Raw genomic sequence first — 288,358 nt, forward strand, 5'->3', positions numbered from 1 at the left:
CTGCAAGCTTCAGTGTAAACAGCGTGTTGGCAGCAGGAACACTGTCCTGTTGACAGCATGAATGCTGTTCTGTGTGGGTGGAAGGATTTTGTTAACTAAAGTACCAACAAACAATGCCTATGCTGACTGACTTAATAAAACAGCCGTATCACTAAAAGATATGCAGTGTAGACAAAGCCATGGCTTGGGGAACCATAGAGACCTCAGAAGGTCAAGTCCAGCCCCCTGCTCTAGGCAGGACCAATCTCAACTAAATCAACCCAGCCAGGGCTTTGTCAAGCCGAGACTTAAACACCTCTAGGGATGGAAACTCCACCCCCTCCCTAGGGAACCCATTCCCGTGCTTCCCCACCCTCCTAGTGAAATAGTTTTTCCTAATATCCAACCTAGACCTCCCCCACTGTAACTGGAGACCATTGCTCCTTGTTCTGCATCTGTCACTACTGAGAACAGCCTCTCTCCATCCTCTTTGGAACCTCCCTTCAGGAAGTTGAAGGCTGCTCTCAAATCCCCCCTCTTAGCTTCTGCGGGGAGGTGGAGGCAGGTGTATTTAACGCTAAAATCCACCGTCACAGTTGAGAAAGGTAGGCACCTTGGTTCCCGATGTTGGTTTTTTAAAAAAAGTGGAGTGACAGCTTAGCCCAAATGCCACTGGCTGGGTCCCGGGGTGCAGGTGTGCGGGCTGCAGGCACTGCCAGCGCACAGAGGGGTGCAAGGTATTTGAGCTTTTGGCCAAGCCAGGCGGGGCCAGTGGAGCCCTGCTGAGCCCTGCCCGCTGGCGCTGCGCCCAGGTGGGACGATGCCAGAGGCTGGGGAAGGGTCTATTGCTGGGGCGCCCCCTGTGCCCGGAGGCAGGGGCTGCCCACGAGCGTGCGGCCGGACGGGCACGTGCGCTGGGGGAGGAGGGGCGGGGCTGACCCGCCAGCGCACAACAGCTGGGACTCGGCCCCCGCGGCTGCGGCACGTGCCGGGCGCTGCTCGCGAGGGCTCGCGGCTGTGGGGGGGAGAGGGCGTGGTCCGGCCGCACGGCGCTGGCCAATCAGGAGAGGGCCTGGCTCCTCCCGCCCAGCCAACCGGCGGGTGACCGCGCTCGCTGGCCAATGGCGGGCCGCGAGGGCGGGGCCGCGGGCTGAGGCGGGGCCGGGGAGCGCTGGCGAGGCGGCAGCGCGCGGGGCCGGGGGGACCCTGCGGCCGCCATGGGGGGCTGCGGCGGCCGGCGGCGGCGCCGGCTGGGGGCGTTGCTGCTCCTGCTGCTGCTGGCGGGGCTGCTGCTCCGCAGGTGAGACCGGCCGGGCCCCGCCCCCGGGGGGGTCTCCCCTCACCGCCCCCCCTTCCAGCCCCCTTCTCCTCTGGTCCTGCCCCCCCGGGTCCTTTCTCCCCCCCCCCGGGGCTGTTACTCCCTGTGCCCCCCCCGTGGCCCTCCCGGCCCAATTCCCCTCCTGCCCCTCAGGGGTCCTCCTCTGGTCCTGCCCCCCCCCAGGGCTGTTACTCCCTGTGCCCCCCCCCCGTGGCCCCCCCGGCCCAATTCCCCTCCTGGCCCTTAGGGGTCCTCCTCTGGTTCTACCCCCCCCCCCCGGGGCTGTTGTTCCTTGTGCTCCCTCCATTGCCCCCCCCCCCCAGCCCAATTCCCCTCCTGGCCATTGCTGAGCCGCCCCCCCCCCCCGAGTCCTTTCTTCTCCTGCTCCCCCCCCGGGGCTGTTACTCCTTGTTCCCCCCCCATTGCCCCCCCGGCCGAGTTCCCCTCCTGGCCATTGCTGAACCGTCCCCCCCCCCCGAGCTCTCTCTCCCGGCTCCCCTCTGCCCGTGGGGCACCCACCCCCTGGGGCCTTCTCTTCCTCCGGGCGCCCTGCCACTGGGATCCACTCCTGGTGCCTGCCCTCAACCCTAGTGCCCTGTCGCCTGGCCCCCAAGACAGGGCCCTTCCCCTCGCGGGCCCCAACACGTGTCTGGAGCAGGCATTGGAAGCGGCGCCAGGGTCTGCGCCACCCCCCGCCTTTTGCTCCCTTGTGTCCGTTCAAAGTAGCCCCATGGGATTCTCAGGATGGTTTTGTGTTTAAAGGCTACACAAAAACATACCGGGAATCCCACGAGGCTACTTGGATGTCTGAGGCATGCTGAAGCATTGGCCCACCATGCGTTTGCTCACGAAGAAAATCAAGATTGTTTTATAGCGTGTGTGTCTCCACACTGTCAGTCTGGGTAGACATGCGAACTCAGCCACGTGTCTCTTCGCTTTTCCTTCTCTCTGCTTCTCTTTTGTCAGCTGAACTGTTTCTGCCCCATCAAGTTTGCTTGTGGCTGGATTTACTTTCTTCTGGAGGGATTTAAACAGCTGTTCGAACAGCACAGTCTTTCTCTGTTGAGCAACAGGGCCCGGAGGTCACTGAGGTTGTTTTATGACTCCTTTTAGCTTAGTCTGTTGAGTCAAGATTCATTGCCGTTTAAGTGAAATTGATCTGTAATGGTTTGTCCTTAAGGGATACTGTTAAGGAGGAGTACTGAAAAGAATACTCAGGTCAAATTCATGAAACAGCCTTCTTTAGCTGGGTTACTAATACACTGGAAATCATTAAATCCGCAGGTGTATTAGAAACCAAATTTATTTTTCAGCCTTGAACCTGTTCTTTTGCTCCCTTTCTCTAAGCTTAGGCAGTGAAAGTAGACTGATCAGTTTTAACTTACACATTTAGTTGGTTCCACTTCATGTGTCTTTCAAACTAGCTTTATGCACCAGTAATTGGGTTTCAAATACAACAGTGGGGATGCTATTCATTCAAAAATAAACTTTGTCAGAAGCACCATTGCACCATTAACAGTTTACATATTTTGAACTTTGTGCCTAAACTGACTTCACATGTACCTTTGATCCTTAACCCATTCATGGTTGTTATCTCTCAGCAACAGTTTTAAGCAATTTATATTATGCACAAAACTGTACATTAGTATGTGTAGCAGTGAGTTTAAGTACTGACAATTGATTTACAAAAAGACAAATCTGAATAATGCACATATTTCAAGATGTGAGGTTATTAGATGTTCTGCAGTTGGGGCGGAGAAGACGGGAACTTTTGAATCTTCTCACATGGTTTGAATCTAGTTTGGGCTAGCAGAGCCTGAAAGTTATCATGTCTGGCTACTCCTGTGTGCAGTGGCTTTGCAGGATCTCAGTCAATTTTTCACCAGACAGATGTCTGTATTTCCGTACATTGTTTCAGTTGAGACTAATTACCCCACCCTTCCTTACTCTTGTGCTTTGTTGGAAGTCTCAACAGCGTGACCAAGGACAGAATGGGACCATGGGGGTAGAATTCCTCTTACTCTACAAATATTCATTGTGTGTGTGTGTGTGTGTGTGTCTTGGTGAGACAGCTGGTTTTGTACCTGTGGAATGGATGAATAGATAATTTTAGGACTGTCAATCCAGCTTCTTCGAACTAGTGTGAATATTCATGCAAAGGAAGATTAAATGGCAGTACTTGAAAATGGGTTGTATGAGAGGGGTGCCCACAATGTACTGTCAACTCAGGATATGCTAGTTGCTGTTTCCCACAGCATGTGCTTGCTGCTGCTTACAGGTGTAATGCCAACATCACACTTAAGGCAATCTTCTTCTGTTATCGTTGCTGAGTAATGTTTCTGCTTAAAGGTCTATCTCTCCTCTGTGTTAACATGACTCCCATTAACCTTAGCGAGTGATTGCATTCAGATGAAAAATAGAGACTCCTTTAATGTGGAAACATTTACAAACTTCATGCTTCCTCGTCACTGCTTTAAAAAAAATGCTCTTGATTCATAAGAACTCAGGCCTGATAAAACAGAAGCAACATCTTCTTTTATCAGAATGCATAGAGAGAAATAGCACCACTCGGAATCAATCACTGACAGGGAGCATTCATCCAGTGGGGGAAGCATGGAGAGAGTAATGCCACAACCAGATAGAAATGATTTAAAAGCTTTAAATAAATATTACACATAATATAGCAATTCCTTGTCTATCATAAAAAGTAATGGATCAGGAAAGACCAATTGCTGCCACTATAAATCAGCTCCTGTGTTAAGCTAATGTTCTCCCCATCGACCTTGGCTCCTGTAGGGTTTACTAAAATCGCTAAAGCCCTTTGATGGATGGCATGCATTTACAAATCAATCACTCTCTATGCTGAATCTAACCCATCTTTGAGACTGCTAGGGGTATCTCTTGCTTTTTTGTATCAGAGTTCTGTCTTATTTGTGCTTTTAGGCATATCTTGCTTATTCTGGTCCTGGTTATACCAACCCTACTTTGAGTTAGCACCTTGAGATCAATGTGATTACAGGTGGAGTAACATATTAATCAGTATTGGTAAGAGGCTTTATCTAACTTTCCGTTGAGCAATGTATTAGGCCCTTTCTCCTCCGACTCCTCACTTGTTCACGTTGAGCCAAACTTTATCCCTTGTCCGCAGGTCCGCTGACAGAGTGGGTAAAGGGGGCAGTTATCCCAGAGCTCGGCAATTCAAAGGGGCCTGGGGCTCCCGGCTGCCACTGCCGCTACTATGGCAGCGGTGCAGCTGGAGCTTTGGCTTCTTTAATTTTCCACTGGAGCGCTGCCCCACATGCTCCATGGGGCTGCCTGAGAAGGCAGGGGCGGGTGGCACTGAGTGTTACTTGGGGACTGACATGGCTCCAGGCGCGGCTGAGGTCTGGCTGCCCTAGGTTCGCTCCTTCTGTCTGAGACCCCACCCCTTCCGGAGGCATGGCAGTGTTCCTCACACACTTTACCCAGGGGCCTCGGGAGGCTGCTTGTGCCACTCCTCCTGAAGGCAAAGAAGTTACACTACAGATCAATGTGGTGCTGTGTGTTTCAGATGATGTCCTTTCTGAGATTCAAGCTGTGGGGAGTAGCTTTTGTATTTCAGCCAGAACTAGAACATCACTGTGGAACAGTATTCCAAGGGAAAATAGTGGGAGGCCCTTTACTGGAGATATTAGAATCTAAGCTGTCTAAAGCACTGGTGCATGTACTCAAGCTTGGGAGGATAAGCTTAGAACATGTAAAGACTGAGGCTTGTATTGGGCAGATTTTTCAAATGAGTGCTTGAGGTCCTGGTACTCAAGCAACTTTTTTACTTTCGTAAATTACACGGCAAGTCTAGAGGTGCCAGGACTCAGCACTGGCAAGCTCTGGCACTGATTGGACTGTTCATGACTCTTGTAGGGGACAAGCTGAAGGACTGACCCAGGAGATATGGAACATGAGAGAGAGCACCAGAAGAGAGCCCTTGGGCCAGTAAACCTTAGTTGCCTGTTGTCACAGGCAACCACATTGTACCATACCACCCATAAGCTTACCTCTTAAAGCTAATTAGGTTATTTGTTCCCACTAGTTTGGGGAGGCTATTTTAGAACCTTATTTCTCTGAGGGTCAGAAAACTACTTCTACTTACATGTGTTCATAGACAGATTTTACTTATTTCTTCCTGTTCCAATTCTTTCCTTAAGTAGCTCGTCTCCATCCCTGGTGATGAGACACCAACTACATTTGTGGAGAACAGTCCTTTTCCCTCTCAGCCTTCTTTTTCCTAGACAAAACAAGCCAAGCCCTTTTAGTCTCCCCTCATAAGATGGGTTCTCCATTCTTCTGATCATCTTTGTTAGTTCTCTTTGACTTTGGAAAGAAATTCTTTGACAATTCACCTCTTTTGAGAGAGGAACAATCACTTTGCTGTATGGGGAATGATAGCCCAGATGAGTCTTGCTATGAGGAAAGAAATTACCTAGAATTGCTTTCCATTGAGCTGGTCACTGGAAACATGTTTAGTTTTGTAGATAATTGTGAATGGTTCTCTTTTTATTTTGGTAAGTGTTCCAGACACAATGGCTTTGTTTGGTTACGAATTACATGAATTCTACAGTGACAGGAACAGTACAAAGCTGAATAGATACTGCAGTGACAAGAGCTTTAGGATAAGGTCAATATTTTTCTTGTGACTATAGATCTACATTTTTTTTTTAAAGAGAGGCCACTGACTTTAGTTGCCCAGCTTGACACACCTTGGGCCCTGACTTTCAGATGTGTGGAGTGTCTACAATCTCTGTTGCTTTAAAATGGAGTGATGGGAGTCCAATGCTTTTGTAATTCAAGCCAAAGATGTCTCACGTTGGGCACCCACAAGTCCCTGGCTACTCTTAGAAACATAGCCCTTAGTCATGAATGCAGCCAATGCTAGTGAAATCCTTTCTTGAGCTGTCAGTGGATCAGCCTTTGAGAACTGCCTCCCCAATCTACCTCCACTTGTAAGTGATTTCTTCAAAGAGAGTTGCATTGTGAAATAGAAGCAGATCTGGGGAGGTCACTGGTATGACTGCTGAGCCATCTGATCCTTTTGGCATAGTGATCTACTTGTAGCTCTTCAGTGAATAGGAGATGTGAAGTTGATTAATTCTTCAGTTTGGTCTCTGCTTCTCTTCACTTGCATATGTTGATTTAATCACTATCTTGAATCTATGCATGTGGGCTTTCTTTAAATGTTGCTGTCAGACACTTCATGTTTGCTCCTTTGTGCTATTACATGAGCTATTCTTCCTTTGTTAGTGTGTAGATCCATTATTATTGCACAAATGTACAAATCCTATAGATTACAGTGGGTTTTGACCTGCGGTCTGTCATATTCTCTGCTGTTCATTAAAAAATAGCAATAAAGCTGATTTGACAATAAATCCACTTGAGGGTTCAATGACTAAAGACAGCAATGTGTAATCCAGACTTCGTTTTCCAGGTATTACTCATTCCTGCCGGTTGTTTCAGAGGCCTGTGCGAATGATGTACAACAGAGGTACTATCTGTGCTTATTAGCGAGCCCTTGCAATCAATGTATTGGAAGTCTTAGATTTAGTTCCTTTGTAGCAAGCAACCTTGTCTTGTCTTCCAGGAGAGCTAATCACCGCAGATCTCCTCTGTTCAAACCTATGTAAGCCATGTGCTCTGAAATGTCCTCTCTACCTTCTGTCAGCTTCCTCTAGTTAAAAGTTGACCTTTGTGTAGAAAACTGGTAGAAGCTTAGGTATTACCACCTCTAAACATTACCTTTCCCTCTAACTTGTGGATTGGTCTTACTCGTCTCAGAATGGAAGCTATTTCTTGCATCTGACTGTGACACAGTTTCACGGGAACAAATTGCCATTGTACATATGTGGCTGGGTTTTGAAGTAGGGATGTCATTGTGTAGACGATTACACAATTAACTGATAAGCCTAAGCTTGTCATTTAAACTTGTGGACTACACACATTTCCCCCCACCGGGTGACTGGCTAGCTTAAAAGCAGGCTCCCCATGAGCACTGGATCTGCCTGCCTCTTCCCCACCCCCACACTGCTAACTCTGATAAAGAGGCAGGAGCACAGAGGATGTCTGGCAGTGTTCCCTCTAAGCTGCCTGGCAGCACAGCTTCATAGGTGATTAATCGGCCCTGCCCAGTCAGAGGCTCAGGGCTCCAAGCATGGAGCTCACTGACTGGGCAGAGCTGATTAATTGCCTGTGAAGCCGGGATGCCATGCAGCTTAGAGGGAACACTGGTGAATGGAGGTAGACTGGATCCAATGTGTGTGTGGATCAGCTTTGAAGCTAGCTTCCCACTCGTATAGGCTCCTGATAACTGCCTCCCCCTTCCTTGCTGCCTCCTCCAGAGACACGGGGGTGCGGGAGGTGGCAGGCAGGAGCCAGCGCTGGGGGAAGCTAGCAGCAGCATGGGAGGGGAATAAGGGGAAAGTGAGGCTGCCACAAAGCAGCTTCTGTCCATGGGCATCCAAGCTCCCTGCAGACAGCGACTGCTCTGGAGCTCTTGCAGACAGGGGTTGCTGCCACGGAAGAGCCTCTGTCTATGGCAGGTCCAGATATGCCACGGACAAAGGCTGCTCTGTGGGATGAGCAGCATGCTCTGTCAACTGGGAGCTTGGATCCCCTGCAAACAGGGGCTGCTGCAACCCCATGCTGCTGTCTCTGTATCCGATTTAGTTATTTCAAAATAATTTTCTTGTGTAGACATGCCCTTGGGAACTTCTACCCCCAGCTCTTTTCCCACAAGAGAGCTTGGGGGAAAAAAAACCCTATAACTTTTGATAGCTGGCGCCTCAGTCTTAGGCATGCATTCAGAGACCTCCTGTGCTGCATTCCACCACACAAGAATCAGATCATAGCCTTAAAAAGGGTGATTTTGTTAACAAAATGAAAAGATACATTTGGCAAAGCATACTTGGTTGCTAGATGTCATAAAGCAACTGCAGATTATAACACAGAATTGCATCCCTGGGATTCAGTTTAGAGACAGTATAGGGGTGGGGGAGGCATAATACTCAGCACAGAGATGTTTAACCAAACACCAGCACAAAGAAAATAACATGATCACGTCTAAATAAACCTTCCCTGTTACTTGCATATCCAAATCTTCAAGGTCCCGTTAATTTCTGGGCACGGGTATCCCTGTAGTTCAGTTCATCATTTCCCTCCAACTCCTGGTTTAAACCCCACACAAAGAAAATCTGCAGGCAGATTCCCTTTCAATTAAATCTCAACACTTTCTTCTCATTGGTTCTCGTGGCTCCCTGCCAACATTTCCTTGCGACCTGGGTTTAACATTTTGGTTACTGAACCCTGGGATGTTCAGAAAAGGACAGTACCTTGCCCATCCATCACGCAATTTCAGCAGATAACTCAATTAAAATGCTTGTGAGTGTGATGTCTTATGTTTTTTTCATTGCGTGTTTCTGATGATGTATGGCTGCATTAGAACAGGGAGTGAGTTCGTTGTCCAAGTCTTCCTGGCCACCTGCTGAAATGCCAAGTTTTTTAGGTTTTAATGCAGAACAGCCAGTGGTATTTTCCTGATTTGAACCTGCCTGAGAGAACAGGGTACAAGCTCATCTCCGTATCTGTGGAAGTTCAAGAAGGTGTCTAGGCAAATAAATGCTCATTTGGATGCCAATGTGTATCCAAATGTGGATAGCCTATTAAGGTGCCTGTAGCTGGGAAATACTGAGCTCACAAAGTCCAATGTCCCACTAATATTTACTGTTGCAAAATTGTCAATTTGAAAAGAAAAGGTTTCCTGCTTCCATGCTGCCCTCAGGCCACGATGACCTGTTCATGCATCATTTTAGTCAGGAGGACAGTCCCATTGACTTTTAAGTCAGAAGTCCCCAAGCTGCGGGGTGAGCCTCTCAAAGGGGTGGGAAGGAATGTTCAAGGGAGCACAGTGAGGCTCAGCCCCCCCCTGGGGAGTGGAAGGGAGAACCACCTGGCCCAGCCTCAACTCCCAGACCTGCATGGGGCACTGCTCTCAGCCCCTTGCCATGACTCTGCTTCTGGCCCTAGACCCACCCCTAGCTGCCCTACCCATAGCCCTGTCCCCACGCACCATGGTGCTGTAGCCCAGCTCTGGAGGAGAGAGCACAGACAGGAGTAAGGGGGGGAATTACCTTGAAAATTTAGGGGATCACTGTCTTAAGCATTTGGTGCAGAGGTATTTCTGCACCTACGATAATACCAGAGAAGAATTAAAGTGACAGACTTCGTGGTGTACAGTGATTGGACTTACTAAAATAATTGACAGGAAGCAAAGAAAGAAGAATTCCTCAAGAGGAATTTGAAGAATGGCGAATGGGAGACTTGCAGGCATTGGAGATGGCTTGAGCGACTGAGAGGATTGGGATGAGGGGGAAATGAGAGCAGTGATCATGCTGGAATGAGTTTATAGGGATTATGGGCCCGATTTATCCCTTCAGTGAAATTATGCCAGTGATTGAATGACTTAAAAAAAAAAAAATCCACAATGTGAAAGTGGTCCCATCTTTCCTCTCCTATCTTTGACCAAAATGAGCAGAAAAGGGACCCAGCCACTCTTTCACGACTTGAAATACACAGCATCAGGGGATGCTTATACAGTAAAACTCCGATGGTCTGGCACCATCAGGAACCCGGAAGTGCTCCGGACAGCCGGACCATTGGAGCTGCTCTGCCCCCAGCTTCCCCGATTCAGCCGCTGCTAAAACTGACCAGTGGCTGAATCGGGAAAGCCGGGGGCAGAGCAGCTGGAGTGCTGCCGGGTTGGTCCCGTAGTGCTGCCCCTCGGGGCTGCGGGACCCAACCTGGCAGCACTCCAGCTGTCCCCAATTCAGCCGCTGCTGAAACTGATCAGCGACTGACTTCAGAAAGCCCGGGGGCAGAGCAGCTCTGTCCCCGGGCTTCCTGGAGTCAGCCGCTGATCAGTTTCAGCAGCGGCTGACTTGGGGACCCCTGGGGCAGAGCAGCTGGTCCGAGGAGTGGCGCTACCAGACCAACCAGGCAGCACTTCAGCTGCTCTGCTGCAGGCATCCCCGATTCAGCCGCTGCTGAAACTGACCAGCAGCGGCTGAATCGGGGTCGCCTGGGGCAGAGCCGGACTATCGGAACGGGGGGCTATGAGAGGTCTGGGGTGGTATTCCCCCACCCCAGGCCTTTCATAGCCCCCCCTTCCGATAGTCTGGCAAATCTGATAATCGGGCACCCCCTGGGTTCTAAAGGTGCCAGATTATCGGAAGTTTACTGTACTTCTAAATTATGCTTAGATAGCTCAGAGCTTTTCCAGCAGAAACCTCAAACTCTTACACAAAACGTGCTGGGCTCTTTTTATGTCCACAGGGGGCCAACAGGTATTTAAGGGCTCATCTGAAACACACAAACAACTGTATGGCGCCAATTTACTTAGCGGCTGTGTCTAGACTGGCCAGTTTTTCTGGAAAATCAGCTGCTTTTCCGGAAAAGCTTGCCAGCTGTCTACACCGGCCGCTTGAATTTCCGCAAAAGCACTGACGATTGTCATTGTTCTTGCGGAAATACTATGCTGCTCCCATTCGGGCAAAAGTCCTTTTGCTCAAAACTTTTGCACAAAAGGGCCAGTGTAGACAGCTCAGCTTTGTTTTCCACAAAAAAGCTCCGATCGTGAAAATGGCGATCGGGGCCTAGATTGGCCACGGACGCTTTTCTGCAAAAAGTGCTTTTGCAGAAAAGCATCCATGCCAATCTAAACGCTCTTTTCCGAAAATGCTTTTTAATGGAAAACTTTTCCGTTAAAAGCATTTCCAGAAAATCATGGCAGTCTAGACGTAGCCAGCAAGTTTGAGGGACCAAGTCGTTTCTGCTAGGTGGGGTGAAACGAATTGCACTGCTTGGGAGGTTCCCTGAGCTAGAGTTCAGATGCTGACATGTTTTCCCTCCCATTCTAGGTTTAACTGGAGCAGTCTGATCCCCCTGCAGTTGTGGGGCAGGACACTGGGCTTGCAGACAGAGGATTCTAAGTTCCTCCTTGAAGGTGTGCCCTTCCGCATCTTTGGAGGCTCCATGCACTATTTCCGAGTCCCCAGGGAATACTGGAGGGATCGCATGGTTAAGATGAAGACATGTGGTTTGAACACCCTCACTACGTAAGTGCTACCTTCACTAACACAGTCCTACAGAGCAGCTAATTAAATCGGTGGAGATTTTGCCAATACTAGAGCAAGTCCTAAAAGTGTCTTCTGTTCAAGTCGTGAAAGACAGGTTGGTTCCTTTTCCTGCTCCCTGCATGTTTTCGTGCTTGAAATTGTGCCCTCTACTCTGTTTACCACCTTAGGTTCTGCCAGTCCACACATTGAACTCTAACCTCTCTAAACTTTATAGCACACCTTGAGTTGCTCAGTTAGTCCTGGCTTTCCAGGTATGTCTGAGGGAGTCTGATGTGACTGGTCACTTACCACTGACACAGTGGCAAAGTGGGTCCAGGCTCTGTTGTTGCCACTTAACGTGATAGTGGTTTAGAAATTGCTTCAGCCTCAGCAATGAAGAGATACCACGACAGCAAAGACTAAATTCCAAGATGAGTTTAAACTTGTCCCTTCAGCAACTCGCAGCAACTTAAACTCCTTTTCACTTCATTACTCGGACTCCCGCTCTCTTACTAACCTTTAACAGGCCTCCCTGCTTGCTTATACTCTGAACTTGGTCCATAGAACCTGAGGGAGTCCGAACTGGTGTAACTCACATACTGAAGGGCTGAAAGAAAAAAATGTAGGAAGAAAATCATCTAACAGGAGTGTGTATGAAGTAGAATATAAAGACAGCTCCAGCCTGCCCTAACTGCTGATTCCTCAGTGTGAAGTAACATCAATATACACCCTGTTACACATGTGCACATACAGCTGTACGTTTGCCTGAATCTATTCATGGCTAGAAGGTGGTGTGCACAAAAAGGCAGTGCATAGAGGTAGGGTAGGTAGTTCTCCCCCTGTTCCCTGGTCCTAGCCCCTTATCAGTTTGTGAATTCCCAATCCCTGTCTCTGACTCTCTTTTTCAGGTACGTGCCATGGAACCTTCACGAAGCAGCGAGGGGGAAGTTTGATTTCAGCGGAAATCTGGATTTAGAGTATGTGGTGTAATTTTGTTTTGTTTTGTTTTACACTATTGTGATCACAGGTTTGAGAGTAGAGGTCAGATGTCCAGATCCGTTAGTGATAACTTTAGGATGTAGGATATTAAGGAACTTGACCATTGGAGAAGTATTCACATACTAAGTGTGTGATGCATAGATGATCTTATAGGGACATGTCAAGGAATATACAGATCACTGTCCTTTTCCCTTGCTTTGCCAACTAATGTCACATCATTTCGTTTTAGTGGCTCTTTCCTCTTAACTAGGCCTGCAAAGAAGACTCTGTTATAAAACTGTGCTTTAACAAACTGCTTTTTTTGATGCAGTTTTTTTTTTCTAAGTTTTGCTCTAGACCTGCGTTTCTCAAACTGTGGGTCCTGACCCCCCAGGGGGTCATGAGCAACTTAGAGGGGTGGTTGCGGTATCGCAAAGTTTGAGAACCCCTACTCTAGACAACATCTATAACAGGATTCTGGCCACATCAGTGAGAGAAACTCTATTGGGACCCTGCTTACACAAGAATCATGTTTAGTGATAGGTTTGCTGAGCCTAGAGCTGTTTCCAACCCAGACACAATCTTGGATAACCCAGTCAGTGTAGCTTAGTGGTTTAGAACAGGGGATTGGGAGTTGGGAGAACTGTCTTGATTCTGCCACTCACATTCTATATGACCTTGAGCAAAAACAGTCTGTTTGGGCCTCATCTTTTTCATTAGTAAAATGGGGACAGTAGAAGTGTCAAGTAATAGCAGTGATTGTGTTGTGGGGTGACACTCCTAGTTTGGAGCAGCATTTTCCAAAGCCTTAACTATGCAAAACATCCACAAAAGTTTGTAGTTAGTCTGTGTTTGTGTTAACAAGCATGCAGGTAACCCTTAAGATGGAACCAGAGCCATTATATATCTCTGTTATTTTCCCAAAAGCTCCCCCACGCGTACACTTCCCAGAGCCCCATATGTTGTCTTAGCCAACACTGACTGAAGCATTTTTTTATTCTAAACTATCTGGAACAGATGAGATGGCAGCTTCTTATCTTGAGGGAGTCTTGAGTCTTTCAGAGTTCCACAGTAAGAAGAGTGACTGGGGTTCCTCACTCCCCATGCAAAACAACCCCCATTGATTATCTTGTTCGTATCCTTCCCCTTCTGTTCTCAGCAACAACAAAGCTCATCCACTGATTCTCAGCATTACCCCACTGACTTTCTCTTGAGAGTGGTGACTGTGATTAGTAGAAGTTGCCTGCTGGACCCATCTGTTAAGTGGTGAATCCTCTCCCTCATCTAATTGCTCCGTTCCCTCTGTGGACAGCCTTCCTTTATGGTTGGGTCAGAAACACTCTATCTATGTCTCAGAGCAAGCTATTCCACATCTTTAAAGCAGTCTGTTATTTCAAAATAATGGGCGTGCTATTCCAGCGTCCCAATAACCCTCGTTCCATGAGGGATAAGGAATGTTTCAGAATAGCGCTTTTTCAAAATGATCTCGAAAGAAGCTACACAATTAGCAAAGTGGAAATTGCGTAGCTTGTTTTGGGGTAAAGGTACAGTGTAGACGCACACTCTGTTGTGAGGAGTCAGGCGGGGGGCAGTGCCGGGTTAAATGGAATAATTGTGTTTGCAGATTATGTGACTGCATTAAGCCTCTGGGCCCCCCACTCCTTTAGGGTGGATTTTTTTTGGAGGCCTTTGAAACCCACTGATTTGGACTCGCTAGACAGCACGGTCATGGGTACATTAGAAATGTACAGAAACCCAGTGGTTCTTCAGCAAGAAAATAATTACTGTTTTCGGATTTCCTAGGGCCTACCTAACCTTGGCAGCTGAAGTTGGACTATGGGTGATTCTGCGTCCAGGACCCTATATCTGCTCTGAGTGGGAGCTTGGTGGTCTTCCCAGGTAAGAGTGTACATGGTGGTTGCCATTTGGATTTGGGTTCTTTGTTTGATTCAAATACTTAGGCATTCATCTGTTAACTTGAGACTGACTGTAGATACTTTGCATTTGTAAGACCATAGGAACACATAAGCTCCCTGCATCATGCAGCTCAGTCTCCTGCAGAGAGTCAGAAATAATGTTAGAAAATGATCAGGTGTTTCAGCCTGTGTTCTCTGAGGACAGGGTCATGTCCGATGTTCCCTCTTAAGTGTTTCCATCAATGTGCGAAATACATTTTGTTCTGTGCAGCAAGGCGTGTGCAGATGTGCACCACCCATAGAAACACATGCTGCCGGCTGTGGTCAGCTGTAGGTCCTCTGCCAATCTTTCCTGGATGGTGCTCTGCTTACAGGGAACACTGGTCATGTCCTATAGCAGAAAGATTCCCACTCAGTCATTGATCCTTTCATAGCATTACAAACCATGGACCTGGAATTAGAATGCTGCTGTGAACAGTCCCTTTTTAAGGCTCTGGTATGTGCTGGTTAGAGCAGGGGATTGGCGTTCCCTGTTTCATGTTCTATCACTGATTTGCTATATGACCTAGATTTACCTTTCTTATGCTTCAGTTTCCCTGACGATAAAATACAGAGAGTGGTATTTGCAACTTGATGTAAGGGTTTATTCACCCCAGGGCTCATTTTAATAAGCCTATAGGGACTCTCGCACGATGTGGATGGGAGCAATAATGTCATGATTCCCTCAACCCTCTATTAGAAATTCTTTTAAATCTTTGTCCTCCTGAAAACCTTTTTTCATCCATAAAGCCTCCACTTACAACCAATTTACTAGATCTCTGAGGTGGTCATGGCCAGCTGCAACTGACTGGTTTATATAGTAGAGTCAGCACATTTACCAGTTCTACCGCTGCCGTTGCATAAGTAGACTCTCATGTTTAGAGCAGCCTGGTCATGGTACGAGTTGTTGAGAGCCAAATCTAACACGTAAGCCCTGAGAATCTTTCCTGGTTACCAGATCCCAATGGGACAGGTGTTAGGGTTCAGTCACACTTGTTTATCTTTCTTTGTCTTACTCACCAGAGCTTTAACCTCAGTGGAGGAGCTTGGCTCAGATGAAATGTTGGGATGCTCTCTCCCCATCTATCCTGTCGCGCTTTTGCTGCAACTCACGCTCTCCCTGATCTCAGACAAAATGAGTTCAGAGTGTTTTGGCTATTTAATGCAATTAGAATAATCTTATCAGGAGATGAGTTTGATTAAGGCCCCTAGGGCATTCTCATGTAGGGAGGAGAGGCTTTTTTGCCTTAACGCTTTGCCACAACATGTAACACACGGCTTTTTGCCAACCTGGGGGCCCAGGTGGCAGCAGAATATGTTGCCACCTGGGAATCAAAAATAGAGTTCTGAGATTGTGCCGGTCTTACAGGGATTCTCTCTTGTTCCATCCTTTCAGCATCATTAATGATGCCACAGCTGCTTGCGATAACAACCGGAAGTAGTTGGTTAAAACTAATTTTAGTTGAAAATGACAGCGTTATTAGCTGATCCAAGGTCACTGTTGTAATATATTTTGTGCTCATACAGCCCCTTTTGACTGATACAGGAATAGTACCCCCATTTTACAGTTCCCATGCTGAGGGGGAGCAAGGTTGTGACTCGGCCAGAGCTATACAGTTGCAGAGTGGAATAATTAACCCAGTAATTTTGACTCTCAGATCCTTGCTCTTACTATTAACTCTTGGTTCCTCCTGTAGGAACAGGCAATGAGTAAAGTTAGGTTGTAACAGCTATGCAGAATACTGCACTTGAATGCGTATCGGTTATTCCCATGTTATCCCAAATGAACCAATTCAGCCCTGTAAATCTGCCCTAGAAGTGAAGTGAGAAATTATTTCAAAAAATGCTGTGTATAGGGATGGCGATTGGGAGGGTCGGAAACTTGGTGTAGGATGGATTTGTATGCAGGAGTATTGACGGTGAGAATGCAGAAAGCTCACAAATACTCTTCCTCCATGTCACTATGGAGGTCACTGGCTGCTCTCTCAAGTCACTCTTTCTGTCAAGGGTATTTTTTTTTCTACTGATGGCTCAAGAATAAGCCAGCTTAAAAACTTTATCTCCATCTTCTGAGATCTTCTGGAGTGTTCCCTGTAAGCTGTGCATTTGTGCAGCCACTCAGGAGAGATTCAGAGCTGATTAGCAGAGCGCCCACAGCTAGGTTTTGTACCTACTGGTAGTGTACGTTGACACATGCCTTGGTGCCCACAAAAATGCATGGAAAAGATTAGAAGGGAACATTGGTGCAGGATATATCATGAATGGGAATTGGAATGGGACTGTCTCTTCCAAATTCAGATTCACTGTATCATGTTGAGGGAGAAGGTGACGGGTGGTGAGAATCTGGAATTGTGATTTGGACTCTCTATCAAATGTCAGTGGAGGTTTGCATTGTAAGCATACTTAATGGGATAACCGTCAGGACAGTGATTCCCTAAAAGAATTCCTTTTTTACATGAAACATGCTCAAATACCCCATGGGATTCCATTGCTGTTCATGGCATGAATGTCTGTGGAACGTTGCTCTGTGCTACTAAATAGAGGTGGTGTTCCACAGAGAGGTGGCTCCCCTGCAGTCACGAGTGGAAGGATTTTAACTCACATTTTAACCCTAAAAGGTGCTGTATTAATTAGGGATGTAAAATCTGTTTAAGAGTAGTGGGGCTGCTCCAGCCTGGCTGGGCCACCAGTTAACCGCTTAACTGGTGAACCGGTTAACCCTTTATATCTCTAATTTAAATGTAAAGTCACCGTCATTATTTAACACGTGACTCTTCTGTGTCTTTGAATTATCTCTGCTGAACTGATGGCACAAGCAAGCATTTTCCTATTATCTCCCACGTTCAGATTCAAAGTACAGTGTTGAAGGAGAGGAGGATGGTGGTTAAAATCCACAGTCTTGGTTTGGATTCTATAACAAATGTCGGTGGAGGTGTACATTTCTGTGTGAGAAGGCACTGGGTAGAAGTACAGGCTATGATTATGTCCTGAATATATCTAGCTTATGGGCTCATATTGCCAGGTGCTTTCTAGGTGATGTGGAGTACTTTCAGTTCCCATCTAGTTCGCTGGAAACTCAACACCTCTCAAGAAGCCCTCAGCACGGAGCTGTTGCTGAGCCAAATGATCGAAAATGGTAGTTCTTTCTCCCTGAACTCTGTAACTTGTGAGCAAGTGGGACTCATGCATGCATGCATGCTGGGGCAGAAGTGAGTCCCCAGTCGATTTCCTTTGCTGCTGAACAAAGGAATCTCTAGGAATCTCCTTCTGTTCTCTCCTAGCTGGCTACTCCAAGATCCTGACATGCAACTGAGAACAACCTACAAGGGCTTCACAGAGGCTGTGGATGCTTATTTTGATCACTTGATGGCCAGAGTGGTCCCTCTTCAGGCAAGTAAGATGCATCACCCTCTCTTTCCAGAACCTGACTACTGCAAGCATTAGAGTGTGCTCATGCAGTGGCTTCAGGATAACCGGCAAATGTACTGTCTACGTTATAACAAGCCTAGACTGCAGCTGGCCATGGTAGCCTCACAGATCTAGTGAGTTGCTTATAAGTTGGGCCTTTGGGGGCAATCCTAGCTCACCTGTTAGTGAGTTCCATGGAGGAAAAACATGATCAGCTGGATGCAGCTCCCATTAGATTACTCTCTTCCTCTTCTGCCCCCTTGCCTTCCAGCAGCAGCAGTGCAGGTTTTCCCTGGCTTGGAAGACAGAGGCCTTTCCATCTTAACTGTTGAAGTGTGATCCCCTCTCCTGGTCACATGCATTCATTTCTTGAGCCCAGAGCCACGTTATAATCGAGTATCATCTGGATTAGAAACCATGAACCCTGGTGATCAGCTTCTCCTCTCTTTCCCTACAGTACAAGAAGGGGGGCCCCATCATCGCAGTGCAGGTGGAGAATGAATATGGTTCCTACGCCAAAGACCCTGACTACCTGACCTACGTTAAAATGGTAATGTTGTCACTCCCACTCTTTCCTGTGTCCGGCACCTTCTGAGCCTGCTTCTTAGCTTCCTCGCTCCCTGCACTCCTACTGACCTCTACTGAGACCTAACAGACTTGCAGGGTCAGTGTCTGATCCAGCTAACGTCCAGTACCCATATCCATGTAGCAAGTGAATTGATCCATCCTATATTATGATGGAGGTTGGGGTCGGGGAAGAGATCCCGTTTTACCCTTTCACTGCAGACAAGAGCCCATGTACGCTGACTGTTGCACTGCACGAGGTCTTCCCAGAACACACAGCGATACCCACCTGGCTGTGCTCTTTCCCATTCTCCAGATCAGAAGCTGTTCTGTGGCATACCAGACCCAGAACCTTGCCTGGGAGGGAGGTTTCTATGAGCCACAGACAAGCCTCCTCCTAAAGCTTGTAATCTGGAGCTCAGCATTAGCCAGGTAGACTAATTTGATTAATAATTCCCTCGTCTCCGATTGTACCTCAGCCTGGGCTTCTGAGTCGGGAGGGAAGAGCTGGTGTGCATGCGAGAAAGCTGTTATCCTCGTGGATCAGATATGAACCATGCTGACTTGCTCAGCTGCCGCTGACACAGTACTCATGCCAGTGCAGACAACTAACTGGCGCCACTTTATAGCTCAGAAGGTCACCTCAGGAGCTGTCCACAAGAACCCCCAAATCCTGTTGTGAGTGAGGGACGTTACTTGCTCTGCATCTTGCTGGGGGAGGGAGTATGCTCTGTTTTCAAATGCTTGTGCTACAAATGTATGAGATTCAGAGTAACTGTTAAAATTGTGGGGGGAGGGGATGGAGAAACACTGTCCTCCCTGATCTCCACCCATGCATCCCTTGGATTCAGACAAGTGGCACAGTCCTTTTTTAGCCCCTAAAACTCAGCTCCCTGGAGTATTGTGTGTATAGGCCCAGGTTTGCACCATAAACTCACTGTGCTTCCTGCTTTTCTGTCATGGCATTAGCAGCTTCTGCTTTAACCTGGCAGGTATTTCAGCCCCCTTGTGCTAGAGGCCAGTAAGAGAGTTAACTGGATTAGTTCTGGTTCAGGTCATCCTATTCCTGACAACAAGCCTGCCAGCATTCAATCGAAGAAGTCACATGGCGAGGTTCCTAATCTTCTTTGAATGATTTTCCACCTGTGCTCAGTATTCGCCTCCTTGGAGAGTTAAATATGAATTGTCTTGGTTAACAGGTTAGAAAGTTAATTTCTGGTCTGAACAAAGAATGTCAGAGCCATCTGAAAAAGTCTGTGTAGCTCACACCCCCACTTACATCAATTGATGAGCATGTAAGTAAATGGCTGTTGGGGTCCTATATCATTGTGGCATGGGGGTGGCACTGTTGCAGTGCCCTGAGATCAGCTTTGACCATTTACCACCCCAGGTGTAGAATCTGCTTGCTCACCTTTACCATAATGTTGATGATGATGCAAGAGCTAGTGATATTTCACTGACCTGTCAAAACAAATTACATGCCCCAGATGAGTGGGTGAATACAATTTCACAAGGCTTTTTCCTTCTGCTTTGGTATTGTGTGTGACACCCTCTGTCTGAGGTTGTGTTGTCTAGTGGTTAGAGAGGAGGGACTAGGAAATCAGACTCCCAGGTTCTCCTCTCGGCTTTGGAGGAGAGCGTGGTGAAGCTTTGGTACAGAGAAATCAAGAGCTAGGACTCCTGGACTTGGCATCTAACTTTTGAGCGTGATGGGTTAGTTACTTCAACTCCTTTTGCCAATCTGTGACTGTAGACTGACTTGTGTTTGTTGTTCACATGGTGCAATAACATTTAAATTAGATTTGGCATTTGAATTAAAACAAAAACAAAGCCCCTTAAGGCCCTATCCCTTTCCCCTCAAAGGTGTACTGCCTTTGCCCTTCTGTGTCCTTGTCATTACTATCTGTACCATTAGCCGCCTTCCTTAAGGTACATGAGCACAATTTCAATAACCCTGCTGCTGTAATTATCTATATACACACACCTGTACCTACCTTTGATTCTATTTCTAATTCTCATTTTCCTGTTGCACCTTGAAATCCTGTAATGCATTTTAATGTGCAGATACTCACTGTTTTTTACTTACATCGAAGTAATGAACACAATCCTAGCATTAATGCAGCACTCTAGGAATATTAAATAAGTGCAAGTCACAGAATTTCCAAAAATATCACAGTAGAATCACAGAATAGTAGAACTGGAAAGGACCTCAAACTCCCTAGGCAATTTATTCCAATGTTTAATCACCCTGACAGTTAGGAATTTTTTTCTAATGTCCAACCTAAACCTCTCTTGCTGCAATTTAAGCCCATTGCTGCTTCTCTTATCATCGGAGGCCAAGGAGAACAATTTTTCTCCTTCTTCCTTATAACCCCTTTTTAGATACTTGGAAGCTGCTATCATAAATTTTGTCCTGCCGCATGTGTGCATTCAGGTATAAACATGATAGCGAATGCAGCATAATGATGAACAGAGATTGTCAAAGAAATTGTAACCAGGCCAATATGTCTCTGAAATGTGTGTCTTTAATTTCACAGTCATAACATCGGTTTTACGTAAGCTTCCTGGTGAACATTTACATTTTCCACAATCACACATAGGAAAGTTCTTTACAGACATTAGCTAACGAATCCTTGCAGAATACTCTGGTTCACACTCATGTATTTTATTAAGTGCTACAGTGAGGTGGGGATTGTATTCTCTCTGTTTGCTTTGTTATGTTGCATGTGATGTCTGTAATCTTGTAGTAACCCATGTGTGTGCCTTAATTTCCCTGGGTATTTCAGCAATACCTAGTGATGGAAATTGGCTAATGCTTTCTGTAACCCGAGTGGGGGGGGGGGGGCGGTGCAACCAGGTGACACCTTTTGTCAGGGAAGCAGGATAGAGGCTGGAGGTGGGGCTGGCTGCTGCATGTGTGAGTGAGTCTCTCTGGCTTAGAGATGGGAGGAGGGGCCTTGGCTCTGAGCTTCCCCTCCCCTAGGTGAATTTTACTTATTGCTTCTGGTTTCTGTGTTGACAAGTATGTTCTCCACTGCATCTCTGTGGACTAATACATCTTCTGTTCTACCTGCTGGCTGAGAGTCGCGTCTGACTGGATGGGGGTGCAGGGCCTGGTGACTCTCCAGTCCTCGGTGCCAGATGGAAAAGCAGAAGCAGAAAGAGGGTTTGATCTAGGGATATAAGTGACTAATCGAGTCACTACTTGACTAGTTGCTTTTCCCCTTGCCTTGCTGCATCTATCAGAGACAGCAGGGGGGAATAGGAGCTGGTGCTGGTGCTTAAAAGCTGGTTTCCCCAGCACTGTTTACACAGGGGAGGGGGCGGGGACAGGGCACAAACCAGGACTCAGCTGTCCTGTCCTAGCTGTGCCTCTTACTACGTTTAAAAGGCAGAGGTGCAGTGTCTGGGCCTGGGCGTGAGCTGGATGGCTCTTACTACATTTAAAAGGCAGAGCTGCATGGGAATTAGCTCCTGAGGCTAGGTGCTAACTCTGCTGTGGTTCTGCAATGTCCCTCCTTATCGACTAATTGAGTGGTCGATGGAAATTCCATCAACAACTCAATTAACTGATTAAACGCCATTTAACATCCTTCGTTTGATCTAAAGGAACTGATCCAAAAGTAATGGAGAGTTTCCTGCTGACTTCCTTGGGCTTTGATCCAAGCCATATGTATCTTAGCAAAGGGCATGTGGTTGGGGATGGAGACTCTGTGATACTGGAATTATATTTGTGAGTTCATGGCTCTCCAGGCTGTGCTTGTACCATCAGATTGTATTAAAAGATACTATACAAGCTCTAGTAAGGATCTGATGTGATTAACAAAGGCTTGAAATGCCCTAGCTTACTGTCTTGTGAGGTTGGAGGACTAAGGAGAGTCCTCATCCAGAGCTTACCATTCATGGTTTTTCTGAGAGATACGTTCATTACGTGGTGATTCTGCTAACCCATCTAGGTCTTCTACAGTGAACCCTCGTTTATCGCGGTAGATAGGTTCCAAACCCGACCGCGATAGCTGAAAATCCGCGAAGTAGGGACACCATATTTACGTATTTATTTAACATATATGTTATATTCAGACTTTTAAAACCCTCCCTTTACGTAGTACTGTTAACAAACCACCCTTTAATGTACAGAAAAAAGTCCGCGAAGTCGTGAATCCGCGATGGTCGAACCGCGAAGTAGCGAGTAGTATATTAAATAGTAGGAAGGCTCTCTGTTCTTCTTTCCCTCCCTCACCTATGCTCCTCTTGGAGTTGAAAGCAGCAGAATGACCAGGTATGTGTCAGCCGACGGTCAGGGCAGTGTGTGTGTGTGTGTGTGTATGCTTCCGAGAAAAGGTTTAACGTCCATGTCTTTACTGCTAGGACCGGGGTCCCGTCGCAGAGGGTGGCCAGCAGGCCAACAGACGCCCCGTTATATAGGAAGAGCTTATTACACCTTAGATTTTAACTGCTAGAACACAAAGTTCCTTCGCAGCGGGCAGCCTGGGAAAGGCTGGAAAGGTGCCCCAACGGATCTTGTCACCTGGGAGTGACACAGATCCAAACGCCCAAGCTCTCCCTATGTCTGTCCCTTTATGACCGGCTGAAGTTCTTTTAAATTGTGCTTGGTTCTATTACAGCAACTGAAGGAGTCAGGTTAAAACTTAAACAGTTACAGGTTTATTAAAAGACTTATAAAAGCATATGGTTACAATGGCTATTGCTCTATTTCTTAAATTCTAACAAATACAGATTTTAAAAATGGTTATAAAGAAAATAAAGATTGAAAATAGAAATAATGGTACCAAGTGACAGCTTAATCTTTAAAGAGCTCTAAGTCTATGTATATATATACTTAAGCAAAGGACCACATCCAGGTACAATTTTTACCCCTTTCTGTGCCTCTCGACTCCAGCGTGTCAGGCCAGGGCCGGTCTCTCAATTCCTAGGAAAGACGAATACGAGGTGGGCGTCCCCTTGGAACCTCGGGAGATCAAACACCAAACCCGACCAGCAGATAGATGGTAGATTGACACTCAGAGAAAATGTGCTGCTGGACCTATCTATATACCCCTGGGGGCCCGTATCCTCTTTCTTATCTAAGATGCCGAATTGTACTGGTCCGTTTTGTGGCGCCAGTTCTTACAAGCAAGTTTCAAGTTAATTTACACTTGCAAGAGAGAGAACTAAATTGTGAATACTAGACATTTTTTTACTGGGCGAGAGATTCCTCCCCCCGCGGATGGATGTGTGTTCGTATCAATATGGGTTTGAGTCAAGGGCACTCTTTGGCAGCCTCTTGGTCAGCAATTGGAGTATCTCTGTTTACAGCCATTCACGGTCACAGCAGCCTGGGCCTTCTGCTCTGTGTGCCCTGTATGCTCCAGGCAAGCAAAAATGGATGTTACAAGGGGGTTCTTGTCTGGCTACAGTATGTTCAAAATAATGCCCGGCTAGGATATGTGGTCCTGAAATTTGAGAGGCTAGAGGGACAGCCAAAGTCTGGTCAAGTAAAGAATCTCGGGTAAGAATGAAGAGAGGCAAAATACAGGGCTGCAGGATCTTCATAATATATGTACTTCAACCATTTCTCCTCTTGTAAAATATGACAGCATGTGAAAGGGAAGGCACCTCCTCCCATTGAAATGAATGGGGATTTTGCCATTAACTTAAATGGAAACAGGAATAAGATGTGGGTTGATGTTTACATAGTCAATTTTGGCCAGAAAGTAGCATAATGCTTTACATTGAAGTCCACAACTGTGGCCCAGATGATGCTCCTCCCATTTCTTTCAGTGGATGGACAGGATAAGAGGCCTGTCCCCTAGCCTCCTCCTCTCCACCTTGAAGAAAGACAATGCTGAACTGTACCTCCTTAGTGTGTAGGTAAAATGTTAAATTCAGGCCCCTGAATGTTTTAATTTTTTATTTAGGCCCTGTTAGACAGAGGGATTGTGGAACTGTTAATGACCTCTGACAACAAGGATGGATTGTCTTCTGGCTATGTGGAAGGAGGTATGTGCTTTTCAAGGTGGGGAAAAAAGGCTGCCTTAAATAAGAAGGGGTGCATTTCCTTAAAAAAATCTTTATTTTATTGTTTTTGCTTTGTGGGAGTGCATTGGAGCACAAGTCAAGGGCCAAAGCGTCATTGTGTGAGATGCTGTACAAATATAGAACTAAAAAAGAGTCCCAAAGTGCTTAGTGCATGCTCCTTTTCAGTGTACTTCCTGGGATATATATGACAGTAGAGTAATGAGGAGCTATATATTGCTTTCCAGACCATGTGGAAGAGTCAAGGGCTGTTAGGGATGAACCACTTGGCTATAATACATTTTAATCAAATAGAAAACTCGTCCTGTTTGGTGCTGAGTATCTGCAACTTACTTTGGAGTTCTTTGGAAGATGAGAGATCAGATACAAAGAGGCTGAAATTGTGGTTAATACTCATAATACTGCCGTAGCTATTTATTTCAATTTAACATATTAAAAATACCTACGTATAAGCACTAGATATCCTAACACTTATTAAAAGTGCAATCATCTTTTGTTAGGACTTTGGTCTTTAGGTTTTAAAAAAAGATGGTCTCATTAAAAGCCAGAAATTGGCCATTCTAGAAGTGTTGAAAATAGTTTGTGGAGGGGCGCTAGTCCTAGGTTACTGGTCAGCCCTAGGTTATTGTCATGGCAGAGCATTTGTCCCTGGAGCATGGAGCTTTTGGGGTGGGGAGGGACAAATTAACTTTTGTGGCATAAATCAAAGGAAATAGTTTGGTGCTTCAAAGTACTGTTCTTTAAAAAAAAAAAAAAAAAGAAAGAAATTCTCGAAACAGAAGCTATAATCTCCCTGAAAATAACCCCTAAAAACTTATCTTGGCATCTGCTTTGCTGCCATGTAATTCCAGCAGACCCCCGTCATATACTGACAGAATCAAATTGGAGACCTTTAGAGCTTATTGCGTTAGCCTATAACACATGAGCCAAAAGCCAGCCGGCTATTAGCCTAGTCTGTAGAACAGAGTCGTCATTCTATCTGTAAGTGGTTTCAGTGCCACTAGATGGGACATTACGCCCCAGCCAGCAAGTATGTGGGTTATATCAGAAATACAGAAACCCAAGTGCATCAGCTCCAGTTTCTGTGTTTTGTATTTGATGGGGTTGTATACGGCACCATATTGAGATGGTGCTTTTTCCAGGCCTGATCCTACAACTAGCCCTTAATCACTTGAGTGTTCCCATTGACTTCAGCAAAGTTACTCACTTGAGTAATGATTACTGTCCTGTGTAATGGTTTCAGGGCTGAGTTCATACTCCTTAAGTCAGTCACAAGTGCTGCTGATGTTCAATCCAGACACAACTGCATGGAGATCACAAAATGCAAGATTTTCCCCACTCTTTGCTCTTACATTTTAAATAACTAAAAAAGCAGGGGAGGCAGACAAATGCATTCCTGGTTTAACTTTGAAGCTTGTGGAGTTGCACCCCGACTCAATGTAGCCTGTTTTAGTTTTCCTTTCATTTACAGCAGTTTCCATCCTTGTCCACACAGGGCCACTCTCTCCCTGCATTTGAAAGGGGTGGGGGTGGAGTTCCCCTTTTTAGCACTCACCTTCCTTGGGAATGTTTACCGCCTGGGAGCTTTCTTTCGTGCAGAGTTGTCTTTTCCAGAGGGCTGTGTGATGAGAGGGCTTTGATACCGATTTGCCTGTTAGATGTCATAACAATCTGCTCATTAGAGTCAACATGTCAAATAATCAGGAACACGGAATAACTAGGGTTTCAAGTGATGCTGCTGCAGCAGCAAGGTGGCTGTGAAAACACAAAAGGGAAGGTAATAAAATCTGCTGTAGAAATAAATGGAAAGATAAGAGGAGAAAATGCTGCCATGAAGCTGGAGAGGAAATTAAAGCAATGGTCCTGAGGGCTGGTTCATTCTTCTGCTCAGTGGAGGCTTGGTTTCTGTTTAAAATCATGCATGATTCCCATTGGTGCTAGTGGTAGACAAGTGCCTTGCAGAGAAGAATATCCATTATGGAAGGGCATCTGCCCAGGGCATCATAGCCAGTTGTCTTGTTTTCTCCTAAGCCCCTATTCTGTGGCTGCAAATTAGTGCAGTGGTGGGAGCCAACTTTCTGGTGGTGTACACCCCCTCCATACTCATGGACACACCATGTGCTGCAGCTCTCTGGGAGTAGCATTGAAGCTTGTAGCTCACAGTCTGCATGGACCCATCAGCCAACAACGTGGGCTAAGAAAGGAGGTGCAAGAACTGCAGAGGCTCCTGGAATCCATGGGCTACCGTGGCAACACCAAGAGGCTTCAGTATTTCCCCACAGGCTGGAGTAGGGTTCAGTGTCTCCTACCCAACAATCTCCCGCATCCAACTCAGTGGGTCAGACGGGGCTCTGGGGGCAGGCTTTGCATCTCTGCACCGATTATCTATTAGAATTTAAACCAAGGGAGTAGGCATGGGGCCAGGGGTGTCATTTATTGGGTTATCCTAGGAAAAGTTGATGCATGTGTTCTTTGAAGATGGGAGCTGCTTAAGAGGGGGATGGAGAACTTTCATAGAACCTAGCTAGTTGGGTCAGTTAACTTTCTAGCTCCCCAGTGTCTTTGCTAGCCAGTCAGCAGCATATATTACTAATTCCTAGTGGACAGGTGGCCTCATCCCCTAGAAACCTCCATCACAATCTGCACTCATTGGCAGCCTCGTTAGCAGTGAACCTAAGGGTTAAATGGGCTGCAGAATTCAAACGCCTGTCCCTCCAACTACAGTCTGAAGTGCATTGGATGGCATGTGTGTAAAACTAACTCTGCTGCTGTCAATGCTGTACCCAGTCTGAGGCTTTGAGCTCGATTTTTCCAGTCTCCCACCATTTTTAGTGTAGTTCTTGATTTGCATTGGGAGCAGTACTGGACACCTTGTCTCCATCAGTGTGTTCCATCAGTAGTAAATACATGTCTTGTTTTTGGGGGAAAAAAATCAGGGCTTGCACATTAGTTACAGAAATCTGTGAAAATCAACGTAAAAATGGTGACATGCTGGCTCTTATGTTTGTAAATATCTTATTTGAATCATTGTGCTTGACCAAACACAGGCTGCAGCTGATGCCAGCCCTTTTAAATTATTATGGAAAAATCATAATTCTGTATTAACAATACATGTACCCTAGCTCCTTACATCACAGACTCTTGGACTAGTGTGTCTTAAAGGTTAGGCAAGGACAAGAGAAGTTAAGGTCTCTTCCTCAATCCTGGAGGGATGGTGGTATGAAGATTGGGTGACTGGGCAGCAGTATATTCTGTTCCAGAGGCAGGTCCTTGTTGAAGTGCCATCTGCACTTGTTCTTCTGGACTATGCAGTGCCTTTCACCCAGCATGCATCCAGCATAATCTAGCTGTCGGCTTGTTTCTGGTGAAATACTGGTGTGCCTCCCTGCTGAGAAGGAGACTTTAATTGGGAGATCTACCCATCTTGTTCATATTGTGGTTTTTCAGTCCCTACTCTTGTTCACCTGCCCCCACAAAACTATTAAGCAGTAAGCCTCTGCCAGGACTAGAGTATCCTGCAGCTAAAGCCTGGGAGATGAGAATTGCATCCAGATATGATTGCTAATAATAAGAGTTCTCCTTTGCAGTGCCTTTTATCTAAGGATCTCCAAGTACTTTACAGGCACTAGTTAAGCCTTGAGGTCCCCCTTGAGGTGGGCTGCTGTAGTTTATTTCTTGTATCTATGTATGACCATTCGGAGCTAGAAATGTGGCCTACACCTATTTCCCTGTTTGCTGAAGTCCACAAGATGAGAAGCTTCATGGTAGGTCAGGACTCACATTGGAGACCTCCAAGTAGCGCTCAGGTGTGCTGCAGGATGTTGTGTTAATGAGTTGGCTTATTTTCCTCTGAATTGGTGATGGGTTGATGCCCCATCTTGGTGTTTAGAAACACTCCATCGATTGAGGGGTTTGATTACTTATCAACACTATTGAAGGCTCTTTCCCTCCCCTCCCTCAGCTTTGGCCACTATTAACTTGCAGAAGGTGGATTCCACCCTCCTGATCTATCTGGACACAATACAGGTAAGATTTGTCTTTGTTCAGCCTATTCTTATAATTGAAACAGCGGCATCTAAACACTGATACCTTACTTTTGTGGTGGATATTCCAGGCTCTCCCTTCCCATAGGGCCAATTCACATTAAAGTCAATTGAAAGTTCCCTATTGTTTTTCAGTGGAAGTTTGGGAAGGATTTTAATAAGTCTGTATCCCAGTACTCACTCACTGCTTGCTTTCTCACTTGGTTGTGGAGCTTGGCAAGTGTTTGCAACTGGGTTCTATCTTTGGAAAACCAGGTGGGGTAGTGTATGCACCATTGCATCAGAATTTCTGCAATTGAGGTTGGCTCTGGTGTAATACAGAGAGAGACTCAAGCTGCAGATTAAGCTTTGAATTTTGAATGCCTCAATGATTGGGAATATTTGGATTTAAGATTCTGGTTCAGCCTATAATGGGTGAAGCCTGATTTCGTGATGATCCTGGATACTCCTAAAACTGGGGTTTGGGAGCAGAGCTTATCTTGAGCGTCACAAGGATTAGATGTTCAGGACAGAAGACCACAGCTTTTCAAGTGTGGAGTTGCAGTCATTGCAACCCTGAGGGGACACAGCCAACCTCCAGGTTACCAGGAATATGAAAGACTTTGGCAGCACAGTAGAAAGGTCCGGGCTGTAGGCAAAATGAAGGTTTAGCTATAGATTGGGTAAACAACTAGCTTCCTTCTCCTCCTTTCCCGCCTTCTATGGTGTTTGGAGACTGGGCAGTAGTTCTGCTGCATCTTGAGAAAATGGCTGGGTGGGAACGAGTTCGGAGGAAGAGTGAGATGCCTCCAGGAGATTTGTTACATCGCAAAGCCACCAGCGACATGTGATTAAATTATTCCCCTTGACCGAATTGAATTTGCAGCATGAGGTCTGTGTTTGTCCTTTTAAGCACTTAACAGATTTGAACGTCTGGCAATTCTTTTTCTAATATTGAGTGATCGATTAAACAATTAAAGTCAAGTTTTGGCAGGAGAAGGCAGGACTGCACAGCAGCCTTTCCGGCAGACATGTCCCTCACACCTGTAACAGAGTGCCTCTTGCATTCTTATGGGGGCAGAGGATGGCATTCTGAAGTGTTCTGCTGGTGGAGCCCTTGGGATCTGTGAGCAGATATCCTATTTCCAGGTCCTAATCCGACTCCCCTCCACCTGGTTTCCATTGTTCCATGACTCAGGCAGCTATTGAGCCACTGAAGAGAGGCCAGAATAATTTCACCTTGGCAACAGGGAGTTGGACCTGACTGCTTGGGCAGCATTCCTGATCTCTGTGTGTTCTGCTTTTGAGTATTCATGTGCAGGTACCACTGGATCTCGCAGTTGGGAGGCTGCCTTTGTTGCAGCTTGAGAGCTCTTTATGTACGTGGAGATGATGTTTGTGGGTTTCCTTTAAAGAGAATCATGCCCACAGGAACTTGGAATCATTCTGTTCGTAGCATGAAATGCCTTCTCTTTTGTCCTGTAAAAGTTAATTATAGCCAGTTATCTCAGAGAGCCAGAAATCTTATCAACTCAAGTGTTTAATGGGGAAGTGATGGGAAGGTTCCGTGGACTTGTACTAAATATCTGAGGGATTAAAGGTAATTTAAAATTAAATCCCCTGTGTATCACAATTTTTGTGTGTGGGCTAAGTGTTTCTTAAATCAAGTGAACTCACAAAGCCAACTGAAGGCTGCTTCTGTTTGCCAAGCTGCTTGGTTCACACAGTCACAGCAGTGTTGGGATCTGGGTAACAATAAGTCTTGTGTCTATGACGTAGTGAGCCAAGCCAGAGTCAGGCTGAGCAATGTCTTTTCAGAAGCATTTGGTCATGGAGGGGCCAGTGAGCTGCCGACCAGGCTGTGCTGCAGCCCCTGTGGGGGGAAGGAGGGGCAGTGAACAGCGATAGAGGTTTCAGTCTTCTCTAATAAAGCATATTCAACATGGTAGCTCATTACAGCAGCTTCACTGGGAAGTTTGGGTGCATGATACCATAGTTGAGGGCTCCACCAGCCTTTTAGGCATATCCCTAAATAGTCTTTTTTGTCAGGTTGAGAATTGGACCCCATAATTTAGCCACTCAGTCTTGAAAACTGTTCTCTGGTTAGGTACCTTGGAACAATAGGTTCGGGCAATTGAAACAGGGTCTGGATTATAGAGTTCATGAAACGGACCCCATGGGCTGGTTGGGCCTAGTACAATAGCTGCTGTTCGCTCTCTCCTCTGGTATCCTAGTAGTTTTGCCATCCTGCCTTGCTACTCCCTTGCTGTCTCTATCCTAGCTGCTGTATAACTTTACCAGCAAGTTCCAGTCTTCACCTGCAGTGCCCCCACTGCCTGCTGTTCCAGTCCAGGCCAGGGTACCACCCAGCTCTGCTAATGCACCTCCGTCCTGATCTGCAACTCTCACACGTTCATTTCAAGTCTGAGCTTCTCCTAGGCAGGTAGTGCCAGGTGTATGAGTAAGCTAAGGTGGCGAACTGTATTAGATTGCTGATGCAAATCAAATTTAAGCAAAGGCTACCAAGCCCTGGATTAACCCATTATCCACTTACCTTTGTCTTTTTGTAACTGATCCAGAGAGGCAGTGGAGGTGGGGTCTTGGCTGTGTCAGGTGAACAGTAGTAACTTCATTCCTGCTCTCTCACAGAGTGATTCAGCACTCAGAGTCTTTTCCTTGTAAAGACTTCACTGAACAGCATGTGGGTATCCAGTTCCAAAACTGATCAGGAAGCTGTTGACTCAATGGGATTCTGTCTGTTTGTAGACATGCCTACTGGTACATACTAGCCTCCTGAGAGTACCTCATGCGGGATCTCGTCCAAGGGCAACCCCTGCCTTCCCAGCATACAGCCTCTGCGGCGTTTTATTTAATACTGCTCATTGGTAGAGGAGCACTCCAGTCTAGTGTTTCACCTGAGTGCCCCAGATTCCTTGTACTGTCAGGGCACGTCTAAACTATGTTTTCTTTTGAAAGAGGATATGCAAATTCTGCACGAATTTGCATCTTTTCTTCTGATCTCACTTTCGAAAGAGGATCTTTCAGGGGGAAAAAAACCCTTTTTCAAAAAAAACGTGTAAACCTCCTTTTTTTTTTTTTTTTTTTTTTAAAGGAAGAGCGTTTTTTTCGAAAGGGGTTTTTTTCCTGAAAAAAAATGCATCCAGATTACTTTAGTGAGATTGGAAGATATGCAAATTCCCACAGAATTTGCATGTCCTCTTTCGAAAATTCTGCGTAGTCTAGACATAGGCTTAGAGATTTAAAGGGCCTGGGAATTGGCGACTGAACATGTCATTCAAATTGCAGCCTGGTGGGGAGATGCCACAGCAGTGAAATGGGACCAAGTTTTATTTTGTAAATTATGACAGTCTCCTCTTCGATGGCCCACTCTTCCCTATTCTTCCTCCTCCATTACCTTCCTCCCCTAAATGCCAGCCTGGAAATATTTTTAAAAATGCTTTGAATCCTTGGGCTGTAGCCTGTCTGTCCTCTCATCTTTCCATTTTCCAGCTTGGCACTTAACAGGGGCTTGGAAATTGAGGGGCAGATCCAGCCAGATCTAGAGAAGTGATTATTCCCCTTTATTTGGCTCTGGTGAGGCCACTCCTGGAGTATTGTGTCCAGTTCTGGGCCCCCCACTACAAAAAGGATGTGGACGCATTGGAGAGGGTCCAGCGGAGGGCGACCAAAATGATTAGGGGGCTGGAGCGTGTCACCTATGAGGAAAGACTGAGGGATTTGGGTTTGTTAAGTCTGCAGAAGAGAAGAGTGAGGGGGGATTTGATAGCAGCTTTCAATTTCCTGAAGGGAGGTCCCAAAGAGATGGAGAGAGGCTGTTCACAGTAATGATGGATGGCAGAACAAGGAGCAATGGTCTCAAGTTACAGTGGGAAGGTCTAGGTTGGACATTAGGAAAAACTATTTTACTAGAAGGGTGGTGAAGCACTGGGATGGGTTCCCTAGGGAGGGGGTGGAATCTCCGTCTCTTGAGGTTTTTAAGTCTCTGCTTGACAAAGCCCTGGCTTGGATGATTTAATTGGGGTTGGTCCCGTTTTGGGCAGGGGGTTGGACTCGATGACTCCTGAGGTCTCTGCCAGCTCTGTGATTCTATGATACCATACTAGAGCAAGAAGTAGCATGTTCTCCACCAGCCTCCTCCTACTCGGTGCTGGTCACAAGGTACAGCGTGACCCTTGGAAACAGCCCTCCCTCTGCAACACTAGTTAATTATAGAAGTTGGAGGGCTGACTTTGTATGCTCTTACTGTCTGAATCACAGGTTTGTTTGTCCTTGACATGGTCTCCTTCTCCAGCCGCTGATGAAATGTCCTTTTTGACTGTTTTGTTGGAGACTGATACTGTAGTATCAGGTGATCGAATACTCATGGTGCAACCAGGAGCAATAAAAACATTACAGGCAACTGCATTTGTATTCTCCTAGTGGAACATGATTTTCTTTAATTCTGCTTACGTTATCCCTCTCTCATAACATCAGATAACCCCCACCCATCAAACACAAGGCGAAATTGTCTTATCTAGAAGTAAATGTCCGGAGTGGGGAGTTTGACAAATCTGATCACACATGGTACTGTCTGGTGTGATGGGGCCAAGTGGAATTCCACAGGAGGTAAAGGAGCTGGCAGGCCATAACAAATGGGAAGAAATTGCTTTTTAATGAAGACCTAATTCCTTCAAAGGCTAATGCTTTCCTGCCATCACCATATGCGGCATTAAAAAGGCATTAAGTTGCTAAAGTCTGCTATTCCCACCTTGGCAAGCACTGGCTGCAGCACACCTGCACACTCTTAAACTGCAGTGGCATGGCCAGTAAGTAGGCATTTATAAATGTGAATTTCTAGCAGAAACTAAACCATGGCAGTTGGCTTGGTTTTTTTGCTCCAGTTGCTCAAAGCCTTGATATGTGGAACCATTTGGTGTCAACAGTTCTTCTGCATTGCTTTGTGTTTCCTTTCTCGTGATGTATTTGTAAGAGACTGTGTATGCTGCAGGCTCTGTTTTGCCCATCTGTCCTACGCGTTGCTGTGTCTTGCTTGTCCAGGCTTTTATTTCTAGATCTTTTCAGTCAGCTTGTGAAGAAACCCTTTTAAGAGCCTTTTCCCGCAGCAGCACTCAGATGATGTGCCTCTGGAAAACAAGGGTGAGTATTCGCTCACCATGCCACCCCATCAGTGTAATTCTGTCTTTTGTTTTTATAACAGCAAAAAAAGCCGAAGATGGTGATGGAGTATTGGACTGGATGGTTTGATAGCTGGGGCGGCCCTCATAATATCTTTGATGCAGATGGTGAGCACCATATGTTACCATCACACACACAAGATTTATTGCTTTATAAGCTGCTGGTGGAAATAATGGCGCAGTAATGCTGTCTCCATCAGGGTTCCTATCCAGCGAAGACCCCTCGCTCTGTTTAAGTGCCTGTAGATTTATAATCTCTATAGTGGATACCAACATTGCTGTGTGTTTTGGCTTTTGTATCCCTGTCAATGTGATTTGATTTTTTTTTTTTGGTGGCATTTTTCAAAGACGTTTGTTTTCACTGCTCTAGGAGTCAGCCTGTCAACAAGCTAGTGCAAAGAGTAGGTCCATAGATTCCAAGGCCATAAGAAATCACAGTGATCAATTAGTGTGGCGTCTTGTATAATACAGTCCTGAGAATTGCCCCAAAATATTTCCTAGAGCAGATTTTATAGAAAAACAATTACTCTGGACTTAAAACATTAATGTTAGCAGTCAATCTTGATATCATGTTAATTTCCAAAAGGCCTCAGCTGGGTCATGCCTGCTTGCTGTGCTAGGCGCTGTACAAACACAGAAAAGAGACCATCTCTGCCCTAAAGACCTTACCAGTCTGAAGAGAGAGAGTGAGTAGGGGATGTGAATATGACATACGAGCTAATGAATAAGGTGAAGAACTGATAGTTATGTGGATTGTAGAAGAATTAGGAAGGAGTTCTGGGCTTTATTTTCACCTCCTCCATCCTTTCCTGTCTCTATGCCTTTTCAGGGGTGCAGGCTGTCACAGAAAAATTATTGTTCACTGATGTCGGGAGGGGGGGGGGAGAGGAAGGAAGGATTCTCCATTGACTTGAATGTACATTGAAGCAGGCCCAATGCACTGTGAGATTCCAAGTTGAAAGATGTTTTGAAAGAACCTCAGTATTGTAGGTTGGCAAAAATAATTGATACTGGACTGGTGAAAATGACCACTCTGAGACCATCTTGGCTAAATTTTCAGTTTTGCATGGTACTTAATACCACAACCTGCTCTAAAATGAACGGGAGTCAAATGGCTTTGTTTTAATGATCTACATACTTATGTGGCTCCTATCACCACAGAATCTGAGTGTCTCCCTACCATTAATGAATATATCCTTCTAACACCCATGTGGCTAAGGAAATCATATTAGCTTCATTTTATAGATGGGGAACTGAGGCACAGAGCGGTGAAGTGACTTAGCCTAGGTCACAGAACAGGCCCATAAGCAGGGGAGAGCAAAGGGTGCTAATGCACCTCCCCTGGTCCCCCAAGTAAGTGAGAGGAGGCTCTACGGCCACCGTCTGGGCGCGGCTCAAGCTCAGCCCCCCCACTTCCCCACAGTGGGGAGCCCATGCTGGCACTGCAGCCTCACCCTCGCCCCCTAACTCCACAAGGTTGGAGCGCAAATGCAGGCTTCCTGGTGGGGTGTGGGAGGAGACAAAGCCCTGAGCCTTGCTGTGTGATCCAGCTCACGGGGGAAGAAGCACTCTCCCTCCCCGGCTGGGGGAACAGCAGCATGTGGACGCGCTGCCTGGAGGTTTTCCCTACTGCTCCCATTGGCCAGAATCTGGCCAATAGGAGCAGCAGGAGGTGGTGCCTGGGAGCAGCATGGGACCTAAAGACAAGTGCCCCCACCTCCTCATGCTCAGACCCCAGTCCCCTTGGACCTCTCCCACATGCTGAGACTCCACACCCCGAACCTGCTTCTGCACCCTCTCCCCTGGCCAGATACTCTACACCTACCCTTTCTCCTGCACTTTCCCTTCTAGCCATGTGCTGCATCTTCCCTTGCTCTTGCCCCCATCCCCAGGCCAGACACCCTGCTCCCAGCCTGGTCCTGCACCCTACCTCCCATCCAGACCTTACACCCTCACCCCTTCCTGCACTCCACCTCTCACCCAGATTGTGCACCCTCATTCCTCTCGCTGGCAGCCCTGTCCCACACACTGAACCCCCTTTTTTGTCCCAAACCCAGAGCCTTGGGGGGTCCACAAAATTCACCAACTCTGGAGCCCCAGAAGTGAAACCTGGCCTAAGGAAAGCCCTGAACCTCAATCCACCCAATCCCTCTCCCACCCCCATTGGAGCTGGAGTGCCAGAGGAGCCAAGTGTCTCAGTTGGGGGCCACATCAGTGAGGGTTGGGGGGGTTTGGAGGTTTTGTTCGTTTGGGTTTTTTTTGCTTCTCACTTGGGTGGTCCCTAACTGATTTTTCTATGGGTCAGTGGGGCCCCAGACCCAAAAAAGTTTCCCCACCCCTCCTCTAAATAAAACATGGGAACCTTTTGTATTGGACATAAATTAATTATTTACTTTATTTAAAATGAAGTTTGATAAACTACCATGAGAGAGTTTAAGTGCTGTTTAATAATTTAAATTAACATTTCCTTTCTTACTGGTTAAATGAAACCATTCTCCCTAGCTGTAGCTCTAGCATAATGGCTTGACTGTCGTTATGTAATTAACGGTGAGTTTCCATTAGCAACTGGTGGACCACAGAAAGGTTTGCTTTGAGCCAGGTGGGCCATGGGCCAAAAAATGTGAGGACCACTCTGTTAGGGGGATGGGAGAGTGCTGTGTTATGGGGGGTTGTGTGTGCAGCGCTGGTGGCAGCATAGCAGGGCCGGGGGAATGATGCCCCCACCCGTGAGGAACGGCCCAGGCTCTGCCCCGGAGGCTGGAAGCCCCACGCTGGCCTCGCCAAACAGGTAGAGCAGCAGGCAGAGGAGGCTGAGGGAGCGAGGGGCCGTGGCGGCCGTGCTGCCCGCCATGATCCCAGAAGGTAATTTCTATAAAACCTTTAGTACTGTATAAATATGTTAGAAGAAAATGATTTTACCAATCAGTTTCCATCACATTTTTCATTAACCTTTCCTATGCACACCCATTGCATGACTGTTTGGAGCTCCTCTACATTTTAAAACATTGCGGTCCACATTTACAAAAAAAGCGCCCCCTACCTCCACACACATTCCTGCAGGCAGGCCTGCAGAAGGAGGCGGGAGCAGATTCAGGAATAGGACCCAGATCTCCTGGCAACTAACCCAGTGCCTTGCTGCCTATCTTATGCCAATTTTAAGTGACTTTATTCTGTATACGTATGCTATAGAAGTAGTAAAAATGACACAAGGATTGTGTGGTAGTTCTGTCATTACATTACATGCATAGCAAATTGGTTTTCATGCCAACATTGGTTTCCTTTTTGTGGGTAATTCAGTCAACATAAACCTCATGCAAACCTACTGCTTCCCAAAAGGTTGTGTCCCATTTCAGTTCATACATTAAGAAGCAAGGTAATGAATGTATCTTAAAAAATAATGGAAACTTAAATAATTTGGTCATGACAGATTGCATTTAAAAAAAAATGTCTCCTCCCTGTGCAGCTGTGTCATCAATATGGTAGATCAAGTCCTTGCCTAGGCAGAATTCCCACTAAGGTCAATGAGTTGGAAATGCAGCCTCTCTTGAACAGTGTGTGTGCGAATTATTCCTGCAGAACATTTCAAATGGCAAGGCTGCCCTATGTTTAGGCAGTTGTAAGTAACTGGAGTTACCCCAGGCATAAATGGAGCTCATCAAAGCATTGGGAGAGGGGGGTGATTGTAAACAAAATGCTCAATTTGAAATTCTTGGACTGTTGGCGTGTTTAGTCCATACTCTGTTACACTAGCTTCTCGATTTGTGTTGCCTGAAATCCTTGTTGGGCATCTTCTTTCCTTTACAGATGTGGTGAATTCAGTGGAAGAAGTCCTCAAAATGGGAGCATCCATCAATCTCTATATGTTCCATGGGGGCACCAACTTTGGCTTCATGAATGGTGCTTTGGATTTTGATGAGTACAAGCCAGATGTCACAAGTTATGGTGAGTTTTCATTCACTGCCTTGCATGCCAATTGCAAGCCAGCAGCCAAGGGCATGATCTTTGGGCCAGCTGCAGCTGATGAAAAGCTCTATGTGCATCACTTTCTTGAAAGAGCTAGGTCGGGGCGGGCAAGATGTGGCCCTCCAAGCCTTTCAGTCCAGCCTGCAGCCACCTCACAAAAACACTGTCTGGTAAGGAGCCGCTCCAAGGCTCCATCTGCCTCTCTGCGTGGGAGGTGAAAGAGGGAAGAGTCACGCACTGCCCCTACCCCCAGCTCAATCTTTCAGCTGCCATTGGCTACTTCCCATTGGTGCTGGATGCAGGGGCAGCCATCTCTAGTCAATGGGAGCTGAAAAATTGTGCTGGGGGTAGGGGCAGCCAATGGGAAGTGGCCAGTAGGAGCGGAGAGATTGTGCTAGGCATGGAAACAGTGCTTGAAACCTCCCTCCTCCCCCAGCTTGTGCAGTACAGAGAGGCACACGAGGCAGCCAGCTGCTCTGATCTCTGGGACTGCGGCAGACAGGGAGGGGACCTGCCTCTGAGAGTACCACTGGGCTGCTGGCTAGGAGCCACCTATATAAGTGCCTCCCAACCAGAGCCTGCATCTGGAGCACCATCCCCTCCCGCATGCCAACTCCCTGCCCCAGGTCACCTCCCAAACCCCCTGCACTATCATCCCCCAGGTCACAACTCCCTCCCAGATCCTGCATCCCCTTCTGTACCCCTTCCCCAGGCCAGAATCCTCTCTTACACCCATACCCATGTCTCCTCCTGGACCCCAGACCCCATTCCCCTGCCCCAGATCATAACCCCCTCCTTCATCCAAACTCCCTCTCAGGCACCACTCCCCCTGCTGCACCCCAGTCCCCTACCCCAAGCTCCCTTCTGGATCCAATCTCTGTCCCAGACCCCATACCCCATCCATAGAAAAATGCAACCCTTCACCACTTGCCAAAATCTTGGAGTGTCCCCCCTCAAACATTATTACCCACCCCTGGTCTAGGTGCTGCCTCTGAGCACATAGCATGAACATAATACCATCATCTAAACAGAAGAGAAGAAAGCCCCTGATCTCTGCTCATCTGGGAAGATGGTGTGCCTGTGACAGAGGGTTTCTTTTAACACTGCATATTTCCAGTTTTATTCTAGTGTTTGGGGAAACCCTTCGCTAATAATTGAGTCAGAAACCACTGCGGTAAAGACACATAGTTAACATCAAGTGGCACTGTTTGCTTCATAGTGTCTCCCTTCTCTTTCAATCAATGACTAAGGGAAGACCAGAGACTTTTGTTACCAACGTAGGCGGTGGTTTGGCTTTGACTGCTAAAAATCTAAATAGCGTCTTACAGCAATTTTCATCCCAAAGGTCTTGCACCAGAACTTTTGACTTTATTCTACATGCAGTTAAGGAGAGATGCAGAATGGGACCCTCGGAATGTGCAGCCAACAACAGGGAGGAGAGCCAGCAGGCAACACAGTTACGGCAGTGAGGGGAAAGAGGACACTCTTGCTAAGGCATCTCTGTGCTCTTAGGAAAGGTGTTTGGGACAATGCAAAGCAGTGAGGGGGCCTCATCCCTTTACTGCCTGGTACTATCCTCAAACTATTTGTGTTAGATACAGGAAGGACTGAATGGAGCTTGCTGCTATTTGAATCTGTAATTGGAAGTGCAGAGTTATGTGTCCATATTTCTTCTCCTTAGCTTTGGCTTACAATAACAGTTAGGAATGTATTTTATTTGTCACTTATATGCGGTAGGGAAAACCTATAATGGCAGAATAGGTGGTACTGGGATGTGGGAGTGGAGGGGTACTGGTTAAGGACTCTATTGTGTCCTCAGATTTCATGCATTGTTGCCCTTGACTTCAGTAGAGCATGGTAGAAGTGAATGTGTGGGTCAGAATTTGACCGTACCACCAGCAGGTATGGGATCAAGCTCTTTCTCTTCACTTTTATTTTACGCCCACCTTCAGAACTCCTCTACATTAAGTAGCTGTCTCTCCACACAATGGGACAGTGTCTCAGGCCCCGTCTGCATTAAGGAACTCTGTGCTGGTGGTAGTTAATCAGAGTAGCTATACCGATACAAATTGCCTTCGTGTCAGCAAGGCCTAAGATAGGAATATTACCCTGTTGGCTCTGACCTCTTGCTGCACTTTTACAGATGAAAATGTGTCTTGAGTATTTTCCTGAAGCTGCTGATGCTCTGTAACAGGCACCTGTTTGTTTTCCAGATTACGATGCTGTGCTGACGGAAGCTGGCGACTATACATCCAAATTCTTCAAACTCCGTCAACTCTTCAGCAAGATTATAGGTGATGACAAACCTTCGAGCTGCTTCTCTACCCCTTAAATGCTGGCATGTGCTATACCAGAGAAGCTTTCAAATTGGCCACCAAGGGTCTCCGCTGGATCCCTGCCGCTCCCCTCATGGATCTGTCCCAGTGATTAGCTGGAATTACTTTCTGAAGCGTGGGAGGCCTAGGGATGTAAAGCAGCTTGTTACAGAAATGGCTTTTCAGCTGACTTCCCAGCAGCAGGAAAGATGCATGCCTTTAACAGTCTCTGCATGCAGGGGAAATGTGTCATGACAGCGAACTTAAAATAAATGCAAATTTGGGGAGGTGCTTTTGTTGTACAGATCCTGTTTGCATTTTCTTCTCTCTGGAGTTCGACAGGTGGATAAATACACTAACCTTGGCCCAGCCTTCAGTTTTGTGTGAGTTCTCTTTGAGGTGGATGCAGTACTTGGTTTGATCCCATTGGGAGGCTTATTAAAGATATTTCTAGAGGCGCAAAGCTGTGGTCAAGAGGTAGAATCAGGGAAGCTCCTAAACCCTCTTGTCGCCTCCTGTATCATCTGTTTAGCAGAACTAAAATATAACACATGTCTTGTTTCTGCACTGCAGGGCAGCCTCTGCCCCTCCCTCCTGTGGTCACAGGCAAAGCATCATATGGCACAGTCCAGCTGCCACAGTATCTCTCTCTTTGGGAAGCGCTGCCCTATATTGTAGAGGTAGGTACCGGCGTTAGAAATGGAGTGTGTGCTAAGAGGATGATGCAAAGAAACCCACTGCACTATGAAAGAATATAATCCTATTCTGAAGGACCTCAAGGTGCTTCACAAGCTTTGTATATAGAGACACAGTGAAAGGCAGCCACCTCTGGGGTGGAGGAAGTCAAATCATTTGTGTACCATGTGACGCACAGGATGGGGAGGAAAATAGTATGTTCTGGCCAAGGATACTAGAGCCATTTCTCTCTGAAGTGCTACGTGATCTTTAATGTCACAGGGAGAGGACCGGTGTTTTAAGGTCTTATGAGAGAGACCTCAGCTCAGTATGCTATAAGGGACTCCTATTTATTTACCCAGAAGGAAAACGTTGGGCTGCCTGGATTTGGCATCTGGGATGCTTAGTATTGCAAATTGTCACCCCTCAATTACAAATACTCCACACTCATTGTAGGTCCTTCCATCTGGGAACTTGAGAGCTTTGCAAAACTCTCTGCTGTCCTTAGTCCCTTGGAGTGTAAAATGGAGATAATGATATTTTCCTGTTCACAGGATGGGTCAATAATTTAACACAAGGTCACAGAGTAAGAGAGACGGGAATAGCATACAGGAGTCCTGATCCCTGCCCCTAGCAATTACACCCAAACTACCTCCTGTGTTAGGAAAGCAGAGATCAGTTACTCTAATTGTTCAGGCAGGCCCAAACAAGAAGTAATGAGTCTGAGTCTAAGTCGCAGCATGGAAGAAGCTTTCAGAACCTTAGGCAGTGGGGCAGGTTGTCGAGGGAAGCCATGAAGTAGCCATAATTGAACAGCTATATCTGATGAAGACTTAGACATCCACCCAGAGGGATGGTGCTCACAGGGTTTAAATTCCTCACTTATTTGAAAGTGTTTTGTACCCCAGGAGCCCTTGAAGAGACAGCTTTTGCTGAGGATTTGTGTAGATGTTTGTTTGTGGGACACAGTAGCTACTGGGCTGAATGACGCTGCCTATGTGCAGCCTGTCTCCTTAGAAAGGATTCTTCTAGTTACTTTTTCTTCCTTCGCAGCCCATTAGGTCAGAGTTCCCAGTTAACATGGAGAACCTGCCAGTGAATGATGGCAATGGGCAGGCCTATGGGTACACTCTCTACGAAACGGTCATAACTGGCGGAGGACAGCTGCATTCCAGGGACCACATCCGGGATCGAGCACAGGTAAAGAATACGGAGCCATTGTAATTCTAGCGCTACAGAAAGTCAAATAGCTTGGCTGTGGTTGTTGGCATGAAATAGGCCAGCTGCAAACCAAGGTGCTGGGAAAAGCAACAAGGAGTCCAGTGACACCTTAAAGACTAACAAATGTATTAGGACATAAGCTTTTGTGAGAGCCAACTCACTTCCTCAGATGCTTGAAGCGAAAGAAAGGCAGGGATACAGTGATGGGAGAGTAACCAGTGCTAATTAAATCAGGGTGGATGTGGCTCATCTCCAACAGAAATGAGAAGTCACATCATCCTCTCCTCTCCCCTCCCCCCCCCCGATTTAATTAGTACTGATAATATTCTCCCATTTCCTTCTCCTGCCTCTTTTCACTTCAAGCACAAGCACCTGAGGAAGTAAGTGTATCTCGTGAAAGCTTATGCCCTAACAGATCAGTTAGTCTTTAAGGTGCCTCCAGACTCCTTGATTTTTGCTGAAACAGACTAACGACTGCCCCTCTGAAATCTGTCAAGGTGATAGGCTTTCCCTGAGCGGAATTATGATTCCCTTGTGCTATTCATTGCCAAAGCCCAGCTTACATCCCCTCTCAATCCCAGGCTCAAGGTTCAAGTCTTTTTAAACTCCTGTAACATCAGCTCAAATGTATCCTCCAATGGTAATGGTAGGAAATCACTGCGTTTTTAGAAATGCCTTGATTTGCCCGACACTGGGGAATGAGTCAGTGGCAGAGCTGGGAATAACACCTGAGAGTCCTGGTTCCCGTTGGACAATGCTTCCCCTCTCCCTGATATGGCCCTGATCCATTGTCTAGTTCACCTGTATTCTGAAAGAACTGTCTGCTGTTGCTTCTCCTGCAGGTGTTTGTGAACACTCTGTTCATTGGATACCTTGATTACAACACCGTGGAGCTGTCTGTTCCTGAAGGACAGGCGAGTACTGTGAGACCACTCAGAAGAGTAATAAAATGTGGGTAATAAAATCGCAGCTCAAACCACCACCATAAATGCAGAGCCCAGAAGTGTGTTTGCTGCCAGCTCCATTCAAAGCAGTGATGCAGCAGCATGAGACACAGAGCGGCTGTTGTGCTCAAATCAGAAATGACTCCACAGTTGGAGTAGAGAATGGCTTAAAATGCCAAGCTATCCTTTTGAGATGGGGAAATATTTTGACAAAACTCCACTCAGCAGGTTCACTCCAGAGCAACAGCTGATGCGCTAAATTTAATCTCTTTCCTGCCACACCCACAAACTGCAGACAAGGCATCAGATGGAACTGTGGGCCATAGAGGATCCTGCCTGTGCTGACTGAGGACCTGTAGGCTGTTTGCTTGGAGGCACAAAACATGCTTCAGTCTTTCTACTTCTCTTAGGTCACAAGTGAAATGAGTTGGATGATCTCACTTGTGTTCTGAGCTCATGCTCGCCAGCATCACAGAACCAGCCAACAGTTTGGTACAGAGTGGCTGTGTGAGTAGCATGGCAACTAGATGTGTATTGGCAGAGCTGTGCATGGCATTGAGGACTAGCATTGGGTGAGTGGGAGGGAATATTGGAGGTCAGGATCATGATTCGTGGGTAGAACTGTGCATTCAAAGCCTATGTGGTGTCAGACACACGCTGTTCCTGGCCCTACATACCATTTCAACCATGTAAAATGTAGCAGCAAAATATTACAGTTTCACGAGAAGGTTGAGTGTTCCTCAGTGATTTGGTTGCTTGCAGCTGTGGCATGTCCGTACTCCTGAAATGTGTAGTCCTGTTAACAGCTACCAAAGCTACTGGTACAAGCTCCCCACTCCTGCCTCCGGAGTGAGCCCAGCTGATGTTTCTCATTGCCCAGCCTGATACTTGGCTATGCACTGATTCAGCAGAGGCTGCTCCATTCTTTACAGGGCTTCAGGAAGCTCAGGTTATTGGTAGAGAACTGCGGGCGTGTCAATTATGGACTTATGCTGAATGAGCAGCGGAAAGGTAGGTTACCTTGTCTCTTTCCTTCCAAGATGGTGCATGGGGCTGAGAACTCAGATAAAGGTCTTGTTTTGAGTCTTTCTTTAGCGAGGACTTCAAACACTGAGGACGTTTTAAAAAATGACTCCTGCCCCTCAGAAGCAAACAGCCCCGATCGAACGCTAAAATCCTGGGCATTGGACTGAGTGGTATGAAGAAGGCATGAAAGAATTTCATTGTGCCTGGCAGATGCTATGCGGCTTGACAGTCAGGCTGTAAAAGGCAGACAGTGTGGGTTTGGGAGAGATTGATAAAAGGATGTAGTTCACCTCTTGACCACAAGATCAAACCTATCCAGGCTGGTGGTGAAATGTGACAGTTGGTGAAAATATCTCATGTCATGGGGGATGGACATACCTTAAAAACCGTGACAAAGCCTGCCATTCCTATAGTAGTTGTCAATAGTCAGTGGTCCATATGAAGGTGGGGTGTCCCTCCTCTCTGTCCAAGTTCAATTGTGTGACGACATACGTGGGGGAAAGGAATTCTTTCTGATCCCTGTTTCAGCTCTGAGATTTGGTGCGCAAGATAATCTCCAGTGCCCTGCTCAGTGGAATGCATTAAAATGTTTATGCCAGTAGAGATATGGACTGGGAGCTCTCCTGGGTTGTGTTTTATAAGAGGCCAAAACATTGGGAGCAGGCTAGTGAATTTAGACACACACGTCCTTCTCTTTAATTGTTTCAGAGGGGTAGCCGAGTTAGTCTGTATCAGGAAAAACTTTAAAAATAACACATAGTTTGTTTTGTTAGTTTTTAAAGTGGTATTAGACTATTTCTTCTCTTTAGTGGAAGAGGTGTGCCTTAATCCCCTGGACTGCTTTGATACTCTCAGCCATGATCTTGTAGTTACTGGTCTGGATGTGAAGCCAGGAGAGAGGAGTTCTGTTCCCAGCTCTGCCCTAACCCTTCTGTGTGACCTTTATACCGTGCCAGTTTCCCCCACCTGCAAATGAGGATAATTTCAGCTACCTCACAGTAAGGGGGATGAGGCTGAATTTGTTTGTGAGGTGCTTTGTGATCCTTGGATGAAAGGCACTGGATCAGTACAAGGCATTAGTGATACCAGGATATTGCATTTTCTTTGGAGACTTGGGGAAGTAACTGCTGCTTTAAAAAAATCCATCTATGGGCAGCCAAATAAAAACTCAATCTGCTGTGTGTGCCAGCAGGGCTTTCTGCTAGGAGGGGGTTTCCAGCTCAGTGAGTAAAAACAGAGGAGCGAGAGGAGAGGGCAAAGTGTAACAACATTCCCTGCTCAATCTGGATGAGCAATAGGACCATATGCGCTCTAACGCCATTGCAGAACATGACTACTTTCCGTATCCCGCTGTTCCTTCTATTGAACTAGGAAGATCCATCAGCTTAGTTGCTTCTCAGCTTTTTATTACTTTCATTGCTCTTGTAGGCTTAATTGGTGACGTCTTCCTGAATAATACTCCCTTGAGGAACTTCAAGATTTACAGTCTGGAGATGAAACCTGGCTTCATAGAAAGGTTTGTGAGAGAGATGTACATAGTTAAATTATTTGCGTGGATGAGGAGGACATAGATATCTTCTTCCTTTGCACAGACAATTTGGCAGAGGTGCTAAATCTAGTTAGCACTTACATGGCCCGGAAAGACAGCACCGGGTGAATCTGTGCTGACAAATCTCTTCCTGATAAAGCCAACTAAAACTGTATGAAAGGTTACAACACTTATTATTGCACCTTTATTTAAGACCCAATACAACCCCCAAAACAACCTAATACAACCCCAGTACAATGAAGGGGATGGAAAGATGGGAGTCTGACCTTAAAATGTGTTGCATCAGGCCTGTACAGATGTGGCCTTCTTGAATTTTGAGAAAGCTTAAGTCTCTGTCTGGATCAGAAATGTGGGGTTGCTAAATGGTTCAGCGAAGGACACTCCCTCCTCTGGGAGTAATTTCAGGAAGCTCCTACCTGTATTACTCGTCCAGATGGCTTCCTCTGATTTCATATTTTTAAATTGTGTTCATCAGTATTAAATGCAAAAGCTAAATAATAACTAAAGGGTATCTGGTCAGGCTGCTCTCATTTGAGCAACAGAGCATAGGTCACCACCTGGACTCCTGCCAAAAATCTAAAGAGGGTTTTTTGTTGTTTCCAGAGCTAGCATCACCAAATACTGTTAACACATTTGTGAGGTCCTAAGGCTTTCACAGCTGTCATTCTGCTGTATGCTGCAGCCACTTGGAATTTAATAGAACAGAAGGCATAGAACTCCAGAGCTTTTGCAGCAAAGCATCAAATCCCTAATGCTTGAGGCAAAAGAGAGATTCTCTGTGAGTTGTGACACTGTAGGGCTTGTGACACACACAGTTGTGTTCTTATTCTGCCCAGTAGATGTTAGCCATATGTAGACTCTTAATAGTCAATGTATTATAGCAATCAATCCTCTTAAACCATATACTGTCTGCAGTTTCTTGCTTGTATTTCAAATTAAACCACATCTTTAATCTATTTTTTAAGGTAGAAGGTTTTTTTGTGTATCCAATGCTGACCTGAAATAAATTTTGATGGACAAATTGTAAACCCCTTTGGGGGAAAAAAGTGTTTTTTAAGGACAGTCCTACCACACAGTGTTAAATGTTCTAAGTGAAGATTTTTCAAGGGATTCTCTTTGACAGGGCGAGTTGTGTCCATTTTGTGCTGTCAGGTCATTAGAGAAGGATATTCCCAAACAAAGGCATGAAAGTAAGTGAGCTGCCAGGCAGGCATAAAAGCAAGATTGCTAGCAACTGACCATTAGCAATGAAACATAATAAGGTAGAAATCTCTGAATAGGAAGCCAAAATACACAGCATTGAAAATGGGATTGTCCCAGGCTTAGTTCAGCAATGCAGTGGAATTCATATTGTACTAGGTCAATACTTCACTTGAATCAGGGGTTGCTAACAATCGGGATTGGAGAGAGAGCACATGTTTTGATAAGGTTTTGAGTCTCTTGTGGGACTTCCAAGCTCCTCACTTTCACTCTGCTTCATCACCTCCCACAGCCACACCCGTGGTAGCAGAAGGTAAGAAATGATGCAAACTATGAGCATAAAGAATAACTTGATAATGCCCCCCTAATGTGATCAAGGCTTCCCTTCCAAAATAGACCTGACGCATCTGTAAGTAGGTCAGACAGTGATTTCTGATCCCTTGAGTTAAACAGCACTGGTTTTTGTTACTACTTGGATGGAAGATATCCGTGAAAACCCTAATGCCAAGGGAAGAGAGGTGTTGGATTCAGTAGGTGGTATTCACTAACGCCTGATCCAATGTCCTAGCATAGTTTAGGGGGCACTGGGCCTGTGGAGGAGATGTTTTGGCTGAGTCTTTAAAACTGAGCCACAATCTACTTTAGGACAATAAAGATCCTGCAAGACTTCTCACAAGAGCAGAGCATTCATGGGAGAGTCCTGGTCAAAGTTCCCCCAAGTAATTATGTTTGGTCACTCCTGGATTCTGCAATACATCTAGGGGGCGCTTTTAAGGTATTTCTAGACCAGTGGTCTCCAACCTTTTTACACCCAAGATCACTTTTTAAATCTCAGAACAGGCGAAGATCTACTGCCCCGCCCCTTCCTTGAAGCCCCGCCTACATTACATGAGGAAATCTAATGTAAATGTACTGCGCAGGTGCGCAGTTCAGAGAGGGCTCAAGAGCTACTCTTAGAGCCCCTGAGATCTACCGGTTGGTGACCACGGTTCTAGACCATTCATCACTGTAGCATCTAAGGGTACGTCCACACTAGTGTTATTTCAAAATAACTTGGTCCGCATTTACAAAACAGGCAGTTATTTTGAAATAATGTCAAGTTGGAGAACTTCTTCCTGCAACTCCTGTACCCCTCATTGTAGGAGGAGTAAGGGAAGTTGGAGGAAGAGTGTTCGATTTCAAAACAAGTGCTGTGTAGACGCTCCCAGTTTCTAAATAAGCTATTTTGAAAGAAGCTAGGCAATTGATGTAGCTTATTTCGAGTTAAGCTCTGCTGTGTAGACATAGCCCTACATGCTACATAGAGTTGCTAGGTTTCCATAGCTTCAGGGGGTAGCCGAGTTAGTCTGTTAACTCCGGTCATCTGAAGAAGTGGGCTGTGCCCACGAAAGCTCATGATACCATTACATGTTTTGTTAGTCTATAAAGTGCTACCAGACCATTTGTTGTCGGTTTCCATAGTATTTTTCACAGAGGGTGTCATGGTGGAATTTTCATGCCACCTCTTTTAAGGCCTAGAAACCTTGACTTGCCTTTTGGGTATGAGTAGTAGATCCTTGGGGGTGGTGATGGCAGGAAGGCTGCAGCAAATAGGTTTGTAGTGTGCTTTCAAGGCAAATTACTTTGGTTAAGAAAAATGGAGGGAAGGACCTTATGTGCTGCATATTGTTACACTTGCTGTATTTCTCCCCAGAGATGGCTGCATTATGCTGATAAGTGGGTTTTTAAACAACTGGTCAAGCAAGTTAGAATTGCTGAGTTGAACCGTGTTGTATACATATAAAATATTGCAGCCTTAAATCTAAGATGAATTGCAGCCATTTTAGTTAAAGTTGCGTAGCTGTCTGCATGCTCGCTCCCTGTTTTTAGTGGCTCATAAGTGGCTTCTTTTCTGAAACTGTTGGTTTGGCAGAATTTTCTCAATGTTTGAAAATAATCAAGGTAAGCTAAAGCTGGAAGAGGAACTGAAATTGTTCAGCAGTTTTTTGTATATGTACTGTTAAAAAAAACTTGAATACTAGAGAACTTTTAAACAACTCTATAGTGCAAATAATAGGGTCCAAAAGGTGAAATGTAGCCTGTACGTATCTCTGAAGGTGGCAGTGCTCTGTTTTGTTTTGTTTGATTTCACTGAGTTATGAGCCTTTGAAAACTGTGCAGTAGTGTATGTGGGCGGTGGATTTTGCTTTGTGGTGTTATAAAACCAAAACTTGTAACATGTACCTGGGGCGATTATGTGGCTTATCTAACATGCTGAAGTGCTTTGCTGAACTGGAGCCGTAGTTCCATCAAGAGAAGTCTAGATAAACGTACTAGGGGTGTAAAATCCCATTTAAAATGTTAACCGGATAAACTATATGCCTAACTGGCTGACCGTGTCACTCCAGCTCGGCCAGGCACCAGTTAACTGGTTACTGCTAACCATTACCCGGTAAGGTTATCCATTTACATCCCTAAAACACACTGGAAGGTTTTCCCAGAATGGGAAGGGATTGAGGAGGGGCTCCTGCAGGCTCTGTAACCTGGGTGGGGGGGCCAGAGTTTCCATAGGAGACTTTCTCGGTGCGCAAAGTCCGGATTCTGCTGGAGACATCAAAGTCAGTCTTGTGGTGCCTGTGCACAAGAGAGCAGAGCGAAGGCTGATGTGAGCTCTTGTCTGTGTTAGGGATGTAAGCGAGTAGTGCTGCGACTAGTCACTTCCCCCCCTTGCTGCCTCTCAGAGAGAGGCAGCAAGTGGGGGGAGCAGGAGCCAGTGCTGGGGACAGCTGGGTTAAAAGCACTAGCACTGTCTCCCTAGCACTGTCTCTGCGGGGAGGTAGAGGCACAGCAGGAAACGACGCCAGTGGGGACTGAAGCAGTCTCTGCTTGTGATGCTTCTGCTGCAATTCTGCTTTTGAAATGGACAAGAGCCCCAGCAGGGTTCTTGTACATTTCAAAGGCTCAAGGGCCGCAGAGAGCATATGGGGTCCCTGCTGGCCCTATGTTCCCTGACAGGGCTCTTGCTACAGTTCAAAGGCGGAGGTGCCTGTATAGACTAATCAGACAGTCAATAGAAATCCCATTGACTGTTCAGTTAGTTTATCTTAATTGAATGTCCCTAGTCTGTGCACTGGTTTTGTACTGGTAAATAATTTTGATGAAGGGTATGAATCTTTTACCAGTAGTTATACTGTACAGCCCCAGGTGTGGAGTTGCACCAGTAAAAAGGTGCTTTCTGTACTGGCATATCTTATTCCCCTTGTTTTAGAGGAAGGGAAATAAGCTATAGTGCTAGAAATCGCCTTTGACTGCATCTGCACTAGGGACTTTGCGTCCTGGTGCAATAAAAGCAGTACTTTGTGGGTTTAGGCAAGCCTCAGGTGCAGTGTGAGGTTGCACATTCCAGGCATTTTCCCTTTTTTTAACCGGTGAAGTCTGAACAGTTTTTCCCAGGGAAGTGTTGATTAGATCACAGGGCCTCGTGTTTCCCTTCATATCACTAGCCTCTGGGCATGTTTAGAGTCTTTTTTCAAAACATTCGACAACATAGCAGAAATGGATCAAAGCCAACTTAAACTCCTAAGCTTCCCGCCTCTCGTGCCACTTACTTTGGGTCACTGTTCCCTCTCTAAGTTGAGCACTTGCAGCTATCCAGGATTGATTCAAATGCTGCCCAGCTGATTAGCAGAGTGCCCACAGCAGGCAGCATGTGTTTCTATTTGTGGTGCACATCAGCATGTGCCTCAGTGCATACAATAATATTTATTCTGCACATGCATGGAAAGCAATTAGAGGGAACGTTATTCGGTGTGCAGATATAAGCCTCTGAGCACACCCCAAAAGTGTCAAGCCAATGGAGGAAGAGAATTACCAGAGTCATGAACCCATCAGCTTAGTTTCAAAAGCGTGTGTTCTTAACTTGAGTTACCTGACTGTCATTAGCCAGGGGGTGAAAAGAGTATTGGAGACATGGCAACACTGCTTCGTAGGCAGGAGCAGTTCATCCTCAGCCCCAGGCTCTCCTCATGATTGTAACTCGAGCTGCTAACCCAGGTTAAAAGCTAAGTTGCTGTGCATTCGCTGCTATTTTATCCTGAGTTAAGAACAGGTGGGTGGGGTATTTTTGGGCAGCATAGATGTACATTAAGAATGCACTGTCCCAAACTATTTGCCTATGCAGAGTGCAAATCAGGGGCCTTGCCAGTATCCCATGTGTTGTCTCCTGCTACAAGGAAACCTTGGAAGTGTGATGGGCCCTTCAGGAATACCCGGGATAGATCTCTGTTACTTAAGATGAGCTCCTTGAATGCAGTAGGAGACCAGTGTGGTCCGAGATCAGCCTGAAGTAGGGATAGTCACTTCTGGCAAGGCAGAGAGAACAGTAGCAGCACATCGTCTCTTGCTGCGTTCAGAATAGAAACCTTCACCTTGCTTACAAAGAAAGGTGAAGGCCAAAGTCTCTTTTAGTAGGGGATTAAGTTGGAAGTAGGGAAGGTGATAGGCGGGTGCCTTCTTGAATGAACAGCCAAGTCCCCATGCTGGATATCTGTGCCTAAACCAGTGCCAGAGGGCAGCAATCGCTGCACCTTTCAGGCAGGGCGGTGAATAGGTACCTCACTGTAACAACTGGTGCCCTATGGAGGCCTCCTGTTTGAAGTGAGAGTCCAGCCTAGATCCATGAATGGTGCCTGTCAGGAAGTTGCTTTCCTTCTGTTAACTGTGTTTGTCTTTCCCTCACAGCTTGCGAGGTTTTACTGCCTGGAGCACTGTCCCGGATTATGCCATGGGTCCTGCATTCTTAAGGGGAAACCTGCAAGTGCAGTATCTACCTCGGGACACTTTCCTGAAACTCGAGGTGCGTCTCTTAGTTACCATCTGCTTCTTTTCATATGGCTGGAAAGAGACCCTGGCGTAACCGCTCCAACAGACACCACCCTGTCTGAGGGCAGGCTCAGGCACCACATAGCAGTCTTCATGGATCTGTGGTAAAGAAGGCCACCCGTGAAGGCTGCATGTTCAGATAAACGTGGCTTCCATCGTCGCAGGCCATGCTGAGACTAATGCAGGAAGTTCTGGCCTGCCCATCTACCAGCATCCAGACCAAGCTACTCATGACACCCGCTTCACATACATTAGGTGCTATTCCTTTTCTGATGGCGAAGAGTTAGCAGCCATGAGTGCAAAACTGTGAGTGCCTGAGTCTAGTGAGATACGGGGCAGTCGCATCCCTTGTCTGTGCTATCTGTCAAGGGGGGCAGTGCTATGGAACCTTCGCCAACACCTGGGGTTTGAGGGTGACGCTGTCTGTGGACAGCACTGAAGATGAAGTGCTATGTGTATTGTACAAATCTTGAACGTTTTCCTCTTCTGTTTCATTTGAGTCCCTGCCAGTGCAATCTTTGTGATTCCACTGAACTAGTGTTCATGTCTCAGTGCAGTTTGTAAGACAAAGCGTATGGATAATATAGCACAATGATTAACGTGTGTGGCTTGCAAAGAATGCAGGCAATGGTAGGGGAAGATCTCCTAGCACCACGGGGCCCCGATTCTTGGTGAAGACCTCTAGCTACTGCTGCAAACAAGTGTGGTGATTTTGTTCCGCCTTTGGCAGATCAGTTTTGGGAGAGGTACAGGGCACAGTCCTCCTCAGTTATGAAGAGATGTTAGTGGCAGGGCTGGAGTGGAATATGGTGGTTTTAACAATCTGTCTGAATAACTCTTTCTAAGACAGTGTTTCTTAAACTGTGTTCTCTGCGCACCGGTGTGCCGCAGAGAACAGAGTTCAAAATGGCTGCATTTAAAGGGGCAGGTGACCTTTATTTTTGCTCAATAACTTCCCCCCAACCTTTTTTCCCCCCTCGACAAAAAATCCTTGGTGTTCGTCAGTCTTAAAAAGTTTAAGAAACACTGTTCTAAGAGCTAAAGAGTGGTGGCGAAAGCAGGAGGCCGGGAAGAACGCGAGAGTCTCGGTGGGCTAGTCCTGTGAGCTATGGAGTGCAGGCTCCTCAGTAACTCTGCCGTGTTGTCATTGTAGGGCTGGGAAAAAGGAGTTGTGTTTGTCAATGGAAAGAACTTGGGACGCTACTGGAAAATCGGACCTCAGGAAACGCTCTACCTCCCGGCAACTTGGCTGAAGCCTGGAAACAATGAGGTGAGAGAGCAGGCGAACTGACAGTCTCTGCAGACCCTGGGCAAGGTGTAGGGCAGGGCTGGCTCTGTGCTCCCAGAAGTAAGGGGCAGGCCCATGGGCATCCAGCCCTCGGTGCTGCCCAAAGCACACCATGCTGGGCCCCGAGCATCCCCCGCCCGCCCTTCGCAATTTTAAGGGCCTGGGGCTCCTGGCATCACTGCTGCTGAAGTAGTGGTGGCAGCTGGGAGCCCCGGATCCTTTTGGAACCCCGGGTCCCAGGGCAATTGCTCCCTTTATCCTCTCCCACCCCCCACTGCCAGGCTTGGGTGAGAGGCTGCCTCTTCAAGATGCTTTTTGGACTCAGGTCTGTCTAGGAACAGCTAGGAATGATCAGCGCCTGAAAACTGCCATTCATCTGCCGATGCAAAATGGGGGGTGGCCCTTTCTGTGCTGGAGCAGCACTGTTCCTTGGCTGGCAGTGCAAGAAAGCAGATGTGGTGAGCACTGACTTTGGATCAGTCTTGCACATAGAATTTGAAGGGCAGCACAACTCAACAGTCAAAGGCACCTGTCTGGGGAGCTGCTTACGCTTTTCACTGCTGTGGAGTCTTAGACTGATCCCTTGACATCGGGGCTATACCGAGTAGAACATATGGATTCCGTGTTTGGGTACACTCTGGAACCAGTGGGCTGGTGTATTGGCCATATTCCCTTCCATGGGAACATCCTGCCATCATCCCCCCAAAACTCAGCCTTGATCTCCAAGATCCCAAAGTATTTCCCTGATGGAAAGAGCAGTGATTGTAGTTTTAAAGGCATTTCCCTTCCCCTCCCCTATCTCTTTATTCCGTAGATTATCGTTTTTGAAGAGCGCATCCCAGGCTGGATCATACAATCCCTAGATTTGCCTTATCTAGGAAGGACCCACTATATAGACTGAGCAGAAGAGCTGCCTCCTGTTATGGATAAATGCATGGGGACACATCAGTCCAAGTACAGCGTGGCTTGTTAATTCCCACTAGACCAGTGTAAAAGATCGGCTCTCTGGCAACAAGTTTAGGAGGTAGACATGGCTCACCCCGAGAAGTGAGTCCGTCATTTTGTCCCAGGACATCTAGCCCTCAACACGACAGCTGGCCTCCAGCTTTCAGTGGTAGCTGTGATGTAATGGACAACCTAGGGGCAAAGAGTAAAATAGGCTGTTGGGAGGGAGGGAACCATCTGAGTGGAGCCCAGGCCCCGGCCCAAGATGAATGCATCTCCTGTTTGACGAGAAGGGAGAGAATTTCTGTGAGACAGAAGAACGGGATGAAGAACATTCTGCTGTGCTTTCAGGCAGAATTGAAACCGTCTTTGTGTGGAGAAGGGGTTTGGTTTGTTCAGTTGTTGGAAGACATTTTGGATGTTAACAGTTTTTAATATTCTGAGGTTCTCTTTTTTTGTGGGGAAAACTCAAACCAGTTTTTAAAGTTACCTGTGTTTCTCCTTTGTCAGCCTCCACCCGTGCAGGACTGTCCTGTCAAACTAGGGTTCCAGTTCAGAGCAGGTTCAGAAGCGGGAATGGATAAGCAGCCCACTGCTTTAGATTCAACTTATTACTTAGCCACTTGCCCACCAGACACACTTTTTACTCCCAGCTGTAATACTTCATACTTAAGGGGCCCAAATCCCATCTCCTCACAGCTCCCCATTGACCTCAGGGGAAGCGTTCATGAGCAAAGCTAGCATTAGTTATCCTTGATAGGAGACCGTGTCCTCCTGTGTATGAACAGGACCCAGACTTCAACTGAGGGAGAGCTAGACCGGTTACCTGGGAGAACACAAATCAGCGCGCTCTGGTAGGTTCTAGCTATGCTTTTTTCAGGGCTTCTTTTTGAACTGATGTAAAACAAACAGGGATAAGGGAGCCTGGGAAAGAAGCACTGTGGTGATTATGTTCTAACTCCCCACCTCGGTAATCTCCAGCTGGGATCCCTGTTTGACAAATCAAATATTGCAGCTCTTTTCAATGCAATATTTCAAATATTGAAAAGAGCCATTGCTCTCTCTGAAAACCTGCTCACCTCCCTCCCCCCCCCACTTAATGTACAGGGAAGATGGTTTACATATCCTCAAACTCTCATGCTGTAGCCGTAAGTGTGCAATTGGCTGTGTCCAAGAGCAGGTCATGTCTCCTGCAACCAACATGCTCTCTGACCTGGAGCAGCTTTAAAAGAGGAGTCAGGTCAGTACTTGGGGGAGTAATTTTCCCCCATGTAGATAGAGGAGTCAGACCTACCCAGCTGGTAAAGGCAGTAACAATCAATTTCACAGGAATTTTAACATTTAAAAACCATATTTAATTTTATTTAACAAATTAAATACAGTTTAATTAAAACTGAGAACAGACAGTGCAGCTGTAATACACTCCATCCTCCATCCTAATCAGTGCCTATCTTGACTTCTGCTCTCCTGGACCCGGAGCCCATGATATCCACCATACCAACTGAAAAGGCTTAGTCTCCTGTAGCTGATCTTCTAAGGAGGGTGGAGTGTATTTGTATTTGCGGGGTTGTCTTTAGGACTTGACCCTTTGCATTTTACCAAGAGTTGTTCCCTACAGAGGATGGAAGGCTGCAATCCAGCAGGGTTGTTATAATAAACAAACAGACATGCGGCTAGGACATCAGTTGAAAACAACTTGAAGACTATCATGACAACTTTGTAACCCTTTTGAAAATACCTCATTGTTCCCCCTTTAAGATACACAGACTGAGTGCTGCACTCAGGAGGCTTGTATAATAATGGAATACAGCTGCTTTGATGCAGAGCACCACTGTTTAACATGAGCTAACAATGACTGTTCCCAAAATGCAAGTGGATACCAGTTGCATAAAATCATTGCTGTCCAGTTTGGATTTCAGCCACTGTGTATAAAGGAAGGTTTTCACAGAAGCTATGTAGCCAGGCTTCCATGAATGGAAACTACACAACCTTTTCAGCTACAGAAGGTAACTATCCCCCCAGTGACTGTTTTGATAAATACAGCAGGGAAAATAAAAATTCAAAATAATTTGTTTTTTAAATATTAGGAAATATAGATTTGTCACTATTAGTCCAATGAGCCTTTTCTGCCCACTGAAGCTAATACTCTGCAAGAAATATTCTATGTATTTTAATTTTATATGCTGTTATGGGTTAAAAAAATAAGTTGAGTCTCTTTACAGGATTACATTTTCCTTTAATTCACATGTAAAATTGTGCTTCAGACTTTTCCAAAAGAAGGGGGGATTGATTAGATTTTGAAGTCTGACCAAACCTAAGCAGCAGTCTAGGAAAACCATTTTTAAAAAAGGGGCTGGAAAGCGGGCGGACGGGAATTGATTAACTTCCTTTTGTGTGTCACCCCGTCAGTGTCTGAGTTTCAGACATAGAAGCATCACCTAAGATACTAGAGACTGCTGCTTCCCCTCCACTTTTGATGCATCTCTTTCTTGTGCAGAGCAGTCAAAAAAAACCATCCAAGTAACTTTCTCCTGGAGGAAGGAAGAAACCACATGCAGCACTAAGGTTTCAGGTATTTCAGGTTGTTTGGGTTAAGATTATTTTGTGCTGGTATTTTTTCAAATTATTATTTTTACTCCTCCCTTTGTGGAATCAGGTGTGGGAGCAACATCGAGATACTGTCGGGGAAGCTACAGAGCACCGGACAACCTTGCTGTGTGCTCTTCTAGAGAATGGCAAGTATCGGACTGCTCCACTGACTTGGTTGGTACCATGTCGTGACTCTGGTTTTCAGAAGTAATGTGGCCCTGAAATGGGGGGAGGCTGAAGGACATTAAAATCATTCCTAAATCGACTAAAGAAGGTGGGGAGTAATAGAAGGAGGCGGGGTTGCTTGTTGCTCAGCGATTCCGTCTTTCCAGTGAACATTGGAAGTTAGACCTAGGGTAGGGGATGGAGACTGCAGCATCGTTCAGTGACATGCTGAGTGGTTCCCTCCCGTATTGTTAAAAATAAAATGCGTCTTGAGGTAGGTGCGCACTTCAGGGAGCCCGACACCTAAAGCTTGTCTCAGCCAGGCTAGGCCTCAGCTGGAGGATTCAAACCCACCTTCCGTTACTTTAGCGTGGAGGATGAGTGTGGCCACAGATGCTGTAGACAAGTCAGTACAAGTACACAGAGGTATGTCAGATCCTCCAAGCCATGGGGCTGATGAAAGGGGGACAGGTTGGAAAGAGAGCAAAGATACTTGGTTAGCTGTTACCTGCCTTGCCTTTCACCCTTGTGCAGTGTAATAAATACTGAGTAAGTAGGTTCAAAATTAAGGGCAAAGGTGCTGACTCTGAGTGCAGATGTATCCTGCACAACCAGAGCACTGCTGCACACAGACACAAGGTATGTGCGTCTCCAGCAAGGTGTCATGCTCCTCCTGATGCATCTCACCCTTGCTGTGACACCCTGTGAAGCCAGCCCCGGGGTCTGGAAGACAGCTCCAGGTAGGCCTCCTCTCGAGTGCATTGTGCCCTGCACACGCTCCTTCCAGTCCAAGCATCCCGCAGGCTTTGCCCCTTGTATTGAGGGCGAGGTCAGTGCTGCGGTTTCTGTGCTTTTTCTCTGTCTCCAGAGGGCCCGGTTCAGAGTCCAGGAGGAAGGTCGGGAGAGTCTGAGCAGTGCAGGTTTGGTTTGTTGTTCTAACTTGCTTGTTTTTCATACGTTTAACACTTGAAAGTCAGGAGCAGTCCTTGCAGCTGCGTGTGTCTCTGGCTGGCTGCTGTCGAGAAGAGCCTCCAGGCTGAGAGCAAGCTCTTACAAGAGGGAATCTGCTGCAAAGCAAAAGCAACCAGTGGGTGTGTTACCCCTGTGCCTCATTGCTGCCCTTTCGAGCAAGCCTAGTGGTGTGATTGTTGGTGCGAGGCATCTAGGTGCTGGCAAAAGGGAGTATGTGACAGCCCAGGAAAGTGATGTCCTCTCTACAGAAAGCAGCTACGTATAACAACCGGGCAGCTTGCACCACCTTGCCCTGACACGGTGTCCCAGTGGAGTGTGCAGCCTCTGAAACACCCACAGTGAGGCTTAGTGGGAATCCACGTACGGTAGCAGGGTCCACATTATTAATTTGCCTTGTAAAGTTCCCCCTCATTGTAAAGTTCACTTCCAACCCTTTCCCTCTTTCAGGACTCTCCTCTCCAGGTTGTTCTAGTATCAGGTTCCTTTTCTTTTTTCACCATCCTGTCAGTTATTAACCAGACCATCATTCTCTTGAGATTTTTTTTCACCCTCATTTTCTAAAATACCACCCTTTTCTGGGCCTTACCTGTCCCCTTTAAATATCGCCCCATCCTTTATACCAGGAGCAGGCAATCATTTTTTATTGGGGGATGAGAGGGCACTCCAAGAATTTGGTAAGTGGTCAGGGGCTGCACTCTTCCATGATATTGAGAGGGGAGTTTCAAGGTCTGGGGTGGAGGTTGGATGCAGAAGGGAGCACTAGGTAGGGGACTGGAGTACAGGAGGGAATGGGGGGTCTGGCAGAGCATTGAGACTTGGGGCAAGGGATTGGAGTGCAGCATTCTGGGAGGGGATAGAGGCACAGAAGATTTTGACCTTGAAGAGCAGGAGAGGAGGGGGTGAAGGGTCTGGAAGAGAATTGTGACCTGGGGCGGGGGACTGAAGTGCAGAGTCTGAGAGGGTCTGGGTGCAGAACTAGGGCTGCAGAGGGTTGGAGGGGCTGCGGGTGCCAGTGCACTTACCTTGGTGGCTCCCAGCCAGCAGCCCAGCAGGTCTCTCACCCAGGCTCCCTGCCTGCTCCACCCCCACATGGCACTCAGAGTGGCCAGCAGCGGAGGCCGTGTGTGGCTCTTAGCACTGTGAGCCAGGGGGGATATTTCACACACTGCCTGCCCTCCAAACAATTCCTGGCCAATGGCAGCTGCAAGAAGCAGAGAGCCTGCTGGGGGGTCCTGCTGGGCCTGTGTCCCTGCTTTATACACACACATTCTCCTCTCTCAAACTTGGCTTTCAGAGAGAGACAGAGTGCAGGTACGTTCGTACTTCCCTTGAAAGATTCCTCCGGTCCTCTCCTCCCTCTGGGTAGAGACGAGGGGTGTACCTGTTTCATCTCCGCTCAGCCATGCAGCGTCAGATTTCCACGTTGGGATCTGTGAAGCCTTTCTTTCCCTCGTTCACCAGCACGGGTTTTTCTGTCCTCGTGTGCCACACTAGAATCTGAACCAAGCCCACAGGAGTCATTAGCTGCATCTCCGCACCAAGATAACAAATGCTCTTGCACATTAAACTAATAGTGCTTGTTAACTACCTACCCAAGAGAGTAGTCGTGCATTCCCAGCCCTAGGCGGATTTGCCTAAAGCTTCATTTGCCTAGGGCCAGTGAAATGCACCATGTGCAAAAATTACCCATTTGGCAGCCTGCTGTCTCAGATCATTAACCTGCTCCCTCCGTTGATTTATCAACTAACCTCCACTAAAGGCTCATCATCCTTTACACTGATTTTGGCTGTTCCATCAGCTCCCTGGAATCAAAACTTTTGCATGTGTACACACCCCCCCCTCCCACCCACCCCCTCTGACTCAAAGTGCTGAGGCTCAGCTGACGGTGTAATTTCCAGCTCCAGTAGGTGTCTGTGCAGTGGCTTTGGTTGAGCTAGCAGACTTAAAGCAGAAGTATTGTCACCATGCACAGGCTAGTCACCAGAGCCTCATCCCCTCCCCACACCATGGGTGTGCATTCAGGCAGCTAGCTGCCGCTGCCGCCTGTGCCACTGTGGATACCTCCGTTTTGAGCACCGTCATTCAGTCAAAGCTACTGCATGTATGTCTCCTGAAGCTGGCAATGACTGCACTCTAGCTGCACCATAGGCATAGGCATAGCCCTGATAGTTGCATATCAAGCCACTCGAACATTATCATCCACTCACTGTACAGCAGACAGCTGGGCTGAAAATAGAAAAGCATTTTGCTGCTGGATGCACTCCTTGTAACTCATTTCAAACCACCATCTAGATGGACTTACTGATTCTCTGAGGGCAGTGGTGCCTTTGAAAAAAGCCAAAGGGCGGTGAGGGCTCTCACTTGCTAGGGGGGAGCTTTTCTGTCAGCGATAGCAGGGGTGCACTGCCCATTTAGTCTCCCCAAAAGAGTGGGTGACTTGCTTTCGGATGGCTGCCCCCCACACTGGCTTTAGTACACAGCACGCAGTGCCATGTTCTGGTGTGCACGCGCCAACTAACCTTGCTGAAAATCAAATCCTCCAGAAACACGAGGGGCCAATGGGTAGAATTTTACACAGCCCAGCCCCTTCTTGTTCTACACTGTTTGCTAGCCTGCACAATCACAGCTTGGCAGCACACTGAGGTTCTGCTCCATTGCAGCCAGACGTGTACCTTGTCTTGTGTATAGTCAAGTGAAGTGTGGGCTTCAGCCACAGCTGCATCATCCCAACACCACCCCCATGGGATAGAGGCATGGGTGAAGGCCCCACTAGGCATCTGGGCTATTTGTGCTTACTAGTTCCAGAGTAGCTAAGGGAGGTATGTCTCCACAAGGCCCTGGACCAATGTAACCACAGCAGCACGTGCTTCAGTGGGAGCTGTACAAATCCACCTAAAATCCTGGAGAAGTGCTCAAGGGGGTTTAACGCATGCAGCTTCCACTTCCCTGCTCTGGGGGTCTGAGCTTGCTCAGATATGTCTACAGGAGCTGTAATCACACCCTAGGACAATAGGCTGAGATGTACCACTTCATGCTACTACCTTTCTTGCCTGATACTGTACTGCCAGAAAATGTTGTTCCTACGTTTCTCCACTCTGCCTGGAGGCTACCATCTGACAGTGGGCCATTATCCGAGTTGGCATGTGTGTTTATAGAGGCCCTATTAATCCAGTTGAATAGTGTTTGGCCCTACTTACATTGATCAGAAAAAGCTATTAAAGCCTCCAACCCCACTATGCATGGTGGTCAGTTAAACAGTATTAGGAAACAATTTCCCACCAATCTCATTGTGGTCTAAAATGTAGAGCTGGGTAAAAATAGTTAAGAACAATTTCTAAACGGTCAGATTGACTGAATTTCTAAAAGTGAAAATGGGAGTTTTCCTCTGAAAAAGCGGCAGGGGCCGAGAGGGAGAAAATCTTTCAATTAAAACTTTCACAAATGCTTCAATGTATTCAACGTATTAATTGTTTTTCATATGTGGAACTGTCGCTCACAAATTTCTAGCCACTTTAAGACAATACCTAGGCAGAGAGAGCTGGAAGCCGGCTTACGCTCTGTACCCACACCACGTAAGGTTACTTCTTATCACTCTGCTTCTAGCACCTGCATCCCGGGCTGAGTATAAGAGGCAAGGGGAGGTAATGCCTCCCCTAGTCTTAATGCTCAACCTGTTCTCTCTTGCTATCCCTATACTGACCATTCCTGAAGGCTCCCAGGGTATGTCTACACTGCACCCTTTCTTCAAAATAAGCTATGCAATTTGTGCTATGCAAATTGTGTAGCTTATTTCGAGGTAAATTTGAAATTTGGCACTGTCTACACAGTGCCAAATTTTGAAATAAAGCGCTGTTCCGAAAAGTCCCTTAACCCTCATGGAAGGAGAGTTACAGGGACATGGGCGTAGCACACCCTTTATGTCAAAATATATTTCAAAATGGGTGCACTTAAAGATGCAGAATTGCTCTTTTGGGATACTTCAGGCATCCCAAAATAGCGCCTCTGTCTAGACGTAGCCACAACACGCTATTGCTCCTTGCAAACTGAGGACTCTTCCTGAAAGTGAACGTAAAAGTGAAAAGCCTTCTGGCTTTCTAGATCTATTCACATAAAACTGAACCTGTGAAAGAGTCATTAAGTGGTAATGAAGCCATTTACAATGCTTGTGCCAAACCTATTAACTTGCCTGGGCACTTATTAATGGATCTCAAAGTCCCCGTATTATTTCAAACCAATTTCAAAAGCCAGCTCAACAGGGAAGCTACAGAGCTTAATTTCATTTGTAAGTTTGATAACAAAGATGTCAGCTGGATGACCCTTTACATTTCACTTCCTAATGACACACAAAAAAACAACAACAAAGTGTACTTAAAGTGGGTACTAAGTATTCTTATTAGCTTCAGTTAGCATGGACACTCTAATTGACAATTTCTTTTCCTCCTCTTCCCCTTGCTGTGCTATAAATAAGAGAACTGGACCCTTAAACTCCATTCATCTGAAGAAGTGGACTGTGTCCACGAAAGCTCATGATACCATATTACATGTTTTGTTCGTCTCTAAGGTGCTGCAAGACTATGAATTGTTTTTTAAATTTTTCCTGTATCAGACTAACCCAGCTCCCCCTCTGGAACTATTCAAGGACAAAAAGAATTGTGCATTACTATCTCTACCAGTTTTTAGTTTAATGTTGGCTTTTAAATTAGTTTGTTGCTGAAGATTAGTATTCATTAGTTTGTTGCTGAAGATTATAAAAAATCACATCTCTGAAAAATCCTTGCATGGGTGTTTAGATGCACAATCTGAGCATTCAGCTTTAGCCTTCAATTCTTGGATCTTCAGACATGTTGTTTTAATTAAATTCTCAAAAACGACCATCATTCTCTAAAATACACATTTTAATTTTAATTACTATGGTATAAAAACTTGCTTCCAGAATCTTTCTGTCCTTTCTATCCATTATTCATCCTCCCCACTGAGGAGAGCCACGAAAGGGACCAACTGACTAAATAGCAGTTTGGCAGAGAAGAGCCTGAGGATTACAGTGGATGAGAAGCTGGATATGAGTCAACAGGGCGCCCTTGTAGCCAAGAAGGCGAATGGCATATTAGTTTGCATTAGGAGGAGCATTGCCAGCAGATCCAGAGAAGTGATTATTCCCCTTTATTCGGCTCTCGTGAGGCCATAGCTGGAGTATTGTATCCAGTTCCGGACCCCTCACTCCAGAAAGGATGTGAACGCATTGGAGAGGGTCCAGCAGAGGGCAACCAAAATGATTAGGGGGCTGGAGCACATGACCTATGAGGAGAGGCTGAGGGATTTGAGCTTGTTTAGTCTGCAGAAGAGAAGAGTGAGGGGGGATTTGAGAGCAGCCTTCAACTTCCTGAAGGGAAGTTCCAAAGAGGATGGAGAGAGGATGGTCACAGTAGTGACAGATGGCAGAACAAGGAGCAATGGTCTCAAGTTACAGTGGGGGAGGTCTAGGTTGGATATTAGGAAAAACTATTTCCCTAGGAGGGTGGTGAAGCACTGGGATGGGTTCCCTAGGGAGGGGGTGGAATCTCCATCCCTGGAGGTTTTTAAGTCCTGGCTGGAGAAAGCCCTGGCTGGGTTGATTTAGTTGGGGTTGGTCCTACTTTGGGCAGGGGGCTGGACTTGATGACTCCTGAGGTCTCTGCCAGCCCTGGGATTCTATGACATTCTTTTTCTTCCAGAGAGCCAGACAAACGAGTTTCCCTTTTACTTCTGACAATAGTTTTGAGAGAAAAAACCCCTTTGTTATGCCGAAAAGCTTTGGAAACATTTGTAACAAACATACAGTGACATTTCATTTATATGTCTTGTTATGAAAAATCACACCAAATAAATTAGTGTTTCATTTTTCTAAACGTGACGAACTTCGTTCTGAACACACTAACCTGCTCTGACTGATTAGCTTAAAGTAACGTCTTCGTTTCAGTGAGTTAAATATGTCATAACCTGGAATGATTATTTGATGAAAGCTTAAGAGTAGATATAAAAGCAGCTTATAAATAGCGATGAAGAAAATGTAGAAGAAAGAAGGGCTGCATCCCCAGCTCCCCTGTAGACTGGTGGTTAGTCCAGGTGCTAGAGGGCAAAACAGGGTGGATTCAAGTCTCCCGAGCTGTGTGCGCCCTGATCTTCCTGGGTTAGGGCAGCAGGTGCTGCCCTTCAAAGCTGTTTCACCGAGGGCATTGCTGTGTCCTGTTAGGCCAGGGATGGATAAAAGCCTCTCAGTGGATTGGAGCCAGACCTCCTAGAGCTTTGAGCTGGCCTGTGCGGCTGTTCCAGGCCCTGCAGCCCCCTTCCCCAGCGTTGCCTGGAAGGTGTGAGCCCTTTAAATAGAAGCAGTTTAAAAGGACTTGTGTTCCCAGGTGCAGCGCTGGAGCTGCAAGCCCTTTTAAAAGGGTTCACAGCTTCTGCCCTGCTGCTAGCAGGGAACCCAGCTACTTCACTCTCCAGTCCAGTGGCTAGGATACTTGCCCAGGTTGAAAGAAACCCTGGTTTGAACCCTTAGCTGTTTAGCAGGGGTTGGTGCTGGGTTCTCCTGCCTCCTAGGTGAGCATCCTTTGGGGTGGGCTAGCCTTGTCCTGAGCCCCTCTCTTTCTCATGATGCTGTAGACTTTGGAAAGAGGGGGCTCAGGGCAGGTTTTGCTCACCAATGACTCTCCCCAGGAGGCGGCAGCCCCCAGATCACACCTCTCAAAGAGCAGGCGCATGCTGTGGGGTGCCTGCCACCTGGTGGACTAGAGAGACTTTACTGCTCAGCACCAAAGCCTTTTTAATAAATAAAAAAAAGAGCATGAGGCCCTGCAAATGGCCTCTTGCTGTGGTACAAGGGCTGTGCTCTCTCTCACCTCAGGCTCACCTGGGAGGTGCAGGGAGGAATTTGATCCAGGGGCACCTGCACACCAAGCCAGCACCCTAACCCCCACCCCACGAGGGCTCTGCGAGTGTCCTGTGGTCGAGTTAATATATAGTCAGAGTTGAGCATTAAGACAAGGTGCCAGCTCCCATTCGCCCAGCAGAAAGGGAAGTTGAACCAGCTGATCTTTGGCTGTAGGGCAGGTACCAAAGCCACATAACTACCAAGGGGCTTGGTGAAGGGGGTTGGTCCAATTCTCATTCAGTATGTACTGAAAGTGGCCCCCTTCAACAGAAAAGACTGAACGAGCCCCCACAGCTGACACCTGCTCGCCCAGCGCTCAGGCCTTTCCGTTAAGAGAGAAGCAATCGAGGTTCCAATCACTTCTCTTTAAAAAACAAACCCCACACATTCAAACCCCACCCTTACACACCAGGGGCGCGTCTAGACTGGCAAGATTTTAAACTTGCCAGCTGTCTACACTGGCTGCTTGAATTTGCGCAAAAGCACTGACTTTGTAATGTACAAAATCAGTGCTGCTTATCATAGAACCATAGAGCTGGAAGAGACCTCAGAAGGTCATCAAGTCCAGACCCCTGCCCTAGGCAGGACCAATCCCAACTAAATCAACCCGGCCAGGGCCTTGTCAAGCTGAGACTTAAACACCTCTAGGGATGGAGACTCCACTACTTCCCTAGGTAACCCATCCCAGTGCTTCACCACCCTCCTAGTGAAATAGATTTTCCTAATATCCAACCTGGACCTCTCCCACCACAACTTGAGACCATTGCTCCTTGTTCTGCCATCTGTCACTACTGAGAACAGCCTCTCTCCATCCTCTTTGGAACCTCCCTTCAGGTAGTTGAAGGCTGCTCTCAAATCCTCCCTCACTCTTCGCTTCTGCAGACTAAACAGACCCAACTCCCTCAGCCTCTCCTCATAGGTCATATGCTCCAGTCCCCTAATCATTTTGGTTGCTCTCCGTATTACTTGCGCAAATACTTTCATGCTCCCGCTCAGGAAAAAGCCCTCTTACGCAAGACTACTTGCTCAAGAGGGCCAGTGTAGACAGGGAAGAACTGTTTTGCGCAAAAAAACCCCGATGGCTAAAATGGCGATCAGGACTTTCTTGCGCTAAATCTGGAGCTGAGTATAGGAGCCTCTGCCCTCTGAGCTAAAAGCCAGCTGGCTCCCTGGGCCTGTATCCTGATCATGGTGGACTTTCGAGAGAGGCAGGATTTTACTGCTCCAGCAGCAAGGCCTTTTTAATTAAAAGGAGCAAGAGGCCCTACAAATGGCCTCTTGGTCAGATACAAGGACCCTGCTCTCACATGCCAGAGGCCCTCCTGTCAGGATTTGCTCTAGTCCAGGGGCACCGGCACACCAAGCAAGCACCCTCACCCTCGCACCATGGCGGACTCTGAGTGCTATCTCTGTTCCGGTGAATGTAGAGTTCAAGTGGAGCAATTGAAGGCACTAGAGCACACTGTCAACTCATTTCTCCACAAGCACAAAAGGGGATTTGAACCTGCCCCTCTTTGCCTTCAGGGCAGCTACCCAAAGCCCGGGACGACAGAGGGTGGCACAAAGGTTTAGTGGCCAATGGTTAAGTGGAGTAACACGGCCAGTTGTCAACATCAATGGCTAAAGGAGCCCTCACCTCTGAGCATCTGCCAGGTCAGCACTTCGGCCAGTCATTGGAGAAGTAAGAGATCAACCATCAAATCCTGTCTCAGGGAGCATAAAGGGGAGTTGACCCAGTACTCGCTCTGTTCAACGAGTAAACAATCAGGCCCCTCGCCTACAGGGAGACTCCTGGGCTACGTCTACACTGGCATGAATTTCCGGAAATGCTTAAAACGGAACAGTTTTCCGTTATAAGTATTTCCAGAAAAAGAGCGTCTACATTGGCAGGCTGCTTTTCCGGAAAAGCCCTTTTTCCGGAAAAGCGTCTGTGGCCAATGTAGACGCACTTTTCCGGAAAAAAGCCCCGATCGTCATTTTCGCGATCGGGGCTTTTTTCCGGAAAAGACTACTGTGCTGTCTACACTGGCCCTTTTCCGGAACAGTTTTCCAGAAAAAGGACTTTTGCCCAAGTGGGAGCAGCATAGTTTTTCCAGTAAAGCAGCTGATTTCTTACAGTAAATCATCACTGCTTTTCCAGAAATTCAAGGGGCCAGTGTAGACAGCTCACAGCTTATTCCGGAAAAGCGGCCGCTTTTCCGGAATAAGTGGCCCAGTGTAGACACAGCCCTGGAGTGCTTGCTCTTGGCTCTCAGACTATTTAATTAATGGTTTCAGAGGTCACCCCCGTTAGTCTGTTTCAGCAAAAACAAGGAGTCCGGGAGCACTTTAAACACTAAGGCTACGTCTACACTGGCCCCTTTTCCGGAAGGGGCATGTTAATTTCAGAGATCGCAATAGGGAAATCCACGGGGGATTTAAATATCCCCCGCGGAATTTAAATAAAAATGTCCGCCGCTTTTTTCCGGCTTTTAGAAAAGCCGGAAAAGAGCGTCTACACTGGCCCCGATCCTCCGGAAAAAAAGCCCTTTTCCGGAGGATCTTATTCCTACTTTGAATAAGCTGTTTGTCAGCTCAGTGCGCTAGTCTGGACGCTCCCCTGCCGACGTGAAAGCCCTTTATTGACCTCCCCGTTATGCCTCGTAGGATGAGGTTTACCGGGGAGGTCGATAAAGGACTTTCATGTCGGCAGGGGAGCGTCCAGACTAGCACGCTGAGCCGACAAACAGCTGATCAGCTGTTTGTCGGCTCAGCGCGGCAGCCATTTAAATTGAAATGAAGCCGCGATTATTTAAATCGCGGCTTCATTTCCCTTTGCCAAACAAACAAATCTACGTGGCTCCGTCGACGGAGCCATGTAGTTTAGACGTACCCTCAGAGAAGGAGGGGAAGGAAGCCAGGCCAGGGTATTTGGGTTGGAGGTACATCTTACATTGCACTTAAATTGAAAAAGTGATCTTGTGGTTAAAAAGGTTGGAGACCCCTGGTCTAAAGACAGACAGACACAGGCTACATCTACACTGGCATGATTTTCCGGAAAAGCTTTTAACGGAAAAGTTTTCCGTTAAAAGCATTTTCGGAAAAGCGCGTCTAGATTGGCCATGGACGCTTTTCCGCAAAAAAGCCCCGATCACCATTTTCACAATCGGGGCTTTTTTGTGGAAAACAAATCTGAGCTGTCTACACTGGCCCTTTTGTGCAAAAGTTTCTCGGAGAAAGACTTTTGCCCGAACGGGAGCAGCATAGTATTTCCGCAAAAGCACTGACAATCTTACATGAGATTGTCAGTGCTTTTGCGGAAATTCAAGCGGCCAGTGTAGACAGCTGGAAAGTTTTTCCGCAAAAGCAGATGATTTTGCGGAAAAACGTGCCAGTCTAGACACAGCCACAGGGTGTAGGAAAGGACAGAGGCAGCACAGAAAGGATCAGTGGAGTGGACTGGAAAGAAGAAGGGAAGACTTTCAGGACGCCCCCAGCTTCCTATATCCCCCCACCCTTTTACCAATCAAAAGCTGTCATGGCATCTGGCATAAGAGAGACCCTGTCTGGGAATGTTTTGAAGAAATTTGTTTGCTGGGTACAAAGGGAGAACGTGGCAAGTGTAAGCAGAGCAAGAAGATGATGCAGAGCTTAGCAGCAAAAATGGAACATCATGAGGAAAACTGCTCCTTGGGAGAAACTGACATGGATGAAAATGTGGCTGAGAGGATCATCTGCTTAGTAACTTAAATAATTCACTTTGCCATGCGTCATCTTCAAGAGCCTCTCTATGCCTTTTAGCGTAAGTGTGTTTTGACAAGTCAATTCCCAAGCTGTTTATTGTATGTTGCTGGAAAAAAGGTTTAGCTTACCTAATCCATATGGCTTGTTTAATTGCTAACTAGGTGTAGAATCTATCATGGAAGTGTACGATACAGAAAGCTGCTGGAAGAGAAATCTAGAGTTGCCCATTACCACTTTGTGTCCTTTTCTGATTTTATATACGTAATACATGCCCCTTGTTTTGGAACATCATGGCTATAGAACAGAACGGTGATGCATAAATCTGTTTCCTATTTCACTTCAGCATAACTCAGCTTTTCCAAGGGAACTCCATTCTATATTTGTTTTCTCAAAAAAACAGAAGTGCACTGAGTTCAATGGGGTTTACTCCCAAATGAAGTGCACTCTAAACACGGTCAGGCTTAACTCTTTTTGGTAACTTGATTTAAACCAATTATTTATTTTTGGTGATTTAAATCAATCCGCCCAGCAAACACCAGACCCACCCCAGGGAGACCACCTCTTATTGCAGGTTCCAATAGTGTTACCCTATGTGACCTCACCTCCCTGGACATTCAATAATGAATTTAAAAGTATCTGTTCTTCCACAAAAGGATTTTCTTGCCCCATTACCAAGGGAGACATCTGAACTGGAGTTCATGTATAAGTTCAACACAATCAACTGAGGCTTCAAGAAAGATCTTAACTGGTTAATGCACTACAAAAGCAATTTCCCCCCCCTTTGATATTCGCATTTCCTCATCACATGCTATGAATGAGACATCCTGCCTGACTCAATTAGCTTAATTAACACTGGTCCGACGACTGACAGGTACCGTCTTTTGCTGTAATTTCCACTCCAACCCATCTGAGGAAGTGGGTTTTCCCCACGAAAGCTCACGACCTAATACACGTGTTAGTCTCTAAGGTGCCATGGAACTGCTCGTTGTTTTTAAAGTTACCCACTAACATGACTACCCCTCTGAGACCTATGTGAACGAGGGGACTGCCCTGGTGCTGACGGCTGAAACCCGAATGTATCCCCCGTTCAGACAAAGCCGACATTCTGGTTACCTGCAGAGTAAGTCACAGCCTCTAGGTCTTCCTCAAGCCTTTTCCTCCTGATTGTTAAGGAGTCAGGCTCAACCCATCTGGCACCAGAAGCAATAGCATGTGGCCTTGTATGTCCAATGGCAGTGAAGGAATTGAATAGCCTCTGCCCCAGGAACATTTGCAATCCATCCAGATACGTGCAGTCCCGAGCGCTGGCGCCCCAATCACTGGGGAATAACGCAAGCAGAAAGGGAGGCAAACGTCCCCTAGAAGATACTTGTGCCGCTCACACAGAGGGGGAAAGAGTACAAACGGAGGGGGCTGATCTCATCCCCCTCTCCGCACTGCATTCAGCACACACCCCTTGCCAGAGGAGGAACCTCTCTCGCCTCCGCTTTCAGCAGGGGCATCATGCCGGAACCGCGCTGCGCTTCAGCTCTGCGACATCACAAAGGGAGCCTGTTCCTTTCTGCATCTTGGAAAATGCAGGGTAGCAGCAGGGTTCACAGATTCTCCGTTTTAGCTCGGGAAGGGATGTATTTCTCCACGGAGCTAGCGCAAACCCCTGCCACAGCTGCAGCGCTGCTCACCCCCACAGATACCAGTGAGGAAGCTCCGTTCTTTCCCCATCAGCCCCATCCTTCATGGCCTGTAGCCTCGACACTAGCAGGTCACCCTAATTGCGACGTCTAGTCCTAGCTCTCTCCGTCCACACCTACTCTGCCTCTCTTCTCCTCAGAGGCAGCAGCAGAACCTCCTGCTCCAACACTCGGCCGCAGGCTGGCTTCCTTCAGCAGCATCCTCCCAAACAGTTTCAAACTCTCCGATGGAGTCTGAGATTGGAGCCCAGTGCATGCTGCACCCAAGAGACAGGAGAAGGGGGAGAAGGCGGGCTCTGAACTGCAGTCGCCATAGATATTTAATTACATGTGACTGATAAATTGCTACCCAGACCATTCATAACACAAGTCTGCCTCTCTCAGAGAAGCACATCTCCCCCATCTCCATGGAGAAAGCTCTTTTCATTTTTCCTCTCAGCACTGGCAGCGCCTGGCAGGGATTCCAGGGCGGCCTGCCTCCTTTTGTCTAGGAATCCCTGCAGTGCCCCCATTCATATCATTTTCCTTTCATTCCCCCCTCTCCGGCAGGTATTAAGCCAGAGAGCGCAACACAGGACTGATTTATTAGCCAGTAAATAAGCTTTTTGCAGGCGTGTCAGTCTGAGTCTGACGAGAGTGATAAAAATGAATACCAGGGCAGCACAGGGGACATCTAGGGAGGCATCTGGCCAAGAGCCGTCTGCCCAGGTATCTATTTGGCCCCTATTAACCATCAGATGGAAAGAGCCACAAGCTTTAGTGTATTGGTCCTTCCACCGCCTGAATCGGAGAAGTACCAAGTACAGATGGGAAACTGAGGCACACACCCCACAGCCAAGAGCCTCACAGGAATTTAGGTGCCCCGCTGCCACTGATTTGATCCCCTTCACTTTCCAAGAGATGGCAGCAGAGCTGATCCCACTGACGAGCGCCCCTTCTGAGGTGCCCTCAACCCTGCTCCGATCGCTCTCCGGGCAATGCCCATACAGCGTGTACCACCACTTGGCAGCTCTGCCAGAATTTCTGAGCTCTGCCTCTGCTGAGTTTGGCCCCTGCCTCACACCGGGCGGGCGCGCTACGTGACGATCGCTGAAGGGAGGCTCGCGGCAGCTGGGAGCAGAGAGGCAAAGCGGGACGCCCGAAGCGCTGAGAGTTGGTCAGGGTCACCCTGTGGCCAGCCCCAAAGCAAATCTCGGTGACAGCTCCACTGCCAGGTCAAAACCAGCCCGCTCCCAATCCCAGCCAGCACCTGACCAACAGCACACGAGCTGCAGCCTGTCAGACTCGGCACAAACGCTCCCCCTCGTCTGGAAATGAAGTCCTGGCAGCGTGTCCCACTGCGACTGGCCTCGCTCTCCCCTCAGCACAGTGACAGCCTCCCTCTTGGGAAGGGCTACTCTTCTGTACATCGGGCTCTACCACGTGCAAGGAAGCTTCTGCCTCACGTTCGATTCCCTGGCCTACTGCATTCTGCCCGTACGCCGTCCTTAGAAGGAATCGCTCGGACGCGTGTTCTACCCCACGTGCCTCCTCCCTGCCTTTCACACTAGGGATGTTAAATCTCGGTTAACTGAACAGTCGAGGAACCTCACGAATTCTTATCGGTTACTCGACTATTCGATAGTCCCCGGGGCAGGCCCAGCAGCCAGTGCGCTCCGGCCTTACTCCTGAGACACCCCCTGCCACTTTGCGCTGCTGCCTCTGTATCAGAGGTGGCAGCCTGGGGTGCTAGGCGGGAACTGGTCCGCGAGGGGAGCCAGTTTAAAAACCAGCTCCCCTCGCGGACCAGCTGCCTGTTGTCCTGAGCTTCTACCTCTGATTCAGAGGCAGCAGTGCAGAGTGGCAGCAGCCCCTGTCTAGGGTGGGGTCTCAGCTCCTGGACCCGGTGTGAGCTGGAACTGAGCCGGGCTACCTGTCCTCCCAGGTCCTAATACACTTTAGATGCAGAGCTGCAGCGGGGGGAGGTCTCAGACCCAGTCTGAGCCAGGACTGAGCCAGCCTGCTAAAAGATGTACTGGCGGGGCAGAGAGGGGGCTTGTGTATAGTCTATAGCATTAACCTATAAGCTTTTGCGTATCAGTTAATGGGTTAATCGACAACACCATGACAACCCGAATTCACACCAGCGTGAGCTCTCAGTTCTCACCTCCCTCTGCTGTAGGACGTGCCCCCTCATCGTGGTCTTGCCGGGCAGAGCAGGGCACATTCAGTTCTGCCCACAGCAGCAGAGAGGGGGAGCAGAGAAGATGGTCTGTCTGCTGCCAGTGCCACAGTCAACTCTATTTGCTTCACGCCGCTTCAGCACCATCTTGGATCCTGTCTCTTGCCACCATGCCCACGTGCCGGGCCGGCCCGAGCCATTTTGGCACCCTGGGCCCGGGCGCACGGCGCATACATGGGCCCACCTCCCCCACAGGGAGCACGGGCCCGGCCCCAGGGCACACAGCGCATGCGCTACCCGGGGCACCCCCCCGCAGGGGGCACAGCACATGTGCTGCCCAGCCCAGCCCAGCCACTGCTGCTGGCGCGCAGTGCCTGGCCGTGCAGGGCCCCGCGGCCGTGGAGGGAAGGGCGCTGCGGGGGCCGGGCACCTATAAGAGATGCTGCGCACCCCTTACAGCTGCCATCAGGTGCCCCGGGCAGCTGCCCGCCTCGCCCACCCCTTAATCCAGCTCTGCCCACACGGATGCCTCTCTGCTCTATTTCTCGTCCTCTTTACCCCTCCATTTCCTGTAACATCTTAGGAGAAGCAGGAGCAGAGCTGCAAATTCACGCTGATGTTCGCTACTGTACATGAAAAAGGGCACCCCTAATGCAAATGCAAAGCAGCGCCCGTCATATAGGAAATGCTCTTCCGTACCATGCATAATTCATCTGCAGAACTCACTGTCACAGGACGTTATTGAGACGTTCATGTAAATCGTGAGGATGACAGCTAGAGTTAGTGCAGCTAGCAGAGATGTTTCAAGAGGGGATAAATCCTCACACTCCAGGGCAGAAGCCAGCCACTAAGGGCTGGAATTTCAGATGCAATTTCCCCACTATGTATTTTACTTCGTAACTGCCCATTTGTGTGTGTGTGTCGGGGGAGGCCTTTTCTTGAAGCATCTGAGACAGCATATTGGACTAGATGGGCATTGGGATACTGGTTTGGACAGACGACAGGTCTGATCCTATAGGGCAGTCTCTATGCTCCCTTTTTGAGCGTCTGCGTCTCCTGGCAGTTGTGGTTAGCAATAGATACAGGAGAATGGCTCCTTCCAGCCTATGTACCTGAGTCCATACCTTAGTGCAATTGGCAGCTTTTGGCTCGAGGTCATTCAGGGTCACTAGTTCCCGGAGAAGGCTGCTCTCCTGGTACCCTCCTTTTACTCCTCGCAGTTTGAAGTAAGCCTGAGATCGCTGGAGTATCAGCCTGAGGTTCACGGCAAAGCCCGCCATGTCAATGGCAAATGGGCGGTGGGGGTCGAAAACCGTCTTCCAGCCGTACACCTTCCCTGCTGCGTTCACCTTGGGCGACTCATAGCGCAAGCCGCCCACAAAAGCCACCGGCCACACGGACACCTTCCTGGTGGTGCGCATCTGGGGGCAAGGAGAAAGAAGGGCACAGTGAGTGCACGGGGAGAGGACCCCCGCTCTGACAGCTGCCGACACACAAGTTTGGACTGGACACTTCCACCACACATGCAGCGACCCCAGGGCAGCCTGAAGCAGGAGTAGCATTAGGCCTGGATGCTCTGAACCAGGTACAGGCCAGTGGACTTGTACAAGGAAGCGAGGCAGCATAAATACTGTACAAATGAAAGCCAGGAATTCTGGATTCTCTTCCCCGCTCCACTGCAGGCTCCTCTTGTGAACTTGGCCACGTACTCTGAGCCCTGTCCGCCTCCGTTTGCCCAACGGTGCAAGGGGAGAAGCCCGGTATGACAGGGTGCCATGGGGGAGAGGGTGGGACGATGGCAGGAAGGGGCAGGGCTTGGGAAACGGTAATGGACAGGCCCTCCTCTCCCGGACTCCTGGGCCGGATTGAGCAATTGCTCCAGTCTGGGTAGCCTGCAGGCTGGCAGTTTGAGACCCCTGCACTAATTACTCCCACTGAGACCTTCTATGTGGCAAAGATCTAATGCAAGGAGCAAAGCAGCTAAGAGTTACATCCAAGCTTCAAAAATCTGCTTTTCAGCCACAAGCCTCAAAGCACTTCACAAAGGTGGGTCAACATCAGCATTACCCCGTTGCAGAGGGGGAACGGAGGCACAGGGAGCGCTCGTCCTGCATCACTGGGTGAGTCAGCCACACTGCTTTTAAGACAGATGATTTCTGGAAATGAAGCTATAAAGGAGTGGATGGGAAACAGGATAACATTTGGAATCAGGGACCGTGAACATAGTTCTCAAATGAGGGGCAGAGAAGTAGCCCAGCTGTGCAGTCAAATCCAAGTCAACAGGATGAGGTTTTACAGCGATTTATCCTGTCTTGAGTCTGCTCTGCCAGCAGGAGCAAGCTCTTGCTGCTGTACAGTCTGCTTTTTCGACCCAGACCCTCACATGGGATTTCCCAGAGCTAATCGTGAGTGCTCATTGCAGCGAGAGAGCACGAGAGAGTTGCCCTTTTGCACCACACGCGCCATTGGCAGCCCTTATCTGCAGGAACCAGTGACCTATGTTTACTGTGCACCCCCTTTCATGGTTTACCTGTTGCCTGATAATGCAGGTAGGTTTCAGGGGAAGGAGAGTAGGGTGTCAGTCCTTGAGGATTGTCCTGGAGTTTCCAGGAATTGAAGATGAATTAAAGACCATGTCACATGAATGCACCTCCAGGAATACATCCAATCCAAACGGACAGCCCTAGAGGAGAGGAATCTATGGACAACAACGTGTCCTCATTGCCTTCTTAATACGGAGCGTTCATTTCAGAACCCTTCTGTGAGAAGGAAGCAATGAGGCAGCTGGATTGAAACAGCATTCAGCCTGGTCGGCCTGCAATTGTATGGATAAACCTCATTTACTGGGTTCTTTGCTCTAGGTCTTAGATCTGTGCCAAATGGCCAAGGCAGCAATCTGCCTCCTTGTCCTCAATATACTAGTCTGTGCAAATAAATCCAAGCTAAAACAGAAGTCGTCAAGAACGAGGGAGAAACAGGTGCCCCTGTAAGATGGCTCTGGGTGTATAACCCACACACTTAGGCTCTGTCTACACTCGCGGCTTCTTGCGCAAGTAATATGCAAATGAGGCTAAGGGTGAAATATCGCCGAGCCTCATTTGCATACCTAACGAGCCACCATTTTTTTCAGAAGAGGCTCTTGCGCAAGAAGGAGCGTCTACACTGCCCCTCCTTGCGCAAGAAAAGCCCACTTGTGCAATGCCGCTACACCTACTACTTGAGAGGAAGAACGGCATTGCGCAAGAGGGTTTTTCTTGCACAAGAAGGGGCAGTGTAGACGCTCCTTCTTGCGCAAGAGCCTCTTCTGAAAAAAATGGTGGCTCGTTAGGTATGCAAATGAGGCTTGGCCATATTTCACGCTTAGCCTCATTTGCATATTACTTGCGCAAGAAGCCGCGAGTGTAGACACAGCCCTCCTGTGGTTCACTGTCCCATGCAGCTGCACCTAGACCACAGCAACAGATAAGATCAAGAGACTTCTACAGCATGTGCTGAGAGCCAGCTGACTTTTAGCTGAAAGGGGAGAGGCTCCTATACCAAGCTCCCGAGGTCCCAGGTTCAAATCCGCCCCGTGGCAGTTACAGGTGCAGTGCGTGTACCTTGAAGAGAGAATGAACAGGGAGACCTCTGGCAGGATTATCATGTCTTGTGCCACAAGAGCTTCCTGGAGCGCAAGGCAACAGATCCTCTCAGATGAGTGATGCGGGGGGTTAAATCGGCAGTGAAGGGGTGAAACTAAAAAACACGGGTCAGCTCAGGTTTCCAAAGGGCCTTTTAAATGCTCCTCAGGCTTTGTGTCAGCAGGTAAAGCAGGTGTTATGATGCCCATTTAATAGCGGAGAGAGGCATGAAGGGAGGAAAGAGGCTCCCCTGAGGAAACCGATTTGGGACTCGAGATGTGGGTTCTTGCTTGTGCCACGTTCTCACTGTGTGGCCATCAACAACTCTCGTCATCCGTGCCTCAGTTTCCCCCATATCCAGCAGTGATAACGTATACTACCCTCACTTGTCCATGTACAAGAAGTGCAGAGGGACTGCCGCAAAGGGAAACACATGAGCCCTTCAGCTAGCCGAGATTGCCCTCTTCCAGAGGATCTGTGGCACAGATAAAACAAAGCTCTAACCACTTGGGACACTATGTCCCAAATGTCATTTAGAACAGAGATATTCCCTACGAGGTGGTGGGAGCCTCATTGCCTGGGATATTAAAACTAGACTGGAACGGGAAAAAAGCCCTCACTGGTTAGGGGGAAGGAGGTGCTGATCTTTCCTGCCCCTAAGGCCTCGGGTTCCCGGTGAAGTTATCCCTCGGACCTTGTCAATGTGGTGATGGAACCTTAATGGCCCTGTGTTTTCTGGGGCTGCTGAAAAGCTGCCTTGTTGGGAACATAATCCTAGTTTTGGGAACATAATCCTAGTTTCCCATAGGGATGTTAGCGGTTACCCGGATAGCCATTTAACCAATCAGCGATTGCTTACCGGTTAACAGCCCCAGTTAACCACAACCACCCAGCCGGCCCCTACTGCTCTGCATTTAAAACTCCGACTGGCAGGCTGGCTCAGTCCCAGCCCACAAGTTCGGTTTTTTAAATGAAGAGCACACAGGGGAGCCACCTGTCACCCTGTGCTGCTGCCTCTGATACAGAGGCAGCAGTGCAGGGTAGCAGGCGGGAGCCGGTCCATGCGGGGAACCGGTTTAAAAAACAGCTCTTGCCTGCTGCCCGTCCTGTGCTGCTGCTCCCCACCCTCTCCCCCATGGCACCCTGTCATTCCGGGCTTCTCCCCTTGCACAGTTGGGCAAACGGAGGCGCACAGGGCTCAGAGGCAGCAGTGTGGGGTGGTAGCAGCCCCTGTCCATGGGGGACCCCAAGCTCCCCTCAGAGGCTGCTCTAGCATCCCACAGAGCAGCTGCGGAGCAGCCTCTGTCCACAGCAGGCCGGGCTGTATCAGAGGCAGCAGCATGACCCAGGAGTCATTGAATAATGGTGGAACTGCTAAGAACTGGTGTGGATACACGATTACTAAATTAGACAGTTTCTAACAGCCCTAGCTTCCCAAAGGCCATGGACTGTCTCTTGGGGTCACTAAACCCTGAGCTACACATGGCAAGACACATGGCAAAGACAGGAAGCCTGTTCCGAATGAACATCCACAACCTCCAAACACATAAAACCCTCCCCTCAGGAACACGCGTCTTGTGCTAGAGCAAGAACTGTCCAGCACATTCCTTGTAGACTTTGCTCTGAGCTCCCGGGCTTCAGCCATTATCACCCGACCCCGAATCTCTGAAATGCAGGGACCTTGGGAAGTCAAGTCCAGCCCCCCAGGCTGAGGGAGGACCAAGTAACCCTAGACCGGGGTGGGCAATAATTTTTGTCTGGGGGCTGCCCCGGAAGGGGCGGTGCCTAATCCGGAAGGGGCGGGGCCAGAATGTTTATGAGCTTCCCCAACTTCAGACCATAACTGATCTGGGGGTGGGGGAGCCCCTTTGCCCCTGCTTCCCACTAGGCACCTCACCCTGGGAGGGTGAGAAAAGGCTTCACACGCTCCCCCGCTCCCAGGCCCTGATTGGCCCGAGGACGGGAGGGTGGGGGGAGTGCGCGAAGCCCCCTCCCACCCTACCCCCGCCCTGCGAGGCACGTGGGACACTTCCAAGTGCCATGCGCTGCTCGCAGAGTGGAAGGAGACGTCATGCGCTCCCCTACCCCCAAGTCCTGGTTGGCATGCAGGCGGGGGAGCTGTGCGAAGCTCCACTCGCCCTGCTCCCGCCCTGCGCAAGTGTATGGCACTTGGAAGTGCAGCACGCTCCTTGCAGGGCGGGGGTAGGGCGGGAGGAAACATCGCACGCTCCTCCTGCCCCAGGCAAATCAGGGTTTGGGGGCGGGGAGCGCGTGACGTCTCCTCCCACCCGGTGCGAGCGTACGGCATGAAGTGCAGCATGCGCCTCGCTGGGCGGGGGTAGGGCGGGAGGAAGCTTTGTGCACTGCCCTGCCCCCAGACCCTAATTGGCTTGGGGGTGGGTGAGCAGCAGGCTGATCCGGCCCATGGAGGCCCTTTTGCCCACCCCTGCCCTAGACTACCTCTGCCAGGACCAATCAGTTCTTATCAGAAACCTCCAATGACAGGAATTCCACAACCAGGGGCGGATGAGAGCGCCGCGGGGCCCCGGGCAGCGACATTTCCCGGGGCCCCTCCTTTGACACGGCGCATGCGCGGGGCCTCGGGCAGTACGGGGCCTGGGGCAGCCACCCCGCTCGCCCTGCCCTAAATCCACAACCTCTTTTGGAGGCCTATTCCCGCACGCAACTGCCATGATGAGGATCAAGTTTTTCCTGATATCTCACCCTAAATCTCCCTGGGTGCAGGCTGCACCCATTACTTTTAGTGGACATGGAGAATAATCGATCACAGTCCTCTTCATTGCAACCCTTAACATACTGGGAGATCTATCAGGTTCCCCCTCAGTCTTCTCTTCTCAGATTAAACATGCCCAGATTTTTTTTAAGCCTTTCATGTGTCAGGTTTTCTATCCTTTGATCATTTTTGATGCTCTCCTCTAAATACTCACGACCCTTTACATCAGTAAAAGATGTATCATTGTTGGATGCTATAAGACATTGGAAATAAAGCCGTCTGAGGTTCAGTGTAGAGGTTATCACATCTCCAGGCAAGGCGTAGGCGGAGGTGCACTACAGATCAAGCCCCGTTTGATGCTTATCTTCTGTAACAGCTAGATGAGTGTGCACGTGCGTGTACACACAAACACGCCGCGCAAACATGATTGTCCAGAAAGAGGAATCACGAAAGGGCCTGGATAAATTCAGTCCCCACTCAAAGCCACTTCTGGAAGGAAACTGTGGAACCCGTCCGGGTTTGAGATTTTAGCCGCATCTCCCAGCTGAGTCAGAAAAACCAGGGAGCCCACGTGTCTCTGGATGCTACAAACAGGCAACCGCTGTCACCGGTCTTACAGCCTAGGTTTGGCCAACTCAACGGCAGAGTCTGCAGGGTGATGCTTTTCAGAACAGACAAGCAAAGAAGTATTGACAAACGCCTGCTTTTCATGCGTGTGCGGCAGCCTGGGGAGACAATCGCACAGTGTCTCTCTGAACAAAATGTCCTGCAAGAGCAGCCATTGTACTGCCCGGCTTTGCTCAGAGAACGCTGAAAGGGGGCTATTTACTCTGAGGGAGGCCATGGATAAATGCCAGAGACAGAGTTTAAGTAATAAAGACACTGAGGCGGGGACACAGAAAACGAGGGAAAGCCCAGTGACGCCTGAAGTAAGATGGTACAAGCCAAATGAAGGACCCGGGGAAGATGCTGCAGAGCCAGGGTCAGGGTGAAGTTCCCCTGTGCAGCATGGGGAAGCACAAAGCCAAGACACAACTTCACCCCCGATGCAAAGACTTTGGAGGAATGTAAATGGCAGCCAAACTGGTGCTTTGCACAGGCGGGAGCTTCCCCAGCCCCAGGGGCCATGCTGCAGCTGAGCCAGGGAAAGCCTCTCTCAGTACATGCGAGCTGGGTGAGGTGCAAGGGGTCCTCCCTAAGGGTACGTCCAGACCACATGCCTCTGGCGACACAGGCATGTAGATTAGGCTACCTGGCATAGGAAAATGAAGCAGCGATCCGGGCAAATATAAACCGGTAAGTCTAACTTCAGTACCGGGCAAATTAGTCAAAACAATAGTAAAGAATAAAATTGTGAAGCATGTAGAAGAACATAATTTGTTGGACAAAAGTCAACATGGTTTCTGTAAAGGGAAATCCTGTCTTACTAATCTATTAGAGTTCTTTGAATGGGTTAACAAACATGCAGACAAGGGGGATCCAGTAGATATAGTATACTTAGATTTTCAGAAAGCCTTTGACAAGGTCCCTCACCAAAGGCTCTTGTGTAAATTACATTGTCATGGGATAAGAGGGAAGGTCCTTTCTTGGATTGAGAACTGGTTAAAAGACAGGAAACAAAGGGTAGGAATAAATGGTAAATTTTCAGAATGGAGAAGGGTAACTAGTGGTGTCCCTCAAGGGTCAGTCCTGGGACCAATCCTGTTTAACTTATTCATAAATGATCTGGAGAAAGGGGTAAGCAGTGAGGTGGTAAAGTTTACGGATGATACCAAACTGTTTAGGATAGTCAAGACAGAAGCAGACTGTGAGGGACTCCAAGAAGATCTCACCAAACTGAGTGATTGGGCAACAAAATGGCAGATGAAATTTAATGTGGATAAGTGTAAAGTAATGCACATCGGGAAAAATAACCCCAACTATACGTACAGTATGATGGGGGCTAATTTGGCTATGACAAATCAGGAAAGAGATCTTGGAGTTATCGTGGACAGTTCTCTGAAAACTTCCACACAGAGTGCAGCGGCAGTCAAAAAGGCAAATAGGATGCTAGGAATTATTAGGAAAGGGATAGAAAATAAGACCCAGAATATCTTACTGCCCCTGTATAAAACTATGGTTAGCCCACATCTTGAATACTGTGTACAGATGTGGTCTCCTCACCTCAAAAAAGATATTTTGGCCTTGGAAAGGGTTCAGAAAAGGGCAACTAAAATGATTAGGGGTTTGGAACGGGTCCCATATGAGGAGAGGTTAAAGCAACTGGGACTTTTCAGTTTAGAAAAGAGGAGGCTGAGGGGGATATGATAGAGGTCTATAAAATCATGAGTGGTGTGGAGAGGGCCGATAAAGAAAAGTTATTTATTAGTTCCCATAATACAAGGACTAGAGGACACCAAATGAAATTAATGGGTAGCAGGTTTAAAACTAATAAAAGTTCTTCTTCACACAGCGTGTGGTCAACCTGTGGAACTCCTTGCCAGAGGAGGCTGTGAAGGCTAGGACTATAATAGATTTTAAAGAGAAGCTAGATAATTTCTTGGAGGTTAGGTCCATAAAAGGCTATTAGCCAGGGGATAAAATGGTGTCCTTGGCTGCCGCGCTGAGCCAATCAGCTGTTTGTCAGCTCAGCGCGCTAGTCTGGACGCTCCGCGGTCGACATCAAAGGCATTTGTTGACCTCCCCGTTATGCCTCGTGGGATGAGGTTTACCGGGGAGGTCGAGAAATGCCTTTGATGTCGACCGCGGAGTGTCCAGACAAGCGCGCTGAGCCAACAAACAGCTGATCGGCTCAGCGCGGCAGCCATTTAAATTTAAACGAAGCGGCAATTATTTAAATCTCCGCTTCATTTTCCTATGCCGAGTAGCCTAATCTACATGCCTCTGTCGCCAGAGGCATGTAGTCTAGACGTACCCTAGGTGTCCAAGGAAGGAGTATTTGTAGGCTGGTGGCAAACAGTGACAGCTGTTCCCCAACCCAATGGGAATGGGGAGAAAATTCAAACTAGCTGTGGAGCATCCACCGGCCACTTATGTGAAACGTTGTGCAGCTCTGTTGGCTCCCAGTCCGAGACTTGCACCCCATGCCCATCCTTGAGAACAATCCCATTGGCTTCAGCTCAACTACTTGCATGAGTCACGGTGGCAGCGTCGGGCCTTTAGGGCATTGTTGGAACTCCTTCTGGCATAGTTTAAGACAGTGTTTCTTAAACTTTTGAAGACCGAGGAACACCAAGCAATTTTTTTTTTATGAGGAACACCAAAGATTTTTTGTTGAGCAAAAAAAAAAGAATTCGGTTGTTCTCCATGGCACTCCTCCTACTGCCTTGCGGCACACCAGTGTGCCACGGAACACAGTTTAAGAAACACTGGTTTAAGAGGTCACCAACGTCCTTCGAGCCTATCCCCTTGGATCTCGCTGCAATAAACCCCATTGCTCCTTCTTCAGGTGCTGAAGCCATTTACTCCACAGCTGCCCTTAACTGAGCCATCTCCAACACAGTCACTGCTTTACGGTCATTAGAAGGCATATTACAGCCATCTAGACCTGTCTCACACATTTACATTCCTCTATGCTTAGGCCCAGCGGGACCAGGGAAGGTTTCACAGCCGATGCGCTGCCAGACAGCACTAATTAAGCAAGAAGCAACTGTGGCATGTACCTCCTACAGCTTTGCAAAGTGGAGAAAGGGGACTGGAGGAGGCAACCAAGTAGCTGCTGCACCCTGAACAGCCAAAATGGTGCCTTCTATTTAAGACAATTAAGCGCCTGATCCTGCGAGAGGATTAATGTCCTGTGTGAAGTTGTCCTCAATTTCCACTGTGATCAGTGAAGCAGTCTAACGAGTCTAGATGGGGGCAGGGAGTTCACAGGGGGAGCAGCAGAGACCTGGGGCTGATTGCAAGGAAGTGGTAACTGAGGGTCACAGTTAAAGTTGGTCAATTTCTTTTTTTTTTTACCAAAAGGTCTTATTGTGACAATATACGTGCGCAATGTTTCCCAGATGCACGTCTGTGGCACTGAATTTGTTTCAAACCCACCTCCCCAAAATATTTAAGAAAAAACAAACACTTTGCTTTTACATTTGTTAAATGAAACACATTTGTTCAAAATGACTGTTTTGAACCCTTGAATTTTTTAAAATGTTAAAAAAAAATGGCCAGAAATCTGGGTCGAAATTTCCCCCCCAACTTTTTGATTCACCAAATTTAAAAAACAAACAAACCAGTTTGCTCCAAAGTGAATTTCTGGTTTTAAGTTTTCGGCACCACCAGTAAATTGAGCAATCGGTTCTTTGCCTAGCTCTGGTCACCATCGGGAACACTTATTACATGGCTCCGAGAGGATGGGCTTGGTGCCTGGCATGAACCGCAACGCCCAGCACCTCTGCACTCTCATCCACAGACCCTCAGCCTGCAGGTTGGGTTTGCACTTCTTGGTCCTTCAGACATTAGCAAAGGTGCCCCATTTGCACTGCCTGGTACACAGTCACCAGGGCATGTTGAGAAGGGTTCAAATGACATTGCTGGGGGTGTATTTACTTAAACTGAGAGGCCGTGACAAGCCACGGGCTCCGGTGAGCGTGTGACTGTTGCCTGCCGGCTGGAGCATGCCGCTGACTCCACATGCCTTGTCATGCTGCACTGCAGGTGGTCACCTTGGTACGGATGCTCCTGGGCTCAGCTCGCAGGGACCCACGCGTAGGCCTGCGAACTGAGAGCCGGGCCGGAGAGGCTGGCCCTGTCTGTGTCTTACCTCCTCGAAGAGCTCCAGGCTGTAGGTGTTATCGTCGTCGGCGAAGTAAACAATCCCAGGCTGACTGCTGTTTTTGTTAAAAGTCTCTCTCAGCCACCGCAGGGCCAGGTTCCTCTGCATGGTCCCCCGGGGAATGCGGGGGTCCCTCATGTCCCCCCTCAACTTGTAGTTGCGGGGCGTCTCCACGTTCAGGTGGGTGTAGTTCAGCCCTGTGTCCCGCAGCAGCCGGGTGACGAGAGGCGTGCGCCGCTGAGAGTCCTCCACCAGGATCCAGTGCAGGTTGGGCACGTGCAAGAGGGTGTTGGCCAGGCGCGTCAGCTCTGCCTTTTGCACCGGCCGGCTGTAGGTGGGGGTGATGACGTGGATGGTGGGGAGGGTGTCCGACCACGGGGGCGGGCGGGTGTACACGTACTCTGTCCTCACCACCTCCACAATGTCGCGGTCCGACAGACAGTACTCCTTGGAGTCCGAGCCTTGGGCCAGATCACGCCGGGAGTCACCACCATCATCTGCACAAGGGCACGAGAGGAAGAGCACACAGTCATCCAAAAGCCTCCTCGGCAAGGCCAGCGGTCAGCTTGCCAGCCCGGAAGTCACCCTCTTGGTCTGAGAGCAGAGGAGACAACTGGAAAACAAAGGCCTTTTGCAAGAAATCAAGAACCCCCAAGCCACATGGGCAAAGTTCAGACAGCTCCAGGCTAGCAGCAGGGAAGTGCTCAGAACAAGCAGCTTTAAGGGCCCAAAGAAACAGCAACCAAGCGCAACACCCGTGTGTAGAAAAACAGACACCCTGACATGGATACAGCCCCTTCCATCCCACAGTACTTCACATCCCGTGCCCCATAGAGCAGCTCCTGCTGCTGAGGCAGGACTCTGCAGCCATGCACAAATGCATTGCCGCAGATCAGGACAGCAAATGAAGAATGAAGAGACAAGATGGGTACACAGAACGGAGATGGCTGAAGTTGGGATTTGGCCCAGGTAATATTGGATCCACCTTACCAGATGCCCAGGGTTGCCAGATGGTTTCAACAAAAACACTGGACACACTTGACATGACATCACAGTCTATATTGCATCTGATTTAGAAAATACCCGACATTTCTATTCTCTCATTTCTATTCTCTCAATTTGTTTCCCGAACAGAAAGCTGAAATACAGAACTGTCCGGTTCAAAACCGCACACCTGGCAACCCTAGGTATTCCTGAACTCCAACCACTCAGCTGGGATCTTGAAATAGGTCACCTTTTCACTTGACAAGTGTTTACATATCTCGGACTCTCATCCCGGGAAGTCCTAGGGCAGCGAGGGGCGACGTAGGCTGATGAAGGGGGCTGCATGAGTGGCCCCCTTTTTACTCAGTGGGCTGCAAGACTGTCATAGCCAAGACGGTCTCCCGGGACAGGGCAGTTTTGCAAACTGTGCTTGTGTACCTGGAATCTGTGGGGTGTGCCAATTGAGCACTGTGATTGGATGCAGAGGGATCATCCGGCTGTCAGTCAGCGTTGTGTGCAATCAGCACGCCCCTCACTTCACATTCCCTTGCTTGAAGCGCATGTAATATCGATAGGGAAAAAACCATGTGGATGAAAATCAGCAGTATCTGGAATCCCGTGCGTGAGCAATAGGGAACAAAATGTCTCGTGGGGCACATGCAGACCCCCGAAGGGCTGCATGCAGCTCTCGGGTCACAGATTGCTCACCTCTGGCTGAGGGTCTTTTGATGCATCTTTTATTTAGCTGTTGCAAAGTCCTAGTTAGGAATCTTGCCTGTATCTGTAATGTCCCGCAATAACATGACAACTCTTGCCCACAGAATTCTTCAGAATCCCCTGCCAAGAGTTTCACTCTACATTGACTAAGACAAAATCAGCCCTCATATCTAGGCTTTGCTGTTTCAATTGATACTGTCCAAGTTATAAAAAAGCACAAATGTTTCTTTTTAACATTTTTCAGATTTTTGCCTATTTACATTTTCATAGTGGTGGGGCTCAGAATAATTATTTAATGACAGCAGATGTTAAGATTTAGAACAGCAAAGCTCCGTAACTGCTCAAACACACATTGCCGGCATCGCGTGTCAAAATACACCAAGTAAACAACCTTAAATCAACATTCTAATAATTTCTCCAGCAGCGTTTTTGCTACTGTGCCTAGCTGCACATCTCGATTATTATGGATGGAAACATTTTGTGAGTGTGTGTGTACACGATAATACTGATGTTTACCAACAAAAAATGAAATCCTTCCAAGCCTACTCATGTGCTTGCCATTTTCAGGGCACTGCAGCCCTGCCATCAGATCTATAATTATGCTAGGAATGATCAAACTTAATGACAGATTGCAACACTTACGGTCCAGAGTGTAAGCCAGCCATTGCCTGCAGGGCATGTGATAACAATCCACAACGGGGTTCTGATACTTCCCAAGAGTGTTTAGTACCAGAGGTCAAAAGGATACAGGATTAGAGGGACCATAAGTCTGACTCACTAGAACAATTCCTACGTTCTTGGCGTATCCTTATCTGTTATCCTGCGTTACCCATCACCCTGGACGTTGGAGCAAACACCACAAGTGACTTCAGACCCACTATGTCAAGTAGCTGAGCATCCCATCTCCAGTGAAAACCGAAGGGCGGGTAGGCTGTTCAGCACCTGCCAGGATCAGGCCCTGTCTCCGAAAAGTTACACCCACTTTGCACATCCCAGCTGTCTGGGACTCTGAAACCCGGGAAGCAATTCACACCCTGCACAAAGCGCGAAACATATTTGATAGCGCAGCGGCGGAACATGATTAGACAGAGTGGAACTGGGCCAGGGCATGTGGGATCATCATTAGTCATCGCCTGTGGGTCAAGAAAGACCTCAGCTTTAAGTCCTCTGGCCCTTCCATGCCACACACACTGTGGGACCATCACTGATTTGCTCTCATCTCTGGCGCCTCCCACACAAGGCTCTTAAAGCTGCTCTAAGGAAAGCCACTGTCTTCACACACACCCCTTGTACAGATGGGGAAACTGACGTACGGAGCATAGAAGCACTTGGCCCAGGGTGTCACACTGAATCAGAAGCAGAGCTGGGAACAAGACCCAGTTCCACTCCTGGGCCACAGGAGGCCACTGTTCACAGAAGTGTCTCCTAGCTTCCCAGGCACTGGGCTGAGCCCGGAGGGGTGGGGAGACGTAACAGCATCACCACACGAGCCTTTCAATTCCAGTGTTCGCTCTGTGGTGCTGCGCTCCCCCGGGCCATGGAGTGAGCTCTGGCCCAACTGACCCTCTCGCTGGGGGACAACTATAACCTAAGAGCTGCCCTGAGGCACTTGTGTGACAGAAGCCCCCTTCTCCTCCAGGTCGTCTAAGGACGGGGGGGCTGAAGCTGCTCAGAAGGTCTTTGATCTGCTGGCAGATTTAAATAGCACATCGGCCCACAGGTGGGGAGTAAGGCAAAGCCACCCCAAAGAGAGGAGCAGGGCACCTGGAGACAGAAAAGTCAAGGGAGGCGCGTTTAGAGCTTGAGATGGGGAAATGGAGCTTACAGACACACCAGCGCTCCTCTCCAAGATGGAAGCCAGGAGACAGTGGGTCCAGTGAAAAGACAGAGAGGGGAGGGCGGCTACTGTGTTGAACGAGAGGGCGTCTTTCTGATACGGCTTGTGCTCCTGGGGCATTGCTGCCACTGAAAACAGAGCAAAGATCCACTCCCTCAGAACCACCCAGCCACACCCAATCTCCCTTACTCCGGACCGGAATGCCACTCTGGGCTTTGGGTGCCCGGCCATGTAGACGCTGCCCCTCTCCTGACGGTCTACTCCAGATGCTGAGACGAGCAGGGAGCCCTGTGCTCCCTCTCCCCAGGCCTGTGCATCTCAGCCCGAGCCCCTCAACTCTGGAATGCAGAACCCAGCCTCCCGCTGGAAGGCCCCTGCCCAGGGGCGCTGGAACAATTTGTGCAGTGGGGCATTGACCCAAACTGTGCACCCTGCCCGCAATGGAAACCACTGCCAGTAGGGGGTGCTGCCGCACCACCCGCACCCCTCCTGCCAGCACCCTGGCCACTGCTCTTTCCCCTGCCAGATCTTTTCTGCTGCATTTGGCAGCATCGCTTCAGCTGCTGTTTTTATTACCAAATGGGTGGTCAGTGCCTGCAGGGACCGTCAGAAGGGCTTTCCTCTCCCCTCTGGAGCCGGACGCCCGGCGATGGCTTCCTGGGAGTAGGAAACACAGACACCGGGCAGCGGGCGGCATCTTCTCTCAAGGCTCTGTCCTACGGCCTCCGTGACAGGAGCCAACAGGATAAACTACCCGGCTGCCAAGCCACAGGCCTGGCGCTTTGCACGAACCCCTCCCCCCCGCACTGGGCTCTCCCTGTAACGGAGAGGGGAGGCTGCTGGCTGAGCACGGGCCACACGTGGAGATGAGCATGGTGCCACGAGAGGGATGGAATGAGACATGGGGATGTGGCATGGGCGGGGCGGTTCTCACCCTTGTGCACTGCAAGCAGGGGTGCAATGGTGCTCTGGTGCCAGACGGTGATTAACAGCGTCCAGGGCAGGACTATCAGCACGATAGCCAGGATGTCTCTTCTCTTCGGCATCTCCAAGACTGACTGGACCCACAGCTCCTCATTACCTGACAGCGAAAACCCCAGAGACAGAACAGCAGAGCACATGGAGAACAGAAATAAATGGGCAAGAAGGAACAGGGACAGAGAGAGAGCAGCGAAGGCAGCACAGCTCGCAGGTCTTACCAGCGCTCACAACCCACCCATTGCAGAAGCAGGTTCGGAGAGGCCGCGGCTGCAGGGGCTGGAGGCCGAGCAGGGAGCGTTTTCACGGGGCGCCGCCAGAGCCGCCCGGGGGAGCTTCAGGGACCCCTCGGGAAGGAAACCTAAAAACACAAAGCAAAGGAGAATAGGCAGAGAGAAGCCCCAAGGACGCGGGGAACTGCCAGGGTGCTCAGGGCTTTGCATTCACAGCAATCACGCCAGTGCCAGCGTGCAAGACCCGGCAGTGTCTCTGAGCCCTCCCCCAGCCAGAGATGGACACCTGGGAATGAGCTCCAGGCAAATATCCATGTGTTTGGATCCCAGTGCGTCCCCAGCATTCTGCACTTGCCATCGCAGCCTCTTCTCCCCTGCAGGAGCCCTGCAGCAGCTCCCCAGGCTGCACGAAGTCTCCACAGCCACACTGGCCTCAGCAGACTGCAAATCGGCTTTGCTACGGGCGAACTAACAGGCCAAGCAGCAGGGCCTGTGGGCGAGAGAAAGGCCAGCCTTCCCCGCCGCCACACGTTCCCAGCTTTGCGCAGACAAAAGGAGCAATCCAGGAGTGCCCGAGCGAATCACTAGCGAGCCGGGAAGAGGCACTAGCGAGCCTTTTGCACCAGAGCATCTTGGCACCCTCCCCCAAGGTGTGGGTCCATCGTACAGGCAGGGAAGCAGAGCCCCACAATGACTCGGTGGCTTGTCCAGTGTGTAAATCATCGGCAGAGGCAGGAGCTGGCGCCCAGACCTGTGCTCTGACCACTCAGCGGCGCTGCTCTCTGCCAGGTGGTGGACGTGGCAGAGAATCCAGTGCTGCCCCCATGTGACGGAGGAGCTTCACTCCGATGCGACTGGGGAGGTTGCCGCAATGACACGGGTTACTCCGCACTCCACCTGTCGCTGTAAAAACCTCAGGCCAAATCTCCCAGCCCCTCCCACTTCCACGTCTGCCGCCTGGAAGAGACAGTCCCCAGCCGCCTGTCTCCTGTCCTGCAGACTCGCTCTGTGTTCATTTCTCCCCTCTCGGCACTGCCAGGCCTGGGGTACATGAAGCTGCCACACGGGCTTAGTCGGATTCAATAGGAGCACCCACACGTTTGAAGCAGACTGTATTTGATCTGGGTGTTATCTTGGCAAGCCACACACAGCACTTAGCCGGCACACGCAGGGCGGACAGTTTGCAAACACAGAAGCAGTTTAGTGCTCTTGCTCCCTGGGGGGATGCATTAGCCAGCCGCACCAAACCCCTGCATTGCTACTGCATATTGCAAAGGCCTTGTAGGGACTGGACCACAACAATAGGGTCCATAATGCCAGCGTACCCTTCAGAGGGCACGTACCCTAGGCCTCGTTCAAGCCCTTTATCACAGGATGCTTTCTGCATCGTCAGAGCCTCCGCTGACCCTGGGGAAAGGGCGGACCCCGGTGACGCTCCAGGGGCCTGCAAAGGATCAGGCAAGCGGCAGACGGTGGTGGAAGATGTGGCCAGCCCTACAGAGACGGCATAAAACAGAACCACATTCACCTACTGGAACCGAGCTTCCTAGCGCCCCGTCATTGACACCAACAGGAACAGGCTTGCACAGGCGGTGCCCTGGAGATGCTGTGTGTGGCCAAACGCTCCCTGTTGCTCAGAAAGCGCCTCCCGCTGCTCCAGAGCCATTTCGCCTGCATCATACCCAATGACAGACAGACCCTGCAATCCATGCAGCTGCCCGTGGGCGGGAAAGGGAGCTGGATGGAGCACATGCATGGAGGAGAGCACATGCAGCTCCTTCCGCATGGCCTTAGTCAGCATTGATTCCCTATAACTGGCAGCCTAGTGCTTCACAGTTCCCATGTCAGCTGTCTACCGGGCCGGCTCGCCAGCTGCCAGAGATCAATGCAGCCCGCTCCATGTCCATTGGGGCTAGCTGGTGAGTTTGGTTTGCCCGCATTCTCCCAATGGCAGGAGAAGGTGCAGAGTTCATGGGCACTCTGCCATAGAAACACCTTCCTTAATAAGCCTCAGATCTGCTGGAATCCAGGGCTCCTGGCAAGCCACAAGTGCCTCCAGAGCTCCACCAGCTTCACAGGCACGGTACGTAAGCAACGCCGCTTTGCCCCGCCCCGCCCTTCCAGCATGACGTGCGAGGAAATGCTGTTCTGGAAACAGCAGGAGGTCTGGGATTCCGGGGATGAATCCCTGGCAACCCTAGTGTAGCATGGCTGAACAGCAGCTCATGAAACATTCTCCCCTGGAAAGGAGGGTTCTCATACAGGACCCATGATGCTGGCCAGAATCATTCACTTGTCCATCCTAATCATAGAATCCTAGGGCGGGAGGAGACCTCAGAAGGTCAAGTCCAGCCCCCTGCCCAAGGCAGGACCAATCCCAACTAAATCAACCCAGCCAAGCCAAGACTTAAAAATCTCTAGGGATGGAGATTCCACCCCCCCCTCCACCCCCCCCGGGAACCCATCCCAGTGCTTCACCTCCCTCCTAGTGAAATAGTTTTTCCTAATATCCAACCTAGACCTCCCCACTGCAATGTGAGCCCATTGCTCCTCATTCTGCCACCTGTCACTACTGAGATCAGCCTCTCTCCAGCCTCTTTGGAACCTCCCTTCAGGAAGTTGCAGGCTGCTATCAAACCCCCCCTCACTCTTCCCTTCTGCAGACTAAACAAACCCATGGTCCCCTGTTTTCTCCCAGCCTACCCCTCACCAGGCAAGGCGGAAATGCCACCCAAATTCATACAGTTTCTACCTTAGTCTCTTCTAACCCTCCCCCCTTAAGGCGTTCCTCCACTGCAATGCCAGCCAGCCACCCCTGCTTGGCAAGCCATAAGGAGTGCGGCTTTCCGGCTCAGCTGTTCGTTTCATCCGTATCTCATACTCCCACGTCACCCTGGTCCTTGACTGGGCTTCCTTGGCACCACAACAATCCCACTGGAAAAGGCGCAACAGGACCAGAGGGCAGTGAGCACAGAATGGGGTCACCGTGGAATGGGACAGCCCCGTGCAGAGAAGAGCAAGGAGAATGCCCCACTTCTCTAGTGGGGTACCCCAACCTTGCTAGGCCTAGGAAGGGCTCCTATAGGGCAGCCTGCTTATGCTCCCTTTCCTTTAGGTGGTGGCTTGACATAGGAAGGAAGGAATCCATCTGTTGGAGGAATTCCCCAGCTCATGTTTCCCATTCGGATTCAGAAAGCCAAGTCACAGGGTCACAATCAGACCATGACCCCTGCTCCCCCACTGAAGGGCAGCTATGGCTGGGCGTCTGCTTCTGGGCAGGTCCCTGGGGGCTCTCAAGTTGTCTCCTTTACGCCAGGTGTCTGCAGCCTCAGTTGATTGTCAACGTTCAGAAACGCTCCCTGCCTTTCATTCAGCAGGGAAGACGTTTGCTCAGTGCTATTCAACGGATACGATTTTATAGACTACCTTCCAAAGTCTGAGCGAAGGACATTATGTGAACTCACCTGGCACAACCAGAAGTGGTGTAAGCATTACATTTAAACAAGGCTCTCAAGACACGGTTATGCAATTGAGGGAGCCAGTGCAGAGCTGAGTCTGCTTAATAAAAAGCTATGCTGCTACATTGCCCAGTGAACTCTGGAAAAAACAAGGTGAAATTCACTCTGCCGCATGCATCAACTGTGATCGACACGCTGTCTGGCTCATGCCCTGTAGAGTGAGGGTGTGTATCTCTTGTTTCTGTTTTTTAAAAATAGGTATTATGGTAATTTGGGATTATTGTATTGTAATTCTTGTTATCCAGATCAATATCCAAGCTCTTAACTCCAGTGGTATCTTGCAGCAATAAGTGATTTGAATATTCATGTACATTCTATTAAAATTATGTTTATATTAAATTTCCTGTAAGCATTCCCGCACACAAACCAGGAAACCCAAACACAACGGCATTAGGGCCGTGCATAAGAAATAGACGGTGAAACTGACTAAATGCCAGATTGCAGATCAAAGCAGCCTTGTTTCAAAAATTAACCAGTGGCAGAGTTTAGGTTGGGTCAAGTCAATATTAAAAAAAAAAACCATTCCATAATTATCCTTCCGTGCTGTAATGCGCTGACCGTGCGTAGTGCTGCTCCCTCCTGGGTGGAATTAGAACTCCTCCACGTGTGCCAGTCACGCTTGCAGCAAATCAAAACCTAGGGTGGGGAAACAAAAGGCTTTTCTGCCTCAAAAAGAAACACTTGTGTTTTGTTCCCATTTTTTTTTAACAAAAAAGCGATTTTTTTCTTTTGCTCTGAGTTGAAAATGTGTTTAGTTTCAGTTTTCACAAACTCAAATCTTCATCTCTGGCAGTGTGGGTGGGAAACCCATTTTCTCCCCTCCCCTCCCCTCTTTAGGAGAGAGAAAAGAAAAGACGGGAACTCAAACCTAAAATGAGAACCAAAATGAAACGACTGGAGATCACGAGAGAACCTGCCCGGGGACCAGGTTATCCCATCACTGACATGGCAGGAGTCTGGCCACCGTCAGAAAGGAAGGCCCAGACGGTGCTACCCACTCTACTTCTATTCACAGGCCAGTTTGAAAGGTGACTGTTCTTACAAAACTTGCATTTGGGGCCAAGCCTGAGCTCCGTTCCCTGCTACCAAGTACCAGTTTAAACTGAATTGACATTTTCAGAGTCTCCCCTTTGTACGGAAAATGAAACTGGGGGGATGAATTAGATAAATTAGAAGAAACTTAAAAACAACAAATGGTCTGGTAGCTGTGGAAGAAAACAAGCCTTCACTCTGCGTTTGTGAGCAACAAGTCGTCAGAGACAGTTTATTCCAGCAATATTGCCAGGGAAGGAGCTACTGCTAGGCAGATCATCAAATACAAAACAATCAGAAGCCAATAGATATACTGTCCGTTATATATAATAACAATCAACAATTATTCCCCTTTCCATAACAATTCCCTTCAGACGCCACCTTATCACAAGGTCTTCACTAGAGTCAGCATTCTATCCTGATCTTAAAGAGAGAGGCCAGAGGCGAAAACAGCATCACTCACAGCTCTCGCGTTATTAGGTCTCAGAGGGTCTGTCTACACTACAGCACTAATTCGAACTAACGCATCCAGACTAAAAAACTAGTTGGAATTAGCATTTTGTTAATTCAAACTAGCATGTCCACATTGAGTGGACACTGAACCGAGGTTAAGGATGGCCGGAAGCAGTGCCGGCAGGGCATCAGATTAGGACTTAGAGCGTGGAGCTGCTGGCTCAGGCTAGCCGAGGGCTTAAAGGGACCCGACCCCCACCCCGGCAGACAGTTCTCAGGGGTGCCCCGCTTGCAAAGCAGTCCTGGCTTGGAGTGCCCTGAGTGCCCACACTCGGCACATCACATCACCCGGCCATCAGCCCAACTGCACTTGCCGCAGGCTGCCATCCGGGGGGGGGGGGGGAGTCAATTGGGGGGCTGCAGGAGAGCTTCCACCCCGAGGAGCTCGCAGAGCCACCCCAGTCCTCCCCATTGGGGACTCGTACCCCATTCCTCCCTCACCTCCTTTCACTTACCCCTCCCTAGCCCCCCCTTCCTGATGTACAAAATAAAGGACACGTGTGTTCAAAAATAGAAACTCTCTTTATTGAACAAAACTCGGGGACACTGGGAAAAGGAGGTGGGAGAGGGGAAGAGAAAGGGTGGGAGAGGGGAGGGCAACTAAAATGATCAAGGGTTTGGAACAGGTCCCATATGAAGAGAGGCTAAAGAGACTGGGACTTCTCAGCTTAGAAAAGAGGAGACCGAGGGGGGATATGATAGAGGTCTATAAAAGCACGAGTGGTGTGGAGAGGGTGCATAAAGAAAAGTTCTTCATTAGTTCCCATAATAGAAGGACTAGAGGACACCAAATGAAATGAATGGGTAGCAGGCTTCAAACTAATAACAGAAAGTTCTTCTTCACAAAGCAAATAGTCAACCTGTGGAACTCCTTGCTGCAGGAGGCTGTGAAGGCTAGAACTAGAACAGAGTTTAAAGACAAGTGAGTTAAAGGTTGGGTCCATGGAGTGCTATTAGCCAGGGGGTAGGAGTGGTGTCCCTGGCTTCTCTTTGTGGAAGGCTGGAGATGGATGGTACGAGACAAATGGCTTGGTCATTGTCTTCGGTCCATCCCCTCCAGGGTCCCTAGTGTTGGCCGTTGTCGGCAGACAGGATACTGGGCTAGATGGACCTTTGGTCTGACCCAGTACGGCTGTTCTAAGCTCAGGGCTCAGGGTCGGGGGTCTCACTGGACCACCCTGATTTTCATGCAAACCTGCTCCTGGGTGGCCAGGCTGGCAGCTATCCTGCCCTAGACAGCCACTTTCCTGTGCCTAGTGCGGAGATCGTGGATGAGGTCCACGATCTCCGCACTAGACCAGGAGGGCGCCCGCCTCTTGCGGACCTGGGCAGGCTCCCGGGAGCCGCCAGCCTGGTCCCGGGAAGAGGGGGAGGGCTGGGTGGCAGCGGGTGGCTGGTTTGTGCCGTGCCAGGTGCAGGGTCTGCTGGCTGGGTGCTGGGAGGCTTGCACCTGGCATGGGCACCGTAGCCAGCCCGTGCCCCTTTAAGGGCTCCGGGGCCAGGAGGGGGGCAGAAGAGTTTCCCTGGTGGTGCCCAGAGTGGCCACCAGGGAAAGCTGGGGAGGGCTAGCCTCCCACTAGTTCGAATTAAGGGGCTACACACCCCTTAATTCGAACTGCTTAATTCGAACTAGGCGTTAGTCCTCGTGGAATGAGGTTTACCTAGTTCGAATTAAGCGCTCCGCTAGTTCGAATTAAGTTCGAACTAGCGGTTTGCCTGTGTAGCGCCTATCAAAGTTAATTTGAACTAACGTCTGTTAGTTCGAATTAACTTTGTAGTGTAAACATACCCAGAGTTAGCATGAGTTAGGCCAACCAGCCTCAAAATGGCTGCATACAAATCCCTTTGCTTCCACATAGCACTTTATAGACTAACTAACCATATAGATGGTATCACGAGCTTTCGTGGGCACATGATCCCATCTACATGTTTTGTTAGTCTATAAAGTGCTACCAAACCATTTGTTGTTTTTTAAGTTTAGCCTGTACCGACTAACTCGGCTACCCCATGAAGCTTCTGAACAAATTAGAAGGTAATTCCCAGTTATAATTTTCATGGACCATAATTAATGTAACTGCAAATGGGCCTGTCTCACTGGTAAAAATCCACTTGGTTCTAATGGGAGCTGCACAATAGGAACGGACCCACAACTTCAGTGGTGTTGAACATCACACTACGTCGTGTGTTTGGCACAAAAATATTTCAACTCAGTAAGGAGCCCAAAGACATGAGACTAGGTTTCAGCCAGCTTTCATCCCAAAAGTGAGATGACAACAAATTCTTCCTTTTCAGTCGTATCATTTATCCAAGGATCTCAAAAGTGCTTCATGTACATTAGCGAACAGAGCTTCACAACGCTTGCTGTTCTAGAGAAGCTCTATTTTTCCCATTTTTATAAATGGGCTAACCGAAGCACACAGCACTTAAGAGATTTTTGCCCAAGGTCACACAGCAAGCCAGGAACAGAGCTGCAAACAGCCCTGATACCCAGCTCATTGCTCTAACTACGGTAAAACACAAGAAATGTAAATAACTGGCTACCAAATGGGCAATTCCTGACAAGTGCAGGTTTGGCTGCCGGGGGAGAACTGGAAGAGGGAAGCAGGGGATGTTGCTGGAAGACGTTTCATTTGAGATTTTGGTATTTGGTGGAGATGGCCTGTAAAACACAATCTAAAAATAAAGTTAGCAGTAAAACCTCTTGCTCACTAATTACTCTGGAAGCCATTTCTGCCTAAACCCCCTTCACTTTAATGGGGGCTATTAGAAGTCTAGTAGCAGGATTGTGACACGAATTACTGTGCCGTTATTAAGCAGCGCAGAATAGGCGCACTTTCCTTTAAAGGTCCCAGAGCCGGGGTATAATAATAAGCACATGGGGGGGGGGGGGGGGGGTTAATCAGAGCTTCCAGCTTTAGCCTCAGACTTTACTCAGCGTGTGGCAGGAGAACTCAGAACTGCAGTGATCCTAGGAGGTCGTGTAATGGAGCAAGGGGAAATGGGCTACCCAGGCTTGAGCTGAGGGACCAAGATGCATCAAGCAAAGCTCAAATCAAATCAATGATTAGCGGCAGATCAAGCGATTCTATTGCCCACGGCTTCCCGCTCTGCTGTCCAGCAGAAAAACAAACTCAACCCAATAGCTGAACAGCTGCAATTTATCCCAAAGCACCAGAAATCTGTGGTGTCGAACCAGTGGCCCAAGAACACTCACCTCAGACAGCTGGTATCACAGTGAGGTGGGTGCACACTCTCTCTCTCTCTCTGCCCTGATTCAGTGAAGCCCATGCTTGAGTCTATACATATTCACCAAAGGTTCTTCCACTATTTGATCTGAGGAAGTGGGTCTGGCCCACGAAATCTCATCACCTAATAAACCATCTTATTAGTCTTTAAAGTGCTACATAGTCCTGTTTTTTGTTTCAGCTACACCAGACTAACACGGCTACATTTTTATCACAAGAACTGGAAGGGACCTCAAGAGTCATTGAGTCCAGTCTCCTGCCCTCATGGCAGGACCAAGCACCATATAGATCATCCCTGACCAATATTTATCTAACCTGCTCTTAAATATCTCCAGTGATGGAGATTCCACAACCTCCCCAGGCCATTTATTCCAGTGTTTAACACACCTTAACAGGTAGGAAGTTTTTCCTAATATCCAATCTAAAGCTCCCTTGCTGCACTTTAAGCCCATTGCTTCTTGTTCTATCCTCAGAGGCCAAAGAGAACAATTTTTCTCCCTCCTCCTTGTGACACCCTTTTAGATACTTGAAAACTGTTATCATGTCCCCTCTCAATCTTCTCTTTTCTAAACTAAACAAGAGTTTAGTCTTCCCTCGTAGCTCATGTCCTCTAGACCTTTAATCATTTTTCTGTTCTTTGGACCTTCTCCAGTTTCTCCATGTCTTTCTTGAAATGTGGTGCCCAGAACTGGACACAGTACTCGAATTGAGGCCTAATCAGTGCAGAGCAGAGAGGAAGAATGACTTCTCGTGTCTTGCTCACAACACTCCTATTAATGAACCCGAGAATCATGTTTGCTTTTTTTTTTTTTTGCAACAGTGTCATGCTGTTGACTCATATTTAGCTTGTGGTCCACAATGACCCTAGATCCCTTTCTGCAGTACTCCTTCCTAGACAGTTGCTTCCAATTCTGTATGCGTGAAGTTGATTGTTCCTTCCTAAGTGGAGCACTTTGCATTGTCCTTATTAAACTTCATCCAGTTTACCTCAGACCATTTTTCCAGTTTGTCCAGATCATTTTGAATTATGACCCTATCTTCCAAAGCACTTGCAACCCCTCCCATCTTCATATCATCTGCAAACTTAATAAGCGTACTCTCTATGCCAATATCTAAATCGTTGATGAAGATATTGAACAGAACCAGTCCCAAAACAGACCCCTGTGGAACCCCACTTGGTATGCCCTTCCAGCAGGATTGTGAACCATTAATAACTACTCCAGCCAGTTATGCACCAACCTTATCGTAGCCCCATCTAGGTTGTATTTCCCTAGTTTATTGATAAGAAGGTCATGTGAGACCATATCAAATGCTTTACTAAAGTCTAGGTATACCATGTCCACCGCTTCTCCCTTATCCATAAGACTTGTTATGTTATCAAAGAAAGCTGATTGGTTTGACATGATTTGCTCTTTACAAATCCATGCTGCCTGTTACCTGACACCTTGTTATCTTCCAGATATATGCAGATGAATTCCTTAATTGCATGCTCTATTATCTTTTCTGTCACAGAAGTTAAACTAACTGGTCTGTAGTTTCCTGGGTTGTTCTTATTTCCTTTTTTATAGATGGGCACTATACTTGCCCCTTTCCAGTCTTCTGGACTCTCTCCTAACTTCCATGATTTTTCAAAGGTGATAGCTAAAGGCTCAGATGCCTCCCCTATCAGCTCCTTGAGTATGCTAGGATGCACTTCATCAGGCCCTGGTGACTTCAAGACATCTATCTTTTCTACGTACTTTTTAACTTGTTCTTTTTTTTATTTTAACTTCTAAACCTACCCCATTTCCACTAGCATTCACTATGTTAGGCATCCCCTCACCATCAAACTTCTTGGTGAAAACCAAAACAAAGAAGTAATTAAGCACCTCTGCCATTTCCAAGTGTCCTGTTACTGTTTCTCCCTCTTCACTGAGCAATGCGTCTTCTCTGCTCTAGGTTTTCCTCTTGCTTCTAATGTTTGTAGAATGTTTTCTTGTTACCCTTTATATCTCCAGCTAGACTGAGCTCGTTTTGTGCCTTTGCCTTTCTAATCTTGCACCTGCATATCTGTGTTGTTTGCTTATATTCATCCTTTGTAATTCGATCTAGTTTTCACTATTTATATGACTCCTTAAGCCAAGGTGGTCTCTTGCCATACTTTCTATCTTCCTACGCAGCAGGGGAATAGTTTGCTTTTGGGCCCTTAATAATGTCCCTTTGCAAAACTGTCACTTGTCATCAGTTTTTTCCCCTTCTTAGTCTTGCTTCCCATGGGACCTTACCTACCAGCTCTCTGAGTTTACTAAAATCTGCCTTCCTGAAATCCATTGTCTCTATTTTGCTGTTCTCTTCTACCATTCCTTAAAATCATGAACTCTATAATTTCATAATCACTTTCACCCAAGCTGCCTTCCACTTTCAAAATTTCAACCAGTTCCTCCCTATTTGTTAAAATCAAATCTAGAACAGTTTCCCTCCCAGTAACTTTCTCAACCTTCTAAAATATAAAATGGTCTCCAATGCAGTCCAAAAATGTATTAGATAATCTGTGCCCTGCTGTCTTAGTTTCCTAATATATGTCTGGCTAGCTGAAGACACTTCATCACCACCAAATCTTGTGCTTTGGATGATTTTGTTAATTTAAAAAAAGCCTCATCCACCTCTTCTGCATGGGTAAGTGGTCTGAAGGAGTCCTCTAGCATGATATCACCCTTGTTTTTTACCCCTTTTTACGTAACCCAGAGACTCTCAACACGTCTCTATCCTCTGTCCATCTTCACCTCAGTCCAAGTGTATTCATTTTTAACATATAAGGCACCATCTCCTTCCTTTTTTAGCTGCCTGTCCTTCCTGAGCAAGCTGTGCCCTTCTATACCAATATTCCAGTGATGTGTATTATCCCACCACGTCTCTGTGATACCAACGATGTCCTAGTCGTGTTCGTTTATTAGCACTTACAAGTTCTCCCTGCTTATTTCCCATACTCCTTGCATTTGTACACAGGCATCTAAGCTACCGATATGATTTTGCCCCCCAGTTCTACTTTAACCCTCCTTTATCTCTGCTATTACAGCCCATGTTCCCTCCCATTTCTGACCCATCTCCTAGGTCTCCATGTTTTTCATTTACCTCTGGGCTTTGGTCACCTGCCCCCGTCAAACCATGTGTAAGCCGCTAATTTCACTGTGACTACTTCCAGAGTAACATACCCCACAGCGTGAGAAAGGGATCCTGAGCAAAATGATAAGAAACGGCATCGACAAACTTAACTCACATGATATTAGTACTAATCACTAATATCCTGGGTGGTGACAGCCCCTCTTCTAGCTATACATTGCTCATTCGATTTGATGCTTCTCAGGGCAGGGACCACATCGTCCCTCTTTTCCGTAAAATGGCATGGGCACCATTAACACTATATAGAGTAGTTGTAATTCTTTGCCCTTTGCCATTGGAATCTCGATGCACAACCTCTCTTGCATCCCAGATAAAACTTCTCTGGAGATCTTTACCTACTTGCTCCTGTATTGTCCACATCCCCAAACCCACAGATCTGGCTGTGGATGTTTAGAAGCTGTTTAGGGCTCCAGACTGGATTAACAGGGTGGTTAAACACTGGGATAAACTGCCTAGGGGGCTGCAGAACTTCCATCACTGGAGATATTTAAGAGCAGGTCTGATAGACACCTGTCAGGGACGATCTAGACGGTGCTTGGTCCTGCTGTGAGGGCAGGGGACTGGGCATGATGACCTCTCGAGGTCCCTCCCAGTCCTAGTATGATTCTATGAACAGAGGTTTCTGCAGGTGAGGACTGCGAAGCACCATCTGGGTTGTGGAAAGGGGCCCGAGACTGAACTGCAGGAGAGGCTATTGGACAGAGATGAGGTGGACCAGAGCTGTGCTAGGAGATGAGGACTGGAGGAGAAAGGTGGATTGCAGGTCAGAATCGAGGTGCTATGTCTGAGCTGTGCAGAGAGACCCAAGCTGGAAGAGCAGAGAGGCTGGGAGCAGAGGAACAGCCCCAGAGCTGTGTTGGGAACCCAAAAGTAGAGCATTAAGGGGTGCTGCAGGCAGAGACTATGGAGCTGTATCTGGTTTAGTTTCCAGGAGTACACTGTGCGTCTGCACACCAGCCAGACGGGACACCATAGGGATGGAGGCAAGAGCTGAGTCCCCAGCTCCATGTAACGAGGATTTTGGGGGTACTGCAGACAGGAAATCCCAGGCTGCTCCTTAGGACCCATGCAGTGACACACACGGGCTTTTGGTCCCCAACAGAGCTGGGATTTGGCTAGAAAGCTATAAGGAGCTGGGCTGGAACACTACCTGCACTGGATCACCTGGGCTGAGAGGAGAACCCCCCCCCCCCCCCCCGACACACAGAGACTGTTATTCTGCAGTGCCATGGCAGCAGCATCCCTCCTGCCAGGCTCATCAGTCTTGACAAGTATTCAGCAGTTTCCAAGAAAGGATTAGAAAAAGCCAGGCTCAGCACAGGCCATCTCAGTGGATTGCAGTGCACTGTGCGCAGGCATATAGACACTCTACAGGCATCTCTGCCCTCATCAGGCTCCATGGGCATGGGCAAAGCCTAACACAGTATCTTGCTACATCCCTGTGAGTCAAATACAGCCAGAGAACCTGTACCTAGATGGTGAAGCCAAGGCACATATAGGTGAAGGGATGTGACTAAGTTTGTTCAATGAGTCAATGGCTGGCAGTAGTAACAGTAGTCTTGACTATTAGTCCCTCTGCTTTCCCTACTAGGTCATACTTCCCTCCAAGCATATAAAGTGGAACTTCTGTGGATACACGATTAAATCTTCACCTCAAATATGTCTGCACAGGCACATACGTACTTGTGTGCATCTCCCCTCCTTCTTTTCTTGAAAAATGGAAAACATTTTTGGCAAAAAATTCCCAGACCACAGGCTGTAAAGAGGACCCGTTTGTTTTAAAATTTTCATGAACATTTTTTATACATTTTTTAATTGTTGGCTACTTGTCTTCCCAATTTGTCTTTTCTTCCTTTTTTGCCCTTTTTGCTATCGAAAAGGGGTCAGGGGAAAAGAGGAAGATGGGGGACGGATGAGTACATTTTTTAGTTTTCAAATGTAATCAATTTAATGGAAAATTGACGAAAAGAGCCATTTTTCGACAAATACATTTTTAATTTCAGAAGTTTTAACCAGAGAATTCTTGCCAGTCCATCACATTTGAACCTTGGTTACACAGAACACAGCAAAAGGGGCTATAAAGGTGTGTTACCACTGAACTCAGAATGCTTCTATTAAGTATCATTATTGCCATTTTAAAGTTTGGGAAAACGTAGGCACATGGCAATTGCGTAACCTACCCAAAGTCACACAATGAGACGATATCTAAAACAGGAATAGATCCAGAGCTCCCAACTCACATGCCTTGTGCTGTGATGACTAGGATAGAAAAGATGAATTTGGAACTTCAGTTAATCCCGGTCTCTTATGAGAAGACAAAGGGGACATTCAATGAAATTGAAAGGTGACAAATTCAAAACTGATCATTGGAAACACATGCTCACACATTAAACTATTAGCTTGTGGAATCCCCTTGCCACAGGATATCACCAAGCTCAAGAATTTAGAAGGATTAAAAAACGATTAGTTGTGCATCTGGATAAGATGACTATCCATATTTATAAACATTTTTAAAACAAGAAGAGTGTTAGGAGAGATATCAACTCTTAAGCTTCAGGGCTTAAGCCAACTAACAAGGTCAGGAAGGAACTTTCCCAGGGGCCAGGATATCCCATAAACTAGCACTGTTGGGTTTCTTGTACCTTCATCAGAAGCAGCTGGTATTGGCCTCTTTTGGAGACTCCATGCTAGATTATACACACCACCTCCTCTCACCCAGTCCGGAAGACTGCTAGCTGAAGAGTTTGCAAATCCCCATTTATCTTTCCTTTTTCCCTAATGCTTTCCTTTGTTTTGATTAGCTAGAGCTGCCCCCGCATGATTCTCTAAGGCGAGGGTGAAGAAGTGTGAGCACTCCATGGGTGAAAAGCCCCAGGAGAAGTCCCCCAGCCAAAACAGTCCTAAGCAGTGTGGCCTAGAACTATTAGTTTCACTGTGCTCTGTGTTTCAGACAGGGATGCGAATGGATAACCAGTTAACCAGTTACACAGTAAGCATCACCTTTATCGAGTGATACTTCCTGGTAATCTGGTTAACCAGGGCCGGGGAGCAATTCTAGTTTCAAAGTCGTCTTTAGAATCTACTAGAAGATCGACCCGGTGTTGCCTGGGTCCACAACTCAATTTTTGTTTTTTGGAAGATGTCCGTGAATCATTACTCTGGGGGCTGGGGAGGAGCGGTTCAGTCTGCAGGTTGTCCAGGGCGAGAGGACTACCCCAGCCCTCTGTCACCGCAGCAGCTCGGGGCCAGGGGAGAAGTGTCTCTCCATGGCTGATGACGTTCCAGTGGGCGCCACAGGGGGAGGAGGGCATTTGCATCCCACTGGGGCAGGTCCGGGTTCTTCTGCACTCCACACCCCTCGCTCCCTGGCAAAGGGGAACAGCCAGCAATGTTCCCATAAGAACGTGGGGTGTGGAGGGGAGCATGAGCCCCTAACTTCTCCAAAGGGCACTTTGGGGTGTGTGGCTCAGGGATGAGGCAGTCCTGTGGGGCTTCACTTGCCTGGTGATTTTGTCTCTTTTCTGTATGGTTTTATAAGAAGCAATCCCATTTCAGACACAGAGAGACAGACGCACAGACAAACTCTGAAATATATAGTAGATGGCTGTACCTTTCTCCACCACTTCTCCCTGCTGCCCCAATGGGGTTATAGCTGTCCCGATCCCCACCCTTGCTGCCCCCATGTGGTCATTACACATTACCCCTACTAACTGAGCCCTCCCTTTCCATTTTATGAGAAACAATCTCATTCCAGGCACATCCCATTGTCCTGGCACAACCAAACCCTGACCTTGCTTTAAGTTACAATAGGAGGAAGCTGCATAACAAATGTGGTTGTCCTAGCTCCTACCTTTTATGAGGAGTTCTTGAACAAACAGGCGGGCGGACAGAATCTCTCAAATATATTGCAGATAAGGGCTGATGACTGAGTATTAATTTGGTAATATGAGACTAACTCATTGTTTTGACAGCTATTGGCCTTTATTTCTGGTTTAGAGTAAGTAACAATAACATTTTACCTTTGGGAATATTTTTTCTTGCTTTTAGCTGAGTTTATTTCATGAGTTTTAATTACATTTATAAATTGATACCAAGACACATTTCTTGCATTAAGCAAGTAGCTCAAAAGTCCTAAGAAGACCTGGGTAGATATCAACCAGACAAGATAAAACCCTGACCAACTTCCCCCAATTAGCCTTCGGTTCTCACAACTGTTGCATTCACTTGGAGGGTGGGGGAAATGGATGGAGCAGCGAACTGGTACTCAAGAGACCTAGACTCTATTCCTTGCTTTGCTACTGGTTCACTGATGACCTTGGGCAAGTCTCTTCAGCTCCGTGCCTCAGTTTCCTCATCTCTAAAATGGTGCTTTGTAGCATGCAGGGCTGAAAAGCGCAATTGGCATTGTACAGACTTACCCACGTCAGGATCATTGCTGGTACCTTGTCTTCTATTATTGAGACAGACCTCCCGCTATGAGCCAGCCCCTAAAAACTTGGGCTACGTCCACACAGCAAGCTTCTTGCGCAAGAACCATTTTGCACAAGAGCACGTTCACACGGCCATGTGCTTTTGTGCAAGAGCATCCATGGCAGTGTGGGCGCTCTCTTGCACAAGAAAGCTCTGCTGGCCATTTTAGCCATAGGAGTTTCTTGCACAAGAAACCCCTGTTGCCCGTCCACACTTCCTTCTTGCGCAAGAGGGCTTATTCCTGTGGGGAGAGGAATAACTCTTGCGCAAGAAGCCCTCTGTTCTGACACTTTACTGTAAATTTACTTGCGCAAGAACGCGCGTGCAGTGTAGACGCTCCGCAAGGGTTTGTGCAAGAACGGCTCTTCTTGCACCAGAAGCCGGCAGTGTAGACGTAGCCTTGCTGTGCCTTCCCCTGGGAGACAAGCCTTGCACGGACCCCACAAAGCAGGAGACATATGGAGAGTAAACCAAACAGTGAGCCAACAACCCGCTGCTGGCTGAAGCGTGCTGCTGGCACGGCGGGGCCAGAGATGCTTGGGCCTCCCCTCTGTCACAATGCCAGGGCTTCAGCAAGTCACCAGTGGGGAATAGGACAGGGCCATGGAGGAACAGGGGGGGAACAGCCTTTCCCCAGCCTCCCCAAGTAAAGAAGCAGCATTGAGTTCTCTGTCTCCCCCCACTGTGAGCAAAATAGGGTTCCAGACTCGTCAGCAGAGCCAAAGGCAGCAGACGATCCCAGGAGTCCCCGCCCACCCGAACAACATGGGGACTAAGAGCCGATCAACAGGAGACGAGAGCTGCACCCAAAGCTCCACGGTCCCCAGGTTTTATCGTCTTCCAGATGGTTCCGCATTATGCTCTCAGTTATGAATGTGGAGCTGAAATTCCTCACCTCCCACGCAGCCCTGCCATTTGACTCGATGGCTGGGAGAGGCAGAGAAACTCTGCAACAATCAATCGGAGCCATTTGAACCTCTCCCCGACACGCCTTTCCCTCCCGCGAACATCAGCTGGAAGACATCCTGCTCGCTCCGCGCGCGAGCCCCTGCTTCTGAGGGGTCAGCACTTATTTTTAATTATTGAACCCAGATGGAAAAGAAGAAGTCCTGCTCTAGTTTAAATATTAATAACCGGATTCAAATACAACCTTTAAACAGGAAAAAGAATGAAACTTTGCAGCACTTTGACTGTAACCTGAGAATAGTGAGAAACCTGCCTCGTTCCTACTGGGAGCAGGCGACAGACAGAGGAACCGAAGAGGCGGTCCAGGTTCACAGCACCTGGCATTTATCTAGTCACTGTGTCTTCATCCTAAAAAATCCCAGAGCTGGGTTACAGACCTTGACTAAGGATTTTCCAAAAGAAGCCAGCGACGGTGGGTGGCGAACCTGGGACCCCTTCGAAGAGGCCTTATTTTTCAAAGACTCAGCAGTCTGAAAAGGATGCCACGTTGGGCACTGAAAAACTGAAGCATCCAAAAAGTCAAGTCCCTTTTGAAAGTGTTGGGCAGAACCACTGAAATGTGTCTGCTCCCAAGCGACAAGCTGGAGAGTTGTTAATAACACACCCAGCAGCTCAGGGCAGGAAGCAAAGAGGAAGGTGAAAAGGACAGGTGGGATTCTAAAAGGGTATGTCTACACTTGCACCCTCGGTCGAGAGAGGGATGCAAATGCCGCTGAGCGAAATTGCAAATGAAGCGCGGATTTGAATTTCCCGTGCTTCCTTTGCATAGGCGCATTATGACGCTATTTCGAAATAACAAATGCTGTGTAGACGCGGTTATTTCCAAAGAAAACCCTCCTTCTGAAATAGCCCTGGTTCCTCCTACAATGAGGTTTACCAGTTATTTCGGAAGAAGGGTTTTCTTTCGAAATAACCATGTCTACACAGCGTTTGTTATTTCAAAATAGCGCCACAACGCGCCTATGCAAATGAAGCACGGGAAATTCAAATCCGCGCTTCATTTGCAATTTTGCTCAGCTGCATTTGCATCCCTCTCTCAAAAGAGGGTGCAAGTGTAGACATGCCCGAAGGCAGGAGATCCCCAAAATGAGCATACTGCCAATCTGTGCCCAGCAACTGCAACCCTTGGGTTAAAACCGCCACATCCTGCTCATGCAGCTGTAGCCGCGGGGTCCTGCATGGTCCCCGTCTCTGAGCAACGCCAACTCCTGCATCAAAGCGCCTCCTGTTGCCGTGCTAGGGGCACAGTACCAGCACCACTTCAGCACTGAGTCACAAACCCCAATTCTGGCGCTCTGGCTGGCCCTGAAGCCAGAAGAACAGCGACCTACCCAACAAGCTGGTGGGCACCAGCCAGAGCAGATCCCTGGCTCCTCCTCCTGTTGGCTGGGTTCTTTAGAGGTCTGGCTGAGTTTCCAAGCCCTGCTCAGTCTGGGGAGAGAGGAAGGAGGGAGAGAACCAGGAAGTGACATTACACTGTAGTGTAATGTGCCTGTTGATTTGAGATGTGTCATAATTACTCCCTGTTACAATACTCTTACACCAACCCCTACAAAACCTTGCAATCCCGGCTCTCCAAAGGCTCTTCTTAGTCCTGCTCCCTCATACAACCCGCAGGATTTGATCTCCACCGTTAGCATTTGGCACATGGCTCTGACACTGTCTCCTTCCATGGCCCTGGGCAAATCACTTGTCTTCCTTAAGTCTCATCTCAGATTATGAAACAAAAAACAGGACTATGTAGCACTTTAAAGACTAACAAGATGGTTTATTAGGTGATGAGCTTTCGTGGGCCAGACCCACTTCCTCAGATCAAATAGTGGAAGAAAATAGTCACAACCATATATACCAAAGGATACAATTAAAAAAATGAACACATATGAAAAGGACAAATCACATTTCAGAACAGAAGGGGGATGGGGGAGGGGAAGGTAAATGTCACATTTATCACTTCTAATATCATTAGCTCACAGACATTTACCTCCCCCCCCCCAGCCCCTTCTGTTCTGAAATGTGATTTGTCCTTTTCATATGTGTTCATTTTTTTAATTGTATTCTTTGGTATATATGGTTGTGACTATTTTCTTCCACTATTTGATCTGAGGAAGTGGGTCTGGCCCACGAAAGCTCATCACCTAATAAACCATCTTGTTAGTCTCTAAAGTGCTACATTGTCCTGTCTTTTGTTTCAGCTGCACCAGACGAACACGGCTACATTTCTATCACTCATCTCAGATTATGGTATACAAGTACCGTCTCAGGGACCAAACACTGGCTACCAAGGGGCTCTTTAATCTAGATTGAAAAGACGTAAGAACAACAAAAGACTGGAATTTAAAGCCAAATGAGTTGAGATTAGAAACAGGGTAACCACTTCTAACAGTGAGGGTGGTTAAAAACTGGAACAAACTATGAAGGGAAGTGGTGAATTTTCCATCCATTGATATTTTCAGAACAAGAACCAATGTCTTTCCAAAAAGTGCCTTTTAGCCAAACACAATTATCGGATTCAATGCCGGGGTAACTAGATGAAATTCTATGGCCACTGATATACAGAGGGTAGGTCAGACTGAAATTTTATAAGGTTCCTTTCTGTCCTTCAAGTCTATGAATCTGGAAAATGAAGACATCAATTAGCTACTTTGTGGACCAGGATTGCGAGGCTCAAACAGTGAGCCAAATTCAGCAGTGGCGCAGACACTAGCACAAACCTGCCCTGAAATGGAAGTCAGTGACAGAACAGTGCGGTTTGTACCCATCTGGCATTTGCAACAGAGACGCACGATGCGCGTAATTTACCCAAACTGATACTGACTGAGAACCAAGCCCGGCCCTGATGCACAACGGGCAGCTCTGACCTTTGGGTCCAGGGTTCTCTCTAGGCTTCTGTCCAGGAGGACAAAGAAAGGGGGAGCCCAAGAGAAGGCTACACACAGAGTTACGTGAACATGCCCGCTGTCTGAGCTGTGAATGCCAGTGAGCGCACACACCATGCAGCATCCAACCCAGCAGCAGCATAAGCTCTAACCTGAAGCATGACAACGCATCTGTCCCTGCTCATGGCTATACAAATCCATTTGCTGTACTCAGCCATGGCTCCCGTCTCCAGCAACACCCTTTCCACATGAAGCATGCAAAGCCCACCCAGTTCTTAAGCTCAGAGGCAGACGGAGTGATGGGAGATGGTCACACAGGACTAGGCGAGCGTTTGAGGAGCCAAGGGCATACCATTCGGGAGGAACATCACTCAAACACATCAGTGAGAGACAGACAGGCAGAGCATCTGCCAAATGCTAACAGTGGAGATCAAATCCTGCGGGTTGTATGAGGGAGCAGGACTAAGAAGAGCCTTTGGAGAGCCGGGATTGCAAGGTTTTGTAGGGGTTGGTGTAAGAGTATTGTAACAGGGAGTAATTATGACACATCTCAAATCTACAGGCACATTACACGACAGTGATTATGGGTGTCACCATCCTAGCATGGCTCAGGTAGGCAGGTAACAAACGCCACTTAAGTTACTTCTCCATCCCTAAGATATCCGTAACGTCAGGGTGGGAGACAGAACAAACCCTGTAATGCTCCCTTCACAGCTTGCAGCGAACACAGGCTTCCCCGTGTGCAGACCTGACCCTCCTTGAGTAGAAAAACCATGTTCCCTCTACCTCCCCCCATCCATGTGCAGAATAAATTTTGTTACGTGCACCAAATTTGGGCAGATGTGCACCACCAGTAGAAACTCATTCTGCTGGCTGTATGTACCCTGCTAGTAAGCTGGGTGGCATTTGAATCTCTTCTGGGTGACCACCCAAGTGCTCACCTTGCAGGGAACAATGGAGAGAAGCCAGACTTGTGGGTCAGAACCAGACTCAGATATAAAGTATATGAGGTGCTGCTGGTGGGGAAAGAGACACAACAGCCTGGAGAGCCCCGGACTGACCATTCTGACTTCAGCCAAAACGTAAATGGAGCAGACCATGGTTCTCAGTGGAGGGTTTGTGATGCCCCTTTGGTGGGATGACAGCAGGTTCCAGTGCATCCCAACCACACCCCCTTTCTTTATGGCTCAGTGGAAGGGAAGATCCCAAATCTTCTGCTGTGACCGTCACAAAACAGGAAAGACAGAGAAGCCCTTGGTTAGACAAACCAGGGAAGATGAGTTCCCACTCAGCATGGCTGGAAGAGGGAAAAGTGCAGGGTCTAACATACCAAGTTCCAGAAAGAGAAGAGACCCACTAGTTAATAACAATGAATATATCACACAGCACTTTTTTAACCTGGATCTCAAAGTGCTTTGCAGATGCCTCTTTCCCATTTCACAGATGAGGAAACTGAGTCAGACATTTACCCAAAGTTACTCAGCAAAGAGTCAGGGATAGAATCCAGTTCTCAGAGCCCCAGTTTAGTGCACTGCCCACTAGGCAACACGGCCTCCCATAGTAGTCAGCTGGCAAGAGTACACTTCTGGATAATGCACCTCATTGAACAATACTAAACCTGTGTGGGCTATTTTTTAAATCTAAGTATTTCTCTTTGCTGTCCTCACTGCAGATGTTCCTATAAGCGACTGAACTTTAAAAGCAAAACAAAGCATCCTAAGCCAGTGTTTCTCAACCAGTGGTATAAGGGTGCTCGAGAGAAGTCTGGGGGGTATGTCAGCACAACTGAAATTTGGAGAAAAATGAATTTTTGTTTTAAGTTTTACAGTGCTTTATTATTTTTGTGTTTTTTACACCCAAAAATTTCATCGCCCGCCCGGCTACGGTTAAGTTGTTTAAATAAATGCATTGCAATGGTAGAAAAAAATGGCGTGCATCTGAAAACTGTAAGTACTGGGAGTACTTATATATATTTTTTAAAGGGGTACTTTATAAAAAACGGTTGAGAAACACTGGCCTCAGCTATTTATCTGAATTCAGAACAAGCCCCAGCACAAGAGGCAGCTAGGAGCAGAGAGAGAGTCATGGTCCTCTCCTGGCATGATCAGAAGTTCTCTCAAGCTCCAGGCTGCAAAAGGAGATTTTCTTTTAGCTCAAGCGGCAGGGGCAGGAGTTTTTGGAAAAGAAGGTTCCTCGTGCCATCCTTGCTGCTGTGATGACGTCCTTCCAGCCAACGGTGCCTAATGTGCACCACAGAGACAGCCATAAAATCCGCCCCCCCCCATAACCTGCAGATTTATTTCAATATTCCGCAAAAGCTAATCCCCTCAAGTCCTGTATTTTAAAAAGGATTGTCTTCCACCTGTTCTGGATACGCTGCCTTTTCAGTGAAGAGGGCGCCAGGCAAGGAGATGGAAGGCTGAGGTTTGAGCAAATGGCTTCCCTCGCTCTGTGCCTCAGTTTCTCCACCTCTAAACAGTACTGGCAGCTTTGGGAAGTGCTATGAAATCCACAGGGAAAAGCCCCACATGTGATGCATTGGCAGTCCGGGAGCACATATGCAACACACGCACCTGCTGGGTGTGGTTCACTGTCCAGTCTCATGGCCTTGAGGCCACTTACAGAGAGAATAATGAGTCCGTTCTGCAGCCTTGGCTAACAGCCAGCTGGCTTTTAGTTCATGCAATGGGGGGGGTGGGGGGGGGGGCTGCTGATCTACAGAAAAATCAGTCGGGTAGGAGGCAGCAGGGCTAGAGTGCCAACATGGGTGAGGAGCCCTGAGCCCCAGGGGCCAGATCCCGACAAGCTGAGGACTGCATCTGGCCCCTGGGCCTTAGGGTCAACACACGTTCAAATCTCCAGAGGTCCCAGGTTCAATGCAGCCTGCCGATGACCGAAGTCTGTTGACATTACAAACACATCCCGTACCCAATTCCGAACCGCCCCTCTTAGCCCTCAGAATGGGATCCCAGCTCTGGCTTGCCGCACCGTGTGCAATTCCCACCTAACAGGAATGACTCAGTCTGTACCATACGTTATTAACTGCAGCAGACGGTGTCTCTTCCTATTAGGGCGCCGCTGTGCGAACAGCCCGGGTGAGACAGAAAGGACTGCCAGGCGAAGCGTGGGGCGAGCGGGGCATGTGCGGCAGAGATGAAAAATAATGTTGGCAGCGTTATTAAAAGATAAATTGGAGGGGGAAGAGGGGCTGAAGGCATTAAACTATTGTTACAAATCGGTTGTCACCTAGGGCTTCACGGCTGTCAGTACACCGCACGCGGTGGTCAGGGCCACAGCAAACTCTGATCCGCCCACTGCCAAAGCTACAGCACCGCCAACCACCTGAAGGCCCCGAGAATCCCCATCAGCTGCTCACCGTGTAGACCCTGCTGCATCCAGCAGAAGGTGATGGCATGCACACAGCAGCTCATTACAGTGCTCTGGCCATAGCAGCCACAATAGCCGATGGGCAATGCGAACTAATTGAGCCTGCTGTCATCCATCCGACTGGCCTTCTGCTTTCATCTGATGTGTAGAAAGGCACCTGTATTGTGCTTTTTCCTTCTCTCTGAGAAGGGTCTTCGGGGCTGGCGGCAGAAGGTGCTGTATCCACAGGGCCCCGGAAATCTCCTTCCCAGGGTTGCGGAGCATTTGGCCCTGATGGATCATTATTCTCGGATATTGCGGCCTGACATCCCTCCCCCCAAACCATCCCACCTTCCTTAGCGAGGCAGCTGCTGCTTGCGCACGAAGGAATTGGAGATGAAGGGAAATAGGGGTGAGAACACCTCGAGTTAGCAGACCCCAGAGTCACCTCCCAGTCACTCAGGCGTGGCAATTGGAATTACCATCAGAACTGCCCTGGAGATGCTTGTGTGACGGAAGAGGGCATCCCTAGCACCTAGCACAGAACCACAGAAACGTCGAGCCGGAAGAGACCTCGAAAGGTCATCAAGTCCACCCGCAGGGCTCAGGCGGGGCCACGGAAAACTAGAGTATCTTTGGCAGGTGTTTGTCCAACCTGTTCTTCAAAACCTCCAATGATGGAAGCCTGACTACACTTTGAGTTGGAAAGAGTTTCCTGATAACTAACCCAAATCTCCCTGTGACGGCGCGTCGGGGTTTTCCCGTCTCCTGCACCCCTGTAATGGCACGAACAGACTCCACCAGCCAGTAGAACAGAGGGAGTTTATTGCTTCTCCAGGATACAGCCCAGCACAGATGGAATCTGGTTCCAGGGCAGGCCCAGGATGCCTCAGCCCCCCTTGAGATGGGGGAGACTGGGCCCCTAAATTCCAGCCCCTTTCCCTAGGCTGCTTCCTCCATGATACCAGACAGAAACTAACTCACTTCCAGCCCTGCCCCCAGCCAGGGGCCACATTCCACCTTCCTTTGTTTCTCTCCCTGGGGGGTAGCGGGTCGGACAGGTTGCGAGACCCTTGCCTAGTGACTCATCCCCTGTCCTGCTGGGCCGTGCTACAGACAGCAGCCAGTGGGGGTCACCCACTGCCCCGCATAGCAACCAGCAAGGTACCCCCACTACGTCACACTCCCTTCCTGCAAATTACACCGGTGACCTTTTGTCCTATCTTCAGTGGACATGGAGAACAATTGATCCCCTTCTTCAGAACAGCATTTCACGTATTTCAGGATTGTCATTTTCAATTCCGATCCTCTCCTCCACTTGCACGTCACAGAATCCTAGAATCCTAGGGCAGACGGAGACCTCAGGAGGCATCGAGTCCAGCCCCCTGCCCTAAGCAGGACCAACCCCACCTCCCAGCCAGGGTTCTGTCAAGCTGAGACACTTGCAACCCCTCCCAGCTTGCTGCGTCCACAAATTCCAAAAGCATCTTCTCCACTTCACGAGCCAAGTCATTAATGAACATATTGACTAACAGTGGACCCACAACAGATTCCTGTGGGTGTCCAGTCTCCACATTTTCCCAGTATGACAGAAAACCATTGATAATGACTCTGAGTAGTCTTTCAACCAGCTGTCCAGCCACCTTATAATTTCCTTTAGACTGCATTTCCCTGATTTGCTCAAAAGGTCATGTGGTACTGTGTTAAAAGCCTACCTCAGTGGGGCTCTAAACTTTGGCTCTCCATTCTCTGCAAGAATCTGCCCAAAATGGTGGATTTTCTGTACTTTGATCTCTTTTCATCAAGATTTGAGGGCTTCAGTAACTCAGCCACAGGTAGAGGCCTATTACAAGACTGGGAGGGTGGCCCATGACGTGCCAGTGATCAGACTAGGTAGTCATGATGGTCCCTTCCGGCCTTAATCTAATGAGTCTAATGAAATGTGCTGCATGTTCAGCTACACGTGGAAAAGCCTGAAATGATCCGATCCACAAGAATACAGACATTTCAAAGAAAAGTAGAAAATAGTTGAAAGAATCATGCATTGCAAGTTACTTCCCTAGCTCTCGTTTCTATAACCCTCTGTAAGTCTCTTGATATCACATCACACAACACTGAAGTGTAGCCACTTATGGGAAAGGGAGCACAACAGTTTTGGACAAGAAGGGAAGAAGAATCCTGTATCCCGTTGAATCTGCAAGGGGAATATGGAAAGGCATGTCCCTGGAATTTAGCCAGAGGGTCCTTACCAACAGCTTCACACGCACGTGCCAAGTCTCAGACAGAGAAGTGGTCAGTACCGTGGGTTTTACATCTCATCCAAAGGAGCGGTGCCTCCATCAGTCTCTATCATCATGCCCGGTATAGTCTCAATATGGATTCCAGGAGCATCGGGCCATCTGCAATCACCAAATTCACTCCCCTTTTTGCTTGTTTTTCTAGCCAGGTCTGCCCCGCCCCTCTATCCACACAGGCTCAGTCCACTGGGCCCCCCGCTTCTAAGAACGTTCACATCTCCCCTCTACCCTTTGGATGTACCCCTCCAACTCTTGGCAGGCCAACATGGGTTCCTGGCTTTGAATCCAGCCTGGGCCAAAGTTCCTGCTGTAAAGACACACTTCCCCTGCCTGGCCTGGAAGGCAAACCGCAGCGCATTTCTCCCCTGGTTTCATCCCACCGGTGGGTTTTATGGCTTCATTAGGTGAGGGATGTGAGTTAATAACCCTGTGAGACCTCCTCCTTATCATCTGGTTAATGTACCTCGCTAACTGCGACAGTGCAGCTTCACTCCCTGCTCGTACACTCCACAAACTCCAGCCCGCCTCCCGGGTTTTCAATTACAGCTCCCTGCACTCTGGGGTGGAGGGATCACAGACCGGGCAGAACAGGAGGGAACCGATGCAGGAGGAGGAAAGAGAAGAGAAGTGAACTGGATTCCATCAAGCCCTTTGCCCCAAGCCCTCCCAGAGTCACAAGCTGGGAAGGAAACCCACAAGGGGCCACGAGCGCAGGTCTGGTGCAATCCCAATGTGTGGAGCTGCACCTGCTTTCAGCAGTTCAGGGGGTGGAAATATGCAGACTCAGTGTATCCCTCCCTGCCAGCATCTAAAGCAGCTCCAAATCTGCAGAACCCTTTGCAGTGTGCGTCAAGGAAAGCACCACCTTCTACCATGCATCTCGGGGTGGATCGCTTCCCCTGGGGCTGTAGCAGCTCCAGATGTCCCAGGGGCGTGGTTTGCACTTGGGGTAAAGTGGGGGGGGGGTGTCTGGCCCAGAATGTCGTGTAGGACTCAGGGTCTAATGTCCTTGCCTTGCTCAGACTCCAGCGAGGGGCAAAGGGCATTTTGACCGAAGCTCTCATAGGAAGAGCAACAGCTTCAAGCAGCGCCAACTCCCTCTCCTCCAGGCCAGCACTGCAATGCAGTCAGCCGTGGCTGGGCCCAGTTCCTGCTGGTGCACCAAGAAAAGGTTCAAATGGGGGGAGGGGAGATCCACCCGATCCTTCCGACCAGCACATCTGGTCCCGCTGTCACTGCTGCTATTTTTTGCTGTACCACCTCTGAGAGCCCTTTAGATGGAAAATCTTCCTCTGTCCCCGCACTGGGCAGGGCAGGAACATTCCCTGTGCTCTGTTTTCAAGGGCTCGATGCCCATTTCCTCCCCATTCCATTTCCAGAGCAACTGGATTCTCCCTGCATCTGAACATCCAGCAGCTAGAGTCTGGCTTCTCCCAGGGTCATTGGTGCTGGGATAAATACATGCATGTCTGTTTCTTTTGCACACTGGAGGCTGTAGATGGGGAAAGAGCGCAAATGAGAAAGCAAAGAATTTAGCTGGACTATTTCGGAGCCATCCTGATATTTATAGCCAGGCCCAGGGCGAGGTACCCTAGGCGCACAGTCCGATGTCACTTTGTGTTTCCCTACAGCAGGCTGCAGAGGGCTGCTTGGAGCCAGAGTTACCATTACAGCTTGCTCAGCCCCTCCACAGCCGCACACGCACGATCACAGGCACACGCACTCACAGCTGTGTGCACAAATTCTTCTCTCCTGCCTCGCTCAAATGCACTTACACAATCAGCGTGCGGGAAATCTAGAGCTGCACTGATTAGACGGGATCACGGTTCCCATCGAAGGAGGGACGTTCAGACGATTAACTGGTTAAATGCTTGTGCTTCACCAGTTGGTTTAACCTAGGGCCTGGCCCCTCTGTGGCCTGGGGGCCCACTACAACTGTGGGCACCCACCAGCCCCTCTGCAGCTGGGGCTGCTGTAGCCCGGCATGGCTGGCCGCTGCCGGAGCAAGGGCTGGTTAACCAGCAAATGTACTGGTAAGCCTCATGCTTATTGGTATGCTTACCGGTCAACCGTTTAACGTCCCAGCATTGAAGGCAATAGGAGTTTTGCCTCTGACTTTACTGAAAGCTGGATTAGACCCTGGACTGTGCTGGTTTTATGTTATCATAATGCTGCAAATGTTGTAAACCCTCTGAGCGTAAGACAAATCCTGCAGTAGGCATCCAAATCTCCCCAGATTCCTACTTAGCTCTTTGCATCTATCCATTCATGAAATCCAGACCAGACCCTCTCAGTCCTGCCTTTGGCCATTTCCAAGCTGAGAGAAGGTGAATGAAACAGGGTGGGTGAAGCTTTTTCCTTCCCTGAACTAACCCACTTCTCTGTCAGGTGCCAGTCCAGGGAGCAGAGGAAGAAACTAGGCTGCTTGCAGAGATGCTTAAGAACTAACATCCTGTAGAATGACTGAGGTCAGGCCAGGGGGGTGAGACTCATGTAACTAAGGGTAACAGTTATGCAAATCAGTATACAATTGTACAGTAATGAAATGGTTGGTGCAGGGGACAGGGGGAAGGAGAGGTTCTGTTCCTCACTCAAGTCATGGCACTCTCTATGCCTCAGTGTCCTACCTTTAAAATGGGGATAATAATAGTAATTATCCACCTGGGGAGGCTAAATTAATGCCTGGTGAAAGGCACCTAAGGACAGTAAAGGATTATTGCAACCCGGCTCTGTATGTAAGGCTTTAGGGGCCGGGTGCTGAGGACAGGACTTTAAACTCCAGTTTCCATACTTCACTGAATAGAGAACCAGCTGCTGGTATTTCAGAGAAGGGATGACAGAGCTTAAGGGGTAACAAGAGCAGGGAATTTTTATGTGGGACTTTTGAGAACTCTGCCCGTGGGCCCTGTAACAGCCCAGGGTTGAAGCGGGATTATTCTCAATTAAAATTTGAAGCAGTGCATTCCGGTGGGGGAACTGATGAGTGCCCAGCCTTTTAAACATTTCTCAATGCTGCTCCCATCAACCCAGCAGCCAAAATGCCCTGGCTTGCTGTTGCCACATTATGCCCTGTAAGTAGGAGAAAATTCCTAGAAATTAACTTTCCCTTCTCTGGTCTCATCCTCAAGTCATGCCAAAGGGACAGCTGCTCCATTTAGCGATAAGAAACCCTCCTGTGCACATGAGAAAGGACGAGTTAAAGCACTTGATTGGGACTCAGCAGACCCGGTCCAATTCCTAGCTTTGCCGTAGATTTCCAGTGTCATTATCAGGAAAGTCACCTCCTTTCCAGGCCTCAGTTAACCATCTGTAAAATGGCACCAATGATGCTTCCTTTGTCTGCCTTGTCTATGAATATTTAAGCTAGTTGATGCAGGCACTGTGTGTATGTACAGCACCTATCACCCTCTTCTCAGCTGCACCTTGATACGCCACAGTAAAACAATTATCATCGCAGACTAGAATAAGAGCTTGCCCCGGGTTAGCGATGGCCAGTTAACCCTTTCCTACTGAAAATCAACCTATCAGCTGTTCTTAACATAAGTACAGCAGCTGAGGAGCCGATCTACCAAAGCTCAAGTCTCACCCGTCTACAGAGGAACTGCCCATAGCCAAGTAGCAGACCTGCTTGCGCAGAGGATTGAACGAGAAACCCAACACCAACAGGCTAGCAGAGCCATTCCCTGGCTCCGGCTCTAACAGCTTTAGTCAACTGGAGCTGCTCTGCAATTTCGCCTTTTATTCCAGTCTGAGACCTAGACTTATTTCCCCTGAGATTTCCAATGTCCCAGGGCTGAGTGAACGGCCAGGCTGTCTCAGCCAGCTGGGTTTATAAGAAGGGTTCTCCTTTGTCTTCTAACCAACACCAAAGTCTGCCCCTTGTCGGGGCGGGGCAGCTTGCGTGTTCTTATGATCCCAGGAGCTATGCTGGCAAGAGCGTAGTGCTCCTGGTAGGTTCAAACAAGCCGGAAAGTCGGGGAGGAGGGAGGAGCCAGACTAAGCATGCACACCAGGACTGGGGGTTTGGCTAAGGGCTCACAACCCTGACCTAGAAAAAGCTTTTGTTATGGAAAAAGCAACAAAGAATCCTTCTCAGCTGTGTGTGACGGCCTTCTAGAGTCACTGACAGTGGCCTGTATGACTGAAGCTGGCCAGAGACAGACAGAAGCGGAGGACCTTTGGTGCTGCCCTATACGCCAGTGGACGTGAAGGGCGATGATGATGAAACACCAAAGCGGATTTGACTGTTTCCCCAACCCCCCTGAATCCTGCCTTTGGTGGAGATCGGTACCCGCGGGGAAAGGATAACCACATACGGCCGGTGTGTGCTGAGCATAGCTCCTGCTGGCTGGGGGGTTCCACTCAAATATCACAACTGCCCTTCCACCCAGAACTTTGCTCTGGAACCCAGAAGCAGACTGCGTTTGCTCTTTCACTGAGTTGCCACGTGCAGGTGGATTTCGAGTTCTGATCTGCTTTCTCTCCACCCTCCACTTCCACCCTCATTGCCACCCTCATTGCCACCCTCATTACCATGAGCTGTCCCCCACGGCCTGTGCTGCAGAGCACGGGACATCTGGGGAAATGTTCAGAGCAGGTTTGGGAACTGGGAGCTTCCCCTCTTGGAATAGAATCTTAGAACCATAGAGCTGGAAGAGACCTCACGAGTCATCAAGTCCAGCCCCCTGCCCAAGGCAGGACCAATCCCAACTAGGGCCCTGTCAAGCCAAGACTTAAAAACCTCTAGGGATGGAGATTCCACCCCCTCCCTAGGGAACCCATCCCAGTGCTTCCCCACCCTCCTAGTGAAATAGTTTTTCCTAATATTCAACCTAGACCTCCCCCACTGTAACTTGAGACCATTGCTCCTTGTTCTGCCATCCATCACTACTGTGAACAGCCTCTCTCCATCCTCTTTTGAACCTCCCTTCAGGAAGTTGAAGGCTGCTATCATATCCCCCCTCACTCTTCGCTTCTGCAGACTAAACAGACCCAAATCCCTCAGCCTCTCCTCATAGGTCATGTGCTCCAGCCCCCTAATCATTTTGGTCGCCCTCCGCTGGACCCTCTCCAATGTGTCCACATCCTTCCTGTAGTGGGGGGCCCAGAACTGGACACAGTATCCAAATGTAGCCTCACCAGAGCTGAATAAAGGGGAATAATCACTTCTCTGGATCTGCTGGCAATGCTCCTCCTAATGCAGCCCAATATGCCATTAACCCTCTTGGCTACAAAGGTGCCCTGTTGACTCGTATCCAGCTTCTCATCCACTGTAATCCCCAGGTCCTTTTCTGCAGAACTGCTACTTAGCCATTCAGTGGATCTCCAGGGCACAGTGCAGACTCTGCCACCCCCAGCTCGCTAGAAAAGGACCACTGACCAGAGAGCTATGGAGCCCTATTTCCCCACAGCAATTGAGGACCTTAAATACCTCCTGTTTCTCTTTGGGAAGGCTGAAACTGCCTCACCGAGTGCTGACGAAGTCTGTGTTAGCCTGCGTGTGAGCAAGGGACTGGGGTGCAGCAGCTGGCAAATTGCTGAAAGACATGCTGGTTCCCAACACCAGCCTTCTCAGGGGTGGAATGTGAAGAGTCTAGAAACCCATCATTAGCAGCGAGGCAGGATGACGCATCTGCAGAAGAGATGGACAGATTCGAGGTCTGCATTTCTTGGCTAGGGAGCTGCAGATCACAGACCAGTCATGCAGGCTACAATGCGCATGTGAGTCTCTATATGCATTAAGTGCCCGTGCAAACACATCCTGGGGTGCACTGCAGCGTGTGCATGCATGTTGAACACATGGACAAGTACATATACATGCCACATGGTGCACATCTGAATTTATCTGAGGGGATGCATGTTGCAAAGACATGCATCAAAATGTTTATGCGCATGGATTCGTGTGGGAGGTACATATCACTATGTGCTTGTGAACACACATGGGATTATGTTTGCTTGTATATAAACATTTGGATGAGCAACTCTGACCAATATTTAGTGCCATTCTTATATTTCTCCCAATGGAGGGAAGAAACAAACAAGACAGACTAAATTTGCTGAAGTTATGGGCCAAAGACATCAGAGCTATTTAATGACAACCTGTCAGAATTGCTGATTTTCCATAGACAACTGAATGAATTATTAAATTAACCATGCTGCTCAAAAGACACCATATTAATGGCTTCTGGAAAGCTTGTCCACATACTGAATGTACCAAAAGGATGATGGAGCAGTCTTATCCCTGCCAGGGTCTTACTCCTCCTTGCAGGTTTCATTCAGATTAGGTAAAACGTTATAGAAGGGATTTTTCTACATTTTTTCTTTCCATCCTTCTACAGCATCTTTCAGCTGAGGCTTTCAGATCATTTACAGACATTAAATTAATTCTCCTAATCCCCGTATGAGTGTATCATCATTTCAAATGTGGGGAAACTGAGGCAGACATAAAAAGGTACGTGCACAAGATCACATGGTAAGTCAGTGACACAGCTGGCAATAGAATCCGGGTGCCCTGTCTCTGCCTTTTGTGAGCCACTAGGTAATTGCTTCCTCTACCATCTCATGTTTCTTCCATTTCCTTTCAAAATGGATTGGAAAACCTCGCCCCTGTGAGTGGCTAAGGCAGCTCTCACACAGCCGGCTCTGGGGGCCCCGATTCCTGAGGCTCTCTAGAAGGGGTGCAGGGAGAGCGCACAGCTTCAGGAGAAGGGCTGTGCCTGTGGAATTCCGTGCAATCATTTTGCAGCCAGCTAGACACCATTGGAGGAAAGATACTCCCCCACTAACCCCAGCATATAGAGACTCTCGAAGCAATACACAGGCCTGTCTGACCAGGGAGTAGAGGAAGTGACACCTCATTAACTGGCACAGAGGCTCATCTGGGTGGCAGCAATGGGCTGTTGTGGATTTAATTGAAACTCCATCGTGCATGTGTGATTCACACCCTGGTGAATGTATTAGAGCATGAAGGATGCACCAGACTGGGCACTAAGCAGCGTGCTGCACTCATGCACGCGCGTGCACACACACAGAGTCCTGCTACTGCAGTTTAGAGCCGCTATCTGTCACTCTAGGCTGAGAACAGGTCTATCCCCTACCCACGAGGGGTGCAGAAAGCGCGGAGGCACTGCAGAGAGGGTGATGGACACAGTGAAGCACGTCGACTTGCAAAGGTTCTGGGGCTCCCAACCTTGGAATGCCTCATCCTGCTCTGGAGGGGGAGAAACTGGGGGAGGGAGAGCAGAGAATAAGCAGATCCCTCCCAAGCTCTGGACCAGACTAACACAGAGCCCCAGGTTCATGTGCCCACGGGAAGCTGTCTTTGCTGAATTCCTCATTACAGAACTTTGTTTAGAGCCCCAATGGCCAGGGTAGGCCCAGTCAAGAATAGGACGAGGACAGCCCACTAGAACCTCACTGGGAAGAAGAAGAATCCCAGGAGCTCGCAGGATTTGCTGGCCTAAATCAAACCATTGGGCTAGCTCATCTGGTACCCTGCCTCCTGCAGCGGCCAATACCTGATGCTTCTCAGATGCCCCTTCCTCTGTCCGGCTGTACAATCCAAGGAAATGAATTGCCCTATTCCGAGGACACTCTGAAGCATGAGACTGGAATCCAGCCTCCTGTATCAGAGCTTGTAAATCAGCCAGCCCCTTTAAAAATCCCAGCTGCTTCTGTGTGAGTAGGCAAATTCCACAGACCGCTGACTGTACACAGTGCAAAGCCGTGTTTGCTGTTAAGGAATGGATATGATTTAGGCTGACTGTTGGAAAAATATTTCTCACAAGTGAGGTCTAGGAACTGGCAGAAGAATCGCCCCTAGGGAAGGGTTGAAATCCCCCTTGATTGGCTCATTTCAAACGTAGGTCGGATAGGATGCACAGAGAATAATCCTGCGTTGGCCAGGACGCAGAATGATTATTAACCTGCCAAAGGAGGGAGCGAAGCACAATGTTACTGCACATGAATTAATGGGGAGAGCAAGGATGCTCTTGTGGTTAACGCACAGAGGGGCAGAGGGGCAGGGAGATTGGGTTCCAGTCCCAGCTCTGTGCCTGTGACACCTGGCGGAAGTTGTTCTGTCTCTCTGTGTCTCAATACCCTCAGGGTGTGTAGCTCCCCTAAGGGACGTAGTCATTAGCGATGGGAAAACACTGTAATGCTACTGCAATGGGGAGAGGGCAAATAGCCAGATCGGAGTGTGGAGATGACAGGGCCCACCCTCCAATTTTAGCTCAAGCAAAATTGCTATTGGCCTAGGACATAGATGCTCTGGGATGTTCATTTCCAGCCTTCCCTTGACAAGGATCGTCCCCCTCTTCGCTGTCCCAGATTTATATTCTGGAAGGCTGAGGCGTGGGAGTTAGGAGACAGTGGGGAGCAAAGACAAGTAACTCATTCAGAGTCTGTTCAAAGATAAACAGCACACGCTAACGGGAAAGGGGACCCAAGGAAGCTCCTATGCTGACCTTTCTGCTCAGAGTGAACACTGTTCCCAGCAGACACACAGCTTTAGAGGGAAGCCCTGCCAGATGCTCTCGCATGGCTGGGGAATCTAGCTTTCTCTGCACTTGCTGCAGATACTCCTTCCTCCCCACACCTGCGGGAACACAAACCCAGCCAGACTAAAGCAGACCTATGCCCCATCTCACCCAGTAGCCTGTCTCCAATAGCAGCCAGCATCAGACAGGAAGATCCTGCAGTTATGAGATAACCAGGCTACTTACCAGCCACTTGCCTGTCCTGGATAATTGGCTTTTTCTGTGTTATTAAATACCCCCATTCAAATGCAAGGCTCCTGCAGCTTTAGCTCCTCCTGACTCCCCAAGCAAATGCCTGGTATTCTGTGAAGGAGAGCTCTGGAGGAAGGGGCAGGGGTGGAGAGAATGCCTTGAGGCCTTTCCCCCCAAAGAAGGGGACTCAGATAGAGGGATGAAGTGTCCAAAAGGGAACGGAGGGAAGGGGGGAGAGGAAGGGAAAGACTTCTGGCAAGTCCACAGGAAAAGAAACCCTGGAATCCAGCCAGGCTCTGGGACTTGATTCATCACCACAGGACAAATGGACAGCGACACAGTGTGAACTTTATATTGTACCTTCTCTGCGCTCCAATTTTAACCTACCAACTGAAGGAGGCTTTGGGAGAGAAACTGGCTTTTGTCCAACTTCTCTGGAGCTGGCAGCGTAGGGGCAGGAATTACAGAGAGCAAGGGCCTTGCAAAAAGTCCAGAAGACAGAACAAATAAAAAAGAGCTCCTCAGAATGCAATACTTGCCCCAGTGTGTCCCTTCAACACCAACTCCTTCCACTTCCTATTGCTGCTTTAGTGCAATTAAAATGAGGATTCACAGGACAGCTGAGAAAAATCTATTTTCTCTTAAAAACCATCCCCTCTGTTTAAAGGGTGAGCTCTCCACAATTCAGATGTGCCTGAAAACCCCCTGTTGATCTCTCTCTCACACATTTTCTCTCCTCTCCCCACAAGGGAGGAGCCTCAGTCATTATGGGAATAGCAGCTCTCCCCCGTTATTGCTACAATTTGTCACAAATAATCCTTGCTTGCACTGCGCCATAAACAGCCCTTTGCATAGTGCGCACGAGACGCGCTCTTTGTCTTTGGAGCCGAGGCTGCAAGCTCTCTGGGACAAACACAAGACAGGGAACAGTACTGAGATAGGGGCAGAGTGTGAGGGGCAGAGTGTGAGGCAGGAGGACAAAGCAGAGTACCAAGGATGTCCCGCCAAAGGAAAAAAGGTTGGACAACTAAACCAGAGCTCACAGTAGCCAGTGGGAGTCTTACCTGGTAATACAGCAATGAGGGTTGTTTGAGAACCAAACCACTGGATCAGGCCTGGAGTGCATAAGAAGTAGGAGATGCTGCCAAGTGCTGGGAATGCTACTACACATGTGCTTTAGGGGACAGGAATGTCACTTCCCATCTTGGTATTGGGCACTTGCATGGGTAGTGGAACGGTGCAAGACCAACTCCATAAGAACGGTGCAAGACCAACTCGAACAGAGAGAGCTGCTTTTTTATTTTTATGGGGTTTTTTTGCCTTGGGAATACATAAGCACAAAGTGACGTCACACTCACCCTCCCAGCCCCCCAGCATGCAGAATCCAAAGGGGAGAGGACCTTTACCAACACCATGGGAGGTCTCATATAGACTCATAGACTTTAAGGTCAGAATGGACCCAGGTTCTGAGAAATGCTGCCCTTGCCCCAAATGTTCCTGCACGACCACCAGTTTACATGCTCTCTTCTTCATGGGGGCTTCCCTTTATTTTAATTATGAATTAAAGGCATCTTCCTTTCTAGTCTGCTTCTCTATACACAGGGCCTGAACCCCCCCCCCCCCAAAAAAAAATCAATTGCAAGCCTTCTATTGACTTCTGCAAGCTTTCAGTCAGGCCCTTGAAATGCTATTCTTAGGTCCTAATACGCTCTGCCATCCCCCTTCTGGCAATAAGTGCTCGCTGGACACAGCACATGGCAGGGAATGGATGCATGGACAAAACATGGGCATGGGAGTGGATGCAGCTCATGTCGGCTTTGCCCCCATAGTCTGGTATTATGCAAGCCGGCTCTCATTAAGGTATGGATGATGGGTTGCTGACGACTCCAGTTCACACCACTACCTTGGAAGGTTAGGACATCGACATCGTTTTGTTATACATTTCTAATTTTAGAGGGATTTGTAACGCAAAATCAGAGGGTGAAAAAAGTGCTCTGAGTCACCAGCCTTGGTATGAATTTACCCACATGCATATACAGACACACTCTAGCTCACACACCAATAATCAGGGGTCGAGAAGTGTAAGAGAGGAAAAGAAAATGACAGGTCAACTGCCTTTTCCCACTAGCTCAGGCCCTCCAGTGACTGCTTTGTGGGCCCTCGGTCCATATCAAGGACTAGACCGTTATGGTATAATTGTCTCATGTGCACAGCTAAAGCATTTAACCTTTTCATTGCCAGACCCCCCCCCCCTTCTCTGTGCTTCCGCACTGCCCCGTGAAAATGGAGCTTCCAATGGGTCTAAGTGGCATCTGTTTGCAGAATGATCTTGGCGCTTGGATAAACCAGAGCCACTGGGCAGTAGCTTTTACTCATCCCTGTTGAAAACTGGTTGCTATGGAAAGTGCAAGAACTTTTTTCCTCCCAGGATTTTTTCCAACCCTGCCAATGCTTACTCACATAAGTAATCTTTATGCATATGACCCCAGAGTCAAATCTTACCCACCTCACTCATGCCAGTGAGTAAAAGAGACTGCTTTCAAGGGCAAAGCAGGCAAGAATTGGCCCGGTCACTTAAAATAACCTACTTGTGTGAGCAAAGGTTAACCACTGTACATTTGTCACATCCTAGCCTCAAATGTAGACAGCACTACTGCATTTACACAAAAGCTAGTGATGCTCACTGCACAGCTACAAGCGATTCTGGATTTCTACAATATGCTGGTAGTCTAGTCTAAGGGATGTTGGACTAAACTCCTATGTTTGTCTTGAAACAATTACAGCAATCAACACCACTTCGGAGTTGCAGAAATCTTACACACCCTGGGAGCTGGGCCCCCAGGATCAATTCCTGTGAACAGGAGTCCCATCGAACTGCATTTGGGGGTGGCATCATATACCCCTTGTTGCTGCAACAATCTCTGCCGGCAAATCGAGCTGGGGGTCCCCTAGACAAACCGTGGCTTTCTGGGGCTTTGGTCCAGCTGGGTTTCATACCCACGCATGCTATGCTCATTCGGAGGCTTCTCCTAGGAAGGCTGGATTGAGTCCCCCCCCCTCCATCCCCGCTGCTGGTTCAAGTTGCCCTTTCTGCGCTGCCTGAGATGAAATGCTCCTTCCAGCAGCACGGAGCCGGAAAAGGAGCCACCGAGAGGGGCCCAAAGGGAGAAGACGGCTCTACGTATCCATCACCAGGCGCTCTCCCTTCTCCCACACCCTGGTCCCCAAACACACGGTGGCCCGCAGAGCCCTCGGCAGAGGCGAGCACTGCCCGGTCCCCAAGGCAGAGCGCTCTGAAAGCTTCTCCTTTCAGCCGGTCCACAAGTTGGCTCCCAGCAGAGCCGGCAAGAATGCCGGATCCCCCCCTCCCCCGCATTTCAGAGGAGGAGCCGGATTAAGGGAAGCGGCAAAGGATGCTCCCAGTGCCCCAGCCAGACCCGTGCACACGGGCTGCGCCCCCTGCTCTCCAAGACACCTCGCCGCGGGTGCGCCAAAAGCGGCGCAGCCCGGCCACGCCGGGGGCTGCTTCTCCGCTTCCCAGCAATGCCCCCCGGCACTCCGGATCCCCGCTGCACCCCCGCAGCCTTGCGCCCACGGTGCCCGAGCCGAGGGCGGCTGGAGGGTCCCCGGGTTTGCGCCCCCGCCCGCTGCCCGCGGCGCACAAAGGGACTGTGCCCAGCCAGGCGGGGGAGTTACCTTATCCCGGCAGCCTCTCTCCATGGCGAGCGGGGAAGCGGCTCCCGTTCATCCCTTAATCCTCGGGCACAGAGGCGCGATTGAGAGCGGCTCGTCCCCTGCGCGTGCCCCCCCCGGCTCCTCTCCGCCGCCGGCTTTGTCTGGGCCGCGGTGCGATCCGAGCGACCCTCCTCCGGCTGCTGCGCGCTCCGCTTCCCCGGGTCTGGCTCCGCAGCGCGGCTGGGGGGGGGGGGGGGACCGACAGCCCCCTCCCCCTCAGAGAGGAGGGCCCGCACGGCTGATGGTCGCTACCAATTTGTTGCACTTAGGCGGGGGGCAGAGCCGGGTGCTCCGCGGCCGCCCCCGGAGGAATGGGGTCCCCGCGCCCCGGCGCAGCCTGCGCCGCCGAGTTGGCAGCGGTGGGAGAACGCGGCTCCTGCTCCGCGCGCCGCCCAATGCCGAGAGAACTGGGGGTGCGGGGGGGGGGGCGCCGCTGGCAGAGGGGCCGCAGCAGCGGCGGCATCTGGGCCCCACCCCTCCGCTGGGAGCCCGAGGTGGGGGCTCCGGAGCGCAGTCCAGAGCCAGATCCAGCTGGAGCTGCTGCAGCAGCAACCCCCCCCCCCCCCCGGGTTCGCAATGGCTCTCAGCACCCCTGGGATGAGAACTTCTCGGCGCCCCTCCTCCACCCTCTTCCCCTCGCTGCTGGTGCCGGGCCCGAACTTCCCAAGCTGGGTCAGCCTGCGCCTTCGCAGGCCTTGGGTGGCACAGCCGGGATCTTCTCCCCGACTCCCTGTCCATCACCACCCCGGTCCTCCCTCTCCTGGCTCTTCCTGGGACGCACCCCTCCGCACATGGGGCCCGGAAGCCAGAAGGTGGAGCTGAAGTATAACTTTGCAAAAGAGGAGCACAGGGCAGAAGTGCGGGAGAGGCGGTTCTGCAGCTGGAGGCACAGGGCCGTGGGTAGGGAACGGAGGGACCATGTTTTGCCCAGGAGAACAGAGAGCAGCACCATGTGGCAATGTAGATACAAGCCACTTATGCACAGAAAGAGCCATTGATTCCGGCCAGCTCGCAGGGGCAGCTTGGGGGCGCACCGGACCCAGTGGGCAGGCAGGGAACTTCTCTCTTCACCCATAAACCAGCAGGCCACCAGATTCAGTGCCCTCACTGGCGTCATGGAGACAAGACTTCAGGGGGCAGCCTGCCAGCAGCACTACCAGCAGGGGCCTAGTTTTTCTCTCTGGAAAGCCCACCTCTATCTTCATGCTTCAGGGGTAGCAAGCACCTCCGGGACAGGACAGCGTCCGAGCGCTGCGCCAGACATCGGGGGAGGGGAAGAGCATTAAGGAAAAGGCACGGATCATAGAGGGAGGGAAGAGACACGGAATATCTTTCTAAGAGCCAAAGAAGAGCTCGGAGTAGCTTGAAAGCTTGACTGTCATCAACAGAAGTTGGCCCAATCAAATATATTCACTGACCCACCATGGTGTCCATAAAAACCATCAGGCAAAGGAAATTCACAATATACTTGTGGTTGTAATAGTAGCACCAGCAGGCCCCCTTGTGCTGCCTGCTGCACAGACACATAGAAAGAGACAGTCACTGTTCCACACAGCTTAGGCCTGTTGGGTGGGAGGGAAAGAAGCAGACGGACTAACCCTCGAAAAGCGGGTCCTTGGGGCAGAGATGCGAAAGGAAGGCAGGTGGCGTGATGCCCAGCTGAGTGCCCTACACATGAGACCGCACTGTCTTTCAGTAATGGGGAGAATTAGATACCCTGGGTGTCACGTGCACCAGCAGAAGCTGCCCTGGAGTTACTGGGACACTAGTAATTCACGTGGGAGCCAGTGTCCCCGCTAAGATTTTCCATTCATGAGCAGAGTGAGTTTTGTCTTGTGCACCAATATTGAGATCCTGTGCACTTGTGTGGATTGGTGGCACCAAAGATATAAACCCTCCCTTTTCCCCTCTGCTGCCCTGTCTCCCATCCTCCCCTCATCCTATCTGCTCCCCTGGTGCCTGCTGCCCCTACACCCCTCACCCTCCTCTGCTGGCCTGGCTCCAGCCCTTCTGGGACTCGCCACACCTCCCCATCCTCTCTGACCTCTTCCCTTCCCCCTGTGCCCACCCCTCCTCTAGCCTCCCTCTTAACATCTCCCTCTCCCCACCTGCCCTGCCTCTCTCATCTGCACTCTGGTGCCCGTCCCTCTCCTCCACTCCCCTCACCACCCTCTGCCCCAGTTCTCACACGTGACTTGCTCCATCCCCCACCTTCCTCATGCCCACCCCTCCTTTCAGCCTCTCTTCTCCTGGCACCACTCCTCCCCTTTCCCCGTCCTTCCTCTTGCCCCCATTGCCCCTCCCCTGTGCCCTTTCCCCTCATTGTCTCCTCTTGACCCCCAGTATTTGTGTCTCCTCCACCCTGCCGTTGGTGCCTTCCCCTTTCTTCTCCTGCCTTAGCCCCCTCCTCTCCCCTCAGCACAAGCCCCTTCTTCTCCTCACCCCACCCCACCTTCCCCTTAGTTATTCCTCTGCCCCTTCCCTTCTGCCTTCCTGACACCTACACCCGCCAGGCAGGACAGCACGGGGGGTGGCTGCCATGTGTGCCGGGGCTGGAGCCAGGGCCACGGTGCAATTTTTAGTACTGTGGCCCTGGCCCAGGAGCAGCTGCACCGCAGCCCAGCTCCAGTCCTGGCACACGGAGCAGCCACCTGCCACATGGCCTAGCCCTAGGAACAGCTGGGGCTGGGACCACATTACTAGAAATGGCACCACGGCCCCGGCTAGAGTCCTGGCACATGGTCCACACGGCAGGCAGCTGCCCTATGAGCAGGGACTGGAGCTGGGCCATGGTGCTATTTTTAGTACCAGAGCCCAGGCTCCAGCTCTGGCAGCTGCCATGCAGGCTCTCACCCACCATGTGGCCACTCCCCCAGGAAAAGTTGCGGCCCCAGCTGCACAGCTCTGCTGAGAGGGAGGGGCAGGAATGGAATTCTTGGTGCGTGCCCATGCAGGCACACACTTAACAGGGAATCCTGGTGGGAGCAGAGGGCCTTCTCCATGTCCAGGCTGGGTTGCCCACTGGTTAAAGTAGCACAAAGATGCCCCACCAACAGTTGCAACCTCAAGACTTTGCCTTGAAGACAGCAATATGAGTGCCACATCATCCAGATTCATAGATAAGCTACCCTGTCACAATGGAGGTCCGTGAGTTCTAGATCTTCTCTACAAAAGACGCAGGACCCATGCACAGGAAAAGGTAGCAGGCATGCACCTCCCAGCTCTCTGCACTATAGCAAGATTGGAACTTTAAGCACATCACCTTCATCTGCTTCTCTTCCCCCGTTTCCTCTCTCTGGAGTTCAGATGCAGTTTCCTATACCTCCATGAAACCGAAAAGGTGTCACTGAGTCAGCAGCCTGCTAATAGCCCAAGAAGAGTCTGTTCAGGCACCATTCAGGTAGATTAGTAACAAGAGCTAAGCTTTCACCTTCCTCTCGGTGGTCCAAACTCTGGAATGATGACTGAGGCAAAGCTAAGAGAAGTCAGTGCGAGTCTTGCCTGAATCCACTGTGGTTTTGTACTGGGGTGGAACAGAGATTGTGTGGAAGTGCAGGCCAAGGCCACATATGAACATTGCAAACTCTGCGCCACACAAGACGTGGGGGACCAGCAGGACGTTGGACTGACTAATGGAAACGGAGCCTTCTGTATCTGGGTCACCAGTTGAGCATCCACCACAGTCATAAATGGCACTAAGAAGACCCTCTTGTTGCCAGTCTCAGCAAAGAGGCCTGGGTTGAATGAGCCACTGAGAACAAGGTGTTCTTTTTGCATAGAGGCATTGTTCCTAGGGCAGGAGAGAAGTGTAATGGTGGGAGGGTGGCGTGCCAGGGAAGGTACCCATATGGTACCTGCTCCATAGTCTTCAGGGTGCCAATCCAGCATCTTTCACCAGGGCTAGAGAGGCTTCAAAAGCATTACGTACAAAAGGAAAACCCAGCCAGGGCAGCCTTTGCCCTGCTGCTTTTCCCAAAGAAAGTCCAGTGCTGGCACAGAAAAAGGACGTGGCTTCTGCCTCTGGGCGCTCTCATTTTCAGCAAGGTGCCTAGGGAGAGCTCAGCTCCGATCACTGTTCCTGTTTGGCAATTTTGTGCCAATTCAGCTGCTAATAAGGGTTTCGCTGAGCTCTGTTAAAAATTCATGATGTCCAATTACATCGAAAGGGCGGGTGCTGCCCTGGGAGCCAGGGGCATGTTTAAAAAGTAACTGGGGGTCGCCCTTATTAGGAGAGGGGTCTGTGGGGCATTCCACACAGCCGGCATGGTGCAGGCTTTCTGTGTGTGTGCAGGGTAAAGAGAGATTAGATTTTCTTTGGGGGAAATGGACAAATACATTGAAAATGGACTCATGCCACAAAGTCCAACTCTATATTTTGAGCACACAAAACTCTAACGCTCGTTGGATCTAGTCCTAATAGAAATAGCAAAGAGCTGCAAATTCAGGCTCAGCCCTGAGCTGGAGTCTCAGAAGACCCATAAAAGTGAAGGGTATTGAGACACGGCAGGCTAGCCCTGGCCTATTGCTAACCAGAAGGAAAACGGGCTGGGGGGCGGGGAGAGGGTGACAACCCGGCAAACTGAGAATTACAGGCTCAGGAATTCAGCTTGAGCTTGTTCCATGATCACGCAGCTGTGCAACGGTGCAGGGCTGCTGCTTTGCCATTCACCAAGGGTCTCTCTGTGAACCTTGCTGCACATCGACTGGCTCACACGCATGGTATTGTGTGCACCGTACGTGCGCTGGGGCCGCCTCTCGCAAAAGGCCAGACAGGACAAGACAGAGATGGGCAAGAAGAGGAACTCAAACAGTCTCCCAAGAGATGAAGGTGTAACGTGGGATAGAGGGGCAGAGGTTGTTTACCAAAGAGCAAGAGCTTTCCACACTGTACGTGAATCTGACCCAGGCAGTGTAGCAGTCGACAGCACAGTATTTACACGGAGCAACACTGGTTCCCTTCCCCCACCCCCATTCTTACTGTAACACAAATACCCTCAATAAAATATGCACCAAATTATATTTTGGGTGGATGCAATGTAAATTCAATTTCTTAAATGTCATTTTTAAAATATGAATGCTGTGCTTCTGGCTAGGTTTATGCAAGGTTTGGACTGGAGGCACCAGTAGGGTTGCCAGCTTTCTAATTCCAGAAGACTGAATATCCTTGCCCTGCACACTGCCCCACCCCCTCCTGAAGCCCCACCCCCTCCTGAAGCCCCCTTCCTTTCCCTCACATGCTCAGTTTGAGCGCAGGGCCAAACAGGCATATTTATTGCTTTGACAGATGAATTATGTTCACTTCAGATTTTATTTGTTACAGGACGCTAGAGCTGGCAGCAAAATAGTTTAAAAGGGTCATTTAAAAAAGAATGAAGTTTCACAAAGGTTTTCACGATTCTTTCCCTCCCCTCTTCTCATTTTTTGTAACCAGCTCCATGTGTTTTGTTCATTAACGCTATTGAAGTTGTTGTGGATGGGGAGGCAGAGGGAGGCACAAGGGGGCAGGTGCATGAGGATGTGGGGAGCACTGAGTGGAATGCAGCAGTGTATGGAGGTGATGGGGTGCAGGGCTGTGGGGGTGGCAGCTCTAGGAGGTGGAGAGGATGGGGAGAAGAGGAATACAGGCCTGGGATGGACAGGGGCAGGGAGGAAGGAGAGGATGCATTGGGGGAGGAATGGGACAGGAAGGGCTGCAGTGACTGGAATTGGGGGGTGGGAGAAAGGCTGCAGTGAGGGGGATGGGGATGCAGGCCAGTTCCCCGTACTCAGAAACAGGGATACACATACCTCACCTCACAGGTGACAGCGATGGGGCGCCAGACCGATCACAGTTCAGCACAGGGCACGCGCCCCTGCTCGAGCTCAGCCGCGCTAGGAGCGGGAGGAGAAGACGGCTGGACAGCAGCGGGAGAGGTGCTCCTGAGTCGCGCTAATTCCTCCCTGGCCTTGGCCCAGCCAATGAGAGCTGCACCTGTGGGCGGGGCAGCTCACAGGCCCTCCTGGCCACACCGAAAGTGAGGGACCAGACATGCCGGCTGCTTCCCGACCCAGGAGCCGTGTGGCACAACAGCCAGCCGGGAGCTTCCCCATGCAGTGACGCCAACTGGACAGTCAACAGTCAGCAGTGCTGATCAGAGCCCAGGATCCCTTTCAGACCAGAAGTTCTGGTCCAAAACCAGACACCTGGTCACCCTAAGCACCAGAAATCGCCAGCTAGACTAGACAATTGCTGGAGCAATCAGGCTCCTCGCTTGACAAACTGCCTATTCACCAGAGTGGTTCCTTCGTATGCTCTTTATAGTCCCCTCCCAGGCCCAATACCCCTGGAGGCAGTGTGAGAGCAGACAATCTCAAGAGCCCTGCAAATCCGCAGAGTCCTGCCTTACAGCCACCTCTGTGGCTGTGGATGCGGATAGCCACAGACCCTCTTTGCGGACACGGATACCAGTTTTGTATCCGCGCGGGGCTCTACGCATCTCAATGGGCTTTCCCCCTGGAGGGGGCAATGCTGAGGCTCTGCTCCCTTTCCTTCCTCCCCTCCCCCCGCCCTGCGCGCACAGCTCGCCATCTGGCATTGTCAGGAACGTCTCCCTTCAAAAATCTGGCTGCAGTTAGACACAAACAGCAGAGGATGCTTCCCTCCACAGCTCAACAATAACCTCATTAGCAGAGGTGCAGTGGGGGAGATAATGAGGGCAAATATTTAGCAAATGGGATATTTTTCAGCTGTGCGTGTGTGCATGCACGCACAATTATAATGCTTTGCTGATGGGGAGAACCTGGCTAGAAGTAGGAGTAATGCAAGGAAATAGCATTGCATGTATTTTTCCTGGACAGGGCATCTCTTCTCTAACTTGTAGCCCTCAGCTGCTGTGCCAGCCACAGCTCAGCCAATGTCGCTCCATCCTCAGCAGCAACTGCCCGTGTGGGTCCTGAGTAGTCCCATCACTGGAACCATCTAGTCTCAGGTTTGTGTGGCATTTCTCAGGCCATCCAGCCTGTCTACAGAATACACAGTCTTTCTGTGCTGGGATTCTGCAGACAACATGGATTCGAGGTAGAGCAGAGGAAGCAAAGAGATTGGTCCTGTTCGGGCATGATACAAACAGTCACCATAAGCTCTCAAGAGCTCCCTTTGTCCACAGTCACCTGAAGCCAGGGAATATATTTCTTTTCCTGGTTTAATGCCATTTTTGTCACATGGCAATCAGGGACCATGGGATCGAGGGGCTGGGAGCAGCAGAGATGAAAAACTAAAATTTCTGGCCTCCATTGGGCTTTGCAAATGCACCTTGCTGCTGACCTCAGACTCCTTTATTTATTCCCACCGGAGGGGGAGCTTCGTCTAAGCACAGACTGCCAAGACCCAGATATCAAGTCATTAGTAGCACTCCCATTACTCTCTATGCAATAAAAACCTCATTCTGTTTTGAAGGCTCACAGGAGGCAACCCAAAACTCAGCCTCTCACACTTGTGAAGACATACATTTCCTCCTCCAGTTGAATGCATTGTTGCTTAGTATTTATGACAAATGCTTGCAATGCATGTGGTGTCTCTCTCCAATGATTGGTCCACAAGGCGGATAAGAGCCTGCTACTGTTACAACCTCTCTAATCCGGCACCCTCAGGACCTGATTGGTGCCGAACCAGAGAATTTGCTGGACCATCGGGGGTCAATATTATCTAGCAGCATTACCAACACATGCATCTGACGAAGTGGGTCTTTGCCCACGAAAGCTTATGCTGCTACACTTCAGTTAGTCTATAAGGTGCCACAGGACTCCTCGCCGCTATTACCAACACTGCTGCTGCTCACTGGGCTCTTAGATAAGGTGACCAGACGTCCTCCTTTGAGGAGGACAGTCCTCCCCAATAATTATGTCCTCCTTTGAAAAAAAAATTGTCCTTCTTGTCTTACTTTGCCAAAAAAATATATCCCACTGTTTTTTAAAGTATCATTATACTGCAATTGAACCCCTGTTAAAAGGCTTAATAATACAGTAAAAGTACACTTATAGGGTATTTATGAAATGTTTATTTTGAGCCATTTTAATTTAACGTCAATGTGATTTTTTAGTTGACATTGACACAAATACTAATTTTGGCGGTGTAAATCGCAAAGGCGATAAAAATGTTCTTAAGAAAATGATGCATTTACCTGGGAAAACGATTACTGGAATCAGTTGCAATGCCCATATTGTATCTAATGCCATCAATACAGCATCAAGCTTAATGTCCATCGATGTTGAAGTTGTGATACCTCAAATGTATTTACATTTTGAACGATTCATTGTAAGAGACTTTTTGCGAAGAAGCCTCAGTTAAATATAAAAACCTGTTAGGATAGTCGAGCTTTAATGCCAGCCACTGAACGAGTGCTGCAATTGTTCGAACCTTTAAAATAATATTTTCTAAGTTTGGAAAAATGTCCACTGAGCTTGAAAAACTTTAAGAATGCATCTGCTGAAGTAACTCTGTATTTTGTTCACAGTCAAGCAACTTTGTTCCAGTCAGTTATAAAAATATTGAAAAAGAGCATAACTTCTACGGAAGTGGGATTGCATATTAAACAATTAAAGGAGCAACTTCAATAACGTCTTGAGTCCAACTTCCTTCCATTGGTTGTAATTACTAATTTAAACAAATTACAAGAGAGCTATCCGGGAATGAAGAAAGAATTTATGAGGGAGGCTTTTATAAAAATGCTCTTGAATATCTAGAAAATTGGACTAAGCATGACGAACCAGTGTACGTGTTTGATTGGATTCTGCTGAATGAAGAAATTCAATGGAATAAAATCCTTGAAACAGTTTTATTTGTTAAAGAAAAATTTAGCATCACAATAAATGACAATTTATTGTTCAACAAAGTACGAAGAATTAACAATATAATAAAAGACAATGAATGGACTCAATGCGAAATTGATAAAAAATGGATTGAGATTTTTAATTTCTTAAAAGAGTGACAAATATTGATATTTTAATGTTATATGATTTTTTTAAGTCTGTTTGTCTTATAAGACGACTAATATAGTGATCATTTATTTATATGATTATTTATATACATATACAAGTATGGTTTTTTGTCAACTCAGTGTCCTCCTCGCATATTTTCAAAAACTGGTAATTTTATCATAGAAGACATGTAGAGGTAAATCAGAGCTAAAGAACAGCTGAGAGCCAGGCCTGGTGACTGCAAAAAAACGTCATGGGACCACGGGACACTGGGCCACACCCATGATAAGTGGACATCTGGCTAACTGAAATCATGCCGGACCATGGAAGTTGCCGGACCTGAGAGTGCCAGAGTAGAGAGGTTCAATGTGTACCAACTGTGTGGAGAGACCTGTGGGTTAGGGGCTGAAATTCAGTCTACCAGGACAGGCAGTGTGATGCATTCTGAATACAGATGGCTGCAGTGGTGCTAGAACAATTTTTATAATGGGGTTGCCGAGGGAAGCCATGTGTAGTATTGCGGCTGTTACTACTATTCCAACCCCACTGGTTGGCAGAGTTCATTTCCAAATGGGAATTCTTCCTAATGCTCAGAGGTTTGGGCCCCTACGTGCAGGAGAACGTGGACCCCGAATGTCTCCCAGCTTTCCAGTGCCTGGGCTGGCAGTGCTCTGGCACATCATGGGTGGGACCCAAGCAGGAGGCAGGAGAGTCAAGTAGACAGCGATTCTTTAACAAATCCACAATCACACGGCGACGCTGACACTGACAGTTCAGACCACCGACGGTACCGAAGTACAGAACACCGAGGAACGAGAGTTGGGAATCCTCCAAGAAAAATCCAGGGGGCAGCTGCGAGAAATGGACTTGGGACATCAGACTCCTCTTTGAGTCAGCAACAAAGTGAAGCCCTGTGGACAATGCAAGGTAGAAGAAACCCCAGCAAGCCCTACCCTGGTATTTCACTGCTGCCCTGGTTCTTTCTTCCTCTGGTGGAACCTCCCCACTGAACTAGCAGGAAAGTCCCCTTTCTCCTGAGAACGAGACTGTCTACAGCAGGGCTACTCAACTTTGGAAGCCCCGGGGGCCACAATGACACTCACAGCACATGTGGAGGGCCGCAACTTAAGTGGGGTTGCATATACATGCAAATATATGCAAATAGCTTCTTTCATACTGATAGGCATGAATTCAAAGATTAAGGCAAGACTACACAACACACAGGCCCCATTTAAGTCAGTTCTGCTGATATTAATAAAATGCAACAGTTACCCTATTTCCACCCATGTGACAGCACTTTGAATGAGCAATGACAGTCCAGGAATTTAACTACTAAAACGCATCTCAACAGAAGACCAGCATGTTGACTACTTTTTTGTTTTGGCTCCCCTTTGCAGGCTGCGTGTTAAGCCCCTTGTAAATCCAAACTGCACCACAGGCCGCTAACGAACAGGCCGTGGGCTGCATGTTGAGTAGCCCTGGTCTATATTAACAGGGAGTGCAACTGAATAAGTCACCCAGAGCTCCCAGCTCACAGCCGTGCTCCTTAAAGGATTGCAGGAAACCAGTTGCTATTAGCCTGTGCAGGGATAGAGACTAGAGTTCAATCAGGAAAACGTCTCAGTGCCAATGGTTTAGTGACTCGTTGGGAGTGATTCAATAACCCCTGGACTCCTTGTCCTGCAACACCCATTCTCAGATCATTACTTTGGCCAGAATCCAAGGCAGGGATTTTGGAGAGACTAGTGCAACCTGCTTGGTGCTAAATCACCGGCCTTTAAACTGTTCTCAGTGGGATTTTAATTCAGTGGAAAGCTCCCCACCTAAAAACAAACAGAGTCTGCGTTCCAGCTTTCTGTGCTTTGCTCTGTAATTAAGCGCCGTGCTTCCAAAGGCAGCCGGCAGGTCAGATGTTCTTGCCTTTGCTTTGAATACTGCAGCTTCAGAACCTAGGGGAGGGAGACAGAGTGTGCATGGAAGTCCTGGCCTCTGCGGGAGACGGTCCAGGCCAAATTCACCCCATAGCCTCCCTGCACCCCACCGATTTCAGGACCACTGAACCTTGCCAGGAAGTTCCAGAAAGTCATGTACTTTTCTCTCTCTGCACAAGTGCCTGAATTGCTTTTCTCACATGCCCTCGCTGTGCCAGTGTGTCACATTCTTCTGCAGCTGTTGCCCGGCCACCAGCCAGCTTGGCCAGTGGAAAACCTTCCTGCAAGGTTTCCTTGTGACACGGTGGAACAATTCTCTCTCCCACCTTGTGGGACTGCAACAATCAAGTGGAACAGCAAAAAAATCACAGGCCCATGAATAACAGTCTACAGGCCCCAAGTGCCCGTGTGCAATTTTGATAGAGACAGACTTTTTTTGTCTCATTTATAAATATCAAACTCTTAAACCAATAATGTGGAATTGGGACTTGGTGATGGAGAACCTCATTGTAAGCCCAGGCAGCCTGCTACTATTGCACAGCATACAAGTCATGACACGGTGCCTTTTCACAACTATCATTTATGTTCCCGTTGACAGTGGTGAGATTGCAGAGGTTGCAAGCCAGTGTTGAGTTTGGCCTAGCTGCCCCACAACTGCCACGCGCACAACAGAAAGAACTGCACACACACACCACATGTGTGCATGGTCTCATGTCACTCAGGCAATGTCAGAGACCTTGGTCACATTCCCCCTCATTTTTTCCACCCAGGTGTGGAATACATTTTCTTATGTGCACCAAGGCATGTGCAGATATGCACCACACATGCTGCCAGCTGTGGAAGCGCACAGCTTACAGAGAACACCAGTCCCTTAGCTCTCTCCCGAGCATGCGCCTACGTACATGGCCCCATCATATATGGAGAACACTGGAATCATATTGCATGAGCTGTATTCACATAACCGCTGCTAACTAGAGTCATTTTGGATCTATAAACGCCTCCATTGCTAATGCCTGACAAAAATTAATATGCAAACATCGAGATAAATCCTCTGATGTGCACATTTATGTTTTTATCATGTAGTTAATCAGGGCAGAGAACGTTCAGTTTAGCTACAACTCCACACTCTGGTTCTATAATCCAAATCCCAGAAGGGCCCTGTAAAACCATAATCTGCAATTCAAAATTGCAAAGCATATGGGAGTGTCTATAGATTTTCCAAATCACCTGTGCCCTAATTTAATATGAATAACAATTAGTTTACTCTTATCAGTTAATTGTGCCCCTTGTGGGTTCAGCAGCACAGTATCTCCTCACCAAATGTCTTTGTCTGTGCAAACTTTAATTACACTTCCCTCCTCGGACCAGTCTGGCTGGCTGCTTTGACAATCACGGCAAAGTCACTGTTCCACAAACCAGTTAGTCTACACAGCCTCTCTCTTTCTGATGGGACAGAAGAAAAAAACAAAAGCAGCTCAGGGTGAACGCTGGGGAGCATTGCTCAGCTCTTGTCCCTCCAAACTGCTCCAGCCCTTCAGAAAAGTGGGAAAACTTCCTCCTAGTTCAGGGCCGTAGCTGCCCACCGGAACGCTGCTCATTCCTGTCTGGTTATGTGCGAGAACCAGCTCCCAGCTCTGCCACTGACTGTGGGGATGACCTTGGGCTGGGCCTGTCACTTCACTACTGTGCACCTCACTGTTTCCATTGAACAGTGAGAATATTTACCTGCCTCAGGAAGAGCAATGAAGCTCAACACACTGTGTGCTGCATGCATAGGGTCTAATTCTCAGTTACATGAAGTCCCCTGTACACCGCTCTGGCAGGGTCCTGGAGCCTTCGCTGAGCTGAGAAGGCTGCCAGCTACCAGCTGCATTTGCAAAGTGGAAGGAGTGAGGCTGCAGAGCAGCAGATAAAATTTCTGGGGTTAAGCATGTTTCCAGCCCACCGGATCTGAGCCAGGAAAGGAGGGATTGCAATAGCAGAATTCGCTGTGGAATTTATAGGGGACGTGCATGGTCATACTAAGGACTGAGACAGCTCTGGCGCAGTCTCGGATAGCTGTCCCCTGGAAGAGAGGTTCCCCAGGAGGGGTCTGGCGTGCATGGCTGCACATCACTTACAATACTCACACAGCCTTCTCCTCAGAACCTCCTGCGACTCCAGCAGCTTCTCCTCTGCCAGCCTCAGAAAAAACACCCAATTCTTCTGTTTCAGACAGAGACCTGGAACAACGCCCTGGCTGCTCGTCTGACTGCCCGACAGCTGCACCCTTCTGCACACACCCACCATGCTTCCTGGGTCACTGGCTTACAGGGAGCCAGTGGTTCTCTGACTTTTGTACTGCTGACCCCTTTCATGTGACGCTGTTAAACAGTTAACACGAGGCTTCTGTGTGTGCTTCTTGGTTAACCGGCCCTGGCCAGTGAACTCCGGTGGCAGACAGCCACACCAGGCCACTGTGGCACCAGATGGCAGGACTTATGGTAAAACGGTTAACAGGTTAACCCTCTTGTTTAACTAGTTAACCGTTTTAACATCCCTATTTCACACAACAAGCTGCAGAGTGCCACCCCCTTAAAATTAAAACCACATTTTTGTATTTAATGCTGTAAGTGCTGGAAACAGCCCACATAATAACCTGATGTCCCCCACATAATAACCTCGCAACCCCCTGAGGGGTCACGACTCCAACTTGGAGAACCCCAGCCTTTGGGAAACAGTATTTGGGCTGGAGGAATCGTATGGCATACTGGGTCCTAAGCTTCCACCCATTTTCATACGAGCTCTGAATTTCCTCCATTACGCTTACCGTTTACACTCAGACATTTCAAAAGGCCCAATGTACAACAAGAAAGCCTCAGGTAGAGAATCCCATCTCAGGTTGGTGGATCCAAGTGGCTCTGGGTATTAGTTGGACCCATAGCACCCTCTAAACTGCATGTCTGTGCATAACCAGCACCAGGTAGATTTGAACCTGGGACCTCTGGAGCTGAATATAGGAGCCTCTACCCTCTGAGCTAAAAGCCAGCTGGCTCCCAGCCCATGCTGTAGAGGTCTCTTGGTCTTAACTGTTGCTGTGGGCTAGGTACCACTTGCATTGCTCAGTAACCACACTACATATGTGGGTTACACATGCATGAAAAATTCTGGGCCTGCCCCCTCTCTGCAGACCCCTGCAGCCGTGCTTGCCACTCACTGTCCTGCTGGAAGGCGAGCGGTGGGTTCCGGCTCGGAGGAACGCCACGCGGCCCAGCTTCCCTGTGTGCCGCAGCTGGAGCCAGACTGTGGTAAGACCGTCCCTGCTGGGGCAGCCTCGCTCCGGTCCCGGTTCCTGCTCTGTGGCAGCCATGTGGTCTGGTTGGCAGGGCTGCATGGTGGAGTGGGGCTGCTCTGGGGCAAGCTGTGTGGCAGAGTGAGGCTGTTCCGGGACCAGGGCTGCTGGGGAGAGCTGTGTGTCAGGCAGCGACAGCCCGGCCAGCTCCAAGTCCAGGGAAAGGTGCTCTGCCAGCTATAGCAGGGCGGGCTGCATTCCTAGGGCTGGGAAGGGACCAGTCTGCAGTGCCTGGCTCAGAAGCAGGGCGGGTGAGGTGGGCACTGAACTGCTGTGCCAGGGGCTCGCAGGAAACTTCCCTTCATGAATATTACTGCTGTTAAATGAAAGAAATCCCACGTTCAGATTGTGATCACAGGCCTGCTTTGCTGGTGATTTACATTTTTACAAACAGCAAAGTTTTAAAATCGGCATCGTAGCAAGCCTGTTTGTTACTTGAGACAGCTAAAAGCAATCGTTAAATTGTGTGGAAAGAATGGCCTTTTTGGAAATCAGGGCTATTATTTTTTTAGTCTGGTGTGTGTGTGGGAGACACATCCGAACAAGTGCACAAGACACAGATCTGGACCCAAACTCTGTTACCACAGCAGGATACTGGATCCAGAGTTTTCACCGAGGCTTCTCTCTGCTCCTTAGAGTTCTCAGACGGGAGCCACACAGCTCTGGTCACATCGTGCGGGTTTTGGTTTCTGTTTGCCTTTGCACCTTGTTTGACGTCTCCGTTTAATGTTGCTATTGACAGGACAGGCTGCACAATGGGCAGCCTCAGCAAGATGGCCAAAGAGCAACCAAATCATAGAGACTGAACCTAACTCTCGGTCTTAGAGTTGAGGCCTATTGGCAGGGCTGATGTGCACGTAACAACCTAAACTGCACCGGCTAGGTCCTCAATCTCTGGAGTCTTACCGTCTCCAGCATAACAAGGAGACACAGCTATTGAACCACCAGGTGGCTGGGCAGCTCCCACAGGGAACTAGGACAGAGGAAATCTTGCAGAGAACTCATGGCAGGGACACCTCAGATTCCCGGGGCACGCTTGGGTTGACGTTTATAGCTCAGTGCAGCTGGAGTCCAACCGCACCCAGCGAGAGACGTCAGGAGTGAGTCGGGATGCGTGTTCGCGCTCCGTGTGCTCTTTTGAAAATGTGGTAGGAGTTGGCCCCGTTCACAGCACTAAATTTGCCAGAGGCTCAGCTCCAAGTAAGATGCTTGTGTGTAAGAGACTGGTCCAAAAACATTTAGGTAAGGAATTTAAACAAGGCAATCACCTTCCTCTCCCAACACAATCAAGCTCTCTCAACAGCACAAGGACTGATGCCCTGCATTCCATCCCTCCATATAATTGCTTTTATTATTCTCCTCTAATTGCTATCACATCCCTCCCACTCCCTCTCTGCACCTCTCACCAAAGTGTTCTTGCTGAATCACAGGTGCTCTTAAAAAAATCACTTGCTCCGTGCTCCTCTTAGGGAGCTTTCCCCATCAGATGGGACCTCAAACCCATCCCCTGCTCCTTAAAGGGCCACCCCCCTGAGACAAAGCGAGCTGTTCGGGCCTCGGCTTTGGAACCTACACAACTTGGCAAGTGACCTTTGTCGGAGTCCTTTTCCCCTCCTTCCTCTTCTCACTGAGCAGTGGGAAAGAGAAGAATTACAATGAGAGGAGGCCAAATGTCACTGCCTTGAGTAAGTGGAGCCAAATAGCTCACAAGACTTTCAAACTGCAGCAGGTAGCGTCAATTCTTAGAAGAGGAAAAGAAGTCTCAATTTTAGCCAATTCCATTAAAAGATGGACAATCCAAATCCAATCCATAGTGAAAAATATCTTTGCAAGACTCATTTCTATTGGGAGTCTACATTATTTTAAAGTTAAAAGAGCCAGGGTCATTCAAAGGAGTCATAAAATCAAAGCCTGACCACAACTGGCCATTAGAGATCCCACAACAGAAGGGAAATTGGCTTTAATGTCCTGGTGAGTAATCTCATTTTGCCTTTTCTCAATTTCCCCCACGTAATTGCAACTGGATTCAGCGTGCCTCTTCACTTCCTGTCCCACACTGCTGAAAAACGCCGCTGTGCGCTTGGCTCAGTCGCTGCTGAGGTTCAGCTGCATTGGAAATCTGCCACACACACACACACACACACACACACACACACACACACACACACACACACACACACACACACACACCCACCCACCCACCCACCCACGTTGGAGCATGCAGCGGTCAGTGCTCATTGCCTCCAAAGGCTAGTGTCACCGCTGTCACATCCCATCCCTGGGTGGCATGAGTGAAGTGACTTGTGTTTGCTTTGCAATCTTTTGGAAGGAGTGATGTGACAGATATATGGCAACGTATACTCATTCAATAGGCAAGATCAGCTAACGCAGCCCCTACCTACACCACCGAACCAAATCAAGCAGTAATTATTGGGCCGAGCCGCTTGAAGAAACTGCCCCCCAGAAGGTTCTGCATCCCACAGGGATTTCTCTCCTGCCTGGGGTTTTATTTCCTCTCCTCTCTCTTGCACTATGCTAGGGATTTGCCTCATCCCACATCCTCAACTTCTCAGCCAAGCCAAAGGATACAGGCTCAGTCTTGATTCAAACTCCACAAACAGAATCCTGGCAAAAGCCACTCCTCTCCCCTGCCATTGGATCTTGTCAGCTCGGAGGAGTCTCTGCACCTCTCTATGGCAGAAGTCATGCCCTGTGGGGGTGGGGGGTGGGAAGCCGCCTAAGGAATTCTGGAAGGAAACATGACAGCCGTGGTTCTAAAGCTGAGCAAGCATGATGCTTTCTAGGCATGCAACATAGTGACACATTGACTTCTGGCTACTGTACTTGGAGTATGCACTGGCACAAAGCTGCAGAAAGTGCCATTGGGATCCAGCAAACCCTCCCACAATCCAACCCCCTGCCCCATCCCAGAGTCCCCTCCTGCATCCAAACTCTCTTCCAGAGCTTGAAGACTTCCCCCCCCGCCATATACCCTCCTAATTTCTGGCCCCATCCAGAGCCAATCCCCCCCAGCATCCCAACCCCTGCCATAGCCCAAGGAAAATTTGTGAGGGTGGGGGAGAGCAAGTGACGGAGGGAGGGGGAGTTGTGAAGGTGCAAGAAAGGGGGTGTGCTATGGTGGTTTGTGCAATTAGAAAGTTGTCAACCTTAGGCAAAGATGGGAATCTTTTTTGTGTTTTGGGCACATTATCAACCCCACAGTATCAGCAAATCTTTCCACTCCAGCCGAATAAGGTATCGTTCTTGTCGTGAGAATCATAGGTCCGATGATGCCTACCCAAGGGGGGGGGGGGGGGGGAGGATAGAACCAGTTGGACCATTTTAGCAAATAAAAAATATTTCTTTATAACAGTGATGAATTAATAGTCTTTATTCTAAGATTTTAATAGACCGTGTTAATAATGAATTTACAGTATTTATTATATTTATTCTCTGATTTCTAGTTAAACGTGTCAGAGATGTAAGGATGGGAATGGCAAGGGGAATAGTCTCTATTTTAAAAATATCCAGCTACACTAATTATATAACAGTGATAGCTACAAACTCTATGTACTATCCAAAACAACTACAACACTAAGCTTATACAACAAGAAAAAAATCAAATCATTCATACCAACTTACACAGCACACGGAACATTTCAAAGATATCGGTTCGGTTGCGAAGGCCTTGGTTATGCCCGAGAGTCGGGGGAGCTGGCTGGTCAGCTGATCAGGCCGGCAGCGCTTTGGAGTACACGGGAAGGCACATGCACGGTGGTACGTGTGTTGCGAAGGCCTCCTCGAGCGAACTGTGCGATGGGTATTTATCCCCAAAACTGCACATCGCTTTTCCGCGCTTGCATATTACCACATATGGTCCAACAGTCACCTAGTGGGGGGATCTGTGTCCCAGGGGTTGGGCTGAAACTGAGTAGGTTACATGCGACCAGGTAAGCCCCGCAGTTCTCACGCCAAGGTGACGGGTGGGAGAGTCTGAGGCTATTTTCCCCTTTTCACACCTTCCCTTTTTCTATAGGCAATGGTATGCAGGAAGGGTGCGGCCGGTTTCTCCCAAGGAGTACTGCAGCCCACTATAGCAAGAATAGCCTGGCCAAACTTTTTACTGGGGGGGGGGGGGGGGGGAGAGGGAGGGTAAGCAGTTTTTTTTTCTAACAGTTCTCTGGCCATTTGCTTCACAGCTAGGTCTAAACACGTCCCCTGCATTGCCATTGATACAGAGTAATGTGCTTCGTTTCTGTTCATTTAATAAATGTAAGAGAGAGATATTTGGCAACCTCTGAAAGCTGCACAGTGGTGCCTGGGCATCCTGTGCTCTGATTTAATTTCACTCCCACATCACCAGCTGCGTCAATAGCGAAGTCACTACATCTCAGAGACACTGAGCGACGGAGGAACCACACATACAAACCACCACCCACCAGGGCCACCAATGGGGGAAGGGAGGAGGAGGGGTAAAGAGGACAGTTGTCCTGGTAATTTTAAAGGGCCCTGGGCTGCTACAGCATCCCGGGGCCCTTTAAATCACCACTAGAGCCTCAGGCAGCATGTCCCAGGCAGCGCTAAGGAGTGCCCCACCCCTTCCAGGGGGCCTGGAGCCCAGCCCCTCTTCAGCTGCCCAGAGCCCAAAGTCTGTCACCAGCCCCAATGACCACAGACATCCCCTTCCCCCCAGAATATTGGCTGGGAGAGTTTTCTCCTTCCTGCCAAAGTGACAGGAAACAGGATTTGATGGACTGAATGGTCTGACCAGATACGGCAATTTTGTGGTTGTTCTAAATGAGCTTCCTGTTGTGGACTTTGGTAACTAACATACTAATACGTCCAGTGGCTAGACGTTAGACCATCTCTGTCTAATGGCCTGGCTATTACAAGGCCTCCCTTATAATATCCCTTCTATGAGTTGGTACTATCAGGGTAGTTACTATTATCCAAATGCCTAGATGCCCTTCAAAGTCAGTGGGAGGGAAGCCCAAGTAAAGGGGCTCTAGCCTTAAATGCAGCTCCATAAAGCGGGGAGTTTCCCAAAGCAGAGACATGAATTGAAGGGAGCCACCGTGCAAGGATGGAAAGGAAAGGAGAACTCTGAAGCACGTTCGTGTCGTGTCTGCTCAGGCGAATTAGAACCTGCACTGCTGAACCCTTTCACAAAGAAAGGAACATTCTCTACTTGCAGCTGAGAGGGAGCACACAGGGGTGAAATTCTTTTCCAAGGTCAGGTGTACATGAGGTGGCGAAGTCAAAGTAAGGTATGCAACTCCAGCTACGGGAATAGCACTTCTGGAGCTGACGTACCTTACTTTGACCTACCACGGCATCTCCGCTGGGAGGGGAGGGGGGTGTCAACAGGAAAAACTCTTCCATCAACTTCCCCTACTCCTGACACCCCAGTGGAGTACTGGAGTCGATGGGAGCACAACCAGCAGTCGATTTAGTGGGTCACCTGGTAAGTGGAGACAAGGCTGAACTTCAGCAAGTCACCAGTGCTCTCATTCTTACGAGGGGAACAAATCATGTCAGCGTGGAATGGTGTGTGGAAAGCCGTTTTAAATCCATGTGCTGTAGCCGAGCTATTGCTCGAGTCAGCCTGCTGTAATATCTTCTGGAACAAACAGATTTGCACAGATTAGCTGCGCATCAGGTAGGCAATGGAGAAAGCCACCTTATCTCATAGCTGAGTGTTGTGGTGGGTGCCCATCCCTCTCCGATGCTGAAACTGGCTCTTCCCCATCACCCCGTCTAGGTAACAAGATTACCTGCTTATTCATCTGTATTGACCCATCCCTACAACTAACCTTCCCCACCCCCATCCCCAAGCGAAGCCTCAGTTAGGAAGAGTGATGGATTCCCTCAGGCACTGACTGATGGAGGAACCGTTGTCTGTCAGAACGCATCTGGCCTGAGAGCTGTCACTTGCAATCAGCTCTGTTCTCCCAGCTACGCTTCTGCTCTGGACAAACACACTGAACGCTGACTTTCAAGGGAGCACCTCCCCCCGGCGGCACTGAGGGGTTGCTTCTAAATGGTATATTTACTACTTTACATTAAGCTGGCCAGATTCAGAGCCCTGCATAACTGGCCGGCTTATCACACAGCACAGCCACGTGAAGGACTCCATGATGAACTAGAATGTAAGGAGGGGGATGACAGGGAGGGAAGATTTCAGAAGAGCTGGAATGCAATAGGGCTCCTCGGTTTCTCACTCGCGTACCCCCAGTTTGAAAGAGAGGGTTGTTTGTTTAGTTATCCCTTAAAATAGCCCATCTAGTCATTGTTACAATTTGCAAAACATTGCTACAGCCCACTCTGTGCGAAGCAGTTACACGGCATGTGATGCATTTGTAAACCAGGGAGAAGTGGAGATAGTGTTTGCCCAAGACCGCACCGCCCGTCAGTAACAGAACCCAGCCCCTAAATTCCCAGTCCTCTACTCTGCCCATTAGCTAAGTGATAGAAATGTAGCCGTGTTAGTCTGGGGTAGTTGAAGCAAAATGCAGGACAATGTAGCACTTTAAAGACTAACAAGATGGTTTATTAGATGATGAGCTTTCGTGGGCCAGACCCACTTCCTCAGATCAAATAGTGGAAGAAAGTAGTCACAACCATATATACCAAAGGATACAATTAAAAAAATGAACAAATATGAAAAGGACAAATCACATTGCAGAACAGAAGGGGGATGCGGGGGGGTGGGAAGGGGGAGGAAGGAAGGTAAGTGTCTGTGAATTGCTGATATTAAAGGTAGGGAGAGTGGGATGTTTGTGAGTTAATGGTATTACAGGTGATAATTGGGGAAACTGTCTTGGTAATGGGTGAGAAAGTTCAAAGTCTTGTTAAGTCCTTGTTGGCAAGTGTCGAATTTTAACATGAATGACAGTTCAGAGGATTCCCTTTCAAGTGCAGATGTAAAAGGTCTTTGTAGCAGAAAGCTAACACGCTCCCGAGCAGTATTTACAGTGTCATAGGCACCATCGACACAGATATGTATTCTCACCCACACGGTTCTGCAGCTTCAGAACGGCCCTGTGCCCTGTAGGGTGAATTCCTATTTTATAAACAGAGAGGGGCATTTCCCTTCCTCATGCAGAGGCTGAAATGTCTATATTTAGAGCAAGACACATCTAATATATAAATAATGGAGGCAACCCTAACAACCCCACATCTAAGTTTGCACATGGAATTATTATTTATTTAAAATATTTTTTCCCCGCCTCTGTTTAAAATTTCTGAGGTGGCTTACAAAATTTTTTTAAGACACAATACAAATATATATCAAACGTTAGGGATGTGAACAACTAGTCGACTATCTGATAAGCAAATGCTTGTTGGATAGTCGACACGCTAGTTGACTAGTCACGTCCCCCCACTTGGTGCCTCTATCAGAAAGAGGCAGCAAGGGGGGGAATGTGGAAGAACAGGAGGAGCTTCAAAGCAGCAGCACCACATGGAGCCCGGGGTCAGCTAGGGACTTCCCCACCAACCCCGGGCTGCATGCGGTGCTGCCGCTTTGAAATGCTGCGGGGAATACGGGGCTGGCAGAGGACTGCTTGAGTCCCTTGCTGGCCCCATGCTCCCTGCAATGCTTTCGCCTTTGAAGTATAGCAACAGCCCTAAGGCTTTCCCCAAAGCTGTTGCTACACTTCAAAGGTGGAGGCACCTTTATTGACTAATCAAATAGTCAATGCAAATGACTATTCTATTAGCCAATTAATCAGAATTTTACAACCCTACATGAAACAGGACTAAACCCCCCCTCTCTTCCACACTTCACTGATTGAACTGGGCTTCCACACTTGGCACAGCAACTCAAAAAGACAATTGAACTTTCCATGTAACAAGCAAAATAGTTACTAACTTTTTGCAGGAGAAACATTTACAAGTTTTCCTTTCCAACGCATTGCACTGTTTTTGTTTTTCTGGTTTCTTTGGGCTTTCCTCTTGCTGAAAACATCCACAGAACAAGCCTTATAAATTGCATACTACACACACAGACACAAACACTGCTGTTGGCGCGGTCAGAAAAACTCCCAAGGTGCAATTCCTTTCATTTGGCATAATGGATTTGACCAACACCAACTGTAGCTGATGGAATTGCTCAGAACGCTCACACGTGCGGATTTTCCCATGCTGCCTGTACAGCTCTGTTCCTCACAAATCTCCCGGGGAGCCCGAGAAAGCAGGCTGGGTTTGAAGGGACACAAGAGGAGCTTTCAGTAGGCAGATGAGTTAGCAGGTAGTGCTCAGAATGTGGGGGTGTCTGCTCAGAATGTGGGGGATCAAGTGGAGGAGCCTCATAGGCCCGGGACTCTGGCTGTGGTGCTCCTGGGAGGAGAGACACCACTGCCACAGAAATCTAGTGTACACCAGCAATCAGCATCCTCGTGCAGACACAAGTGTTCCCACTCACAGCCCCAGTCACCACCCCACACAAATCCCTGATCACTCACCTCACTTCTCCCAGATTGCCCTGGCTTGTGTGAGGTGACAACAGTCTCAACGTGGGGCCATGGTTGTTTAATATTTTCCATTCCAGGATTATATTACTGACAGATGTCTAGAATGCACAAGCCTGTACAGACCCTCTACCTCCCGCCCCCATTAGTTAGGATGGCTATATCATGAATGTTTCCCTCAGTCTTCGGTTCATCAGACGGCAGATCTTTGCTCCTGCCAGTCCAGGAAGCCGGCCAGAACTCTCCAAAAGTCCTTTCCCCCTTCCTTGTCATGTTTGAGCTGTTCAGGAGGGTCACCACATTGGACACAGTCTCAGAAGAACGTGTTCACTGCCTGCATGCAAGATCGGCAGACAGAAAGAGAGGCCGGAACCAAGCTCCACGCCCAGTGTTTGCTAGAGACCCCATTGCATTTTCTTCAGAATATAAAACGGTGGAATTCAGCAGCAGTTCCAAGTAGATCTGTCATTTTAAAACCCCTTCCTGAGCTAACCCATCATAAACATTCCTGTGCACGTGGCCTAGGACGGACCCTGCTATAACAGAGTCATTAAGCAGAGAGGGAAACGGGGGGAGGGGGAGACTAGCTGACAGGCAGGGACGCTGCACGCTCAGCCCAGTTTGGTGAGCAGCCCCTTCCAGTCTTCCCTTATTCACATGCTCCGCCTGCTGCTCGCTAATTGCTTTCTGAAACAGGAGAGACAGCTGATGAGCAGAATGCCATTGCCACTGACAAATTCCCCAGCTCTGTAAATACAATTCACCTTGCCGTGAACAAGGGAATGGTAAATGGAAATGTTTGTCTGTGCTGAGATGTTTAAAAACAAAAGCCATTTCCGGGGTGGTTATGAATATCTATTTTGCTTATTTACGTGCCCCAGGAAAGTGCTTGCACAGGTCTGGTGAGAACCAATGCTAACTGCAGGGCGAACACAAGCTCTGGGGTCAGTGACATTAATGCTCTTTGAACCTTCTTTGCGTTGCCTAGGATGGCACTGATGGAGAATGCATCAGCATTCCTTGTACTCTGCAGAATTAATCCAACTGAAAAGCACCGAGCTCCTGTTTGAAAAGGGCTTCCTTCATTTCAGGTGGAATTTTAAGATATTAATTGCCAGCCTCTCCCTCTTTCAAAATTAGACAAGTTAAGGCCCATACACCCCAGAGGTGGGGTCATTCCAATTATACTGCATGTATCAATAACTGTGAAGCAATCTAGGGGACCCCCAAGGATAAAAGATACCCATTATTGCTAACCTTAAGCATTCAAAAATCATGATATTTATAAATATATTTTCAGTTCTTTTTATTTACCTTAGGAGTTGGGAACCTTTAAGTTACACATGCTACTTTTTCAAACTTTTTCTGTGCAGTCATGAGGGTTAGAAACTTTGATAAAAAAAAAGAAGCAGAGACTCATAACTTCGGGTACTATGACTTTAAGACAGACACGAAATACCATGACACCGACGATCAAGTTGCAAGAGTTGGCAATACTGCTGCGTAGGTGTAAAGTAATTTTATTCACTTATGTCCTAAGTCACTGTGTAGCATTACTGTTACTATTGTTCCACTTCAGGATCAGGTGTATTTCAGTGACACATTTAGAAGCCACATACAGCTGGGTGCATATGAAGAGTGGTTAAGTTTGTGATCCAGACGGGATTGAATGTGCTAGAAATGTCTAGATATTATGGTAATAGAAAACTCCAAGTGATAGACAGGTGAATTCTTAGTTACGGATACATTTTTCTGTAAATGGCAACTAGGTGAGCAGAGAGTCAGTGGACGTGGGAATTAAGATACAGAGCCATCTAGGACACGGGGGGAGGAGGAGGGGAAAGAGGAGGAGGGGAATCAGCAATGATGGAAGATACCAAATACATGTCAAGGAGATTAGAAAAAAAAATGACCATGGAAATTTTAATTCACAGGATCTCTCTCTGCAGACAGATGGTCATTTCAGGCTTTCTATTCTCTAATCCCTCGTTCTGCAAAGCAAACATTCTAAATCCCAGATAATGTAGGTTTTACCATCTCATATATATATCCCAGAGCATTAAGGCTGGCCCTGGCGATAGGATACATATGCTTAAACATCTGAATGCCTAAGTAATTTATGGTGGCAGGAAGCAGTTACCTGGACTTTGCAGAGGTGAACGTGACAACCCACATCAGAAGCCAGCAAGCAGTGGCCTCTTTCAGAGCAGGTCGTCTTATTCAGTGGAGCGTCACAGTGATTAAATCATCAGCTGAGCCAAACCCTAATTGCTGGGTTCATGTCAGAATTCTTCTCTATTCCCCACCCGGCAACCTCTATTAGGAAGGGGCAGGAGGTTAAAACATGTGAGTGATGAAGGCTCTCTCCATCAGTCTACAATGGATCTTGTTAGCACAATGCAGTTGCCTTCCTGTGCGGGCAGCCTCTTTACAGCATGGGTAAGAACTTCTAGCCAGCTCTCTGAAGGTGAAGAAAACTAAGTGTATCCCACAAACTACAGTAATGTCACTGTTAGTAAGTCCACAGCCACCTAGGTCTTCACAGACTTTATTATGCCACTTGGAGCTCCTTGTGGACAGCAGGACTAGAACTTGGGATCTTCCTACTAAAAAAAAAAAAAAAAAATCCCACAAGTCTGTCATTTGAGTTAATGGAAAATCTCCATTAGCTACTGCAATACAGGGTCTATGAAACAGACCTCTATTATTTGGATTCTATCCAGTAGCATATACAGCACCAGACAATTACAATATTTGGTCTTTATCCTTTGGTGGCAGGAACTGCACACCAGCATGCGCTGCAGATATTGATGGATCATCCAGCACCAAGCAAGGAAGGGGGTAACCTTCCTAGTTTTGTAGTGGAGAAGCGGAGGAACCAAGAAGGGAAGTGACTCATCCAAGGTGTGTCAGCAATTCTGTCACAGGGCTGGGAACAGAAATCAGATTCTTGACTCTCCTGACCTGCGCTTCAGCCACAAGATTGCCCTCTCTGGGTCCAGAGGAGTAAGAAGTTTTCCCTTTGGGTTCAAAGTTCATCTCCAATGTCAGATCAGAGGGGAAAGAGAGCAAGACAGAGAGCAAGACAAGGAGGTGGCTGGCTGGCTGGCGGGCAGAGGCTCAAAGCAGGATAATTCATTATCAGTCTCACAGCCTCCCTGTTAAGTCAGCTCAAATGAGTTAACAAGGAGCAGTTAGCGTCTCTCAGCCTCACAGAGAGTTGCTCACAATTAAACAGACATGGAAATGCATTTCATGAAATATGCATATTGTTTGCCTCCTAAAGAGCTGGTTAAATCAGACCATGAAAAGACCAGAAATTAATGCTTAGAATAACAGTCACTCTCAATTTCTTCTCTAATGCATCCCAGATGAGTGCCGAAAAAGAGGATAAGTCCAGAGAGATCTTTGCACTTCTGAGGATGTAGGGAGGAGTGGACATATTCCCAGGTGGTGTAAATCAACGTAGCTCTGCTCAAGTCAGTGGCACTTTGCATCAGCTGAGAATCTGGACCCATCTCTCTTCCCACATTTGGAAACTCCCTTGTCCATCATAGGCAGCGCTGCAAACAAATCATAGCTCCATAGCTGTGGTCATAGTGCAGGCAGCAGCCCCTTCCATGGCTGAATAATTCAGGCCAGGATTTAGGAAGACATTGAGCGAGGACTCTAGGCAGCGCACGGTGTGTTCGTCCGCCAGATGAAACCTGTCTGCATCCAGGATCCTCAATAAAGGGACCCTGGATCGTTCACTGTAGTCCAGTTTTGTCATTTCCCTTCCGTGAGGGATGTACTGCAGGGCTACTCCCTCTGCCTGCAGGTGGAGCACAGTGGCTGCTTCCCGTGCAGGCGCAGTGCTGCTAAGGAGTAAGATTTAGATGCCCAGCCTGGGCCACAAGAAGGGCCCCTCGGCTGCAGGCATTAACAGCAGGCTCAATTAAAGCGCTGCAGAATATTAGTGATGAGATTCAAGCCCCCAGCCTTCAAATGCATAGGGCCTTTGTGGCAAGATTTTCACTTCCAGCCTCCAAGTAGGATCCCTGTCCCTGGGGCGAGGAACAAGGCTGAGTACCCAGCAGGGCCCCCGAGCATGGCAGGATCCCCGCACACAACAGGCCAACGCTCCAGGGCATTTTGCAGTTGCCCTTAAATGCAGCATTTAGCATCCTGGGCCCTTTGCTGGTGACAGACGCTCTTGTCTCCCATGACTAATGGCTCATTGTTTATATCTGTGCTGGAGGAGTAAATTCTTCATTATTGGAGCGATCTGACATGTACGAACAATTGGAGCAAATTGATTGTATTTTCCAAATCATCACACAGACTCTAATTCTATCCGCAAGAGGCACTAATTTGAACCAGAATTACCTTCTAAATTAGAAATTAGAGCTTTTGATGGAGAAGAGCAATGACTCCCCTTGTGCAGCATGGTCTGTGGGGGAGGGGAGCAGAAGCCTTCCTGACTTCAGATAGGGTTCCTTTTGTCTGCCTGCATCTCCTTCTGCGACTTGGTGGCCTTCTGCATCAAAGGCTTGGCTTCACTGAGGCATTAGCATGGGTGATTGACAATTGGGTGAGCTGGGCCTGGCTTAAGCAGCCGCACTGCAAAGCTAGAGGCCTTAGTTACTGGCTCTTCACTGGTGCATTCACCCTCCTTCCTCGCTAGGACTCCTGGTTCTTTGTGCGGGACTAAGCTGAGCTGCTCTTGGATTCTGTCTGGGTGAACATGGGGAGAACTGGTTGTTTATTCTGGGCACAAGGCGGAAATTGTGGAAGACACTAAGCGCCGGCATGGGAACTAGGGAGACGGGGGGTGCTACAGCACCCCTGGGCTCCCACCTTGTGCCTGGAATCTCAAGAGCCAGCCCCATGTACCAGGGCTCTGCTGCCAGACCTGCGTGTTGGGGTCCTGGTTAGAGCCTGCACGCCAGGGACCTCTGCTTCCAACCCTGTGTGGGGTCCTTGTCTGAGCCCCTTACACCGGGGGGACCTGGCTGCTGGTCCCATCTGTCGGGGTGGGAGTGAACAGAGGGAAGGGGCCTCAGCACCAGTACGTTTAGAAATGTTCCCATGACCCTGGCACTAAGGAAGACAGGAGAAACAACACAGCCAACTCAATTGGATCTGGGGCCACTGACCAAAGCCACAAAGGTGCCCCTGGATTCATTCGCTTTCCAGAGTAAGTCAGAATCCTAGGGCTGGAAGAGACCTCAGAAGGTCATCAGATCCAGCCCCCGCCCAACGCAGGACCAATCCCAACTAAATCAACTCAGCCAGGGCTTTGTCAAGCTGAGACTTAAAAACCTCCAGGGATGGAGATTCCACCCCCTCCCTAGGGAACCCAGCCCAGCGCTTCCCCACTCTCCTAGGGAAATAGTTTTTCCTCATATCCAACCTAGACCTCTCTCACTGTAACTTAAGACCATTGCTCCTTGTTCTGCCATCTGTCACCACTGAGAACAGCCTCTCTCCATTCTCTTTGGAACCTCCTTTCAGGAAGTTGAAGGCTGCTCTCAAACCCCCCTTCACTCTTTGCTTCTGCAGACTAAACAGACCCAACTCCCTCAGCCTCTCCTCATAGGTCATGTGCTCCAGCCCCCTAATCATTTTGGTTGCCCTCCGCTGGACCCTCTCCAATGTATCCACATCCTTCCTGTAGTTGGGGGCCCAGAACTGGACACAATACTCCAGATGTGGCCTCACAATACTCCAGATGAGCCGAATAAAGGGGAATAATCACTTCTCTAGATCTGCTGGCAATGCTCCTCTTAACGCACCCTAATATGCCATTAGCCCTCTTGGCTATAAGAGCACCCTATTGACTCATCTCCAGCTTTTCATCCATTGTAATCCTCAAGTCCTTTTCTGCAGAACTGCTACTTAGCCAGTCCGTCCCCAGCCTGTAACAATGCTTGGGATTCTTCCGTCCCAACTGCAGGACTGTGCACTTGTTGAACCTCATCAGATTTCTGTTGGCCCAATCCTCCAATTTGTCAAGGTAACTCTGGAGCCTATCCCCGCCTTGCAGCATATCTACCTCTCCTCCTAGCTTAGTGTTATCTGCAAACCTGCTGACAGGACAATCCAGCCCCTCATCCAGGTCATGAATAAAGATGTTGAACAAAACTGGTCCCAGAACCGATCCTTGCGGCACTCCACTAGAAACTTACTGCCAACCTGACATCGAGCCGTTGATCACTACCCGGTGGGCCTGACCTTCTAGCCAGCTTTCTATCCATCTTACAGTCCATTTATCCAATCCATATTCCCTTAACTCGCTGGCAAGAATATTGTGGGAGACCGTATCAAAAGCTTTGCTCAAGTCAAGGTATATCACATCCACTGACTTCCCCATGTCCACAGAGCCAGTTACCTCATCATAGAAGCTAATCAGATTGGTCAGGCACGACTTGCCCTTAGTGAATCCATGTTGACTATTCTTGATTACTTTCTCCTCTTCCAAGTGCTTCAAAATGGATTCCTTGAAGATCCCAAGACATGCAGTCGGTTTCCTGGAGCTCCAGAGACTGGCTATGCTGCATTGTCCCATTAGCAACCAATGAGATTTTTAGAAGGGGCCAGGTTAAGACATCTCAAAGGGGCCTGATTTTCGGAGGTCAGCACTATCTGAATGTCAGCTCCTTTGAGGTGTCTCAGAAGTGAAAGCTCCCCCCAAATCAAGGCACTCAAAATTATTAGTCACTTTTGAGGTTTAAATATAAATCTTATGATTAGTCCACTAACACTATGACTATTTATTACTTATGATGGCCCCCATTGTTCTAAGCAACCCACAATAACAAGCACAGATCTAGCTTCCCCTGCCCCACCCCAAGAATTCTCACAGTATAAACTAACACAACAGGGGAGGGTCAGATAACCGGGAATGGGAGGGTGAAGAGAAGGCCATACTTGAAGTCTCAAGCAGAAAAAAAAAAAAAGAATTCATGAGGCAGGCCTGAAAACAGTCACGTGATCAGTTAAATCTTGAGATATTTATAAATCCTCTGGGGACAGGGGTAAACATCCTGGCAAAGTTTGGAGACAATACAAAATTACTCAGGATAGTTAAGTCCAAAGCAGAATGAAGAATTACAAAGGACCTCATAAACTGGATGAACCGGGCAACAAAAAGACAGATGAAACTCAAATGTTGATCAATGCAAAAGCGATGCTCATTGGAAAACAAACCATACATAGAAAACGATGGGATCTCAATTAACTGTTAGCACTCAAGACAGATTCTGGAGTCACTGTAGATAGTTCTTTGAAAACATCCTCTCAGTGTGCAGTGGCAATCAACACAAGCTAACCATGATAGGAAAGGAGTAGATAACACTGTAAATATCATAATGCCACTATAGAAAGCCTTGGTAAACCCACACCTTGAATACCACAGCCATGGTCACCCCATCTTAAAAAAAAAAAAAAAAAAAAGATATTCAAATTAGAAATGGTTCTAAGAAGGGCAACAAAAATGGAACAGCTTCCATGTGAGAAGAAATTAAAAAGATTGGGACCGTTGAGTTTGGAAAAGAGATCACTAAAGGGGAGAGGTTAGAGGTCTATGAAATCATGAATGGCGTGGAGAAAGTGAATAAGGAAGTGTTATTTACTCCTCACAACACAAGAATCTGAGCTCACCCAACTAAATTAATAGGCAGCAGGTCTGAAAGGAACATAAGGAAGTATTTTTACAGAGAGTACAGTCAACCTGGGGCACTCACTGCCAGGGGACGTTGAAGGCCAAAAGCATAACTGGATTCATAAATAATTAACTAAGTTCATGGAATTAGATAAGCTCATGAATGGTTACTAGCCTAGATGGTCAGGGATGGAGCCTCATGCTCTTAATGTCCCTAGCCTCCGACTGCCAAATGCCAGGCTGGCTGATAGGGAACAGATCACTTGATAATTTTCATGATCAGTTCATTCTCTGTGAAACATCTGGTACTAGCCACTGTTTGAAGGCAGGATATTGGGCTAGCTGGACCAATGGTCTGACCTAGTATGGATGGTAGATTTCTCTCCCTGTCTTTCTGCTTGATGGCTTCAAATTTGTCTCTTGCAACTGGGGGTGGGGGCTAGAAACTCACTTTATTTGAATCGAAAGCCCAGATCTTTACATAATCACGTCTCCAAGTGCTGCAGCTTGAAGGAGGAGGTATGGAATAAAAAAATCACCAGAACCCCAATAAAGCTGCGGGAGTTGGTAGGGCAGAGGAACCTCAGACCAGATCAGGATCACAGAATTTGCTCTGGTCATTACAGCATAGACACATTCAGGGGCTCTGCTTCTTTGTGAGCAAGGGTGAACGTTGCCTCCCCAGCTCCTTGAAGGCAAAGTAGGTGGGAGTGACTATTCAATTTCAGCCGAAGTGGGTTGTGCCCACGACTACATGTTTTGTTAGTCTCTAAAGTGCTGCAAGACTATTGGTTGTTTTTTACATTTTTCCAGTTACAGACTAACTCGGCTCCCCTGCTGAAGCTTTTATTCAGGAAGGATCAGAGACAGGGTTATTGTGTGGCTATAGCCCCAGATGCATAGTTTTGATGGGATGTGTGACGTAGTGGGGGTATTTGCTGGGCTGTGGTGACCCCTGCTGTCTGGAGCAAGACCCAGCAGGGAAAACCTCACTATGCAAAGGTGATGCCAAACCGGTTGAACCAGACACCCCCCATGGAGAGGAACAAAGGAAGGTGGAGGCTGCCCTGGCTGGGGGGCAGGGCTGGAAGAGAGTGAGTTGAGTTGCAGGCTGGGAGCATGGAGGAGACAGCCTAGGGAAAGGGGCTGGAGTTTAGAGGCCCAGTCTCCCCCATCTCAAGGGGGCCTGAGGCATCCTAGCCCAGCTCTGGGACCAGATTCCATCTGTGCTGTATCCTGGAGAGGCAATAAACTTCCTCTATTCCACCGGCTGGTGCAGGCTGTTTGTGCCATTTCGGGGTGCAGGAGATGGGGGACCCCCAACGCGCCGTCACAGGATGGTGGCATGCTATCCATACGGATTGTGCTGGCGCAGTCGCCATTGGCCCTGCACTCCAGTCACATGCTGGTTGCTGCCAGAAATTGATTTCTAAAATATCTAAAACTCATTGGGATATTAGGATTGTGGTGGTTTAGCTCCGATACACATTTGCTTTGTCATATCAAGACAATAGTAATGGCTTTTTTATGAATATTAAATTCTTTGCTCAATAAAGCAAATGAGTTTCCTTTCATGAATAAGAGAACAAAGGCATTAATGTCCTCTGAGGTCACCCTCCTGTCTTGTCTAGGGCTGCCTCCGGGGCAGTGTCTCTGTACCGAGCATATCGAGTCATCATCAAGCCGGGAAGGCAGATCTGGGTAGGGCCATAGCAGAGCGGCCTTCTACTTCTGAAAGGGCGAAATTAAACGTCTCTTTGGTCTCACACGAGTTGGAGCTGGTGTTTAGCTAGTTCTGAGCGAACTTGGAGCCACATCACACAGATCTGCACTATTTGGTGCTACCGCTGGGAGATGCATGAACACGCTACCTACCCAAACGTACAGATCTGGGCAACCCGCCCAGTGCACTCCACTTCCTGCGGTGGCAGGAAGGGCACGACCACTGCCACCGTACGGTGCTAAGCTCCCCTAAGCGATCCCCAAAGCTGCATGCTTGGGGGACAGGATGCCATGTGGGGGAGAGGGCGGGGTGAAGGCAAGAAGGGGTGGAGCTTGAGCCCCTGCTGTAAGCTGTGCACTCGCGTGGCCACTTGGGAGAGATTGAAATGCCGCCCAGCTGATTAGCACCGCGCCCATAGCTGGGTTTTGTGTTACGATCTGTGGTTTACATGCCTGGGTGCACAGAAAAAACTGTTCTGCACAGGGATGGAAAAGTTTAGAGGGAACATTGGCCAGGAGGACGGGAAACTCTTATTTAGTCCTGACCCATCAGGCCCTATTCTGTTGCTGGAGAATGCTAGTCCTGCAGATCCACAGGCATCCGATTCTCCTGCTGCGCTTTCTTGTACAGCGAGAGTGGGGAATGCAAAGCAAGTTAAGATTCTCAGGAATCACAGGACTCCAGGTGCCGAGGTCTGAAGAAGAAAAGAGACTATAGGATAACGATGAGAATTCTGTACAATGAGGGTGGGGAACTAAGGCCAGGGGCTCGGATGCAGCTCCTGGTTTGCCAGGATCCAGGCCTTGACGCTCATGCTTTCCCCCAGCATTGAGGAGCCCACGCTGGTGCTCCAGTCCCCTCCCCACCATCCCCCTCCACCCCCAGGGTGGAACACAAAATCTGCTAGCCGGGGGACCCTAAGGCTCTGGTGTGCGAGGGAAATGTGGGGCATCCTTGTCAATTGGGGGTCTACCTCAGTGAGAGTTTCTGTCTTTGTTTTTTTGCTTCTCATTTGTGTGCGGTCGCCAAGCGATGCTTCTATGGGTCAGCAGCCCCCGGCCCACAAAAGGTTCCCCACTCTTGCTGTACAAGAAAGCGCAGCAGGAGAATCGGATGCCTGTGGATCTGCAGGACTAGCATTCTCCAGCAACAGAATAGGGCCTGATGGGTCAGGACTGCGATTACAGTTTGGGGTGTTAGGGAGGGACGGGAGAGAGAAATGGCCGGCAGCAGCAGGGATATTCAGGTGAAGCTGCAAAGGCGGAACTGGAGAGTTCCAAATGTCTTCCTGCAAGTGTGTGCTGTAGCCATAACCTCTCATTTACAAGATCACAGAAATTCATCGCATTCAACCAAAATATCCATAGGCACTGTGCACTTGTATAAATATAAAGGTAATTGATTAGGTGCTTTATGGGGTGTGCGTGTTAGTGCCCTGGCTTTATGGCCCATTAGTAGTTAGGCTCAGTTATGATTCTGCATTCTTTTGATTATGCAGATACAATCTATCATATTGTTCCAGAAACTTGGTTAAAGCTGCACTCGGCGGAGGCTGCAGCTGCAGTTTGCTCTGTCAGAGACACACATCATCGCTCCCTTTTATGAGAGAGAAAATTGGCCGTTGCTGTGCCTGCAAAAGCAGCTGTTATTTGTTGTTTTCCTTTCTAAAAACTATGATAAGGAGTTTGCCTTCCCTTCCCTCTTAACTGAATTACACCGTGTTTGTCTTCCCAGTGCTCTCACGGAAACACGCCGGCAGGCAGGCCAAGCTGCGGCTGCTTCTGCTTCGACGTCAGGAGCCCTTTTCCAGGAAGGATGGACTTGTAGTTAAGCCTCAGGATTGGGAATCAGGATGCGTGGGCTGGCTGTCTCTTCAACAAACTATGCCATCAGCAAAGCAGCGTTCATTAGGCCAAGTTTAGGGTTGCCAGGTGTCCGGTTTTCGCCTGGACAGTCCAGTATTTGTGGGCCCTGTCCAGTAAAAAAAAAAAAAAACCAACAGAAAATACTGGTATTTTCTGTTTCTCTCATACTGACAGGGACAACTTTGGTGTCCTCCCTCCCCCGCTTTTTTTTGCTCAACAATTTTGGTCCTGTTTTTGTTTTTCCTTCTCAACCAATTTTTTTCCTGCCATGTTCGACATTTTTCAAAAGTATCTGGCAACCCTAGCCATGTTAGAAAAGCCCAGGCTAGGTGTTCTGGTGGAAACTCCATAAGGAGTGGGAAGGGAAGACCCCCACCATAGAAAGAGGATAGGGATCTACCCTAAGAGCCTATAGTGAGGGCCAGGCGCATCCACACTTCCTTGGCTCTAAGGGCCCCTCAGCTTGCTCCTCCAACTCCAGGGCAGCATGGGTCAAATGGAACCCCACTGCAACATCTGGTACAGAACCTCCCTCTCTGCCTGACAGGTGTTTCCATGGCACAGAGGAAGGCTCATGGAAACCACAACCCTGCCTTAAGTTGCACGAGTTCCCCCCTTCCCTGCCTGATTTTGCAACCCTTCCCAACCCCTCCCACTCGCTTGCCATAAATCCATGTGCACTATCAGAGAGGATACTGGCCTTTGGCTGTGCGTCTATGGCAGACCTGCCTACAAAGTGGGTGTGCTATCAAAGCTGGCAATGTTCCTGACCAGCTGCCCATCTCCAGCCTGCTTCTACAACCTACTCAGAGGCATGTACAGTCTAGGGGAGGCTCTGGAAGCCAGTCTGCCCAGATGGAGGAAGTTTGGTAGTAGAGGCAGCTCTTCACCCTGCCCCTGAAGAGACACAGAGCCAAGCCGAGATGCTCAAATAAGGGGAAATATTAAATACCCCCACACGGGCTTTGGGAATATCAGAATCCAACTAATACAGGAGCTGAGCATCACAGCTTAGGCCCATTTCTCATCTACTAAGCCCCGATCGCTCTGGTGGGATGTCCCCATTGAAAACAATGGAAGTTCATGATGCCACCAGAGTCCGCTTTTGCGGAGATCATGGCAGGCTCAGAGCCCAAGTCACAGTCTAGTCTCTAGGCCGGGACGGGAGAAACCAGCATGGTTGACTGGAGAGGAGCATCCTGAAGTTTTCGGTGGGAGATCTGGGCGAGTTTTCAGATACCGCTCCAAAGCTCACCATAAAAGACAACTTTCTCCCTCCATCACATAGAAGGAATCAATCACAACAAGCACAATTTGTGACTCCCTGCCAATAGCTATTCACAGGTTTCCACAAAGTCAACATTCATCTGAAAGCCAAAAAAGCACCTGACTTTCCCCTTTATATCCTGCCACTCACCCTTTCATGTGCGGGAAGACACAGATTAAACACCTCATCTTTCCACACAAACAGTAATATCCCAGGGTAAGAACTTGCTCCACTTTCCAAGTTCAAACACAAAACAAAACACAGCAGCTGTCAAAAAGGCAATGCCATTTTTTACTCTTGAACAAGACTTAAAAAAATATCAACCTTATCTATTTTGTTAAAGCAACTGTTTGCATTAAAATGATTCCCCCTTCAGAAACACTGTAGCTATATTTTTTTCATGTAACGCACATTCTTATGGGGAAAAAACCCTCAATTTATTTTTAAAGGGATCTTAAAATATTTTAAAGACACAACCTTTTTATTTCAATGCAGTTTTTCCAATCTTCCTCCCCAAATGCCATCCCTGCTGATTAAGTGGATTTTATCCACAACAGCACATGACCTAATACAGTTGTTAGTCTCTAAGGTGCCACAGGACTGCTAATTGTTTTTAACCTTATAGACTAACATGGCTTCCCCCTCTGAGCCTGCCCTCCTCAAATGGGAGGCTAGGGTCTCAACATTGCAAATGTAACTTGTCTGCCAATCTGCATTACACATATGCCCCCAAACTGTTCCAAAAAGGACTAGGGCTATTCTAGCACTAGTAACAGGGTACAAGTTATTTAGCGCAGGCTGTTAAGGCTCACTGAAGTTCTCGGTATCAGTCCCTTGGTGCATCAGCAAAAACGTAGGCCATCACACCAAGATTTCTGCATGCCTCACTGTGCAAACAAGAAGCCCCACTGAATTCAAGAAATATTATACATGAGTAAGCACATAGGCAAGATCAGAGCCTGGTCCCAATCCTGCAATCAGATCTACAATATGCTACACAAGCACTTAAGGTTTGTTGAACCCTTGCCCATGCGAATGGCAATTAATGGGGGTGTTTTCTTTCTGACGCAGGGCTTTTCATTAACAAAAAGCATCCCATTAAATGGACAAACACATCGAGCTGAGAAGCCCAAACGTCATTTTGGTCATTTTTTAAGACCGGTGTCGCAATTACTTAAATGCACTAGAAAACAAGAGCACAAAAAGAAACATTAAAAGAAAAGACTTACTCTTTGTTGCCAGCTGGCTCCAAATCAGGACGCAGCCAACAGTGATGATAGGGGCTGATCGTGTCTGCACAGAGCAAAGGGGCAGGCAGGCCGGCCCTGCCTGTGTTGGAGAGAATTCTGTTCAATGCCCTAGCAGAGATCTCACTCTGCTTAGTTTGGGGTCTCTGTAAGCCTCCTTTCAGTCCCTTGGATATCCTGCACTCCCCACACCTTATCACATTCCCTTTAGTATCCTAGGGGAGCTCTAACTCTCCCTCTGCTCCAACTCAGCTCCCACCCCTTCTACTTCTAACCAGTTATATCTGTGGCTTGTTCTTGGAACTACTTCCTCTGTGGTTAAATCCTCTGGCCCCCGTCAAAATTTGCTCTAATTTTTTCCATCCATGTGCAGAATAAATTGTATGTGCACTGAGGCATGTGCGGCTGTGCACCACCATTAGCGATACCTGCTGCCGGCTGTGGGTGCTAATCAGCTGGGTAGCACTTGAAAATCCACTGGCCATCTATGCTCTTGGCACTGGCCTCCCCAAATCTACTCTACTGTCTTGAAGCTCCTAGGGTCAGAGCCCCACCATTCCTCTTCCATCACACTCTAGTGCAAGTCTTAGCCCCCTTAGCCACTGGGTGTGGCTTGGTGGAGACGTGCTATGGCTCATGAATCGCTAATCTTGGCAGGCATGGAACTGTTGCAACCATTGGCAACCCAGCCTCCACAAAGAGTGAAACCAAAAGCTGGGGGCCTGTGGTATTCTGCCTTTTCAGGCTGACAAACCAGGCTGGGAAGCAAAGAAGAATGGAGCATCCCTCATGAGTTTTCTGGTGTTCCCAGTCAGCCAGAACAAGCCGCCCTGCAGTGCTTTGACTCTTCAGCTTTTGAGCAGAACCCACAGGAATCTGAAAATGCAAAGCAGGGATCAAAATTAACAGTTACTCTGAACCTAGAAATCATACATTTTGATAGCGGAGATTCAGGGAACAAAGCCTCTTAGCTTACCTTAATCCCAGACAGGTTTGGTACCTGCAGGGCAATAGAAGGGATGTAGGGAGGGCCGTCCAAAGGGGCAGGGGAAGGCACATGGGGGGCACCCCATCTAGCAATTCAAATGTTAGCAGGGATGTAGGGGGGCAGTACACCTCTCTCAAGTGCTGCCATGACTCCCCTGTGACCCAAAGGCCCTTCTGATACACCCCAAGAATTTGCAGTCTCTGCTCTAGAGAGGCCCAGAACGGGAAGACAGTAGTAAGAGTTCTGTGTGGAAAAGGAGAAGAAAAACCTGTGAACACAGAGTAGCCAGTTGGCCCCGGGTCTGCAGCTGTAACCAATTACCCTGCAATTACTGATTTGCTGCAGAATGAATCTAGCCTGCTTGTGCCCAAAGCCCAGGGCAAATTAGAAGGTTTCTCACTGTGAGAGAGTACACACAATAAAAATGAACCCCAGTGAAGCTGTCTGCAGCCACAGCCAGCAAAGGCTTTGTTGTCTCAGGAAGCCCTTACTCAACACTCCATAGTCTGAGAGCCTGAAGATCTTCTCACGCAGCTTCTCCTGCCTGCTTAACAAATTGGCCTCATCTGATGCCAGATCCATTAGCAACCTGTTGTGGAATGTCTCTGCAATTCTGTCTGAACTCAGGGAATAGGGATTTAACTCTTTCCCTACCATGCAGAAAGAAGTGAAGTAACTTGACCAAGGTAGCAGAGGAAATCAGTGGCAGAGCAAGGACAAGCGGCACAGATCTTCCAAGATCTTTAGGCGCCTATTTAGGAGTAAGGTGTCTTAGTACCTCTGAGGATGTAAGCCAAAATCCTTATCTTCTGGACCACTCTGCCACTTGCCTGCTTGCTGTGCCACATTTAAGCTCTGGCACTATTTCTCTCTTGTTTTCTCATGTACTGAATTCTCACAGCAATGAAAAGGGGGGGAGAAGTATTATAGAGAGAGGAATATGGTATTTATCAAGCAGGGATGCTGAATTAACTAGGCAGGTGTGCAGAGCTTAGTAGGCAGGGGTGCAGAGTTTATCAGACACAGATAACTATTGTAGGAGCTGGAGAAGAAGTGGTCATTAGCTGGTGATATGTATTTCCATGCAACAGATTTTTTTTCCTGACGATTAGTTAATTGCACCCCTTTGCAGGAGGATTAGTTGATGCTTTTAATGATAATGTAAGAAGATTATTTTTCCTCTTTCCCTTCATGACTCAAACCTTTTAAATACACAGAACAAGCTGCCTTGAAACAGTGCTACAGATTTATCTCTCTCTCCATACAAAAACTAGAGAGGCCATTGGAGTGGAGCAGGGGTATTTGCCTTAAACACATTCTCATAACAGCTCAGCGAGAGAAAATAGCAGCGGCAGATGAACCCTTCAGATAGCATCTCCGCTGAGGCTCTCTCAATTGCCATATGCTCTGATCGAATCACATGGCTCACGACAAGAGCAGATGTTCTCAGCCTTCCGCTGGAAAGCCCAAACTATAAGCCAATCCAAATGCTGAGCAGTACTGGCCAGTTACATTCTTCGGGGCCATTTGAGAGGTAGCCAAGGCTAAGGAAACTGGCCAGTGATTCATTGGAATTGGCAAGCAATGGAGAACTGTTCTGCATTATGCTCTCTCTCCCCAGCAACTTCATCATATGAAGGCATTTGCAGCTCTGAGCATTGGCATCCAGAGGACATTTATGCTAGAAGATGTAGATAAAAGGGCATTTCTCTAACGAAGTATCTTATTAGCAACCTGTCTATCTGGGCTCTGTTAACTATTTAGGTCAGTGAGCAGAGCTGACTGGGTCCTGGAATCTAAGCCGTGGCGTTTTTAAATAATGGAGGCCTGTCCTTTCAATATTTCACTTTAGTGCAACTGAAACTGAGCAGCCAAGGGGAGGAAAGTAAGACAAAGTTGCAAACTGATGGGGAGGGAAACAAATCTTGTAATTAGTTAAATGAATCAGGTTAATAACTACAGTCCTGTTAAACTCCTTCAGGGCTCTAATGCTATTTATTGAGTGACAAATAAGCCTCCATCCTTGATTAGTTTTAGTTTTGGCACCTATAATTAGATGATTTTCTTACTCCAGCCAAAGTTTCTTCCTACCCCCTGACTTGTTGGAGGAGACAGGACTGCACGGAGTGTTAAGTGCATGTTCATCAACTTTGCACAGACATTCCTAACCAAACTCATTCCAGAAGTGATTCAAGAACAAGTTAGGAACTATTCAGAAAAGCTAGACAAACACAAGTCCATGGGTCTGGATTTAATGCATCTGAGGGTACAGAGGGAGTTGGCAAATGTAATTGAGGAGCCTTTGGCCATTATCTTTGAAAACTCAAGGAGATCGGGAGAGATCCCGGATGATTGGAAAAAGGCAAATGCAGTGCCCATCTTCAAAAAAGGGAAGAAGGAGGATCCAGGGAACTACAGACCAGTCAGCCTTATCTCAGTCCCTATAAAAATCATGGATGGGATCCTCAAGGAATCCATTTTGAGGCACTTAGAAGCAGGGCCGGATTTAGGAAATGTGGGGCCCGATTTGTGGGGGCGGGGCCATACATGCGCTGCACGCCCAGGGTTGCACCGTACATGTACCATACGCCCGGGAATGGAGCCCTCTTAGGTGCAGGGCCCGATTCAGGGGAATTGGCCTAAAGCCGGCCCTGCTTGGAAGAGGGGAAAATGATCAGGAATAGTCAACATGGATTCACGAAGGGCAAGTCATGCCTGACCAAACTGATTGGCTTCTATGATGCAGTAACTGGCTCTGTGGATATGGGAAAGTCAGTGGATGGGATATACCCTTGATTTCAGCAAAGCTTTTGATAAGGCGTCACACAATATTCTTGCCTGCAAGTTAAGGGAGTATGGATTGGATAAATGGACTATAAGATGGATAGAAAGCTGGCTAGACTGTAGGGCCCAGTGGGTAGTGATCAATGGCTCGATGTCAGGTTGGCAGTCGGTTTTTAGTGGAGTGCCCCAAGGATCGGTTCTAGGGCCAGTTTTGTTCATCATTTTTATTAATGACCTAGATGAGGGGATGGATTGCACCCTCAGCAAGTTTGCAGATGACACTAAGCTAGGGGGAGAGGTAGATACTCCTGGAATGAGGTATAACAGTTAAGTTGAACTAAGGACTTAGTTTGAATTACCGTTTCACTGCCGCGTGTAGCCGCGGGCAGTTACTTTGGGCTAGTGAAATTTCAAAATGGCAACCGGATGGGAACTGCAAGTAAAGCCCAGGATATTTAAATCCCGGGCTTCATTTGCAACTTCGAATGCCTACATTAGCCTCCCTAGTTCGAACAAGGGAGCTAGTGTAGACATACCCTGAGGGATTTGGGTTTGTTTAATCTGCAGAAGAGAAGAGTGAGGGGGGATTTGAGAGCAGCCTTCAACTTCCTGAAGGGAGGTTCCAAAGAGGATGGAGAAAGCCTTTTCACAGTAGTGACGGATGGCAGAACAAGGAGCAACGGTCTCAAGTTACAGTGCGAGAGGTCTAGATTGGATAGTAGGAAAAACTATTTCACTAGGAGGGTGGTGAAGTACTGGGATGGGTTCCCTAGGGAGGTGGTGGAATCTTCATCCCTACAGGTTTTTAAGTCTTGGCTTGACAGGGCCCTGGCTGGGTTGATTTAGTTGGGATTGGTCCTGCCTTGGGTAGGGGGCTGGACTTGACGACCTCTTGAGGTCTCTTCCAGCTCTATGATTCTATGATTCTAAGAAACCTCTGAAGGGCTCATTTCTCTAGGACTACCTACCCCCTCATGCAGAGCACAGGGTACTCCCTCGATAAAGGTAGCTTTTCAAAGATCACCCATCACACCCATCACTGGCAGCTTAGTATCCTGATGATGGATGCATCATAAATGCCATGGTAACAGGTGTGCATGTAAAACTGATGGGTGAATCTTTCTCTGTATCTTTTAAGACAACTTCTAGAGTTCCATATACTGGAGCTTAGAGAGATCCTAGAGATTAGGGGGAGGTGTTATCTTTTATTGGACCAACTTCTGCTGGTGATAGAGAAAAGCTTTCCACTTTCTACAAAGCTCTTCTTCAGCTCTGCAAATGCTCAAATGCTTGTTTCTCTCACCAACGGAAGCTGATCCAAGGACATTACCTCGTTTGTTTTGTCTCTCCAATATCCCGGGACCAGCATGGCTACAGTAACACTGCATATACTAGGGTATGTCTACACTACCCTCCTAGTTTGAACTAGCAGGGTAATGTAGGCATACCACACTTGCAAATGAAGCCCGGGATTTGAATTTCCCGGGCTTCATTTGCATAAGCGGGGAGCCGCCATTTTTAAAACCCCGCTGGTTCGAACCCCGTGCAGCGTGGCTACACGGGGCTCGAACTAGGTAGTTCGGACTAGGATTCCTATTCTGAACTACCGGTACACCTCGTGGAAGTGGAATGAGGTGTACCGGTAGTTCAGAATAGGAATCCTAGTTCGAAATACCTAGTTCGAGCCCCGTGTAGCAGCGGGGTTTTAAAAATGGCGGCTCCCCGCTTATGCAAATGAAGCCCGGGAAATTCAAATCCCGGGCTTCATTTGCAAGTGCGGTATGCCTACATTACCCCGCTAGTTCGAACTAGAGGGGTAGTGTAGACATACCCCAAGAGATAGCATTCCCTATTAAAGTCTATATGATTTTTTCATAAGGAAGGGATAGCTTAGTTAATATACTATTTATTAGGGTGGGATGCCCTGTTTTTGAAGGCCTAGATATAGCATGGTAGTAGCAGATATACTCAGGGCATTGGCATTAATACGATGTCCCTGTCTATCAAGGCTATTCCCCACTCTAGCACTTCAATTACAGGATATAGCAGGGATGAGGTCCACAAGAGACCTTAAATTACCCTGCCACTAAAAGCTTCTGGTTAAAATTTTCCCCAAGGTCAGATTCCCTGATCTTGGCTGGTAAGCTGCCAGCACCCAAGTACAGAAAACCCCTTAAAAGCAAGGAAAACACACTTGGGAACGTCTTCTTGTAGAGCAACCCCCAGCTCTTTAAACCTCCCTTGGGAGAGAGCTTGATAACAAATGGTAATTTCTGAATCGCTGACCTTCAGCAGGCACATCCTGCCTCCTAGGACACAGGAATCAGATCAGAGTTTTAAGAAGGTGATTTTATTAACAAAACAAAGGAGATATATTTGGCAAAGTATACTTGGTTATGAAGTGTTACAGAGTAACTAAAAAGAAAGCAGATTAAAGCACAAAGAATTGCTTCCCTGGAATTCAGATTCAGTGTACAGAGGGGTTTTAAATCGTCACAGAGAAGTCCCACAAACCGATTAATAAAGAAAATCACCTGCTTGCATCTAACTACACGTTTCCTGTCTACTCACATCAGTTGTTCCAAAGTTCTGTCTTTTCTAGACTAAGGGAATGTCAATTGCGTGGCTGAAGTCAAAATAGCTTAATTTGGGTTTTGGCGCTGTCCACACAGCAGGAAGTGGAAGGAAGAACACTCTTCCTTTGACTCCCCTTACTCCACAGAAAATGAGGGTTACAGGAGTCAGAATAAGAGGTCCTCCCACTAGCCATTATTTTGAAACAACGGCTGTGTAGACATGCCCTTTGGAATTTCGAAATAACGTCAGTTATTCTGAAATAACGCTGCTGTGTAGACATAGACATAGATATTGCTGAAAGTTCCATGTCTGGCTCACTTCATCTCTCTCTTCCAGCTCCTGCCCTCCTCTCACACACAAAGGAGACTGAAACAGGCAAAAACTGTTTCTTTTCAAATCTCTCACTCTTTTCCCATTGGCTCTCCTGACTCCCTGACAACACTTCCTAGATACCCACTATTCTGGGCTTCACCGTTTACAGGCAACTTAGTTAACTGAATGCTGGGATGTCTTTAAAAGGGCAGTACCTCTCCCATCCATCACACTGTCTATGTCATGCAACAAGGATGGACATGAGAGAGAAGTATCACTCTACATACATAATAAATAGAGGGGTTTGAAGCATTAGAGCTTCTGTTTCTGTAGTCCGAATGGTTCTAGACTTCCATGGAGTCAAATAAATGGAGCCAATGAGCAAGGTGGGCGAAGATGGACCCTGACACCACCAAACTGGATGAAGAAAAAGGAGATGGAATGAAGTGTCTTATTTATCATGTGAAGAGTGCACAAAGCCTTTTGCAGACATGCAGAAAGATATCACCCCGCCCCCATTCAGAGACTGTAGCAGCTCAGGACAAGAAAAGGTGAAGGACTAAATTCTCCTTGCACTCATACATGTGTAATAATCCATTGATTTCAACTTCATTGTCTCCAAGCTGCAAGTTACTCCCGATTTACACTGGTGAACTTGAGGCAATTAGGGTACATCTACACTGCAGCACTATTTCAGAATAACTTGTGCTGTTCTGAAATAACGTAGTCCGCATCTATGCAGCAGGTAATTATTTCAAAATAGTGTCAAAATACTGTCAAGCTGAAGGACTTCTTACTCCGACTCCTGTAACCCTCATTGTACGAGGAGTATGGGAAGCTGGAGGAAGAGTGCTCTCTTTTGAAATAAGTGCTGTGTAGACGCTCCCTATTTCAAAATAACATACGCAACTGACGTAGCTCAATTTGCATAGCTTATTTCGAGTTAAGCCCTGCAGTGTAGAGGCACCTTTAGAAGGCCCATTGGCTTCTCCGAGCATTGGCCGGGTGAGCCAAGTGTCTGTAGAAGTGGAAAAGTTAGGAAGAGACTGCAGAGAATGAGAGGAACAGACGTTTTACTGTTTGCAGGACAGCATATGAAACATGCCCAACTCAACAAGGCAATTTCCTTACAGACAGGAAGCCATGTTGATTATTTATCTTCCAGCTGTCCTGCTGCAATACCTCCACCTACTCCAACACCTACATACGTGGATATCAACTGTGTGTCTGCTTCTTCCCTCCTAGACTGAGTCATTAGTAGAGTATGTGATGTGAGCCACGCTGCTGTGAAATTCCTCCTGTTGGGTATTAATGCAGCATGCCATCCATTACACAAGTATTTTGCTGTGGCAGACAGAAAGTGACATTTATGGGTCTATCATGAGAATGAATTTCACCATCCATTACAATGATGTACAGGTAAACACTCCATTCATTTTTTAATCTATGAGCTTTGGTTTTTTCTCTGCTCTGGTAGATGGACCCATCCTTATATCCATTATTAGCAAAACTATTTAACAAGAAGCAAGAGCTGCTGAATAACATTACATGCTTGTAATTAAAGCGATTGCAGCACAAATGGAGCCTATGGGAATTAAAGGCATAGCTTCACAGGACTCACCTAATATGGATTTGCATGTGATGAGTAGCCATAATCTTTCTATGAAGCTCTTTGTTTGGAAAGGGCACATCTCATTCAGACACAATGAAACACCTCATCAGACTGGGTTACCTGCTGTGATTGAACTCAAGGCATTTGAATCTAAAAGTATGAGCTACTTGGACCAATGTAAAATCAAACTATTGGCCATAATATAGTTATAAAGCAGTCTATGTGAGTTAGTCACTAGATAGGGAGAAAAAGCCATATAGGGTTAGCTACTAGGCATGTTCTTCAATTGCTCGCCTAAAGCGTTGCTGTGTGTTTTTAAACAGTTGCCATGTTCTACCCCAGAAGTGGCTGCATTTCAGTTGTGAGTTGCTGAACATTGCAAGTGCTTTGGAATTCTCTGATGTGAAGGACACATATACTTTATTTTTATTATTATTGTCAGAGATTTACTAGATAGAAAAAAACCCTCTATAACCACAATCATTAGAAATTAAGTAAATTTATTTCTGCTATAATTCTAGAAATGGAAAAACTTAAAAAACAACAAATAGTCTTGCAGCACCTTAGAGACTAACAGATCATGTAGATGGTATCATGAGCTTTCCTGGGCACAACCCACTTCTTCAGATTAAATGGAGTTAACAATTAAGATTAAATGACTCACATATACTACTATGCAAATAACTTAAGTTTAGTTTTATTGTTATTATGTATTAAGTAAAAACCAACTGGAGCATTTCAAGTTGTTAAAGTGATTCATTTGGCTATATACTTCAGTTTAAATCAATACTGGGCCAATGTATGAAACATGATGTTAGAGGATGCTGTCCTGATAAAGGGGTCACTCTTTCAAATGCAATGTCAAACCAGAGTCCTCCTCGCTAAATACTTCACGGCTCTTTTTGCAAAAGTAGAGTTGTTAGCCCAGCTTTCCTGGCCCAGTTCCAATTTGAATTAGCCGTATTTTGTCTGGTTAACATTGCTCATATTTCAACAGCATTCTTCTACACTTCCTGTCCTAAACCTGTTTTACAGTGTCACGTGCAGCTTCACAATTGCCATGGCATGCAGTACAGCATGCAGATGCTTGCAAGAAGTACTGTGTAAGATCCTGATAATTGAAAGAGTCTCTCTGAGGCAGTAGAGAGACAGGAACAAAGCAGCAGCTCCAACAGATGCACAAGCAGTACAGACTGTATGTTGACTTTTAAACATTATAATGACATTTTCTTGGCTCACATTTTTTACACTATGAGCCCCACTTCCACATATGAATGTATGTGCTTGCTTTCCCCACTCAGAGTTGCCACAGACTAATTTTGAGAATGGATGCATTTCTTGGTTCTCTAAGAACATTGAATCCTCTCTGTCAATTTTTAATTATTCTTTTGCTGAAACATCAGATGAAATTTGGGTCTTTCTCCATGGATCAAAAGTGAAGAAATATTTATAAAATGACCTATAAAGCAAAGATGACACATTTCCCATAATCCTAATTTTCCTTATTCAAGATCATGATGATTTGTACCATGTGATCTTGCACCTGTGATCATTTCTCCCAACTTCTAATGGATGACTTGAAAGTTGGGACAGAAAAAAATCTCTTAAGAAGGAATGATCCTCTTTTTCAGATAATAGGCTTAGAAAAAGAGAAAAAAATATTGGAAAAATTCATGCAGCACAATTTATTTCTAAGTAAGATGTTTTCTAGTTTTCTAAAGAGGCACTATCAGTATTAGAGTCCCAGTAAGTATGGTTTTAATAATCAGCTGGCATTTAATTAACATCCAAAAGCTGTCTGACAGAATCTAAACTGAATCTTTATTTGAGACACTTAATTAAAAATGTCTGACTGAAATTTACTGGGAGTGGTTCTTACAGCCTGGGTCATCAGTCACATCTCCTGTATCAGCATGAAGGGCTCCCATTTATTCTGTGTGTGTCTCATCTGAGTTTGGGTAACTTCAGAAGCCACCTTGAAAGTGAATCGGGTTAATTCACTGTGCTCTTTCTGTCAGTTACATCAACTTCTCTCAGGTAAGGAAACCAAGGAGAATCTATTAACCATGGTTAAAACAAGGGATCAGAGAGAAAGCAGATGAAAATGTCCATTTTCTTAAAACAGCTCTGGGATCAATCACTAAAAACATTCAGCACTTGTTAGATTATATGTATGAAATACCATTGGAACAATTCTTGGTCTTCCTGCCAATTTCTGTCCAGATTCTCTTTGACATATATTTCTCTTGATAGTTTTTATCAGCTCAGCTATTCCTTTGATCCACTAAGCATCAGTGACCATCGACAATTATTTTTATTAAAAGCCACTCCCTGGAAAACATTCAATTCTAGAATCAGTCCTCCTGATGGAGCATGTCTTGGTCATTTGGGCTAGGATCAAAGGTGTGATGCTTCTTTTGTTGAAGCCAATGGGAGATTTGTTATCAGTGTTAACAGGAGCAGAGTTTAACCTGTAGTAACTGTTAGACCCTCTATTTGTGGGGCTAAGTCCTGCACTTGTAGGCTATGTCTAGACTGCATCCCTCTGTCGACAGAGGGCTGAAAATCAAGCACTTCAAAAGTGCAAATGAAGCTGGGATTTAAATATCCTGCACTTCATTTGCATAAACATGGCCACTGCTTTTTTCGAATCGGAGCTTTTTCGAAAGAAACAAAAATGGCAGTCGGTGCAGATCTGTCGAAAAATAAAACCTTTTTGGCGAAAGATCCCGTATTCCTCAAAAAATGAGGTTTACAGGATCTTTCAAAAAAGGGTTTTTTTTTTGACAGATCTACGTCTAAATTGCTGGGATTTTTTTTTTGAAAAAGCTCCGTTTCGAAAAAAAAGCAGCGGCCATGTTTATGCTAATGAAGCGCAGGATATTTAAATCCCCGGTTCATTAGCAATTTCAATGTGCCTAATCTATATCTGTCTGTCTGTACAGAGATGTAGTCTAGACACATCCGTAGGGAGCTGGGCTTGATGCCTTGTAACTATCATGAAACTACTGTCTAGCATCTGTATTTCCCACTCCTATATTATTTACACTGCTTTGGGCAAAACCTATTCCTTTTTCTGTGGCTCTGAAGGACCCTGTTTGTAGTGTGGCCTCACTGTATGCAGCATGGGAAGTAAGATCTGGGGAGCCCAGGGGAGATCTGGGGTGCCTGGGTCCTGTGCACTTTTGGAATGGATTTTGGGAACCAAGATGAGATGGAAGAAGTCAGGAGGCAAATTGTCTGTTCTGCATTGCATGGTCCTGTTGGTCTACAAGAACGACACTAACAATATAGGGTGGGAAAGAGGGGAGCATTTGGTGCTTTCCCATTAGGGAGAATTGACATGGAAGCAAACTTCAATTTCCTGGCCTTTTGTCCATCTTTGTGCTCTGACGGTCCAGTTTTGATGCCCCCGTGTCTTCCCACAAAGGCGTAGTGATGCCAACAGTTGCAAAAGGCCTGGTCTTCAGACGGGGAGGCAGCAGCAGCAGGAATGGATGAACTCCCAAGGAATAAAGATCATATTCTCACGCAGGGGTTAGCAGCGTGGCAAGAAAACGAGAACAGAAATGCCAACATGCAAGCAGAATGGTCTGTCTAAATAGAATGTTTTTCAAAGCTTTCCCTGAGGCGGTGGCAGTGCTTTAATAAAAGGCACTGAATTAATGTTGGTGAACTGAGGAGACCCCTTCTGATAGAAACAGCGGGTTTGATTCCCTGCTTAGCTGCAGCCGTATCACTTGGGAGTAGCACCACTCAAAGCGGTGGCCTTACACCAGTGTAAAAGCAGGTGTGAGTAAGAGGATCAGGCCCAGGTTCTTTCAAGAACTATTTGTCTCAGCTGTGTTATCCCTGATGGAAGAACATCATTTCTGACCATAGTTTAAGACGTTAGAGATTCAACAGATGTGACTTGTTGGATCCTACACCTGCCCCAAGATGAGCTGTGGATAAGATGCCAGAGGACATGGTTCATTCAGGTGACTGACCCAAAGATGGGAGGGAGGTGGGGATGAAGAGCAGGGGTAAGAAAACATGTATCATTGGAAATGTAAGACTAGACAAAAGGAGCTGCAGTGGGGTAATTGATTATTATTTGCACAAAAATAGGCAGCAATCTGTTACACAGGAGAACAAAACGGTATTGACACATTATGAAATTTCTATGCCTCAGGTAGTGGGATAAATCTGAGTTTTCCAACACTATCTGCTTCCTTTCTCCAGACCCACATTTAGTAAGTTGACTGGAAATAAAGCAGCTTTTAAGTGGCACTAAGAATATAGATGGAAATCTTGTTTTGGTTTCTGTAATTGTTTTTGAGCTGTTTATCAATAAATCTTCTGGTGCCATGCAAAAATGAAGGAGCATTATTATACTCATTGTCCGGATGGGAAACTGAGGTATGGAGAGGTGTGATGTGATTTACCCAGGGTCCAATGGGTCTTAGTGGGAGAGCTGTAATTGGAGCTCCATGTTATCTGACACCTAACTGCACTGTTCCATATCTTCTGGTCTTGCAATGGATACTACAGGTCAGAGAAAGTAAGGGTATGTCTACAATGGGCGCTTATTTCGAAGTATTGCGTCCACACTACAGAGCCCCATCGCGATAGCACAGGAGTATGTCGAACTAGTGCGTCCACACTGGTGCCTGAATGCATGCAAGGCCCCCCGGAAGCACTCCGGCCAGGGCATCAGGGCAGTCACCTCCGGGAGCTGCTGCCTGACGCTATCTGAGGCTGGCACTTAAAGGGGCTCCCCTCTACAGCCGCGTCTCAGACTCTTCACCTTTGCCTGCCCCGTCAAGGGACAGCTAACTCTGGGTGCTCTGGTTGCCCTTGCGGATGCCACAGCACTTCTGCCATGGAGCCGGGCCTGTTGCAAAGCACTTGCTGGCTGTTAGACCTCCTGCTGCACTCCTGGTGCAATTACTGCAGGCTGCCCACGTGGCACTGCAGGACCAGGGCCAGCAGCTCACCCTGGGGCACCTCCTCACCCCACTCCATGTGCTTGTCATGCAGCACAGCCCCTGCACACCGTGCACTGCCGCTTCTAGCAACGGAACACCAGTCCCAGCCGGTGGGACCAGATCATCATGGGGCGGTGGGACGACCAGCAATGGGCCCAGAACTTCCACATGCAGGACACCTTCCTGGAGCTCGGTGAGTGGCTCGCCTTTGCCCCTGGGCAACAGGACACCCACACGCAACCTGCCATCCCCCTCCAGAAGTGGGTTGCCATCACTATTTAGAAGCTTGCCTGGCCGGACAGCTACCGCTCTGTCAGGAACCAGATTGGCATGGAGAGATCGACCATCAGGGCCGTGCTCATGCAGGTTTAGCACTCTCAGCTATTGTCCCAGGAGGGTGGTGAAGCACTGGAATGGGGCTCTCTAGGGGAGGGGAAAGGGTAGTGGACTCTCTCTCCCCCGAGGTTTTTCAGTCCTGGTTTCACAAAGCCCTGCTGAGAATGGGGTAGTTGGGGTTTCTCATGCTGTGCGAAGGGGCTTAGGCTCAGGGAACTCTCGAGGGCTCTGGCAACCCTGTGATTCACTGTTGGTATGCTTCTACAGGCGGTCAGGGTCCTCAAAGCCTCCTGCTGCACAGGGTCTTCATTCTGGGCAACATGGACGGCTGCTGGACCGCTTAATGGCGGCGACCAGGCGGTTGATGGCAGCAGTGTATGCTGTGCACATGCTTCGGGTCTCCTGGGATAGCTCCTGCCAGATGGAGCAGTGCAGCTCCTCAAAATCCACATCCCACCTCTGCTCCTCCCACTTGAAACACCACTGCAGGGCACGCAGGCAGGCGATGTGTTCCCGCTCAGGCCCTCGCGGCGTGGTCTGCGCTGGCGGCTCTTGCAGGGTTGGGAGGATGGCGTGGGAGGTGGTGGACGCACCACACTCGCAGCTAGTCCAGCTATGAAGAACACAGAGAAGGGGGTCATCCCAGGAGACACAGTGCCTGAAGCCTATCCCTAATGTGTGAGCCGACACTGAAAGGTCTTGGTTCACACGATGGCGATGTGCTTTGAGCAAGCCCATCTGTGGCCTAGACAGCAGACACTGTCCTGCAGGGGCACAGATGTCCCAGGGGAGCCTCACTACCCCCATTCCCCAGGGACAAGCAGGCATAGGAATGTGCTGGCTAGGCCAGGAGCCTGCGGGTGGGAGGGGGAAGTGGGGTGGCTCATCTGCCCCACATGGGAATGTGCTGCGCACATGCCAGGTCTGGCCATGGTGGCGGCCTACAGGAAGAGGACTTCTCTCCCTGTCCACTGGATGGGGGAGGGGGAAGGTGCTGGAGGAGGTGTGTGAGGCGACTGAGCGGGGATATGATAGAGGTCTATAAAATCATGAGTGGTGTGGAGAGGGTGAATAAAGAAAAGTTCTTCATTAGTTCCCATAATAGAAGGACTAGAGGACACCAAATGAAATTAATGGGTAGCAGGCTTAAAACTAATAAAAGAAAGTTTTTCTTCACACAGCACATAGTCAGCCTGTTGAACTCCTTGCCACATGAGGCTGTGAAGGCTAGAACTAGAACAGAGTTTAAAGAGAAGGTAGATAAATTCATGGAGGTTGGGTCCATGGAGTGCTATTAGCCAGGGGGTAGGAATGGTGTCCCTGGCCTCTGTTTGTGGAAGGCTGGAGATGGATGGCATGAGACAAATGGCTTGGTCATTGTCTTCGGTCCATCCCCTCCGGGGTACTTGGTCTTGGCCGCTGTCAGCAGACAGGATACTGGGCTAGATGGACCTTTGGTCTGACCCAGTACGGTCGTTCTTATGTTCTTATGTTCTAAGCTCAGGGTCGGGGGTTTCACTGGACCAACTTGATTTTCATGTAAACCTGCTCCCGGGTTCGCATGTGGCCTTTGGTGGCCAGGCTGGCAGCTCTCCTGCCCTAGACGGCCGCTTTCCTGTGCCTAGTGTGGAGATCGTGGATATTGGAGGCCTCCCCCTAAACCTTGATGAGGTCCACGATCTCTGCACTAGACCAGGCGGGCGCCTGCCTCTTGCGGCCCCGGGCAGGCTCCTGGGAGCCACCAGCCTGGTCCTGGGAAGAGGCGGAGGGCTGGGTGGCAGCGGGTGGCTGGCTCATGCTGTGCCAGGTGCAGGGTCTGCTGGCTGGGTGCTGGCAGGCTTGCAACTGGCACAAGCACTATAGCCAGCCCGTGCCCCTTTAAGGGCTCCGGGGCTGGGAGGGGGGCAGAAGAGTTTCCCTGGTTTGGCCCAGAGTGGCCACCAGGGCAACCTGGGAAGGGCTAGCCTCCCACTAGTTCGAATTAAATGGCTACACAGCCCTTAATTCGAACTACTTAATTTGAACTAGGCGTTAGTCCTCGTAGAATGAGGTTTACCTAGTTTGAATTAAGCGCTCCGCTAGTTCGATTTAATTCGAACTAGTGGTTTGTATGTGTAGCCCCTATTAAAGCTAATTCGAACTAATGGCTCTTAGTTCGAATTAACTTTGTAGTGTAGACAGACCCTCAGTCTGTAAAGCAGCCCTTCCTTGCAGGGCAGCATGGCCTAGCAGCCAGAGTCTATGTGAGAGCTCCTTGCAGGGCAGCACAGCCTAATGGCCAGAGTCTATGGGATTGGGGCAGAATCCCTGGTAGGGGGTCTGGGCCCACCCGACTCCACCAAGCCCCAACCCCAGGGCTCTGGCAGGGGTGGAGTGGTCTACCACTAACTCAGCAGGGAATCCCACTGAAACACGCTGACCTCACGCAGGTGGGAGATACCACTCTCAGAACCCCCCTGGGCCACTTCCTTCAGTCTCTGGTGATCCACACGGCTCCAGGATCCTCAGGCTCCATGGCACCAGCCACTCCCCAAGGCTCCGATGGGTCTAGAGACTCACTCCAGTCTCCTGGGTCTCCAACTCCTGTCATCAGGGTCTCTGGCTGGTCTGTCTCTGGAGCTCCTACTACAGGCCCTCTGTCTCCACAGTCCAGCACAGACTGAGCTGAGCTGCTTCCTTTTATACTATCCCAGGACTCATAACATGCCCAGTATGGCTAGGGGGTGGGACTTCCTCCACCCACAGGGCATTAACCCCTTCCTGCCCAGTGCAGGGTATGTACACCCTGTCACTAATTCCTATTCAATTCAGTGATGGGACAATTAAGTTAGTTCAAATTAGTGCTGTAGTGTAGACATACCCTGACTCAGCACAATACAAGACTGGTCCCAGACAGGGCTCATCCAGAGCAGTGAGTAGTGCTATAGTTCCTGTGTGATTTGTAAGTGCCTTATCGGGGTGAGAGAGAAGAAGGCATCACAATAGTCATGAATTAATTTACCATTGCAAAGTACTTTGCAGTTCTTACATAACAGGAAATCTAAAATGTTGTTACTGTTTACAACAAAATGCTCAGACTTCATACAAATTAATTAATTTGCTATAGTTCCTTATTGAGAAATATTGTGTCATGAAGCCAGAAGTGGATCAAACACACATATTAGTAAGAGGGAGAGTGATAGGAAAATGTCTTTGGGGTTTAACAGGGAAATAACAAACAAATAAACAATCACATATGTTCTTTTTCATTTAATTTCTAGGCTCTCTTGTGAATACGCATTTCATATCACACCTTTTTTGATGGCTGCCACAACATCCTCTCAAAGCAAAAGCCCCTTCTTTATGAGACAGTTAAAGTGGCTTTTCTGTGATCAGAGAAAAACGAAAGGCAGCTTTGCTATGTGGTTCCCTCACAGTCGCAGACCTTTTGAACTGCTAGGATTTCTATGTCATTAAATAATTCACTCAATGATGCATGAGAGAAACGAATGCTGATCTTGGTAAAAGACCTCCATTAATTGCTTTCCTTTCAGTGGAACACTGCATTTTCATGATGGGATATAAGTGAGTGTGAACTTTATTTCAGAGACTTGTTTGATAAATACAGGCATAAAACGATGGAAAATGACCTGTTCGGATAAAACATTTCACAGAATCATAGAATCACAGAACCATAGAACTGGAAGAGACCTCAGAAGGTCAAGTCCAGCCCCCTGCTCTAGGCAGGACCAATCCCAACTAAATCAACCCGGCCAGGGCTTTGTCAAGCCGAGACTTAAACACCTCTAGGGATGGAAACTCCACCCCCTCCCTAGGGAACCCATTCCCGTGCTTCCCCACCCTCCTAGTGAAATAGTTTGTCCTAATATCCAACCTGGACCTCTCCCACCGCAACTTGAGACCATTGCTCCTTGTTCTGCCACCTGTCACTACTGAGAACAGCCTCTCTCCATCCTCTTTGGAACCTCCCTTCAGGAAGTTGAAGGCTGCTATCAAATCCCCCCTCACTCTTCGCTTCTGCGGACTAAACAGACCCAGCTCCCTCAGCCTCTCCTCATAAGTCATATGCTCCCGCTCCCTAATCATTTTGGTTGCCCTCCGCTGGACCCTCTCCAATGCATCCACATCCTTTTTGTAGTGGGGGGCCCAGAACTGTATACACTACTCCAGATGTAGCCTCACCAGAGCCGAATAAAGGGGAATAATGACATCTCTGGATCTGCTGGCAATGCTCCTCTTAATGCAACCTAATATGCCATTAGCCTTCTTGGCTACAAGGGCACACTGTTGACTCATATCCAGCTTCTCATCCATTGTAATCCCCAGGTCCTTTTCTGCAGAACTACTACTTAACTGGTTGGTCCCCAGCTTGTAACAATGCTTGGGATTCTTCCGTCCCAAGTGCAGGACTCTGCACTTGTCCTTGTTGAACCTCATCAGATTTCTTGTGGCCCAATCCTCCAATTTGTTTAAGTCACTCTGGCCCCTTTCTCTGCCCTCAAGCGTATCTACCTCTCCTCCTAGCTTAGTGTCTAGCATTTGTTTTCTGAAATATTTTTTGGACTGTACAGTCTTTGGCTCCAACTGCAGCTGCTACTCTGCACACTTCAGCCCCCTCTTCTTGGTGACATTTCAGGATAGGAGTTTTTAGAGTCGCGTTAACTGATTGTGAGTTAACTAACTGCGTTGGAAACCTAATAAACGTTTGTTCCAGGACACAAATTTTTTTGATTTGCTGAAATCTAAGGTAGGCCCCAAATGTATGTGTCCGGGTACAAATATTTGTGGAGTGGCCAGACTACCATGTACAAATGTGTGAACCCAAATGGCACTCAATAACTAATTAAAAACTCCAGGGTAGGACTTACACTCGGTGTCTTTGGAAGACGAACAGAATGGGCCTGTCTTTTGGAACATTATCTGGTCAGACTATATGATGAGCTGTTTGTATGTTATCCAGCACATCCTGTAGTTAGAACTAATAAGTAACAGTGAGTGGTTTACCAAGAATATCCCCTGGGGAAATATGAACATGCTATCGGAGAGATCCGAACAGATGATTCAAGCTAGGACAGAATCCCAGGAGTTGCAGAGACTGAAAAGACTGATTAGGCCAACAAGTCTGGGTGCAAAATTGTTCTCCAGTGCTTTTCCAATTTGGCTTTAAATGCCTTCTGCCACATCCCAGCACCTCTGTTGGAATTATTCCATGGTCTAATAGAATATAGTTCCTATCAATGTAAACCTCCTTTGCTGTATTTAATCCCAGGATTCCTGGAATCTAGTTGGCTCAGCTGACTGTGGTTACACTCTGCATGGTTACATTTTCAAAACATCCGCTAGGCCTAGGTGGATGATGGAAAAAGTCCTTCTGTCCTTAAACACACCAGCAGTGGAATGTCCTCCAAGTTATGCCTCAGGCCAGGTGGCTCCATCTTGAAGGGAGTGTCTCTAATCCCAGATTCAATGGGGGTAACTGTGCCACCTCCATTTCCAGTTGTGTGGTTTGTCTGTGAGTGCCGAAGCGCTCACCTCATCCCAACCCGGGGGGCGAGGTGGGGGGGGGGGGGTTTGAACTGAGCCACAGGAACAATTGGGGATATAGGCTCCAGCTGGGGTCATTTTAATCAGATTGCAAATTCATTATTTAAAAGGTTAAAAATGGACAAATCTGGTGCCATCTGTTTGGGAGTCAGGATAAGATTTCTGCCAGCTTCTTGTGCTCACCCCTCTCTGTGCTGGGTTCACAGGAGCATCCACTGCCACTTAATTACATGCTGTTACATTCATTGCTGTTGTCTTTCAAATGGCACCCGAAGGCTAGTGACTGGCTGTAGAGAAGGGCTTCTCTCTCATTAGCAGATGGTATGGCCTCAGCCAGCAGGTGATAAGCAGCAATGTGTGCTGAACTGATGCCCTCTGCCCCATTTCCAGCAGCCCCCATCCCTACCTTTGAAGGCTCTTCCATTGCTGGCTGGCTGGGAAATTGAAGCTCTCACTGCAGGGAAGGTGTTTAGAATTAAAAAAAACATAATCCAAGTGAAGCAGCCTCCCCGCTCCTGCAGAGAGGTAATGCATGCGTGTGCCGGGGACCTCTGCTGTGGCTGCCCTGTGCGCTGGCGACGACAGCAAGAGCCTGACCCTGCAAGCTCTCTGCACATGGATGACTCCTGCACCTGGAGAATGGGCGGGATTGAGCTCTGAGTCTCTAATTAGGGCTTCTCCGTATATGGGTTGAACCTCTCTAATCCGGCACTCTCTGATGCAGCAACATCTGTGGTCCGGCATGATTTCAGTGAGCCGGTTGTCCACTGAAGGTGTGACCACGTCTTCCATGGTCCCATAAAGTTTGTTTACAGCCTCTTGTTGTTCCATGCTCCTACTTAGCTCTAATTTACCCCTACATACATGTCTTCTAAGAGCCCAATGGTAATGCTGCTAAGCAATACTGACCTCCTGTGGTTTGACAAATTCTCTGGTTTGGCCTGGTCAGGTCCTTAGGTGACAGACTAGAGAGGTTCAACCTGTATGAGAGGTCCCAGTAACACCCACTCCCCTTTTCCAGTAAACCCTTGGGCTGCGTCTAGACTGGCATGATTTTGCGCAAATACTTTTGACGGAAAAGTTTTTCTGTTAAAAGTATTTGCGCAAGAGAGCATCTACACTGGCACGGATGCTTTTGCGCAAAAGCACATATTTTGCACAAAAGTATCCGTGCCAGTGTAGATGCTCTCTTGCGCAAGAAAGCTCCAATGGCCATTTTAGCCTTTGGGCTTTCTTGCACAAGAAATTAACGTTGCTGTCTACACTGGCCCTCTTGCGCAAGAATACTTGCACAAGAGGGCTTATTCCTGAGCGGGAACATCAGAGTATTTGTGCAAGAAGCACTGATTTTGTACAGTACAAGGTAAGTGCTCTTGCGCAAATACTCGTGGCCAGTCTAGACGCAGCCTAGGGCCTTTTGTCTTCTCCCACCATAAGCTCCAGGTCTCCTGCGTGGGCAGGAGGAGACAGGACAGAGAGGGGAAATCCTTCTCACTTTTTATCCTCTCTGGTTTCTTCGGGGAGCCAGTTCTTCTTCATGTAGTGAATGAGGGCAGCTGACTGACTGATCACCACTACAATGGTTTCAAAGGATGATCAGGAGGAACACTACTTTTAGTCAAAGTTTCTTCAAGTCACAAACAAAAACCAGAAGTGAAGTCACAGGTGTCTGAAGAGGTCAGAATTTCAGAGTCAGATTTTGCTGTGTGGTTTATTAAACACATCTTAAGAGGGAAGCTACATTTTGTAGTGTCAGGATAAATATCTACGCATCAAAAAGAAGATCTAACAGAGGCCCAGACAGAAAGCACATGAAAAGGGTTCTCTAGGAGATCATCTTTAAGAGCTAGTAGATTGTTTTGGTACCATGTGTTGGCCAAATTAGCCAAAGCCCCCATGGTGCTTTGCAGCCTGGGTAGATGTGAAATAGAAGAAACACTATTTGCACAGTTTTTACATTGCTAAATGCTATAGGGGCAGTTATCAGATAATGCATGGACCTTATCAAGCTGAAGTTGATACTTATAAACAAAATACCTTGGGAAAACAACTCTCACATACAGAACTATTAACCAGGAAGGTAAATGGTGGCATTGCTAACTACCAGGAAATAGGCTGCATTCAGCTCACAAGTAAATGTATTAATCAAATCATGATATTTGTTTGCTGTAGCTATATATGTGATTGAAAATGAGATATTACGTAACCCAAATAAGAAAGTAGCTTATAGGGGATAAATATATTACATTAAATTTAGAATGCTTTATAGTCATATTGATTTATATTATTCTAAAATTGTACTATAGTTAGGTGCTGTGACCTTTCCGTGACTCTTATTCTGTATACTGCAGGAAAATACAAAGCTTGACAAATAACTCAACCTGCCAACCTTTAGGTGTTCTGCTGTGCATGGTTAGTACAGGTCTTCTGTGTTGCAGATCTGCATAGAGTCAGGTGAGATAAGGTCTCTAAGGTTTAATGTTAGCCAATATAATATAGAATATTATATATAATATTGTGTATATTTTACATAACAACACATTTTATTTATGTTAAGTGCTTTCCAATTACTTTGCACTTACGTAAAGCTGTTTAACCCAGCAAAGATATGGAGTATTATATTCTCAGTGGTAGGTACAAAGGCATTCCAGAGAAAAGAATGAGACAAATAATTTTGTTGATGCTTAGCTAACATATCCACTGTACCAAGCTATAGCTGATGCAGGATGTCTCTAAAATTTTGCTGACTTTTCAAATGCTATGGTTGAACTCAGATAATAAACTGGTTACAATCTCTGTCCTGTTTACTGCAGGGTCTGTGCAAGCAAAGCAAAAAAAATCGCCAAAACATGTCAAAGATGATAGATAGGAATGATATGTAACGTTTCAAATAATGCAACAAAATGTTTGTAAACAACCCTAGTATAGCTAGAGGTAAAGTGAAGCACAGACAGCTGACCAGAGTCATTGTTGGATTGGTAATGTAATGGCTTTTCTATATTAATCCTTGACTAATAATCTTTGATTAATACAGTTGAATAAGCCTAGCTATTTGACATCTCTTTTTAAATTGAACCCTTGATAGGCAACAGGCACTGGACATTAGTGTAGGTCTTCCTATATTCAGCACGATGGTACGTGGCAATGTTAGATCGGTTAGACAACAAAAGAAGATCTGAGCTGAGAAGCTTGTCGTCTTCACAGACCATTTGCTCCAGGTGACTTGCACTTGTCACAGCCTCAGTGTATGATGTCAATGGGCACGTTTACAAAGACAAAATGATCCTGCTAGTGCCAATGAAGAAAAGGTGATGTTCAATGGTCTCTTAATAGGTCGTTGAGTTTCCTCTCACTCATGGCGATGGAAACGAATAGGAAGTGGACTCTTCAAGTAGCTAGCATTACTCAGCTCTGGTTTACATGTGGGCAGATAGGAATGGGTTTTATTAACGTTTTCCTCTGCATAATCCTCTCAATAATGCATTTTGATAGTTAGACTCCACATAGTGGAATAACTAATGCCATCTTTGGAATGATAATCCATTACAGAACAACAGATCTTAGAATTATAGAACTGAAAGGAACCTTGGGAGGTCATCAAGTCCCATCCTCTACACTCCTGACAGGACCAAGCACCCCGAGTAATTTCACCAGTATGAGTTCTTGGACATCTTCAGTATTTTTTATTCCAAAACCCTGTTGAACTGTGTATTGTAAGTAATTCTGCAGCATGTTTTCCAATGGCTTGATCACGAAGAGCAGTCCTGTGTATTAGCAAAGGCAAATAAGTATCTGACCCAACTGTGGTTAGCTGCAAGGGATCAGAATCAGTACATTCGATATGAAATTTTACCTCCATTGAAATCAATTGCAAACCTGCCATTGACTGCAGGGGCCATGATTTCACACAAGCAGTCTGTTGTTCAGAAGGCTGCACTGTGGAGATAGTAAATTAGTCCAAGCACCCTTGTTCTGTCTTGTCTACTTAGATTGGAAGTTCTTTGGGGCAACCTCGGTGTTTAGTTTCTATCCCTCGTGGGTGTAGAGAAAAGCCTTTAACCATGACCCCAGTCAAAAAGCCTCAAAAACCAGAAGACAAATAAAATGAACCTCAAATGTATTTTCTTCACACAAATCTCAGGACTTTTATGTCAATCTCATGGCTTTTAAAGACCCAACTCATGACTTTTGAACTCCTGACTATACTGACTTCTTTAGCTCCAATATTTACATAGTACAAAGCTATTTCTTTAGCACCAGCTTCAGTATTACATGCTGCACAAGAGGGGCAGAGTTATAGACCTCATAACCCTGGGAGTTGTCACATGCTTGTTTTACTTACCAGGAGGTTATACGACATTAGGAAGCAATGTAGATGTCATGCCTCCCGGTAAGATGATTGCCACGTCTGTGCAAATTCCTTTCACACTATAAATACAGATCTTTCCCCATATTTCAACACAGTCTTAATCTGCCAGTGGTGATTAAAAAACCAGATGTTTAATTTAATTAGAGTCCATTTGGAAAACTCATAGCATGAAAGAATTTGATATACAGAAATTCTCTTTACTGCTAGGCTGTGTCTACACTGGGCCACTTATTCCAGAAAAGCAGCCGCTTTTCCGGAATAACTTGCCAGCTGTCTACACTGGCTGCTTGCTTTTCCGGAAAAGCAATGACGATCTACTGTAAAATTGTCAGTGTTTTTCCGGAAAAACTATGCTGCTCCCGTTCGGACAAAAGTCCTTTTCCGGAAAAACTGTTCCGGAAAAGGGCCAGTGTAGACAGCACAGTAGTCTTTTCTACAAAAAAGCCCCGATCGCGAAAATGACGATCGGGGCCTTTTTCCAGAAAAGCGCGTCTACATTGGCCACGGACGCTTTTCCGGAAAAAGTGTTTTTCTGGAAAAGCATCCTGCCAATGTAGACGCGCTTTTTCCGGAAATACTTGTGACGGAAAACTGTTCCGTTTTAAGCATTTCCGGAAAAGGGTGCCAGTGTAGACGTAGCCCTATAGACTTCATTTTATGGTACCTTATCTTGGGGGTAATGATAGCATGTGTAATCCTGACATTGGACGGATATACTACATTTACAGTGTGGTTAATAATTTGTAAATTGATGTAGGAGTATTGCTACTTACTCAACTCTCAATCATCAACTAAGAAAGGATACAGATGGCACTAGGGTAATGGTCACTCTGAGGGAATTCACAGATGCTTTAGGCCTCTCCACTCCTAGCAGGAGTCGCTGCTAGTGTAAAACTGGAAAATACATTGTGGTAGCTATGTTGTTCCCAGGGTATTAGAGAAACACAGGGGGTGAGATGATTTCTTTTTGATCAACTTCTGTGGGTGAAAGAGACGAGCTTTTGAATGTATGTCGTGTTGTGACCCAAAGAAGAGCTCTGTGGAAATTTGAAAGCTTGTCTCTTTCACACACAGAAGTTCATCCAATAAAAGATATTACCTCACCATCTTGGATCCAGAAAATGTGTGTCATGTTTCCTGCGAAGGCTGGTTTACTAGTGGAAAACAGCCTATTACCGCTACAAGAGGTCAGTGCTGTTGTGAAGAGGAGCCTGGGTCCAATTGAGGATTATTATATAAACATTGTTCTAGATTCTTATTAAAATATGGTAACTATATATAAATAGAGTAGAGCTGGACAAAAAATGCCTATTTGTTTTGGTGGTGAATTTTGAAAAAATAATCTTAAAAAATATTCTATAAACAGTTTTCTTTAAAAGTATAAAACAGAAATAAAATAGTTTTTGAAAAAACTGAACATTTATCCATTTCCATATGTACTTTTAGATTTCAAGAACAGGTTTTAGTTTTATTAAACTGAACTCCATACATTTTTACAGAACATTTTTTTGGTCTTTTTACTCTCAAAATATAAAATTTCAAGAGGAAGCAAAAACGTGCCACGAAGAATTACATTTCCTTTGAAAAGCCATTTTGCACTGACAAAAAGTGTTGACAAAAATATTTCAACCAGCTGTACTCTATACTGATGCCACAGGGCTGTGGGCCATTGGCTTAGAATAGTTTCATAGTCTCATACAGCCTTAGGCCAGAAAGGACCATTCTAACCTGCTGGATGTCATGGGTCATTAAATTTTTACCCAGAGTCCCCTATAATGAGCTCAATAACTTGCGTTAGAATAAAGCATTTTGGTGCTTGGGAGACTAAACTCTTGAATGCCACAGAAAGAGAGCACTGGAATCCTTTTATTTTTTAATAATGGAAAGCTATAAAAATGCTCCTTTACTGTGATTACAGACTTAAACGTGCTTCTGTGTGATACAAGAGATAAAGCTATAGAAAATTGCTCTTATGTGGCTGCGTGTGTGAGATCGTATAGAGGAATCAAAGCAATAGGAACCTGCTCATCTTTATGGGAGAGAGTTATAGGAGCTAAATCTATCAAAAACTGAGAGAGAGAGAGAGAGATGTGAAGGAACTAAAGGGGTATGATAGGAGAGATCTGAAGGCATAGTCTGTCCAGATATAGGTGAATCAGTCATTTTCTCTTTCATTTCATTTCAGTCTGTAAAGAAACCCTGGAAAGAAATCTAAGGTATTTTTCCTCCTTTGGATATTTTCTCATGGGGCATCAGAAAGTATTCATTTCTGATTTCCACTTACAGTTTAATTTTAGTCTGATAGGTAAGTGTATTTGAAAGAAGTCTCACCTATAGAAAAATAATTTAAAGGCACACTATAGGCTAAGAGCCCAATGTTGCAAACATCGTTTGAAGTAAACGGGACAATGCGCAGGAGGTTAAAATTCAGCCCTGTGCAGGGGGCTTGTACAAGGCCTAGAACCATTCAATTCCCCATTAAATCTTCAAAACTGTGCTGAAGTGGGACTAACATGGAACATTTAGTACTAGCATGGCCTCTCGGCCAGAGGGCATTCCATGCATGAAGAACAGTCCTTCCTCAAACAATCATGCTGTGGCACAAAGGCCTGTTGGTGCTAACTGGCAGAGGGCACGGTGATGCATTGAGTGCCAGGGATCTGCTGGATCTGGTCCCTACATTGTAGTTTATCAAGAGCTGTCATGTAAGGTCCCTGCCAAAAGTCTGAGTCACACTGACAATCGTAATCACTGTGAAATGTATGCACAGATAACACATAGGGAGTTATGTGTATATTCTGAAAATTATACTGTTATGGTTGGATCTGGTCACCAATGTTTTTCTTTTCAGGCAGGAGACGCTTCTCTACACCTCTGGCTATATGTGAATTGAATATTGTATAATTCACAAATGAACACCTGTTCACGGCCTGAACAAAGTCCTAATCAAGAAATTGCACAGTCTCCAGAGGAGATTCTGAACTAGCAAAAACAGGCATCAGAGGATTCCTGGTTCACAAGCGGAGAGAGTGGATTGCTGGAACTGTATCTGGGGGTACAGACATACGCCCAGGTATCTTTCACCTTGCTCCTTCTCAAATTGCTATTCTTTGTTAAACTAGCCAATTAGTCCATCATAAGACGGGATTTTCAGGTCTCTCCTTCATGTCGGTCTTCTCTCCTGAGCCTCCAGTCTCTCGCTCCATCTCTCTCTCTCTTCCTCCTCCTGCCTCCCCCCCCTCTCTCTCTCAGCTCTCCTCCGCCTCCTGCCTCTCTCTCTGTCTTTCTCTCTCTTCTCCTCCCCCTCCTGCCTCTCACTTGGGGAACTGAGGAACCCAAACAGCTGTTCGGGCTCCGCACTCCTCATGCTGCCTGGCTGAGCGGCGCAGAAATCAGCCAAGCGCCACGGCGGGAGGTGAAAGGGGGGTAGGGTGGTGACATTCAGGGCCAGGGGGCGGGGCCTGGAGCCGCTGTCACGCTGCACATCACTGCCCCGCCCCCTTCCCCTCCCGCCGTGGCACTCGGTTGACTTCTGCACCTCTCAGCTGGGCCGCCGCAGGGGAGCAGGGGGAGCAAGCGGCCGTTTGGGCCCCACACGCCCCATGCAGCACGGGCCGCCCAGAGGGAACAGCCAGCATTTCAGCGTTACAGACTCTCAGATATTGGGCTACTATACATATGATAAACTAATACCTGTTTTCATTCCACACAAATCTCAGTGCTGTGAGCTGAGCAGAGCAGTGATCCGGAGGCGTAACTGGTAAACTGATGTTTACAGTTCCTTTGGGAGCAGTGGATCATTGAATTCTGTGAGTATCCAGTGAAACAGGGGCTGGACATTCCAGGGGGATTCTTGGGGGTTGGAGTGTGTCTGTTGCTGACCTGCAAAGGGACAGGAGAGCCTGCTAGGCTTAGAGGGTTGTGGTTGTGGTGCCTGTGAGTGATGCAGTCAGGGAGCTAACCCCCTAGCAGGCATGGATAAGGCTCCCTGGGTATGTCTACACTACCCTCCTAGTTCGAACTAGGAGGGTAATGTAGGCATACCGCACTTGCAAATGAAGCCTGGGATTTGAATTTCCCGGGCTTCATTTGCATAAACGGGGAGCCGCCATTTTTAAAACCCCGCTGGTTCGAACCCCGTGCAGCGCGGCTACACGGGGTTCGAACCAGCGGGGTTTTAAAAATGGCGGCTCCCCGCTTATGCAAATGAAGCCCGGGAAATTCAAATCCCGGGCTTCATTTGCAAGTGCGGTATGCCTACATTACCCCGCTAGTTCTAACTAGCGGGGTAGTGTAGACATACCCCCTCAGACTAAGGCCAGGTGGTAGCAAGGTTACCTCAGAACCCTGAGCAGCGCTGGATTTAGGGCAGGGTGAGCTGGGCTGCTACCCCAGACCCCGCGCTACCCGAGGCCCCGTGGATGCGCCGTGTCAAAGTAGAGGCCCCATGAAATTTCACTGACCGGGGCCCCGCGGCACTGCCCTGGGCCCCACGGCACTCTCATCCGCCCCTGACACTGAGTATCTGTGGGGAGCATCACTTGAACCACATAGCCTCCCTCTGTGTGTTATGGAGGTTAGGTCCATAAAAGGCTATTAGCCAGGGGATAAAATGGTGTCCTTGGCCTCTGTTTGTCAGAGGCTGGAGAAGGATGGCAGGAGACAAATTGCTTGATCATTGTCTTTGGTCCACCCTCTCTGGGGCTCTTGGTGCTGGCCACTGTGGGCAGACAGGATACTGGGCTAGATGGACCTTTGGTCTGACCCAGTACAGCCGTTCTTATGTAGTGAATGAAAAGGGGTGCCAATAGGGTTGAACTGAACATATCTATTGAATTTATCTATAGATAAAGGTTCACAGAGGCTATTTTTCCATTACTCAGATATCTCTTAAAACACCTGGATGGGACTAGGCGTGTGGATTTCTATTAATATAATAATAATTAATAATTATTTGATTGGCAGTCACACACAGAGGACCCAGTCAGAGATCCATTGCACTTGGTCCTTTCTTCATGCAACAAAGAGAATTTTGGCCCCAGAGAGTTTCCATTCCCCCCATAGAATGAGCGACAAGAGAAAACATCCTGGGGAGACGACTGTGGAATGATATTCCTGATCCCTTTTTGCCACCAGTTTCATTAGATTAGTCTCCCAAAAATGCATTGGAAGCCCCAGCATTTATGGTTAGAATGAGCATTCCCCTGGAGAATCCTCTCAGTAGGGAACAGTCCTTTACTATGGTCTTTACGGGGGACAGGGGAAGGACTGGGTGCTGTAATCTGGCAGGTCTTTTCCCCCCCCATCTCTTATTCCTCATTAAAATTCTTCCCCGAAGAGATTATTTCAGTGGCGGTTCAGAGCAGACATGCAGGCAGGGACAGTTCATGGATTATGTCTTTTATTGCAATGACTAGTATCTCCCATCATCATCAGTGCACTAATAGTCTGAGGGCACAGGAAGGCACGGTCCCTGCCGGATGAGTACCTGTACACAAGGACCTGCCAATGAGAAGAACAGGCCAGTGACCCTCTGGGCTCCTTCTCCTCAGGAGTTCAGATAAAGGAGCCATCACCTCTGTCAGCTGCCAGCATGAGAACTCTTTCCAAGAACATAGGCTGAAAACACGACTTAGCCCCCCCCCCGGTCCCCTGTCGAGCTGGATCTACATAAATCCCCATTTGTCTCTGACGATAGCTCTAGTTTTCTCTCTCTATTTATCTACCTGTCTGCTCTTTTTACAATCTCTCTCAGGACAGACACGGAGTGGGAGATAGAACCAGATGCCGAGGCATGCACTGAATGTCAACTAGTCCAGTGGGGTGTGTGAGTATCCTCATGCGGTGGAAAGCTCTTTTTGTAAACATGCCTTGAGATGAAAGGGCTGATCCATGCTGATATTTTCAATATTAATAATCTCTCAGCTGCCTATCTCCATTCCCCGGCTCCTTATTTACCCATCCTTCACAGTACCCAGAGAGACAGAGCTTAAAGCCACAATCCAGTGGTAGGAAAGGGAGGTTGGTTAAAACAGGAATCTATATGGAGAATAAACCATATATCTATTGTCCAGGAATGCACCAAATGTATATAAAATAATACTCATTGTGTAGTCATATTCAATACATAGCACATGCTATGTCAGGGGTGTGTGATTATATAGATACACATATACTTGAAATAGTCTGTGCTGTATACTGTATATGGCTCTATACATACAGACAGGTGTATTTGTGCCCATCTTCCTATTGTCTCCTTGCTGATTTAGATATATTCCCTTTCCTCCGAAGATCCTGAAAGACTTAGGAAACTTAAAAAAAAAAAGCTGAATGCAAACTGTGCATGTCAGGAAACTGTCACCTGGCACTTAAAATGCAGCCTGCTCTTGGTGGAAGGCGCTGGTTTTAAACAGTACACAGCTGGACTGTACAACAGTTCAAGAGAGACAGTGAAACATGCCACATGCATCTGAAACTCCCGGGGTATTTTAAAGTGGAATGATTGCAAACAGAATTTAGCCAAGTCATCAGGATTAACCTCTATACTCCTGCAGACGGTGCTGTGAATTCTTTAATAGACACAAACTGTTAAGACCTTTGTTTTATGATCGCCATGCAGAAGCACACTTTCAGCAGCACTGCTTTCTCTAAAAGTATATTGGGGGTTCATTTGAGGGTTAGCCCAGGGAAGAGTCTGCTTGCTAACTCACAAGCACCTCAAGTTTCTTGAGCCAGCATGACCACATTTACTGTATAAGACCACAACCTAAAAGGTGCCCAGCTGCATGACTGAACTGTATATCCACATGAACAATGTCTCAGATGCATACAAACCCCTTCTTGTTCTTTCTCTCTCTCACACACCACACACATAACATCGGCTATCACCCATATCTTCTACAGGGTTTCCTAAATAGGTCATAATGCTTCATTCATTTTGTGAAGCAAAAAAAAATCTATACTTTTATTTTCACATGTTCATGCCTCTGATACCTTACATTTTTGTGAAATGTTATGGAAATTTGGAGGCAAAACATGATATATCACGTGTCCCTGCTGTGAAGCCGATATTACTAGAAAATGGGTCAATTTTAATTTGACAACAGGTCCATTTTAGACTGACGAAATGTCACAAAAATGGGACTAATTTGGAATTTGCAACACAAGGTGAAAATCTGAGGTAAGTCAAAAGTTGTTGCAAATGTCTTGTGTTTTCTATGGGGTTTAAGGGCTTTCTGGGCTCAAATATCACAAAGAAACTGACAAGAGGAATCAGAGTTAGGGAACTCCACCCCTTATGAAGCAAAGTCTCTTCTCAGGAAAAACACATTTCAACTGACAAGAAATCAGTCCCCTCGCTTTATATCCCATAGGACTGTACCATCTGTTATTTGGATTAACATACTCAATTTCAGTCTGCTTTTTAGTGGATACATCTCACAATGTAACATTAATTCCAAGGAGTAGTTAAGGCCCACCCAAATGTCTGTTTTATTACCTAATCCCTAACATGTGTAAAGCACAGTAGTTTTACCAATAGTTAGGATATTACATTCCGGAACTAACACCAGGTGTTATGACCCTTTTATACAGGTTATAATTTCACTTCCTTCTTTCCACACACAAATTTAAGCATTTAAATGCAATAGCTGACATGTCATGGCATTAGGGCTAAGATGAGTACTCCCTGTGCAGGAGAACAATAGAGGCTGCAGAACACTCACTGAAAGATTTACACTCTCCGCCTCTGAATACTATAGGACTCACAGACTAGAGTATCAAGCCAGGGAAAATGCATCACTGCCAACATTCACACAGCAGCTTGTAAAGCTCTAGAGGGCAGGTCCTAAAGCGCTCAGAGGCTGGGAGTGTGATTGCGGAAGGCATTTCCTTAGATAACATTTGTCTGTGCAGAAAATAGCTTTTCCAGAGTTCAGTCCAAGACTGTGGAATGAATTCCCCTGGGAATTAAGGGGCACCTCAAATCTCATTGCCTCTGCTTCAAGGCCAGGGCACAGCTTTGGACTTGCCATCTCTGACATAGGTACAAAGAGGCACGTACATGTTACGCTTCCCACCCCGGAACAACCAGAAACCAAAGCCATACGGAGCAATCCTCCTTGTTCCCTCCCCCCACAACTCTCCCCCAGGTGAGGGTGGAAGTGCACACTACACGAGACAAATGTTAGTCATGTCATTCCATGTGCTGCTGGGTATGTTTCCAGTGCAAAAAAGGACCCATGGTGGTGACTCTCACCTTCTGGTCGACTGACTAGGACTTGCAATAAATATATTAGAGGGATAAATACCAGGGAGGGAGAGGAATTATTTAAGCTTAATACCAATGTGGACACAAGAACAAATGGATATAAGCTGGCTAGTAGGAAGTTTAGACTTGAGATTAGATGAAGGTTTCTAACCATTAGAGGAGTGAAGTTCTGGAACAGCCTTCCAAGGGAAGTAGTGGGGGCAAAAGATCTATCTGGTTTCAAGATTAAACTAGATGGGTTTATGAAGGGGATGGTTTGATGAGATAACATGATCTTGGTAACTAATTGACCATTCATTATCAGTGGGAAATAGGTCAATGGAGGGATGATAAGAGTTACTATAGAGAACTTTCTGGGTGTCTGGCTGGTGAGTCTTGCCCACATGCTCAGGTTTTAGCTGATCGCCATATTTGGGGTCGGGAAGGAATTTTCCTCCAGGGTAGATTGGCAGAGGCCCTGGAGGTTTTTTGCCTTCCTCTGTAGCATGGGGTACAGATCACAGCTGGAGGATTTTCTGCATCTTGGGGCCTTCAAAGTATTTGAAGGCTTCAATATCTGAGACATAGGTGAGAGGATTATTCTAAGAGGGGTGGGTAAGATTCTGTGGCCTGCACTGTGCAGGGGGTCAGACTAGATGATCATGATGGTCCCTTCTGACCTTAAAGTCTATGAGTCTATGAGACTCATGCTATAGGAGGAAAATAGCAGTGTGAATGTTCTGGGTGTAGGTTCCAGCCCAAGACCAAACGTCTACACTGTTATTTTTGCTGCTGCAGTGTGAGCACCACAAGCCACAGTGGATTGACCCAGGCTCAGAGACTCGTGAGGGTACGTCGACACTGCGAGGTCCAAGGAACATGTTTGCTCTTCCGCATTTTTTTGCAGAAGAGCAAACACGTTCTTTCGGGGAGCCCTGTATCCCTCGTTCTACAAGGGATAAGGGCTCCACTGAAAGAGGAGACTTTCCCACAATTTGGCCCCATCTAGACTGGGCCAAATGGTGGAAAAGCCTCTTTCGGAAAAGCAAGCGGAAAAAGCTACGCAAATTGCACAGTGCAATTTGCGCAGCTTTTTGCAAAAAAAACCCCCTATAGCGTAGACCTAGCCTGACTGCTGTGGGCTTTTCCTGCAGTGTAGACATGCCCTCAGATGCCACAAGGACAAGGTAGGATAAGACCCTGCATAGAGCTGGCTTTTGAGCAGTGCATGATCTACTCACTACAGCAATGGTGCAACGAATTACCCTTCTAGATTGAGTGCCCTCAGACCTACACCCTTCAGTTCTTTGCTGCTCTTTCAGATACCATTTAACTGCAAACCAGAGTACAAGAATCAATGGATTTATGATGGCCTTCTCTGAAGTATGCACCATGTCAGAGGCACAGTGGAGGGGATCAGTTGTCTCTCCATGGTTCCCTCCAGCACCCAGACGAGGAGTCTGGCACACATCAATCTGCTGTCCATCCATGTTCACGGGACACTTTTCCCACCTAAGCAAAGGCTGTTCGTTGTGACTCTTTAATGGGGAAAAATCTCCTTCTGGGATGGCAAGCAGAGAGCAGAGTGAATTCCAGACTCTTCATCTCCTCCCACGCCAGGCTTGGGAGCTAGACCCAGCAGACGGAGGGCAGAGAGGCGCGGCTCATCCTGTCACTGCCAGTTTGCCTTGGTTGTCTGAGGATGTTTAAAGTGCAGAGGAGATTGTTGTCAAACGTGATGTGGAATAGGAGCCTGCAGAGAATGGAGGAGTTTGCTAGACACTGAATTTAGTGATTTTTTCTTTATGTGAGACTAGTGCTGGTAAAATAAACTGTATTAAGAGCTCCAGAGACCAAAATCTTATTGATCTACAGAATGCATACAGTGTAGGCAGTATCAGTGTCAGGATCTTCTGTCACCCTGACCCAGAGGGGCTCTCACTAGGTGAAAGGGGAATTAGGCCTTTTTATTGTACCACACTTTAGATATATGAAGCACAGTATAAATCTTCAGTATGTGTGTGTAGCTCTATATCACAATACTAAAACAAGGAGACATTGGGGAAAATTGGAAAGGCAGTGAATGAATATAAGTAAATTAGTTATTTTAAATGCATAATTAACCTGTGGAACTCAGTGCCACATGATGTCATTGAGGAGAAGAGAATTACAAAAGAGGACTGACATGAATAATGAGAAAATATATAGTTACTATAGGGGATAAAAATGCATTAGGGGAGTAAACCATCCTGTGTCAGGACACGAGCCAGCCATGGTTACAAAGGAGTCCTCCCTGTGGGAAGACAGGTTGTCTCAGAAACATGTATTATGGGATTCTTGTACCTTCTTCTGAGTGCCTGGCACTGGCCATTGGCAGACTCAGATACAAGATAAGATGGGGCCCACTGGTCTGATCCAGTAGGGCAGTTCTTATGCTCCTATTTGTTATGTCCATTCAGCCCCAAGCTTCATTGCTACGGACTATTAACAAGGAGGCAATTTCATTCTATGGACGGGGCCGTACCAAACAGACACATACGTTGGGGTCAGTGCAGGCGGCATGTTTCCAGTGGTGCTTGCAGCTCCCACTGACAGAACACAGCTGCTGGGTGAGTGTGCTCCTTCCACCAGCAGTCAGGAAGGCAGGCAGGCCTAGGCAGAAGGGTAAGGTGCCCAAGTCCTACCTCCTTCTTACTCCTTAAGGGGTAGCTTGCTGCCCGGGGAGGCCCTAGGGGTCTGTCCCTGCATTCAGCAGATCACAGGGCCTGTGACTGGTCCCTGGGTGGGTGACCCAACACAGAGCATGTGTGTCTGTCTGTACTGCAGCCCTTTGGAACGGGATCTGACGCTGCCAGGTGCTGAGCCGCTCCTGGGACACGGGATGAGTCCCCTGTGCAGGAGACAGAAGCCGCTGGCAGCTCCCAGGATCAGATCAGATGCTCAGCACAGCCACAAACCATTCCTTGGGAGGGGGCGCAGGAATCGCTCTGTGCTGGATGCCAAGCAGCTGGTGGCAAAGACACAGACGGCTCCTAATGATGGGATATAAACATCCGCCGTCTGTCTAAGATCTGGATGAGACTTTGATCTTTGCAGCCAATTAGAGATGAAACTTCCCCAGAGTGCTCGCCCGCCGCCAGCCGAAGGTGGCGGTTCAATCAAAGGGAGTGTAGGCGCTTCCCAAAGGCAGCTATAAAATAGAGTGGGGATAAATCCTCTCTGACAAAGAGCTGAGTTTAACATTTCAAAATAAATTTACAGAGACCAACAAGCTCCCCTCCCCTCTGCTTGAGGAGTAGCACTGACACTCTGTAATCATTGACTTAAAGCAACAGGGGAATAGGCAGAGCCTGGGCTAGAGAGGGGGAACTGAGTCAGTCTTCAAGGGGCACATGAGGATGTTTAAATGCAGGCCAGATGGGAGGTATATGCAGCTGTATTTCCCCATGTTTTCTCCCTGGGGACCTGAAAGGACAGAGGGCTCGCCAGGGACTATGAGATCAGAGGTCAACCGTTTCCAGGGAATTCCTGCAAGGGGAAGGTGAAATCTCCATCCTTTCCCCTTCTCTAGGCCCAGGGGGAGGTGAAACTGAACTGTCAATTCTCTTCTTCTGGAAGCCCCTGGCAGGAGTGTGATGAGGACAAAGCGTAACTAGGACTTTGACTCATTTAATCCCCCTCATTTAATTTCTCTCTTTCAAGTGGCTGCAGCACATATCTGTCCCCACTTTAACCCACTGTAGGGGGGAGATTATGTTTTATGAGAGTTTTGCACCAGCAATGGGCTCAAGACATGATGAAGGATGTTATCAGGCTGACCTGCACCTGGGGAGTTTCCTCCTGGCTCTAAGGCCCTGTCTACATCAGGGCGGAAGGCGGGATTTAAAACATGCAAGCAGCTAACGAGGAGAGGTTTTAGCACTTTTGAAGATGGGAGCTGGGCATGGTCAGACATAGGCTCTGGCCCTGCACGGTCCCATTTTTTTTCTGTTGTTTCCCCATTTTACTGACACTGATTTCCTTTTAGTCTAATGTTCTGCTGGAGTTTCCTGTGGCGGGGCCCATTTCTGCACCCCGGGATTCAACAACCCCCATTTGCTTCATTTTGCGATTTCCTCAATGAATCATAGAATCATAGACCTGGAAGAGACCTCAGAAGGTCATCAAGTCCAGCCCCCTGCTCTAGGCAGGACCAATTCCAACTAAATCATCCCAGCCAGGGCCTTGTCAAGCTGAGACTTAAACACCTCTAGGGATGGAGACTCCACTACTTCCCTAGGGAACCCAGCCCAGTGCTTCACCCCCCTCCTAGTGAAATAGATTTTCCTAATATCCAACCTGGACCTCTCCCACCTCAACTTGAGCCCATTGCTCCTTGTTCTGCCATCTGTCACTACTGAGAACAGCCTCTCTCCATCCTCTTTGGAACCCCCCTTCAGGAAGTTGAAGGCTGCTCTCAAATCCCCCCTCACTCTTCTCTTCTGCAGACTAAACAGACCCAAGTCCCTCAGCCTCTCCTCATAAGTCATATGCTCCAGCCCCCTAATCATTTTGGTTGCCCTCCGCTGGACCCTCTCCAATGCGTCCACATCCTTTGTGTAGTCCGGGGCCCAGAACTGGACACAATACTCCAGATGCGGCCTCACCAAAGCCGAATAAAGGGGAATGATGACATCTCTGGATCTGCTGGCAATGCTCCTCTTAATGCAACCTAATATGCCTTCTTGGCTACAAGGGCACACTGTTGACTCATATCCAGCTTCTCCTCCACTGTAACCCCCAGGTCCCTTTCTGCAGAACTACTACTTAACTGGTTGGTCCCCAGCTTGTAACTATGCTTGGGATTCTTCTGTCCCAAGTGCAGGACTCTACACTTGTCCTTGTTGATCCTCCTCAGATTTCTTGTGGCCCAATCCTCCAATTTGTCTAAGTCACTCTGTACACTATCTCTGCCCTTAAGCATATCTACCTCTCCCCCCAGATTAGTGTCATCCGCAAGCTTGCTGAGGGTGCAATCCATCCCCTCATCCAGATCATTAATAAAGATATTGAACAAAACCGGTCCTAGAACCGAACCTTGGGGCACTCCGCTAGAAACCGACCGCCATCCTGACATCGAGCCATTGATCACTACCCACTGGGCCCGGCCTTCTAGCCATCTTTCTATCCATCTTACCATCCATTTATCCAATACACATTCCCTTAACTTGCTGGCAAGAATATTGTGGGAGACCGTATCAAAAGCCTTGCTAAAGTCAAGGTATATCACATCCACTGACTTTCCCATGTCCACCGAGCCAGTTACCTCATCATAGAAGCTAATCAGATTGGTCAGGCACGACTTGCCTTTTGTGAACCCATGCAGAGCATACTTTCCTCTCTTCCGAGTGCCTCAAAATGGATTCCTTAAGGATCCTTTCCATGATTTTTTCAGGAACCGAGGCAAGACTGACCGGCCTATGCTTCCCTGGATCGTCCTTCTTCCCTTTTTTAAAGATGGGCACTACATTTGTCTTTTTCCAATCATCCGGGATTTCTCCCGATCTCCACGTCTTTTCAAAGATAATAGCCAAAGGCTCCTCAAGGATATTTGCCAACTCCCTCAGTACCCTCGGATGCATTAAGCCCGGACCCATGGATTTGTGTACGTTTAGCTTTTCTAAATAGTTCCTAACCTGTTCTTTACCCACCACGGGCTGTCCATCTTCATCCCATCTTGCGTCACTTAGCGCAGAAGTCCAGGAGCTGACCTTGTCCGTGAATACAGAGGCAAAGAAAGCATTGAGTACTTCAGCTTTCCCCACATCATCTGTCACTAGGTTACCTCCTTCATCCATTAGGGGCCGCACACCCTCTCTGATCACCTTCTTGTTAACATGCCTGTAGAAACCTTTCTTGTTATCCTTCACATCCTTAGCCAGTCGCAATTCCATTTGCGCTTTCACCTTCCTGATAACCCCCCGGCATTCTCGAGCTATACATTTAAACCCCTCCCTGGTCATTTGTCCAAGTTTCTACTTTTTGTAAGCTTCCTTTTTGTGCTTAAGTTCATCAAGGATTTCCCCTGTAAGCCAATCCGGTCTCCTACCATGTTTGTCTCTCTTGCTACGCGTCGGGATGGTTTCTTTCTGTGCCTTCAATAAGGCTTCTTTAAAATACTGCCAGCTGTCCTGGGCTCCTTTTCCCTTCATGTTAGCATCCCAGGGGATTCTGCCCATCAGATCTCTGAGGGATTCAAAATCTGCTTTTTTGAAGTCCAAGGTGTGTATTTTACTACTCTCTTTTCTTCCCTTGGTCAGGATCCTGAAATCTACCATCTCATGATCACTGCTTCCTAGGTTGTCACCCACCTCCACTTCCCCTATTAGTTCCTCCCTGTTTGTGAGCAGAAGGTCAAGCTGCGCACGGCCCCTGGTCAGATCCTTCAGCACTTGTATCAAGAAGTTATCCCCACCATTCTCCAAAAACTTCCTGGATTGCCTGTGTACTGCCGTATTGGTTTCCCAACAGATGTCAGGGTGATTAAAGTCCCCCACGAGAACCAGGGCCTGCGATCTGGAAGCTTCGCTCAGTTGTCCGAAGAAATCCTCATCTATCTCATCCACCTGATTCGGTGGCCTGTAGCAGACACCAACCACAACATCACTGCTGTTGTTTGCTCCTTTAAACTTAACCCATAGACTCTCAACAGGTTTTTCTCCCTCTTTATATGGAGGTCAGAGCAATCGTAATGCTCTCTTACATATAGTGCAACTCCTCCTCTTTTTCTCCCCTGCCTGTTGTTCCTGAACAGTCTGTACCCTTCCATGACAGTGCTCCAGTCATGCGAGTCATCCCACCAAGTCTCTGTTATCCCAATTAAATCATATTTCTTGGACTGGGCCAGTGCCTCCAGTTCTTCTTGTTTGTTGCCCAGGCTTCTCGCATTAGTGTACAAACACTTCAGGTAACCAGTCGATTGCCCTATCTTCTCCATTCGAAACAGGGGTCCTCCTTTCTCGCTCCTTGCTCTATGCATTTCTTCCCGGTATCCAGCTTTGCCACTCCCCTCAGGGTTTTGGTCAGCGTCCCCCAATGAACCTAATTTATAGCCCTCCTCACTAGGTTTTCAAGCCTGCCGTCGAAGATGCTTCTTCCTCTCTTGGTTAGGTGGATCCCATCTCTTCCTAACAATCCTTGTGCCCGGAACAGAGTCCCATGGTCGAAGAAACCAAAGCCCTCTCTGCGACACCACCTGCACAACCACGCATTTACTTCCTCAATTCGACGATCCCTGCCCAGTCCTTTCCCTTCAACAGGGAGGATGGACGAGAACACCACTTGCACTCCGAATTCTTGGATCCTTCTTCCCAGCGCTACATAATCCTCAGTAACCCGCTCCAGGTCATTCATGACTCTACCTTGTCTCATGTTCGATCCTATTCCTTACCTCAGCCTTTTGCTTTCTATTGAGCCCAAACGTCCGCTTGCTGGGCCCCGGCTGGAGGGGAAGGGGGGGATGGGGCGCTGACGTACATGGCCAAGGGGCATGGCCGTGTACATCACCACCCCCCTTCTCCTCCCGCCGTGGCGCAAAGTGCTGCACCCCTCAGCCGGGCCCCGGCGGGGGAGCAAGTGGCGGCAAGTGGCCGTTTGGGGTCCGTGCTCCCTATCCACTTGCCACTGCTTGCACCCCCGCTGGGCCCCAGCTGAGTGGCACAAAGCCCCAAGGCGGAATGGGAAGGGGGGCGGGACGCTGATATACACGGCCAAGGGCCGTGGCCGTGTATGTCAGCATTAGAGATGCATAGACACTGGGCTACTGTATATATGATGAGGTTTACAGAAGCTGGAATAAGCCATCCGTTATTCTGAAATAACTTTGCTGTGTAGACACCCCCTCATCAATGTCCCTCTCCTACAAATGTGACTTTGTTTTCCTCAGCATTGGGTTTAGTTATGACAAATACACAGGACCTGAGCTAATCAAAAATCAGGAAAGTGATTTAACACGAGGTATTCAAAGTTGGTTTGGTTTCGCAGGGTTCAAAGTTGGTTTGGTTTCGCAGGGTTCAAAGTTGGTTTGGTTTCAGTGCTGGCAATTGTTTGTGTAGTCAAAGGCCATTTGTTGACCAAAATGCTTTTGTGTACGTATGGTGACCGGCTGTACACAGTGCGATCTGCAAAGGAAAGGTGAAGTGATGCAATACATGGATACAGAGAAGTTATTTTCTTACTGCAGATGCAGAGGGGAAGATGCAGCTGGGGACAGTACAGAGGAGCAAACGTGAAGCCGGTGCTAGATACTCAGGGGGAGTGAGACAGGGCAATAAAGAGAGACAAACTTTGTGAAGGAGGAGGAAGCTTTAAGGGCGAGGTGGGCCATTTTGAATTGAGTGGGGGAACTGGAAAAGGTAGGGGTGATTCAGTCATGTCAGTGTGTCTGGGTCTCCCTAGCAGCAGGGTGGCCTAGTGGTTAGGTCCCAGAATTAGCAGGCAGAAAAGGGGTGCAGACCCCTGCTGCTGGTACCCCAGGCCTAGGAACTCCGTCACACTATCTTAGTACAGTCCTTAAGTTTGGGGCATGGCCCCAAGAGTCCAGATTTGCCCTCTTAGTGAGAGTTTCTAGTAGGTTCCCCCCTTTGTCCCAGAGGGTGGGATTGGAGATTTACTTGCTCGAGAGGTCATCGAGTCCAGCCCCCCGCCCTCAAGGCAGGACCAAGCTCCATCTACACCATCCCTGACAGATGTCTATCTAACCTGTTCTTAAATATCTCCAGAGAGGGAGATTCCACCACCTCCCTTGGCAATTTATTCCAATATTTGACCACCCTGACAGTTAGGAATTTTTTCCTAATGTCCAATCTAAACCTCCCTTGCTGCACTTTAAGCCCATTACTCCTTGTCCTGTCCTCAGAAACCAGGAGGAACAAATTTTCTCCTTCCTCCTTGTGACACCCTTTTAGATATTTGAAAACCGCTATCATGTTCCCCCTTAATCTTCTTTTTTCCAAACTAAACAAGCCCAGTTCATGAAGCCTGGCTTCATAGGTCATGTTCTCTAAACCTTTAGTCATTCTTGTCGCTCTTCTCTGTACCCTTTCCAATTTCTCCACATCTTTCTTGAAATGTGGCGCCCAGAACTGGACACAGTACTCCAGCTGAGGCCTAACTAGTGCAGAGTAGAGCGGCAGAATGACTTCACGAGTTTTGCTTACAACACACCTGTTGATACAACCTAGAATCATATTTGTTTTTTTTGCAACAGCATCACACTGCCGACTCATATTTAACTTGTGGTCCACTATGACCCCTAGATCCCTTTCCGCCATGCTCCTTCCTAGACAGTCGCTTCCCATCTTGTATGTATGGAACTGATTGTTCCTTCCTAAGTGGAGCACTTTGCATTTCTCTTTATTAAACCTCATCCTGTAATACTTTGTAATACCTTGAAATTCTGAAAGCCACTCCCCTTTACTATACACCCCAATAATAATAAGTTATGTGAAAATAGACCTCCTGCAGGTCGAGGGCTGCAAACCAGCGCAGAGTAGAGTGGAAGAGTGACTTCTCGTGTCTTTCTTGAAACATTCCTGTGAATGCCTCCCAGAATCATGTTTGCTTTTTTTGCAGCAGTGTCACAACTTTGACCAGTGGGATGTTTTCATGAAGAGTTACACTGCAAGGCGGCTCTGCAATCCAGGGGAGGAAGTAAGAAGACAGATTGCTGCTGTAAAGGTCAAAACTGGCTGGAAGTGTGGCTGCTAATTAACTCCGGCACGAGCCATGGCATTAATACAGACTGTAGCCTGTTGAATTCTCCTCTCTGGCTTTGCCTTTGTATGTTAATATTGGGAGAGAATTATAAAAACATAATGAGAAAGCAGTGAAATATGACCAAAATCTTGTAATGATGAAATATAATGACTTGTAATGAAGAAAAGGCACAGGCAAAAAAATCAATTCTTGTGATGCAAAAATAAGAGAGCGAGCAAGAGGGAGTGAAAGAAGAGAAGAAAGCAAGGGCTGGAAATGACTTAACTTTCCCTCTTAGCTTTCTAAACCCAAAAAGCAATTATTGCCGGCCTGGTATTGCTTTTCTGCACGTTAATTCCCTATTATGATTAAAATAATGAGTTAAGCAAACGTCTTGTCCTTGTAAAGTTGTGCTCTTTATTATTGGTGTTAATAATCTGCATGGGACTTGGGCTCCGGGGCTCATCACCATGCCCTGATTTTGAGAAAAGAAAAAAGAACAAGCGGAAAGGGTGGGGAAGAAGAGCTGGTGGAGTGGATGGCTGTGTGGATTGAACATGAGACACACACACACACACACACACACACACACACACACACACACACACACACACACACACACACACACACACACACACACACACACACACACACCCCCCCCCTTTCTCTCTTGGAGCATGTCTACCCTGCAGCTGGGGGTGAGCCGTCCAACTTGCATAGACAGACTTGTGCTAGCAGGCTTGAGCCATCATGCTTACGATCGCAGTGTGGACACCGAAGTATTGGCAGAGGCTCAGGCCAGCCACCTATGCTCAGACCCAGGGGATCAGGTGGGCCTGAGAGCCAGAGTGGCAACATCCACACTAGTGTGACTCTGTCTGCCAGTGCTGGGAGACTCACCTCCAGCTGCAATGTAGCCATGAGATCGACTGCTGGTTCAGATCTAGGCCAGGCTGATAGAGAGTGAAATCCCCCTCTTGGGTGTGTTGACTTGTATGGTTAAGGGCACCATGGGATAGTGGGTATGGCACTGGAAATCTGTCTTTTGTTCTCTGTACAGCCACTGTCTGTTGTGTGACTTTAGGCAGATCACTTCCTGCACCTGTTTTTCCACCTTCCCTTTGTCTGTCTTGTGTCTTTGGGTCAGGGACGGGTTCCTGGCAAGTGTGTGCACAGCACCTGGCATCATGTCACCTCCAGGCACTGCTTTAACCCACCCTAATAACTGGACCAGATGAGGCTGGAGGCTGCAGCCTCGATATTAGCAGGTGAATCTCACAATTGGCCGAGCACGGCAAGGACCATGGCGCCTGAACTGATCTTCTATTCCTAACACTGTTTTTTCCCCATCAGTGGGGAGACACAGGAGCAAGGCTGGGTGGAGGAAGCTCTCCCTGCTCCTGGCCAGGCTAAACATGAGAGCCGTCTCCCTGGCTAAGCCTACTCAGATTGGACAAAGACACAAAGGGCAGTGGAGCATGACAGTGTGAGGGGTGCGAACTCGGAGATGGGTGCTCCCTTGGAGCTCTGTGTGGTTCCTTGGTGGCCCTGTCCACTCTCCTTTCTTTACCCCTTCCACACCTAGATAAAGGGTCCAGTAAGAGGTGATTCCAGAAAGTTTTGGTCTTAGGGGAGCGTAGGCCCCTGGTGCTCCCTGACTACACAGGGAATAAGCCTGCTGCAGCACTCTGATGCCTGGTGCGTACAGGCGCTATGGGTGTTGGCAGTGAGACTCCAGTGGTGCCTGGCCTCTGAGTTTGGGAATGGGTGCAAGTGAGGAGGGTGGGAGGGATGGCTGCAAGCACATCCTCCCCTCTTACAACAGCTTGGGGAGGCAGGTTCACAATGTCCTTGCAGCCACTGCTCCTGCTGCCTCCTCTACCTGTGCATGTTCATGGTTTAAGAGGCACACAGGTGGCTACTGAAAGCCCGACAAAGCTTTGCACATTGGCAGACGGTGCTGAGTTTTTGCTGCCGCCCCATGGGATCTCATCGTGTAGCAACATAGGAGTCAGAGCTGCCTGATGTCCCAACCTACGATCCACTGCGTGGGGCGCGGGAGAATGAGACCTCCCGCGTCGCAGGGCTGAGATGGTCATAAGATGCAGTGTGATGAACGGTACAGTTACCCAGGATGCTGCCCTAGGGCTGGCTCAGTGTGGGGAGGTGGGATACCAAGTGGCCACAACATTGCAAACACGGTATTTAGTTTGGATGTTCAATGCTGAGCAGGTGGGAGACGGGAGCAGGAGAAGAGAGAGAAGGGGGAAGAGCAGGACAGAGACATTGGAGAATACACATGGGAGAAGACTGGAAGGAGAAAGGGAGAAGAGCTAGAGGGGATGGGAAGTGAGAAAGTATAGTAGGTTAGGAGAGGGGAAAAGAGAAATGGGTCTGATAGGTCCTGGGGAAGGTGTTAGGGGAGCTAAGCAGCAAGTAACAGCCTATCAAAATATCTGCAGCACTAAAAGTATGGGGTGGGGGGGAGAGAAGATGCTGACATTAGCTAGGCACCTCAGCAGGATTTACACCACATGGGGGAATTAAACCTTCACTGAAGTAGGGTTATTCCTGTCCTGGAAGATTAAGGGGACATGGCTGGGGGTATAGGATAAAAGTGATAGTGCCACTATCATATTTGTGGGGCAGATTGACAGTCCCTCAGTAGGTTTATGTTTCCAGGGCTGGAGCAGTCCGGAATTACCAGAAAATGCGACAGGATGAGGAGAAGGGAGTTGAAAGAGACAGTCCTCTGCTGAAGTTAACTGATACCAAAGAGCATTCCATAGTAGGTATCATTTAACTTATCACTAAATTGCAACCACTTCTGGGGTGGCACATAGGTGCTGATTGATCGCACAAAGCATTATTAGAAAGTGGCTAAGACATAGGGACTAATCTAGTGTCCACTTGAAACGAGAGGGTAGAAAGTTGTGTACAGTGGAATAAAACCAGGACACATGCTGCTCCTGCCAGAAATACCAGGGGATCTTTAATGAGTGCAGGAAATCAGGACTTAGAAGCGTGGATGAGACATAAACTTTGAGACTGTGATCCTGGTGATAAAAGTCCCACTAGGCAGCACTGTGTCATCTAGTGTTATTCTGGGTCATTCATTCCAGGGGACGAGTCACTAACACAGCTTCCTGCAACACCTGCGTTTTAATTTGTAGTCTCCCACCCAAGCAAGCACCAGTCAGACTTGAGTTCTGAACAGCCTAATTTGGGATGTCTGTGTTGTGTCCCAAGCTCTGGACTTGGGGTTTACTGGATAATTACCGCTGCCAAGACTGTTATCAGAACAAATTAGCAATTAGCAATTATGCAGGTGCTATGTTAATAGGATGACACTAACCTTACACTATTTATCTCTATAGAACAAGCAAACCCAGCACAGAAACCTCCTGGGCCAGACACCAGAAGGTCATTTACAACACCAGGTTCACAGCCTTATGGGCCAGAGGACTATCTAAATACTACAGAGTATTCTTTGCATTACAGCAGCTAGAATTCACCAGGCAGACACAGCTTTATGGTACCTGCCCCAGTTCTCTCCTTGAACATTAGAATTTAAAACCTACCATAAAAAGGCTGAAAGGTGAACTGCAAAACTTTAATAGAAACAATTTAAAAACTGGTTGAGGTCTCAGATGATGCCAACTGTTTCACAATACCTAATATTTATATCTGCACCTTTCACCCATATTTAAATACAACCAATATCCTACACTTACGTTTGAAAATGAATTGGTGGGAAAGTCCCATTCTTCTTTCTAATCTGCATTACTCCTGAAACTGTCAATTTCACAACTAAAAGCGGAACGGCCAGATTCAGATCTCTTTCCCATCTGGAGCCAATGGGATTACAATGCTTTTGTAGTCAGCGTATGTGCTATTAGAAACTAACCCAGATTCACTACAGCCTGAAAGCCTGGGGTCTGAATGTTCAGTTACGCGTTTATCTACTCCAGCAGCATAAAGGGGCCTACATTGATGTGGCATACATGTTATGCACTCCTACTTTAAGGCCCCTTTACACTGCCAGAGTGGTGTACAGAGGCCTTTGTTTAAATGAGAATCAGGCCCTGTGTAGTCATTTGCACTTGCACAAAAAGGTTTGAGAAACATTCTGAAACAATTAAGAATCAAGACCCTCCTGTTTCAGTCCCTGTGCAGAGGGGAGCAAGTTCTTTTCTCGGACACCCTACTTGTAGGCAAGCCTACAGACTCACTGAACCCCTGGACAAGGGACAGGGTGAGCTCAGCATCCAGCAAGGGGCGGGGCCTCAGATGGAAGGGCGGGGCCATGGCAGCCAGACCTCAGGGCAGCCTAAACCATGTCCATTGGCGCCGTCCGGACTGCACCGCTTGGGGCTCTGTAGTAGTGGCATCAATGGCCAGGAACCCAGGGCCCCTGGCACAGTTGCCTCCTTTGTCCCTCCCATTGGCAGATCTGCCTACACACATCCATGAACTTTAATGGGGTTAGAGGTGTGTAACAGCAGAACCCAGCCGATGATCAGTTGTTGATTTTATGATCTCCATGTACAGTGTTTGGCTTTTTAATACAACTATAACAATTCACCTCTTAAGCCCAAGCCTACGAAGGGAAGACAGGTGCAATTTGGGGCTTCAAATTGTTCCCTGATAAAGAAACCATTCACTGTCATCAGTAGGTCACCAGTTAAATCCAGCACAGGCCAGCAATGGCCAAGAGATGCCATTGGCTGTTGGCTAGCTTATGTGAACCGAGTTTGAAAGGCCTCCTAGCTGACCAGTCTCAGCATCAGGAGGCCACCATTGCGGCTGGCACTAATTGAGCCTGCTGCTTGTAGTCTCTGCAGAGACAAATGCATGGAAGGGACTTTGTGGGATGTCCTTTCAGTGAGGTTTGGGTCGTTTTCATGGGGTGTCCCTTTAGCAAGATCTGAGGTACATTGATGGGGCAAGGTGAGGGGGCAGCTTGCTCATGCTGTGTCCATTCGATGGCTGTGCCGTTCCCCCTTCTGCTTGGAAACCATTATCACTTGGCCTCTGTCTCTCCCATAAGGAGAATAAAGCCAGGCTTGTGAAACCACTGAGTGGAGAACTAGATGAGATCTGGATCCCATCCACAGAAAGTCATTATCCAAATTATGTTCCTAAATTGGACGAGAAGCCACATATCTCCCATGCTCATAGCCTGTCAGTTGGTTCAGTACTAGGTAAGGACACAGCACATCTTTTTTTGTGCATTGCTGAATGGAAAAAGAGGCAGGTCTGGCAACTTGATGCATGATTATAACAACAGACCCACTTGCCCAGACTCACAGAAATTTTATTTCTTGCCACCAACCAGGAATATCCTATACGATGTAGCACTCTGGAAATACATTGGCAGCTGCCCCTTGCGGCAACTCAAGAAACAGGAAACACTTGTTGCTCCTTCAGGTTAGGAAGATTCCTCTGTACATGGTGGCTGTGTCTACACTGGCAAGTTATTCCGGAAAATCAGCCGCTTTTCCGGAAAAACTCGCCAGCTGTCTACACTGGCCGCTTGAATTTCCGGAAAAGCACTGACGATCTAATGTAAAATCATCAGTGCTTTTCCGGAAAAACTATGCTGTTCCCGTTCGGGCAAAAGTCTTTTTCCAGAAAACTGTTCCGGAAAAGGGCCAGTGTAGACAGCACAGTAGTGTTTTCCACAAAAAAGCCCCGATTGTCATTTTCACTATCGGGGCTTTTTTGCGGAAAAGCGTGTCTAGATTGGCCACGGACGCTTTTCCGGAAAAAGTGCTTTTCCGGAAAAGTGTCCGTGCCAATCTAGATGCTCTTTTCTGAAAATGCTTTTAACGGAAAAACTTTTCCGTTAAAAGCATTTCCGGAAAATCATGCCAGTGTAGACGTAGCCCCTGGGTCTTTGTCTGTGATTTAGTTGCTATGTCGGGGGGAGGTTCAAACAGGGTAAGGATGAGAACAAGATGATCCTCTTAAATTGGTGACCCTGGGTTTAGAATTTCATGACAACAAACTCTCTGATGGCACTTTAGGCACTTCTGGCCCCAGACATAACCAGGATGCACAGAGATCAACAGAAAATGTAAACGTGGTTCTGAACTGACATTCCAGATCCAGACTTTCAGATCGTGTTCAAAAAGGGAACTCAGATTTGACTCTGAATTTTGCAACTTGCTCCTATTTTTCTAATAGGCTGAACTAAAACACTGCATCAGATTAGATTTCGTTATCATTACGTTCTCATTACACCCCTGGCACAGGGCAGCAATGAAACTCCTCCACTCCTGTCTGTTTTTGGCAAGCTTTTCAATGGTTTCCCACCAGGGCCCCAGGTTTTTCAGCTCAGCTTCCGCAGCTCTTTGCCATGTTGTTCTCAGGCAGCATCATATACCCTTTGCTTCAGGTGTCCATCTTAACACTACTTTGGTGCTAGAACCAGTTTCCATTCAAAGCACGTGGCCAGTCTCCCCCTGACAATGATGGTGCTCATATTCTCTTAGCTGCAATGTGTAAATAGATATTAGTTTGAGATTGTTCTGGGTCAAAAGATACTGAAGACTTTTCTGAGGCAGGTTATATGGACTGAAGAAAGTTTGGATATGTCACACTCTCTCATCCCTCAGCATTCTGCACTATAAAGTAATATTGAAAGGATGCAGCTCTGATAAATCTCAACTTTGGTTTTGGTTTGCAGTTGGATGATTTCCAGACTGTATTTAAGCTCCTGAAGGCGTTTCTGTCTTTCCTGATTTTCTTCCAGATGTCCTGGCTTGTTCCACTGTCCTAGCTGATGGTACTGCCCCAAGTGCGTGAATGTTGCTGCATTGGTGAGAACATGAGCCTCTATCCATGCAGTTCATAGCGAAGCAATATTAAAGGTCATATTGCCATTGATTTTTCAGTCCAATTTGCTGGCAGAATGTGTTGAGCTGAGTTGTTTATTCTTGTCTATGGTGTGGGGTATGTGATAGGAGAGCAAGATCATATGCAAAGTCCAGGTCTTCAAGGGATAAGATGGGTGTCCATTCTGTTGTATGCTGCATTACCCAGCCAATGGCAATGTTAAAGAAGATTGCAGAAATGACACACCCCGACATACTCCTGTTTTGACTTCAAAACTAACCTCACTGTGGTCAACACTGCATGTAAATTTCAAACAGAAGCTTTTGACGATGTTGATTATGTGGAGAGGGATTCCCTATGCCCACAGAATGTGCCATAGGCTGCTCCTGTCAATGCTCTCAAAAGCCTTCTCAAAGTCTATGATGTTTGTCGAATTATGGAAATGGGATAGATAGTGTGGGACCTTTCAAAGGGAGAGCCGTATGGTCCACAGGCAACTCAGCCTTCTGCAGAGCTGCAGGCTTGTCACTATTTCCCTTATTTGCAAGCAAGACTTTAGAGTAATCGTGCGTAATGGGATTGGGATCATCGCTGTGGTGCCTCCTTCCGGTCTTAGATCAGTCCTCAGCAGGGTGCCCCCTTCTGGCTGGTGTCTTCCCTGTCATTGCTCTGCGCTTCCTCCACCCTCTAGTTCTGGAACTAAGTCACTTCCTGGACTGCGGCATCCTCTTCAGGACACTGCCCTCTGGAAGTGCCTACTTCTTGGTCTCATGCAGTCATGAGTATCAGCAGTCCTCGGTCTTGCACCTGCCACTGTGGCCAACTGCAGCCAATGTCTTGCCCCTCATTGGAGGGGCAAGCCACAGTCTATATAGGCCCCGCTCCAGCGGTGGCTACACAAGGTGCAAAGGGAGTGTGGGGAGGACCCAGGCTTACTCTCTAGGTCCAGACCCCGGGATCCTCTGGTGGCAGCCTTGTCCTGCTCTCCTTCATTCCCCTCTACTGCCTCTCGCTCCACGGGCCACTTTCCCATGACCCCTTGCACATTCTTGGCTCCTGTATCAAGGCCACAGATGGGAGGTATCAGGCTCTCTCTCTCTACGTCCCCTGAGCTAGCCCAGCACTGCTATTTCCAGGATGCTTTTTCTCAGGGAACAAGTTCTACAGCATCCCAGTCAGGAACCAAGTGCCCTCTGCTCTGTTGAGGAGCAACTTATAAACAGGGCTGCCCCAACAAGCCACCTTCTGATTGGCTCTCTACAATCCTCACTCTCACTGGCCAGGGATCTATGCTGTCTCCCTCCAGCCTGCTTTAACTTCTTTTGGCCAGACTGGGGCAGCCATCCCATGACACCACTTCATCAGTTCCAGCCACCAAGCCTGTCTGCATCCTGGATTAAGCCCAACTAGGGGTCAGCTATTTAATTTTAGGAACACATGGAATCCTACTGTTTCAGCAAAATGTATCTCACAGTGTAACAAGCAGCAGTGCAGAAAAATATACTTCAACCTGTCATCATTTCTGTCTAAGCAGCTCAGATTTTACATGCTTCCTTCAGCAACAACACCCACCTGCTTCCGGCCATTGCCCCAGCTCAACAAGGTGTTTAAGCACATAACTTTAAATGTGCAGGCAGCCTCTTTGGTTTGAATACTTTTCATACATGTTTAAATACTTTTCTGATTCAAGGCGCATGTTTCCTGCATGTCACACTTCTGATCATTGTTACCCAATTAGCATCCCTGTCAGCAGTATAACGGCCGTGACTTTGACCTCAGACCAATGCACTATAGCATTTAACCTACTGCTACATATACATGATGCTTAGAGCTATAGCAAGTCATTTACCAGAGCAGTGAACTCTAGCGACCTGCATTGCAAAGCAGTGATTTATTTTTTAAATTCTGAAAGGAGGGGAGGAGTTGGAAAGCCTTCAACCTTCTGACAAATATCCACATATAAGAATAGTTAGTGTATGAAATGAGAGAGAAGTGATAGGGGGTGGTGGAAATACATTACCTAGGTGGGATGTTATTGAACATGCAGGTCTACAGTTTTGAAGATCAATATACAATGGCTACATCTACACTGGCATGATTTTCCGGAAATACTTTTAACGGAAAAGTTTTCCGTTAAAGCATTTTCGGAAAAGCGCGTCTAGATTGGCACGGATGCTTTTCCGCAAAAGCACTTTTTGCGGAAAAGCGTCCTCGGCCAATCTAGACGCGCTTTTCCGCAAAAAAGCCCCAATCGCCATTTTCACGATCGGGGCTTTTTTGCGGAAAACAAATCTCTGCTGTCTACACTGGCCCTTTTGCGCAAAAGTTTTTCGGAAAAAGACTTTTGCCCGAACGGGAGCAGCATAGTATTTCTGCAAAAGCACTGACAATCTTACATGAGATAGTCAGTGCTTTTGCGGAAATTCAAGCGGCCAGTGTAGACAGCTGGCAAGTTTTCCTGCAAAAGCAGATGATTTTGCGGAAAAACTTGCCAGTCTAGACACAGCCATTAATGAGTATGCCAACAACAATGTATGCATTCATAGATACCCATAACAACACACAAATGGGCATGCCAAATGGGATAGTCATGTACACAAATGGGCCTAATAGGTACACTTTTCTACATTGTGTGTGTGCAAATGGGGGCTTGTTTGTCACAAAGCACTTACCCTAATTTCCGGGGAAGTACAGAGAAGAGGCAGTTTAGAATGGGCAGGAAGAGATTTTCCCTGGTTCTCCCCAGGCCCCATTAATAAAATACTGCCCCCAAAAGTATCAAACCACCTCAGCCCAGAAGGTGCAGTTTTCCCGGGCAGGTAGTAAACACCCATGTTGGGGGCATGGCTAAGAAATGTGGAGCAAATTGTCAAGAGGACGTGTGTTAAGTTTCCAAAGAATGGGAAACACCTTGCTGTTCCAGGAACACATATTCAAGGCACAAAGAGTCAAGTACCTGCTGCGGTGGTGGATGACTTATGCCGGTGGTTACTGGAAGCTGCTGCGTTACTTGTTCCTCACTTTCCGGCTTTCTCTCCAGGTAACTAAGAGACAGCACATTTCATTGATCCACCCACTCCATGTGCCAAGCAATCCCTCCAGAGGCTAAACAGTAGGTGAGAGGAAATGCAATGTGCTGGGGAGGGCGATTGAGCTGTATTGTACATGGAGCCAGAGGAGGAATGCTGTGGGGAGGGGCACAGTGCATAAGCGTTTCCCATTTCTGAAGGGCATGAGTGTGCTGGCTGCTGCTAGCAGTTGTCCGCTTTTGTTCTTTGCAGAGCTATGATTCAGCTGGCTACAGGGGCCCAATGCTCTTTCAATGAATCCTGGGGTTCAAATTGCACTTTAGAAAGGGGCTTTTTTTGTCCACAACGAAATCCCCTGAGACTAAGACTAGAACTGTGCATGGTAAGGAGAAGGAAAAGAATGAAAAGCTCTGTTAGCTTTGAAATGCAGTCGTTTCCTTGGGAGATTTTGTTGCTATAATATACATTACACACACAAAACTAGGTTACAGAAATGTTATTAAGGTTTCAAAGTCAAGCACTCCAAAGTTAGGAAATGCCAGAATTAAGATTCCCTGAGGAATCTTTAATTCTGTTCCCTTTTAAGCATTATGATAAAGACTTTCACTACATGATCACATGCTGGTTTTTTGCCCTGTCTCATTCAATGCACCTTTCAATCCAATCTCACCATACCCCCCAACAAACTGTTCTCAGTTCCCCACACCATTTCCCTCCCTGGCTCCCAGTCCCAGTCTCCTTCCTCCAATTCCCAGTCACATTTTGCTCTGCCATTGTGGTTCTAAATCATAATCAAACTGCTATTGGGGGATTACGTATCTGTCTGTGTAGGGCTGTGAGGGGTAACTTAGGCTAGTGAGTGAGCCACATGAGTGGCCCTCTTTCATCTCAGTGGGCCACAAGATTGTCACAGCCAAGATGGTATCCTGGGATAGGGTAGTTTGGCAAACTGCGCATGGGTAACTAGAATATGCAGGGTGTGCCCATTGAAGCATAGCAGCACTTTGACTGGATGCAGCGGGAGCACACGGCTCTGACAATGTTGTGTGCAAACAGCACAAACCTCACGTCACACACTCTGGCTTTAAGTGCATATTACTTTTGTGTTTTGTAATACAGGTAGGAAAAAAACCCCACATAGATGAAAACCAGCAGAATCTGGCAACCCTGTTCACAGACAATGGTAAACAAAATATCTCATGGACCACACATAACCCCCTGATGGGATCACCACTGGGATGGATCTAGACTACAGAGGTTTTTCGAAAAAAGTCGCCTTTTTTCGGAAAAAACTTCCCCTGTGTCTAGACTGCTGCTGCTTTCTTTTGAAAGTAAATCAAAAAATGTGGCAGTTTTTTCGACCGCAGAAGAGCTCATTTTATGAGGAAGAATGCTTTTTTTTGAAAGTGTTCTTTCGAAAAAAGGAGTTATGTAATGCAAACAGGGCTTTTTCGAAAGAGAGCATCCAGACTGCCTGGGTGCTCTCTTTCAACAAAGCAGCTTGTTTTTTTTAAAGTACTGGTTGCAGTCTAGACACTCTTTTTCGAAAGAGGCTTTTTCAAAAGTATCTTTTGAAAAAGCCTCTTTCGAAAGAGGCTTGCAGTTTAGATGTTGCCCTGGTGTGTGGCTTTGTCCAGCTACTGGGGAACTGTCCAGTGGGATCAGCTCCTGAACAGCATCAAGCACATCGGTACTGACAGCCAGTTGGAAGGCCTTCCATCATAAAGAGTCTGATGTATAAAACCAGGTACTGCCTCTGTAATTAGATATCAGAGAATGCCTCAGAACCTCAGCCTGGCAGATGACTAGAATTGAAACTCAACACTGAGAGCTAGTTTCCATGTAGTTTTCTGATCTTCTGTCACTATTTTGAGCTAAAGTCCCCTTTTAACCACATCAGAAATGTGAAGGGGTTTGACCCACCAAATGGAAAAGGACTTTGTGGCAGGGGATCTCAGGATTTTGACAGCCAACAGTGACAACAGGAAACAGACATGGGAAAGGAGGAAAGAGAACTCCAGAGACTGACTCAACAACCCAGATTTGCTCCTGTCCTTGGAAAAAGTCTGCCCCAGATGTCACACGATCTGGTCTCCCCAGACATCTGCAGATCTACCAGCAATAACTGGCTATTGTTTTATAGAAGACAACCGTCCTCGCACTCCAAGGAATACTGACCAGATCAGTATGAAGGGGCTTGAGAACTGGTGTAGCTATAATTTACTTCAACTTGAAGTCCCCTTTTCACTGTCCAAGTGGTGTAACCTGGAAATAGGTCCTTTTAATTTGAGGGCAAAGCTATTTTTTGAGTTCTTTTTCTGGCGGTGATGTTGTGGTGGATACTTATGGATAATACATGACTAATACATAATTACACAATAAAAACTTCTAAAGGGCAAAAAGCTCACATTCTGAGTTTATGAGAATATCCCAAACATTCACATGCATTTCCAAATAGTCAAAAACCTCCTGAGTCTGCAAAACTGATCTGAAAATGACAGGTCAGAATCACATGGGCAGCTTCATTGGTTTGACCTGACTGCTTTGTACCCCTCAAGTGACTGAGTGTAGCTATAGGGCCTGCTTCAATAACCAGATTTCCTGGGTTTGCAGCCACTTTGCATGACTGCACAGGCACAAACCACTGATATGTACTGGGAAATCTAGGCCTAGAAGTATATGGGTCTGTGCAAGGAAAAAAGTGGGGAATGTGAATATTCCATATCCTCAGAAAAGTTTTGGTTTAAGCGTGGTTCCAAAGACAGGTGAAGGTCAAGGGGCAGGCAGAGAGCTAAGAAGAAGCAGAGTGTTTCTTTTTTCAGTGTTGGTCCACTCCTCACAATTGTTTCTCACTTGGTGCTTTTGTGGGGCAATGTGATGGACGGGTGGTCATGATGCCCCACTGACTAGGTTGAATCAAATCTACAAGCTGTGTGTTGCTTGCGATGTGCAGGTCTCAGCTCTGGCCTTCACAGCTCACAAAGCTAGTTCATTAACGCTTGTTGTGACACCATGGACAGCCCCAGTGAAGTTTAGTCTTATCAAATAACAAACAAGTCTCAAATCTCAGAGTCAATTCCTCTCAGAGTGGAGATCCCGGGCATGATTAATTCACTGCTCGCTGCCTGGACAAGAGGCTGTAGAAATAGAGAGAAGAGCTTCTAGGCACTCAGATGCTGCAAAAATGTGTCTGTGTGAGAATCAGAGTCTTGGTCCTAGTTCCTTGACCTGTGGGTTTTTTTTTTAAATCTCCATGAGCAGGTGTCCATGGATTGCACTCACTCCATCCTTCTCATATGGATAAAGGGCATAGCCCTGTAAAGTGAGTCGAAGTCTACCTCCGAAGGTAGATTTAGTTCATTAGTATTTGTAAAACCATGTGGAGATTCTCAGATGTAAATCTGGTCTGAAATGGCAAATTACAAATGATAATTAATAGTTGCTTATTATCACGGTAAAGACTTTTTTTTTTACAGAGAGAAGGAGATCTTGAGATGAAGAACATCAAAAAATACCCATGACTCCCCCAGGCTAGTATTGATGGGAAGAGCTGACTGTGTGTGAAAGGAGGCATGGTAATGCAATAAGGAGTGAGAGAGGTTTCTGGTGCACCTGCATTCACAACACATTTCTCTTCTTGTATTCAACACAGTTTAGGGAGGAAGGGGTGGGAGTAGGGAGAGAAAGGGCAAAGTGGATTGACAGGGCTCTTATATTGCTCTCTCAAATTGATGCAAAGGCAGCCCTAATTAAACAGATGTTCTTAATAATAATCTGACAAATGTCCCTGCTTTAATTTGCTTCAGAGTGAAAATTAATATAACAATGCAACAATACTTTTCAAGGGACGAAAAAGGGAGCAGAACTAATAAAAGCCAGGAGCTTACATGGTATATTATTGCTTTTCTTTCTGCATGTCTGGCGAATATTTACCTCCTCTGGGAGCAGTTTTCATATTTATTTGATCAGTCCTCCAAGCTAAAGCTGATTTTGTGGTACATTGCAAAAGGATTAATGCAAGGCCAAGAGGTGTGCTGGGTACATAGACACATCAGGGGTCTCCATGGTGATTCTGAAGCACAGAGGGAAATATCCCAATGGCAATAAAGTTAGCAAAGCTATTAACCATAAAGAGTGGCCCGTAGAGGATAGGGAAGGGAGTGCATTTTGGACTCCTGAAGCAGGGAGCCTATCAAGCCGTGACAGGTGAACCACAAAAGATCCTGAGGTCCGACTACTTCAATCTTTAGGACTGAGTCTCAGACCAATGGGAGAATTTCTCAGGCCTCCATAATCTCAGGGTTTGCTGTGGCAACAAGGCTATGCGTGCTGCATGCACCGTGGCCATAGATGGCACAACCATGAGAGTGATATTGAATAGACTAAAGGAAGTCTACACAGCTGCAAGGAGAAGACACAACTTGAGTTCTTGGTCCGGAGTCTTCTCTGCCGCGACCTTTCCACACAACCCTGGCAATGGCTCACATTTTGGTGTTTCTATGCCACCTTTAGCCATAGAACAGGGATACAAGAATTGCTAGACTGGATCAGACCCAAGAGCCATCTAGATCTTTAGCCCATCTGTGACAGTGGCCAGTGCCAGATGCTTCAGAGGCAAGAACCTCACAATAGGCCCAGGAGGGGTAATCTGTGACCACCTATGAAAGATTCGAGTGCCACCCAACTGATTAGCTTAGGACCCAAACACTCACAGCTGGCAGCATGTGTTTCTACTGGTGGTGCACATGCCTTGGTGCACATAACAAAATTTATTCCACATGCAAATGGAAGAAATTGGAGGGAACACTGCACGGCATTGACATTTTGTACCTTTAATTCATATAGTGGCTGTACAGATTCTCTCATGCCAGCAGGAAACAGACACAAATGGGAAAAAGCTAGTTTATGGTTCAGCTCATTTAAATTTTCCACCCCAAATCCCTGATATCCCAACAGCCAGGAGAACAACTGTGCAAAATGCTATGGGCAGTGGAAGTGATGAGGCATCTGGCAGAGTGAGCTGCTGAGGGACAGCATGAAGGAGAAAGACGGAAGGCAGAACAAGAGAGCAAGGAATAAAGCCATGGGTGAAAATACACACAGAAATGGGGAGGGGAGAGCAGGTGATAAGAAAGAAAAAGGGAAGACTCCATGCACCCAATGGGAGGGTGTTACCGATTTGCCATTCTTGAAATATTTCAGAGCTCTGCTTGTGAAACCATTAATGATAACGGATCCCTTAGACAATAAAGGGGGAAAGCAGCAAATTAGAGAAAAGAGGAAAAGCTGCCAGCTAAGTGTGTTGCCCTTTGCTGGAGTTAATGAAGCTTGTTTACTTTCTGGCTTTTTGTAGCTTTTTGAAATGTCAGATGCCACCCAGACTACCATGGCAAAAGCACATAAGTAAGTGCCATCCCTCCCATTTCTCTCTAACACACACACACACGCACACACACACACACACACACACGCTGGGAGAAGAACCTCTGAATGCAGTGTTGAGATAAACCTCTTTTGAAACCGGTGAAATACCGGCACATGAGTGGGCTTGGTATGGCCTGTTGTTGCACCAGCAGAGTGTGTACATGAAAAGGAGTAACTATGACTAATGCACTAACAGGACTAGTGCATTAGAAGATGGGTGCAGTCATTGGTCAGTGGCTCACCACCATTCCCTGTGGTCCAAACCACACTCATCAGGCCTCCGCCGCTGAGCAGTCCCCTGTCCAAACTCCAAGTGACTCTGTCACTGAACAGGATGGGACACCACTGAAGGGGTGCATCTTACTTAAGCTTGTCACTGGCATTCACTTTGCACTGCTCTGGGCTGTTTGTTATTCAAGAACAGGTTTACCTTAGTACTGAAGGTTGGAATGGGGGCAACCTGGATGGCCAGGATGGCTGCATCTCTCCAAATCTGTATCTGAGAATCTTTCCATCAGCACAGGGCACCGCCTTAGCTGCCTACTCCTTCCCTGCCACTTCTCTGGACTCAGCGCACATCTCTTGGGGCACTGCGAGGGGAAGGGACGTGTCAGGCAGTGGTCCTGCATCAATCGCCCTGACGCATCTCAGCCCTCGTGTCACAGGCAGAACGAATACAGTGAGGTGGAGGTAAGGCTGAATTATTTACTTGTTCCATAAATCAGCCAGCTGGAGCTTTCTCTGCCTGGTGACAACACCAGCCATTGCTCACTGTTCCTTTCTGAGTACATCTCCCCTTATGGGTGCTGCCAGGGGTCCTGGTCACATGCCAGGAGGTCCCAAGAATTAATAACTTATGGGCGCCCTCTCCTTCCTTCCCAGAAACCTTCCTGATCCCGTCTGCTTCCTTTAGTGACACCCGGCACTGCAGAGGGCCCTATTCAAATCTCAAGAAAGCACCGACTCAGGCATTAGTTCAGCAGCTTAATCGCTTCTCATTCTTCCCTCTGAGCCCAGCCCCTTGCACTCTGTCCTGAGTGCAGCTCCACACCCTCATTGCTGGGATAGGACATGCCCTCCTTGTACACTCCACTGGAACCCACTGCCCCACTCCCCCTAAAACAATCCCCTCCCCTCACTGTGGGGCCCAGTCCTGCCTGCACTCCAGCATGGCTCAGCCCTCCCATTCTCCTTCCTCGCTGAGACCTCTCCTTGTCACCTCTGATCCTAGAACCTAGCACACTAGTACAGTGTCTGCACTGCCCCCATCCAAAACGCCCTGAGCATCCCCAGGTGTGGGGTAGGAATGGGGGATGCAATCTTCACTTGGAGTCTTTAAATTATTGCTGAGTTTCTGCAGGGTCTAGCAGAACTCTGCAAAAGGCTGGCTTCTAACCCGACATTATTTAATTAGTTCATTGTGTTGATTACCATCTGGGTCACTGTTGTCAGGGTTACAGCTGGCGCAGCATTCACCCATAGATCATATTTGAAAATCCACCTGGGGAAATGGGGATATTAAAAAACTAACAGGGTCTGAAAGTAACATGATTTCTAAGCATCCCTGAGCTGCTTTATTGATCCCACAGTGAGGTTCAGTTAATTAATTTTGTCCAGCTTAAATAAAATAAAAATAAAATAAATGCATGTGTGTGCTCTACATGCTGAGACAGTGTGTGTGGTGATAGTGGTGTGTGTGTTTCTGTGTGTTTCACTGGGTATGCATAGAGGAATTTTTAAGGGCATGCAAATCCACTAATTTAAACTGTGTGGCATCTGATTAGCTCAGGGCTGGATTAGGATCTATGTGTTTGTGAGCAAGGGTGTGTGTGTGTGTGTCAGAGAGAAATCGCATATGTGAATCTCAATGTCCGGGATTGTGTGAATGACTTTGGAAATGTGAGAGGATGTGCGAATGAGTGGAAGTGCTTGTGACTGTACGTGTGACTTGAGTGATTATAAAATCGTGTGAGCGAGAAAGCATTAGAGGCAGTGGAAGTGTGTGTTTGCTTATGTGATTAGGACTCTGAGTGCCTCTGATCTTATGTGTGAGTGTGTGTGTTTGCAATAGCTGCATTTGCTGAGCAGCCGCACAATGAGATCAATTTGGGAGACGTCTGTTACAAAAATAGCAATTTCAAGAAATCTGAGCTCCAAATGCAAAGAGCAACTGACACGCCACAGTTCAAACCCAAATGAGCTTGTGTCACACAACCACAAAGGGTTTGCAGCTGAGCCCTGGCTTGAATTATACTGTGGTCACAGGGAGTGCGAGTGGCAGTTGTGTGAGCCCTGATTGCATTATATTCCAGAGAGACAGAGAACTTCTAGACTAGTCATTTGCTTTCTAAAAAAGGCTAAATCCTTATTTCCTCTGAGATGTGACATTGGCCTGAAGTTCTCAAGGTTTAGGCAAAACCATCAGTCACAGTCAGCTGGGTCTGGATTGGGAAAGTGGCCGTTCTACCTTGTAGCGAGAAGTAGGTATGTGGGGAGACACTGCTGACCAGGCAGAAAGGAAACTGCGCTAAACAAATGCACAATGCCGCCATTTAAGCAAGCTGCTTCTCGCCAGTTCTTTGCCGCTTTATGGAAAAGCCCTGCCCGAGCCAGGGAATTCAAGGGGAGACCCAATGAGATGCATACAAAAATTAGGCAGGATTTTCACAAGTGCTCGGTGTGTGCCTGACTGGTCTTGGATTAAGGGATTTGGAGCGTGAGGGGCTCTGAGCTGAGCTTGGGGCAGGCAGTCGGGGTATCGGAGGGGGTGCTAGATGCAGGCTCTGGGAGGGTGTTTGGATGCAGGGGTGCTCTGGCCTAGGGCAGGGACTAGGGTTGCTGAACACACACCCCTAGGTCTTTTGGCCGGCAGCCATTTTGTGCCGGCAGCTTTGGGGAACTAGGTAAGCATGGGGGCTGGGGTCAGGGGTGCTGGGCGCCAGGGGGGAGCTCGGGGGACAGGAGGCCAGGAGCTGAGTGTTTGTAGGGTTGCCAGGTGCCCGGCATTTTTGCCTCCTGGCCAGGGAAAAATTCAGAGAATACCGGACTGTCCAGGTGAATACCGGACACCTGGCAACCCTAGCAGGGAGCTGGGGTGTAGGAGGGGGTTCATGACTGAGTAGGGGTTCAGGATGCAGGCTCCAATTGGTGCTGCTTACCTCTGGTGGCTCCTGGTTGGAGGTGCAGTGGGGCGAAGGCAGGCTCACCCTTGCCCTGGCCCTAGACCACTCCCAAAAGCAGCCAGGAAACTCCCTCCCAAGTCCTGTTGTGCCCCCGCCCTGCTCTGTGGAGATAAGATACGGGGGGAAGGAGGCCCCTTGACATCATCACCCTCCTTTCCCTCCCCTGCCCTGCACAGAAAGCAGGAGGGTCCCCAGGGGCAGAGGCAGCTCCAAGGCAAAGGGCAGGAGATGTGCAGCAGTAGGAGGAGGGGTAGCTGAAGTGCTGGCACTTGACAGCCTCCTGGCCGATCCAGTCAGGATCACCTGCCAGAGGCTCAAAGATCGACCAGTCGATCCCGATCGACTGGTTGGTGACCACTGACTTAGGGTAAAGACCATTATGGCTTACAGGGATGGGCACATGCAAGGCCATCCCAGACATAGCGGCTTTCCCTCTAAGAACAATTTGAGTCCCTTGGTACTATGAATATTATGGCCAACTCTCCCCCACTCAAAGAATCTCCACCTCTAGCTGGTCAGTCTGGCTTTCCTGCTTAATGTCTCTCTGGAGTAGTATGAAGCTGCTGGAGCAGGACCCAGAATCTGGCTCAGTTTATTATCAGATGTTCTTTATATATCAAAATAGGAATCATTTCACCCGCCAGACAATGCAGCATCTCTGGGGTGGAATGCAGCAGTGCTTTAACAGCAACACTAATCACGGTTTGGGACAGGAAGTGAAGAAGTATGCTATAACCAGGGAATGCCGGGGGACAATAGATAAGTAACCAAACTGAAACTTTCCAACCTTGGCACTTAGGGGACCCCAACTCATCTACAAATAGTCCAGCACTTGATTCGACATCTTATCCAAAAGACAGAACCTTTTACCCCCCTGCTGAGGTATTGTTTCAGTACAGCCCCATAACAACTGTTCTCCCTTATTGAGGGCCTGATCGCAAGAGATACTAAGTTCACTCCACTCCCATTCAGGTGCTAGCTCACCAATAGCATATGTAAGCGGGGGAATGATCCCGCTATTGTGGGGAACTTTCCTGGCTTCTATACCACCCCGGTGAAATGGACCAGTGAAAGGATCTGAGTCCCCGCTCCCACTTCCTTTACCCCACGGCTCCCCTGATCCTGAGGGCTCCCCCTCCACTCTCCTGAGTAGCAGAGCCCTTGAAACCCCAACAAGGCTGGGCCCAGGTTTCCTGGGGCTTAATCCCCGACCTTGTAGTCACTAGGGGCAAGAGTTAGGGTGTCCCCACTCCGAGGTGCTCTCTTTACACTGCAGGCCTTCTTGGCCCAGTGATCACTTCATAAGGTTCAAAGCAAATACAATTTATTAAACATCAACTGATTAAAGAGAATAGAATAAGAAAAAAATGAGAATGGTTAAATGAGAACACTCAGCCCTGCTCTGTAGCACAGGGACATCAAAACAGCAGCCTGCAGAGTGTAAGGACAGTCCAGTCTCTTCCTTAGAGGCCCCTTAGAGGCCTTGGATGTGCTACGGGGGGGGGGAGGGGGGGGGAGGGCTGCAGGCTGGACACGCTTGCTCTAGCAGTGACCACACCACCTCAGGCTCTAAGTGGCCAGCCCCCTCTCCCAGTCCAGAGCCTCTCCCCACACTTTGCAGTTCCCAGCTGCTCACCACATCCAGCTGCAGGGTGCTGCTTGGCCAGTCTCTAGCTTCTTGCGTTGCTTCTCTGTTCCTTTTGGCTCTCTGAGCACTGCCAGTCTGCTGCTCAACACAGGGTCTGCGCTCCTTGAGCTGTGTGTGTCAGGCTCAGCTGCTGCAAAAACTGCCCCTCAGCACACAGCTTGCACTCTCTGTTTCAGCTCTCTGTTTGCTGTGTCTCAGCTCTCTGTTTGCTCAGAGAGAGCCAGAACAATCCCAGCTCACAGGGAGGACGGGGCCTGGCCTCTCCCCTTCCTCACTGGCCTGTCCAACCTGTCAATCAGGCTGAGCTGGAGTGTTGGCTGCTTTCCATTGTCTCTGGGGTCTGTCAGTCTCATGAACCCTTCCCCTTCTGAAACTGGGAGCTGGCAAACCAAAAAACTCCCACAGAGTTTTAGTAAGGGGTAACAGTCCCCTTACACATAGCCTGAAACATAATGGGTTTTCGTCCAATGCCCCGCCCCCATCTAAACACTGACCAAGTTTAACTTAGTTTACCAATATAGAAGTAAGAAATCTGGTTCATGTTCCCATTCTGCCTTTTCCTACTCCCAGTTGTGAGGTCATTAGTCAATAGCAGCAATGTGGTTATAAATAAGAAAAAAAAAGCTGATTTTTCCATTAGAATAGGTCTTTAGGGTGGAATTGTTTTAAGCTTTCCATCACAGCAGGTCTGCATAACTTGTGGCATGAAATCACTCATTCAGTGAGTGGAAACAGAAGCTGTGTTGTTTAATCCAACCCAAACTCTCTCCTGCATTCCCTGCAACACACTTTCATCAATTTACCTCCTTACCCTGGGATCACTGCAGTGGTTTTATCACTGGGCAAGATTTTATCAAGACAAAAAAGCAAAAGGAGACTCGCATTCCAAATACCATCAACTATTCAATAGGCCCCATTTCAAAAGATGGTCCCTGGGCGGAGCAGAGATTCATGTTTATGAAATGAGGGGTTGGCTGCTAGCCACTCAGTACAGGCCACCAAGCCAAGTTGCAGTTGGTGTGTGTGGGACTGACAGTAATAGAGTTTGAGCCCAACGGAGAGTGGATGAAAACAGTGAGACTCAACAAGTGGCAACTGTTGAATCTGCTGTAACAAGAGGCCTCTCTTGCTCTGTCCACGGCACCTCTCTGTCTCTCGTGAGTCTGTTTGCACATTTATTTTCTTCCTTCTTTTTATCGCTGCTGCCAAAGCTACCGAGCTCCCCTGTTGCTTAGACCATGCTCTTTCTGCTTGGCTCCTTTCCTTGATTTCTTGTCCCAAAATATATCCCTTTCAGACATCATGACCACATCCCTACTCCATTTTTGCTTAGACTTCTGCATCTCCAGCCCTTGTTCCCAGTGTTTTTCCTGTCCCCATCCCTGCCCCTGCTTCTGCATGTGCTTGGACTGTCTTTCTCTCCTTTCTTATATCTCCCTTTAAAATCCATGTCTTCCAGGAATTCTTCCATTGCAGATTCTCTGTTCACCAGTCATCTCTCCTCACTTTTCTGACCTCCCAAATTGTCAGGCTGGCATTCATCTGGTTCATATTGGTCTGTAAACTTACTACGGGAGACACCAAGGGAAAAATCTTGGTACCACTGAAGTAAATGGCAAAACTGCCATGCCAGTCTTTCACCCCAAGCTGTGTGTGTGTGTAACAGGTGCATTTATGGTGCTAAATAAATAAAAACAAAGTAAAAATGCGAACAGTAAACATGTCTCTCTCTACACCATGTGATAGATGTGAGACCTGGGAAAGAATTCAAATAACTATAGACAAATGTGCCAGGCAAGCATGGATTTTTGGGATAATACTAGTTAAATAGATTTCCTGGGAAATCCCTGAAGAATGGGTAATGCTACAACTCTGGGTTTGCATAAAACACAAGCCTTTTGAAGCTACACCCTGAGAAGGCCCTTGACAGGTGATTACCTGTTCCTGGACATCAAAGACCAAAGCTGCATAAAGAAACAGCTAATCTGCCCCGTCTTCATTCTGGTTCCTGATTTTAAAACTGACTTGAACCTGTAGCCACAGGAAAATCTCGTTGTGGGCTTCAAAGGACTGACCTGTACCCAAACACTGTGATGGGGCTGTTGGTGATCTCTAGAAAGCTTTTAAGCACCTGTGCAGGTTCTTTTACTGTGTTTAGATGCTTCCTCTAATAGTTTTACCTAAAGAATAAATGTGCCACTTTAGAAGGAGCTGTGTTACTGTTGGTTACTGTGGGAACTGTTAGCATTACATTGGTCAGAGTCTAACTGACAGACTGGCTTGCTGGAGATATTACAGTGTAAGGCAGGGAGTAATGCAGCCTTAAAAACCCTCTGGCCAGAAGGGAGTGAGATATGCATCTTTGCCTTAAACTAGTGATGCCTGGGAGTCACTAACCTTGAAGTGAATGTCCTGAGATGGGTGCCACTGAGGGGGAAATACAGGCACGGTTACCCTGGCAATGTGACACTCTGTACACTACAAATACACATGTACGCACAAACTCACACACAGAGTTCTCCTAAAAATGTTAACATTTGCCAAGAGATCACACGGTTACTTCCTATTCTAAGTATAGTGAAGATATTCAGTACCTCAGGGTACGTCTAAACTACATGGCTCCGTCAACGGAGCCATGTAGATTTGTTGTTTTGGCAAAGGCAAATGAAGCCGCGATTTAAATGATCACGGCTTCATTTACATTTACATGGCTGCCGCGCTGAGCCGACAAACAGCTGATCAGCTGTTTGTCCGCTCAGCGTGCTAGTCTGGACGCTCCCCTGCCAACATCAAAGCCCTTTGTCGGCAGCCCCGGTAAACCTCATCCCACGAGGAATAACGGGGCTGCCGACAAAGGGCTTTGATGTCGGCAGGGGAGCGTCCAGACTAGCGCGCTGAGCGGACAAACAGCTGATCAGCTGTTTGGCGGCTCAGCGCGGCAGCCATGTAAATGTAAATGAAGCCGCGATCATTTAAATCGCGGCTTCATTTGCCTTTGCCTATGTGTCTAATCTACATGCCTCTGCTGACAGAGGCATGTAGTCTAGACACAGCCTCAGATATCTCTGAGTGAAAACTATAGACTTTTAAAAGATGAGTCCAGGTCTGTGGGAATGCATGTGTATCATAGAATCATAGAATTCTAGAACTGGAAGGGACCTCGAGAGGGCATCAAGTCCAGTCCCCTGCCCTCACGGCAGGACCCAGTATCGTCTAGACCATGTATGTGAATGTAAATATGTGTATATTTGTGTAATGTGTCTGTAAGACTGTGTATGTATGTACAGTTATGTATGTAGGTCTATAATTGTATGTAAAGGCTGTATTGCACCAATGTTGTTTGTTAATGGCTAAGGTTGATAAAACAATTCGTGTATGTTGTTTCCCCCTTTGAATTGAATAATCTTGAGGTTGTATGAAAAAAAAATTGTTTGTAAAGCACAGAACTGGGCTTTTGTAGAGTCGCAGCATTAGAAGCTCTCAATAGGGAGAGAAGACGACTTGAGTTGAGCACTGAGATATAGAGGATGGAGAGAGAGAAACAGGAGATATATTTTAGGGAAGCAATTGTATAGGACACTGGGCCACAGAAAAAATAGAGGAATAAAAATAGGACAGTATGGATACGGTTAGAAAGAGGACACACAAGTTTTTGTGCATGTTTGTGCACACCCACACACATCTATCTAGCTAGCCATCATTCTCATTTATTTCTCTTTCTGTTCTGTTTTTATCTTCCCATCTACCTCTGTCTAAATTGCTCCCATCCTCTCATCCCTCTTTGCCTCCTGTTTCTATCTCTCCATCCTTCACTGTGTCTAACCATTCTATGCCAGTGCGTCTCTGTCTTCTCCCACTGAAATATGGTCTTGCTTCACTGCTCTCTGTGCATCATGGATCCATATTTATTTCCCAAACAATTATTTCTTTTCACATAACCTCAGGATTATTAATTTCAAAGGGAAGGAAAGAAAATTTAATGAATTTTTATAAATGCCAAAATTTTTAAAACAAATGACTAGGGTGCACTAGAACCTCATTAAAATACAAAGAGATTAGCAAGGTCTTATTCCTTTCAATTATTAACAATGTACTTGTTCTCCAGAAAAGTACCCATGAAAATTTAAAACAGATGAAAATGGTTGTTCACTTAAAACTGCTCAGTTAATCTGTGAATAATGTTTTATTCAGAGGCGTTAAATGAACACTGCAAGATTTGAGATGTGGCAATCCACATCCATCCATCATGTGACACAAACTTGGGGATCAATACTATGCAGTGCCCTGAGGAGAGATGAACATGGCAGCTTTTGGGGACGTAAGTGCAGAGTGCTCGTCTTAGTTCACTGGATGTCCAAAAATCAATAGCCGGCCATAGACTTTATAGTGATAGAAATGTAGCCGTGTTAGTCTGGGGTAGTTGGAGCAAAATGCAGGACAATGTAGCACTTTAAAGACTAACAAGATGGTTTATTAGATGATGAGCTTTCGTGGGCCAGACCCACTTCCTCAGATCAAATAGTGGAAGAAAGTAGTCACAACCATATATACCAAAGGATACAATTAAAAAAATGAACAAATATGAAAAGGACAAATCACATTGCAGAACAGAAGGGGGATGCGGGGGGGGGGGGGGGGGAGGGGGAGGAAGGAAGGTAAGTGTCTGTGAATTGATGATATTAAAGGTAGGGAGAGTGGGATGTTTGTGAGTTAATGGTATTACAGGTGATAATTGGGGAAACTGTCTTGGTAATGGGTGAGATAGTTCAAATTCTTGTTAAGTCCTTGTTGGCAAGTGTTGAATTTTAACATGAATGACATTGCCAGATGCTTTGAACAAAAATCCCGAACATGGCAAACTTGGTTGAGCAAAAAAAAAAAAAAAAAAGGTCACTGTGCCTTTAAATGGCCCCGCACTCCCCCACCAGACATGGCAGGGGAAAACTGCTTCCATCCAAGGGGAACAGGAAATACCGGACATTTCACCGGTCTGGTATTTTCTGTTTTCTTTATTACCGGATGGGGGAGCCAAATACCGAACAGTCCAGGCAAAAACTGGACACCTGGCAACCATAGCGATGCCTGGAAGCAGCAGGAGTCAGGTAAGCTCCACCCATTCCCTTCATGCCCAGACCCCACACCTCCATCTCCCTCATGCACTCCCTTCCCACTGAGACCTTGCACCTTCACCCTGCTGCTGCACCCCCCGTCCCAACCAGACCCCCACCCTCAGCCTGCTCCTACACCCTCCCTCTCAGACCTCCCCCACTCTGCTCCTGTACCCAACCTTCCTCCCAGACCCCCTATGTTCAGCCCACTTCTGCACCCAACCTCCCAGCCTCAACCTCTCCTGCACTCATTTTATCATCATGGGTGGTTGGCTGGTGGTCCACAGAAAGGACTGAGTTGAGAGGGGTGGGCCACGGGCCAAAAAGTTTGAGGACAACTAATCTAGGGTTCATATTAGAAACAACTCCTCCCGTGGACAAAGATCAAGGCAGGGGGCTAGATCAATAGATTTAGGTCATCCCACTATGACAATAGGGAGCTGCTTGTGAAATTCAGACCTGGATCGGGATGTGGGCTCCAGCTTCCTCTCCACACAAGCACATTTAGGTGTATTTGAATGTGAGGAGTTGGTCTGAGTCTACTTCTAGCTGAAAGTAGAGGATGCACAAACTCTTATTGCATGTGCCTCAACACATTGAAAGGGGGGGTGGATGGTAAAATTTAGAAGTTTGGCTCCAACTGTCCTTAGTGTATTTATTATCTGTGTTCGGGTAGTGCCAAACAAGTGCAGCTGAGATTGAGGCTCTCTTGCTCCAGGAGTACACATAGGTTTTGTGTCCTACTGGGAGGAGAAACTGAGAGATGGAGCAGACCGGGGAAAAGAGAAGCAGCCCAGAATAAAAGAAATGCACTTTACACAGAGTGCCCCTTTGTGCCAGCCAAGAGCTGGGTGTGCCGGGCTCTTTATCCTGCATCCAGGGCGTTGGTGGTTTCTTAGTTATAAATAATGCATTATTTATGTATTTTAATGGAATCAACCTTGTAAAAAAGATCTCGTTCTTTTGAAGCAAGGTATCGAATGAACAGTGTTCTGAAAATCTCTTGCTGGGAACCAGGTGTACTAGCTTGGGAGTAGACAGACCTGCTCAGTATGGGTCCCCCCTCCCCTCTTTGCTTCATTTCTTTGTTTCTGCAATCTGCTGTGTCTTCAGAAGTCTGATTAGGCAAACCCAGTGCTGCTGACCTAAGCACACAGATTAGTTTTATCTCCTAAGGATGAAACTACTAGGCCTGCAACAGACTGTTATCTGTATCCATAATGAAGAGGGACGTAATGGAGAATCGCCAGACTGCAATAAGCAGCCAAAGTGAATTGTAAGCAGTGCTTGTGTCTCTTTGTTTGCTGTATGGTATGATAACACCAGACTGGGCAAAGAGATGCCAAGTCACTCTCATAAGGACAAGGACACAAAGATGCAGCTTTGAATCGTTACAGTAAGGGGCAATTCCAGCCAGCTCCAGTTATGTGTAGCTCAGATAAAGAAAATCAGATGGTGACAAAATAGTCATTGTGCGCTTCAGTGATGGGACTGGCAGTGAGAACTTCTGGTTTCTGTCCTTTGAGCTGTGACAATGGCATGCTGGGTAACTTTGGGCAATTCATTTAATCGCTTTGTGCCTCAATTTCCCCACTAACAAATTGAGGATACCAATAACAACCTCCTTGCTCCAGTACTTTGAGCTCTACTTATGGAAAACAACTTTAAAGCGCTATTATCGTTATCTGAGTTTGAAATGGCAGGAGTGTAAATCATTTTTTCATTTTGGTGGAGTTTGGTCAATTTCAAACAGTGTTCTCTCTTCAAGAAGAAGCAAGTTCCTTTTAGGTTTCTATTTTTAGGGCTAGGAAGGACCACTATGAGTGACTATCCAATTTGACCACTTGGATAAACACAGGCCAGAGAATTTGAATAGGGAATGTTTGTGTTTAATGGCTGTTGGAGGTACAGCATCTTAGCAGCACATGTTCAATACAGATGAGATCATAAAACTGTACCAGTGTGTAAAGGTGTTTTGATAACCTAAGTCATGTTGATCTTGAATTCAATGGTTAGAACCCCAGAGAAAAACACCCCCAAACCTCAAGGCATGAATTTTGAAGCTTAAACCCATTTCTGTTTCTGAACCCTCTCCTTGGATCAAGCTTGGCTAGAGCCAAGTGAAGATTTTGAATATCCCAGGGACATCCAGAAGTGCAGTCTTGGAGCTGTTTGGATTCTGAATCCTCCATCAAGATCAAGAGTATTCAGATCGGGGGGATTTTTTGCAACTAGCGATCTTCATAACTTTCTTTGAAGCCACTGTACAAAATGAGAAATACAACCCTTGCAGATCCTAAGGAGATAGGGGAGGTTTCCAGAGCGACTTTACACATCCTCTTTGATATGAAAGCGTGATGTTCCCAGTGTTCTCAGAACCAACACACCCATTTCCCTGGTAGCTTCCTTCTTGTAACCCAGATTAACTAGATACGTGTTTACATTAATTCGTCATCAAGTTTGTTTACTTACTAATTCATTTTCAAAGTGGACGTCACCACAAGCGTGGAGATGAAGACAAACTACAAACAATACTTCACAATATGCAAGGAGAGGCTAAATTTGTTCCTATCTTTACAGGGATAACGACCGAATAAACCACAGTTGTGTGCCAACCTGTCTTCAGGCAATGGCACTGATGGTATATAAAACTGTCTTATTTCTTCTTGGATTTGCCTGGACAGACCTACTTCTGCTGTCATGCCCTTCTGGGTTGCATAGGGTTGAATGGTAAAATGACCCTTCACTTTCAGTTTGGTTCCCTGGAAGATTTAGGACTACCAAAGAGGAAACATTACATTGAGAGAAGATTTCTTGGCCACTGGGAGCATCCATGGCTTCAGAGTGCTTTTCACACCATTTGATGATCTGGCCTTAAAACTAATTCCCATCTCACCTGGAGGGAGGGCAGTTCCTCCAGGATTAGGATTAAGGGTTGTCTTGGGAAAGAATATAGGGAGGGAGGCTGAGGTTTACAAAGCTGCCTTGGACATCCACGTTTCTTAGGCATCTTTGAAATTCTCTGTCTGAATCCCCAATCTCACCACAGGAAGATCCTTGCAAAAGGTTGGTATATCAGAAGGCAGGTGTATCTGTGGAGGAGCACCTGGAAGAACACAGAGCTTCTATTCCCTTGCAAATCAGGGCCGAGAAGCAGAGCGTCCAGGCGAAATGTACAAGGAGCTCTTAAGTGTCAATGACACGCAGAGGATCGGGGGCTGCCTAGGAAGGGTTGATGTTAATTCTATCATGTGCCTAATGAACTGAAACAAATCTCATCATGCAGAAGCTCCTGCTAAATAAACCTTTAGCCAGCATGCTTTTTCAAGGATACAGATCTTTGCATGATAACAAAGCCAATCCTCTCAGACATCCTCCTTTCCTGCTGACTCCATTTGAATCGCTGATACTGGGAGGGCTGGAAAGTCTTAGGACTTTGAAGAGTCTTGTGGCATCTTAAAGACTGACAAATTTATGTGGGCATATACTGGAGCCCAAGCTTTTGCCTAAACAAATCTGTTAGTCTTAAAGGTGCCGCAAGATTCCTCATTGTTTTTGCAGAAACAGACTAACACAGCTACACCTCTCAGAACTTTGGCACTGTCAGGGAAGGAGTTTCTTAGGGGGCATGTCTTCCTTGGAAAAGAGATTCACAACATGACCCAGGAAGAGAGAGGAGAGGAGCCATCCTTGTCCTATGCAGCCACATATTCTGCATAGGGTACCTGAAAATTTGGGGCACTATTGGGTCATAATGTCCATCCACTCACATCATCCTATCCTTGTTCTGTGGGTCTGCTTCTTCTGAAAAGGATCTAGTTAACTTTACCAGTGAAGAAACCCGCCCGATCTATTAGCAGAACATTGAGCCTGTGAAAGAGCCATTCCAGTGGTAATGAAGCAATTTAACAGGCATTTGCCAACCCCAGATATAAACTCTCCATTTCTGAATTCACTGTGTTAGTCTACGGGACCTTTGTTTAAATTTATTTAAAAAATATTTCATTAGTATTTTGCTGAAGGTTATTAAAACCACATCTCTAAAAACTCATTCTGTCCCTCCCACTGTTGTCAGGCATAAGGGCACCAATTTAATAATCCAGGCTGAAACTCTCTAAACCAGGATTTTCTGGTCCAGCAACATCCATGGTCTGGCACAGATGTTGCAGGGTCAAAGAGTCTTGGTGGAGGGCCAGCAGCAGAGACCTCTGTGGGGCTAGCAGGGCAGTGGGCTGCCTGCAGTGAGTTGACGGTGAGGCCGCCAGCGCATGGCAGCAGGGCTACTCAGCATGTGGCTATCTGGTAGGGCTGGGAGCTGTGGCAGTGGCTGCCCAGCGGGTCCTGGAGCACCAACGTGTGGCTGCCAGGTGGTCCCACAGCCTCAGTGCGCTGCTTCTCAGTAGACCCTGGAGTCCCAGCGTGCAGCTGCCAGGCAGGTGCTGGAGCCACAGCAGTGGTGTCTGGCTACCCAGCAGGGTCAGCAAGACAGAAGGGCTGCTTGGAGGTGGGGAAGCTTCCAGGAGGCTGGCAGGCCGGGCCAGAGGGCCAGTGGCAGGGGGGCCAGAAATGACCTCCCTTGGCCTGGCAAAGTCTCATCTGGCACTGGTCAGGTCCCGAGGGTGCTGGACCAGGGAGGTCCAACTTGTACTACATAGGGCCCCATAAACCCAGGAGATGGCCTGGGAGAGGAGTCAATATAGGGAAAGAATCTTGGAAGGAACTCCATAAATCATCTAGGATGCAGAGCCAAACAATCGCATGGTAGCTTTGCTGTGTGCGCACGGCTGGTTCCTGTTGTCATGAGTGTCAATGCTTCATTAAAAGAAACTTCCTCCAGTGGCTTAAGCCAGGGCTCCTGGGTTCTGCTCTGTCCATTCATGATATTTCTAATGTGCCCAGCACCAGTCTGCGACTGACTCACTGTGTAACCAGGGGCACATTTATTTCATTTCTCTGTGCTGTTTCCTTGGTACGTCTAGCCTTCAGGCTTCTTTCAGAAGAAACTTTTCCAGAACTGATCTTCTGAAAAATCTTCCAAAAGAGCGCGTCCACACTGCCAAAGCGCATCCAAAAAGTGATCTGCTTTTTCAAAAGATAGCGTCCACACTGAATGGACGCTACCTCGCATTTAAGCTGTGATTACTATGGATGAAGTGGCCACCAAGGCACCTGTGCTTTTTTTTCTCACCTCTTCTTTTGAAAAAACTCCCTCTTCTGTGTCCACACATGTCTTTTTCCAAAAGAGTTCTTTTGGAAAAGGCATTCTGCCACGTAGAAAGAGGTTTACCAATGTCAGAAAACCCCCGGTTATGTCTACACTGGCGGCTTCTTGCACAAGAACATCTTGCGCAAGGGTTCTTGTGCAAGAAGTCTTGTTCAAGAAAACGTTCACGCTGCCACGTGCGAGAAGTGCTTTTGCACAAGAGCATCCATGGCAGTGTGCACGCTCTCTTGCACAAGAAAGCTCTGATGGCCATGTAGTCCCCTTACTAAAGGGGCCTCTGTTTTTTTTCCTGGAAGACCCTGTGTGCTGCAATCCAGACTACAATTCCCATGAGCCCTTGGGAAAAACAGGAAGGAAGGACTCTTGGGTGGGAGATGACTCTCTCTCCATGTGGATGGAGAAGAGAGACCTAGAAGTCTGGGACTCTGCCTTGGAGTTTGGAACCGAAGAGGAGCCAGTCTGCTGCCAAGGAGATTGATCCAGTCCAGGGGCTGTTGGATGCAGCTACAGACCGGGACTAGATGCCTGTTGGAGCTGGGATCTAGCAGGCTGTTTCCAATAGGCACAGCATGAGGCAGTAAGTTTTTGGACCTTGTTGAAAAAGTGCTACCTGGGACAGAGCTGCTGTCTAGCCTGGACCGAATCTCCACTACAGCTGCAACATCAGCGCCAACGCAAGCAAGAGTCTGGGACTGAGAGTCCATGGGTGTGCACACTCTGGGGTGGGATCAATATTGGCAGTACAAATGTTAGCTATATAAGCTTCAATTAGTGTTAACCCCTGTTAATTGAAGTTAAGTAAAGATTGTTTATTTTAAAGTATTCTATTACTGCAAAGGGGTGGAAAGGGTTTTTTCCCCCAAATTAAACACCATCACTACTGGGGTGCTCAGGATCTTCCATCAGGCACCCAGGCACACCTGTGAGTGTGTACTGCTCCCAAGAAACCCGGGGAGGAAAAAGGGGGTTACAGCTATTTTAGCCATAGGCGTTTCTTGCACAAGAAATCCCTGCTGAGCGTCCACACTGCCCTCTTGTGCAAGAGCTCCTGTGCAAGGGGACTTACACCTGTTTAAAAAGAGCATAGCTCTTGTGCAAGGAGCCATCTCTTATCACGCCGTACTGAACATTTCCTTGCACAAGAGCGGGCAGGCAGTGTGGACGCTCTGCGTTCTTTTGATTTTCTTTCGAAAGAACTCAATAGCAGTGTGGATGTAAGTGAAGTTTTTTTGGAAAAATGGCCATTTTTCCGATCCCTCCCCCTCAGGTGTTGTAAGGCTGAAAGAAGGATCCTTGGATAGAAAGTGATTCAGAAGGACTGTTGTGGTATAAGGTCATCAGAATTGTAAGCAAATAGACAAATGGATTACAGGCAGTCCCCGGGTTACATGGATCCGACTTACATCGGATCCCTACTTACAAACGGGGTGAGGCATCCCCGCACTAGCTGCTTCCCCCCAGCAGACCAGGGAGACGCGAAGCTAGCGCCCTCCCCCCCCAGCAGACCAGGGAGACGCGAAGCTAGCGCCCTCCCCCCCCAGCAGACCAGGGAGACGCGAAGCTAGCGCCCTCCCCCCCCCAGCAGACCAGGGAGACGCGGAGCGGCTTTTCTCAGCAGACACCTCAGCTTGAGAATAAAGGACTGAGGGAAGTGAGGTGTGGGAGAATAAAACTGAGCTCTGGAGAAATGTTTGGCTAGAGTTTCCCCTACAATATGTACCAGTTCCGACTTACATACAAATTCAACTTAAGAACAAACCTACAGTCCCTATCTTGTACGTAACCCGGGGACTGCCTGTATTTAAAAGATATTTGTAGCTGATGGAAACATTTTATAACCAATCCTAGGACCAAATTCGGCCCTAGTATAAGTGGATGCTCTGCCTATTGCTACTTGATGTGAGTTTCTGACAGTTTTTCCCAAGGTTGAAATTTCATTTGCAATAGAAAAATCTAGTAGGTCACCACTCCCAGTGCTCAATTTTTTACTTCCATACCCTGCCCACTTCTTTGTCCAGTTTATTTTTAAATGACTCAAGAGAGAGTGTTTCAGTCTTGCCTTTCACATTGAGGTAAGTGACTTCCTCGTCTAACACTAACTATGCTCTTCTTTTACAGAGTCTCATTCTTAGTGCACATGCAGATCCCACAGAAGTCAGTGGCAATGGCTCAGGAACAAGCCCTCCTTTTGTCTTTGGGGGGGGGGGTTATAATGGCCCCTCTTGCAGAGAGGTCATCTTATCCCCCAAAGAATATTTGTCCTATTTGGGCCTGAGCAATCAATGGGAGTTTTCATTAATTTCAATATGGTCCGGCCTCTTAATGCCTATTAACAAGGATGAAAGAACACTATGCCCAAAATAGCTGAGTCCGTGCTTCCTGGCCCCCTCACATAGGACCTGTCCAAATGCAGTGACCCAGGCACATTTCAGTTCCCAACTTTGCCTGGAGATAAAAAAAGAAAAATCAAGACTATCAATAAATGCCGAATTGCACTGCTCATTTAGCTGTCCTTTCATTGATTTTCCCCCTGCTTTTGTTGATGAAGCTGCATTGGTAAGTAGCAATAAATCCATTAGACAAACATGACACTCCATTATTCACCGTGTCTCTTTGGCCTGGGGACGTGAACGGCAGCAGGACAAGGGTGGGATGGTAGAAACCAACAGCACAACGCTCTCTTCGGGGCTAACATACAGACTTTTCAGGGAGGCGATAGTTTAGGCCAGAGGATTGCTGTCAGCACATATAACCTTTTCCTTGTAAGGCTTGTCTACACTAGAAAGGATTTGTTAGTATAGCTACACACCAATTTACTATACAGGCTGAACCTCTCTAGTCTGGTACCCTCGGGGCCTAAATGGTGCTGAATCAGAGAATTTGCCATACAGTGTGAGGTGACTATTGTGTAGCAGCGTTACCAACACTTCCACTGCTTACTGGGCTCTTAGAAGATATTTAGGGGTAAATTAGAGCTAAAGAACAGCACAGAACACTGAGAGCCAGGACTGGTGGCTGTAAACCCATTTTATGGGAAATGGGAAACTTGGCCACACCCATGATAAGTGGACATCTGGATGTTGCTGGCCCAAAGAGTGCCGGACTAGAGAGCTGTGCCAGCAAATTCTCCTAGTGTAGACACAGTTTATCCTGGCAAAAGAGTATAGTTTATACCAGTTCCCCAAATGAAAAATACTATACTGACCAAAGCATTTTTATAATGCTCAAACTGTGTCTACACTAGAGGTTTGGTTGGTATAAAATGTAAGCAAATCACAACCCTAAACAAATGGGTACGTCTAGACTACAGGCTTTTGTCGACAGAAGTTTTGTCAACAGATATTGTCGACAAAGCTTCTGTCGACAAAGAGCGTCTAGACGACATCCAGAAAGCTGCTTTTTGGACATGACAGTGTAGACGCGAAGGACAGTGTAGATGCAATAACGCCTTTTGTCGACTGAACTCTGTCGACAAAAGGCATTATTCCTCATAGAATGAGGTTTACAGCCGTCCACAAAACTGCTGAGTTGTGTCAACGTTATGTCAACAGAACTCAGCAGCAGTGTAGACGCAGGTATAGTTTTGTTGACAAAAGTCCACATTTGTCGACAAAACCCTGTAGTCTAGACACACCCTTAGTATAGACCTGACCTAGGTCACTGCAATGGATTCAGCCAGCTTGAGGTATTGACTGAAAGTCACTCTCATCTTGTGGCTTAATAATGGCCTATGAGAATTGAGCTGGTAGTCTCAATGGCCTGAACACACAAAACATTCCTGGGTGGCACCTATGGGCCAAAACCTCCTTCAGAGGAGCTTTGCCTGGATGAGAACCTCAACATGCAGCTTTACATGGATAGGGCCAGACTGGCCCAGTATGAGTGCACAGTGGGAGGAGGAGGTGAAGACTCACTCACTTGGTTTCCCCAGTGCTTAGTTGCAGAGGGCGAAGTGGGTGGGTTAGACAGTGCACCACACTAGTGCCGGTGGCAGAATGGAGCAGGATTGGTGATGGAGGAGCTGGTTGGATGTTTCTATAAGGGGACAGTGTTCCCAGCCCAGAGTGCATCATGCATTAGGCTAATTGGCAAAGAGTGTTCTCTCTGATCCACCCTGAGTTTTTCCAGGCATTCCTACTGGAGTGTGGTTTTTCCGGCATGATCAACTTAAAACTACAACCTGGCTCGTAGCATGTAGCAGACTGAGATTTTGCTGCTTATTTCTGTAGGCTTTTTCACTATGGGTGAGAGTAATATTATACTGTACACATAAAATTCCTGGATCTCTTTGCCAATTAATCTAATCTAATTTAATCAGATATTTGAAGTTCTACAGGAATCCACTTGAGAGTTAAAAAAAAAAAAGAAGACGACAATGATGACGAGAGGACAGTAATTTTCTGACCTGGAAAGATATTGATGTGAACAAGTTTAGCTAATGGCTTTCATCCTTGCCAAGTAATGTTCTACTTACAGGTTTTTCAAGGTTGGGGACAGTGCTGTCCAGAGAATGTATCATTTTTATTATAGCAGTTTTTCATTTTACACTAGCCACTTTTCTCACTCACTCTTTCAATTTTCACCCACTTTTGTCAAATAAGTCTGATTTATCTGGCCTTCTTTTGCCATTTAACCCCGTGTTGGAAGCCTGGCCCAGCCTGGCCATCCTGGGTCTGAGGACGGGGCCCTGGCATGGTACTTTTTCTAACCTTGGACAAGTCACATAGGGCAACACCTTCAGAAGAATCTAGGAGATTTAAATGTCAGTGTCCTACTTTCAAAAGTGACGTAGGCACTTTTTTTGAAAATGGATTCAGGCTAATTAAGCCAAAAGGTGCTTTTGAAAATTTTACACTGAATATCTTTGTATTGCAGAGCCTTTTCTGTAAAAAAGGGATTATGTTTCTATACTTCACAGCAGGGTTGTGGCAATAAAATCAGTTAGAAATGCAAGAGAGGAAACTCAAATGCTACAGTCATGGGCCACAGAAGCACTAGATAGTCAGGCTTGCTGTCACACTAGTACCTCTTCTTATTTTATGCAAACCTCCTACCAAACTCCATCTTTGAATGTTTTAGACAAACACTGACACTGGTGCAAATCACTCTAATCAGCTGCTTTTTGCATGTTACTTTTTTCAAACTATGAAAAACTGTAAATTTCATGTGATTTTGGTTAAAAAACATAAAACAGCCACAGATTTAACTGAAAAAAATTGTGAACTTAGTGATGCAAACATGGACCAGTTTTCTTTAGAATGAATCTAAATTAGATACATTTCACATTTGGTGTTTCACTGGGAAGTCTTTTCACAGGCCCAGTGTGTGTGGAGGAATGCACTTCTCCATACACACAGACACTGCACCCCTATACATGCACATATACACACGCATATCCAGGGCTTTTCCTCCCTTTTATATGTACAGAAGGCTTTAACAAATAGAATGCCAACAATATGAGGAAAACAAGCATAACTCTGAAAAAGTTAGGACATGCCTCAAAAAGAGATAATCCCAGACTAGGGATGTAATAGTATAACTGATTGACCAATTAACTGATGAGCAAAAGCATTTCCGCCCCCCCGCCCCCCATCCATTCCTAGTACATTTTTAACCGGCTGGCCAGCAGCCTGGTTCAGTCCCAGTTAAACTGCGGCTCTACATTTAAAGTGTATTAGGGGCCAGGCAGGCAGGCAACCCGGCTCGGTTTCGGCTCGTGCTGGGTCTAGGAGATCAGACCCCCACCCTGGACAGGGGAGGCTGCCACCCCATGCTGCTGTCTTTGTATCAGAGGCAGCAGCAAGGGGCAACAGGCAGCCAGTCTGCGAGGGGAGATGGTTTTTAAACTGGCTCCCCTTGTGGACCAGCTCCTGCCTGGCACCCCACGCTGCTGCCTCTGATACAGAGGCAGCAGCATTGGGTGGCAGGGGGCTCCCTGGAAGTGAGGCCAGAGCACACTGGCTGCCAGCCACACCCCCAGGGACTATAGAATAGTCAAATAACCGATAAGAATTCATGAGGTGAATCAAGTATTCAATTAACCGATATTTAACACCCCTATCCCAGACTAAACCTTTTGTTTGCAACTTCTCTGGCCTGTTGGGAAATTTGGATACTTACCCCCTTCTTTTTCTGATAGATGAAGAAATTTAGGTCCTAGTTTCCGGTATCTTCGTTTTGAACAGAACTGAATACCACATTCCAGGTGAAGACAGCAAACGGATCTATATAACATCATTACATTATTGTCAGTATTACTTTCTATCCCTCCCATATGCATGTTAATAATGTTTGCTCTTTGACTGCCCCTGCAGTGTGTGCAGAGGTTTTTGCTGAGCTGACCTTTGATAACTAGGTCTTGTTCCTGAGTTGTTACGGTTCATTTAGAACCCACAATGATTACATGTAATCCAGGTTATTCTGCCCAATATGCATTAACTCTGTCTTCTCTAATCTTGAATCACCTAAATAACGTTTGTGTTGGTTTTAAGCATTCCTTCCCCCAGATCATTGATAAAGAGATGAAGAAACTTAGGTCCTAGTATTAAACCTTGTGATATGCTACTGTTAACTTTTCACTAGGCTGAAAACTGACTTCTTATTCCTAATCTTTGTTTTCTGTTTCTTAGTCATTTTCTTACTCATGATTTTGTGAGTTTTACATTTCTTTAACTGCGTCTTGGGAGGGAATTTGTCAAAGACTTTTTGAAAGTTCAAATAAACAGTCTCAATGAGTTCTCCTGATATGCTCAAGGAATATTAATAGATTAGAGAGGCATGTTTTACTTTTCCTGAAGCTGTCCTAATCACATCATGGTTATATGGTTATCTAGATGTATTTTCATTCTGTTATAAATTATTATTTCAATCCATTTTCCTAGTACTAAAGTAAGGCTCACTGGCAGAGATAGGCCTGAGTTATAAACATCAGTTCTGAATCCCTCTGAATTTAGGTGAGCTCAGAATCAGAACACTGGATGGACCTAAATACAAATCCCAAATTCACAGTGGATTTTCCCTATTTTAACAGTGGATTAACCCCCTCCCCCTCAGTCTAAACACTCCCTAGCATTGGATGGAGATGAGCTAAAAATCCAGAAATGAATTTCCAGGGTTGGTCTGTCTCCAAGATCTATACACTGGCCAGATCCTTTCCTCGGGATAATGCCAGTTACATGAATGGAGTTAACCCCAGGATGCTACATTCTGTAGGGAGCTGTGGACTGTATCTCCTGCCTCCTTCCCATTTCTCTTGCTTGAATCAAGCAGCAGAAACACATGATCAGGGTACAAGCAAACTATCAGGAAGCGTTATATGTGAAGGTCTAGTTGACTGCAATTCAGATTTGAATATCATTGGCTTTTGTCTAAAGGCAGAAGGAGAGCTCCATTTCGGAGGCAAAAGAGATCATACAAAGATGATGTATTGTGGCTGATCTACACAGCTGCCTTTATGAATGAGATGAACAGGAAATTAATTACTCTATTCAATGGATCCAGAGAGCTAAATCTCCCATGCAACTGGATCCTTTTCCCTAGACATGATGTACACTAGGCTCCTTTTGCTTGGAAACAAAGATTTATTTGCAAGAAGAGTCAACAAGTGAGAGTTGTAAGTAAGGCTTCTCCTAACATCACTGGCATCACTGTAACCGAGAGATACTAATCGGATGTCACAATGATGTGTGTGATACAGACAGACCAGATAAATCAACACAAATTATAGACAAATTATAACTTGGATTTCTGGACCACAATAAGCTATTTTCCACAACTTAATTCTGGACTTCCTGATATATGTGCAAAATAAAAACTACACATGAAATGTCAACCATTTTTCATAATAGGCATAATTCCCTCCAGGACCTTGCCTCTTTGTTTTCCATTGGTGTTTTTAATCTTATCTATCTGCAGTTTGTGTCTATCTCTCCAGCTGTCTAAGATGCCTATTACCTTGACATCTCAAATGGCACTTAACAAATAAGTCTGAGTTAATTACTACATCAGCCAATCCCATGCACTGAATCCACTGGACAAGTGAACAAGCATGGATGAAATGAGCTGACATCCAGGGTGGGTTACATTTCAATTGTGGGTAAATGACTCTTGTCTGTATGTTTGATAGAATGCTTTGGGATTTTATGGGATGGAAGTTGATGTGTAACAGTGAGATTATCCTAAGTATTTCTTCCTGATGCTTTTCATTTTTCATAAGGTCATTAAGACTCTGGCATTAAACCCAATTAAGCATTTTCAAAGGCTAAAATTTTAACTCTTCACCTAACATGTCTTACTATATAACTGTGCCCAGCATTGCCCGGTAGTGACAAAACCGAATACCATGCCACATTTCTACTGTTTTATCTCTTTTCTGCAAGATTTACTGAGAAGCAATCCCATTCCAAGGGTCATCCTCTTTTCTGGCCCATCTTGGTTCAGTATCTTTCAACATTCACTCAGTTATGTCCAGCAAAACCGGCAGCCTTCACAGAATCCATGGCAATATGGGGCAGGGCCTCAGCTGCATGATCCCAGAAGGAGGTGGGCCCGAGGGTAGTTGGCCCTTAGCACGGCCCAGAGCGCAGCATGCCCCCCCCCCCCCAGTCCTTAGCATGAGGCCCATTGCTCTGGCGTGGTACCCTGCTGACAACTGAAAGGGCCCAGGGGTAATTTCCCCCTTTCTCCCACCCAGGGGGTTAGCTCCAATACATTTAAAAAGCAGAAGTGCAGTGGGGGGGGGGGACCTGACGTGAGCGGGGGCAGCTGATTCTCAGCTTGCACCAGTTCCCCCCCCCCCCACTGTGCACTAGCCTTTCAAATGTATTAAGAGCCTGCCATCCTACTGGCTCTGAATGCATTTAAAAAACAGAGGTGCAGTGCCCGGTCCCTGCTACCCCCACCTCCTCTACCCGCAGCAGAGATGATGCTCGGGGGGAACTGGCTTTTAAGCCGGCTCCCCCCAGCACTGGCTCCTGCCCTCCCTTGCTGCCTCTGATGGGGGTGGGGAAGTGACTAGTTGAGGGACTAGCTTATGCTTATCGGATAGTCGACTAGTCACTTACATTCCTACTCCTGGCACGGTAACATTACTCGTGGTAGAATGCAGGACAGTTGATATCTAATCATATTCACTTCTGGCTTGTTGCTCTGTACCTTTCTGTCTTAATCCATATCAAAGTCATGTCTCTAAACTGATTTCTGATCTATTCTGATTGATACAATCGTTAAGATATTTACTAGATCAGATTTTGAACTTTACCTATCAGGCTTCATTAAAGTGCAGGGCAGCTAAGCCAGCTGAAGCTCTTTACCCACAACGCACGGTCTGCCAGACTGGATCAGACAATGTCCCATCTAGCCTAATATCCTGCTACTGACAATAGCCAGTATCAGATTATTTAGAGAAAGTTACAAGAAAACACATAATGGAGAATTGTGGAGTAATTTGTAAGTAATTTCTTTATTTCTGCCAAATGGACCAGAAGCATGATGATGATACGGTGGTGTTAGTGTCCTAAGGAAATTCCATTCAATGCACAGGTAGAATAGCCTTCAATGTAAGAATTACTATATGAATTTCTATGGGGCTGTGATACGTAAGATGTCAGACTAGATTGTATTAATTCCTTCTGGCTCTTAATTATATTAATTTAGTAACAAGAATGCCTTTAAATTTGTTGCCTGGTGGTTGCAGTTTGAGACTTTGAGTTAGGAATTTTAGGTTCTATTCTAGGCTGAGGCTTTGAGTAACTGTGTTTTAATCTGTGCTTGCCTCAGTTTCTCTGTCAAATGAGAATAGCGCCTCAATAACAGGAGGTTTGATGAAGCTCATTAATATAATGAGCAAAGAATTTAGCCTCTGTCTCAGAAGCAGGTCATGTGTATGTAGCATCACTCCAGATCTTAGAGTTCATTTGCTGCTCCATGTATGGTGAGATTCTGTAAGGGAAATCTGTCCCTCTAAACATCACTTCTCTGTGCACCACTGTTGTTGATTACTAGGGCTGTCTCAAGTGCTTACTCCTGGGCCCCTCTGTGTTTTTTCAGCAGGGCTTGTGTGTATCAAAGAAAAGAAAAGAAAAGAAAAGAAAAGAAAAGAAAAGAAAAGAAAAGAAAAGAAAAGAAAAATTACAAATCTTCAATGTTTTCTAGCTTGTTTGAGCTCACCCGTCACAGTAGTGTGTATGTCTGGATGCTTAAGCTTCCCCACTGTTCATCCAGTGGCTGCACTCAGCACTTTTTTCACACAGCACCAAGGATTATTCTAGTGGAATTACCAGAGATGGGAAAATTCTGCCTTTGCAGAGAAAACAATTTCACAGAAGACTAAACCGAGTTAGGCCAAGAAGCGGGGATGCAAAGGCAGTGAGAATTGAGTCCAATCTCTCCTTGGTTCACCAGAATGAGGAGCCAATTAGACGGAGGAATACTGCACACTGGCATCCAGAGTAATCATTTTTGTTAAAAGGCTGGAAAGACACGGAGGCTTAAGGTGATCTGATTTCACATAACTTTCTTTGTCAGCTTAATTACCATTGCATCTCTATCCATCTCCTCCAGGCTGCTTTCTTAATGCTGCCCTCCATTGGCTACAGAGAAAATATTGTCTGCTTAGATGACAGGGTGATGGGCAGAAATCCAAGGAGCGCGATGCAGTGGTTATAGCAGGGAGTTAAGGAGCCAGGAGGAATGGTGGGTTTGATTATCAACTTAGCAGCTGACTCTGGATAAACCACATAACTGCTCTGTGCCTCAGTTTACCCAGCAGGTATAAAAGAACTACAGGTGGGCTAGGCTAGGATTTTGCAAAACTGAAACCCTATGGATTAGAACTTGCTTCTATTTTATTTGAACCACCAAATAAAGCGAAGTACTTAAACTGGTACATCTTTCTCATAAACAGAGCACGCCTAAAATATAAGTCCCCTATTTGAAAGTGACGCAAGCACAAGTGATACAAGCACAGCCTACAGGTGGATAGGATAATTCAGTAGATCCGTGCTGGACTGGGGCTCAGGAGACCTGGATTTTTACTGCCAGCTGTTGACCGACTTTGGGAAAATTATTTCCCTGGTCTGTGTCTTAGTTTCCTCATCTCTGTTTTGTCTCTCTTGCTTATAAGCCCTTGGGGTCAAGGACTGTTTCTCACTATGTGTTTATACAGTGGGCTGCACAACGAACCCTCATCTCAGACACAGCTGCTAGGTATTACTGTAGTATAAATAATAATAATGTTACATTTTGGGCTTTCCTCTATTTGAGCTTCTCCCAACAGTTCTCATGATGTTCCCTCATCCTCCTCTCCACCCTCCAGCAACTTATTTGTTTCCAGCCTCAGACACTGGTAAGAAAAAATAACATATTTTAACAGTCTCTCTCCCTCTCTCTTCTCTGCAGGAGAGAATGATCGATATTCAGAATGTGCACCCCCTTCCTTCTCCTTCCCGCGGCTGTGATGCTCACTAGCAAGGAAAAGGTTACGGTGAGGTTCCAGTGCCATTGCTCACAGATGTGATTGATGACGACTGCGCTAGAGGCTGGGAGAAGATTGGTTTCTGGGGCTGATTGATAAAGTCTATCATGCAGCGTGAAACAGTTGGAAAGAAAAATAATGGACCGTATGATTCCTCCTAGCAGTGAATCTGTGGTGGGAATGAGTTTAATGTTTATTTCTCCCCTTTAATTTGTAATTAAAGAAGCCCACCTCTGTGTGTTCACATCTCCAGTGTGGGGGTTCACCCCTTTGCTTAACAGGATTCCAGATCCGGTTCTTGGAGGAGGTAAGTTGTTGGAGTCCCCGAGGGCTGGCAGGGACTCGCTGAACATTCATTTCAGGATGAGCGATGAGCTAGGTTCAGAGATGATGATTATAACAAGAGAGACACTTCTTTCACCTCTTCTCGCACGGCAGATTGCTTTGCTGCTCCCAGCACTACTTCCAGTGGAGCTCAGAATAAGGTATGTCACCTGCTTTTGAGGAAGAAGCATTCTAGTCTCCAGCTCTGATCGACTGTAGGGTTTTTTTTTAGAGAGGGAACAGAACCAAAATCCAGGATCTACAACTTCTGGGAACTTTGCACACTTTGCACACTGGATTCAGATCTGCTCCCATGATTTACAGCTGGCTCCTATTGCTAAAATAATGGAGCAAACTAAAACCCCACTTCCAAACAGTCAGTCCTTCATAGAGTTTGGATTCAGGTCTGAATTTTGCACCGCCTGGTTAATTTCTTTCCATCTCTTACCTGGCCTAAATCCAAACATCATAACAAAGACAAGTACATTTGACAGATAAAGTAGCACAAATAACAAATGCTTAATGGCTTGTTCAGGGGACTGCTAAAGAGCTATGGAGTATTTCACCTTCATGTGACCAGTATGAGGCCAGTGCAGGTTCATAGTGGCTTAAAGTTGTTCATATCTGATGGCTGTCCATTGGACACTGTATGAATCTGATCAATTTAGTGTTCCTGGTGGCTCAAAAGTTGACATCACAAAAGCTTCCATCGGGATTCGCTTTTAAAAATCCTCTTCGAGAGAGGCCAAGAAGTGATGGACCACAGAAAGTAAGCTATTCAGTCACGCCTTGATACAGTCTCTCCAGGTCAGGGCAGCCGCGTATACTGGTAGAAAAGTTTGCACGGTGGCATCCCGAGGTCTTTCAAGGATTTCATTCTCCTGGGCTGTTATTTTGGCACCTTTTTTTTGTTTTGTTTTTTTAAAAAAAAGCTAGTTCTGCAAAGTCTTAGTTGGTCACTGTCAAAAAAGATGGATGGACATTTTTTAGGACTGGCTGCATCTCTTGTTAGGATGTTCAGTTCAGATGCTCATCCAAACTTTTTAGGTCTGCAAATCAAGGCCAGAAAGCCTGTTTCCATGAGATTTACAGATGCACTCAGAAGTCCACAGAATCTGATTAGATTTCTAACGTAGTGCTTGTTTAGTCAATGAATCTCTGAAGCAGCTGAAATTCTCCTACCACCGAGACAAAATCTGTTCATCCCCTACCCAAAGGAATCAAAGTGGACTTAGTCTGGAGAAGACTGAACATGACCTCTTACTCTGTGAGCTTGAGCAGAGTCAACAGCAGAGATGGGAAGCCTGCAGCCCATTGGGGCTCTGTAGGTGACCCATGAGATATTTTGTTTCATCTTGCCCATGTACAGGGTTGCCAGATTCTGCTGGGTTTTGTCCACATCCTTTTTTCCCCACCAGGGGTATGCCTAGACTGTGCTGCTATGTCGGGATACCGGAAGTTGCTATTCTGGCGTCCCCGTAATCCTCCTTCCACGAGGGCTAAGGGATTTGTCGGGATAGTGCTTTATTTTGAAATTTCAAAATAAGCTCTTTTGACTTAGCCTCGGAATAAGCTTATTCCGTCAGAAGGGTGCTGACTAGACACTCCCCAGTATTACTAAAGTGACATGCATCTAAAGCAAGGGCACGTGACGTGAGGTCCATGCTGACTGCACACAACATTGACTGTGAGAGTCGTGTGCTCCCCCTGCAGACAATCAAAGTGCTGCTTCGGTTCAGTCGGAACACCCTGCAAATTCTAGATAGACACACGCAGTTAGCAAAACTACCCTATCCTGGGAGACCATCTTGGTTATGACTTTTTTGTGGCCCACCGAGATGAAGGAGATGGAAGTCCTACATGTTCTGAGTTACCTTAGTGCCACCAGGTCTGCAAAAGCAGGACTGTTGCATCGATAGTGGCAGAGAAACAAGAAGCAGTGGGAGGCACCACTAGCAGGTGCAAGGACTAGTTTTCAGGCATTTACTTTCGATGGCAGAGACAGAACATGAATTAATAATTGCACAGGAGAACGATAATGCTGGGGCTGAGTTTTTAGTGTGTTTTCATGTATATTTCATAGCCTGTTTGCTTTTCTGATGCTTAAAGCTCTTTGATTATCTCCTCACCCTTCATTTTATATTTTTTTGTTTGTTTTTTAGTGATTTCTAAGTACCTAGAATCAGAGAGTGGAAGAGACCTCAGGAGGTCATCAAGTCCAGCCCCCTGTCCCAAGGCAGGACCAATCTCTGCTGCAGTCCTGCTTTTAACTCTCAGGTTGGATCAGGTGAGTGGTTCTTACTTAGCTGGCAAGGGTGCACTGCGCTTCTCCGGATTCATGGGGAACTGTGGATATTCTCCAGGGTTCTTAAAATCTGCAGAAGTAAGATAGGAGACTGTGCACTTTAGACCAACCAAATTCCTTTATATAAAAATGGCATTATGTTGGGGATGTACGGGACCTATTGCACCAAGTCTTTAAATACTTGCAATGGCTCTAGGATCTTGCACAATGCAGAGAAAGAAAAGAATGAACTTCCATGGTACAGAGGGCTCAGCCAATGAAAAGCTAATGGTGCACGACTCTGCTGCACCGACATGTAGGAGACGGGGATGAGGCAGTGGGCAACTGCCCAATGCTGGGCACGGACAAATGGGACTGCTCAGATCACAGTTCATGGCCAGATCCCACAGAGGAGGGGAGCAGTGGACGACATTTGCATTTCTCCCCCTATTCCCAGCAGGAATGCTGGCAACTGTGCACTTACAGGGGCAAATACTCAGTTTGTGGATATAAACTGTGCTCAGTGCAAAATCACTCTGTCTGAAGGAATCATCCTTGTAAAGGCACCCCCAAATTCCTGCATGTGACTGCACCCTTCACTTCTTGGACTCAAGTTATTCCCCAAACCTTGCTATGAATCACTTTCTACCAGTGGTTTTATGAAGAAATAGCGGCAGCTGCGTTCTTTAGCACTGTAAGGTTAAAGGAATACTCGTAGGTTGTTTTAAGAAAGATAACTAAGTTGTATAAAAACACTCAACCACTGGGGTCCAATAGAAACATCTCTATGGAATTCTTTTTTGATTGCAATGAAAATATTTCTCTATTGTTCCTCTCTTCTTATCTATGTGGCCATGTCACATGATTTTATTACACTTGTACCACATCTTTACATTTCTTGGCTCTGCTGTTCTGAGGCAGGCAAAAGAGTTTTGTGCAACACTGAAGTGAATGCTCGCGATAGAGATGCAGCCGTGTTACTCTGGTGTAGCTGAAACAAAAGACAGGACTATGTAGCACTTTAAAGACTAACAAGATGGTTTATTAGGTGATGAGCTTTTGTGGGCCAGACCCACTTCCTCAGATCAATATGTGGAAGAAAATCGAAAATATGTGGAAGAAAAACAGTGAATACTGTTACAGAGGAATCGAGCACCCTGTGCACTGCTTTCTCTTATGAAGATTTTATCTGCTCTTGTAAACTAAGATAAAGTTATTTTTCCAACAAAAAATATCTGGTTGTATGGGGGAAGGGGAGAGAAACATTAAACATGCCAGGTCTACTGCTGTGTCACTTTAAAGGTTTCTGAGATGCGTGTCAACACATGGCTTGCTGGCGCTTCTTCAAAGTAAGGATAGGACTTGACAATTATCAAGCGAAATAAAATTCCTAGACTGCCCCTGAATAGGGTGAAGTTTAAGCAAATTGGCACTTAGTGATAGAAATGTAGCCGTGTTAGTCTGGGGTAGTTGAAGCAAAATGCAGGACAATGTAGCACTTTAAAGACTAACAAGATGGTTTATTAGATGATGAGCTTTCGTGGGCCAGACCCACTTCCTCAGATCAAATAGTGGAAGAAAGTAGTCACAACCATATATACCAAAGGATACAATTTAAAAAAATGAACAAATATGAAAAGGACAAATCACATTGCAGAACAGAAGGAGGATGCGGGGGGGTGGGAAGGGGGAGGAAGGAAGGTAAGTGTCTGTGAATTGCTGATATTAAAGGTAGGGAGAGTGGGATGTTTGTGAGTTAATGGTATTACAGGTGATAATTGGGGAAACTGTCTTGATAATGGGTGAGAAAGTTCAAAGACTTGTTAAGTCCCTGGTGGTAAGTGTCGAATTTTAACATGAATGACAGTTCAGAGGATTCCCTTTCAAGTGCAGATGTAAAAGGTCTTTGTAGCAGAATGCAGGTGGCACTTAGTGTATGTGTTGCACTCACTGGGTTGGCGTTTCAAACGCAGGCAAAATTATCAAAATCAAGAACAAATCCAGGAATTTTTTTAAACAAGTTCTAAATAATTGATATGCTATTGGAGGCATCTTGCATTTGCGAAGGGGAGATTAATAATGAATGAGAAAGTTCTTCTCTGGGAATGGAAAGGTAGCCGAGTTGTCTAATGAGGCCTTTGTATATAACAGTTGGCATTTACAGACCAGGTGCAGATGGGCAAAACTGCTGCTGTTGCTGCTTCACTCTGAATTTTGGGTGCAGAGAGTCACTGGAGCAGAAAGGGAAGGGGAGACCTGCCAGCGCAGATAACTTCACACTCAGAGGCGGTAGAAAGTGGGCAGCAAAGGGATCAACTGAGCAAAAGGTATCAGCAGGCAAAATAGCTGGAGACACACACGCCCAACGCTGAAGGCACCGCTGGGCTGAGGAATGGTCTTCCATCATGTAAATGGGGAGTGGACGACTCATCTCATTGGCTGTTTAATATCAGACTTGACAAGACACTTTTGCGCTGATCCAGCAAAAAAATGTAAGCACAATCTTAACTTTGAACAAGTCAGTAGTTCCATGTAAGTCAGTTGATACTACTCCTTTACTATCTTGCCTGTCTATTTCCTCCAGCCATTTTCTGTCTACTTGTGTTCATAGATGGCCTTCGTCACCGTAGTATTAAAGCTTCTCTTCCCGAGTTAAAAGATGACAGCGATTTCCCACCTCTCTTTTCTTACCTGCCCTGAGCCTCTAGTGGCAGGCTTACTGGTTTGGTTTCAATGGATCTGAGAGAGTGAGGATGATACTGTGGGGAAGCCAGGTGGAAGAAAGCTGCTCTGAGTAGTTACCCCAAAGGCAAGATTAACAGACATATTTCTTCCAACTGTGAAAGGTAAGCACATCCTGGAGTGCCACGCTGAATTAGGACCCATGGAGCATTCTTTGGAGTATGGTACCAGGTTTGTGACTTTTTCTGAAGCCAGGGGTGGTTGGGATATAGTACAGAAATCATTTCCTTTTTTTCCATTGTGTAAACATAGAGTGTTTTATTAATATGTCCCCTGAGGTATCTAATTAAGGACACTCTAGAAATCTAAAGCAGTAGGAAATAAATAATAAATGAGAATATTATAAACCCACGATGATAATCAATAATACTTTGCACTAAAATAGTACCTTCCATGCACAAATTTCAAAGAAAGTGACACACATCAATCCATCAACTCACCAGCCCTCAGTGGCAGGTGAGGAATATTGAATAGATAGGTATGCTGTGGTCGAGCAAGGTGAAGTGACATGTCCAAGAGCACAGCCCATCAGTGGCAGAGTTAGGAAAAAAACCAAGTCATTTTAAGCTCGGACACTGCCTCCTGCATTCAGAGATACTGAGCCAAGCAGGGATCATTCTGATCATCCAGCCTGACTTCCTGCATTACACAGGCCAGAACACTTCACACAATAATTCCGGCATCAAGTCCAGTAATTTGTGTTTAAACTGGAGTGCAACTGAAAAAACAGGAATGTATTGGATGAAGGAATAGGTTGTTTGTAGATCTGATTTCTGTGACTGGCTATTGTCTGATGTATTTCTCGGAGTGGAATTTCTGTCATAGTGGGACTGGATGCCTGCATTCAAATGTTATGTTTGTTATGTATGTATTTCAATATGCAACAGAGATAATGTGATATGGAGGCAATGCAAGATAAGACTACCAGAAAGTGAGTGAGCAAAATTCACATTTAAAATACAGCTCACTTTCAATTTATAGCAATAAGTAAAAATCATATGTATTTGATTTAAAACAGGTTTGATATAGCCCGCTTGTTTTCCCCTACATCATGGACGGCAATGATCGGGCACCCCCAGACTGTGTAATCAGTCATCCCTGATGCTCATGGTCAGCATCATGAAGTTAGTGGTACCTCCATGAGGAGTGTGTCTTGTGTGGATGGAGGATGGAAAAGGCAAAGGAGCAGCTGCAGGTAACCAGAAAATGACTTGATTGAAAACAGTCGCAAAACTGACACTTAAAAAACAAAACCAATGACTTCCTATAGACACTCCAGTAAGGGCTGGAAGATGGTTCTCTGTGTGGTTGCAAACTTCTCCTCCTCCACCGAAGGGCAATTGCAAAACCATCTCAGACACATCCATTAAACATTCAGCTGTTACAGATGGCAGAGAGATGGAGGAGGCTTCGCCCTAGGTTGAAAACGTTATTATATTCTGATCATTAATACATTGAGTGGCTCCTTACAAGCTGAAATATTGCAGAAAAATGTGAAATGCATAAGGAACAGGGCAAAAGTTCACTATAAAATATCTTCTGGGGATTGAATGCAGGACATGTGGTTAATAGATGCCTTCAAGATGCACTGGATGGTTCTCTCAATCAGTACATGTCTGTATTATCTGCGGCATTCCTTGTCCTGTACCCCGAATGCAGAAGACACTCCATACTGGGAATGGGTTCAAGCCCCAACATTTGCATGTGAATTTAGAGTTTGGATATCTCCGTGCTCAGACCCAGGCATGGTTCCATATAGGGACATTTGCAGAAATTATATCAGGATCTGAGTTAAGATTTTGAAACTCCACAGAAGATGGAGGATGGTTGGGTCTTGGATTAGCTTTCATACAAGAATCTCTTCTAGAGAGAAGGAGAATGAGTCACATGTGACAAATGTTAATGATGCTCAGACCACGGTATGGGGACAAATGAAAGAGCAGCATAGAAAAGATGGGAGTGGTCTTCACAATCTCTGATTTGGCCTCTCTACCAACTCCCAGGCAGGGAGACAGCTCATTCTAATAGCGTGGCTCACAGCCAGGGTCACCAGAATCAGGCAGGAGAATGGGGGCCAATGGAGATATTGCGGGGGGGGGAGGGGAGGCTGATGTAAATTTGTATGGTGATGAGAATGGGACCGAGAGAAGGAGCTTGGCCGACCTCCGCAGTGCATGAGATCAGGCTAGTTGCTGAGGAACAGGTAGGAACAGCTCTCCTCTCCCTATGTTCTTTCACTCGGCGGGCTGTAGTTGTTGTGGGAGGTGCAGGGGCCGCACAAAGTCCTGCAATATATTCCCCCAGCCAGTGGTCAATTTGTAATGAAAGAAATGCTGGAGCTCAAGCAGTTTTTTTACATTCATAATGGATGCAGCAAGCCCAGAGGTGCCAGGGCTATGAACTGCCAAGCCTAGAGATGCCAGGGATCAGCCCTGAGAAACCCTGCAACAAGTTAAACACTAACCTTAGCTGCCGGGAGAGGACACCACTCATGTGTTTCCCAGTCCCTAGGGAGCCACCACCAGCCTCCCGAGGGACTGAGCTGACAAACTTGAACACAGGAAGGATAAGAGGGGCCCAGAATGTAGGGAGGTTGGCGGGCTCCTCCAGTGGTGCAGTGTATAAGCTACCACGGGTCCGGGGGAGGGGCAAGATCACGTGGGATCACGTGAGCTGCCTTGGGATGGTGGACAGCAGGGTTCCCTATAAGCTGAGCACTTGTGCAAATGCTCAGCAGAGATTTAGATGCCACCCAGCTGATTTAGCAGAGCGCCCCCCAGCTAGGATTTTAGTTTCTACTGGTGGTGCACATTTGCACGTGCTATGATGCACATAAAATTATTCCACATATGGATGGAAAAAAACCTGCGCATGGATGGAAAAGATTAGAAGGAACATTGGTGGGCAGAATACTTGAGTGGAGGGCAAGGGGGCATCAGAAGGGGCATTAGAAAATGCTGGGATGCTCCTTTCCTGCTTGGAGCTGGCTGCCCCTGTATCCCAAGGTTCAGTATCTACTCTCACTGCTCCTGCTACCCCTTCACCCCCCATATTCACAGAATGCTCCTAGTGCACTAGAAATCAAACCCATGCATGTGGCACAGATCACCAAGGAGCCTTCAGATTCAAATTGCTGGTGTAGGCTGGAGAGAGGCCATGTTTCATTGTTCATCCACAGACCCTCCACACTACCCAATATGGTCCATCTAACGGCGGTCAACGGAGACAATTTATATTGATTGACTTTTCCCTTTGACAAGAGTATAAACCTTTTGTGATCCTGACCCCTGTCATGTGACCGGAGCCAGGAAACAAAGTTCTGTTTCTTGAGGGCACACGAAGGTGCTGCGCCCTCAATACATACTCAGTTCTGCAGTCGTGGCATGCCCCCATTGGCCCAAGGGACACAGGATCGGTCCATAGCTCCTACTCCAGGTTGCTTTTCGTGACCTATCAGAATGATGCAGCACGAAAAGTTCTTAACGCTTAGTGAATGGATTAATTACAATTTTGATTTCATTTAAAACCTCTGCCCCTAGAGCTAAAGCACCTGGACATTATTAATGAACAAAACACTCCCATTAAAAATGCATCAGATCAATACCCACAAAACTCTCCCAGCTCACCTCTAAGATACCCTCTGCTCCCCATGCAGCAAGAAAGACTTCAGTCAATCTAGCAACCTCAAGAGAAACGGGGCACAGTAGACTAGCTTTGCAGAATGCCTACAGGCCAATTAGTACAGGCCTCAAGGAGTTCAGTAAGGTAATATTGACAGTAGGGAAAGTTGCTGGGCTGTAACAATCCTTGGAGGAGTGTAGACCCCTTCTGAAGATATGTTATACTAGTGTACTGACTTCAGTCTTGCTTTACATTCAGTATGTGGACATTGGGAGTTTGCACTCCTCCATCCATATTGCTGTGTTGATACAAATTTCTCTAATACAATCATAGAATCATATCATAGAACACTAGGACTGGAAGGGACCTTGAGAGGTCATTGAGTCCAGCCCCCTGCCCTCGTGGCAGGACCAAATACTGACTATCTAGACCATCCCTGATAGACATTTATCTAACCTACTCTTAAATATCTCCACAGATGGAGATTCCACAACCTCCCTGGGCAATTTATTCCAGTGTTTGACCACCCTGACAGTTAGGAACTTTTTCCTAATGTCCAACCTAAACCTCCCTTGCTGCAGTTTAAGCCCATTGCTTCTTGTTCTATCCTCAGAGGCCAAGATGAACAAGTTTTCTTCCTCCTTCTTATGACACCCTTTTAGATACCTGAAAACTGCTATCATGTCCCCCCTCAATCTTCTCTCAATGTTGCCAACTCTTGCAATTTTACCCCAAAGTCTCACAATATTTTCTTTAAGCCTCAGCTCTTTCTGTTATGTGACTATAGGAGCGACTCAGTTTAAATTTAAAACAAAAATTAAGTTTCTAGCCTTTGTAGTTGCAGAGAAAAACATGAAGAAACCAGAAGGCAAATCCAAAGATTTTTGTCATATTATTATTTAAATAAAATCATTATTTTTAAGCTGATCTCATGATTTTAGGGGCTGACTCATGATTTTTGAATGCGTGGGGTTTGCAATATTGCTGATGTAGACAGAGCCCAAATCCCAGAGTCTCTTGCGTTAAATCAGAGTCTAATCACTTAAACTCAGTTGACAGCAAATGATGGCCACAAATGGAAGCTGCTCTGAAATCCTGTGTCTGTGATGATAGACTAATTGCCTGCTTTACTCGGGTTTGTTTTTTATTTTTGGTTTCTGGCTGGCTGCGTTTGCATCTGGCTTTGCAACCTGGTTTTCCCCTGAAGCATCTTTATCAAATTTGCCTGGTCTTATGACTTATTGCTTTTTAAAATGAAGCTGTAAATAACTAAAATAAGCCACCAGATTGATTTGTTTGTGGTAGCTCCCACTTTTTTGGGGAGAGGAGTATTGCATGCAGCCAGCCAGCTCAGTTGTGATGTCAGCTTTGCTTTTGAATTGCTTCCCCAGCTGCAACAGGGTGTCACTGAAAGGGATAAAGACCCCCCCGCCCCGGACCAAAGTCTCAGAATGGTCACTGTATTAGTCTGTATCTGCAAAAACAATGAGGAGTCCGGTGGCACCACAGGTTAGGTCTACACTAAAGAGGAAGGTCAAATCAAGATACACAACTCCTGTTACGTTATAAACATAGCTGGAGTTGACATACCTTGATTTGAGGTTCCCTGCTGTCCCCACAGTGGGAGACCAACAGGAGGAAACGCTCCTGTTAGCTACCCTTAACTCCTCATCGGAGCAGTAGTACCAGCCACCATGAGGAGTAACGGTAGTTCGAATTAGAGAGCCTAATTCGAACTACCTACTCCGTGCTGTGTGTAGCCGCGGGCACGGAGTCCGTACTAACGGGGATTTAAAAATGGCGGCGCCCGGCAAGATGCAAATGAAGCCCGGGATATTTAAATCTCGGGCTTCATTTGCAACTTCGAATGACTACATTAACCACCCTAGTTCGAACTAGGGTGGTAGTGTAGACATACCCTCTGAGGGGTTGGGTGTGACAATGGAGTAAATCCCAGGTGGGTCCATCATGGTTAAAGATCTTAAGGTAAATGGCAGAGGAATAATTAACGAGCCAGTTGCTCATTTAAATGGCCACTCACCCAATAGGAAAGGATTTTTTTTCCCAAGAAATTTCCTCATCCTATTAGAAACTTTGGACACTGTTTCAAAATTGTCTTTTGGGAAAGCAGAGATTATTTCTCATGCCTATTCTTGTCGCTTTTCTCCCCTCGGTCCCATCTCCTCCACTTTACGTTATTTGGCAGAGCCTGGCAATGCAGGAGACAGTTGCTGGCAGACAAGGGTTGGTCTTGACCTTTTCTCTCCGTTGTTTACAGCAGTTGCCGAGCTGTTGATTCAAGCTCTTGACAAGCTGATATGCCCTTTTCTGCAATCTGTGATTGGGTCAGCAGGGATGAAGTTCTAGGCTAGGCCCGAAAAGCCAGATGTGTTTTGTTCAGGGAGCAAGAGGGAGGAAATGCAGAGCAGAAGCTGACGCATACATTTTTTTCCAAAAATTCTTCAGCAAAGATTCATCAGGTGCTGGAGTTGCCCGGGGGAGAGGGGAATCCAAGCAATGAGGAAGTAAAATCACCCCCATGGAGCAGAGCTGGGGAGAGCAGGGTCTAGAATCCCAATCCATTTAGTTCCAAAATCACAAGGCTCTGTCACTTGAACTAAAGGAAAGCACAACTATCAGCTTTCTTGCTTTTTTTGTTGGGCAACATCACAGAGAAGGGAGTCGGCACCCACGTTGCCTTCACTGGGGAGAAGAATATGAGAGAATTACTGCATGTGACAGAGGCGCCAAAGCCAGAGAGGAGACAAAACTGGAACTCTCTCATATCAGAATCATTTCATCCCTCTGCAGTTCAGTTTTTCCACTGGTAAAACAAAGGTAATAGGAATTATGTATCAGCCAGGGCAATGTGTGGCAGAGTTCATTAATGTCTGTGAAGTTTATTATTACTAGCCAGTTAGCCCGTCATAAGACGGGATTTTCAGGTCTCTCCTCCACATCGGTCTTCTCTCCTGAGCCTCCAGTCTCTTGCTCCGTCTTTCTCTCTCTCTCTCTTTCTCTCTTCCTCCGCCTACTGCCTCCCCCTCTCTCTCTCTCAGCTCTCCTCTGCCTCCTGCCTCTCTCTCTGTCTCTCTCTTCTCCTCCCCCTCCTGCCTCTCACTCGGGGGACCGTGGAGCCCAAATGGCCGTTTGGGCTCCGCACTCCCTGTGCTGCATGGGGAGCGCGGAGCCCAAACAGTCGCTTGCGCCACTTGCTCCCACGCGGCGGCCTGGCTGAGCGGCACAGAAGTCAGCCGAGCGCCATGGCGGGAGGCGAAGGGGGGCGGAGCGGTGATGTTCACTGCCAGGGGGCGGGGCCTGGAGCCGCTGTCACGCCGCACGTCACTGCCCCGCCCCCTTTCCCCTCCCGCCGTTGCGCTCGGCTGACTTCTGCGCCGCTCAGCTGGGGAGCAAGCGGCTGTTTGGGCCCCGCATTCCCCATGCAGCACGGGCTGCCCAGAGGGAACAGCCAGCATTTCAGGCACCAGCATCCCTCAGAGGGAACAGCCAGCATTTCAGGCACCAGCATCCCTCAGAGGGAACAGCCAGCATTTCAGGCACCAGCGTCCCTCAGAGGGAACAGCCAGCATTTCAGCATTACAGACTCTCAGACACTGGGCTACTATCTATATGATTAGTAAAGTGGTAGTGATGCCTATAGTTTAGATTGTCTGACTTTTCCCACGATAGGATCCTGTTTTCAGTTCCTTATGACTTTACCAAACCTTAACTATTTGATCTTAAATGTAGTTTGGAGCAGAGGCTTGAAACCTTCATCTTTCAGGTGTCAAGTGTGTTAGGGTTCAAATCCTCAGATTCATGACAGCCCCTATAGTTTTGGTCCTGGGTTACATCAGTTAGAAGCCAATCTTCTGATCAAAATCTCACAAAGACAGATGAATCTGATGGTCCTCAAACAGATGGAGACTCAATTGAGTCAAGGACCCTAGAAAGACCCTCTATTTCTCTGAGCATCGTGGGAATGTAGGTTTAGCCGAATGACAAGTTTTTGTGGGGGATTTCTAGTAATCACTGCTTCTCTAGTCAGGCTCAAAAAACTGCCTCTCTTTGACACGTCTGCCTCCCACCCCTAGTGGAGCAATAAAGTTCAGAGGCTGCACTGCACATTATCAATGCTGGAAGGGAAAAACAAAATATTCCAGACTTACAGAAATGTTTAGCTTGAGGTTTCAGAGAGAGGGGAAAATTGTCATGAAACAGGGAAATGAGACTCCCGTGTGCTATTCCCAGCAGTGCAACAAACTGTTTTTGTGATAGTGAGCACATGGCCACATTGGATAATATTCTGAAATTGATTAATAAGCCCAAGGGACACATTTTTAAAGACATTTAGGGACACAACACCCACTGAAGTAGTTCTAAAAACTTGAACTAAGGCACTTCTTCTCTCTGAACTTCAGTTTCTCCATTGATAAAACAAAGATAGCAGGGATTATATACCACCCAGGGCAATGTGTGGCAGAGTTCATTAAAGTTGAAGGTTTCATTAAGGTTTATTATTATTGACCTGTGTGTCAAATTATTATTATTTGATCTTAAATGTATTTTGGAGCAGGAGCTTGAAATTTGACACACAGGTCCCCCTCGTGTCAGAGCCTTCCACCATTCATGCAAACATGGCTAAGTGATAGGCCTCTGAAACAAATCAAACTATGGACAAACTCAGTAAAGATGTGCTAGAACGTGTCAGATAAATTTGCTAAAGATTGCAACTTCTGTAAACATGCTCCAGTCCAGTCTGGCAATGGCTGAGCTAAACTTTCTCTGCAAGCGCTGGTCCTGGCAGTTACCGAGTGCCACACACAGCTGCCACACATGGAAACTGTCACCTATGTTCTCTCAGGCTATGTCTAGACTGCAGGCTTCTTTCGGAAGAAGCTTTTCTGGAAGAGATCTTCCAAAAAAATACTTCTTCCGAAAGTGAGCGTCTACACAGTAAAACCTCATCGAAAAAGTGATCTGCTTTTTTGAAAGATAGCGTCCACACTGAAGGGACACTATCTTGCATTTAAGCTGTGATTACTATGGATGGAGTGGCCACCAGGGCACCTGTACTTTCTCCTCTTTCCTCTTCTTGTGAAAGAACTCTCCCCCATCCACACACGCCTTTTTGCCAAAGAGCTCTTTCAGAAAAAGGCTTCTTCTTTGTAGAAAGAGGTGTATCAATGTCGGAAACAAACCCTCCGTTCTTTTAATTTTTTCCCCGAAAGAACGCAATTACAGTGTGGGTCGTAAGTGAAGTTTTTTCAGAAAAAACGGACGTTTTTCCAAAAAAAAATCTGCAGTGTAGACATACCCTCAGTGTTCCCTGTAATGAAGCCTAGGCACCTGATTGAAAAGCAGAGGGGTGCACAGCAGTGTTCTCTATAAGCTGAATGCCTGAGTGGCCATTCTGAAATGCTGCCAGGTGATTAGCAGAGCACCCACAGTTGGCAGCATGTGTTTCTACTGGTAGTGCACATCTGCACATGGCTTGCTGCACACAACAAAATGTATTATGGACATAGATGGAAAAAAATTAAAGGGAACAGTGGTGCACAGTTGGGTCTGGGGTTTGTAGGTACTACAATGAGACAAGCAGTGTTCTGAAGCAGGGTGCCCTCTTGAAAAAAATTCTACGTTGTCATGTCATGAAAGACTATATTATAGTGAGTGTACATACAAGTTAAGGAAACCTGGGCAATCTTCATACAAACATTTCCTAATTTGAGTGTTTGACTTTGCAACCTGATCAATCCTTTAACATAGTTTTTTTGCTTGACTACATTATTTATATTACGACTCCTACTGCCCGCAAAGCAACTGAGTCCCTATTGTGCTAGATGCAGATCTTGCAACGAAGGGGAAACAAAATCACAGGGAGATCACACAGCAGGACAGTGTCAGGAAAAGAACCCCATCTTCCTGGCTATCACATCAACCGCCTACCCACTAGACCCTACAGCCACTCCAGCACTTTTGAGTCTTCAGACTGAAAGTGCTATAAAAGAGCAAATGATCATTCCATTATTTTTCAGACTGGTTCTAATTATTTTTGCCTGAATGTTAGCCCCAGGCAAATTCAGGTCAAACACTTTTGAACCAAGGGAAAGTTCAAACGTGGATCATGATCTAGTCATTGCTTCATTTCAGCAATCGAGCCAACATTTCTCAGCTCAGGTTACCCTCCTCCACCATGAGACCGAGACCTTAGTGTTTACAGCTAAATAGACTTCCTTTAGTCCTTTTTTCCCCTTTTAATATTCTTAATATTCTTATCTGCCGTCTGTTGTCCTTACTGCAGGATTAATGGATGCAATACTTTGCAGCTTGTTTATGTAAATTACTGGAAGCAAACAACAGTCATAATACACTTTGATGCAATGAAATGCAGTCTGTAGTGAAATCTATTATAGTTCAAATATAAATTAATTATAATCCCTTCTGCTGTAGTGAACCTTCATTTATAATTAACATTTACTGTAGGGGAAGAGAAAGGGAAAAAGAAATCCCCACTGAAGTGCTTTAGCATCTATAATAACTTCTGTTTCCCAACAGAGCCTTTTGAACTGACTCTCCATAGGAAGGTACACAGCAGCACACTTACCATTCTGCACATTAGCCACAGCTGTTCTAAGTTGCAGCCAATGGGCCCTGATGCATCCCAGAGAGAACATGAATGATTTCTAACCTTGGGGTGATTTTCAGTCTCTTTGGGAAACCTAGCACCTATGAGTGTAGTCTGCAGTCCCTTCCAAGGCTGCTGCATCCAGGCCAGGTCTTAGGGAGACCCTAGGTGCGTCTACACTGCACCGTCATTTCGAGATAACTAGCGTTATTTTGAAATAACAATGTGAGCATCTACACAGCCATTCCATTATTTTGAAATAATTTCGAAATAATGGACATCTTATTCCGAAATCTGTAAACCTCATTTTACAAGGAATAATACCTATTCCGAAATAACTATTTCAAAATAAGGAATGTGTAGATGCTCGACTGTTGATATTTCAAAATAGCCCCTCACCAGGTTTGACGGTGAGTTGGGATTGCCCCGATCCTGCACCCCCGTAGCAGCAAGAACAGACTCTGCCAGCCAGTAGAATAGAGGTGGTTTATTGCTTCTCCGGGATACAGCACAGCATAGACGTGATGTGTTTTCAGGAGTCTGGGCCAGGATACCTCAGACCCCTTGAGATGGGGTCCCTAGGCCCCTGGATTCCAGCCCTCTCCGTAGACTAGTTCCCCCATGATTCCAGCCCAAGACTGACCCTTCCCCCAGGACTGTCTCTTCCCTGAACAAGTAGAACCAGTTTGGCCATTGTCCTAAGGCCCCTCTTGCTGGGCCGTGCTTACAGAAAACCGCCAATGGGGGTCCTCCATAGCCCACTGCCCAAGCACAGCAAACAGCAAGGTACTGACACTACATCACAACAGGTGGGCGAGTCAGTGGGAATCACACATCACAATACAGGGGGACCCTGGGATACAGAGCACTCAGCACCCCCACTATACCACACCAGGGCCATTCTAAGTTATTCCTCCCCACTGCCTCCTGGGGCTCTAAACTGAGATAGCACATCTACATTATTTGAAATAAGCTATTTTGGAATAAGTATTCTGGAATAGCTTATTTTGAAATAAGCGTGCCGTGTAGATGTACTCCTAAGGCCCGTCTAGACTACATGGCTCCGTCAATGGAGCCATGTAGATTAGGGTTGTAGGCAAAGGAAAATGAAGCGGTGATTTAAATAATCACCGCTTCATTTAAATTAAAATGGCTGCTGCGCTGTGCCGATCAGTTCTTTGGCGGCACAGCGCTGTAGTCTGGACGCTCCACAGTCGACATCAAAGGCATTTGTCGACCTCCCCGTTATGCCTCGTGGAATGAGGTTTACTGGGGAGGTCGACAAATGTCTTTGATGTCGACCGCGGAGCGTCCAGACTACTGTGCTGTGCCGCCAAACAGCTGATCGGCACAGCGCGGCAGCCATTTTAATTTAAATGAAGCGGTGATTATTTAAATTGCCACTTCATTTTCCTTTGCTGAGTAAACAAATCTACATGGCTCCGTTGACGGAGCCATGTAGTCTAGATGTGCCCCTAGTGGGGTAAGAATATACAACAAAAGTTATTAGTCTACTTTGCACTACAAGCCAGACGTGTGATCCCCCTTCTCATGTAAGCATATCCAAGATAGCTCTCAGCCAGCATAATAGATAGCTCAGCAAGTTAAAGCACACCTTAGCCACCAGTTTTAGACAGGTTTGTACTTGACCTGGCTAAGCTATGCCTTCCCTGCCACTGCTCGTAGGCATAGCCATAGTCAGAATGCCTGTCTTGTCAGCTTCAATGAAGAATCCCCACTGTATTCTACACAGTTGAGTCCTATCTCTTGTCTGGCATGGACACCACAAGAGTATGTGAAGGATTCATTCAGAAGAGGCTCCTTGAAGGCTACATGTGCCTAATAGATGAGCTCTCTCCCAGTCACTTTTAAAGCCTAAGGAAAGATGCCCATGGATTTCAGTGGGAATGGGATAGGTCCCTGATGGTTAACTGATACAATGCAAGAAGATACACATGCATCTGACGAAGCGGGTCTTTACCCACGAAAGCTTATGCTCCAACGCTTCAGTTAGTCTATAAGGTGCCACAGGACTCCTCGCCGCTAATGCAGGAAGTAACTTGCAGGCACAGTCAGGGTAAACCCTAACCAAGGGCCCTGTGTCTTTTGACAATGCTCAGTTGTCAGGCAAACTTGACCTTTCCTTCTGGCATTGAAACTAGATAGACAGACACTATGCTACCCAAACAACGCACAGCACATGTTCAAACCTTTAGAGGGGAGGTAACCCATGTGTCAGTCCCTCCAGCTAGGCAACTTAGGAACAGGAAAGTGCATTGCTGGTTCTGAAATTAGCAGATGCTGTATGTTGTGGAGTGGCTTGTAGATATAGATCTTGTTGTTATAGTAACTGAGTTAGGTCACTAAGGGTCAGCCCAGCTGGTTTGGGCTGGTTCTAGTTAGTTCTATGTTATGAAATAAAATGGACACTTGCAACTGCTAAAGCGCTCTGTGTTTCCACCGATTTCTTCCTAAACTGTGGAACTCCTTATGATATAACAAAGTGGCAATGAGAGTGGGATACCTGTGCTGCCTCCAGCAACAGAAGAAGTAGAATTCAATGTAAGAAAACAAACCTTTTTGTTGTTCTGGAAGGTGGGAGTAAGGACTGACTGCTATCGTGACAGTGCAAACTGAAACTCAGATCAGTGAAGCCCAGAGGCTGGAAAATTAAAAAAATAAAAAAGAAAGAAAGAAGAGAGTTGCAATAGCCATGGCTACATTTACGGGACCATTGGGACCTATAGAGCCTGAGCATTTTGAACTTTTTGTTATTGTAAATGACATTAAGGAAGAGAAGAAGGTGCTAATATTTTTAAGTATTATAGGGGCTAAGACCTACTGTCTGCTACACAGTTTGCTGCTCCCTGTTAAGCCAGAGACCAAATCTTACAGTGACATTGTGGCGATTTTAAGGTCACTGTTAACCCAGTGTTGGGTGCAAGAGCAATACCCCCTTCTCCGCATCGATGACCTCTTTGCGGGCCTGGATGGGGGACAAAAGTTCAGCAAGATTGATCTAAGTCAAGCATATTTACAGATGCATGTTGATGAGAAGTCCCAAGATCTGTTTACTATTATGACGCATAAAGGGCTTTATCATTACTGTCACTTACCCTTCGGAATAACTTCTGCCCCAGCTTTGTTCCAGAGGGCTATTGACCAGATCGTGTGTGGCTTGCCAGGAGTCTGGTGCTATCTTGATGACATCCTGGTTGCAGGCAGGAATGAGGAGGATCACCTTAAGAACTTAGGGTATGTCTACACTAGCCCCCTAGTTTGAACTAGGGAGGCTAATGAGGGCAACCAAAATTGCAAATGAAACCTGGGATTTAAATATCCTGCGCTTCATTTGCAATTTTGGTCACCCTCATTAGCCTCCCTAGTTCGAACTAGAGGTCTAGTGTAGACATATCCTTAGAGGCTACCCTACAAAGACTGGAAGAGTATGGCCTACAAGTCCACAAAGACAAGTGTGAATTTTTCAGCCCTCTGTTGAATATTTGAGAGATATCATTGATGCTTCAGTCCCCTTCACCTGCCTTTTTCAGTCCCTTTCAAATGTTAAGGCTATTGTGGAGGCTCTACCCCCTCAAAAATGTTAGTCAACTTCACTCGTTTCTAGAACTATTGAACTATTATGGAAAGTTTATTTCACAGTTTGCCACACTGTTAAAATCACTTAATGAGCTGCTTGTCCAGAACAAGGTCTGGAAGTGGACTGAAGCTTGTGTTCTTGCATTTAATAAGGCTAAATATGTATTGCTAAATTCTGAGGTCCTGATGCATTTTGATCAATCCTTACCTTTACAATTGGCCTTTGACACCTCCCCGTATGAAGTTGAAGCAGTCTTGTCACACATTATAGCTTTGGGAGAAGAGAAACCAATTGTTTTTTCTTCACACACCTTAAGCAAGGCTGAAACTAACGATGCACAAATTGAGTGTGAAACATTGGGAATCATTTTTGGGATTCGGAAATTTCCCCAGTACTCGTTTGGATGGAAGTTTACATTTCTCACTAATCATCCACCTCTGATGGCAACTTTTGTGCCACATACAGGTATTCCACTATTGGCTGCTAGTTGTATGCAACGATGGGCATTGTGGCTTTCAGGACACACATATGAGATCAGATATTAGAAATCCACTCTGCATGGCAATGCAGATGGTCTCTCTAGGCTGCCTTTGCCAGTCAAACATCAAGATAGTGGCCAGAAGGAAAACTTCCACTTTGAACAGGTAGAGAACACGCCCATCACTGCTGTGCAAGTTGAGAGAGCAACTCGTGTTGAGCCAGTACTGTCCCAAGTTATGTACCTAGTGATGCATGGAACATCGCTACGGGACTCTCAGGTTTCACCCGACCTTGTTCCCTACATGTCCAGGAGGACGGAGTTATTAACCCATTCTGGGTGCTTGTTTTGGGGAACGCATGCCATTATTCCAAAGATACGGAGACAACAGAGCTACGTCTACACTGGCCCCAAATTCCGGAAAAGTCATGCAAAGCAGGTAAGTCAGAATAGGGAAATCCGCGGGGGATTTAAATATCCCCCGTGGATTTAAATAAACATGTCCGCCGCTTTTTTTCCGGCTTGGGGAAAAGCCGGAAAAAAGCGTCTAGACTGGCGCGATCCTCCGGAATAAAGCCCTTTTCTGGAGGATCTCTTATTCCTACTTTCAGGTTTTTGTATGTTACCATTCCTGATATCTGATTTGTGTGCATTTATTCTTTTACGTAGGGACTGTCCAATTTGGCCAATGTATATGGCAGAAGGACATTGCTGGCACATGATGACATATATTACACTGGTAGATGTGCAGGTGAATGAGACCGTGATGCTGTGGATGATGTGGTTAGGTCCTGTGATGGTGTCGCTGATGTGGATATGTGAGCAGAGTTGGCACCGAGGTTTGTTGCAGGGATTGGTTCCTGAGTTAGAGTTACAGTGGGGTGGTGTATAGTTGCTGGTGAGAATTTGCTTCAGGTTGGCAGACTGTCTGTAGGTGAGGACTAGCCCGCCTCCCAAGGTCTGTGAGAGTGAGGGATCATTGTCCAGGATGTGGACAATGTGGATGGTATCATGAGCTTTCGTGGGAACAACCCACTTCTTCAGATGTAATTTACAGATATTTTCTTCAGCCTGGACAATGTGTTGGCAGGACTATCAGTTACTCACGGCTTAGGCACGGGCATACATGAACTTGTACTGCCATGGTGAGCCCAAGACCAGCACTTGGGGAGATATGAGAGCAGTGTTTATGGATGTCACAGGAAGCTACTGTCTTGACCAGAAGTTTAGATCCCTTTGGGACAGGGATGCAAGATAAAGCTTGAGAATGAAAGTTTAGAGAATTTCCCCTGCTCCCAGTCTCTAATGAGATCCAATTGTGGCTGATAAATGTTACATAATAGCTTTTTGCTTGTTCTGCAAATTATGCAGAAAAATGCCTATTAGACGAAAACTGGGGCATTTTTCAAAACTCAGTGTAACCTATTTAGCTGGGTAGGTCAGACACAGAGTGGAATCCAAAGTCTCTTTATTATCTTTCTGCAGGGAGAACAGCAATTTGCATTGCTGATGCAATGTCTTGCTTGAGAGACCCAGTGAGACATGATTTCAGAACCACATCAAAACGGCTTGGTACAAAAGGGGCTAGATTAGCTCTGTTGCTGTTTCTGCAACTGTCTTTCAGTGCAATTTCTCTCTCCCTCTCTTCTGAACCATGTTCATTCTCGTTAGCTGGAGGGTCACCCCAACAAGCGTCAGAGCCTCTCCATAAGGGGATTTTTCCCCAAGAAAGAAGATTTCAAGTGTCAGATGAGCTGCTTGGAGCCTCCTTCTAACCAAGACTTTGTGTACAAGCAAAGGAAACTTTTCACTTCACCTCACCCCTCTCCCCACCTTGTCCTTTAGGAATCACCAAAGTAGATGAAAAAACTTTAAAAAACAATGAATGGTCCTGCAGCACCTTAGGCTATATCTAGACTGCAAGCCTCTTTCGAAAAAGAGTGTCTAGACTGCAAGCAGTACTTTCGAAAAAGCAAGCTGCTTTTTCGAAAGAAAGCAGCGAGTGAGTCTGGATGCTCTCTTTCTAAAAAGCCCTGTTGGCATTCAAGAACGCCTTTTTTCGAAAGAGCACTTTTGAAAAAAGGCGTTCTTCCTCGTGAAATGAGGTTTACCGCCATCAAAAGAAAAGCCGCATTCTTTCGATTTAATTTTGAAAGAACGCAGCTGCAGTCTAGACGCAGGTGAAGTTTTTTCGAAAAAAGGCTACTTTTTTCGAAAAACCCCCTGAGTCTGGACACAGCCTTAGAGACTCACAAAACATGTAGATAATGTCATGAGTTTTCGTGGGTTGTGACCATGAAAGCTCATGATACCATCTACATGTTTTGTGAGTCTCTAAGGTGTTGCAGGACCATTTGTTGTTTTTAAATTTTTTTCAGCTACAGCCTCACAGACTCTGAGACTCTGAGACTTTCAGAGTAGATGAATGTATCTGGCACACTTAATCCTGAAATTGTCAACAAATTGTGCCTGTGTGTGTTCGCTCTTACATCACTAGCTTCTGCCATATCATGACTACACCTTACATATCATCCTTTCTCATATCATTCTGTCCTCTGCATCCACATGTTCATTTTAACCCCCATTGCAGAGTACCCTTACCAGGCCTATAATTGTTCCATTGTTGTCTGCAAGCTCTCCCACACGCATCTGCATCTCAACATAAAGCTGTGGCCAGAGCTCACTGGTGCCCAGCCTGTTTCTGGTAACTCATTAGTTCTTTTTGCCAGGGACTTATTCTCTCTTCTCCACTACTGTCTCAATTACATAATGTCTTTTTTTGGGGACATGTATTAGTTTATGTTCTATACTTTGGACTGTGGGCTCACAGTCTTTTTTTCCTGATAATAATACTGTGATAACTGAAGCCACCAGAAAATGGGAAGTGAGAGGGACAAGTGTTTCATGGGGGTTGCAAAGAACGAGAATACATTAGATCAGCATTTGCTACACTTTTCACCTAAACATTCTTGGTGACATCTGTTTCCTACAGCAGGTCATATCACCATCTTTCTTTGGATTAGGGAAGGTGGGAAGCTCTAATTTCAGCAGTGGAAGAGCACTGGCCTTTTCCCAGACTGGCCCTTTTCTCCTAGCTCTCTTAGCATGGACTACATCTGGACTCCGCCACATCCAGGGAACGCGTCTGCTCTTCCTCTTCTTTTTGCGGAAGAGCAGATGCACTGTTTCGGAAGCCCTGTCTTCCTCCTTCCATGAGGAAGAAGGGCTCTTCTGAAAGAGGAGAATTTTCTGAAATTTGGCCCAGTGTAGATGGGCCAAATTTCAGAAAAGCCTCTTCCGTAAAAAACTATTGGAAAAAGGTATGCAAATTGCAGAGTGCAATTTGCATACCTTTTTCCGATACCCCATGTCTCCTTCCTCTTCTTCCAGAGGTCTCCCCATTAACAGCACTGGCCTTCCCTCACTATCCTGCAATCTCCATCAGGTAGGCTTGCTGGCCAACAATTAGTCAAGCTCACTCAGCGGAAAAGCTTATGAGAAACGAAGCCCTATAGTCTTCCTCTGCTGCCTTGTCCAGCGATGGGTCTTTCAAATATCCAGTCTCTTTGCTGGGTTTCAGGCTTATGGTGCCTGGCATGGCTCCAATTCGCACCCTGTTATGAACACATCTCCTAACTGCATCATATTCAATCCACATACCTCCATCTCCATCCCTCCAAACACACATACACCCCCTCATCTCCTGCTTGCAATATTCCACACATATATACAAAAGCTCCCTTCACTTATATCTCTGCCAAGTGAATAAGCATGTGTGTACATACACATACTCATGTGCACATGCATACTGGCACACATATATAAGTTATTCTAGTGGATTGTGAACTTCCCCTTTATTTACGGAATGCATGATTTAACTGATTTATTTGGATTCCCCACCGGACCCTGAGGTTTTCCTTACTGCATTAGATCCCCTCTTAAACTTAGCATATGTTTTCTTCTTGCTCCCCCCCCCAGATGCTGAAAACAATCTCAAATATCTTAGCCAATCAATGGCATCTTAAGGTTCTTGATACTTGTGCCCCTCACTTATCCCTCACCCGCTGAGAGAATTATCCAGAGCTTTGCTTACCATTATGCACCATTCACTCAGAGGAGGTGCAGAAACCAACAGAGGAAATCATGAAAGGTCACCAGATTCAGCTTTGCAACTCCTGTGTGACAAAAGGCTGCCCTGGAAGCACAATAACTAAATCAAACTAAACTAAACTAAACTTAAATAAAATAAAGGTTATCTGGATCTACAGCATAACAAAATGGAGCCTTTTTTTCAGCACTAATAATCATATTTACACTGTGATACTACAGGACTGAGTCCATTGGGATAGATAGGCTACGCCTACACTGGCCACAATTTCCGGAAAAGGGATGCAAATCAGGTAAGTCAGGATAGGGAAATCCGCAGGGGATTTAAATATCCCCCGTGGATTTAAATAAACATGTCCGCCGCTTTTTTTCCGGCTTGGGGAAAAGCCGGAAAAAAAGCGTCTAGACTAGCGCGATCCTCCGGAATAAAGCCCTTTTCCGGAGGATCTCTTATTCCTACTTCATAAAGCTACTTCAAAGTAGGAATAAGAGATCCTCCGGAAAAGGGCTTTATTCCGGAGGATCGCGCCAGTCTAGACGCTTTTTTTCCGTCTTTTCCCCAAGCCGGAAAAAAAGCGGTGGACATGTTTATTTAAATCCGCGGGGGATATTTAAATCCCCCGCGGATTTCCCTATCCTGACTTACCTGATTTGCATCCCTTTTCCGGAAATTGTGGCCAGTGTAGACGTAGCCATATTGTTTATATTTTAGGCCAGGGCCGATCCCAGGGCTTTGAAGGGACAGCTCACATAATATCATCACTTCCATACACACACATCCCCATTAATTAAAGCTCAAACTGCCTCTGGGAGTTAGATGTTATTATCCCCATTTTATAGATGAGAAAACCTGTACTGAAAGACAAAGTGACTTGCTTGAGGTCTCTCAAGGAGTAAGCAACACAGGTAGGAACGTTATGGTTCCCAGACTTCTGGACAAGTTGAACCTCTCTAATCTGACACTCTGTGGTCCAGCAATGTCTGTGGTTTGGCATGATTTCAGTGAGCTGCCAGATGTCCACTTAGCATGGGTGAGGCCAAGTTTCCCGCGGTCCCACAACGTGTGTTTACAGGCACCAGTCCTGGCTCTCAGTGTTCTGAGTTGTTGTTTAGCTCTAATTTACCCTTCAATGTCTTCTAACATCCTAGTGAGCATTGGAAATTCTGGTAATGCTGCTAGACAATCTTGACCTCCTGTGGTCCAGCAAATTCACCGGTCAGCTCCCAAAGGTGCCGGACCAGAGAAGTTCAATCTGTACTAACTAATAAACCACACTCCCTCACTCTAGCAAAGGTTGCATGGCCACCAAATCAGCTGTGGGCTTCCTTATAGTCTCTTTTCCCACATTTAGCCTCTGTTGACTCCAATGGCACAAAGTGATGCCACAGTGTGGCCTGGTGTCCTTTCCCTTGGAATTTTGATTATGGTCTTTGACATGATCTCTGCTTGGCCCACACACATGACAGCTCAAACTCTGGCTTCCAGATAGCGTGCACAGTTCAGCAGAGCTGTGCAAGCTGCATCCATCCAGCTCAGGGAAGTGGAGGTATTTTCAGGTGAAGAATGCACGTGGGCACGTGTTATATTTAGGACTGTCCCACAGATTGCAGGGGCTACTCATCTAAAAGTCGCACAGGTCCCATCTCTGCTGATAACAAACTACAACAGAGAAGGTGATGCCAGGTTCATGTTTCTCCCATTTTAGCTGCATTCTCATCTTGTTCCCAGAAGTAAAACATCAGGATTCAGCAGGAAGCAGTGCTTGGGAACCATTTATGAGAATGAGACAACCCTTCCCCCCAGGACTTTGAGTAAAAATGAGTCGAGCCACTTTAAAAGTTTACAGCCATTTACCCTTTTCTTTCTTTTTAAACCAAGCTGCTCTAATTTCTCAGTGCTTTTGCAGGGTCACTGTGGGGGTGCAGAAGCAGCAATCACAGGACTGGATTACTGCATTTTCCAAACACTTAGCATTGTATTGCTGATAGCTAACTGCATTCAGAGAACATCTGCGTTCACTTCTCTGTGCAATCTCCATCTTAAACTGCAACTTTCTCCCAAAGAGCCTGTCCACAGAGCCGACCTATTTTTATAAAAGAATTTTTCTCCTCCTTTTCTGTTTCCTTTTTTCACTCCTTTTTTCCCACCCTCCCCGTCCAAATTTCCTTTTTTCCCCAGAACCAGTTGCCATTCAGATTCATAATCATCTGTGACTAAGGAAGGAAAACAAATCAGAAATTACAGAGACTGGCTTATTTCTATAAGCATCAGGTTTCTAATCTATCAATTCTATATATTTTTCTAATCTTTCTAAATCTAGATATTTAGGAATGTCTGTTTGTCTGTGAGTCTGTTCAAAAGCTCCTCCTAAACCATAAGAGCTAGGGCCACCAAATTTGATATGCAGCTTCCTCTTATCATAACTTAAAGCAAAACCAGGTATTTGTTGTGCCAGGAAAATGGGAAGAGCCTGGAACAGGACTGTTTTCCATAGCATGGAAAGGGATGGGGCTGTTCAGAGAGACGCGATATTGAGAGTGGCCATTGGGGGCAGTGAGCGCAGGGGAGAGCTATCCTGCACAGTGACCGCCAGTGGCAGCCACACCAGCACAAGAGTGGCCAGCAAGTCTGAGGCTCCCCATCTTGCCTGCCACCCGACTGGGTAAATGGCCTCCCTGCCCCAGACTCTTCCCCTCCCCCCCAGCCCTTGGATGCAATGCCCAAGGGGGGAGGAAGGGAGAAAGCCCTGCCATTTGGGAGGGAGGGAAGGCCGCTGCTGGCTGAGGGGCTGGTGGAGAGAGAAGGCCCATACCAGCTGCTGAAGGCTGGGGAGAGAGAAAGAAGGCCTGTGCCAGTCGTTGGGGTTGTGGGAGGAGAAAAGGCCCCGGGTTGGGGGGCAGGGAGAGAAAGCCCCATCAGATGGGACCCCCCTGCCCTGAGCCCCTGCTCACTCCCAAACCCTCACTCTTGCACCCCCTCCCCCGATCGCCAGATCCCTGCACTAAGTGCCTCCTCTACCCCTATCCAGATTCCTGGCACCTCTCATGCTCCTAACCTCCTGCCCTGCACCCACCACATTCCCAAGGCCTTGCCTTGATTCCTGCACCCCCCCCCCCCCCCCCCACACACACCAGCCCCCTGCCCTGAAGGACCTGGGGCAATGCCAGGTAAGTCTTCTAGTGATGGCATATTAGGCAATCCAGGCATATGCAATTTAGCCTTTCATTTTTTTTTAAAGGGACAACAATGAGTTGGATGTAGCTGATTTTCTGGAAGTTTCTCTGATAAGAGTCTCTGTTAAGATCTTAACAATAAAGGTCCTGTCTCTTTTCTGCTTTACACCACAAAACCTTCATTGACTCACTGAGACAAGAGAAAATTAGGCCTAGAGATGCAACATCTGGGATGTTAAAAATTTCATGGGACTTTCAGTAAGTGTAATACTGTCCTTGGCATAATTGTCTCTGCCTGCATAGTCATGCAAGGTGCTAGCTGGCTGTAATTCATTGCTGTGTCTGTTGAATACAAAATGCTTTGTCGCTCTTTTGGGTAAAACATACAGTACTCCCTATTTTAGGGACTCTCTTCGTAACATTCAGAGTCTGAACTGAAACACAAAATAGCCACCTCTACAAAGAACACACAGGACTCCTCTACCTTTAAAAGTGCAGGAAAATGTAGAGAATAGAATGGTATCCAGTGCTTTCAGTCCAGAGACTGAAAGAAATATAGCAAATGAAGGAGGGATGGGAGAGAACGAGGGAAAAGGAGAAAAAAAGGAAGTAGCTAGAGGTGTGGAAGAGATTTTGCTTTTTAAAAAGTCTTGCTTTTTCTGAGATTGATCCAAATCCCATTGAACATTACTCTAAAGTGCTGACTTCAATGGATTTTGGATCACACCCTGTTTACTGCTTTTTCCATAGAATCCATCTTGCTTCTTGGAACACTCCATGCGAGCTCCCTGAAGGCGAACAACAGGAAGTTTATGCAGCAAAATGTCAGTCAGCCCAAGGATCAGACAGGCTAAACTGTTCAGGCAGTCCCTGAAACTAACAATTCACACTGCTCAATGTTGCACTCTCTTGATAGTCTAACAACCTGTGGAACCAAGCAGGGACCCTTCTTTGCAGTTCAGTGGTAATTGCAATTAAATGGAAGGTTTGCAATGAAAGCAAACATGGTAATGGAGTTAATTTTAGCAAACCACTAATGAGCACTATGCCAGTCTCCTTTCTTTTACCCTTATGGCCAACCTCCTAATGTGCTTTCTCTTGCTTTATTGAAGTCATTAACAACTTACCCGCTGTCCTCCTTTTGGAAAACACATTTCTTCCAGACTCCCCTCCACAGGGATCTGAAAGAGCTTTTCCAATCAACAATTCATTGAATGAAATGTCTGGGAATCCAGTGTTGTCCTTTCCCTCCTGAGATGACCTCCAGCTATTTACAACGAGAAGGATTTCAGTGCTATGACCCTACCAGTCCCCAGATTTCTATTACCCCTCTCCAGCAGGGATATGGGGGCTTTTCAGGATATCTTAGAGCAAATCAGTTAAACACAACTGTGACATTTCAAAAGAGAACTGAAGAAAGGCAATGTTGACTAGCAGCTTGAACAAGGGAAGACAAGGAATCAGGATTCATGAGTTGAATTCCCAACTATGTTTCACTAGATGACCTTGGGTGAGTTATTTAACCTCTTTGAGGGTCAGTTTCTTCATAATTATTTATCCGTTTCAGAGCAGGATTGGAAAGCTCCATTAAATGATTGCAAAATGTTTTCAGATCCTTGAATAGAAAGTGCTCCATAAAAATCACTATTACTACTCAGCAGAGAAGGAAGGAGAGAGAAATTTGCCTTCCACCAGCCCTCAATAATGTTTTGCTTTGCCAAGGCACAGGGAAGTTAAATTGATGTGCCTGGCGTTCCACAGCAAGTCACTCACAGGGACAGAAGCCAATACCATGCTCTCTAACCATTAGTGCACCTCCAGGCTTTAAAAATAAAAGTAATGAAAGACAGAAAAAAAGCCAGCTAGGGAACTATGTGGAAAGAAAGCAGTAACGCTTCTTTCAGTGTTCACAATAGGCAATGAAATAGCTGCAAGAGACCAAGCTCTCATGTAAGTTTTCCCAAAGAGACCTTTGTAGTCTTTGAATATCCACATTAGTGTCAAATTTCGCTACAGTACAACTTCATCCTTGGGAGACAGAAGAGTGAGAGGTATCCTATGGGACTGCGAGAAGGATTCTGTGTCACATGCAGTGTCGTGTTAAGCTCTGAAGGAACATGTTTCTGTTGGTGTGATGGCTATTTCTAACAGAGTCTGTCCTCTTCACCCTGTCTCCAGATTTAATGACCTGAAACTACAAAAGGTGACACAAATCTGCACTTCGGACCACTGTGGTCCTTCCCGCTGCATCAGGGTCTAAAACACACCAACAGTTGCCAGAGATGTTACAGGATGATACTGCAAAGCTACCTGCGCTGCTTGTATCCTTCTCACAAAAAAGTGCCAGGAGCAGGATTGTGCTGGAAGTGAGCCAGATGTATAAACTGCTTCATTTTCAAACCCTGTGTCTTCTCATCACCATATTCAAGTCTCCTTCTTCTAACTCCTTCAGCACCATTGACTTTGCATCTTCCCATTTCCACTGTTCTGTTATTCCCTCCCTTTGACTTCGGTATGTAGGCATAGCAGGATGCAGGACTAGTAGAGTAGCAAGAGATGCTGCAAACCAGCATTCAAGTGCATCTGGAAGGCCGTATAGGTTCCCAGGTATAGGATATTAGGTGTATCTTAGGGTATGTCTACACTACCCCGCTAGTTCGAACTAGCGGGGTAATGTAGGCATACCGCACTTGCAAATGAAGCCCAGGATTTGAATTTCCCGGGCTTCATTTGCATAAGCGGGGCTCCGCCATTTTTAAATCCCCGCTCGTTCGAACCCTGTGCCGCGCGGCTACACGTGGCACGAACTAGATAGTTCGAACTAGACTTCCTAGTTCCAACTACCGTTACTCCTCGTGGAATGAGGAGTAACGGTAGTTCGAACTAGGAAGCCTAGTTCGAACTACCTAGTTCGTGCCGCGTGTAGCCGCGCGGCACAGGGTTCGAACGAGCGGGGATTTAAAAATGGCGGAGCCCCGCTTATGCAAATGAAGCCCGGGAAATTCAAATCCTGGGCTTCATTTGCAAGTGCGGTATGCCTACATTACCCCGCTAGTTCGAACTAGGAGGGTAGTGTAGACATACCCTTATAGATCAAGACTGAGATGCACAGGCTCAGCTGCACTGAGCTGAACAGCAGAAGCAGGGGCAAGTGGGCTCAGAACTGCAGCTGGCACTTCTAACTGAGAACATGGTGCACTGGCCAGAGTTTTGTGTGGATCCAGGACTGGCATGTGTACAGCACCGTAGTTCTAGGATGCAGAATGTTGTCACAGCTGTGTGTATATGTGTGTGTGTGGGGGGGAGGGGGGGTCCAGACTTGGAGTAGCAGCCTGTATTTCAAATATGGATTGCAGAGCTCTATGACAGAGCTTGTCTATTCCATGGCTAGACTAACCCAGATGCTATTAAATAATTTCAAATAACTTCGCCCACAAACTACTGCAGGTAAGGTGATTCATCCTGCTACCCATGACAAAGCAATTCTGCCAGTTTAACTCCATTATTCTGGTAAGGAGTTCATGGAGGGCCCAGAAACAGCTAGAAAAACTGCGACGGTGCTTCTATTAATGATGAAGTGTCTGCCTAACTCTCCCTAATTAAGGTGAGCATATTTCCCTTTGCGGAATATGGGACACATTGTAAAATTACTCACATTCAAGTGAGTTAAATGGCAATCAATCAGAAATAGGCAGTACAAAAATTCAAATTAAGTTGACTGATCCACTGCTAAAAAGAAATGCTGCGTTGGATTCTTTCTATTTACCTTCTTATCTTTAAGGCTTTAGGGTTCACACAGGGAGGGATGACAGACAGATTCTCTGGTATACTTCTCAAATGAAGGTAGGGATGTCCTGAGGGCTGTGTGTAGACTGCAGGGTTTTTTCGAAAAAAAGCAGCCTTTTTTCGAACAAACTTCACCTGCATCTAGACTACAGCCGCGTTCTTTCGAAATTAAATCGAAAGAACACGGCTTTTCTTTCGACGGTGGTACTCCTCATTTAATGAGGAATAACACCTTTTTTCAAAAGTGCTCTTCCGAAAAAAGGCGCTATGGAATGCAAACGGTGCTTTTTCGAAAGAGAGCATCCAGACTGCCTGGGTGCTCTCTTTCGAAAAAGCAGCTTGCTTTTTCAAAAGTACTGATTGTAGTCTTCGAAAGAGGCTTGCAATCTAGACGTACCTAGGTGGGCACAACCCTTACCCTTAGCATCCCAGGTGCAGGGTTCAAGGCTACTCCTCACTCCCAGTGCCACCCCTGGCCTGTGTCTGCTCCACCCCACATCCTTGTCCTGTATCTTTGCAGAGCTCATCTCTACTCCCTTGTCAACTTCCCCACATATCTGGAAGTAGCTTGTTCCTTCTTCCTTGAACACAGTGTCAAAAAGTCTCAGCTGTGTTAGCTAGTAACTTTAAAAACAATGAGTAGTCCTGTGGAATCCTAGAGACTAACAAAAACAGACGAATAGTGTCATGAGCTTTCATGGGCACAACCCACTTCTTCAGATGAGACGATCTTGAGTATCAAAAGGCAGCTAACATCTCCCAGCTGCTGCTGGCCGCTATAATCCAGCCATCTCCTGTCCCCTGGCTGCAGTGCAGGGAGGAAAGGTTAATCCGTAAGTATGCATTGTGCATCAGTGCCCAGAGAACCTTACTGTAGGGGCTTCCGCCAATTGCCAGGAGAGGTGCATCAGCAGGATGGCGGGGGGAGAGGGTGCCTAGGGAATGGAGCTGAGTGCTCTGGCCAGGGGCTGGTCCTCTGCACAGCACTGGGGATGTGCCCTACTGGTGGGGATGGGGAGAAGCGAGGGGCTGAAGGGAGGATGAAGGGGCAAAACAGGGAGAGGACAGTGAGCGGGGGCGCACATAAAGATCTGATGCATGGGCAACAGGGATGACACATAACCAGCTGGTGCCTGGTACCTGCCCCCCCATTCACCATCGCTCACAGTCAGTGCCAGCCTATGGACAGAAAGCAGAGATCCGGGGACTGCGCTGATGAAGGAGCCAGCCATGCGTGCTGTATCTTCGCCTTGCCACCAGCTTTGCACGTAGCCTTGCATTGTTGGCCACTGGACTCCCCCACCTCATACACATACACTAACTGTTGATAGGAGGCCAGCTGGAGAATGGTGATCTGGCAATAGGACCCACCAGTATGGATGCAGGAGAGATAGCAAATACAAGACAATTAGCTCATTTTTGAGACAAAGTTGGAACACCCGCAAGAGGGCTTAAATATGGGCCTGTCTCTTTAAAAACGGGACATCTGGTCACCCTTTGCATAATGGATCACAGGAGGACACATTACTGAAAAGAAAGAAAAGGGATAACATGAGAGATACTTCTGCAGCAGCAGCAGGGTCCCCTGCAGGGCAGTGATCTATTCTTCCCTTGGTAACAGGAAGCCAGCTCATTTAATGGAAACAAGGTCATGTTCTCTTCATGGGGAAGATTCTTTAGTCCAGAGTCCTCTCAAATGCTCAATTACTTGGGAATTTGCCCTGTCAGAATAAAAGTTAGCTATGGAACACACTGCTGCGTTGACACAAAGGGACTGGCTAGTCAGATGGTTTTACAGTGATTAGGGTGACATTCAAACACGTAGGGAAAAGGCAATGGAGAATCCTAAGAGAAAATATCCTAAATACAAAATATATTGGAATGAGAGAGTAGATTGCACAGGCAAGAAGGGGAGGCATGAGTTGACACAATATGTGAAAGAAAACATAGAATCAAATATAGTAAAAATCTTAAATGAATCAATGTTTGTAACATACAATCTCTATGGATAGAAATTCCAGGCTTGAATAATAAGATTATGGAAATAGGAATACACTACTGACCACCTGACCAGGATGGTGACAGCGACTGTGAAATGCTCAGGGAAATTACAGATACTACAGAAAGAGAAAACCCAAGTAACAAAGGGGATATCAATTACACCCATATTAATTGGGGACATGTCACCTCAGGCCAGGATGTAAAGACAAAATTTCTAAACACCACTGTTTCTTGGAACAGCGTCCTGGAAATCACATGGGATAGGCAATATTTCATTTAGTCCTAGATGGAGCACAGGATCATGTCCAAGGGGAATGTCACTCAGTAATGCTGTCCAAAATGTCATTAAATTTAACATCTCTGTAGCACTAAAATACCCACAAAACCTACTACAGTACCATTTAGCTTCAAAAACGGGACTCACGGGAAAAATGAGGATGCTAGTTAAATGGAAATTAAAAGGAACAGTCACAAAAGTGAAATGCCTGCAAATTGCATGGAAACTATTTAAAAATGCAATCATAGAGACTCTGACTAGTTGTATTACCCTTTTCCCACAAAAGTAAGAAAAACAAAAAAGAGTTAAACAACAAAGTAAAAGAGAAGGTTAGAGGCAAAAAGCTGTCCTTTAAAACTGGAAGTCAAATTTTACTGAGGAAAATAAAATGGAGCATCAACTCTGACAAATTAAGTGTGAAAATATAATTAGGTAGGCCAGAAAAAAATTTGAAGGGCAACTAGAAAAAGACACAACAAGGAACAGCAATTTTTTTTCAAGTACATCAGAAGCAGGATGCTTGCCAAACAATCAGTGGCGCCACTGGGTGATCAAGATGCTAAAGAAGCACTCAAGGAAGACAAGGCAGTTGTGAAGAAACTGTCTACTGATCTTCACTGCAAAGACTATGAGGGAGATTTTCACACCTGAGTCATTCTTTTTAGGAGACAAAACAGAATGTTAGGAACTATTAGGAAAGGGAAAGATAATTAGACAGAAAATAGCATAAAACCACTAAGTCTATGGTTCACTCCCACCTGGAATACTGTTGCCATCTCATATCAACACTGATATATTAGCATTGGAAAAAGGTACAGAGAAGGGGTGACAAAAATGATTGGGGGCATGAGACAGCTGCTATATGATGGGAAATTAAAAAGACAGGCACTTTACAGCTTAGAAAAGAAGCGATATGATAGAGATAATAAAACCATGAATGTTGTGGTGAAAATGAATAGGGAAGTATTTTTTAGGAGCTAAATATGAGTCAAGAGTGAGACACTGCTGCCAAAAAAAAAAAGCAAACATGATTTGGGGCTGCATTAAGAGGAGTGCCGTGAGCCAGACACAAGATGTCATTTTTCTGCTCTACTCTGCACTGATTAGGCCTCAGTTGGAGTATTGTGTCCAGTTCTGGGCACCACATTTCAAGAAGGATGTGGAGAAACTGGAGAGGATCCAAAGAGCAACAAAACTATTAAAAGTGTAGAAAACTTGACCTATGGGGGAACACTGAAAGAACTGGGCTTGTTTCGCTTGGAAAAGAGAAGACTGAGAGGGGACATGATAGCAGTTTTCAAGAATCTAAAAGGGTGTTACAAGGAGGAGGGAGAAAAATTGTTCTCCTTGGCCTCTGATGACAGGACAAGAAGCAATGAACTTAAACTGAAGCAAGGGTGGTTTAGGCTGGACATTAGATAAAACTTTCTAACTGTCAAGGTGATTAAACACTGGAATAAATTGCCTAGGGAGGTTGTGGAATCTCCATCACTGGAGGTATTTAAGAACAGGTTGGACAGACACCTGTCAGGGATGATCTAGATGATGCTTGGTCCTACCATGAGGGCAGGGGAATTGATAACCAGGGATTCTGATGACCTCTCAAGGTCCCTTCTAGTTCTAGTATACTATGATTCTATGATTTACCCCATTACATAACGCAAGAATGAGAGGATTACGAAATGAAAGTAACAAGGCATCTGGTTTAAAATAAACTTAAGGAAGTACTTTTTCATACAATGCAGAGTCAACCTGTGAAACTCATTGCTGGGGATGTTGTGAAGGCCAAAAGTATAACTGGGTTCAAAAAAGAAATAAGTTCATAGGATATTGAATCACAGGGCTGGAAGAGACTACGGGGCATTTAAAAATGGCGGCGCCCGGAAACATGCAAATAAAGGCCGGGATATTTAAATCCTGGGCTTTGTTTGCAAGTTCGAATGCCTACATTAGCCACCCTAGTTCGAACTACGGTGGCAGTGTAGACATACCCTCACTCTTCTCCTCTGTAGACTAAGCAAGCCCAAACCCTCAGCCTCTCCTTGTAGGTTATGTGCTCCACCCCCTCGTCATTTGGTTGCCCTCCACTGGACCCTCTCCAATGTGTCCTCATCGTTTTTGTAATGGGGGGGCCCTGAACTGGATGCAAGACTCCAAAAGTGGCCTCACCATTGCCGAATAAAGGGAATAATCACTTCTCTAGATGTGCTGGCAATACACCTCCTAATGCACTTTAAAATGACTTCTTGGCTACAAGGGCACACTGTTGACTCATATCCAGCCTTTTATCCATTGTAATCCCAAGGTCCTTTTCTGCTGAACTGCTACTTAACCAGTCAGTCCCCAGCCTGTAACGGTGCTTGGGATTCTTCTGTCCCAAGTGCAGGACTTTGCACTTGTCTTTGTTGAACCTCATCAGATTTCTTTTGACCCAATCCTCTAATTTGTCTAGGTCACTCTGGACCCTATCCCTGCCCTCCAGTGTATCCACCTCTCCCCCAAACTTACTGTGATCTGCAAACTTGCTAAGGGTGCAATCCATCCCCTCATCCAAGTCTTTAATAAAGATGTTGAAAAAAACCGGCCCTAGAGCCAACCCTTGGGCACTTCGCTTGATACCGACCGCCAACCAGACATGGAGCCATTGATCACTACTCATTGAGCCGACAGTCTAGCCAGCTTTCTGTCCATCATACAGTCCATTTATCCAATCCCTACTCCCTTAACTTGCTAGCAAGAAAACTGTTGGAGATTGTATGAAAAACTTTGCTAAAGTCAAGGTCTATCACATCCACCGACTTCCCCATGACCACAGAGCCAGTTACCTCATCATGGAAGGCAGTCAGTTTGGTCAGGCATGACTTGCGCTTGGTGAATCCATGTTGACTGTTCCTGATCACTTTTCTCGCTTCCAGATTCTTCAAAACGGATTCCTTGACGATCCCCTCCATGATTTTTCCAGGGACTGAGGTGAACATTTTTCTGGGGACTGAGTTCACTGAGGATAGATCCATCAATGGCTATTAGCCAAGATGGTCAGGAATACAACCTCATGCTCTGGCTGTTCCTAACCTTTTGAATGCCAGAGGCTGAAACTGGCTGAGAAAATGGGAAGACATGATAATTGCCTTGTTCTGTTAATTCCCCCTGAAGCACCTGGTACTTGCCACTATTGGAACACAGGCTACTGTGCTAAATGGAACATTGGTCTGACCCAGGATGACTGTTCTTTAGACAACAGAGTAGCCTGCCCTGCAGTGGTTCCCTGGGAGATGCTGAATTGTGCTCTTCTGGAGTCTGTGTGCTGCTGGATTTGATGAATCTGTAAATACTTGTGATAACTACAGAGCTAATAGTGATGGAAATGGAGTGCTGGGTGCAATCAGCCAAGCAGATGGAATAATCACATCCTCTCTTCCATACCCCCCTCTTTGCAATATCATTAACTGAAATCATTTGGGGGATGGTGAAAATGAGGGACTAAGAGAAATTTCTGAAGCTAGTGCAGGCAGGAATGAGGTTACCTGCTCTCACCTGATTCCGTAAATTAGCAGCAGGGCATACTACAAGTCCCCACACAGCTATGCCCATGTCTCCAAATCATGCCCTGAAACACTGTGGTTATTACAGCCCTGGGACTCAGCGAGCTTTGTTCGTATACTTTAATTTTTTCCTGTAATTGACCAGCTGGCTCCAAGGCCTTTTCACGACTTGGCCAGTGAAGCACATCCTTAGTACTAGAACAATTCCACTTACACCACTGCTCTTGTTTCTTATCATGCCCTTGTCACTCTGTTAATGCAGTCTACTCAGCCACTCCCTTTATTTCCTTCTGTTGCTCTTATCTGCATGCCTTCTCCCATGCTTCCCCATACTCATGGAATGCCTACCCACCACTCCCTAGGTCTCCCACCATATTCTGGTGCTGTTTATCAATTTAGATTGCCCTGAAGAGTTTACAGATACTATATCTTTCTTTTGTCTTGTAATGGGCCTAATGTAGTGTTGGCAATTAAAAAGTCAATCAAAATACCCACTCTGTTCTGAGAATCACTTCATTTGTTTATACTGAACAAGGGCTAATATCAGTAAACGGGAACTCAGCTGTCAACTTCCATGGGATAAAGCACTGACCTTTAGATGGGGGAAACGGGAGTCAGCATAACTTCCTCCTGCTGCCTAGCTGAGATGAAAACCATCCATCCATTCACTGGGAGCAGCCCCAACTGGATGGATAATCAAAATGGAACCAGGCCAATGTGGGGAGCAGGAGGGCGAGCTCAAAGGGGGCCTCAGATTTAGATACTCATTTATTTTTTGGCATTTGATAAGTTTCACAACTTGTTCTATGTGCATCCTTATCAGATCAAAATGTGGCCCACTCCATCAGGCTTGAAAAGCATTCGTTAAATAAAAAAAATATTCACATTATGTCTCACTCTTTTTTTGGTACCTTTTTAATTTTTATTTTTTTAAATTTTTTTGGATTTTTCCATGGATTTCTGACTTTTTCATGACTTTTCCTGATTTCCCCTGACTTTTCCTAACCTTTTTTTGACTTTTCCCCAACTTTTTCTTGATTTTTTTTAACTTTTCCTGACTTAACTTTTTCACAACTTTTTAAACTTTTCCCAACCTTTTTTTGACTTTTTTCCTGACTTTTTCAACATTTTCCCAACTTTTCCCTAAATTTTTGACTTTTTTTGACCTTTTAAACTTTCCCTGACTTTTTCCAAACTTTTTGTTGACTTTTTTCTGATTTTTATCAACTTTTTCCTGATATATTTCAATAACACAAATGTATTGGCCCTTCTGACTAAATCAGGGACAGAATATATATCTCTACATCTTCATCAATTAACCTTCTGCCTTCACCAGCTGTAGCAATGTGGCACTAGCAGAACTCACAGGAAAGGGGTGATCATGTGAGCTTGGGAGGAGGGACAGGAAGAGCTGGTGGGGCAGCTCATGATGGGTATAAACATCTAAGAAGAAACAGCGCTGGTGATAAAAGCAAGTGACAGGGGAGGATGATGGTTATCCTCATTTGGTGCTGCATGCTGCTGGCCAAGCTAAGAACTACCACCTCATGCTGAACTCAAACTGCCCCCCGGGCCAGCACAGCACACCCTCAGAACTGATCAAACATCGTCAGTGGAAACTTGTTAATAAAAATGAAGACCATTTTTTAAAAATTCCAGGTTTTGTCCCCCATTTTTGGGGACTTGCACTTGCCAAAACCCAACCAATGGGGGATTGCTGGTTTTTCACTTAAAACCTGACCATTGTAGACTAAGGCCACAACAAGTAAGCAAAGAAAAATATAACAAAGTGCACAATCCACAGAGTGCCAGAAGTAACCAGCTGCCAGTGTCCACCCTGAGCCGTCTCCTCCTCCACCAGCGGTGTGCCTGCAGTCCTGTGTACTGGGACAGCTACCTCAGCTGTCTTCTCATGAACACGGTCCAGGAATTGCTCGTGGATTTGGGTGCTCCTCAACTTAGCCACCTCCTCCTGTAGCTCTCGCACCTGCTGCTTGAGAGATTCCACCAGCAGGCACCTTTCGCATTGGATGATCTCCCCAGCCTGGATATCAGTAAGTGGGACTTGCAAGCCACACTCCCTGCAAAACCACACCAGGATCTGGGTAGAGGCATCCATGCTCAGGCGCTCTGACTGGCTACAGGCGCTCTGACTGGCTACAGGCGCAGGTGGAGGAAACAGAAGCAGTGCTGGCACAGGTGTTGCGGGTCTTCCTGACCATCGTAGGCCTCCCTCTGTCAAACTCCCTCTCAAACTCCGCTGTCTGCAGCCCCCTGTCCGCTTTTGTTCCCTGGTCGCTTCCCCTATGTTTGGATAGCACCCAGCAGAATGTGCAAATCACAACACTATGTGGTAATACACCCACACATGATAGCAATTCACAAAACACTTGCCCGAGGAAACACAAGATGAGATATTACATTATCAAAACATTCCCATTGATTCAACCTACCCCAAAGATTCCGAGGTGTTTTACTTGTTTCTTCTGAGAGCTAGTTCACTGCTTAATGGATGTTACATAACTCAGAATTTTAACCTGAAAAGAAAGAACAACTCACTGTGAGGTACCCATCTTTTAATTATTTTATTGTTATTTATTATTTTTATCATTAAATATTTTAATGAATTATCTGTACTAACCCCGGAGCTCTAGTCATTGAGCACTGCCCCACTGTGTTGGGTATGGTACTTTTTTCGTGGACTAGTAAACCACGCTGGCCTGATGGATTCTTCTCTCCAAGACGCTGGCAATAGTTTCCCAGATGCCGAGGGGGATCCTGCAGATATTTTAGGGGCTCATGAAAATGAAAAATAATGATGGGGGAGGGGGACTTCAACAAAAAGCAGCAGGGTTTAACCTGAGTTAGGACCATGTTTGTCTTTGGTAGGAATCAGTTCAAATTTCTGATGGTCGTCCCCAGACTGCAACATGTTGCCTCATCAGCACTAATGGATTTCCAACAATGTTCCCTCTAATCCTTTCCATCCATGTGCAGAGTTTTTTCTATTCATGTGTGGAATAAGCTTTTGTGTGTGCCAAGGCACGTGCAGATGTGCATCTCCAGTGGAAACAAAAATAACTAGGGATGGATGCTCTGCTAATCAGAGGGGCAGCATTTGAATCTCTCCTGAGTGCAGGGGCGGCCCGTGGCTATAAGGGGACTTGGCCGCTGCCTAGGGCGCTGTCACCCGGGTCGCCCGATGATGATGTCAGGGGGCGCCCAGGGCACCCGCTGATGACATCAGGTCATTGACGGCCCTGTAGGCGGGGGCACCGATCGCGTGCTCCACCTGGGGCACCAGCTGCCACAGCCGGCCTCGGGCCGCTTCTGCCTGAGTGGCTGCACAAAGATGCAGCTTGCAGAGAACAATGATTTCCACCTGTGGAAGAACAGGGTAAGACTAAGGCCTTTTTTGTTTGTTCATGTATCTCTGCTTTCCTACCCCTTACAAGGTTTCCGCTGGTTCCAGCTGGTCCTTACGCTCTACTGTTCCTTTAGTCTCTGTCCTGGGCTTCCCATGCTGCCCCTGACTCCAGTTTTTTGTCCACCATCTAGTTCTTCAGAATCCCCCCTCAAAATCCATTGCCTCAATGAAGCCCTATGACACTGGCTTGCTTGCTTGCCTGCTTCCCTGCTGCAGCCCACCCTAAGAACCTTCTCGATCTAGATCTGTTCCCTAGGAGGCAGGGAAATGAGGAAGAGCTGCCATGCAGAGTTGTTCCTGGGGCTAAGGGCTAGCACGAGGCCTCAGCCCTGGGAGGTGGCAAATCACCGCCCCCAGTTATGTAACCAAAGGGCGCTGAAAGGGCTTAAATTCTCAGAGATTATCTCCCAGGGCCCTGCACTCCCCTACCTCATTTTGGATGGCAGTTGTACAACAGGGGGGTTTGATGCTGCAGGTGGGGGGACTGGGGCTCTGGATTTTACCCTGTGCAGAGTCACTGAGGCACGAGTGAATCATGCTTGGACTCAGGCCTTCAGCCCCATGGGAGGGACTGGGCTTGTGGCTTCAGCCCCACAGGGTAAGCCAGGCCCATGGGTTTGAAAATATTTAGTGGAGCTCCGCTCCAGACAGCTCCAGCTAAATTTAAGCGCTGAGATAACTCAGCTGCCTGTACAGATGCCCATCGCTGCTCAGGCTCTTCTCTTCCGCTTTGCCAAGGGGCATGTGAAGATGCTGACCCTGCCTCTCCTCCTCTGCACAGTTCTGCGTCTGACCAAGGGGACTCAGGCCGGGGCAGAGCCTGCAGACTCCTGCTATCCCCAGTCTCCCCTTGTGACGGTGACTGCTGCCCAGCCTCGAGCCTGGTGCCTCCTCAAGTGCTCCTGCCCACCCATATGCTGCCCTCTCCCATGCCCTGTAGTGCTGTTCCCCCCTGCCCTCCCGCAGAGTGCTGCACCTCTCACACGCCCACAACTAATCTGAGGCCCCAGTTCCTCTTTTATCACAGGGGTCTGTGTGACCCTCCCGCTGCCCACTGGCCTCCCCACGGCCAGTCTTCAGTTCCCCCCATAATAGTGGTCACACTGCCTCCCATTCCCACACTAAGTGCTGGGTTCTTCAAGGAGGGAAACCCCCAACCCGTCACAGTCTCCCCAGCTGCAGGGGAGGGGATGGAATGACCTGGGGAGCGCCTTCTGAAGAACCAAGTGCTCTCTGTGGGACCAGGGGCAGCGGCCGCTCTTGGGAGCCACTTGAAGCCTGGAACAACGAGTGTGTGGGTAGGGCTCCCCTGAAGGCCAGCAGGAGAAGCATGAAGACTCCCCTGGGGGTGAGAGACAGCAGCACTCTGAGGAGAGCGTAGCTTCTGTGAGGCAGAAGACAACAAATGGGGTGGGGGTGCTTTGGAGGCACAGGAGACCGAATGTGGGTGGGGTAAATGAGATGGAGACAAGGGAGCATGAAGGGCAGAGTACAACGGGGACATGAGAGCGGGGGAAATAGCAAACGAAGACAGGAGCACCTAGGTACTTGGGATACTATAAGCAGAGAGATGAATCAGGGCACAATAGCGGATGGGGCATTAATGGAGGCAGGTGTAAAAGAGCCAATAGGGAAGCAAAGGTGGCACATAGGCAGCAGCAGCCAATTGGCTGGGAAGGTTCCGGGAGCTTTACCTCAGACCTGGACAGTACCGACCAGGCACAGATGCACCAGGACGTTCACAGGTCTAAAAGCAAAGGCAGCTGCTTTTTCAGTTCTCTGGGACCAGCTGCTCACAGCAGAGAGGTAGGGGATGGGAATCCTGCTTGCTGCACAGGCTGAGGGACTAGTGCTGCGTCTATACTACGGAGCCCAAACCAGCATAGCTCTGTCAGTGTAGCTATGGTGGCACAGTGTACACGCAGCCTATCCGAAATGAAGGGGGCTTTCTCTCAGCGTATGAACACAGCCTTCCTGAACAACGCCAACGACGTGAAACATTCTTCCACTGACATAGGCACCGGGGTTTCTGTCGGGATGGCTGTTGATCGAAGTGTAGTTTTTCACACCCATAACTAAGCTATGTTGACTGAAGTTGTAAGTAACCTTGATTTTCCATCAGGCCATGCAGCAGCTCTGATTAGCTGTCCATCCCCAGCAAGCAGGGAAATGGGGAAAGAAGAAAATAGATACTTCCTTGCAGTGTGTAGGAGTCTGAAATCCTATAGCAAGTCTGGGTGTGAATATAGATGTCTGAGAATGGGCATGCAGAATAGGAAGCTATATATATTGGGGATGGGTTTTGTGTGTGCACACACATGTACACGCAGAATGCATCAATAAGGATAGGTGTGGAGGGAGTTGTCTGACAAACAAGTTAGTGGAGTGAAAGACTGATTGTGGAGTGAAAGTGGATGTACGACTGGGTCTGATATTTAAATACGGAATACATGGAGTGGGACAACCAATCTGTGTACATTTGGGCAAATTTATGTTGGTTATAATTGCTGCTTGGGCTTTTTGGGGCTTTTTTTTTTCTTCCAGTGCTGACAGACATCAACCTATGGTCTCTATACTTACCTATGCACTTATCTTTCCCTCCATCCATCATATCCAGAGTCTAGGGCTCCTGGGGGTCCAGTAGCGGGTTTTAGGGAATCCACAAAGTAGAGCCAGCGTTAGACCAGCTGGGGCACAGCACAGAAAGCCAAAGCCTCACTTCATGGGGCTGGAGCCAAAGCCTGAGCTATGTAGCTTCATGGCAGGCCCTGTGGCATGAGGTTCCTGCTTGCTACCCCCTAACATCAGCCCTGGATTTTATATTCAGTGAGCCAGCGATGGATTTTCTATCGCATGTGTGAGAAGAGGATGAGCTGGGCTGGGCTCAGAAAGAAAAAGACAGAGAATCTCTGCCTCATACCAGCTCATCACCATTGCACCTGAATCCCTTCAACCCACCAATG

At 47.3% G+C, this 288,358-nt stretch overlaps 2 protein-coding genes across 8 annotated transcripts; one reads left to right on the plus strand and one right to left on the minus strand.

The window, feature by feature from the left end:
• The first annotated feature begins 1,122 nt into the window (after positions 1–1,122).
• On the plus strand, positions 1,123–54,069 carry LOC102448929 (beta-galactosidase-1-like protein 2). 4 transcript variants are annotated; one of them, XM_075909377.1, is made up of 21 exons: positions 1,123–1,279; positions 6,759–6,815; positions 6,912–6,950; positions 11,239–11,436; positions 12,345–12,413; positions 14,218–14,313; positions 17,651–17,759; positions 18,235–18,327; positions 24,260–24,341; positions 28,339–28,403; positions 33,618–33,702; positions 37,399–37,536; positions 39,771–39,851; positions 40,446–40,552; positions 41,601–41,747; positions 42,611–42,682; positions 43,645–43,723; positions 45,167–45,254; positions 51,207–51,321; positions 52,501–52,617; positions 53,450–54,069. In XM_075909377.1, exons 1-21 carry the CDS (start codon positions 1,197–1,199, stop codon positions 53,534–53,536), a joined length of 2,007 nt encoding a protein of 668 aa, XP_075765492.1. In that variant the 5' UTR covers positions 1,123–1,196; the 3' UTR covers positions 53,537–54,069. The 4 variants fall into 4 exon arrangements, with proteins under 4 accessions (XP_075765492.1, XP_075765493.1, XP_075765496.1 ...); XM_075909378.1 differs by lacking the exon at positions 6,912–6,950; XM_075909381.1 differs by lacking the exons at positions 24,260–24,341; positions 28,339–28,403.
• Positions 54,070–56,170: 2,101 nt separating this feature from the next.
• On the minus strand, positions 56,171–126,281 carry LOC102452466 (galactosylgalactosylxylosylprotein 3-beta-glucuronosyltransferase 1). 4 transcript variants are annotated; one of them, XM_075909384.1, is made up of 7 exons: positions 125,530–126,281; positions 87,665–87,787; positions 87,383–87,529; positions 82,899–83,407; positions 72,913–73,209; positions 58,688–58,803; positions 56,171–57,398 (listed from the first exon to the last, which is right to left on the minus strand). In XM_075909384.1, exons 2-6 carry the CDS (start codon positions 87,666–87,668, stop codon positions 58,717–58,719), a joined length of 1,044 nt encoding a protein of 347 aa, XP_075765499.1. In that variant the 5' UTR covers positions 87,669–87,787; positions 125,530–126,281; the 3' UTR covers positions 56,171–57,398; positions 58,688–58,716. The 4 variants fall into 4 exon arrangements, with proteins under 4 accessions (XP_075765499.1, XP_075765498.1, XP_075765500.1 ...); XM_075909383.1 differs by having other exon boundaries at positions 56,171–57,401; XM_075909385.1 differs by having other exon boundaries at positions 56,171–57,401; positions 87,648–87,787.
• Positions 126,282–288,358: the final 162,077 nt, after the last annotated feature.

The sequence above is a fragment of the Pelodiscus sinensis genome, chromosome 26 (assembly GCF_049634645.1).
Source record: "Pelodiscus sinensis isolate JC-2024 chromosome 26, ASM4963464v1, whole genome shotgun sequence".
Classification (NCBI taxonomy): domain Eukaryota; kingdom Metazoa; phylum Chordata; order Testudines; family Trionychidae; genus Pelodiscus; species Pelodiscus sinensis.

What these genes read in the sequence shown, in the direction of transcription:
- LOC102452466 (XM_075909384.1), bottom strand. An exon ending in GCCTGGAGCTCTTCGAGGAG is followed by an intron (nt 73,210 to 82,898) that starts GTAAGACACAGA and finishes CCTTGCCCCCAG; the next exon opens with ATGCGCACCACCAGGAAGGT. An exon ending in AAGCTGCCAATTGCACTAAG is followed by an intron (nt 58,804 to 72,912) that starts GTATGGACTCAG and finishes GGCTTGGTTCAG; the next exon opens with ATTCTAGTGTGGCACACGAG.
- LOC102448929 (XM_075909377.1), top strand. Translation starts at nt 1,197, where the DNA reads ATGGGGGGCTGCGGCGGCCGGCGGCGGCGCCGGCTGGGGGCGTTGCTG. An exon ending in TCTATCTGGACACAATACAG is followed by an intron (nt 28,404 to 33,617) that starts GTAAGATTTGTC and finishes TTTTTATAACAG; the next exon opens with CAAAAAAAGCCGAAGATGGT. An exon ending in TAATATCTTTGATGCAGATG is followed by an intron (nt 33,703 to 37,398) that starts GTGAGCACCATA and finishes TTTCCTTTACAG; the next exon opens with ATGTGGTGAATTCAGTGGAA.